Below are 259,718 nucleotides of genomic sequence, written 5' to 3'. Positions count from 1 at the left end.
ATTTTATAAAGCTGATATTACTATTTCTTATTGGCATAGGTTGGCATCTCTGGATAACATGTAGTGATAGACTACTGTATATGGCCACTTATGCAAACCAATGCCCTAGAAATGCCATTCACAATGTACCAGATCTTCTGTGCCGTTTTCAATCAGTCAAAGAAGCAACATAGACCTCATTTTGCCATCACTATATTCAATGGTAGACAAAGGTCTGTGTTGTTTGCTCTTGGACCTTTCTATCTTAATAAGTGAGTGTGTACAGTATCTTTGATGCAGATGGATTTTAAAAAATTATAGATCATAAATCTTGTTAATATTATCATCAGTTCATCTTTACTTCACAGTAGAGTATATATTATTTTAAATTTAGTGTTTTTTGTTTCAGGACCCATATGATTCATGTTTATTATGTAACTTAGTCGCTCGTCATGATCTATATGACCTTTTGTTTTATGAGTGTCGGAGGAATTGAAATTATCAGACCATTAGACATTATGCACACATATTGTCCGGAAATAAGACTGCGAAATGTGTGCAGTGTATGTTAAGGAATATTGTTAACCTTGTATCCTGATGTAAGCTTAAAGTCAGTTGTAGGTGATCATGATACCTGTTGCAAATATATTTTTTGATTATGACTTCACAAGACATTGTAACTTTAAAAAAACAATGTTTTGTCTTCTTCCAGAAGGTTTTTGTACCTAATCAAGGTGTGTTTGCAGGTTATAAAAATATTTCAGCACATGTTTCTGTTTCAGGTGTTTATGCTGTCAAATACTGATGCAAATTATGACTTATCTCAAACAATATTTTATCATATATCTCATTAATTTGATACAAAATGTTTATTTTTCTTTATTTTTTCATTGTTACCTTTTATGACTTTATATTCAATAATTGTTTTACATATTTTGTTAGCAATAGGAACACACATTTGTCTTGTGCATTTTGATGTATCACTTTTTCAGCAGCTGCCATATTTTTGGTTTGATGAGATTTCATGACCTCCATGCTTATGGCATAGTGTCCATTCCATGATACCTAATATAGTTTATAGTACTTTAAATAGTAGCAGACTTGTCTTGCTAAAATTAGTAGCAAAATTTTGTTACACTGGCCTTTAAGGTCAATTTTTATATTAAGGGAGTCAACTTTTATTGAGGGTAATGGTTTGAACGATAGTAGTCATCTCCATTAGATAATGTAAAAGAAATTATATGGCAAAAAAATACTTTGCAAATGAAATCACTATAATAATTTTCTGAATAATGTCTCAGATATTCTTGTTAATTCTCTCATGATATAAAATGAAAACAAAACCCACAAAATTGTTATTTAAAAAATGTAACAATTAAATAGCATAAAGATTATTTACAGCAGTGGCTATGAATATGAATATTGTGGGAGTAAATCGTATGTAAATAACAGTTGAAGATCAAGCCATCAGTATTTTCAGTACTTTAATCTTACAAGAAGGAATGCGCTGTCATCACTATACCAGCTTGCACTTCTGCATTGCCAACACACACCACATGGACAGATATGCCATGAATCGATAATAGTGGCAATAATGCCCAGAAATTATGTAATTTAAGAAACTTTTCTATCTATGTGATCTAAGTTTCTTGAAGAAACCTTGATTCAGTATTTTGGACACTTGAAGTACCACATTTATATTTCATTTTGGACTATTGGTATAAGTTTTTCAGTTTTCACCATGTAGTCATTATTGCTCCATTTATGTTTTGCCTACCACTTAAGCATTACGATTGCCAGTTATGTTGCCATATTTAATGCTTTTCTGGTTAGCCAATATCTGATAAAAACTAAAATATTCATTAGCAATAATGTACTTGGTGTCCTCAGATATTGCTGTTTTATCAAAGTTTGTCACAATAACTTCTGTATTGGTGAATAAACAAGCCAGCATTCTACAGTAACCAAACTTTGTGAAAAGTTTGCATATGGGACAGTGTGGTTGATTTGGATTTTTAACCAAGCTTTGACAATTTTTCAGTCATATCACTACGATGTCTGCAGCATTATAGTTTATAGTGATGCCTAGCATTGGGGCATCATGTCACAGACATGTAGCATGATGTCCCACCCAGTTACATTATCCTGGCACAAGGCCAACCAGTTCTAACACTAACGTCTTTATACTGAGCACCTACCATTTTTATAAGTCTTTGGTTTTGGTACGACTCGGCCTGGTTTGAAACCATGACTTCCTGCATTGGATACTCAAACCACTAGGCCACCAGCACTGTCTGCACATGGGACAAGGAAGAATCATATTAGTTTTGGTGTGAAAAGAAGAATGGTTAGCTCACTGTGGCAGCAAGAAGAAAAATTGTTTCTGTACAACATTAGTTATATATTACAGACCTGGACCACACTTTGGATTTGGCAAGCACATGGAGTAAGGAAGAAGTCTATCCATTTTGGGGTTAAACAGTCAAAGGTCATAGTCACTGACTGCAAGAAGAAATAATAATTTTTGCTCAATAACTTTAGTTCTCCATCATATGGAGTCAGAAAATTTTGTGGATAACTTGCACCCTGTTGGTTCTGAAGTCAATGGTCAAGGTCACTGTGACTGAACAGAGAAAACTAGTGTTGTATTATAAGATTACTTCAACTCGTGAACCTTGACCACACTTTATAAATAGCTTGCACTTTGGGCAAGGGAGAAGGTAGTAAACTTTAAAGGTCAAGGTCATTTGGGCTAAAATAATGGATTGTAATAGAAACTTTTTGTGGAGTAGGTTCCATCATCAAACTTTGTGGATGGCCTAATAATAAACTTGATTAGATTTGGGGTGAGAAAGGTCAGAGGTAATGATCATTGTATGTCTAATTAGAAAATAATGGTGTCATGCACATTATATTTAGTGTTTTAAGTGCCTACATAGGTGACTATTAAACAAAGAGTAAGCATATATTGTGCTGTTCATGTTCTTATTGTTCAATTTTAGTGCCACCTGACACCAGTCACTCACTTGATACATGTTAAAAGTTTGATTGTGCTGTTTGCCAGTCTCATTGAAGAGTTGCATGATAACCCTTGACCCAAAATTACAAAGAATTCACAGTTTAGATATCTAATGTTGTATTGGTCAGTGATTAAGCCAGTCAGATGTTGGAATTTATTATTGAGTTTGAGCTTGACAATGGCCTGTTGTTGTGAATTTGTTTTTAAGTACAGTAACTGAACCCCCAGATGTGAAACTTCTTTTGGAATTATGTCGATTGGGCTATTCTCAGGCATTTCATTATATTATCCCAATCATTGGTAAAGTTATTCTACGATCAAAATTCATTAAATTTAAGTTTCATTTTAAACTTGGTTACTAAAAGACCGTAACTGTTGAGTTTGATTATTGACCAGCATGGGTAGACACCCAGCAGTTTTTGCTTTCTAAAATTTTTAGAACTTTATTTTTAAATGGCACCATATAGCCATTATTGTGCCGAGATGCCATTAGATGCTAATATGTACATGCATGCATCCATACATAGATACACACACACACACACACACACACACACACACACACACACACATTGGGCCCCGAGTGGTCTGAATTACTCACCGTTATGGATCACTGCCATCTTGCCTCTGTCTGCGTGAGTGCGAGTCTCGGCCTCAGCTAACGTTGGTATGTGAGAAAGCCTGCCAGTAGCTTCTCGTGGGTCGGTGGTTCTTCCCGGGGTTTTCCAGGGTTCTTCCTACACCAATTATACTGGCTCCCATGTATAGCCTATCTTGTGTTGAAAAATGGCGTTGAACCCTACAACATATATACATGCTTGTTGTTGTTGTTGTTGTTCTAGGGTTTAACGCCATTTTTCAGCACAAGATAGGCTATACATGGCGGCCAGTATTAATGGTGGAGGAAGAGCCCTGGAAAACCCAGGGAAGAACCACCGACCCACGAGAAGCTACTGGCAGGCTTTCCCACATACCCAAGCTAGCCAAGCCTTGGACTCGAACCCACGCAGACAGAGGTGAGATGGCAGTGATCCTTAACCGTGAGCGCTTTAGACCACTCGGCCACTTGGGGCCCCCATACATACATGCATGCATGCATGCATGCATGTATACATACATACATACATACATACATACATACATACATACATGCATACACACACACATACATACATACATGCATACTTACATACATATATGCATACTAACACACACACACACACATACAATATACCTACATACAGACAGACACACACACACACACATACATTGATCCATACATACTCTGTTTGTATCATACAAATTGCATCCACAATTTTCACAATACTTGCAGAGGTTTTGGTTTGCATATTTGGTAATTTTTAAAAAAAACAACTATACTTAATTTAGAGTAAATTGAATACTTGTGTGCTGGTGTGATACACATGACTGACAGTTAGTGGAATCTGGTGCCATTTTCATGATGTGAAGACAGATTGTGGACACGATGGTTTACTATTTCATGATGTGATTACATCTGGACAGAGTAGATGCAGTGGTCTGTCATTTCATGATATGTTGACAGATCTGGCCAAAGTAGACTGGTCTACCATTTCATGATATGATGACAGATCTGGACAAAGTAGACCAGTCTACCATTTCATGATATGATGACAGATCTGGACAAAGTAGACTGGTCTACCATTTCATGATATGATGACAGATTTGGATGGAGTAGAATGGTCTACCATTTCAAGATGTGACATATCTGGGTCTACAGTGGTAATAGTTGCACATTATGTACAACCAGGTACAGTATTCATGTACTTATATCTCAAGGGTGACAAGTCTGTAATGACAATTAAAAATGGGTTTGAGTTCATCTTACGTATTTGTATATGATCTAATCAAAAAGAGCATAACATGCATATCTTGCTGTTTAATATCATACTGCATATACCTAAATATATTGTAAAAATCAAGTGCAAACTTCATAGACTGAAATCTGTTATTACATACTGTACTGGTACATTACGTTCTATACTTTTGATTTGAAATATTGTAAAATTGGGATAATAAGTACATATTCACTTATTTTAATTTTCAAGATCCTTATTTTTCTGTATGTGCTTCATGTTATTGAAATATATATGAATACAGATATTATTTTTTTTAAATGTTTACTCTTAGCTATCAAATTTAAATGCATATACGTTTTTAAATATGATTGATTGAAGTGAGGACTGATGGCATGACAGCAGAATCTGAATGTAGTATATAGATATGTATTATCTAACTGCAGATAAATCTAGCATAAAAAACAAAGCAAAGTACAGGTTGGTTTGGTTAAGGCACATCTGTACAAGTAGGTTATTTAGTGCTGAAGCAGTCAAGAGTAACATGCCTTGCCCATGGCCACACCATGGTAACCATCGTGACATGATGTGATAGTAGGATTTGAACCTGTACCCATTCGTCCATGAATTTAGCATGCTGACCACTGAGTCATTTAAGTTATTGGGATTGTTGCATATTGATTTACAAATACCAGTGGGACTTTATTGCTTATTTTCTGTATGCAGTTAGTTTTATGTTACAAATGGGGGTGGGGTGGGATTTGAGTTTATTTTCTGTGTACACTTAGTTTTGTTTTACAGATACCAGGGAACCTATGTGATTTTATTTTCTGTTCGTACTTATTTTCACATATGTACTTTTTATCCTGATTTTGCTGTTATTAAAAAAAGTTGTTGACCATTATCTACTGTCATGCTATGCAGGAAGTATAGTACGTGAATACCATCCTATTTGTTTGTACCCACATCTGATTTAAAAACAAAGACTTTAAGGATATACAAAATACACAGAACTTAGTCATTTGATTAATTGATTTATAATTTCTAACCTGATTGTCGCCAAAGGGTCACAAACACTGTCAGCCTGATGGCTTTGTAAATCAGACAGGAATTTCTTTAGTAACACTGTTGCCATATTTGCATGGGCCAGTCAATTTTTTCAAGCGGCAGATGTGAGTTCACCTTTGATAAATTTTAATATCTTGTAAATTTTGGAGTAACATCTTTTGAATTCATTTGTGAAAGAGTTCTTTTTATTTTGTTTTGTTTTAGACATGTTAAAACTTGACATTGGAAATATTTGATGCAGACAACAGTTTTTACTGGAATAGACTGTTCTAGGATCCAGAAATGTGCAGTGAGCAGTTTGCTTATTTACATCAGAAACTTCCATTTGCTTTGAAACACCAATAAGTCGACAGCATTAGTGACCCCCTAGCAACACTCAGGTTAGAAATTATTAATCAATGAACGAAATGACTAAGTTTTGTGTTTTTAAAAAAAAATATTTTTGAAGTCTTTTGTTTTTAAAGCAGTTTTTTTTATATTACAAAAAGCAAACAGGATGGTGTGCGAATACTGTAGGCTTATTCTTTTACTGAGGTTGACACTCATTGTACATGGGTAGATACTGTAGTCGTGTCTAAAAGAACAATTCTGTCGCTTTTTCTGTGAACAAGATTTTCTAAGAATTTTATGAACAGTAGCATCCTGAAGGTGTCAAGTTTTGGTTTTAAGTTAAGGGTACCAGTCTAAAATCTGATACCAGTCATGTAGGACTGGTTCTGAAATTTGTTTTTATATTGTTGTAACTGCCACCTTTTTCCACCGGTCTAAGCAGACATATATCTACAGAATTTTTTGCCCTCAGACAATATTTAACTTTCTTAAAAAGTCTAATAGTAGTTTTATCATGACCTGTTTATCAGTGTCTTTACTTACGTGGTAATAGTTCATAGGGACTATCTACGTGTTGCTGAGCAGGGGTGTTCCCATAAATTTAAAATATACACAGATCATAAACATGAAGTATCATGTCCATTTCCTTACAGTAGGGCTGCATATTGTTCAAACATTTCCACAGATGTATAATGTGAAATTAATTAGAACAGTCATGAGGTACTTTAGGGGCTCCTCTTGCATAATTTGTTGCAGTGTATCAAAATGAACTTCAAAATTGTTTGTTTGAATAAATTGCCTAACACAGGGCCAAGTGGTTTTTTTTTTTTGGGGGGGGGGTCTACAATTTTAAAAAGGCCTTGATTTTCCTCGAAAGGGGACCAAAACAAAAATCTGTCTGCTCACTCAAAGTGTGCATGATACCCAATAAACTTGTGCAAGAATAAAACGATGGTCAAGTGACAAGTGACTAAGTTTGTGTTTGAACGGCTTTCTGGATTTTTTTTAAAGCCTGGAGATAAAGCCCCCCTCCCCCCCCCTCCCCCGATCCGGCCGTGCTCGAGTTTAGTGTAACACTGGGTAAACTAGTTTGATAATGTTCGTGTTTACTAAAGCAGTCTTGCTGAAATTGTGTGTAGATGTGTCCATGCTGTATGTTTTTTTACAAAGCTATTTTATGTCTTCTGGTTGGCATAACCGTACTTAGGCCCATCTTCTATGCAGTATTTATGTAACCTGTGTTGTTGATTTTCACCAGTGCTATTACATGTACATATATATACATAAAGATTTCATCATGGCCAGTTTTTATTTTCCTTCATTGGTTATAGATTTCTCCCAGACTGTGTGGTATAATTATAGATATTTCATCTTATAATTTGTTGTCACATTTTGTTCTTTATCTCACAGATGTGCATATCTCCAGCATTAGAACATATAGTTTCAATTATAATGGTTTTAATGTATATGGAACCTACAATAAAACAACAACACTGTATGGAGAAATTTCTGCATTGTCATATTGGCACATTTTCAAGATTTTTGGAATGTTTGAAGTGTTTTTTTTGTTGGTTTTTTTTTGGTCATCCAGTATTCTGTATTATGATGCCCATCTGCCTGTCTGTCGTTTTTAGATTCCATGCAATAACTTTAGTATTACATCAGCTACTTTTACAAAAGTTATGGTCGGCTTACTCCCCAGGCAAGAAAGACACCAATTGATTTGAGGTTAATTTGGTGAAATGTCATGGTCACAGTCAGATCTTTGCAACAGAATTCATATTATTAAAGCATTTGTCTTAATCTCCCGATGCAGGTGGCTCAGTCCTGTATCTCTGTCAAAAGTCTTTTAGTGAGCGATATTTTGTTAAATGAATTTTTCTGTTCTTCTCCTCTTTATCTTTTTTCGATCATCTCCTATCACATCATCATGGTGAATATGTAAAAGTAAGTTATACTTTTACTGTACTCGTTCACTGCCCAAATCATATGTTGTACGATGTCATTTTAATTTCTTCTCATTGTAATGAACGTTTGTTAGAGAATTTTCTTAAGGATAATTGTAAATAATTTATGCGAGATATTTACTGATATTTGTTCTTACGATATGTAAATTTTCCCATGTTGTTACATATTCTTGGAGTTAGATAGTACAATGTTATTTCTATATAATTTTTTCTCATCTGTTTAAGTTGCTGTTTAATATTCCGGTTTCTAAATACTGTACAATCGAATTCATTCATGTGTGTGTGTGTGTATATATATATATATATATATATATATATATATATATATATATATATATATATATATATATATATATAACTCAATATGGGTCAGTAAATGGGCACGACAAAATTGTCTTTTAATATTCCGCTGTCATTTGTCTATAGGGATCTCCCAAAAATGTGCTTCATTTTAACATTGAAAAGTAATTATGATCTTTTTATCCCGGTCCTACAAATATACTTTTGGAGTAAGATCTATGGGTATAAACATATTTTTTGTATATACCCTTATTTAATTAAAGCAATTTGGATGTCAGTAGCAAACATTTTAACAGGTATATATGTACACTATTGCATGAGAAAATTTGCGTTACCATTATAAAGGAACAACAGTGGCTCACAGATGTGGGTTCGAATCCTAATTTTGGATCAGGCTGGGTGGGCTGGGTTGGTGTATCTCTGGGCACGAGAAGCAACTCATTTGCCTCAGCACAATACAGCCTTTGTGTATTGCTATGCCAAACAACATAACAACACCCTCAAAAAAATAATTACAAAAAATCCATCAGCTGTGGGTATTTAGGAGAAATATCAGTGCCATTTGCGAAAATAGAGAGATGTTCACGCAGTGACATGGTATGTGTGAACATATTGTGACAATACTTCATGCCTACACTGAACATTCTGTATTGATTTCAAATTGACAGTCTGAAGATAAAAATCGATACATCCTCGTCATTTTTCAATGTGAACAGAATTCCTTTTAAAGACCCGGGGGCGGAGGGGGAATGCGTGTATATGTAGCGATACTTCCTATTTTGGGAAGTTTTTGGGGCTGAACATCTGACAAGATGTGCGAATAAATCCTCATAACAAATCGGTGTTGAAAATAAACTACAGCTTTTCAACCATCCGTGAAATACCTGTACTATTTTTAATTTTATTTCTGCTACTTTAAAAAAAAAACTAAAAGAGAAACAAAAACGAAAGAAATCATTCGGTCATTGCTTCAAACTGTTCTTTAGTTTGTCATTAATACAAATGATTGAATCATTTGTATGTTATTCGAGTTATTATGACATAGTAACAACCACGGGTTGTTCAAAATGGCTGCTATTCACGTCAGATATATATTTTCTACGACGCGACGGTAAAGTCCGAGGATGTATTGAATGGGTGTAGACCATGCTGGCACATTATGTTACGGCTGATCTTGTTATATACTGGTTGCATGCTTTATGGCACAACAATAATATATTTTGAATTGGTAGAATGCTAATTTATTTACATGTTTATTGTCATTAAAGTCAATCTTTAGGGCAGATTCAGATATGCACTAATTAAACTCAGATTGACGGGGGGATTTAAGTTTTATACAATGCATTCACTTTTTTTTTAAAAAAGAGTACGTTTTGTTGAATGCGAACTCCATATTGTCATATTAATGAAAAAAGTCTTTGTTTTGTTACTTCTTTGTACTAGTCCAGTTACCAGTTGCCACAGCATTTCAGAACTTTTCAACATTTCAGAGAGTTTCTCTCATGTTGAAGAGAAGTTGGTATTTCCATGTTAAGAAATATTCATCTGTTTCATATTTACGAGTGCTGCATTAACAACCAGTAATCTCTGCTATTGCTTCTTCCAGTATTCACGAATTGCTTTTGTACACTGATACTAATAGAAAAATTAAACTGCGTAGGCTTTCCGTGTATGATTTTTTTTTTCTTTCTTTTTTCCAATAGACTTAGACTGGTGTGGTGATAGACAGCAAGTATTATCGTTTGTTGTTGGTGTAATTAAAATATAATTACTAGATTTATTATGATTATCACGTGGTTACATAGGCTTTGTTACCCTCTTCCTTCAGAGTATCAGAGATCTTGTTTGTATTCTCCCATCTTGCAATTAAATAGATAAATTCTTCACATGGTGTTCTTACTTTTATTTGTGCAGCCCATCCCCGAATCCATCCATCCATCCATCCAGTGGATGGAACCATTCACATCTTCGAGGCCAAACCTAGGGATCATACCTTGAATATATGTCGAGAGTTGCCAGTCGGACCACTTTGGCTATTTACGAAACAAGGATTGACCGAGACATTACGACTGATCGCATTAGGAACTTCCAGATCATTATTAGTGATCTTATCGAATGTATGTCGATAGCTGCCATTTGGTCTATGGCTATTTACGAAAAAATGATTGACCGAGATATTACGAATGAATGGACTATATTTGTTTCATTCATAACTTTTCGGTCAATTCTGCAATCAGGACATATAACACAATTAATTTTACTATATATTATCAACATTTGTTTCTCAGTACTGACCTTTCCACTGTGTGACAATCAATACAAATCGTATGTTAATCTAAAATACTTTCAAAGATGACTTCAAGTTTTTGTCAAAGGTTCACCTGCATTTTTTTGAGAGGTTGGAGTGTAAACAGAGCAGCATGTAAACAGAACACAAATTTACTTCCGGATCATCACCAAGGCCTTTTTACTCACTGTGCACTCTCACCAAAATACACACGGACAACCACACCCTGAGCTCATATTCTCAAGAAAAAACAATTACTTTTAAATCCCTACCAAAAATGCATAAATCTAACTCTTTTATCACCACCAAAATGAGAGAGGACAAAATGTTCAAAACAGAGACTAGAACTATATTGGTGGGTACTGATCCGGCACTATTAATTGTGACCTGATTCCATCAGTCCAATCGTAATTAAATAGAGGTAATCAGAATAGGTTGGGAGTTTGTTTTGTGGAGACTTTTCCGGCGAACAAAATTGATATTTTTTCTGTAAGGTGTTTCTCTACAGTTTTGTACTTTGCATGTGGTTTGATTTTTGAAGACAAAAAATTGCCAGGTTTTCCTTACTGGTTTCCTGGCCACTTAACATGTATTATGTGTATCTTAGGTATTGTTAACAGAGCATATACTTCCCTTTATGTTATTATATAATTAATTTGTGTAATTTGGATCATGGAGGATACAGCTTGACCTTACCAAAGATGTGTTCCTATTTAAGAAAACAAAACCCTGCTAACTCCGCTTTGTCATTTTCACTTACTAAACTTCAGAAGTAAATGGTGAGAGAAAAAAAGCGAAGCGATAACTTTTTTCTTTTACTTTTTTATATTTTTGTAATTCATTCATTGCACTTTAAAAAGCTGGTACTGATTCGTTTTCCGTGTTTTAGTACCTACAAAGTTCGTACTTTGGACTTGTTGAGGCTGATTTTTTCGAGGACACAGAGGAAGCCATTTTGATCATATGTGTGCTTACATTATGCACGATTTTCACAGCTACAGCATGTAAGGAAATTTTGCCACATTATATGAAAGTAGTAGTAATAGTAGTTGTTGTGGGTTTAACGCCATTTTTCAGCACACGATAGGCTATGCATGGCGGACAGTATTAATGGTGAAGGAAGAACCCATGAAAACTCAGGAAAGAACCACCGACCCCCGAGAAGCTACTGGCAAGCTTTCTTACATACCCACATTCGCTGAGCCTAAGACTCGAACCTACGCAGACAGTGAGACGGCAGCGATCTGTAACGGAGAGCGCTTTAGACCACTCGGCCACTCGGGGCCCCTGAAAGTAGCAGAGAGGTATGCCAACAGTCTTTCTATTGTGCATGCAAACATCTTCACTTTACACCTGTCACAGTAACATGTACATAATATCTAATGAGCACCCCCTAAAATACTGAGACAACATAATATCGGAGGCATCCTTTTTCTTGCAGAAATAGCAGAGGTATTTCCCAACGGACTGATCGAAGTGTTTTTTTTTTTTTAAACACAAAAATTGGAAATACTTCGGTTAATCATACAGTAAATACAATTGTAGAAATAGCCAAGGTAGTCCAAATATTATTGGTGGGGATTTCTATTTTTGTGGAGAAAATTTTCGACGAACAAAGTGTGTGATATTTCTGTAAATGACTGCGTCGACACACATCCGCGACCTATCTCATTCCAAATGGAATAGAAGTTCAGGTTTGCCACTTTCCATCTTTTGCATCTTGTAGGTCCCGAATTTCTTTCCGCTTGCAAACGTTTCGGGGGACTTTAATGAATTGGATCCATATATTGTATTTGGTTTAAAAGTATGAAAATAAGATTTTTTAAACTTTAATTTTCACGTTTTGCTTCTGTTTATCTACAATTCACTGAGTATGGATGCCTCTTTCATTTAGAAGTTTGTCTTTGCCTCAATTAATTTGTTTTATGCTTATCCGTCCAACCGACACGTGTGTGCAACTAATTCTACATCCCCTGGTCCGTGTTGAAACTTGGTTGATTGTTATTAACTTGGTGAAAAATATGCATATCGCTCTGGTTTCTTTTTGCAGATTAGGGCCCCTCTTGGCAATTCAGTAATTTCCCTCTTGGGATATATATGCACACACACAACCTATAATCTGTAAAGGTACGCCCCTCACTTGCAAGGGGTGTGGGTTGATTGGCAGATTATTCCTTCTTTGAAGGTGTCCGCTTTATTCGGTTTTCGTTATCTAGGAGATGATCGCCCTCGGTGTTAATGTCCGAATTGAGTAAATTTATAGGTGAAATAAATAGAGATCTGAGCAGATATATAGAACAGAATGACACGACCCCCGCACAAAAAGAATAAAAATATAATCAATTACATAAACACTAGAGATAATACAATACATTAGGAATATAACACTTCTTTGGAATAAATCTTTCACCTAATTTCAAAACACACATATATTTATACAAACAGCCGATCTGTTTTACTGATAGAATTATTCATCATACGATCGAGTGAGCAATCGAAGTCGTTGCCTTGTACAATTGCATAACCTGCTTAGCATGGTTCCCTCCAATTTCACTGTAGCTGTTCTCTATCCTTGAACCCTTTCTTTCCTTCCTTTTCTTTCTCCTCTCCAACCTTTCCACTGCATCGCCTCCCTTCGGTCCTCATTCTTGTTGTGGGTAGGTGGTTATTTAAGCATGTATATACACAGCTAATTGATTGCGTCAGTGCGTAGGTAATCTGATGATACGTCTGAAGAGCCTTTTCTCCCCTTTTAAAATAAACAAAAAGCGACCTAAATTTTCCGTCGGCTATCCTACTGTGAATAGATCATTCCTCCCTTTCTCGTTATCAGATCTTACTATCGGCATTCAAACAGGTACCAAAGGTTATTTAGTTGGGCCAAGCATGACAGACCAAAACATTCATAGTTCCATAAAATTAATGTATTTCCTAATAGCTAGAACGGTTCCACTCTCGACTCAATTACACAAATGAATAATGAGATTCATTACAGGTCGTAATTACGCTATTTCAGCGAACACACACATTCAAGTCTTTATCATGCGTGAAATCATCTAAGATCGGTGAATTCAAACGGATTCCCGTAACTCATATCAATAAAGGTTATACGTGAATTCTTAGAATACCCATTTTCTATACAAACAAAACGACAAATTTCAAACAATTTGTCAAGTTATATAAAGGTTATACATGAATTCTTAGAATACCTAATTTCTATACAAACAAGACGACAAAATTTGAACAATTCGACAATCTTATATAAAGAAGATTATTGTACGAATTCATATATATATATATATATATATATATATATATATATATATATATATATATATATATATATATATATATATATATATATATATACCGGCACTGGCAAGGTTCGGCTCAGGCAGTATAATACCGAACCTTTCATGCCGTTTGAATAAAAAAGACCCTAATTTTTAAAAAGGGCAATTTCGGACACAGAAGAGTTATTGGTGGGCGACATTCACAGTACCAAATGAAGTACGATCCAGTTTGACAACTCACAAGATTCGATGTATTTAGCCCGTGTTGTCCTTGTGGGTCGAACGTATGCCGAGAAAAATGAGACTGCAAAATGGAAAAGAGCACGAGTAAGCATTCGCTAATCGGGTCAAGCGACAAAATGAAGCAGACCTTCTTTTACAGCAGGCAGACATTTCCAAAGAGAATGTGTGTTGCATTCCAGAAATGCAAAATCTTTAAGACATGTTAATTCTTCGTTATAAGTTGAAAGTATATCCTTAAGTCGTTCGTGGATCTCTCGTATTTCGAAGACCCGATTTTCCAGAAGGAAAATACATGATCAAGACCATTTCAATGCCATTACTACTATCACATGATTTCTTGGATGCAATCTTTATTGCGAGAAACGTGACCAAGGATTTATCAGTCGTAAGCTACAACATTTAATGCTGCGAGAGATGTCGGAGTTGTTTATCGTCCAAGCCATGCATTCCTGAAGGATACCCGCCCCCCCCACCCCCCACTTCATAGCTCTTCATGTAAACTAATCTGCATTAGTCGTACGTATTTCGAAATGTCTCGAGTGAAACAACAGAAAAGTGCTTGCGAATTAATGAGATTGTGCTCAACTTATGGGTAACTTTTTCGAACGAAAAACAAACGTGTGCCCTGGGGAAAAAAAGACGCCGCTTTGTGACCAAATCGTGGATTTTAAATATCAGTCCCACATCCAAAAATATGAGAATGAACTGGATGAAATCTTTAGGGAAGACCAGCACAAGAAGAAACAGAAGTAAGTGTAGCTAAATTTTCTCTTACTTTGAATGTACGCAAGAGACTGGCATTCGCATCCCGAATTTCTGCGTAGCTTATGAGAAGTGCATACACAAGTTTATGTTTTTGCTGTCCCAATTGTAGCACGATTCCAGGATGACTTGACAATATCTTTCACTGCTTTCATACTCTTGCTAATTTTACGAGAACAACCATCGATATACTACAGTTATCGCTTCATTTCTCGGGATACGACGGACAATTTCTTGGAATTATTACTCACAGCAAGGGACCGAATGTCCCACAGTCACTATCAACGGAGCCAAGGTTATCTACATGAAAATGGAAATGTTGCAGCTTAAAGATTCCATGAGTTATTCAGGAATTACTTTGAGTAGAATGTCTCAAACATTTGGAATGACGGAAATCACCAAAGGTTATTTTCCACGTTTTCCATACTAATCGACACATTGTTCGACACGTTGTTTTCCCGTATTTGCCTGACGCTCTTTACTACTGCCCGGAATTTGTACACACAAAATATTTAAACTTGGTACCAAACTCACCCATTTTTATTTTCAAAATAAAATGTTGAAATATTGCCGATTCCACCCATGTGGAAAATTTAGACAAGTATTTCTGGAATAGGAGTCTTCAAAGAAAATAATACTATTGTTAAAGCGTGTGGATTAGTGTACCAAAAAAGTTCTTGCCTGAGGGGAAAAAGCTAGCCATCATACCCCTCAGTATAACCTCTCATTTATCCGTCGATACTTTGCTAAAGCTTTGTGTTTCCTCCATCACTGGAGTGAAGGTAAAGACAAATGGATGCAACATGACAGAAACGGTGGATGTTGTTGTTGTTGTTGTAGGGTTTAACGCCATTTGTCAGCACACGATAGGCTATACATGGCGGCCAGTATTAATGGTGGAGGAAGAACCCCGGAAAACCAAGGAAAGAACCACCGACACACGAGAAGCTACTGTCAAGCTTTCTCACATACCCATGTTGGCTGAATCCGAGACTCGAATCCACGCAGACAGAGGTGAGATGGCAGTGATCCGTAACGGAGAGCGCTTTAGACCACTCGGCCACTCGGGGCCCCTAGAAACGGTGGAGAAAATAAGATTGGAAGTCTTTCTATGGATGGCTGTGATTTAGAAAGCTAGCAGACGGTGTACAAATTGAAGAGATGTTTATTTCACGGATGTCCTCTTTGTTTCCTTGAACGAAACTTGAAAAGTCGTTTCTCGGAGTTTACCATGGAAGAATTGTTCGAGCAAAAATACCAACGATGCCCTAAGTTTTAAAGTCAAGGACATCAAGTGGTAAAAAAGAGGGAGCGCGAGTATGATCGACTTTGAAATATTTAGACGCATTACTGAACGTTAAAATGTGGTAGACATCGAACCTTTGAATCCACAAGAAGTTTGTTTGAAGGACAAACCAATCAAACACGCTTGCTGAACGATTAGATGAATTTCAGGGAGAAGATATCAAATACATCGGTGTGTGTTCTTTTTATCTTTGGGTGCGTAGATATGCTCAATTTCCTACACACACACCCCAATGTTGATAGAACACATCGACATGAAACACCTTCTTCAATACAAAGGATTGATCAAATGCCAAGTCTTTCCTCCAAGTCATTTGTACCATCGTGTCCTACCACATTGTCAAGCAAAATTGATGCTTCCGTTATGACGCACGGGTGCTGAAACATGTAATCAAGACCAACTGTGTTACCGCAAGGACGAAGAACGCACATTTAAAAGTATACGAAATTTGGCACTTTCCTAACACAGAATATTTTTTCGAATGGATGAAGACTCCAATAAAGTGATTTTTCTGGTTTGCGTGCACGAATTTCTCAGATTGAAAAAAGTAGTTAGTGTTTATCCATCTTCGTGTCAGACTCCAGAAGACCAAGAAAATTCAGAATGGTGCCGATCATTAGAAGGCATCACTTTGGAACACATGGAAAAATGAACGAAGGAAGACGATCATATGCCGAAGTCAACTTAAATTGTTCGGGGGGGGGGGGGGGCGGGGGCGGGGGTTGTTGTTGAGTGGAATCGGCGCAACGTCCTATATTACCCAGGACTGAATAGCTACTTTCAATTGGTCGATGACAAAGGAAAACTTGAAACAAATTGCAATCGTCCGTGAAATGATCTTAGTCAATTACAAGCAACATAGCTTGCACATCCTGCGGAGTTTGGAGCTGTGATCATTTGAGCGATCGTGACAAATACCGCCCTTTTAAAATTATATTCGAACTTTTAGGAGATCGAGTCCTTTACTTTGACACCAACAGTTGTATGAACACACATCACCCTCATTGCCATCAACCAAAAATCGAATGGAATCGTTTAGGTGCACAGACGGACGAGCGCCCAGAAGATACTATTATCAGTTTTGCTTGCGACGACCCTAAAATAAATGGAGACCAATAATGAGACCGACTGGGAAAAATTCATCCCAAATGCGAAGTCAAAAGACTGACACTCAACTATCCATCAAGAGAAGCAGTCAATTTTGATCTCTGGAAAGAAACTTTAAAGTCCGGACAAAATCAAGACTTTTGCTTGAAAACATTGGATCGACATAAAATTGTACGCTTGCAAAGCCACCCAATCGTCAGCCGACCTTAAGATATGACTGCCAGAAACGAGAGCTCCAGTATGAGAAAGGGGAACTATACTTGATTGCAACTTTAAACATCAACTGAGAAAGATAATGAATAATTCGACATAGCAACCAAGCGAGGGACCCACTTTGAATTCCAGGTTAAATTGTTAGATCAGCCTACTTTTCACCGATACTGACGTACTCGACAAAGCAACAGAGTGAGCTGATTACTGCTAATAATCAATTCGAGTTTGATGATATGCCTTGTAACCAGAGTGATGCCGTACTCTGCGACATCAGCAATATAGCACGACATTGCCGCTCATATACTACCATTAACATCGTTCGTGTACCTAGCCGCTCATCTTGCGAAAGCGACGCAGCACGACCTTTCTGTTTTACTGGTAAAAGTGATGCCGTGAGTATAACAATGTATGGATCTTAAACATGCACTCGCAAACAAATTTGGATACACTAGCTCATCTAGAGGTGAAAGTCAAAGAAAAATATGCATGTCCTGTGGCTCTGTTTTGCTATCATGACATTGAACGTCGACTCAAGTCTTCCAATCGTCGTAGTTTGCCGCTTGAACTGCGAGAACACATTTGCATATAGCTAATACAGATTCAAATAAAACGCAAAGAACAATTGCATCCTTTCCGACATTGATCTTTTGACCTATGGTTCCCGAATGCTATAAGATGATTGATTGTTTTGAAAAGTATTCAAACGGTCAGACATTGATGATATATCCATTACTATTGATGAACAGCAAATGTAGCCATAATATGACCACCAAGTTTGTATTTGTGCACTACAAAAGAAACCTCAGATTTCGTTAAAGGTACTGAAAATAGTGGTGAAGACAAGTTGTGTACCTCCTTGTGTGGGAGACATTTGTCGAACTTATCCGCGCTTCATTCTCACCAAAAAGAGTGTATAGCTAATTGTTCACACTAACAAATTTATAATTGGAATGATGTACGTGACTTGAAAAGTATTGGCTTTTAAACTTGGATACAAGAAGTGACTGACCAAGCCACATACACTGTGTGCCATTAATCCAAGAAAAGAGGTTAACTTAGAACCAGTGCAAGAAGTGAAAATGAAATTAAAGACAATGTATAAACATTGGTAGAAACAAAACATGAAAATACATGAAAAAGAAAAAATATTACAAGTTCACGAGAGCAGCATTATAAAATAGAAAAGAATGAGGAAGAAAGCACATTCCTGTTAGGAGAAGTCGAAGAAAACACGATGTCGCAGCCATATCGGATTTTCATTGAAGGACATCTGGACATCACATCTTCTGGTGAAAACCCCTCCTCAATAGACCTTTACCTTAGAGTAGAGCTGTAATATGATTTTTAAGATGGCGGTCATATTGGATTTCAGATCGTCCCTATTCTTATTTAAAAACAGTTATTCATCACAATAATTCTTTTACTGAAAACTCTATATTGATACACCCATCCATTCGTGAGGATTAGTGGTAAGATTTTCAAGATGACCAGTGTAGTAGTCATATTGGTCATCTCATCAGCTCCATTTCCATTTAAGGCAAACTAGACTTCATAAGGAGACTTTAAGTAAATCACTACGTTCCGTTTGACAATCAAGTCAGGAGGGGTAGCAGGATTTTCAAGATTTCTACCTTATGGGACACAAGATCAGCGCCATTGTCATTTAGGACCAACTGGACAGCAGCAGCAGGGAGGGTGAACATACCACTTGCTTAAAAGTCCATTTATGAAAAATAAAACTTCATACAACAAAAATAAAAATATATGCTCAATAACGTCAAACCGAAACATATAAAAACCAAAAGTTTCTCTAATTGGGTTAGCTCATTTTGTTACTTCATTTTTGTCGTTCTTGGTTTTCTAAATTTTTATTCGTGTTTGTTTACTCGTCGGACACTCATTTTGGACGCACCCTCCCTCCTTCTGTGTGGATGTGGAGTAATTAATTCATTATTATATAAATAATGGAATCTCGCACAGCTAAACTAGCTCGAGAGCGATTAGAGGCAATTAAAAGATATATTCCAATCCGTGATTCTGTCAGACAAAAAGTACAAGCGTGTCAGGAGTCGCAGGTGGAATTTGCAGAATGTGCAGAACAATTATTTAAACCGGTTACGAAGGTTACCGAAGGAGTCACAGAGGCTATCAAAGGTCTTCTTTCCACGTTGAAGCAAACCGTTAAGCAACTGAAAAAATAGCAGAAAGAACTATAAAAAAACCCAAAGATTCTACAAGAACTTGTAGCTGAAATAGCTGCTGTTTAATCACAGTTACAAGAAGAAATACAAGTACTCGAGAGTGATGACAAAGTCCATGAGGAGGTTTGTGATGTAAGAGATATTGTTATGCCAAAACAAAAACAACCAAAACCACCAGCGTGATTTACTGAAGAAGGTTGTAGACAACTTCGAAAAAACGCTGTAAATGTTGCCGCAAAAGGATATCCAGATCGTGATGAATTATTCGATCCAAACACCACCAGTGTTCCAGAAAAAATGGTTTCCTTCCGTATGTATTTCGAAAGTACCATGGTATATCTAGAATCACTGGTAAATATAAAGTTGAATTTGCAGAATTTGAGAAACAAGTCGAAGAGTTTAAAAGAACATCATCGCTCATAGATATATTACTGCCAGAAGAATCCTCATTTAGATCACCTCGTACTGAGGAAAAAGAATAATTAGAAGCAATGGAAGATGCAAAAAGAAGAAAAATATTGTTGGCTAGCCCCAATACCACTGGAAGTGGTATTGCTGCTCGAGGAAATGGCCTTATTACTCCATGTCCCGATAACGTCATTGCCAATGTTGAAAGAATATAAATTCTGATTGGCGGAAAACGAGCAGGTGATAATTCCTCAGAAATCATTAATGAAGCAGCTACTATTTGTCAACGATTATTTACAGACGGTATCATCGACATTAATGTTTATCGGTCTCTCACCGATGGAATCGTTTATGATTATCACAGTGATTGAGGGTATACAATTAGATCAGTGACAAGAAAATAAGATGATTTTACATAATGCTCAACGTGGACCTGTAATGGTCAGGGTGGTAAATTCGCGATTACCAACATATAAAGTTACCTACGGAGATGGACTCGGCGATGTTGTTCAGGGTCTCTTTAGAAGGATAGCCCCAAAAGCAATACTGATTGCAAAGCAACTGGGAATGAAAGCTATTGACGTTGCTCGTGATAAAGATATTGGTGTTATTGGTGACGTTGCTAGCATTCTTGGCAATTTAGGAAAGACTAGCACGATTAATACGACGAAAACCGCAGCCAGTAATATTACCCAGCACCGAGGTTATGTCTGCAAATGTTAGTAAAATAATAAATCAAGCTGCAAATCAAAAACTAGCAGCGTTGTCTGGTGTACCCATGTGGTGTCGCTCTACAGTTTCGTATTTTGCATAGTGTTAGAATTTTAAAGAAAAAGAATTTCCACGGATTTCCTCGCTGTTTATACTGGCTGTTTAAGACCTTGTATATCTTAGGTATAATTTAAAGAACCTTTAATTCACTTTATTTTGGTGTATGATTGATGGGTGAATATGGGTTATAGAGTATACAGCTTGGCCTTTCTCCAGATGTGCACCTTTCAAAAAAGTGCTAGCTCTACTTGGTCATTTTCACTTTCTGAACTTCAGAGGTAAATTGTATAAAAATGAGCCAATAACTTTTTTTTTACATTTTATATATTTGGTAATTCATTCATTGCCTTTTCAGAAGCTGGTATTGTCTAGTCTAGCAAAATTCATTTTCTCTGTTTAAATAGCTGCTATGGATAGTGTACTTTAGCCTAATTCAGGCTGATTTGTTTAGCACAAGGGAGCAGTCATTTTAGTTAGCAGTGTGCTTAGATCATGTACAATTTCCAAAAGTACAATATCCAAAGAGATATCATCAACATTACATTAATGTAGCTTATAGGTATGCCAACATTCTTTCCATTGTGCATGTTTTAAATGTGAACAACTTCACCTTATACACGCCACTCTCTCAAAAGTACATAATAACTGGTGAGCGCCTAAATCAGAAATAAATATAAATTCAAGTCTGATAGCAGGAAATGGTCTTCGTGTTAGAAGATAGTAATTATAATAAAATGTTCAAACGTGTATCTGATCCAGCATTTGACATGGAAGCACAAGTTTTCAAAGATGAATCTATGAGTGATTATCTGTATTATTCGTATGAAGCACGACAGCCATATCAGCGTGGTCGAACTGAACTGCAAGTTCAGGATATATTCAGGTATTTCTTACCCGCTGAGGCATTTATTGAAGTAGAAGGAGAACTTGTAACAGACGTCGTCGCTAATACACTATACGGAGCTGATATCAGAGTTGGTTTTGTTAATAATGACATTATGGAGTTATTCAGAAGTGCTATAAACACGAGTGATGGAAAAGAGATTGAATCAATTAAAGATATTGTTGACGTCACAAAGATATTAGGTCTAGCAAGATATTTAGATGATTATACAAGATCAGCTAGTCCGTCAGTGATGTTTGCTAAGGATAATTATGACCAACCTGATGACAGACATCTTAAGGTAGAAGTGACACTAAATACTTAGACTGATCAACAACCAGCTGGAATAATAGACAGACCCGCCAATGTTTTTTAGATCTTAAAAGAAGCTAACCCAAATTACAAATTAGGATTTACAACACGTCGCTTAATGCTGAAAGGTGATCGTAAAAGATTTTCATGCTCAATTCCATTGTCACGCATCTTTGGATTTTACAGAAATGTTAGAAATGTTATTTTTCGGAGCCAAACATACAACTGTACTTGTGAAGGGTGTGCTTCTTACCCGTACCTTCCACAGTGCTGACTGCGACACCGACCACTCGCTGGTGTGCTGCAAAATGAAGCTTCAGCCGAAGAAGATCCACCGCTCTAGGCAAGAGGGTCAACCACGCATTGATGTGAGCAAAACATCATATCCAGACAAGGCTGACGAATTCACCTATGTTATTTCCAAGACGTTTGATTCAGAACCCCCCCACCCCCCACCCCCAAGGCAGTGCCAAAGAAAGATGGGATCACACCAGAGAAACTGTATACAGCACAGCCACACGAATCTTTGGTAAGAAGTAATCAAAAACCAATGACTGGTTTGAGGCTAACTCTGCCACACTTATGACTTATGCCAGCCATAGAAGAGCGTCGCAGTGCTCACCTGCAATACAAGCGACCCCCCCCCCTGCCAGAAGACACTACCGGCATACAGGTCTACCAGAAGCAAAGTGCAGAGATTAGCACGGCAGTGTGCCAGTGAATACTGGCTTCAGTTCTGTCAGAGCATCCAGTCAGCAGCAGATATTGGAAACATCAGAGGCATGGACGATGGCATAAAAAAAATCAATGGATCCCACGAAAAAACTGAAGCACCACTGAAGTCTGCCACAGGCGATATCATCCACAACAAGGGCAAGCAGATGGAGCGTTGGGTGGAATACCACTCCGAACTGCACTCCAAAGAGAACCACGTGACCAATGATGCCCTCAACGTCATTGAAAACCTCCCTCTCATAGCCGAACTGGACGAGAAACCTACTGTAGACGGTACTTTGAATATGATATACTAAAGAAGACCTTAGAGAAACTGTCCCTAGGTGAAGCCCCAGGGAAGGATGGCATAGCAGAAGAACTCATCAACTGCGGATGTAGCGTGCTGCTCACACACCTGCACGACCTCCTCTGCCAGTGCTGGGACGAGGGTGCAGTGCCTCACGACATGAGAGACGATAACATCATAACCCTGTACAAGAACAAGGGCGACAGAAGCGACTGCAACAACTGCAGGGGCATATCACTTCTCAGCATCGTGGGTAAAGTTTTCGCACGCGTCATCCTGAACAGACTGCAGACGCTTGCTGACAGAGTTTACCCCGAGTCGCAGTGCGGGTTCCGCGCAGAGAGGTCCACAATCGACATGATCTTCTCTGTCAGGCAACTGCAGGAAAAATGCAGAGAATAACACAGACCCCTCTTCCTGGCCTATATAGACCTCACCAAGGCATTCGATCTGGTCAGCAGAGACGGACTCTTCACAATCCTGGCGAAAATCGGTTGCCCTCCAAAGCTGCTAAGCATGATCCAGTCCTTCCACGATGACATGAAAGGCACAGTGCAGTACGATGGCTCAACATCCGACCCCACTGAAATCCGCAGTTGAGTTAAACAGGGCTGTGTCCTTGCCCCCACGCTCTTCGGCATCTTCTTCGCAGTCCTGCTCAAGCACGCCTTTGGGACGTCCACAGAAGGGATTTACTTGCACACGCAATCAGACGGCAGACTGTTCAACCTTGTACGACTGAAGGCAAAGAGCAAAGTGCGTGAAGTAACCATCAGGCACATGCTCTTCGCAGACGATGCTGCTCTAGCCACCCACATAGAAGCTGAGCTTGAGCGCCTGATGGCCCGCTTTGCTAAAGTATGCGATGAGTTTGGGTTAACCATAAGCCTAAAGAAAACAAACGTGATGGTTCAGGACGCGGATCCCCCAAGCATCATCATCAGCAACTACGAACTTGAGGTGGTGAGTCAGTTCATGTACCTCTGCTCTACCATCACCAAGAACCTCTCGCTCGATGCGGAGCTCAACAAGCGGATCGGAAAGGCATCAACAACTCTCTCCAGGTTGTCGCAGAGAGTGTGGAACAACAGCATGCTGACCCTGAACACTAAGATCACCGTGTACCGTGCCTTCGTGCAAGCACCTTCTTGTACGCCAGTGAAACCTGGACTCTGTACGCCTCACAAGAGAAAAGACTGAGTTCCTTTCACATGCGATGCCTCCGACGCATACTCGGGATCACCTGGAGCGATCGAATAACAAACAACGAGGTGCTCAAGCGTGCCAAGATTCTCAGCATGATCACACTCCTCCGCCAACGTCGCATCAGATGGCTGGGCCATGTACGTCGGATGGATGACGGACGGATCTCCAAAGACATTCTTTATTCGGAACTCGCCTCTGGCAAAAGGTCGATCGGACGGCCACATCTCCGCTTCAAGGATGTCTGCAAGGACGACATGAAAGCCCTTGATATCAATGTCAACACCTGGGAAGAGCTCGCTCTAGACAGATCAAGCTGGCGACATGCTCTGATCACTGGTCTGAAAGCCGGAGAGGACAAGCTACGATTGCTAGCTGATGAAAGACGATCGCAGAGGAAGAAGAAGCAGCTCCAACCAACACCAGACGCAACCCTGAAGTGCAGCAAGTGCAGCAGGGACTGCCACTCCCGCATTGGACTACATAGCCACAGCAGACGCTGCACAACCACCAACCGGGACATCTCTCATAGGCGCAGTTCCATCGTCTCTCGAGACTAACGGATGCCAACAACAGCTGACAAATATAAGATCAAAATCATTTGGTGGATTACCAGCAAATAATTGACTGGTATGTAAAAATAAAAATAAACAAGATGGATATCCCGATTGGCAATTTGTCGGATTTCCCACGGGCAAATTTCAAATCGAACAAATCAACGATGAATATCAACGCAGAATTAAATATATTAAAAGAATCTAAAATATCTATCACTGTTCACGAACCAACATTATCAGCTGCGATAGAAATAAACTCTAGATTATGCTGTAGATATTTATCAGTCATCCAATTAGTGTTAGGATGGCTTGAAATTCCATCATATTTTGAAAGACTACAGAACCAAGGTTAGATGATTTCTTACAAATGAAAAAATATTTATAACGACTCCTCAATAAAGAAAAAAATGTATGGGTAAGTCCGACCGAAGATTATATTGGGTCTGATGGTACAAAACTTCCTGTAATAGGTTTTGCTGTATATATTGTTAAACCAGAAGGTAGGTTTGCTAATGAAAAAAATTTCAAAAATATATTACTCCCGATCAGATATGATCATATACACTCAATAAAAAATTGCGAGATTTATTTTCTAGTATTAAACTTTATTACAGTGATGATACACTCAGCATATTATTAGCTTAATACAACATTTAAACCAGCTCATATCAGAACTTGATTATCATAATAAAATTATAGTTGAAGGTATCAGAAATAATAAACTTCTTGGTCAAATGAATATATTTAAACCAACATTTCTTGATCAATATAACATAACCTTGGCAGATTACTAAAATTTGTAATACCAGAATTTTGAACCGACGAATTTAAAAAAATCAGTCAACGATCGTATCAATGAAAACTTTTCGAAAACTGTTGAAGCATGGAAAAAATGTCCCCACCAGCAAGTAATCTCAAACATAACAATGATTCGTATGGAGATGGCCGTCATATTTCAACAGGAATTGTAAATATAACATTAATGATCGCAGTTAATCTTGTATGTAGTGCAATTGACGGCATAACTGAATAGATATAGAAAATTCAAATCAGACTTAGCAAGGATATATTCTGTATACATTTACGCCTTAAGTACCTCCTGGATATTTAATTGGACAAGAGCCTATTAATCCGGTCTATTTGCGATGTCATAATCCGCTATTATCAAGGATATATTTCATACTTATTGACCAATCCGGACACTTTCTTGATTTGAGACAGGAACATCTAAATATAAATATGTATGTAAGATCATAGATCTTTACGTTAGTGATTGATTTTCGATCCTGATTCCTAATCATGGGAAATAAAATATATTATAACAAAATTTATTTTTGACTGATTCTCTCTCAGATTTAGGTATATCATATTCAAAGTAACGGAAATCAGTCAGTGTAAAGATGTAAATTTCTGTCGATCTATGAAGAGAGCATTAACTTGAGGACAGAGAACAATTAACTATATTTATGGGGACAGGTGCTTGTTAAATCGCTATACTGAAATGATTTATAATGTCTGTCTGCAGAGGAAGTGATTCTTAATTAAGCCTTCGTTTATTTAGCCTCCAGGCACACTGGAAGGAAGGTGTTAATTTCGATCTTTGTATAGAAAATGTCAGATTTTAGGTTTTCCAGAATCAGGTTTGGAAATCTAGAAGTCAGGCTGCCACACTTTTTGTACATAGTTATAAAAGGCGGTAGATATATTTAATCCTGATTGGTTATGCTAAAAAAAGGGGTGTGTTTCCTAGCTTTAAAACTGACGTCATCAAAACAATCTAACCAGTCTGCATTTTTTTCCTGCAAGAGTGAAAATATAAGGGTCTCCGAGATTGAACTTGGAAGAAATTCTCTCGCATAACATTTACTCAAGGTACCGGATATCTGAAAAGTCGACGGACACAATTCTGGCGGTAGAAGCGAACAAAGCTTGAAAGCACAAGGCAATGGCGTCAATCTCATGTAATTCGTTGGCACCAATATAATTATTTGCTTGAATTTAATTGCTTACATTTGCATGAATTTAATTGTTTAATTCGTAGATCAATATTCTTGATATGAGTATAACTGTGTTGAGATCTATCTCAGTTTGTACAATGATCTTCTGTTATAAGTTTGACGAATTGTTTGAATTTGTCGTCTGGTTTGTGTAGGAATTGGGTATTCTAGATTTCATGCGTTACTTTTGTTGATATGAGTTACGAGAATCCGTTTCAATTCACCGATCTTAGATGATTTCATGTACACTAAAAACTCGAATGTGTGTATTCGCTGAAAATAACGTAGTTAAATTATATAATCAATTTCATTCATTAATTTGTGTAATTGAGATGAGAACGGACCTGTTATGTCTCGTTCGACATTAATGAGTCAGTGATTAAATAGCCGTTAGGAAGTACATTAGTCTTATGAAACTAGGTTTGTTTATGGTCTGCTATGTTTAGCTTGACCAGATACCCTTTGGTATCTGTTTGAATTCCGATAGAACGATATCTGACATAACGAGAGGGGAGTAATGATCTGTTCCCAGTAGGACAACTCCTAGAATATTTAGGTTGTTTCTCTGTTTATTTTGAAAGGGGAAATAGATCCACTGAAGTATCTACTGCAGTATACTCTAACGTATGCACGTACCTACTGATCCAGGTATCTACGTGTCCACCTACCCACACAAAGTTTGAGGGCCGAAAATAGGAGAGACAGTAGGGAGGTCGGAGCAGAAAAAAGCGAAAGGACCGAGAAGAACAGCCACAGTGAAATAGGAGTGAACCGGAGATAAGCAGGTTATGAAGTTGTACAAGGCAATGACTTCGATTGTTTGCTCGATTATATGATGAAATAAATATCATTTAAAACAGATCGGCTATTTATATAAATGTATTTGTGTTTGGTGAAGGATTTATTTAAAAAAGAAGTATCTTCCTAATGTAATGTTTATTACAGTTGTCTATGTAATTAATTAAATGTTTGTTATTTTCATGTACGGGGGCTCGTTTCATTCTGTTCTATATATCTGCTCAGATCTCTATTTATTCCATCTATTCATACTTTATTTTAATATTTACTCGATCCGGACAACATTACTGAAGGTGATCACCCTCTAGATAACGATAACCAAATAAAGCGGACACCTTGCAAGAAGGTACAATCTGCCAAACAACCTCACAACAACACCACCAGTAGCAGAAACCGCTGCAGTCAGATTGTATAATTGATGGGGTAAAATGATACTCAAAATAACGAAAATTAATTTTATAATTTGATGGGTATATTACCCATAATTTGCTTGATAATTAGTCAATTTCATTAACAATTTTATAGTCAATATTTTTATGTTCTATAATTTTATTATTGATTTTATCGTTATTAATATTTTTTCAAATTATCAAACACTTTCATAAAATTGATTGGTATATTACCCAAATTAAATCAGATTATCAAACAATTTCATCAAATTGATGGGGTAAATAATACTAAAAATACTAAAATTATCGAAAATAGAAAAAAAATAATAAATTTAAAAAAACTCATCCTGGAGTGTGTAAAGGAACAAATAAATATATATAACAGAATTATAATAATAATAATCGGTTGATTACTTACCAGCCCCTAATACATAGAGGACATTTGCTTGAAACGAGTGAATAACGGATACATTTCATCTCGTGGGTGAAAAACTCTAGTATTTTTACTCGTGGCTTCGTCACTCGTTAAAATACAGTTTTTCATCCACTCGATGAAATATATCCGTTATTCACTCGTTTCAAGCAAATATCCTCTATATCTTTCATCGCAGATCCTACCAACCAATTAACTTATGATTCTCTGAGAGATTTAATTTTTTTAGGGAATTTAACAAGTGAATCTACTTCACATCTGCAATATGTCGTTGTTGTAAATTTGTATACACTACATCATGAACCTGACATGCTTGATCAATTACATTTATTGGATACTCTCCAGATCTTGGTTGATCTCGCTCGTCAAGTTGGATTCCAGGACCACAATAAATATAGCCGGGAAGATGTTTTCTCCTGGATACATAGCCCATGGAGCACCTGGTAATTTTCCTATTGAAGCGGAAATATCATCACCTGTTTTCACACGAGACGAAATAAATACATAATTTTGTACCACATTTTACATATTTACGCTTTTTATTTTGTTATCATTGTTGTTAATTCACTGGTGGGGGTGGATGCTCTGCATCGAGCACAATATAAATCCATATTATTTATTATATTTGTACAACATGGATGTCATTGTTTTTCAGCAACACAAAAACAAGAGCCAGTAAAACATTTCAGCATTACCGAATTCCGTCATAAAGATAATAATAGGTTCATCCGGATCGAGTAAAACACAATTACTGCTTAATTTGATAATGAGATTCTATATTATATTTAGTGGCACCATCCGTAGATGATCAGAGATGCTACGATGTGCTTAAAGATTTTAATGAAAATGCAAAATTATTGGACAAGGATGGTGATGATATTATTGATTTTATCACTGATATTGATTAAGCCCCATCTGTAGATGATCTTGATGGATTTATTAATGTTCAAGTAGTATACGATGATATAATGCTGGACAAACAATCAAATCCAGCTCGGATATTTTCTCGAGGCAGATACAAAAACACCGATGTTATATATATTACTCAGCGATATACACAAATACCTAAAGTGATCAGAGATAAATGTAATATTTTATTGGTGTTTAACGAAGTTGATACACATAATCTGCGAAATAGTCATCAGACTTGGTGTTCAGGAGACATGGACATGGTTAAGTTCAAAAACTCCTCTTGGCATCCCTCCGTTTACGGGAGACGATGGCATAGCTCCAAAGTAAGCTTTTGTTTATCCTTCTTTCTATCTCTTTTCAGCTTGTTTTATTTTTCTGTCTTCCTCTGCGTTTTGGACTCCCTGCCTGACAGCTAGACGCCAGCTGGAACGGTTGTTTGCATGGCTCTCCCAGTCGTTGACACTGATGTGTGCCGTCTTCATATCCTTCTTGTAAACATCTTTTCAGCGCAGATGTGGTCGTCCAGTTGGTCGTGCTCCTTCTGCTAACTCCCCATATAACATGTCCTTGGGAATGCGGCCTGGGTCCATTCTCTTGATATGGCCAAGCCAGCGAAGGCGCCTCTCGCTGTGAATGGAGAACATGCTGTTCATCTTGGTGCGTTCTAGGGCCTCTGTGTTGGGTACTTTGTCCTGCCACTGGATGTGCAGGATGCGCCGCAGACATATCAGGTGGAAGCTGTTGAGTTTCCTCTCGTGTCTTGCATAAGTGTTCCATGTTTCGTTGCTGTAGAGAAGTGAGCTGAGCACACATGCTTGGTAGACACGCAGTTTGGTCTTCTCGGTGAGGTTGGGGTTGTTCCAGACCTTCCAAGTTGTACCCATCGATGGTGACAGATGGAGGGGAGTCTGCGTCCTGCGCCATGACGTTCGTTTTCTTCAGACTGATGGTCAGTCCAAATTCCTTACAAGCGTGGGAGAGGCGGCATACCAGCTGATGAAGTCCATCTTCTGTGTGTGATGTCCAGGCTGCATCTTTAGCGAACAGCAATTCACGGATGAGTACCTCTGTGACTTTAGTCTTAGCACGGAGACGGGCGATGTTGAACAGCTTGCCGTCAGCCCTGGTATGGATGTACAGGGGGCCCCCGAGTGGCCGAGTGGTCTAAAGCGCTCACCGTCACGGATCACTGCCATCTCACCTCTGTCTGCGTGAGTTCGAGTCTCGGATTCGGCTAATGTGGTTATGTGAGAAAACTTGCCAGTAGCTTCTCGTGGGTCGGTGGTTCTTTCCGGGGTTTCCCGGGTTCTTCCTCCACCATTTATACTGGCCGCCATGTATAGCCTATCTTGTGCTGAAAAATGGCGTTAAACCCTACAACAACAACAATAATAACAACAACAACAACAACAACAACAACAACAACAACAACAATGGATGTACACTCCCTCGCTGCAGTCCTTGAATGCGTACTGGAGAAGAATGGAGAAGAAGATGGCAAAGTGCGTCGGCGCAAGGACACGGCCTTGTTTGACTCCGCTGATGATTGGGAAGGCTTCCGATGTTGCGCCATTGAAGCACACTGTGCTGTGCATGTTCTCGTAGAACGACATGAGGACATCAAGTAGACGGGGGGGGGGGGGCAGCCGATCTTCTGCAGGAGTCTGAAGAGTCCACTCCGACTAACCAGGTCAAACGCCTTCGTCAGGTCTATGTAGGCAATGTAGAGGGGCATCTGCTGCTCGCGACACCTCTCCTGCAGCTGACGTAGTGAGAAGATCATGTCTATAGTTGACCTGCCGGCTTGAAATCCACACTGCTACTCTGGGTAGACGCGAAAGGCTAGGATATGCAAGCGCGCCAAGGCAACACGGGCGAAAGCCTTTCCGACGATGCCGAGGAGGGAGATGCCCCGGTAGTTGTTGCAGTCCTTACGGTCTCCTTTGTTTTTGTACAAAGTGACGATGTTAGCGTCACGCATGTCCTGTCGGATGTATCTCTGTTCCCAGCAGAGGCAGAGGAGTATGTGTAGGGGCTGGAGCAGTGCTGGTTTTTCCGCTCTTGAGGACTTCAGGGGAAATGCCGTCGTTTCCAGGAGCCTTCCCACAGGCAAGGCAATCGATGGATTTTCCGAGCTTTTCCAGGGTGGCTCTGTGTCTAGCTCCTCCATGACAGGCATGTCTGGAATGGCGTCCAGGGCAGTGTCAGTGACATTGTTCATGGGTTGCATATAGCTCGAGATAATGCTCAACCCATCGCTGCAGTTGTTTACCCTGGTCTGTGATGACTTCGCCCGTCTTGGACTTGACGGGGCGGTCTTGTAGCCGGGGGGGGGGGGCCTTCTTGATACCCTCGTACATTCCTCTTGCATCCCCGGTGTCGGCAGCTGTCTGTATACTATTGCAAAGGTTCAGCCAGTAGGTGTTGGCACAGCGGCGGGCAGTCTTCTGAGCGTTGTTCCTTGCAATCCTGATGGCTTGTAGTATTCTGGGGCTAGGTACAACCTTGTATGCCGTGGTGGATCTCCTTGCGTTTGAAGAAAGTGTTGGTCACACATAGGCTGTGGAAACAGCACATATCCAGCAGTCGCTGACCATTCTCGTTGATCTTGCCCCTTCCGTAAAAGCCGAGACTGGTGGACCAGGCCTCATGGTCAGCTCCCACTCTAACATTGAGGTCTCCTAGTAAGTAAACGCCTTCATTGCTGAGGGTACTGGATATTGCCTGATCCAGAGCCTCGTAAAACTTGTCTTTCTCCTATTGGGTGGAGCAGAGGGTTGGGGCGTACGTGAAGATGTTGACCGGGCCAAAGGATGTTGATATTCATCAGACTTGGTGTTCAGGAGACATAGACATGATTAAGTTCAAAAACTTACTTCTTTTCAAAAGCACAATCTAACCCACACGGATTTATAACAATAAATTTCATTGATCTTCGGTCACGGTATCGTATAGGTCTTGATAAGATCTTTGGTTGAGAGACTGATATAATAATGATTTAATTACTCCACACATACACATCAGTGGGGTGGGAGGGTGGGTGCGACCACAGATGAGTATCCAACGTCCGACAGGTAAACAAACAAGCATAAAAATTTAGAAAAACACGAACAACAAAAATGAAGTAACAAAATGAGCTAACCCAATTAGAGATACTCTTGGTTTTAGTTAGGCTTCGGTTTGATGTTATTGACCTTATATATTTCATTTTTTCATGTGAAGTTTTATTTTTCATAAATGGACTTTTAAGCAAGTGATCTGTTCACCTTCCCTGTTGCTACATCACAAGTCTTTAGCGAAAAGCCCATCTTAATACAACCAACCATCCACTAGTAGTAGTGATAACAAGATTTTCAAGATGGCCACCATAATAGTTGTCCGGGCAGCACTATTTTCATTTAGGACCAACTAGACTATGGGATGAATGTGCTGTTAAGTTTCATGGCCATCCTACATTTAAGACTAACTAGACTATGGGATGAATGTGCTGTTAAGTTTCATGGCAATCCTTCATTTAGGACCAACTAGACCACGGGATGAATGTGCTGTTAAGTTTCATGGCAATCGTCCATAAGACTAACTAGACTATGGGATGAATGTGCTGTTAAGTTTCATGGCAATCGTCATTTAAGACTAACTAGACTATGGGATGAATGTGCTGTTAAGTTTCATGGCAATCCTCCGTTTAGGACTAACTAGACTATGGGATGAATGTGCTGTTAAGTTTCATGGCAATCCTCCATTTAGGACTAACTAGACTATGGGATGAATGTGCTGTTAAGTTTCATGGCAATCCTCCATTTAAGACTAACTAGACTATGGGATGAATGTGCTGTTAAGTTTCATGGCAATCCTCCATTTAGAACTAACTAGACTATGGGATGAAAGTGCTGTTAAGTTTCATGGCAATCCTCCATTTAAGACTAACTAGACTATGGGATGAATGTGCTGTTAAGTTTCATGGCAATCGTCCATTTAAGACTAACTAGACTATGGGATGAATGTGCTGTTAAGTTTCATGGCATTCGTCCATAAAACTAACTAGACTATGGGATGAATGTGCTGTTAAGTTTCATGGCAATCGTCATTTAAGACTAACTAGACTATGGGATGGATGTGCTGTTGAGTTTCATGGCAATCGTCCATTTAGGACCAACTAGACCATTGGATGAATTTGCTGTCAAGTTTCATGGCAATCTTCCATTTAGGACCAAGTAGGCTATGGGATGAATGTGATGTAAAGTTTCATGGCAATCGTCCATTTAAGACTAACTAGACTATGGGATGAATGTGCTGTTGAGTTTCATGGCAATCCTCCATTTAGGACCAACTAGGCTATGGGATGAATGTGTTGTTAAGTTTCATGGCAATCCTCCAAGCAGTTTAGGACTATGAATAACAAACTTGTGTTTATAGACAGACGACAGACATGAGACCATTTCACAAGCTCTTCAGGTCTATGGCCAGTACAGCTTTTAGACTATAGTCCCTTGACGGAACTGACACTATAGAGGGCAAAAAGAAATTTCCAGGAATTCAATACAAGACCATGTCTTCATTTCAGCTGCAGAGTATATATAGACCATCTCTGGTATTGTACCGTAATAACAAAATTCTAAAATTAGCTGCTATGGTACACATACTGGATGTCAGACTGGCACTATTTTCATTTAGAACAAAGCGGCGACGTTTTCATGATACCAGATGTGGGAGCCATATTGGATGTACAGCTGACAATATTTTCATTCAGGACTGACTAGGCATCATAAGTAATCTACTGGTGACAACCCGATGTTCACATGACATCCAGCAGTAAGAGTAGATACAAGATAAACCTTTTTTAAGCAAAAGATGGCCATCAAATATTTCACGATACTTGCAATTTTGTCCAAAACACAAGAAAAGCAGCTTGCAAACCTGTTGACTGAAAACAAGCAAATTTGAAAAACTCGTTAAAAGTGGGAATTATGCTGCATATTGGCACCTATTCTACATTCAAATCCCCCACAAAGGTTCTTTCTTGTAGACTGCTCCAGTGGCCTAGTGTTTTGAGTATCCGCCTCAGATGCAGGAGGTCGTGGGTTCGATACCAGGAAGTATACCAAAGACTAGTAAAAAAATCTTACTAACAGCTGCCTCGCTTGGTGCTCAACATTAAGAGGTTAGTGTTAATACTGGTCGGCCTGGTGTCAGGATAATGTGACTGGAGGACTCACGGTACTAATTCCACTCCAATGGTAAACATATGGAAACACTGTCATATTCAAAATTCAATAACTTAAAATTTATGGGTGCTGATAATGACACCTATAATTTTTCGTGCACATCTAACCTTGGTGCAAGCTTATGTGTGGAGAACACCATATGACCCGCGGCAATTTGTTTACATACATGTGCATGAAACACGTGTTATTGATTCTGCACCAAATGAATCAGGTGCTACTTTCAGTATTGAGTACTCCTGAGTCAAGCCTGTAAAAATGCTAAAATTGCATCAGTAGAAATTTGTCAATATTTTTTTTACATTACATATAGGACAAGCTCTCAAAAGATATTTTTCCTAAAATTTTAATTTTCATTATTAACCAATTATGGACCACCAAACCTGTAAATACTCTATCATTTCTTCACCCATTTCTAGACTGGTTCACAGTTCTTCCGTATAATTAGTACCGTGTGTCCTATAACCAGATTTAATTTTTTTTGAAAAAGTTGTATTTTACTCCTTGATATTAGGGCATAATTGTAAGAAAGAATTGGCCATGCTTGTGCATGGATAATAGTGCAATAGCATTTTATGTGATACCAATATCTATAGTTAAATTGCATCCGCATCACATGTTGCTGTGTTGTATTGTACTTATTAATGGCTTATTCTTGTTATTAAAATAATTGTTTTCTGCCTTTGTGTCTTCATGTTATCTTTCTATGGCATGCATGCTACACAAAAGAAACACAAGCATGCTGACATCAGCAAGTATGACATCACAGGGTATCAAATTACATGATGCATTGTATTTTCATCTCTCACTGGCTATAAGACAAGTTTTAAATGTTTTAAATTTCAAAATTGCATTTCTTTTCTTGCTGACTCTCACAGAAATAAGATACAGTGCATCCCTATTCACATCAATCAAACAAAACAAATAAGTGTGCCACATGACAGGTCAAAATGATAAGAGGCCATTGCCCTTTTGTGACTAAAACATATACACACACCCATGAAGCATCAAGAGATGCTGACATTCCAAACTTATTTAAACTATCATCACATGTGATTCATGACCCCCAAATGTTAATAAAAAGGTATAAAAGCCAAGGAAGAGTTCCATAAGCTTTATTATACTGAATAATTAAATAACATAGTGCTACTTTTTAGTATAAAACTATGGGGAAGGGTGAATAAGCAAAGAATAGACAGAGTAATTTCTTCAAGCCTGGTAATGTTCCCCACAACGGGGGTGGGGGGAATGTGTATCAACCCAAATAACACATCAGCATGAGGTATGTTACATAAGGACAGCAAGAGACAAATTTGAAAAAGCTATCCAAAGTTCCTATAATGCTGACATTGATGTTGGAGACAGAAAGTGTATGCACAAACTGTTATGACTCAAGCTATTAAGTATGCTGGAGGTGGAGAAATGTGTGAAAAACTTTGCTATGCCAAGACAAGTTCATGTCTCTATGCAATATGCAGACACTGATAAAAATTGTCACTGAATACACTACTTGTTAAATTTAATAGAATTGAATTGCATATTGAAGTTGCCTAATACATAAACATATACCTACATTTACCCAAAGCTCATAAAAAGTTAAGAAAAAGTCTCAAAATCATTACTGTGGCTACTTTCCACTATAAGCAGTGTTAAATTACTTACTTTTTAATATAAAGCTGAAAAAATGCATACATTATTGAACAAAAGAGAAACAAAGCAAACATTGCAATCACTCAATTACAAAGGGGAGGTAATACACCTTGAATTGGCAAACCAAATAGCAAGCTCTAATTTACAGCTAAATGATTCCTTACTATTACTTGATGGTAAGAACAGAGCAATGTAGGTTTAATAAATAGCTTTTGTTTCAAATATGAAACCATATTTCTGACATGAAGCTTGTTTTCATTTATTCACAACAACATATATGGTGAAGAAAACCCATATCACTTAGTGCACGCAGTCATCAAATGCTGAGATTTGGAATAATGTGTTCTGAGACCACAAGTTGCAACACCCTGAGTATAAAGGTTTTCTATCATGGGACTTGGTACATGAAGAAAAAAGAGATCTGGTTTGGTGGGAGAGAGCAGTATGTTCACCATGCAGTTATACATCAAGAATGTTTCAACTGTATGAAGGGAGGTTGGGGAAGAAAAACTGCCTGTGTAAAGAATGCAATACAGATAGGACTTTTGCAGACTTATATTGGGAATGAAGGGTTGAAAACTATTATTTTAAGTGAAAATGTCCCTCCCTGCTCCCTCAACAAAAGGAATGCAGAAAAGTTCCAATACTGTTTGCCCAAAAATGTAATGTACCAATATGAGAAACATGCTGAACATAGAATAGGTGTCGAGGAGTTTAATTCTAGGATAAGAAATAAGACCGGTATAATTGATATTCAATGTGACTCGACATATAATAATTCAATTTACAGGTTGAGGCAATGCAGCATGTGCAGTTTTGTGCACAGTCCTTATTTTTACAATGTTCTCTGCTTTGATCTGCTGAGTGTGTCTCTAAAGTTAAATGATCAGTACTGATACATAAGTGATTGTGACATAAGTGGCTTACATATAAAATCTACCCCACCCCACCCCATTTTGGGGAATTATTGCATGTGTTAAATGGTATTTAACCATACAGGCCAATCTATGGGTACCATCATATGAAATTCTGCCATCAGGCCATACTGTGCTCTTTTCCCTATGGCCTGAGCTATATACTTCCACTCTCCAGTGTATAAAACCATCCCCATCTGTCTTTTGTATAGAATTTTTCTCCAAAATCACATGCAAACCATGATAAAAAGACTCCATTATCACTGTCATATGTAAAAACCACCAAATTGATACCCTGGATGCACGTGGTAACCATGGAAACAACAAACTCCTATTATGGTATAGGTCGCATATAGGACTCACGGTACTAATTCCACTCCAATGGTAAACATATGGAAACACTGTCATATTCAAAATTCAATAACTTAAAATTTATGGGTGCTGATAATGACACCTATAATTTTTCGTGCACATCTAACCTTGGTGCAAGCTTATGTGTGGAGAACACCATATGACCCGCGGCAATTTGTTTACATACATGTGCATGAAACACGTGTTATTGATTCTGCACCAAATGAATCAGGTGCTACTTTCAGTATTGAGTACTCCCGAGTCAAGCCTGTAAAAATGCTAAAATTGCATCAGTAGAAATTTGTCAATATTTTTTTTACATTACATATAGGACAAGCTCTCAAAAGATATTTTTCCTAAAATTTTAATTTTCATTATTAACCAATTATGGACCACCAAACCTGTAAATACTCTATCATTTCTTCACCCATTTCTAGACTGGTTCACAGTTCTTCCGTATAATTAGTACCGTGTGTCCTGGATGGGACATCATGCTACATGTCTGCAGCATGACGCCCCAGTGCCAAACATCACTATAACCTGCCACACTGCAGACATAGTAGCAATATGACTGAAAAATTGTTAAAGCTACATTAAAAATCAAAATCACAGGCATACACACACACTTCCTTGTACCAGTCTCACACCAAAATTTCCCTTTTTATGCCCCAAGCTGCCATGCAAGACTTTGTTAATACATGGTCCGAGTTTCTGACTGGGTCACATTACGAGCTTTAAATCACTCAGCCAATTATAGGCCAGTAAATCTGTTCAGGTCAGAAAATTTTTACCATCAGATTACAATATTTGTTTACTTGCATGCAAAGTGATGGTGACTGCTCTAATCCTGTAAGTGAGAATACATCCAAATCTGTACTGTCAGTCTATGGGTGCAGGTGGGGAAAAATAACTACACACAAAGTATACATATGAGTATTCCTTTAATACAGGAAACGGGTTAAAATTCTGCTGCTGTAGGGTGAATGATGCTGTAACCCTGGGGTGGTGGCTTTATGAGGTATATTTTCTGATCTGTACATAGTATAAAATACGCCCCACCCCAGGGCCACAACATGAACATACAGCTATCCTCATCATCTCATGTTGTTGCTGAGCTACTAATACTTCAGCAGCAATCAATGCAAAAATGTGACAATTCAGAAAGGGGAGACAATGAAGTACAGGAAGTTGTTCATGGAGGTAATTGTTAAAAAATGTGACTTTCACTAAAGGCAGACCAAAAAAAAAAAAAAGACATGATTATGAAAGAATATTCAATTAACCAAATCTTTAGGTAATGCTTAAATAAATTAAAAACAGCTGAACACAAATGTACTGTTTTTCCAAAATATTAAAACTTCAATACAATTAAAAAATAGCACTTTTCTTTCATAATAATTATAAATCATGTGCTTTTTTAATTTATGACATGTTGCATTACAAGAACTAATTTAGAAAAGTTGAATAAAATTTTGCATTTTATCAAAATTAGTTCAGAAACTAGATATAAACAATCAAAACAATGCTAAATACATAATAACTTAGATCATTACATAAAGATTCATGACAACACACATTTACAAATATTAAAAGGGGTACATTTCTAAATGATAGCAATCATACTTGTATTTCTCTCAGAATAAAATGTGCAGTACTCGATTAATTGTGAATTTTAACACAAGTTTAGAAAAAAATGTTGCCATCTCATTATCTGTATAAAGTGTTAATTCAAAGATCATCAACTGTATAAAAAAAAAGTACATTAAAAAGTAAAATACAACCTGATCTTCAAATATATATGCTGTAATGTTTTGTAAAAAAATTCCGATATTTCATATTTAACACAAGTAATAACAACCAGAGTGGCTTTAAAAGAAACAATCAAGATCTATAACATACATTTAAAAAAAGCCTGCAAAATTTTTTCTATTAAAACAAAGTCCAGCAAGCACGAAATGCAACAAAGAGCAGTTAAAATGATTTGAAGTATTGGGTTAAGTTAATGACATTAAATATGTTACAGAGCAGTCATTTTTAACTGTTTTTGTACACGTATTTGAACCAGATCTTTCTAATATGTAAAAAAAAAAAAAAGAAGATAAAAATATCTAAATTTTTCATAATTTTAAAACATCCAAACAAGCTGCATAACGAGTTCTTACAAAATGTGAAAATTATTGAGTTCCCAGCTCCAAGTAAATAAAATTCATTGACAATCCTTTACAGTTTACAGGATTTACAAAATTCATTACATATGCCTGACATGCAAATTTTATTTCATTAAAATGTTTAAATTTTCTCAGATCTAAAAAAAACCAACAATATGCAGAACTTCAAAATTATCAGGGGAAATAACGACTGATTATAAAGATCACGTGATTTGTATTTACTACAGACTGTAAGTTTTAGTAATCACACCAATCACATATTGTGGTGCTATACAAGATTTCAAGTTATAATTTGATAATACTAATTAGTAAAGTTTCCAATGAAATTAGCTGTTTAAAATAAAAAAGAATAATCAGTGCCGACAAGATCAGCAGCTTCTGTAGTTGTTTAATTCTATATTTAAGAAAAAGTTCAACCCCCTACTGAACTCCAGAGTAACTTAATTCCCTGAGCATCAATTGATAAAGTTGTATGGTTATTTCCCCTTAATTCATGTTCTCTTAATGGAGTATGGTACAAATAATTAAATGCTGTGCTTTTCTGACAAAGTGAGGTAGTAAATGAATGTAAAAAATGCAGGTTTGATGAACTAAATAATTCTGACAAATTATTGCTTCCCTAACCAGCAGCCATGAGCGGTCCCAACTTTAGATGGATAGGAGATGCATCTTCTGGTTGCTTATGAAATGGAGGCAAATCCAGATAAAAAAGAAACTGGTCAACAAAAAATTAATTGAAAGGAAATCTGTAGAAAACCTCACTATAGAAGTGTGCAATTTCCTTTAAAAGACTTGCAAGTCAAGACAGAACATAATGTAAAAATATGACACAGACATTAACTATGTATATCAATCAGACGTCCTCCCTTTCTCAAGCTAAATATCAATTCCCTGGAACTAATCATTTCTTCTTGCTTCAAAAGATACAGAAATAAAATACTAAATGTTTACATTTTATTGCAATGTATTCAAACCTTGTTCTCCTTGCTTAATTCAATCCACGAAAACTGCATATGAACTGCTAAAACAGTAGAATCCGTCTTGAAAAGTCACACCTATGGCAAGTCATATCACTGAACTGAAAATCTTGTCTCTCAAAAAAAGCGGTCTTTCAAGACAGGTTTTACTGTATTTAACAAAAGAACCAAGAAGAGGCATCCAACATAAAAATGATACAATTCTTTTTTTTTTTATATAGCGGATGTCAGTTTGTAATTTGTGTTCCAAGGTAAGTGAATATCAATGTAGAGAAACATGAACCTGTATATGTGACGAACTAGCTAAGATATTTTAGCACTCAATGTTAAACTTGTTTTAAACAACATAAATGCTGTTGCCAAACATGCTGATTGAGAAGTCAGTGGTCAGCATCAACATTCAAATTACCTCAGGTTGGCCCTGAACAAAAATGTCTGCACAATTTCCTTCATACTTTTATCCCACCAACCCCCATCCACAATCCTACAATAACTGTGCACAGGTGGAATTTGATTGCCAGACATCTTATGGAATAATAGAACACAATCTTCCTGCAGCAACTCAATGTGCAGTGCTTTCTATAGGCCAACAACCATATCTTGTCAACCAGAGTAAAGAATGACACAATGGCAAAAAATACAATAGACACAAATGATGACATTATGAAATATTAACATGAAGTAGTATATATCCACTATTTACAAAAGATGTCATCAAATCCATGCTGCATCTACCACAGTACCATATCTCTTCTACAGAATACACACCCAGCTGTAAACCAAGGAGACCAGAGATCCTGAATCCAATGTATCTGCCAGTCATGTCTGGCAAAATCAAATGTTTTGACTGGCACATATGACATAATTATAGGATTCCTCAAATAATATATCAAACTGCCTCCAAGTTGTTTATCAATTCAACTGCCAAATAAGCATCTAAACAGTAAAATTCAAAGGTTACTAGGTATAGTTTACCCATGGTTTCCTTGTCAACAATCAATAAGGGCATTGTACCTTAATTCACAGGTGTGACTAGGTCTAGTTTACAGCCTTGGGCAATCAATATAGGTCTGTGCTGTCCAACCTTTTTGACACCATGGGCCACTGAAAATTGTTTTTCTTGAAGCCGAAGGACATCGCTGAAAACTGAAAAGCAACGACAATATAGCTGCTTGAGCTCTGGCGGGACATTTAAAACCAGCCAGTAGGCCGCATGCAGAACGTGGGCTGGACAGCACTGATATAGGTGAAACTGATGAAGCTTGTTTGGTATTTTTTTTTTCCTCAATCATTTTAACACTCAATAATCACAAAGCACAAGACAAAACTGGCGTGAGAGCTCATCTCTTGAACTTATAATCCCTACAACTGAATGATTACCCAAGGCTCTGTATATTCCTCACACCATTTGATTTTTAACCATATTGTAGTAGCACATCATGCCTTTAGAATGATATATATGAATCATACACAAAATAAAGACAAAATATACAGCATCAAATGGCTTTTACCCTCCTCCTCTGAGTCTTATTTGAGGACTGGATCAAATTTCAATGTCCAACATTGCCCAAAATGAAAGTTATGTATTTTTGAGGTAGTGTGATAAGTTAGTTTTTTGCCAATTGATAATTAATTTTTAAAAAACAGAGAGGAATAAATGAGTTGGTCGATAAAATTTAAACATGATTTTCATAAATAATTAGTTTGAGAGAAAACCATTTTGTTATGGACAATATTATTACCATAGCAGCAGCAAATCCAGAATAAAAAATGACTCATTGACTAATGAGGTACATCAACTGTTTTCTTTTTCTTCTGTCACAACTTACTAATTTTCCTTTAATGATTTTATATTAAATATCATCAATATGGCTACCACATCAATTTTCAGGAAAATTGTCTGTCAAAAGCCATTAGGATTTCAGGATCCCTGATGCAGAGTTAGATACACTGTTGCATAAAGTGCCAACAGAAGAGATCAGTCTACACCAATCTGCATATGATTTCATGTAAACAGCATCAACACAAATCTGTTAGCATTATGTAAATCAATGGATCTGACTCTGGGCCTGTCACAGTTGGGTGCCAATTTTGTGCAGGTAGCTATGGCAAATTTTAGTTGCCCTGATGGCTAACATCCATGGCTTAAGAATACAAATCTCTGGAAGAGTAGATGGACTTGGGTAAGCATGTTGTGATGAATTTGATCAAAAGTATTCTTAAAATGTCTGAATACAGCGTCATAAATGCAAAATTCTCTAAATCATACCCCAAACATGTTTCTGAATTCCACAAAGATACCCACCATGCATACTTTGGTGCTTTGTGTACTGTATCTGTTTGTAAAAAAATTTAATTTTGTTTTATATATAAAAAATACTTTTCCAAACTGAAATATTCCTTAAACATGATAAGGCTCTGATTCCATACAGTGGATTCAATATATAACATATTCCACTAGTAAAACTATAACCAAGACTGACTGACAATTCCAGTTTTATCGAGAACTGGATGGCTCTTTTACTGCAGATGGTTAGCAATGTTTTGGCAAGACTGAAAATTAAGAGGTCTGTGTGAGGTACCTTCAGAGTTATTTAAAGAGGATAAGGACAAGAGGAGGAAGAGTTTTCTCTATGAACAGCAGGATATAAACAAATGCTATGTACACTTTTTACCATGAGGCAGACATTACAAAGTAAAAACAATATTCTCTGCAAAGGAAAAAAAATCTACTGTTTTACTTAATGAATATCCTGTGCTTGTTCGGGTTTAGCTCCAACATTGGAAGAAACAAGTCAATTTAATAGGATATAATATCACAAAAATGCAACATTTCCACCATGCAGTGTCCTAAAACTGTAAATCGTCTGCATTCGTATCATTTACAATGTACCAAGCTATATTGTACATGGAAGATTTTAATTTCTGAAAAAAGAAATAAAACGAAGAATTTTTTTTCTATAAACAAGTCAAAATGAGCCAAACTTGGTAAAAGAATTCAACTTGCACAATCCAATCTTAAAATGCACACAATCCAATCTTAAAATGCAATCTGCTGAATTTACAATTCTTTCACATCTCTTTAATATTTAGTTTCTTTGCAAGTCAAACAAGAAACGTTATGCAATGGTGAAATGTATCTGCCATGAAATGCAACAAGAGGCTCATCAGAGCACAAGATTGCTCATCTCGCTGAACTGTTTAGATGCACAATGCAATAGCAGTTGGCTAAGAAATCTGTCAGGTTGATGCTTCCTGCTGCTTATGTTATGAAAACAAATGTTTCAAGATTCTTGGATTTTTCTCTCTTCATCAATACTCCATTGCACATCAGCATCATTTGTCCAATATTGAAAGGCCCCAACGCCAGAATGCTTAGTGTCAAAGTAGGTCAAATTTTGTTCAGCCATTTATTTTCCATTAAGCTGTATATACCAGTCGGTTCACATTCTGTTAGTTTTTTGGTATCATTTTTAAAAAACTTAAAGAATTCTATGTTGGGAATCTTTTAATCGGTTGAATAATTTTTGTGAAATTGTCTAAAGGTTTATCCGATGCATATCAGTATCAGTTGTAAGCACTGAAAACCCACTAAAATTGTCTGAAGGTTTATCCGATGCATATCAGTATCAGTTGTAAGCACTGAAAACCCACTAAGAAGGAATACTTTTTTCCAAATTCGGTTTCTATTTTTAACAACATGGGTCGTATCTAATGATAAATTGGTCTTGTTCATACAAATTCAGAAGTTTTGTTTATCAAGACTGGTCAAATTCTATTCATGTGGATTTGGTTAATTTTTTTTCCACCAATAGCATTTGATAGTTGATTGGCACCAGTTGTACAGACTCTAGAGATTTTCATACGAGGTCGTTTTATCTATTTTGGTAAAATTCAATAAAATGGTTCTGGAGAAGTTGTTTCAAGATTTCTATCTTTAGCAACAGCTGCCATATTCTGCATCATTTGTATAAATCTATAAGGTTTCATGTCAGCATGCATTCTTTCAGATATGATCAAATTCTGTTCAGCAACTATGCAGTTTTCCTAATTTTAGTAACGGTAGCCATATTAGATCGATCAGTGTCAGCTGTAAAAAGTTTTCAATCCCCAAAACCCCTCCAGACAACTTTGCCAATTTTGGCCAAACTCTGCTTAGTGGTTTTCAAGATGATGATTAATCTTTTTTCTCTTGTTAGCTGTTGTTATAGGCTTAACGCCATTTTTCAGTACATAAAACATGGCGGCCAGTATTGTTATTTGGAGGAAGGACATAGGGAAAACCATGGGAATGACCAGAGAATCCACAGAAATCTACTAGCAAGCTTTCTCGCATACCTGCAAAAATGCAGAGGGAGGTGAGATGGCAGTGATTGATAAAGGCAAGCATTTTAGTCCACTTGGGCACACAGGGTCCCTCTATATTTTTTACCAGCAGCCATACTTGATAATAAAACAGCATCTTTTGTACAAATCTGATAAGTATTCATATCAATATGCTTTCTATCAAGCTTTGTCACATTCTTTTAATTGGTTCTGGAGAAATCATTTAAGGCTTTTCTAATTTTAGTATTTACTGCTATATGTGATACACTGAGGCAGTCAACATTGGATGGACTGGGCAGCCACTGTATCCATGACAAATGGCGCACAAGTCTGATACTCTACCAACTTTGCAGCCAAATTGTGCCAAATGTTTTTACTATTTTTAGCAATGGCAACCATATATAATGGTGGGCTGGTATAATTTGCAAAATAATGAAAACCCTTCATGATAGGATGCTCTGTGCCAAATTTAGTCCAGTGGTTTTTATAAGTGTAAAATTACAATTGATAAAAACACAGGGCCATAGCATAAGCCCATGACCAGAGATAAAAAACATAAAATCAAATCAAAACATATCCTATAAATGCACAGGTCAAGATATAACAGACAATGTAGTTTATATTTTTTGGAATGGAAATCGATTATTAATGACTGCTCGATTTTAAGACCAGACCTACTAAACCCTGATGTCCCACCCATCCGTATGATACACGGATTCAAACTGCTGACATTTTTTATTTCTGTTCAACCAACAATATTAAAGTGATATCAATTATTTTAAAGACTGAATGCCATGGCAAGTCAAGATATGAAGATATACCCTGCCCCTCTCCCTCTCTCTACACAGACAGACACACACACACTGAATGCTGGAATTTAAAACCTTGTAAACAATTAGGTAATGTGTAAGAGGACAGATTGCTAGGGAAGAGATTTACTGTGGGAAAAGATTTTAATATTGACAAACAGCTACCATTAGTTTTGTCTGACATTAAATGGATGAAAGAGGGAACCCAACAGAGAACCAGGACTTTTGTATTATGCTTGATCTTTTCTGCACTGTACAACTCGAAGACTCCGCAATTAAAACAAGATGACGTGTAAAATCATACAGTTTAACTTCTAAGAATCATACAACTCAATTCTTCCTGACCAGAATACTTTCTGCAATGATTTGAGAATGATGCTGCATTAATGGATATTGGTAACATGCACAAAAATTAATATACAGCTTGGCTGACATTTCCTCAACTGGTAATTCTGTTGAAAACAGAAGTCAAATGGATGGTGGGAGATCAAAAGCTACAGGCAAGTACAGTGTGATAACAACAGGCAAGTACAGTGTGATAACAACTGATTATTACAGTAATAATATTTATCCGAGTTCCTCAGAAAGAAAAAATGCAGCAGCATAATATCAACAAGATATTATTTTATACAATTCAAAAAGTTGTCTGCCTCAAGGTTTATTAGCTGTATAATCATACATACGTACATATATATGTGTTTGTGTGTATATATATATATATATATTATATATATTACTAACTGAACTGCAGCACTCTAAAATGTCACCAGAGAACAGAAAAGAAGAAAAAACTTGAAGATTTATAAAGCAGTTCCCTGAATGTATGTCTGATTCACTAGAATACAATTATATACAAACTCTACTGTAGAAATAGCAGTAAAGGTAGAACTCAAACTAAATTGTCTGAATTACCCACATGTGAACCTTGACTTTACAAATTCCTACATGACCAGCCTACATTCAAGGGACGAGTTAAATGAGTGCTCTGTGCTGTTACCAAAAAGCAAACAGATCTTAACAATAAGTCTGGTACTCCAATCTGAATCCAAAATAAACTGTTACAAAATGCTTACAACTGAAAGATGTACTTCAATTTTCTTTGTAAACTATTTGGCCTAACTTAGAAATTCATTCACACACAGTAATTACGAAACTTTCACCTGTACAATTTTATTAAACAATAAAAGTTATTCTTCTAGAGGTTTCTTAAACTGTTCTGTTCTTGCCACTCAATATTCATTTTGCAAAAGTGAAGGCATACTTCTCCTGTGCAAGAATAAGAATGGTGTTCTTAGAGCTGTATCAATCACATTTTTAGAAGAACTGAATCAGAACAAAATAGCCCCTCAATTTTGAACAAGCAAGTATATAGGGCAGCTAATCTGTTTAGGATCAGAAGAAAAATGTACTAATCAAATGTTGAACACGAGCCAAGTAACACATGCTCAAGTATAAACAAGTAGTAAAAAAAGAAACAAGATTGACAGCTGCTGTTAATAAGGTCCATCTCCCACTCACAAATAAGCCAGCTTCCTGATCGGTTTTCCTGCACCAATGATTGTGCTTTTACCTGCTCTGATTATTATTACAAAATGTGGCACTAAACTTGTGTTCTTTTTTGAAGTTATCCTCCAGCCTGTTCTATATGGCTATGGTTTGTTAACAAACTGACTGAAAAATTAATTACCATACTATGATCCAATCTTTTTTTTATATTAAAAAAATTGTAGAAATTTGTAGTTCTTCTTCAAACCTCTCTCATCCATTTGGGTCTTATTTTGCGTCAAGGATCATTATCTTCAAATAGCTCAGGCAAGAATTTCACACAACAGACAAATGCAATAATACTAATTTTACTTTAAAAGTATCTTAGCTTTAAAGCAGTAATCTAAATTTTACAAGACACAGAACTGGGTAAGGTCTTCATCATTACCACCTTAATCGCTAGTGAAGGAAAACCCAACTGTACTGATATATTTGTAGTCAAATAAATACTTAAAAACTTTAAACAACAATTATTCTAATACTTGCACTTTTTTCTGTATGGACATGAAATGAATGCTAGTACACAGTATACTATTTAATATGCTTGTATTGTAAATGAAACACGTTAACTAATGCCTGAAATGCAACTCTGTCAAAATGTTCATTTGCATCTATACAGGTTAAGAACTCCAACCAGGTCCCTCATATTTCTCATAAAAATTGTTGTAAATTAACTTCATGACATTTCTGTTCATGCTATTCTAGCCAAATTTAAATTAAAACAGGTTACTATTACTTCCTGTTGAATACAATATTGTAATTTTCACAAAAATGTAATGGTAAAGACCTGCCACATTGTACACTGTGCAAAAGTCACAGCTCTAGCTTCATGCAAGTTTTACAGAAAAAGGCCATCATGTTCAATTTATCTCAATGTATTGAAGAAAGAAAAAAGTTAACCAGTTGATAATATAGATGACCCGGAATTCTGAATAGCCGGCCCCTGCCTGATCAACAAATAATGACTGCTCCCTGAGTATAACTCAGGCAAGGGCTCGACTTGAGGTAGTCCCAAGTGAGGTACCAACATTTTACCAGTCTAACGCTATCATCAAACACATGACACCATGGTTAGACTGGTGTCAGTCTAACTTTGATGGCATTGAAAACATTTTCCACCATTTTGGGGTTATCAGACAAATATAGTGTGCCAAAAAGTTTTGTTTCCCCTCCCACCACAATTACTGTTTCATCTAACAGCAGTGTGCATGTAGTGAGAACTTTCCATCTAAACTTAAGTCCACGAAGTCTGTAAACACTTACGATACAGCATAGAATCACTGACACAAATATACGCACACAAAAAACTACAAAAACTAAGATCAGGTAGTAGAATCCAGTATTGCTGGAAAGACAACATCCTTTGCAATGTTATAATCTCCCAACACTACTGTGATGAGAAAACTGTTACATACACCAGGCATCAAATTTAACTCTAATCCACTATCCCACTGTGATTTCACTGATGTATCACTAGAACCCAGCTATCTTTAATCCAAACCACTGAAGCAGCGAGAATTACTGCAAGCTGCTATCATAAAAGTTAAGAAGTTGGTAATCCCTTCAATGGTTAATTGATTCGCTTATTGTGTTATCAAAATGTGTATCTACTAACATCCCAGCACCTGATGCAGTACAATAAAGTGTTTCAAATAGACTGATTGACATTAAACCTCTTGTTAAGTAAATTATTGTCAAAATGATTTTTGTGTATATGGAACTAGCCTGGTTTACTGCCCTGAAAAACTGAAATCAGAGCTTTGACAACAAAACGTATAGGGAATATCAGCCTAATATTGACCAATCAGAAAGAACTGTGTTTACCAACTCAACAACTAATTCAGAATTATACTGAACAATGTGCTTTAATATTTTTATGATTTTTGATAAACATCCAATACATTGTCCGGTGACAACTGTAAACATGTGATGGATTTGGAAGGTAACACCAAAATGGCAGAGATTAGATGATGAAAGATCGCAATGGCAAATATGATCAAGAGAAGATACAAAGGATGTACCAGAAATGCTGGTAAAATGAACGCAGAAACTTCGGGTTTTTGTTGTTGTTCATGTAAAACTAATCTTATGGTCAAGTGAATACTTCCTGCATGAAGTATCTTGAGAAATGTGCAGGGTTTTTCATTCATAAGTCTTGTTTGTGAATTACAGCCATTATTAGTCAGAGTCATGTTAATGAAAATTAGAATCTGAACTAGCTCTCCAGTTTTGCTTTTAGCAGGATCAGTGAAATTACATCAGATTTATTAATCCTGTGGGTTAGTGAACTAAATTCCAATTTTGAGCCCGGAATAATGCAGATACATTAATTATTAATAGCAAGGGGGTAAGAAAAAAAAAAAATAAAAAAAAAATTTCATCACAACTATATAATGTACACGTGACATATAATTATTCTATCCTGTATTTCATATTAAGTAGGGATACTGAAGTATGTAATATTGGGACAGAGGGACTCAGAAGCTGACATCGTCTTCACAATCAATCAAAATAATTACTGACCTCAAATGATATACTCAATAACTCACAACTAATACAATTTAGTCTTGAATTGGCCTGTACTGTACCTATTTCTCCTTTGAACCAACCAAAACCATATCCCAACCCCACCCCATATCTCAATCTTAAAACATTTTGGTTTTTGCAGGCTTGTAGATTAAAACTACTGCAAAAAATTGCAGTAAATGTTACTATTATAATCCCTGTGACATTTTCTGCTTGTTTTATCAAAAGAGACATAACACATAACTACCACATGGTAAGAGTCCCCAGTAATAAAAGCATCCCCAAAACATAGTAATATTCTAAAAACAATAACAACAATCATAACAGTATTATTCACCTCAAAACTGTACAAAGGAAAAAAATGTTATGTGTGAGCTTTGGCAACAGTTAACAATGTCTGGTCTCTGTACTATGATGAAATGTGAATAAGAACTTCCAATTTTTTTTCTTGTAAAATTTATCTTATGATGAAGTGAATACATAAAAAAATGACCTTTAAGCATAAGTTAACCTGAAAGGCCAGTAATCCCCAAGGCGAGATATGAAGGGTCAATGAGAGTTTGGGTGGGGGGAGAGGGGGAGGGAAAAAGAGAGAGAGAGAGAGAGAGAGAGAGAGAGAATACTTGTATTAATCTGACAAAGCCCAAATGTGTATGGGATATAGAACTCTTGTCATACAAATGCAGACCAAGTTTCATGAAGATATCCAAGTACATTTGGAGACATTAACAAGACAAGAGTATTATGGATGGACAAACAGAACAGACAACTCTTGAACGGTTGACCTGACAAGACTCCACATTTTTTATATTACACTGTATCTAGTCATCATACCAAGCAAAATAAGCTCTCTGACCATATCTCAAAAGGTCTGGGAGATATTAAGTAAACAAAAGTGACATACTGAAGCCAACTCCAGTAATTTTCCTCCCAACAACTTCACATGATTGATAGTGTTGCAATAACCAGCAGAACAATAGTATGTTCATCCTGAAATTGTTTACATGATTTGACCTTTTTTATTTAAGTAGGCCATGCCAATATAGTCTTAAAAAACTAGATAAATGTCTTGCTGACTAGAATACCACTAAAAATATCTTATAATAAGTATGTTTAGTTCAAGACAGGCCATATTTAAATTCGATTTGGATGTAAAAGTAACGAAAAACAAACCTGACCTATTCTTGATATTAGGGCCAATATCAAAATTACATTACATCCATTAAGTTCTTCAAAGTCCATGAAATTCATTATGAATGGAGCTGAAGTATAGACATGGGTACACTATATGCCATTTGCATAGAATATAGCGAGGGCACAAAGCAGATCTGAATTTGATGCCAAATGATACATGAAACAAATTAACTTATTGAAATATGTGCAAGTTTGATGAGATAAATTACTTCTGTTCAAAAGAATGCTCCGATTCTGTCTAATCACTAACTTCCTTTGTACAAGTTGAGGTGACAGTCTTTGATGACTAATTAGCAAAGATCCCGTAATAGTACAAATAATTATCAATATTATCATCATTAACATGAAACAACTATTGAACACTATCCAAATCAAGAGGTTACATAACAGTAGTGAGGTATCTATACTAAAGAAATCGTAAGTATATATATCATAAAGAACAATGCTGCTTAACTACCACCGGTATGGTAACATTTCCATCACAATGTTACCCTGAATTCCACTATGAAGGGCAAGCATCACAAGCAGTCTCTTTCTGCCAATAGTCTGTTCTGCGAGGTAAGCACTTTCTGTTAAATTACCACTTCATAAAATCCGTAACATCTTGTGTTATTCTATGTAGCAAATGCCATCAACATAAAACATCAAAACCGTCTTCCAAGGGTACCCGCATACTCCCGAAAAGAATTGACATGTATAAAGCATGTTGCAGTCTAAAAAACTGTCATAAATAAGAATAATAATAATCACTGAACCAGTCATGTGAGTAATTCCCGTAGACAGTTTGACTCTTTGAATGCAAGGTCTTCCTGCTGTCAAACTCTATGCTTTTTCTTACCACCAGACAGCAGTGATCCTTCCTTGACAATATCCTGAGGTATTTGTATGGGAGCTGCATCCCTATGAACCTCCAAGGGCGGAGGAGGGGCAGGTGGAGATAACTCTTCTCCAGTGTACAGGCTTCGTGCTCCCTGAGACGAATTATTAAAGTCTCTCATCCTGGGGATGGAGCAACCTGATGAATAAGGTGGAGGAATAGGTGGAGGGGTTGAGGAGGGAGAACGTGCAATAGCTTGTGTGTTAACCCCCATGATGTGATTGATGCTGCTGCTGCTGCTCATGCTGCCATGAACCTCCTCCACAGCTGGTGCAGCAACATCAACATTATTTTGCCCCAGAGAATGGGTACTAAAGGCCTGAGTAGAAATTGAGGTAGCTGGTTGCAACTGAGATGCAGAGGTAGAACCACTTTGACCTTTTTGAGGTACTAAAGTTGACGAGTCCAAAGCAGAAGAACTATTTTGTATCATGTTGTGAGGTAATGATGATGACAATGGCAACCTGTCACTTGACTTGTTGCTTTGAGGTAACGATATCATTTCTGGATTCTGGCTGCTGCCTGACACCAGTGGCTGCTGCCATGACGATGGTAACTTTCCCACTCTGTCTCCAACTTCAAGTCTCACCACATCCCATTCCGACTGCGACTGTCCATCTTCAGTACCTGGGCTTAGGTCCTCCACTCCACAGTTTTCACCATGAAGTGGATGATCACTTGAAATGTAGCAGTCAGAATTACTGCTGCCATTGAGGTAGCTTGACTGGTGTCCCCCCACATCTGTACCCCTACTACCACTTTCTGAAGAGTCCTGGTACAGTGTCAAGGTAGTGTTAAGTGGGGTGGATGAGGACTTGTCACAATCACTAATACTGGCTGCATCACAACCATTCCCCCCTCGAACATCCAGGTCACTTCCCTCCAGGCTATGATCAATATCATCCAGGGAGCCCATTTCCTCATGCCTCGGTGTAAAGCTGTCATCTCCGGAACCACCTGTGATACAGCGACTGCCTTCTGTAGCTGCCAGCATGGCTGCTATGAGACCACGGGTTTCCTACAATGTAGAAGCCATGTTGGATTGTTTCAGTAAGTATTTAATACTATACTTTATCACATTACAATGTAGCTTTTGCTTTGAGCTTTACCTTTTATACTGTAGCACATGTTTACATTATTTGGAAAAGTTTATCTTAAAGTTGCAATTCCTTAACTTAAAATGGTTGGATCATAGCTATGAATTTCTGGCCAAAGCAAATCAATTTTCAAAATGTTTTATGTCACATGAGAATCAAATCTGGAATACTGTGCTATTATTAATGAAATTTACAGAACTTATGCCACTGTTTCAAATCTATTTTGATGGTAAGACTTGTAAAGATAAAAATCACGCACTTATTCACAATCTTAATTTTAAAAAGCAATTATGCAAAAGTCTTAATTAGCACTGTGCTATTTCAATTAATAAAACCTAAAACTTTGCTGACTGACATGCAGATATGCTGATGGAAGGAAAGACAGATAGGAAAGCCAAACCAATGAAAGTGAAAATTAATGACACTCAAGTCATCAATATTTTGTTCATTTCTGGTTTAACTGTAAAATATTTAATTGAGCAATTGAATCAACAGATTACTCAAAGTACATAAATATTTTTTTCTTCTATTTTTCTCAACAAACATGAAGACAAAATCAGATCATTTACCTTTGCACTGGTCAAAGAAGAACAAAAAGCCATGTCCAAATTAATACTCACCTAAACAAGGTCATGCATAAACAACAACGTATTAGGTGTGATTAGTTTCCTGAACAAAATGATAATTACCCCAGAAATACAAATATAAACTAACAGTGCTATTTTCATGGCAACCTAACTTCCAGGTCATCACACAGCCAGTCTGATATGTTCTTCATGGATATCCAAACAAGACTGCAAAAGCAACCCTTTTAACTACAAGTATGATGGTTATATTATTGTATCATATACAGCACCCCCACTTTATAAGGCACCCCTCCTTTATAACGTTGTCAATAGGAGCCATATAATATACCGAACATAATGCAGTATATAATACACATAATTCTATTACAGGTTAATGAAATCGCGACAATGCCCACCTTGTAACAGAAACCATGTTATAATGAAAGGTTTTCTACAAGGGAGTGCTGTAATTATTGTATTGACCGAATTCATCCCAAAGACATGTACCCTGATCTACTGTCACACTATGTTCTTTTGAAACCAGAAATAGAACGAACAGCACCAACTCGTAATCAAATGATGCAATTTTCAATGGCAGACGTCAGTTATGATCATTTGCAGTAAGCTAAATAGCATAAACAAGTCAGAAAGTAAGGTTCCTACCTCTGGGTCCAAGTCTTCTGTTCCGTAGTGAGCAGACACATATGCTAAGTGACCATTGGGCAAATGTCCATTTCTCAAACCATTCTTCTTGAGAGGTACAAACCCATTCAACTTTGCTCCATTTGGAGTCAGTACGACAGTCTCAGCACCTCCACCCTGACAATGGGAAAAAAGTCAAATACATCAAAAAAGAGAAATCTTAAAATTATATGAACTTTTTGCCCAAGTATTGACAGTAGTAAGGGAAACAGAACCACATTTAGAGAATTCCGACTAACCTGAGATACAACGTTTCTCACTTTTTCTTGGAGTCTTTTTAGAAAATGGCAAAAATATTTCCCAAGAATACACTTTTTTTAAAATCTTCTGATTACAAATTAGGATACCTCTAACCATACAATCACTAAGAAAATTTTACTGAATGTTGAAATTTATCTTTTTATAACAATCAGAAAATAGAAAACACCCTGCACTTCACTTTATTTGGAGAAAAAAAACTTAGCACTTTCTTGAATGCACTAAACAAATTACTTGTGTTGCAGTGTCATAAAACACAAAGCCAAACCAAACCAAACTAAACGTTATCGCACACTCATACAAATTGCCAAGCTCAAGTTCAAATCAGACTCAACAAGAAAACTGCTGACATAGCAGTATTATCAGATTGCAATCTATAAAAAGAGCCCAATTACCACTTTTCACTGTTGGCTGTAGAATTCATTTAACATTTACACAACATGACCTGTGTCACTCTACAAGTAAATGTGTCAAGTTCAAAGTTTATACCAGACGGACAAATGGATGGTAATGACCTACTTCTGGACTGACATAAATTATCCATAAGCCAGAACTTATTCAGGGTTCTCTGAGATGACTACATCCACATAAAAATATGCATACTTTTCATTTTGTACACATGAAACTTCCAACAGCTTAGTTAAATGTACTAAAGTTTTTCTTGTGCATGCATTTCTTTTATCATATACATTTCTATAAAGTGAGTATTAATCGTGTAATGTGAGTTATCATATTTCTAGCAACTGTATTAGATTCAATGATGCCGCATAGGTTAGACCTAGAAATCATGGAAATATCAACTACCTCTTCCCACTGATTATTTTAATCTGAAAACTAATTATTACATGTCCTCTCATGGCAAACATTACTTGGTACTTTGAATCCAACATAATTATAATCCCTGTGTGATGTTTGTGAACCAACTGCATTTTATCTTCCACAGTATTTAGAAAAACAGAACTAAGATTCTGGACTTGCGTTTGTCAGAGACAAATAAATGTCTGTGTTAAATGCCACTACTGTTTTTCATTGTCATGCACAGATGTACTTTTGTTTTTGAGGAATTAGCACGTATGCCAAGTGCAAGGCTGCATGATGCTCACGATTCTTGTGAAGCTGGCAGACAGAAAATAGTAGATGCATCTAGTTTTGACAAAGAAAACAGAATGCTAGAGACTGATAAAACTTGTGCAATCTGTAAACATTTATGAAAAATGTGAATGTAAAATGCCATGTTTCTTAAAGAAGAAATGAAAGAAGTGAATGGAATGTTTATAGGTTACTGCATTTGTATGGGAAAATAATACTGCACAACCCATGGGAGTACAGTATTGGAAAAAAAAAAACTAGTTTATATTTTCCCATATAAATGCAGTAACCTCTTTATTATATACTCATTTCATTTTCATACCCAAGGCTTAATAATAAAGGAATACACTACAAAAAAAAAAAACAAAGTAACTGATTTTATGCTGTTATTTCCAAAAAAAAATACACAATTTATTGGGTCAATTCAGTGCAGTAAGGAGAATGTGATTTCAGTTGGAAATGTACTCGAAAGTATAGTATAAAACTGGTGTGTAACAGGTTTTCCATGACATGGGTGAGGTATTAAGATTTGCAAAACTAAGTAAAACAAAAGAGTACATTTTGAGGAAATTCTCGATGCACAATGTAAATATATTTATTGCCATTCTTATTACCAGCTAAAGGAGACATATTTTTGCCGTGTCACTTCCATGCCATAGCTACCCTCCCCCCCAATACCGTTTTGTGAAAGAAAATACAAAAATCATGGGAGGCTCCTGAATGGCCTAAAGCGCTCTCCATTACGGATCACTGCCGTTTCACCTCTGTCTGCATGGGTTTTAGTCTTGGATTCGGCCAATGTGGGTATGTGAGAAAGCTTGCCTGTAACTTCTTGAGGGTAGGTGGTTCTTTCTGGGGATTTCCCGGTTTCTTCCTCCACCATTAATACTGGCTGCCATGTATAGCCTATCGTGTGCTGAAAAATGGCGTTAAGCCCAACAACAACAACAAAAATACTGATTTTAAGGAAGAAATACTGATTTTTAAAATTTTAATGCAATTGCAACTATATACAACCATCAGTAAAGTAGTACAGTGAATTACGTAATTATTTAATGTCAAAGATCATGTGTTGCACACTTGTACTTTCTGGACGGGCACCATGTTCCATTCAGAAGGTGCATGAGTGCAACACACTCAGACACAGGCTGTTTAAAGGAGCATTTTCCACAACTTTTTCTATGCTTCAATTATTTTCGATTCCAATGTAACACAGACCTGCCAACCCTGATGAGTCTGCTCAGTAAGGCAGTTGATATCTCCCGTCACGTGACATACTCAAATTGGTACGTGATGTCCAATAAGTGTCCTTTCCAGCTTTTATTCACAAGAATCTGTGTTGATTATTGACACTTTTCTAGAAGCTTATTTTCCCTTTCGTCTTAAACATGCATCAATTTCTGGATGCCATTTTTAAAAATTATATAATCAACAGTTTGATTATGCAGATGCTTTGCATGAACAAAATAAGTGCAGTTTAAAGCATCTGGAGTGCTGCTGTAAGATTAGTCTGGTTCCCTAATTTCACTAATTCTAAGATGAAACCCAGATGCAAACAAAACACGGATGAACCAATTATCCAGATTTTTCTGCAATGATCATTTTTCTGTAGTTGTTACTAGTTTGCCGTAAGTCCGTATTTTAACGCTAATTTTCGTAAGATTCAAGGCAAGATCTTAAGAGTTGGCGTGTCTGGTACCAGCTTTCATTGATGATCTCAATTCTGTGTGATTGTCTTACTGAACTGTTTTTATTCTAGCATACAAGTAATCCTTTTGCAATTTTATTGTCTGGAAAATGTGTGCCAAATAAATCACCAGTAACACTAGTAACTGAAATAGGAAGGTTCATTTTTAGAAGAAATAAAAAAAAAAAAAAAGAATTTCAATCAAATTCCCGCTGGTATTTATATACGTCATAAGTTCGGGCTGAGTTGTGTATGATGAATCAGTAAGCTGACATTTATTAGTTTTTTTTATGCTCTTGTATTTCATAGGTGTCTCCATGCCGAATAGTGAAATCACATTACACAATCTGCAGAACGTAAAGTATTCTACTTTACTAGATGGTTTCACAACTCTAAAAAGACACAGCACAATTGTCCTTCGAGTTCTGTTTTCTTGTCTTTTCTGGAGAAAATTCTGAATATTCTGTTTTCCTACATGATTAGAAGTTGAATATTACGAAGATGAGATACAGTGACAGCAGTACCTGTTTGTGAACTCCAATATGGCTATAAAGACAGGCATGGTAGCCTCTATTTCAAATGAACCAATCATATTGTAGAACTGTATTCATATATACATGCGATACATTTCTATCAGAATGGAACTGAGTGCAAGTTCGAAACTGAGAATTCCAAGGAAATTTTATTATTATTTTTAAAAAATAAAATGTACTTTTTTTGCACGCAAAAAAGTACACCTGTATTCAGGTCCAATATACTGGGACAAATACAGAAAAAATGGGACACTTGGCAGCTATGGCATGCTCACTGTTGGAGGGACCCCAGCTATGACATGTATCATACAGTGTTCGTCTTTATCAAAATAGTTAAATGGGGAAAATTGCATAGCAGCTGTTGTATGACAGTCAAATTGGACGGCAGAAATAATACTTTTTCAGCATCTTGGCTTATTGGCTCAGAGATTCTTTGTTTCCTACCAAAACTTTTAGTTCCATTTTGTTTCTTGAATTTAGTGTTTTAACTGACAAGTAAAATGATATGTCTGTGACAGATATGCGATAGCCCTTGGCCTCAATATGCCTTATGCTATTTTTATATACCCCAGAGAGCACTGGTCATGGTCTGAACCATTTCAGTTACGACAAGTTATGAACATTTCTCGTAAATAATTGTTTAAATGATCAGAATTGTGTTTTCAGTACTTCTCTCACACTTGTTGTTGACATTGTGAATATCATGTTCATTTGCTTGCTTTTTTAAAGTTTCAGTTAACTTGTCCACATCATTCACTTTACCATCACTACTTTCAAAAAGACCAAACAGCTTCCTTAGTTCATCCCCAAACAAATCTAATAAACTAAACCCTAAAGTGTCTACTACATGAGTGTACATATTTTGTTTACATAGTATTTCTTAATACAATATACTGTTGTTGGATCCACATTATGGAATATATAGATAATCAGTTCCATAAAATACTGCATGATTCTGACAATGTAAAGTTAACGGGGAAAAAATTGCATATAATAAAGTCAAACATTTTTTATTCTTGCGACGAGGAAAATTTTTTGATTTGAAATGGAATTAAGCTAATTAATAAATTTCTTCATTGATTATATCTGGCTGCACACAAAATTAAAGAATGGCACGGTAAAGGCACTAAGAAACACAATTATCACTAATACGTACAACTGACACAATAATACACACAATGTTCTGAACTGCACTGGAAACAAACAAGTTTCATTATTGGGAAACCTAGTCGTAGGCCTGGGACTGCAACCTTTTCTAAGGAATGAGTCATGGACTGGAACTTTCAAAATTCCTATGGAGAACACTGGCTCTACAATCCAGTCAAAAATAAGAAACTATATTCCAATTCTTTTAACAGTGGTAAGCCAAACTTTTGTCTCTTTCCAATTAGTGAAACACTGACTGTGAATATAGGAAGAACTGATACAAAGCTACTTTGGAGATTCTTATAACTGCATCTTTATCCTAAACGTAACTGAAAAATAAAAACTAGATTTTGTCCAAGTTCAAATTTTGTGCTCGAGTTGTTATGACAATGATTCTTTACCTTTGAATCTGCATGCTCATTCTCCGGTAAACTTGTCAGTACAGGTGTGTACAACTCCATCTGAAATGCTGGTGACTCGTAATCATCCCCCGGGGTCACAACATGTCCATTTCCATGACCGTTGCTATGGAAATGGGCAGGCTGTGTCTGTGTCTGGTTATACATGTAGTTGGTGGTGAAACACCTGTAAATTGCAAGAGAACTCAAGTTTAAGAAGAAACCTGCTAGAAGACAAGATTTTTTCCAACCCCTACAAATAAAGCAGACAATGTTACAGGATTTATGCATGGCAAGTTATAAACCTGGGATGCATTCCCACATGTGGTGTTCACATGCAACAAATTAAAAAAGAAATAATGACTAAAATTTATGGCAAGGTCAAGCAGCTGTATAAAGCTGTTTAAATTCCATGATTACTAACACATACTGTCTATCCTCACTTATAAGTCGAGTCAAACTGCAAAGATCCTGATCTGTCATAGCACCTGAAGATCATAGTTGATGCTGTTTGTTCTGATTACTTCAAACTGCAAGAGCCTGATCTGGTGGCACATTATGTGATGGCAGATCCTGGCCTGTACAGTTTGATTCATCTTATAAGCATGTATATATGGTATGTAAACAGTTACCCCGACACCTCAGACATGATGGAGTCCAATAACATCAACTGCACTATAAGCGAGAATGCAAGTTACCATGGGACCTTTTTAAAAAAAACTAATAAATGGACGGGAATCAATGGAGGTAGGTGAAAAAAAGAGGGTGGCAGCAGTTTTGGATTGTTGAAGACTCGTTTCATAATGTGCTGAAATATACTTAGTAAATATCTAACAGTGCTTTATTTTTCTTCATAAATTAACCATAATTTCAGAATAAACTAAATTGAAGAGATTATTAAAAGCATTATTCCACATTGCTTCAGTATATCTAACATGCATACTGCTAACAATGTGTATTATGTCAATGCTTTTTGTTTTGAATCGAGATACATTCAAGTTTCATTCTTCATTCAAAATTTTAAAAAATTAGATTTCTTTTTTCAAAAAGATCAACATTCATTTTGAGAATGCTGGAATTTGTGTTGTTTTCATTTTATATTCTTCAGTCACTATATAGATTAAATGAATATGGTCAAATGTAAAAAATTTTTAGGAAGGTTAATCTTTACTAAATACAAATTTGTGACGGACTTTACAAACATTATTTCATATTTAATGACCTGATATGCAGACCGTATCACTTCCAGTAAAATGTTTACATGAAATCAGAACCAATATCCACATTATTTGCCATTTTTTCTGCCTGGGTCTTGAGAACTGTTCCAAAGAAACACTTGTTCACATTGCTGTGTGAACCATGTGCACACAGCGTCATCTAATTCCGTATTGTTTGCAGTCCATTCCCATTTTTATTTGAACCCATCTTTGGAATCAAAATTATGCAAGTTCCAAAGTTTCTGCTCATCTTCACTGCAATTTCTAGTGCACTACATACTTATGATCTTGCTTTAATAATAAGAATCTATGATATAAAGATCTTAATTTACAGGTTATGCGTTTCCCTAGATTCCTTCAATCTTCATGGTAACATTTACAAATGATTAGGACACATTACTGATTAATATATATAAACTTTATTTATATTAAGTACACACTATCTAAAACCATGATCAATTGGTCAAATAAAAGGCACTGATTTCCAAATCTTGATAGCGACCCCTTGAGCTTATACTGGTAGAACTTGCATGCCTTTACCTTTAAACTATTTTATTGTACCTCCCTTACTTGATATGATACGAAAGACATATCTAATGTGACAAGGCAAAACACATCTCTTTTAATCATACAATGTAACAAAACACGTCCCTAAGTTGTAGATCAAAACAATGCCACACTTAAGTTCTCATAGAGTGCTCGTGGATATCGATGTGACAGTCAATAAATGCTTTTAACATTTTAAGAGAACATGCCACGATTATAGTGTTTATAGCAAAATATAATTAAAAGATTAAAATATGAATTTCACTTGACAAGACATATTTAACTGGTGTTAATTTCTTTCAATTTTAATTATGTTAGCATTTACCAGAATTTTTCATTGTTATTTTGGGATATAAAATTTTCTGTGTTTTTAACTTTTTGGGCACTAACCAGCATTTTCCATGATAAAACGAGTGATATATCAAGATTGCATTTACCACTTTTGATAGTGATTTTCTTCCTGTTCAACACACAGGGGCGAATATTTTAATATTTTTTTTTAACAAGAAGATACATGTTGGAAAACTGCGTTATATGTGGATTTATAAGTTCTAAGTGTGCAAGGGTTAAAATGACACAGCTACTTGGTTGAGACCTTAGTTAAGAAGCTGTAGTAGTCGAGCTGTTACGGCCCTCATCTCGTAATTCAAAAGGTCACGAGTTACATACCAAACCAGGAACAGCTATACATCAACAGAACTATTGCAGTGTAAACCCAACGTTGTTGCAAGAATCCATTCAGGAGGAGTAGCTAAGATGGTTGCCATAATGGCCATATTGGACTTCAGACCACTTCCATTCAGCACCATCATAAGTTTTTAAGCGAAAAACTTGATGTTGATCTGATCATCCACTCAGGGGTAGTGATAACTTGATTTTCTGCATGACTGCCATGGCATGCAAGATCAGCACCATTTATATTTAGGACTAAACAGACCATGGGATGAATGTGTTTTATAAAGTTTCAGGTAATCCTCCAAGCACTTTAGGGGAAATAGCCATTACAAACCTGTGCTAATAGATGGATGACGGACAACAGATCATCCCACAAGTTCTTCTGCTCTATGGCAAGTAGAGTTAAAAAGTAATATATTTTATTTAGTTATATTTTATATTTCTTCATATAAAATCAACTTGTTTTGAAGAAAACTCAAATTGTAAAATTCAAGGCATTGTACAAGTGATGCAAAAAGATAGTCACAGAATGTCTGAAAATATCAACGTATATGCAACTTTTATGATTATGCCTTTCAAGTCCCTCCAAAGGGAAAGACTGAATGGGACAAAACAAAGATCATATTCCTCTTACACAGAGCTGCTATATGGGCAAAGACATGTACTAAGTTTGGTGACTTCAATATAGTTCATCTTAGGTGGTACTATTGCCGCTTATTGTTCAACAAAGGTGATGCAATGGCACCCAAGGTGCATAAAAATGACCCCTGAAAATCAAGAGAGACTGTTATAGCTGAATTTAGACTAAATCAAGCACATCCAAAGCTGTTTTTTGTGGAGCAGAAGATGATAATTGGAACAAGCCGCTTCTACACAGCAGTTGTTAAGACACAGACAAGCAAAGACAAAGCATCATATGTCCGTAACATTAAAAAAGACAGGGTTCAGAGAGCCCTTTAGCGTTCTTTCTCTAGGACTATTCCAAATGTTTTGTAGGATTTCCAAAGATTTTTTTTTCTGACAGAAACTGAACTTTCACCATGTTACTTTTGTTTATCGTTAGATAAACAGGTATAAAAATGTAAGAAAAATCAACAGATTAGTGCACCACTACAGCCAATATGCACTACAATGTAAGGTGTCATTTAAATGTTTGTCAAGAAATTTGAGGTCAAGCACAAAAACCAACTTATTTAAATTCATTAAGTCTTTAAGGCAACACCTCAAATTCAATGATTTTCAAGTTTGTACAAGCCAAAATAAACTGGAGATATTTAAAGAAAACCATTACTCCTGTTTCCAGCTTCCACTTCAGGTGCTCACCTGTTCCTGAAGAGAACGATGGTAATGCAGATAATGATGCAGACAACTGCAATTGTCACTCCAACAATGATGCCCAGCTTAGGATCCTTGGAAATGTCTGGGTTTCCTGTGTTGGGTTCTGAAATACAGAATAAATGCATTATCTTTAAAGATCCTTTACTTCACTGAAAAAAATGAAAACCATTTTCAAGATGGTTGCTGTGCCAGCCATATTTTGAACATCAGATTGGCATCATTTTCATTCAAGAACAATACATAAGATTTCTGATGAAAACCTTCATTCGGCTAGACTTTCTGTTCAAGCTGAGTAGTGACAAGATTTTTACAATGGCTACCACATGGCCATATCCAACAAACGGGCAATGATATTAGATTCTTAGCCAAGTTTCTTAAGTTTAGATCTCCTACACAAGAGACAAGACAGGAACCATAAAAAAGTAAGTCTGGTGACCTCTGGAATTTTCAATTCACTTAGCTTAATAATACACCATATACAGAATCACAATTTTGAGCAATGTTACCATAAATAACTAATGACATTTTTCATTTTTGTAAATATGAAATTTGATCGTGGAATTAAAAGGACAACAAAACATGACCTTGTAATGATTGTCTAACAGAGAGCCACTTATTATATCTCGATTTAAACAATCAGATTGCAAAGTTTCATGGTCTACAAGCTGCTCAACAGTCAAGCAGACTAGAGTCAAGCATCTGGATGATCATGTTCACAATCTGCAAATGCACAAATGAACTTTTTAAATGTGTACAAGAAAGTCTTCTATGTCTACTTCTCAAAAGTTGTGAACTTCACATACTTTTTTAAAAATGTAAATGCATGTAGTCATCTTTATATTGTACTTGGTCTATCTCAAGTACAATGGAAATTAAAAATCTCCAAATTATACGTTGGTTTTATCCACCATATCCAACAGTACAAACACTATAATCTATATCTATTTTTATGATATGCACATTTGTTTTTGATAAATTTTACATTTACGGTTGTTTTTGATAAATTTTACATTTACGGGAGAAATCCTTATGCCTAATATTGATAGATACAAAAAGGTAAATTTAAATGTTAACACCTACCATCTTTTGGTGGTTGTGCTTTGACAATGTTGGACAGCAGCCCCTGACCAGCCTGTGTGTAAGCCTGCAGTCGTAAATAGATCACATCGGCTTTGAAGATAGGGATCGTCACAGATGTCACACTCCCTAAAAATAACCACACAAACTTTTATCAGAATTTTGATCAAGAAACAATGCTGACAACTTTCATCAATGATGATTACAAATTCTTGCCTTGTGTCCCTGCTGTTCAATGTGACATGTACTATTCTATCTAAGGATAAAATATTGCAGCATCGGCATGGAAATTCATTCATATTTGCATTTCAGGCTTTTACAGTGCATTTCCAAACATGAACACTGAATGACTAAAGATGTATGTGTGCGTGTATGTATGTGTTTATGCATATACATGTGTATGTATATTTGTGTATTTATATGTATACACGTGTGTGCATGTGTATGTATGTATGTACATAAGCATGCATGTAGGGTTTTACAGCGCTTCTAACATTTTATTTCCTACACAAGATCTAACAGGTTCAGAAAACAAGTGCAACCCTATGCATTTCTAACCTCTGCATTTGTTTTCACTCCTAATGATGTAATACATACCATTAGCAGAAAAACTAATGGAAGCCCTGATATGGTTAAGGGTGCATGTCCAGTTACTCTATCAAGCTCACGATGTGAACTAAGGGAAGTAAATCATGCCACAAAACTGTTACATATATTCAATTTGCATTGTTAGTTTTTATTTATTTATTATAAGCTGTGGTATTTTCTGACTTTGTATACCTGACAAAAATCACTGACCATTTTAAATTTCTAAAATAACCAATACATAACAAATATTTCCTCTATGAATATGGGTTTAATATTAGACACTGTTCACCACCTTCTATATTGTAATTTTAGTAACAGAGTTTATCTTGTAAACATTTGGAACTCCCTAGAATGAAATTTCCATTATGTAATATTGATTTTTAAAGAAAATGCGAACAGTGACCAAGGTCAGGTAGAAGTATACAAATCTCATTTACTCAAAAAATTATTCAACCCTGTGACGATTATCTAACTGTGATTCAACAAGACTGTTGGCAAATGACCACTTTACAGGTCACTACTGCACATCAACACGTTTAGTTTATTTAGAACTTGAATCATTAAGATTTGATTAATTCTAGGATTATTTGGGATTTAATTTGCAATACTACCAATTATTGTTTTCTAGGGTAATACATTTTTTGTGGAATTTTACAAAACTTGTTGGCTATTGCTCTTTACTGTTACTTTGTTTATGACCAAAGAGTCGTAACAAAACAACAATGCATAATCAACTACAGGAACACTTAATCTTTAAAATTAACAATAAAAAGGTGAGTGGGGAACAATAAAACAGACTTTATTTTAGATCTATATGCCTGAACTTACCATTTGTCTTTAGTGTCTCCCATTCATTCGTTGGTGATGTGGTATGCATGATGATGTACCCAGTAATGTTCCCATTTGGAGAGGCAGGAGGAGACCACTCTACCTGCACCTTCTGTGGTGCAAGGAAATGAATTCGAACATTCAGTGGTTCAGATGGCACTGAAAATTATTAGGCAATTATAATCTTCATCTACATCTTGGTAATATTATCTGTATCCAAATAAAAGAAAATGAAGATATTATGTATCCGTTCATCCATCCAAGTCATCTAAGACATTGCCTTTACAGATCACTATCACATCTTACCTCTGCCCAAGTTTGAGTTTAGGCTTGACCAATGTGGGTATGCGAGAAAGTTTGCCAGTAGCTTCCTGTGGGTTGATGGTTCATCCTGAGGTAACCTGGGTTCCTCCACTAAATGTAATTCCTACTATACACATGCTGAAAAATGGCATTAAGAACGTAAAACCCCACAAAATGCAAAACCCCAAAAATATATACAATAAACCGTAAAAAAAACACTAAAGCAAAATAAAATAAACACAAGGGGAAAAACTCTTTTTGTATTCATAATTAGTACCCACTGTTGTTCCAAGATATATTTAATCAAATTACCTTCAAACAATTCTCAGGTTAAGAAAACACTGTATCCTAAAAGACCGTTCAGTCCTACAATGATGAAAATTTTTTGGTCATAATAAATTCATGAAATGTATTGGATTTGAGGCATGTCCTTCAACTGAGAAGTCATTTAAAGATTTTTATATTTTTTTTTTAGTAGCAGTGGCTGTATTTAATAGCGGATTTATTTACAGTTCAAACCAGATGCATCTTAATCCACAATTTCTTTGGATCAAGTTTGGTTGAATCCAGCAGATGAATGTTTTTTTTTTACAGTGGCAATACGTGATGTCACATTCTCAACAGTTGCACAACTCTGAAAGGCATCATACCAGGTTGCTATGTGAACTTGTTCTCACAATAAAGTCCTTTCAGTTTAGTGTTGATACTCTTATTAAACAGGTACAGTCATGGATCATATAAAGTTGGTCCAATTCTGTTTTATCAACTCAATTTCAGTTATCAGTTTATTAGATTGAAGTATGCTATCATTACAAACCATTAAATATAACAATTTTGTGGTTCATTACATTACTGAAACACGACCTTGTTGGATCATCCCTCAGGAAAAGGTTCCTTCACTTTTATAATGCAGGTCACTTTTAAGGCACCAATGAATATTGTTTTAACAAGGAAGCAACGGACAGCATTATAATGAGAAAGGAATGTACATATCTACTCACCATCTTCTTTTGTAGCTTGAATTATGGGTTCACTGAATTTCCCTCTGGTCTGCCATGAGTGAGCCTGCACTGCAAACTGATATGATGTGTTTGACTTCAAGCCAACAATCAGGGCACTAGTCTTGTCACTACAGAGAACAGACAGAACAATACAACTACTAGTCTTGTCACTACAGCGAACAGACAGAACAATACAACTATCTAAATTTGCATTCTCCATACGTTTGAGATCTTGGGGATATAAAGCCATAGAACAAATCTAGTATGAATACCAACTGTAGTGCATATGCCGATTGCCCATATCTAATTCCCTTATTGATCTATATATACATCATACGTCCCTTAACTGCCTGTTGGAGGCTTTAATTAACAGATTGCACTGTGTAGCTAAAAAGAGGCCTAAGTGAGGCTGAGATCTCTCACCTGCCCACTTCTACCTAAATGCAAAATGAATGGGCTGTTGGTAAGAAATCTGGGTTAGCACGATACGTGAAGAAGAAGAAAAGCTCAACCATTCATGTCATGTACCTAAAGTACAGATTTTTTCAATATCTGCAAAGCTTGAGAAATGAACTTACCACTATAAAAAGTCAGTGCAGCCTGAAATAGAGGTCAAAGTCACCTAACCTTGTGATGAAAGCACAGTATTCATCATGATGTATTCCTTCACATTTTATGAATCAAGGTTTCCTAGTAAATGTACAGGGTGCTAAAACGTATTTGGTCATGAGCAAAATGCGAACAAGCAATATTTAATAAAATGTTAATTGTAGGTCATGAATTTTTTATGGTCAGGCATGGTACTGCATGAGTCTAGCATAACTGGAGCATGAAAATAAAGTTAAAACACATGATATAACCAAAGTCATTGAAAACAAAATAAACGAAATATAGGTAACAATGACCTACTTTAATGATTGGGTGTACATGTCAAGACATGTCCCCTCATCAATAAATTAATCTAGGTATAAATGTGTTTTGTATGTGTGTGTGTGTGTGCATGCATATATATATATAGTGGTGTGTTACTAATACAGATAAATACATCATCTGGTTTGACAATTCCATTATGAATAGAGATTGTGAAATAAACTTAAGCCACAAAATTTAACCAAAAGTAAATGAATCATGAAACATAGGTCACTGACCAACATTTGTAATGAGGGTTTTTCTGTACTTGTCAATATTCATGATTCTAGGTAGAAGAAACTAAAGGCAAAAACTTACCCAAAAATGTACAACAAATGAGCATGTACAAATTTAGCTCCCTTTCCATAGGAAGGTGCTATGAAACCCACTTCAAACTGTTACCTAAGACCAAGAAAGGAATAACGGTTGATATTCAGGGAGAGTGTACTCATCAATATGCTTTTATCTGTGTAGATGCCAATTCTGTGGATAGTACAATAGTTTAACTTTACTTCGTACAGGTGAGCTAAAATGTAAAATCTTTTATGCTTTCACATAAATGTGATCTATTTTTTACGTTATGTCAACCATATAAAGAACATTTGAAACAGTCCCTTGATGGAACTGATGCTATACTGGGTGAAAAGAATTTCCAGGAATTCAAAATAAGAACATATCTTCCTTTTAAACTGTTGAAAATCTTCAAATTAGATGCTGTAGTGCATTGCATTAAAAGCCAGCTCAGCTTGGAGTCATTTTCATTTAGCTCAAAGTAGACATCATTAGAAGTGTTTTGGTAAAACCAAAATGTCATAATGTTCATCCAGGGGTAGTAGTAAAAAAATTATTTCGACAGTTGGCATGGCAGCCATATTGGATGTATGACTGGGAACATTTTCATTTAAGAGTTGGCAAAAATCCCATCATAATAATCACCCATTCAAGAGGAGTAGTGACAAGATTTTTAAGACAGTTATCGTGGCAGCCATATTGAATATACAACCAACACCATTTTTCATTCAAGACCAACTACACATAATAGGAAGTCCATTGGTGAAAACCACGTGTTGATATAGCCATCCATTTGGAAAGGAGTTGAGATAACATTTTTGAAGATATGACTTGCTATTCGGGATTGCTTCCATTGGGCCATACCTGATGTAGGATTGACACCATTTTAAGACCAAATGGACATTTAAAAAAATCATCCTGATCAATCCCTACATTTATATTACTTTCTGTTCAAGTCGAGTTGTGGCAACTACATCTATAAGATGGATGTAAACGCCTCATTCTGAAATGACAATCTATTCAGGAGGAGTAGTGATCACAAGATTTTAAAGATAACTGCTGCTGTGGCCACATTTGAGTTCAGATTATCTCCATTTTTATTAGCACCAACCAGACATCATAAGGAATCTTTAAGTAAATATCTCATGTTCATATGATCATCTATGTTAACATGAAGTAGCAATAAGATTTTCAAGATGGTTACCATGGCAGCATAATGGATGTCATATAGGCATCATTTTCATAGAGTAATAACTAGACATCATAAAGTCTTTTAGTGAAAACTTCATATTGATATGATCAGATATAACAAGATTTTCAAGATGTCCACTGTCGGAGATATAATGGATGTCCAAGCAATACCCTTTTCATTTTGAATCAACTAGAACATAGGATGAATGTAAATGAAGTTTCATGGCAATCCTCCAAGTAGCTTAGGATGAGTAGCAATAACAAACCTGTGCTAATGGATGGACAGATGAAAGATAATTCCAAAGCTATTTAAACGTTGGTCAGCTTTCAGTAATGGTGCACTGTCTGAAGCAGGTTTGGCATCATCTGTAGAAATCTGAAAGGCATCTATGCCAGACAATTCAGTGAAAGATTTTGAGTTTTTATTTAGACTGGCCACTGCCAAACTTGAAACGCCTTCATAGCAAGATTCTATCTACTATTTTTGGTTGAAACTAGTTTTATGAAGTAGCGATCTGTCGACAGGTGGGCAATGCAGGGCTGTACCGTAAGCTCATTTGGCCAAAAAGACAAACCAAAACGGACAACATAAAAATAAAACTCTTCAACCTTCAATGCTGAACCTGCTGTCTTGTATCTTTATGCCTTCCAAGGACCAAGTCCATAGACAGGTAGGGGAAGTAACTCATACCAGAATTTAAAGTAAGCTATATGTATAAACAGGACCTAAACATCAATAACTCCCTACTGATACTTTAAGTTTTATTCCCTACGTTTTGGGATCTCACCTGCGCTGATATTTTTCCTCCCCAGTGGCACCATTAGGCTCCAATTCCTGGTATCGCACAATGTAGTACACAATCTCGTCAATGAAGTGTGGCTGTTCCCAGGTCAGATTAGCAGAGCTTGGACTCAGTAAATGGACCACAAGGTTTTCAGGAGCTGGTGGGATGGGGTTATCTGATGTCTGGAACTCCTCTACAACTGGTGATGAATACCCCTTTGATGTCTTTGCAGTAAGGGCCACCTCATAATTGGTATTTGTGTCTGCAAGAGAACATACTAATTAATAAGAAGGACATTTTAATTTGAAAGGTTAGGTTTCGTGTAGGATCTGAACATTTGTATTAGTATTTTTTTTAGATCTCAAGGACAAAAGTAAAACACATCTCTAAGATGAAGGTTCTGCTCAATGCAATATTTTGCCTTCTAATCATGCTATGTTTATCACTTGAAAAACTTGAACAGTCTATTATTGCAAAATTCATGCTTTTATTTCTAGCAAGAATACCATGATATATTATACGCACAATATGTGCTTAATAATCCTCTATGAAGGAATGAGAAGGGTATGGTCAACTGACCAATCAGTCTCAATGACCCAGACCCTTGTCCAGAGGTGGTCTTTAACTTAAGCACACAGGGCAGAAGCAACAATTTTCTTATTAGACTTATCATGGCCTCTGACCTTTAGATCCCAGAATCAACGGTTTCAGTACGACTTGAGCACACCAGCTAACTCATGAACAAAAATATTCTACAATGAGCATTTTTGTTTGAACCATATTGACCATGACCTTTTGACCTAAAATCGATAGGCTTCTTCCAGAGTTTAAGCTAGAGTCCTCCCTAAAACCTCTACTCAAAGCATAGTCTAGAAAATGAGTTTTTTCAGTCACAGTACCCTAGACTTTCAACCTTCATCAACAGTCTTCACTTTTACCCAAAATGAAAGTCATCTATAAACTTTCTGGTCATGGTGGCCATAGAAGTAGCTATCCGTCAAGAGAAGAAATACACGTATTCGGGTAAAAGTCAAAACCAACTGCAACTTGTATAGACCCAGATCGGCCATCACACAATGTGCTGGAAGATTCAGATCTATGAAATTTGTTAGGAGTAATCAGCAAAATCAAATAACAAAAACCCTGATCTTCTGGTGCATTATGCAATGGCAGCTAAGGATCTATATTGTTTTAAGTTGGACCCAACTTAGAAGCAAGTGTACAAGGTACCCATGTCATCCAGAAATGTCAGACATGCAGTCTAGCATTGATATCAGGTAGTACATTTTTAACAAAATTGTATCTATTACCGAACACACTACTTTCGCAATGCGCTTCTAATTCACCAGGAACACTGTTATGATGATGTCATATAAATTTAATACTTCAATATGAAACCTCCAGACTTGCAACAATGCCACAACTATCACTGGAAAAGTGACGCCTATTTCTCCCTACTAACACAAGCAAGAAATTTATTTCTCACTTATGCCACATTTTATATTTTTTTAAAGAGTTTCAAGGCTGATTATGTCTTACCTAGATTGCTGAGGATAAATCTCTGTGCGGGGGCAAGAATGGTTATGATGGTGGTGGTGTTGCCATACTTCAAGTTACGCATGTGAATATTGTAACTCTCCACCTCTGCTTCATCACCCATGTACTTCCAGGTGATGTTAACAGTGGTGGAGTTTATGATGAACACTTGCATGAATGGGGGGTGAACTGTACCTGCAAAATAAACAAGGAACAAACTTACATCTCTAGTATTTGTTGGAATCACCTAATTTTGCACAGGAGATGAGATTTACAGCATTTCATATATTTTTGGAGAAACTGTTATTATTGAAAGAATTTATCTGCTATAATCACATTTTGTAAATTTATAGACTTACCCTCAGCAACATTTTTTCCTCAAAGCAAGATCTATCCAACCATTAACAGACAGACTTGTTTCAGAGATTCTCCCACGGTTTTATCATAAAGGCTGGGTGGGTCCCCACTCGTCACAAAAAAGTGGGGGCGGGAGTAGAAAAAAAACTGAGGGGAAGGAGGAAATGGCTATAGTTCAATATTTACAAAGCACTTCAATATCCATCTTGCTTTCTTCATGCTCCACTCTGTAAGACCCCTACTGAAATCAACATCTTTAAAACTTGTTGCCTCTAGTTGTGTAAGTGATAATCTGTTGATTGTTTCTGAGCTTAATCTCTTTTTATGTCAATGAATATTTTTCTTTTACTGAGAACCCCTTGTCACAGTCTGCTGTCTGAAAAGGCATATACATGGTAAGCTTAGCCAGCTGGAACAAGTTTGAAAACTGTTCTTTATGGTTGTTATGTACAATTTTCCACAGCTCACAGGTATCGTCTTTTGGAAATTTCTGCTCCAAAATCAGATGTTTCACAAACATCAGCTCAGCCAAAGTTTAACTTTCTTGAATTAGCATTCTACTGACTAAAATGCTAAAATTTACTATTCCATAATGCTGTATTAGGATTTCAAGCCCATTAATGCCGTATTCTACTTGTTCAAACTGCTGTATTTTGATCAAATAAATATCTTTCCTTCATTTTTATTTTTAGATTCTTTATATAATTTATTATATTTATTGTAGGGCTATATGGTTTTGTAACACATGATCCACCTGGGCTAAATTGTGATGTGAAAAGAAAAAAAAGTTCATTCTACTTTTAAAATGTCTGTCTTTTAAGGCTGATTAGAATTGACTGAATTCATCGAATCTGATAATTTATCAAATTCAGATGATTAAGTACTACAGACGTAGATAAAGAACAAGTCAATTTAGATGTACAGCTAGCTGATCATGCAGCTTAAATGACGGTGAATTTGTTCTTTCAGAATTTTAAAGCAAAAAACAAGTTCTTGGTTAAAAATAATTAAACATCCAAAAAGATCAGATTTTACTCTTTAACCTATTTATGGATATCAAATATGTATAAAAAGATATATACATGTACTAACTACACTGATCTAATTTTACAGGCACAATCATTTAGTTAATGTGTTCTGTTGGGATTTTTGGCACACAGTAACAGATGCTATCAGGTAAAGTAGGTTCACTGTCCCTTACACTTTCAGGTTGTTTTATTTGCAGCATGACATTTCTAGACAATGCAAGATCATAAAAGCAAAAACTGATCATGAAATTGTTTTGCTTTATAAAAAAACACATGGGAAGATTCTCCTATAACTTTTGTCTGGTTCTCTGACGAACTCTTCTGAATCTAATAAAATCCATTCCGGACCAAACCTGGGCAAGCCAATATATGGATTTGACCAAAAGATTTCTTTGGTGGGTAGTTAATATTCTGCAAGCCTATCATTTATGGGTGACTTCAGTATGCCATATGGTCAAATAAAAGGGTTCTTAAGGGTAAACAAAAGTAACATTTGTATCAACAAGATCACTGTAAGATCAATTTTGTTATATATTAGCCTAAAATCATTTCCTGATATCACAAGTTTACTGACAAAATACTTACTCAAGGGATGGAATCCAAATGTATCCATTTGATGTTAACAATGCACAATGAGGTGCAACTGTTACCGCATTTAACCCTCACTGAAATCTGCACACTTTCTAAGCATATACTTATCTACTATGTTAAAAGGAAACTGCACTATTTTTCAAATGGAGTGGAATGCTGTACATTTTAAGTTCTAGAACAGATCCCCCATGTATTTAATTTATTATACAGGGTAAAGAATAAATATAAAATCAAATTTTCCTAAGCAAACTGCCTCCAGTAAAATGTTGCATAACCTACCGATAGAATTTAAAAAGACAATATTCTTAGATCCAACACTTGTGTAGTCTTTTTTCCATAAAAAGTTAACTGAAGGTCAGGATGTCATAGCAGCATAGCAGTGGTAATAGTACAAGAACTCAACACTGATTTTTTTTATAATAGATCACCTGACCAAACACACAAATTCTCACGGAACAAATGCACTGCTTGCCCAGAACTATTTCAAGTCAAAACAGAAAGGAAAGCAACACTAGCAAATCTTATTAATATATGATTAAACCAATAAGTTGGATTTAAATGTACTGTTAATAAAACTAAAATACAGCAATTGTACAGCAGACTAGAGATCATCCCACAAGGTATGACCAGAAATGCAAACTTTTTATAGTCTTTTGATATGTCTCTGAACTGAAACAATAGTATACTTATTCAAAATCAAGCAACCTGTGTTTCTATTCTCTCTTGCTTTCATATTCTTTATTTGTAAATTCTCTACCTTCTGTTGGGGCCCCAAGTGGCTGAGTGGTCTAAAGAGCTCTCCGTTAAGGATCACTGCCATCTCACCTCTGTCTGCGTGGGTTCGAGTCTCGGATTCGGCCAATGTGGGTATGTGAGAAAGCTTGCCAGTAGCTTCTCGTGGGTCGGTGGTTCTTTCTGGGGTTTTCCCGGGTTCTTCCTCCACCATTAATACTGGCCACGATGTATAGCCTATCATGTGCCGAAAAATGGTGTTAAACCCTACAACAACATCCTTCTGTTCCTTCTCCTTCAATGATGAACACAAATATACAAAAACCATATCTGTCCCTTTATTCCCCTGTGCTCAATCCTTCCTATAAGTTGTACATCAGTCTCTCTGAATGTCATAATAATAAGGCTGCTCATGGTTCAATAGAATAATTCCCTAAATTATGAATACGTCAAAACTGCACGTTATCTTTGTTGAATTATCTACTTTAAATTGGATAACTGACGTTTCTGATCAGGAGTACTATATGGAAGCTTCTTTAAGGATGGAATGGATCAAGATAGAATTACAGTAGCATGGGTTCCATTTAGAGTAGGCTTTTGTTTCGTGTAAAGAATGAAATAATTCAGATCTTGAAACATTTAAGACCTGCAATGAAATTAACTTTCATCTCATCACCGGAATGATAATTTCCTTTAAGACTTGTTTGTCATGCCCAAAAATCATTTTCTTTTACTGCATTAGAAAGACTTTCTAGCTTCCACTTGCCTCATCCCTAGTTTCACCTGTGTCTGGTAATTAGAGATGTCAAAATTTTGGGAAATTTCTACTGGGTACCCGTCAGTCCCAACAATCGGTTACCCAGGTACCGAAACAAAGGGACATTGTATTAAATGTGAACCTGAACTGCTTTGTTGTAGATTCACATGTGCCATGAGAGGTATAAGCATAATTATTACTAATGTAAGTGGCAAAAAAGCGTAATCTGAGCATAAAAAAAGAGCAATCTATATACATGTATTACATGACATAATTACAGAAAACTATATGAAAAATGTACATTTAATTTTGCTACTTACCTGGATCTGCAGCTAAAATTTTTGCACGATTTGGCTAACTCCATGTGGATTAATAGTTAGTACAAGAGTGTAGACACAAAAGAAATTTTTTATGCATAACACTCACTTCAACTAGTCAACATGTCTACAGTAATCTTCGCGAATTGTCATAAAATCCACAAATGATGATTGTTGTATTGTCCTTGTCCTGCCATGGTTCATCCTTTCACGACAGTCCTGTGCAACATGTTTTTAACAAATCCCTTCTCCTCCAACATTTTTCAGACATTTAACATCCATCAGTCACATTGACCAATTTTTTTTTAAAAATGATATCTGGCACAATTTATTTGTAATTTAGACTTGTTCGCTATGTATGTAGTAGTGGTTTCACATTCAGGAAACCCATCTGTTTTCTTGAAACTGTTTGATGCAAAATAAATGCCAAAAAAAATTACATTTACACACATGGTGAATTTTTATAAAATTTCTTTTTATCAATGTTATTAAATAACAAAGATTTTTTCCTTTATATTTAAGTATTTCAGTGAAAAATTTCATTCCATATATTGTTATTGTTGTGGGGTTTAACGCCATTTTTCAGCACACGATAGGCTATACATGGCGGCCAGTATTAATGGTGGAGGAAGAACCCGGGAAAACACCGGAAAGAACCACCGACCCACGAGAAGCTACTGGCAAGCTTTCTCACATACCCACATTGGCTGAATCCTAGATTCAAACCGCCGCAGACAGAGGTGAGATGGCAGTGATCCGTAATGAAGAGCGCTTTAGACCACTCGGCCACTCGGGGCCCCTCATTCTGTATAGTTGTCCATTATTTTGTAACATGGTATAAGAAGTGTTATGTTACAGTGACAAATTTTTGTGTTGCCTTTGCAGTAATAAAAAGTATTGTTTTGGGTTTCCCGCCAACAAAAAAGTACCAGTAAACAAACATGAACAGCGGCCCTGACTTGAACAGCTAATCTCACTCCAGTGCTACAAACTTGATGCAAAAATTACATTAGCTAAACTAGACATTTCTATTGTGCTTTTATTTGAATAGTACAATGCATTTAAATTTTATTTTGTCGAATATTTCTTAATCAGTACTTACTGTCGCTGTTGACGAAAGGTATTGACCCAGTTAATGTCATCAAGATCTCAAAACAAGCATGTTTAAGTCGTGAGAAAAATGGTGCACAAACCATGGATGGGCATGAAGTCAGGACGGTCAAGCTTGAAATACAAGCATTAATTCATTAATGGGTTGCAAGAGAAAGGATTGTATTACTGTATATTTATATAGTACATGTATGATAAGTAAACTACAAGCAACCAGATGAGCTCCTGAGATGATGAATGAATGCGCACATGACACGAACCTCGAACTGTAGTCGTTATTCCTTCTCAATCTGAACTTGGAAAACTTTTTTTTTTTGGTAATTGTATTATCTGGGTTATGATCAATGGGCGGGTACCCAAGTACATGTGTACCTGTTGGCATCTTTACTGGTAATAGGGAAACCATTAACTCTGAGCCCTGTAGTAGTGTATTGCATAATAAATTATCATGTTGCTGGGCCAATACACAAAATATATTTAATTTTATTGTGAAAGTTACCTCACACAGATCCAAATGATGAGTATTAATTTATTTGTGCTACAAATTTTAGATTTCCCAATGCCAAACTTATTTGACTATTGCAGTTTGTCTGATCTGCTGCTAGAAAAGAATTCACAACTCTATATAATGTCAAAGAATTCCCTCTGAAATTACATGAAAACAAATGACATACAACAAAAATAAGAGTACTTTTTATTTCCCTACAATAAAATCATTAAAACCTACCAGAGCTGGCAGTGGTACGGACTTTAATCCATGGCCAGTTCTTCTCAGAAAGTGTTGGATACCCCAAACTGGTGGCTGCCAACATACGCACCTCGTACTCCGTGTCCGTCTTCAAACCTGAAATACATAAAAAAATGAAAGCAAATTAAATTGGAATCTAAGCTGAGCTACGACCTGTTGGATGTAACATATATTTCTCAAAGGTAAAATTTAGATTATTAAGTTATTACCAGAAGGTAACTCACTGAAAGAAAAACATTCTCACATACTAGAATGAAATGTCACCAAAAATATCTAAAGAAAATTGTGGATATTCCAATAGTAACAGGTTGCACACCAATTTCATAAATTGGGTCTATTCCTATTTTTTAACTTAGAAGCTATCTTAATATAAGATACCTGTAAATGTACACGTGATCAAGATAGAGATGCATGTATCTGGACCATGAATGATCAATGTGTTGTCAGAATTGGCATGAGCCACTGGGGATTCTCAAAAAAACTATTCTTGGAACCTGATGTAGATATCAAACAGTGACTGAACTGCAAACTACCGCTGTCCATGGCTGCAATGGTAGGTTTGAACTGTGTAAGACTGTGCAAAACTGAAATGGATGACACTTATTCAGTTCCGATTCATCAGCATTCTGGAAATGAATTTCATCAATTCAGACCAGTGTCAGCAGGAAAATGCCCATTACAGTTCAGTTTAGTGTAGCCCAATACTTATATATCTATGCTATTAAGAAATGTAATTGGTGAAGTTAGTTTTATTTCTACAGAGGACAATCATGGGTTATTACCACTGAGCCTGAAGAGACATTCTGAATTTTATTAAGATTCTGTGTAAATATACTTCATTACGGGTACTTCAACAAAATATGTGCAAATCACCAGGAAGTGTATATTCCATGTTATATCATTTATGCTGCATTGAATTGGAAAGATTAATGCTTGACATGTAATTCAAATATATTCAAGGCACAAAGTCTGATATACTAAGTACAGCATGTGTATGTATGATTCACTTCACAACAGAACTAAATTCTGAGGAAAAAATCATGCAAATTTTTACATGTGATGTAGCCCATTTAAAGCACAACAGGCACCCACATTTTCATGTAGGACCAACTAGGTACTGTAAGAATGGTGAAAACCCCATGTTGAAATAGCCATCACATGATGGAGTAGAGATAGTATTTTCAAGATAGTCATCATGGTGTCCACATTGAGGATTAGTCATTTATATTTCGGACCCATAAAAGAACTCTTCTGATGATAACCCAATGTCAAGATCACTTCATCTTTAAGTGGAGCTAAAACAATATTTTTAAGACTGCCTTATATTGGATATCAGATCAGCAACATTTTAATTTTTAAGATCAACAAAACATTGTAAGAAGTCTTTCAGTCAAAACCTCATGATGAAAGGACCATTCATTCATGAGTAGTTTACAAGATTTTCAACCTGGCCACTGAGGCAACCATGTTAGGCTTCAGATCAGTACCATTTAAGACAAAGCAGAAATCACAAGTCTTAGTGAAAACTCAAAGTCAATATGACTTTTATGTTCAGAAGTTGTGACCAAAATATTTTCAGAATGAATATAATAGTGGATTTTAGATCAGAACCATTTTTATTCAGGACGAAATAGACATCATAAGAACTTTTTAAGTGAAAATCCATGTTCATATGACCATCCATGTAGGAGGAGCAGTGATAAGATTTTCAAGATGGCTGCTATGGTGGCCATATTCGACAACAGATCTGTACCCACTTTTAATTCAGAACCATGTAGACGTCATCAGAAGTCATTCAGTGAAAACCCCATGATGATATGCATATTCAATGAGGAGGAGTAATGATAAGATTTCCAGGACGGCCACCATGACAGCTATACTTGATATGCGAGCAGCCATGTTTTCATCAAGAACCAACTAGACCATGAGATGAAAGTGTGCATGTACAGTTTCATGGCAATCCCTAAAATAATTTGGGAGCAGCAACGATAAGAAACTTGTGCTAACGTACATAGAGACGCTGGACGATAGTAAGTGGGCAACAGACAATTCATTAGACTCTTCTTGTCTTTGACCAAAAGCTAAAATAAATAATAGAACTATATTAAGAAAAAGAAACATTGATTGATGCTAGATAATGTTCTCTGTGCCCAAAACTGCCTATTATTAGGTTCTTTTCAAAAGGCCACTGACCACGTAAAGTACATTTTACAACACCATGTGGGTAGTGCAACACTATGTAGATACCAAACAGATGTTGAAAAGCAAATTCAGGCCAAGGTTAAAACTGTAGGCTTATGCTTTGTGCAACTGTGAAAACTGAAATAGATGATACCTAACATGTTATTGTGAACCTATTCAGTTACCGTAAATTCAAAGTTAATGAAACCTCTAGTTCATTCAGACTACAAGTGTCTCCTAAAAATGTCCACCAAGCTTCACATCAGCAGCAGCAGGGAAGGCGAAAAGGCTGATTTTGGAGCAAGCCTTCTTTGAAAAATAAAGCTTCATACAAAGAAAATGAAAATACAAGATCACTAACATCAAACTGAAGCCTCTAACTGACCAAGATTTTCTCCAATTGGGTTAGATCATTTTGTTGTTTTATCTTTGTCGCTTGTGTTTTCAAATTTGTATGTATCTTTGTTTCCTGTTGGACACCCATTTTTGGTCGTACCTTCCCGGCAGCTGTATTGTGAATAATTAAATCATTAATAATGTAAAATAATGTGTGATTGTATGCCAATAATGCTAGAATAGCTCGAGAGAAACTAGAGGCAATTAAGAAATATATCCCTGTTCGTGATGCTGTCAAGCAGCAACTACAAGTGCGTTAGGAGTCTCAGGTGAACTTTTTTGCTGAGGGTACAGAACAGTTATTTAAACCAATTGTTGAACCAACAAAAAAAATTGTTACATCAACTGAGGAGGCTCAAAAAGCTCTTGAAACATTGCCTGTTGATATTGTTGGCCATCTTCAAACAGCTCAACCACCACCCCAGCAACCTCCTCAACCACAACCTCTGCCAAAAGTCAGAATTAAAATTATGGATAAATTTACGCCTGAAGGTACTGCCGCTATCAGAAATCCAGATCAAGTAATTAACATTGCCACTTATCGTGATAGATATAAGTATGTAAAACCCGAATATGATAAAACTATAAAAGCTGCCGATTGGATTAGGGATGTATATCGCATTGCTACTAATGCTCCACAAATCTGACCTGGGGCAGGTATTTATAATTTTGGCCTCTTTAACCAGAAAGAATACAAGTATATTGAAGAAGTAAAGCAAGGAAGGAAACAAAAAGAAGAAATGAAGCAGCAACTTGAAAAAGCAAAAGCAGAAAGGAAAGCTTCAAAAACAGGTAAGAAAAAAGCAGTCAAAACAACAAATGATGAAGAAAAAATAGAAGCAATATCTGATGCAATGAGTGTAGTGAGTGAAAGAAAAGAAATATTATCTAGCCCCAGTGCCACTGGAAGTGGTCTTATTACTTGAGGAAGTGGTCTTATTACTCCATGTCCCAGCAATGTCCTTGCTGATGCTGAAAGACTAGAAATTCTGATTGGCAGAAAACGATCGGGTAATATTTTTCCAGAAATCATTAATGAAGCAGATGATATTTGTCAACGATTCTTTACATGCGGTATCATGGACATTAATGTTTATTGGTCTCTTATTAATGAAATCATTGATGATTATCACAGTGATTGAGGGTATACAAATAGATACAATGACTAAAATCAGGCCGACCAGTCCTAACACTATTCTCTTAATGCTGAGTGGCAAGCGAGGCAGCTGTTAGTACCAATTTTGCAAATCTTTGGTATGACTTGGCCAGGGATTGAACCCACGACCTCCTGCATCTGAGGCGGACGCTCTAACAACTAGGCCACCGGAGCAGTCACAATTCGTTACCCCAAAGCTGAAATGCTCACTGTTGCTAGAACTTTCATATTCAGCAGTGACATTTTCACTACTTTCACTTTCATAATCATTACGGTCACTGGTGACAGCACTTTCATTTTCACCAGTAACAGAGTTACTTGCAGACATAATCCTATTCAATTGTCTTACACGTGTATTCACAATATTTTTGTTTTGTATTCGTAAGCTAAATCTGATTTAATTTTTTCAACTGCGCGTGCAAGTCATACGAATGCTTCAGATCTTTATCTTTGACTGTCACCAAGGATTGAAACATAGATTGCTGAATCAGAATAATGAATCTGTATTCTGCTGTTAGTGTATATCTTCAAATTTTCGTTGTTGTAATGATTCAAAATCACAAATAATTTTCTAAGGGTCAGTAATTTTCATACCATTATGATGTAATTTTTTAATTTCATAAATAACAGCATTAATATTTTTGAAATTCATAAAATATTAAATAACTGCTTAAAATTAAAAAATTTTTTATACAACACCAACTTAATTATATAGACAGCACAACTCCCATGTGAACATCTAGACTGCCAAACAAAATTGTAGCAGGTCCAGAGGGTATATTATACAATCTTAATTCTATGTACAGCACAACACTAACTTATTCTGTAACTTAATTCTAAGGACAGCACAATACATATACAGGGACTTCTCTATGTTCAGCACATTTCTGCACACCCTCCCCAATAATCAACCCTGGGGAGTGCAAAGGAACACCCACCATGTGGTGACGTGACATGGTGGGAGGGTGTGCTTATTTGTTGAAGTTCAAGCAAATGGGGTGGACCTCATGATAAAACGGGTCCTATACTATATAAGCTAACCAATACTTAGAAATCCAAAAGTAGCTCACGCAATGGGCATGGTTTATTCACTGTTTTGTATTTTTCTTTCTTAATTATTATTGCTGACAAAATCTAGAGGAAGCTAGAAACCTGACAGATTCAGAAAAATAAGGATAATGTTTCTTATAAAAAAAAAAAACAACTAAAAATATGTTATTCATCAGTAAATAAAAATTTGTCAAATGACAAAGTTATTGACATGGAATTTCTGTCTTACAATAGAGTTATACTCTGAAGTAAGATAGCTTTGTGTTTCTTTGAAAATACCTATTTGGTTATATTATTTGCAACATGATGGGGAAAAAATGAACCCCCCAAAAATTATTTATTTATACGCAAACAATACTGTAAACTACAGGCAAGATAACTTCTTAATTGCTCCATTTTTTTAACTGACAGAGTTATCTCCCTTCATCCTGAGTGTTTATATCTAACAATGTGAGATACTGAAATATTTTTTGTTATATTTCTTTGAAAACACTGATCTGGTAATATTATCTGCTACATGTTGAACTGAAGGTTTGCAAATATCAAAATATTTGCCATCAGTATTCATTGATTGAAATATTATTTCTTCACCAGTCTCCACATTCACAGATTTAATAACCCTCCTTACAATGATTCTGTGCATACCAGTTTCACCAACCTTGTAATTTTGACTGTGTAATGTCATGTAAATTACTCAAGGAATTATCTTTTGGATCTAAATTAATGTGATCGATTACAAGACCCTTTTTGGTTGATCCGTGACAACACCTGTATACAAATTTTTTGACAGAAATAATGTTTCTTCCCCCCAATAGTAAATCTGACATAACCAGTATTAGTGACAAAACTGTTTTGTTTAGTCAACAGTTCCTAATTACACCATCACAAGATGCCTCACATTTTGTGATAATAGGATGCTTCACAAATTAATTTTGCTCCATTTATATATTATTTGTCTAAATAATTATTCTGAATATCTGGCAAGATAGTCTTCAGCATTTTTTATTACCTTATCATTGCCGGCATTTTTTTTTATAAAAATCAAATCGTTTCAGCTCTCTTATTTTTTACCACCACACTGCACACACAACTGCACGTCTCCTCTAACCCCAACACCAAACATGGTTTTGGTCCTGGACTCCCTCTTCATTATGCTTTGCAGGTGAAGCCCACATAATTTGTTTATGCAAGCTTTGTTACAGGGTGTTGTAGAATATATCATCAGCCATTTACTGTTATTCTTTGTTTGAATCAGTATATAATTATATTTCAATTGAAATATATGTCTTAATTATAATATGGAAGAGTTTGAGAGATTATCTACAACTGAACCTTCCAAAGCTAGATTCGATCTTGACAGAAGAACCCGACTTGCAGAGGAGCTCTGGTTGATCTGACAAAAACTCTGATTAAAAGTATTCATGATGCCAAGAAATAATTTTGCGAAGATGGTGCATCTCATGTGTGGTCAACATTCAGAATTATGTGCAATACCAAAGGTGCTGTTGATGCTACAATGAATGACCAACAAGCAGTGATAATTATTCATTATCTTGACAAAATTATTATTAGAATAAAATTTATTGTAGTGGTAGATACCATGGAAGACGATACTTGGATTATCCACGACAAACGTGACCCTGTCCATCTTCACACTGGAAATATTGTTATGTTAATTCCAAACCAGGAATGTTAACTGGTATTGATAAACCGTATTATGAATGAGCGTATCCTGGGACTGCAGTTATTTATGCAATATATCCGCTGAATAATAAACGTAGCGTTTAAGACCTCAAACCAAAAATAAATTGTGTAACCAAGTGAATTACAGAACACTGCACAAATGTGATACTTGGAAACAGTTTAACAGATCTAAGATGTAAAAAAATTAAATGAGTGGACAAAAACAGTTAAAGATAACAGAGCATCTATTAAAGACGTTGATGAACTGGAAAAGAAACTAAAATTTCCAATAACAGTAAAAACAACAATAGGAGACATACTATACAAATTGAAATATAAACTGAAAGGCGCTCCAATAAATATTATTGATCAAAATGCGGATGCATGGGCATCTGTGGTAACAATATTTCCATGAGATCAAACTGATAAATTCTATGACGGTGAAATGTTTGATTTTATCAGAAATATCAGTAAAAGTTATCGTGTATCCATGTGGCAGTTTCAAAGTTCCGATGATGGAAACTATGATCAGTTTATACCGCCTAATGAAGATATTTATCGTACAGAATCTCTCCATAAAGAAATGAAAAATCTTGCATTGAAATATACAAATGACGATGCTGAACAATGATTGTTTTACTGTTCTGTCAGTTGCTGCTCATTTTGCTCAGAAGGAAAATTCATGGAAACCAACATGATTAGAATTTCTTGATGTCCAGTGCAGTTGTATTGAATATGGACATGGTGGATTGTGGAATCCTAAATACGAGTAAAAGGATGTTATCTCGGTTGATATGGTTGCATGTTATCCTGGGAGTTTTCTTGGAATGGGAGAATGTTCGAAATATTTTATATGATTTGGACATCCAACACACAAGATGACCAGAGTATCAATAAACGGACCATTACCAGATGTCATGTTTACCCTGACCCAGAGTAGCCCAGCTTGAAACATGTATAATCAAGGTAATTCTGACGGGTCATTGTTTGATGTCGAACATTGCCGAAGGCTAGCACTAATCCGTTACGTAAGATTGTTGTGGCTAGAATCGAAGGACCGGACATCGGAGTTGCGAAGTCACAGACAGCCAATTATCACCTAGGTGTCGAAATGTTTCCAAGATCAAAAGAAATTGCCTGAAGAAGTGGGAGTGTCCTAACTTCTTTCCCCTGCAAACTGACAGGCAGGTTGAACTGGCCGCTAAGATGATTGGACAGGGGCACAGCGCCACCCAATCAGAATCTAGATGGGGGGAGACCTTGATTTGGGTAGAATGATATCCCTGCGTTTTCCGGCAAAAGTTAGTTCGCTGAGAGAAATTACCCAGAGAAGAGGTTAGCGTAACTCCGAATAGCCATTCGTTATTGGCGGGAAAATCTTAGAGCGGGAAATTCTAAGTACAGAAAGCTTCAAAAGGAAGCTTTGAGGGACAGACCAGTTAAAGTTTGGTCCCGTAGTCTCGGATAGAGAGACGGAGGAAAGGAGAAGAAAGGAGAGAAGAAAGGTGAAGTGAAGTCTGGGAGCGAAGTTGGAGGAGGAGATAGTAGAGAGGGAAACAGACAAAGGAGGAGTTAGAGGAACGGAAAGAAGGAAGAATCAGCGGGAAGAAATAGATGAGTAGATGCAAGGACAGGGGGAAAATCGAACTCACACTGTAAATCATGGGATGAATTAGGCTGTCACTTGGTCGAGGGAAAGACGAGTGATTGGAAGTTATCGTTTTTAAATTATCACATTTATTAAATTGTTATTGATTGAATTTCATCTTCGTGTTCTCTATAATTTAACCGTCGGCATTGCTGACTGGGGGCTCAGAGCTGTAAATCTACATCATCACTAATTTAACTTTCTAACCTAACGAGCCAGGGTGGAACTTTCAATTTAATTAAATTAAATTATATTGGGAGAACCCCACCCCAATACGACAAAACGCCACACCAGATTTTGACCTGAATGGATTCGTTTGTATCGAGTCATTTAAGTTTGATGAAGATCTACATATGATTTGCTATGTACATGTACGTATGGTTTGGCAAACGTTTTTTAGGAAAAAATGTGGGCACCAATAGTTTTATTATGATATATGCTTGATGTAAAAGTATTGATATTGTTGGTTTTAAGTGAAGCAATTATATCATATCATCCGCAGAAACAAGTTTGGTTACTGCAGCAAAGGAAATATTCTGAAGATGAAAATCCTGATATAACTGATTTTGAGAATAAACTCGCAAAAGATCTTGGCAGAAAAACAGTTGGTAAATTTACCCAAGGAAGATCATATGATTATAAACAACACTGTACAAGAGTAATATTAGATGATACTGAACTTGATTTTATAATTGCTGATACAATGGAGAGAACTATATTTATAAACTGAAGTAATGTTAACTTATCGGAGGAAACTAAATTAGGTACAACTGTGAGTTGCACTGATGGCGAGTCAGCGCAGTTTACTCATTTAACATCTTCAATGCTTGTGTATGTTTCAATAAATCTATTATCAATGATAAACAGATTTTCTGATACCGCAGTTAGAGTCGCCACAGATTCATTATATATCGATAAGAAACACGCAGATCTGTCAAAACAACTACACATTGGTGCTGATGCATCATAGGGAGAATGGAGAATAAAACAAGATACTTAGTTATTCTGAATCTGCAGACATTGATTTAAAGATATTTATCACGAAAATAATCAAATATCAAAACTGTCATCAGCACCATCTGTGACCAGACATAAGACTTTATCTCAATGGACTGGGAGGTTCTGGTAAAACAACACGTGTGATTGAATTATTTCATCATAGTTAAAAAAAACTCTGCTGATATATCTGTGTTAACCCCTACACACAGGCTTGCCAGATAAATTAACAAATGAAAGTACAATCTCGTACTTATCACAGCTTCTCCCAATGGAAGGGAGATACATGGACACTTGAATGAATGGGTGAAAAATATATTTGAAAATTATTATCTGGGATGAAATATGTACAGTGTCACTGGAGACATTAAAAATATTTCTTGATTGGTTGTTGACAAAAACTACTGCTGTGGTAATGTGTGGTGGTCAGGGTCAACTGCAACCTTTTGTTGGATTGTCTCTGCATGAATGGCTAAAATAGTTTGTAGATTATTATCAGGAGATAACTGATGATCATAGAACGCTCGATCCAGAATAAAGAGAGCTTAAGAAATTAATCAGACTACAACGAAATAAAATTCAGAAACTACTATGAACAATTTTGGGAATTTATGGAGACAGATGATTTGCCACTGTCGACCAGCAGATACTTGACTGCAAAATATCGACGTTGAAATTCCTGGTTACTTGACAGAGTCAAGGAAACAAATTCTTGTGTTAAATGATATTGTTTTAGCTCCTGTCAGTGTTGTTGAGAGTGTGTTAACGATGGACAAAACTCCATGGACGCTAGGATATGCTATAACAATTCATTCGTCACAAGGATTAACTATTTCAGATAATAATGTTGGGATTGTTGATGATTGTATTGCCGACCTGCCAACCCTGACGAGACCATCTCAGTAAGGCAGTTGATTTTTTCCATAAGATTGACCAGTTTTCAGTAAGGTGTAATAAAGTATCAATAACTGCTATGATAAAGCTGGAAAACATAATTAAAAGTTTGATGCATCGATGATAAACATTATGCTCAAATGAAAAGTTTGTAAAGTACATGATGACTTTATTTACCACTAGTAAAATGGCACAAACTCTAGTTCCAAACCTTATGCAGTTCAATGGCTTGTTGCTATCTCTCAACTTGACACAATTCTTGGAAATTATTTTCCATTTCACAAGACGACAACAATCATCTCCTGCCATGAGAGATACACAAATTGGCACATGATGTCCAATAAACTTGTCTTTTTAAGATTTTAATTACTAGAATCTGAAAACTCATTTTTATTCTTCTGATTTGATTATTAACACTTTTCTAGAAGCTTATTTTCTGTTTTGTCTTAAACATGCATCGCTTTCTGGACGCCATTTTAAAAATTCTATAATCAACAGTTTGATCATGTAGACGCTTCGCATAAACAAATAGGTGCCATTTAAAGCATCTGAAATGCTGCTGTGAAGTTAGTCTGGTTCCCTAATTTCACTAATTCAAAGATGAAACCTGGATCCAAATAAAACAAGGATGAACCAATTATCCAATTTTTTGGCAACAATCATTTTTCCCAAATTTTTACTAGTATGCCATAAGTCCGTATTTTAAGGGTAAATTTCGTAAGACTTATGGCAAAATCATAAGAGGGTTATCGCAGACTTCACACAAAATAATAATCAAACTTAGGAAACCATTGGTGACAATAGCGATGATGTAGTAAGAAAAACGTGACTTTGATCTTGACGTTGAATTTATCATGATACTAAAACAACAACAGAATAATCATTGTGCGAGCTGTAACACAACAATGTTGTGGCGATATTCAAATAATAATCCAAGACAGTTTACCGTAGACAGAATTAATAGTAGTCTTGGTCACACACTCAAAAATGTGAGGCTGACCAGGTCTTTTCCAGGATGAAATTACTTTTGTCAAGGTTAACATATGAGCATTACTAAATGGAATTAAAGTACTTTTTGGATTATAAAACATGCATTTTCCAAATCTGAAGATGTTTCTCTTTTAAGACTCTCAAAAACACATGTCAGAAAAGATGATCATGTACAAAACCACAGAACGAGTCACGCGAAACAAATCTGACTATACTCCTATAAATTGGCATTTAAAGCCAGTTCAATGTACAGAATACAAATCCTTTACTTTGTTGACATGCATTATGTTGCTACATGAAACAACAAAATGAGCATAAATTATTTTGTTTCCTTTCAAACCTTTAATTCTAAAGAATTCTAGAGCAATACATGTGCATGTTTTACAAAGTAAACATTTCTTATCACAGTATGAAAAAACCCCCAACAAATGCAAAGTATTAGAATTAGAATCTTATCTTGTAATGAAAAAAGTTTAACCCTGAATTTTAATGTGTGCCAATAAAATCTCAAGATTTTTCAACCAACCTAAACTCCTAAAGACGATTTGGTTCCAAATTCCATCATTTAAAAATATTTACAAAAGGATTGATTTAAATTTTGACAAAAGACCTTCAAAATTATATATTGTTTTATAAACAAGAACTGAATTTTCTGTAAAATCAACTTCTTGTAGTTCAGTAAACCAGTCCCAAAACCTGAATTGATACATGGGCAATTATTATTGCTTAATATATAACAAAAAGAGATGACAATTTCCCATTTCTCCTGCATACTATTTAAGATCTGACACCAACGCTTCAAGCTACATGTCACTGTGTATTAGTTTCGCACTAAAGTTCAGCTCAGATTCAAAATTTTTCTAATCTGGGTTTCCTCCAAATATTCCAAACCCATTTTTCACATTTGGACATTTAGGATGGAGTGTGGGTTCAGAGCAATTACATATAAAAAGCAATGTTAAATCGACTTATACTGGCATGAAATCGAAAGGAAAATTATTTATTTTCTCAAAGATGGCAAGTATTATATTCGTTATGTCTTTAATCCGCTGACAGACTAGATGAAACTCGGCATAGATGAAACCTGACCTGGTACTCGCCATTTGCGTTAATAGTCACATGACTTCACAACTCAAATTTTTTTTTAAAAAATCAGAAGTACAATAGCCACGTGATATCAACAACAAACTCTTTTTTAATGTCATCGTACAAAATTTCAGTTATATTATACGAAAGTCTGATACCTTTTGTAAAAACTGGAAAGAACATATAATTCTCAACGTATTTATTTTGAGAAGAAGAAGAAGAAACTTGGCCAGTCTGATTCATCAAGCCGAGTAGTCTCGTTCCCTGCTTCGCATGCTCCCTGCGTGAGAGAGCACACATCAGCATGGTAGTCACGTGATACAACAAAACTCTGGAAGCAAGTCACAGAATAAATATAGAGAATTTTGTGCTCTTTCATTTTTGTAATTTTATTACAACCAGGATACGACTTTCATTTAATATTTTTTTCTTCTACAATATATGAAAATGACAGTTGTGAGATTCTATGTGCTCTTGCGACTAGCAATGAAAATCACTAGTACCAGCTCAAATTTCATCAACGCATTAGTTTTATTGTCTTTCAGTTGATGAAAGACATAATGATTTTAATACTCACAATTTCTGAGAAAATAAATAATTTTCATATCAACTTTATGCAGGTATAACTTGATTTAACAAGTTTAAGTTTGATAGCCCTTCCACTAAGCGGCTATGCATTAACTCCACCATGTTCTCCTCTTGTGATGCTAGACTGGTTTTCATACCTTCCAAGCAAAAATTATACTAGACGAACCCTAATCCGCTGAGCGTTTAGATTGTCACAACAAATACATTTATGGCAAGTACCCAAATGATCCATACTGCAACCTCGTAATATTCTGGTTAGAACTCGATAAATGTAACTCACGATCAGTTCAGTTATGACTCGATTACGTAATTGTTTTGGGAGTCAAGTTGTTGAGGAAAATTCCCGGGTTTTTCCAGACTTTCGTCAATATTTGCAAAATTCAAGGACTTTTCATGGTTGGGAGAAAAATTATCATTTCTCCCGACTTTTTTCCCCCAACTTCCCGGTAGTGTGGGCATCCTGAATCAACGTCAAGGCGCTAGTTCACAAAAGTGAATGCAGTGGTTAATTGTGTTTCTTTAGGAATTACTAGTAATTGTTTGCAAATCCACATCAAAGAGCAGTCTGTAGATTGCAGGTCTACCTGTGGATCTTACCACACTAGAAATTTTATGTGTCGTCACACTCCAAATAGGACCAGTTGCTCTTTTTTTTTTTTTACAAGCTTCAAGTTCTCCAGGTTCATATAAATATCCGACAGTCACATTACCAAGTACTGATTATTTTGAAAAGTCATGTCGTTGTATTGGTATATGTTTTTTTAGTGAATGCATTGGTAGGTTTCATAGAAATCGCACAAGTAATTTCATTAACACAGCAATCAAACTCGGTAATCTTGCAACCCATTCACGAGATCTCGTCTTTCTGAATTATTTCCTTTGCATATCGATATCCAAACAATCTTTCAGCAAGTGTTTGATTAAATTGTTCAACAACTGCCTGATCAGGATGCACTGCGGTATGTCATCTGATTTTGACGTTATGCTTTTTTTCATCAGATGATACTGCACCAAGAAATTCCTTTTCAGGATCAACCTGTAGCAACTATGGCCATCGTAGACTGCCTTGTGGCCTGGATTCTTGATGATAAATTTGTTCAAAAGCAGATGCAACTTTAGCTGCTTTCTTAGTTGATAGAGGTTCTTCTTCTTTATATCTACTTGCAACATCAACAACAGTTGATGTGTATTTGTATGTGTGCGATTGATGTCTACCAATTTCAATGGTATCGTGTGGTAAAAGCAAAATATCTGCTCGATGAAATTCATTGGGAGTGCTGACATCAAAATGTGCATGCCAAATTTTTTTAGGTGGTGGTATATAAATTTGCCATATTGCCTGTCGTGCTAACGAATTTGCAGCAACAGAAGTATGACATTTGCTACATCAGCAAGTTTACTAATCGCTGCTCTACCCCTCCAGTATCCTCTTGGGCTATAATAAATCAATTCCATTATAATAACAATCGGATGATTAATTACCTGCCCCAATACTAGTTTGCCTTTCAACGTGGATTTTACTTAAAAGCTAGCAATTTTTTTCTCCGAGAGATTTATTTTTTATGGAATTTAACATCTGCAATATGTCACTGCAAATCCTTATTTTTATATGCTACATCATGAATATGGCATGCTTGATCAATAGCATTTATTGGATACTCTCTGGGTCTTGGCTGATCTCACTTGTAAAGTCGAATATCAAGTCGGGTTCCGGGACCACAATAATTATATCCAGGAAGATGTTTTCTCCTGGATACTTAGCTCCTGGAGCTCCTGGTAATTTTCCCAGTGAAGCAGCGATATCACCACCTGTTTTCCTTGACTTGTCAAGGTAGATAAATTTGTAGTCTCTTTTTACCCACATTTCACACACTTGCCTGTAAGTGAAAGATTTTAATTTCAGTTATTATTGTTGTTAATCCACTGGTTGGAGTGGATGCTCTGCATCAAACACAATATAAATCCATATTATTTATTATATTTGACCACTCCGGTGGCCTAGTGGTTAGAGCGTCCACATCAGATGTGGGAGGTCATGGATTCGATCCCCAGCTGAGTCATACCAAAGACTTATTTAAAAAAATGGTACTAACAGCTGCCTCAATTGGTGCTCAGCATTAAAAGTTAGTGTTAGGACTGGTCGGCCTGGTGTCCGGATAATGTGACTGGGTGGGACATTATGCTACATGTCTGCGACATAATGCCTCAGTGCTAGATGTCACTATAAACTGCCGCAATGCAGACATCATAGTGATATGACTGAAAAATTATTAAAGCTATGTTAATAATCCAAATTATATACACACAAACACATTTATTATACTTGTACATGGACATCATTGATTTTTCAGCAACACGAAAGCAAGAGCCAGTCAAGCATCATTCAGCGCTACCAAATTCTATCAGAGCAATTATCATAGGTCCATCTGGGTCTGGTAAGATGCAATTATTACTTGATCTGATAATGAGATGGCTCAAGTGGGATAAGTTATATTTACTGGCACCCTCTGTAGATGATTTGAGATGCTACGAAGTGCTTAAAGATTTTAATGAAAATGCAAACTATTTGGACGAGGATGGTAATGATATTATTGATTTTATCACCAATATTGATGAAGCCCCATCTGTAGATGACCTCAATGGATTTATTAATAATCTTGTAGTATACGATGATGTGATGCTGAACAAACAATCAAATCCAGCTTGGATATTTTCTCGAGGAAGACTCAAAAACACAGACGTGATTTATGTTAGTCAGTGATATACACAAATACCTAAAGTGATCAGAAATAACTATTATTTTAGTTACGTTTAATGGAGATGATACACATACTCTGCAAAACATTCATCAGATTTGGTGTTCAGGGGATAAGAATTAAGTTCAAAAACTTCTTTTCAAAAGCGCAATCTACCCCACACGGATTATCACGATAAATTTGCATGATCCTCAGTCATGATATTGTGTAGGTCTTGATAAAAATTTTGGCTACAGAAACAACAGCAGGGAAGGTGTGACCAAAAGTGAGTGTCCGATAGGTAAACAAACACATATACAAATTTGAAAACACAAGCGACAAAGTAACAAAATGAGCTAACCCATAAAGAGAAAATCTCAATCAGTTAGAGGCTTCAGTTTGACATCATTGACCTTGTATTTTCATTTTTTTCTTATGAAGCTTTCTTTTTCAAAGAAGACTTGCTCCAAAATTGATCTGTTCACCTTCCCTGGTGCTTCAGCCATGTAATGTGTGCATTGCATTTGCATGGTGTCCAGCCAATTTTGATGCTAAAAATATACCTAATGTTTACCTAAAGAAGTCCCATGGAACATGTACTGTGTTCAATGTCATAAACAGTAACTCTCACTACCTTGAATAACCCATGCAGAATTACATTTTGGTTCAAAGATGACGATACAGACAGTTCATATTCAAATATGAGACACAAATTTAGATGCAAAATTTTACGCAAATTTTCCAAATAGTAGACACAGAAATGGAGTCCAGACTATCAGAACTGAATTCCACATCAATGGGCATGAATTTGTTGAGGAACAGGAAGCATTTTGAATCAACCGACTTCCTGCACCTTGTGACCCACAAATTAAGTGAAAGCCATTCACAAATTTTTAAAACTGTAGACTGCATGGAACTTGAGTCGCTGTGCAGAAACTAAATTAGTAACACAGAGCACTGATGGAACACAATCATAAAAGAAAATATTGCACCGCATGGTAGGTGCTGCAAGTTAGCATAATAAAAAATATATATTGCTTATGCTTATATAGTATAGTAAAATAATCTAACTTCAATGTTAGCACCTAGTCTGTCAGTGCTACTACATCACTCAATCAATCAGACAATTACAGATCATCCTGAAAATATACAAAGAAACAATTTTGAAATAGTCACTGAATGAATAAAAAAAAGAAAGCTCTCCATTTGCATAACATGGTTTGTATTCCAATACCTACTTTTAACTAAATTATTCAATGGCAGTAGACCTTCATCAAGGGTTATAATTAACATGAAATTTTAAAAGTTAACTATACACCACCTGATTGCCCCACAGCTCATTTCACCATTACTGTTCCTTAGGGCTGTTCCAGTAAAAGATATATCTCCCGGGGATGGCACTTCAAAAAAACTTCTGTAAGAGGTTGTGTTTCGAAATATTTTGATTCTGATGGTGGAAGTTTGGTTAGGAAAATCACTTCTGTTGTAGGTTGTGTTAACAAAATGAGAAATCGCTGGTGGAGTTGTCAGAAAGAAAGAAAGAAAAAAAATGAATATATATTTAAAATCGCATCAAGACCCCTCCTAATGGTCTAACGTGAATAAAACACTGGGTCAGAAAATCATGCCAGTACACGCGAGTGCACGTAATTTGTACGAATTATCTTCCTTTTAAAGCAGTGATACGCATTCAGCAAATTACGTCAATGTCATGGATATAAAAAAATGTGCTTTGCGCAGTATGCAATTTTTATTAAACTTTTAACTTTAAAAGTGCATTTTGCTATGTAATTCGCGCTGCCGCAGCTGTCTCACAGCACCGATGTGACATCCAGATATCTGGATACTTCGGTTCGACATGAATGACTAAATCTGATTGGTTCACTGGCCCTGGAACAAGCACTTTATGGAGTTTTAGTCTTACTTTCATCATGGAAGTTTTAAAATGCATGTTTCTAATAAGGGCCACACAGGAAACCAAAATGGTTGAATCACAACACGGTTTGTCTTCAGACGACATTTTCAGTCGGCAAATACTGGCTGGTGATAGCTATGATGACAATGAATTTCATGTATATCAGTCTGTTGGATATTGGGAAAATGTCACTGGAAATACCAGTGTGTGATTTTGAGCCCAAAATGGATGTTGAGTGCGAGTCCGATGTCGTGTTGGATGGACAATATGCCAGTTATAATTATTCAAGATACCCATGTCTAAACAAGCAGACTATGTAAATGTTGGACTTAAAACCTGAATACAGCGTTATGGAAGACAAACATCTGGCATAAGAGGCAGCTAAACATTGATTCAAGGAAGTGAATCTTTGGCAGGGTTCATGTTAGTGAAAACTGACAGAGGTCTCGGAAACACTTATAATTACGCCTATTTGGACACCAATTTTTTTTAATTAGGTGGGCAGTAAAATTCAAAGACTTGCTAGTCCTGCTTCAGTCACTTGCATAGTGGGAAAATGTGTTGATCAGTTAGCTGTGCTGATATTTACAATGACAGAATTTAGTGGTTGAAAGCCATACATGTGAGATGTTGAAAATTGTACAACCATAAAGAACAGTAACTTGTTCAAGCTAGTTATGCATATGCGTTTCAGACAGCAGGCAATGAAAGGAGTTCACAGCACAGAATAATATTCGTACACAGAGGGGGATGATGATATTAAATTCAGAAACAATTAACAAATTAATGCTCATAGAGAACATCAGAGAATCACCATACAGCATAACTGAGTGTAGATCTCTAGTTGGCAGAACCACTGTGGCAACAAAAGAATAATGCGACAAACTTTTATATCATACAGATGTATGACCAAATGATGTACATGCTCTCTATGTGCAAAAATTAAATGACATTAAATATAAGAGACTGACTGGTCTGTGTAAACTCAAAGCAAGATGGATAAAATTTGTCCTGTTTGTGTTCGGTTCTTCCTATGTATATTTTGATCATGGTGGTATTTTCTGCAGACCTTCTGGCACTTAGTTCCAAGCCATCATTTGGTATTTGTGTTGCAAAATGGATAACTAAAAAAGTCTATTATCTAGTACAATACATTTTTAAGCAGTATCATTAACTGATGATGAAATTGATGAAAAAATACTTGATGTCATTCTGATATATGGATTCTTTACTACACTACTAATCTGTTCATCCTGATTCTTTTTTTTACCATCTCCTTTAGTCCTACTGGTACCTGTGCTTTTAATAAAATTGTAACTTCTATTTTCTTGCAATCTAAATATTTGTAATGATGTGTTATTGTGAAAAGGTAAAATGTGCTTAGTGTTGTAAAATCTAAAACTATTAATTAGCAAGGGACTAAAGTAAAAAGTGGACAGAAAACATTTCCATATTACAGTGTTGTATATAACCACGGAATAGTTGTACAAGATGTATTCCGCACAAAGCTGTAGAACTAGCGCTCGTATTGTCACCACATATTCTACTTAAAAATAGATCATTATTTCTGTATATTCCTATCAGCATTTTCCCAGTGGTAGTAATTTTCTGATCTGATGTTCATTTCTTGCGCAATTTTTACACATCAAGAATTCTCACTGTATCATTAAAAAACAATGTAATCTGCACCAAATTGAGTTGTTTGAGAAGAAATTAATTTTTTTAAACCCAAAAATCACTGAATCTCTTAGTTCTTGCATTAAAGTCTCACTTTAAATAACATTTGAAGTAGCCATGATAGTAGTTTAGGATGCAACTGTACCAATTTCACCTTTGGTATATCCAAATCTTGAATGTGATGGAGGAACATAGCTCCAAAATAAACACATCAATTTTAGAACCTGTTCATTGACTATGAATCAAGTATCCGAGTCCAACTGAATTGTTAGAATTTTTTTAATTCTTTTGACAACATCATAATTAGCTGTCAAACATGGAGTAAGCCTATGGTCTTTATGCCAGCCCAACCAAGACCCCACCATGGCTATGTGACCATGCCCAATGACATCACAGTACTAATCGCTATACAACTTGAGATGATATCTCTTCGAGAATTTTGATTTCAGTAGAGCCGTAACAGAGTGGAACAGTAAGAAAGAGTGACAGATATTTAAGTGTTAGGGAGATATTTAACAATGGCTATTCCCACCGCCACCACTTCCTCATTGGAGATGACACACACACAAAACTTGGAGTACATCCTGAAATCCTGGCAGCATCCCTGTAGGGGAGATAACTTGACTATTCGATTTTATTGGACTCTGGTTATCCCATGGTATTTCTGTTACTTGAACATTATCTTACACTGTGTCCATTCAGCATGGTCGGAAAAAAAAAAGGCTTACAACCAATGAGAGTTGTTAAAGGACTCACTACAGATATGAAATAACAAGAATCATACAATAATTCAGTAAAGATAAAATAGTGTATAAATGGCTTTGACTGTCCCTGATTGGTTGATAATGAAAGTAAGATTTTAGTAAAAACAATCTTTTGAGAGCTTGTCCTACTTGTAACTGAAAAAAATGAGGGACATTGTTTTATTAACATAATTTCCATCCCTTTACAGACCCGAGTTTGAACGACTCATTACTGAAATCTGCAGCTGACTCTTTGGTGCAGTATTGAAAGCACACATTTCAAATTTGTATAGATCCAGAAAATGGTGTGGCTGTAATGGTTTTCTTTTCACAAAAGCTGTCATCATAGATGTGTCCATACTGATATAAATTTGATCATAAGCACTCAAAATTTTAAGTAACTGAATTTTAATATCATGGTGTTTGCACAAATTTACAGTGGGAACTGAATTAGTACACAGAGTCCTGAACTCTTGAGTTTTGTGCAGAAATATGGAATCCAAGCAGAATACATCCAGAAATGTAGAGGTTTTCAATCTTGGATTTAGTCTCCCCATTGTGTTTCACATTGATATGCATATTCACAGAACATCTGTATAGTAGTAGGAAAAGTAAGTGAGAAGTTTAGATACATATCATAAACAAGACAAACAGTATGTGGGGGGACAAGATCATAAGAACAGGCTGGAATGGAGAAGTATAATAAAAACAATAATGAGTAAAAGAGTGCCTCTTTTTTTATGTGTGCACCATTATTTTCTTAGCTTCAGTAATCAGCCAGGACTCCGGCCCTAGATATCCTTAACAAACCGTGTAATTGGCTAGGACTCCGGTCTCTTGCTAAATAAAGTATAAATAACATTCAATCTCTAAAAACATTAATAAATAAATAACTTAAAGAGGCAATATCTAAAAACTTATAAATAACATAACGCAGGAAGCACACCTTAAACACCTCAACTAGTAATACCATAATAACCTTGAAAATCTCTCTTCATACATGATTTCTACTAACAACCTCTATAAACAGCATAGAACATACACCCCCTTTTAGAACATTTTGAAGAAGAAAAAAAAAGAAACGGCAAGAAACACCAGGCAAATGCAACAAGAAACCAGCGATGTGAAGCAACCAGGACTGTTCCCGAGCTCTCCTTCCCACTAATGACAGCCAACCATTCATCTGTAAGGGACCTTTATGGAATCACAGATTGAGGCCAAACTATCAGGGTTCCTTGAACCCATAAAAGCCTGGGGTAGGTGGCACCATTCCCTTCCCCAGGAACAACTAGCAGGCTGCGGTGCAGTCAGAAAAAGTGGCACATGCACAATTGTGCGCACGCCATTATAATTAAACTCAACAACAACAACAGCTTCAGTAAGAAATTTCATCAAAAGGAAGACAATAAAGGGTGTACAGTTAACTAAACCAATATGAATTTAGCTACTTAAAAGCTGTATCAACTCAATTTTAACCTTCTGGTGTTTCTGTCCATTCTGGTGATATGTCCACTGAATCAAGTATGGTTGGAAAAAATATTTGGCAAATTTAAAAATCTTTTGGCAGATTATGACTACACCCTACTTCTGCCTGAGTGATGTGAATAATTTTATTTCTTGGTTTGTTGATTGTGGTTGTTGCTCAATTCAAATGCATCGTTGAGAAACATTGATGCATTCTCATACTTTGTTACAAATATTTATTACAGATGCATATCTACAGATCTTGGTGAATATAGCTTGAATAAGTTATAACAGTTCTAGTTGGAAAAATGAACATTGTTAAGAGAAAATTTACGTGAGCTAAAACATAAACTTTTCAGCAGTATGTGATGCAGGATTGCTCAAGACTTTTCCATCTCATATGCTCACCATGAAAAATCCATTTGCACCAAGTGATGATGACTTTTAGGTAACTGTCAGAAAGGCATAACTGACGATATTCTAAGGTCTACAAAAATTACTCAAGTCAAAAGTTATAAACTCGTACAGCTGTGGCAAAAATGATTGACTAGTACCTTTGCTGCTGTTGCCACAGTTGATTAGTTGGTTGATTTAGTGTGGTTTGATTTGGTTTTTTTTAACAATATATTAGGTGGAGGAACCCCGAAAGACCACCAACCTAAATTGGTTGATCTGTGACACAAACTCACTCTGTGAGATGTGCAAGTGATGTAAAAGCAAGCACCTTAGTACACTTGGGCACATCGAGCCTCTGTTGATTTGACGTTTATCTCCAACAGCTGAAGTCATTTAGACACAAGATCTCAGGGTTTCAGTAGATCATTATGGCCTTTACACCATTTTCAGATGACGAGAAGCTATATATGGCAGCCAGTTTTATTGCTGAAGAAAATCCAAGTCCTTTTGAGACACCAAACACCACTTATGTAGAACCACTGACCTTCCACAAGTAACTGGCAACATTCTCATTTACACATTGGAGGCAAGTAATCACATGACAAGCATCTTGTACCACTGCCATGGAAGCCCCTCAGATCTGTATCACAAGACAAGCATCTTATACCACTCTGCCATGAAAGCCCCTCAGGCCACAGGTATAAGTCTCATATGAAAGACTAGAAGTGGGAGATAGAACCTGTGACAACTGGATTGAAAGTGCAGAATGTTACTGCTAGGCCATCAGTGATGATGATGATGCTATTGACAATACCGTTAACTGCAATGACATTGATTTTATGAGTGCTTTGGGAAAAATGATTCCTTGACTTTCATCCATTTTTTAAAATCTAATTTATGATATAAAAATGTTTGACTGGCTATATTTTTTTTATAACTTTATTTTTGTCTTGCAACAAGGCGTAAAAATAAGACATCGGTAACTGAAAAAGATGTTCTTACAAGAAATGATATAGTATAAAAGTAGACAAATGATGCAACATCACTTCCACAGGCATCATTGTTTTTTTTTCTTCTGACAAATCATGTAAGTTTACCAAAACATTTATTGAAAAAAATAATAACAAGGAATCATAGAATCTGACCACATATTTAAAGCAATACAAGATTTAACTATTTTTCTAATCAAAAGCAGCATGCCTGAGAACAAAGAAAAATAGCAAGACATAGTGATCGCTTTAGTAAACACAGAGTTTAGTAAGAATACAAATTCATGATTTCTGTATTAGAATAGAAATATCTATTAAAAAATCTGTATTCATGGATGTTAAATTAGTAGGTATTAAGGAACTGATCAATGACATCTACAAATAATAAGCCACCTTGAAAATCTGTGATTTCACAGCATCAGAGACATACTTGGCTGACAGACAAACAAATAAAAGGACAAAAGACTGATTATAATGAATGAATACAAATAAAAATATTCAGTAGATTACATGATCTATAAGAATTCAGTAGATTACCTCCAGCCAGCTGTCATTTAAATCGCTTCTGTCCCCATCCCAATATTAAAATCGCTTCTACCGCCCACTAACCCATAGCCAGAAATTATGTTACAAAAATAAACTTCTGCGGGGGGCAGTGTTTCTCGATTAAAACACATCTGATGGTGGATCATAATTTTTTTAAATTGCTTCTATTGTGGGTTGGCTGAATTTGAAAGTGCCTTCCCCCGGGGTTATATGTTTTACTGGAACAGCCCTTACTACTTTTGAAATGAATTTTATTTAAATTTCTATGGAGTTCCTTTTGACTCGGCTTTCAAGACCTGCCATACGTGACTGTGGGTCTATTCTGTTCATTCCATCACAATCAGATCCAGGACATAAAGGAGAATGATTTTTATTATTAGCATTGCGCCCCCCCCCCCCAAAAAAATGTTAATCATGTTTTAACATACCAGTGAACTTTGTAAAACAGTCAAGTGAACATAATGTAAACCTTGGTGCAAACAGTTTCATGTGACCTGTGAATGTTCACACTCAATAGCAAGTGCAAACACCTGCAATTATGTGAATTCATGGGGCTTGACAGAACACTTGCCCAATCAGCAAATTCCAGTTGACCCTACTTGCCCAGACTATTTACTTGCCCAGGCAGGATTTTGGTAAAAAAAGAGAAATGTTTAATTTAAAATAGTCAGGTTTATTTTAATGTAAAGTTTAAAAAACTAATAAAACATAGCAAGATCAAAGATCTATTAGGAAAAATTGAATCCAATTAACATAAAACTTCAAAACTGAAGTAAAATTGTATACAATCTGAAATGATTGTAAAATTAACAACAACTATGAAAAATAACAAAAATGTAACAAAATATGGTTAAAGGATTAAATTTTAAGATGATTATAATCTTTAAATATAAATAAACAGAACAGTAAATGGTCCCTAGAGAACAGTAATCCTCAAAAATACCATGCCACTTGTATTGCTCAGTTCTGGCAGAAACTCCCATCGCTTGTCCCAGTCATTCTAGATCTATTTCTTTTTCTCAAGCCTCCAACTTCCATCTCTTTTAAAGATAAAATCACATCCAAAAAATTTCTGTGTGTTTGACTCATATAAACAGTCGTAAAACAAGTTTACTCAAGGCTCAACAGAATATAATTAAGCTATTTGCACACTAATCAGAAATAAATTTAAACTTTAAATAGTGTGATGTGTCTGATATGGAAGCTTCTCTCAGAGTAGAAAGGATCAAAATAGCTTACTTACACCACTGGATTTATTCTCTGAGCGGGCCTTTGAGTAAAGAATGGAACATTTCAGCTGAATTCTTATTATGTACTAAGTGTACATGGGAAATGGTTTGGAATATTTTATCCTATCAAAGTTAGAATCTGTACAAGCAATTTCCTCTTAATATTTTCATTAGTAATACCAAAATATAAAAGTCCTTTCAGATTTTGCTTGCTCTGTACCTGTCTCAACTGTCTTGGACTATCATTCATGTTGTGCCAAAAGTACACTCCAATTTTCTAACCATTAATTTAAAAAAAGACAGCTCGAGGCATATATAAAGGATGTAATGTTAAAATAGAACACTACCAAATTGTAAATGTTTCTGAGAATATATGAACTTCACCATTTTTTACAGCTTCTACACGAGTTAAAAAAATATTTGCCCTGGCAGGCAAGTGCTGAAAATTTGACTCAAAATGGGCTCTTACTCAAGCAGTTACCACAAAAATGTAAAGGTTGACAATGTTAAGACCTAAATTTGATTGGGTTAAACGTTGTTTTCCGTAACTTATTATTTGATCCTTCTAACACCAGTTTCAAGTAATTACAAACTGAGACCAGTTGACGCTCAATCTGGCAAGTGTTTACTAGTATTGAAGAGCGTGAGTGAAGAGTTTGCATGAGCTTAATCAACATACACAGAAAACAGCATCGACTTGCAGTGACAAAAGATGTCAATATTCTCTACTGAACATCCTTCTTATTAATGATCAACACCGGTCAGCACCCACCAGAACAAGCAATTGGAAAATTCACGTGAATGCCAGAAATTGTCACAAACCATTTAGAGCTGGGTGATTGAATTTTTAATATGGACTGGACAACATGTAATTAGATACAGCAAAATAGAATGTAAAAGAAAATAAGTCATAGGAAATGGATAGAACATAAAAGCATGGTTCATACAGTCCTGGCGGGCTTTAATCAAAGACTTTTCAAGGATATCCAAGTTTTCAACTGGTAATTTCTCTTGTAGTTGAACCTTTTCCAAATGCTATTTTGTTAACCACTATTGGTGTTCTGTGTCATTTTATCCATGAAACTGTATCTTATTTTACATTCTTATTCAGTAACTTTTGACAACAGGCAAATATATTAAAAAAATTAAGAGAAAAAGCTTTTAGATTTTTTCATTTGTAGCATTTGTATTTCCACATAAATCATTTTCTTTTTATTAATGCCTTTTAGTGTTTCAAACAAATCAGAGGCTTTTGAAGGATATGATCTGGGGAGAAATTCAAGGAAAAATACAAGGCAACAACACAAATTCAATGTTTTTTCAGGGCAACAACTCATATTCAAGGATTTGTCAAGGCACCCACTCAAATTTAAAGATTCATCAAGGTTGTATGAACCATGAAAAGTATATATCATAGCATTAATCTCTTGCTGTCTGTTGTTTTGTAGCTCAAGGTACAAAAGTTCCCAATTCTCTCTCTCTCTCTCTCACATCTATAAATGCAAAGTTTTTATTTTTTTGCCTTGCAGTAAAAGTACACCCCCACCCAAAAAAAAAGATCTGACGAAAAGACAACAACAACCTAGCATCAGTAAAAGAGTACTGTTTCAGAGCAATCATAATGACCATGTACCTCCGATTTGTCACTGGTTACACGTACATCACTATCAGACAGACCACTGGCATTCAGCTTTAACTGGGAAATTGGTGGAAGTATGGACCTTTTATCTCTGAATGTTGGCTTAAACAGCAAGAATAACTTGGAATAAACTGTTAGTGGAACCTTAGTTGGCTGTAGAGGCGGTAGAGGTGAATCTGGACCAGCAAATGTGATTTGTTGGAAATAACTTGCTATTTTAGGCATTTTGGAAGCACATGATAACTACCACAGTAGCTACCTTGATGTATATCACTATTACATGGTCTGAAAATCATTAAATCAACTTTGTGGTCCAAATGCCAAATTTATTTGACTGTATCATTAATTAAGCAATTAAAGGGAATATTAGTTACAAGGATTAATATTTAATTGTCTTATAACATGCAATGTGTAACAGTTTAACTTGTTCTTTGATTACTGTTTTGCATACCTAAATAAACACCAGAAAGAACAACAAACAACATGCTTACCAATTCCACTACTAGTCACCTGTACACGACATCAAATATCTCAATATCTACTCCATTTTTATTTATATTTGTTAATTTAAAGGTTTATGTTCATCTTAACAGGATCTACCTTTGAGATATTCTCTCATTTGGTACTGTAAGGCTATCAAAAAGAATAAAATGCATACATTTCTATGTTGCAAAGTGAGATTGTCAAGTTCTGTTCCTTGTCAATTTTACTCAAATTTCAATTTTGAAGAAAAAAAAAATGCATACTCAGAATTTTCAATGTTGGCTGCATTGTGTATACAAGGTTTGCATGAACTACTTTAAAAATAAAGGAGAGAATTTAAAGTAGTGTCCAAATTAGAAAAACTATGGTTTAAAGTTTTATCCATTTCTCTCATTAGCTTTTAAATTAGAAACAGTAAAGTGTGCCTGAAACTAAAAAAAACTATTGACACATCACGTTGACCCAAAATAGGACCCCCATGTGGCTTGCCACACACCTTTTGGTGATGATATATAGCTATTCCTAGTTTCATCCCTTTATCTCAAAAGAAATTCAACAACGAACACAATGTTACTGACCCTGACAATAAAACCCTTGAATATGATAGGCAACACTTCTGTTCATGATGATATAAATGGATACCAAGTAGCAGCATTGAATCTAAAAAAGTTGGTGGCTTAAAGAGTGGATGAGGAAGAGTGATTGAAATAAAAAGCTGTAACCTTGAAAATCAACCCCACCGCCATTTCATATATGACACAATTACTAGTGATCAAATATGCAAAGAAGCTGCTGGGATTTTATCAAAAGTTCTAGCAAGACCAGCACATGCTTACCAGTGATGGTGTGGAACATTACTGTAGGTGGGATATTATCCTCTATTTTGAGAGTGTCTGGCAATCCCATCTCTCTGTAATGGATCTGGTACTTCACAATGAGGCCATTACGATCTTTTCGAGGTATTTCCTCCCATTCCACCAGAATCTTGCTAGACTCTGCAATCAGCTTGATATTGGGAGCCTTCCTGGGAACTGAAATTAATGAGGAAAAGGTTAATTAACAGTGTTTTTCCCACACCCTCTTCTTAGACAACATCCTCATGGGGACAACAAACCAAGGCCCCTCAAGGGACTAATGCTTTACTGCCCAGAAAAGAATTTCCAGGAATTCAATACAAGACCATTTCTTCTTGTTATCTGCCAAGTGTTGAAACTATGTTTGATATTCATGAGTGACAACACTGTCCAATTAACCACTGTGGCAGTCATACTGGATGTTAAGATTGGCACTATTGTCATTTAGGACAAACCAGAGACCATTAGAAGACCTATGGTGAAACCCATGCCAATATGACCATCCCTTCAGGACAATTAGTGACTACATTTTCAATATGTTCATTGTGGCAGCCATACTGAACATCTACAGGGCACTATTTTTATTTAGGACCAACCAGCTATCATATTTAAAGTTGACATGATTCTGGAGGAATAATGACAATACAATTGTCAAGATGGCTGACATGGTGGTATACATATCAGCATCATTTTCAATCAGGACCAACTGAATACTATAAGAAGTCCTCAGTTTAAAAGTCCATACCAATATGACTTTCCATTTTAACTGGAGTACAGACAAAAGATTTTGAAGATGGCTGCCATACTGGCCATATCGGATCAGAGCTGTACTTTTTCCATTCCAGAAAAAGAGATATTGCAAGTATTCTCATGAAAACTCCACACCAATACAACTACTTTAGTGGAATAGCAGTAATAAGATTTTCGGTATGGTTGCCACAAGGGCTATAGTGGATGTCTGACTGACGCCATGGCAAGATGTGTTCTGGTCAAAACCTGTTGTAATTATCACTTTCCATCTAGGAGGAGTAACAATAAGATTATCAAGATGGTGTGGTATCCATATTGGACATAAGATCTACACCAGAAACACATCCAGTACATGCTTGTTCTTTGAAAATTATAACAAGATATTACATGTCAACATACTGCTATGTGTGTGATGCACCAGCATTACCATTATTAGTGTCAATGTTGGTCATTCAAATTAGTTAACAAATAAAATGGCATGGATCATGATCTGTCAGTGCATTATATGATCCATCTCTGACAATGCAAGATGTCAAACCTGGGCTGTATGATGAGGGAGTCAAACAAAACAATCAGTGTTAACAAAAACAATCAGGGTTATGTAGATCTGTTCCTACAGAAAATACACCGCTGGTTAAAGTCTTATTACTTTGTTCATATATTACTTACGTAATTCTTTTATCCTGATCAGAATAAATCCAGGCTCAATCATATTACTGCATTTTTCTTCTGATTGTCATTTCAGCTGTTTGAGGATCATTGGTTGCCGAAGAATGCTAAAGTCAGATGATCTAGGTGTGCACATTTAATAAAAATGAATATGTCTAATCACATGTCCTAAATGCAAGCCTGTTTAGTAGTTTTTGGAAAAAGGTTGTATGAATGACTTTCCATTATTTAACAACAGCCATATTTGATGGCCAACTGGCATTATCTGTATAAATGTTAAACCCTTATTTCCAAATTGTTTTTGGCAAAATGTCGCCAACTTCTGCAAATAAGTTGCAAAAGTTTTATCTCATTTTATTAATGGCAGCCATATCTGATAGTTAAATGGCATCTTTTGTAAACATTGATCTGGTGAAGTTCCCTTCTGCCGTTTTTGAAAAGTTGTTTACATGTTTCTCTAATTTTAGTAATGGTGGCTGTAATTAACTTCAGCATTATATGAACAAATTGGAAAATTACATGCCAGAATACTTTCCATCAAATTCTGCTGGGCAGTTTTTGAGAAACCTGTTTAAATATTGTAGTTATTTTTTTTGGTGTGTTTGTATCTTAATGAATTTCATGCCAGAATGCTTGCTTTCAAACAAATTCTGGGAAGCATTTTCAGATATAAAAAAATGTATTCTGTCATTAAAGGATTTCTATTTTTAGCAACAGTGGCTATACTTAATAGTGGATTGGCATAATTTTAACAAATTTAAAATACCTTTATGCCAGGATCCCATCAAATTTGATACAATTCTATTGAGTGGGATTGCTTAGTGCCTGTCAGAGATCATGGGTACCTCTGCTAGTGACTTAAATGTGAAAATATTTTGATAAAAGTTTATCTTGGAGCAGCCAGATGCACATATATAAATGCAGAAATAATTAAAATAAATCCAGTATGCATTATAAGCTATCAAACTTTTTGCATCTGTTCATGAGAGCAAAATAATTACAAAATTTGGGCTATTTTTATATTGCCATTGTGTTATATCACCATCACTTTCTCTGAAGCAGCAATATGTAATTGTATTGAAGTTACAAGCCACAAAATACATCATTATGATCATATTCAAGACCAAATAACATACAATCAAGGCCACAAAAATGTATCTTTAAAAATTGTGGAAACTTTAAGACCCGGAAGTATTAGTCACACATATAACTTATTGTATCCACCAAACTGTGTAGTATTTATTGTCCTGTATAATTGCAACAAAGACCATAGGAAGAAAATAATAACCTAAAGATTATAAAACATGATAAAAACTTTCTATTACATAGCTACAGCCTACAATGAAGAATCATAGTTTGTCATTACAAGTCTTAATTTCAATGTACCAAATTTTGTGTCCAAAATGTTATGTGCAGAATCCATCGGTTCACTTGGGATCTTTTACTGAATTTTACTGAGGACTTCAAACAGTTCTCTAAACATCATGATTGCTGTGCATGAAACTACCTTACATCACTAGAACATACTCAGATACTGCCATCTGACTACAAGCACTTGCACATTCTTGGTGCCCGTAAGTTCCGAAGTTGTTATTTGCAGAAACCAAATGTAACTATGATCATGGGAGCACCAATTTTGTTCAGGCAGCAAAAGTCACATCTGAGTCAAAGGTAAAATAAGTTAAATAAGATCACAGGCTGTAGTAATTTTAATGTAAGAATCAATGTTTCAGAAGAAGGGAAATTGTTTCTTTGTAGATATAGGTAGGCTTAGTTGAATCTGTAAAAATTGCAGCTATATGGATGGCGTTACTTGACAATTATTCAGCAATACATTTGTTTATTACTTTGATCAATGACTTTGTTCAGTGTTTAATGTTGCGAAATGCAATAGTTGCAATAATTTATCCTCTCATTTTCACGTGTTGGCTATACATCAGCAATACTATGAAATAATTATGCATATCACAAATATGGCACGTATGTGTGTCCATGTTATCTGTGATACTACTAACATACCATTTTAACGTTTTTGTCCAAGTTATATGAAATGAAATTTTCTTTATCAGTATGTCTGCTTGTGCCTATACCCACTTGTAACTTGTGCAAAAAGATGATGCCAAGTTATATGCACAACATTTTCAATGCATTGCTTTTCTTGTCATGTTCAAGTCTTCATTAAATATAAACTCAAAGGTATGAAACCAGTGCAGGAAATTTGTTTACAGATATTCAACTTTTGGCATATATGTAACACTTTTGGCATATATGTAACACTTTTGGCATATATGTAACACTTTTGGCACACATGATCTCAGCCAAGCACCTGATCTTTTCTATTTTCTTTTATATAAAAGCAGCCCTATTCAAAGGTAGATTGGCACTTCATGACAGAATGCTTTGTATCAAATGTTATTAAATTGCATTCAACTTTTGTTGTGAAGTCATTTAAAGATTTTTCATATTTTAGTAATGGTGCCTATATATGAATGTGGATTAAATCATTTTAAAAAACCTAAAAGATGCTGAGATAAAACAAAATTTGGTTAAATTCTGCAGTCATTTAAACCTTTCATATTTTTAAATAATGATAGACATCTGAAAGCAGCTCAGCATCATCTGAACCAAATTTTGAAAACAGCTTCATGCTAGGATGATTTCTTTAAAATCTGGTCAAATTATATCCAGTGGCTGCATGTTTGTAAATAGCAACTGTGAATGGACAACGCTACTCACGATGGACGAAATTGTGGGTATAACCTCTTTATCTGCATATCTTTTCATAAATACTATAGTATGTACCAAGTTTCACAGGAATCTAATAACAAAAGTACCAAGAAGGGCCCGCTGACCTTTCACCAAGAAATCAAATAGAATTCATCCTTGCCCATCTTTGCCCAAGTGCAAGCCATTAATGAAGTTTGATGACAGTAGATGATAAACAATTGCAATTGCAGGCTCTAACTGGTAGAGAGACATCACAAAATAAAATGTTTCACCTATGGCAGTTAACCCTTTACCTCATACAACCGTCTTTGGACGCCTCTACAGAAGTCGCATCGAAGCGACTTTTGACGCTTCTACAAAAGTCCCATAGAAGCGCCTTTTGACGTCTGCTGTAAACATCAGCCATTTTAAGCCGGTTTTCATAGCGCCACCTTCGGGGAAAACCCCTTATTAGATACTACATTCATTTCTGTGAATGACAATTACATCAGATCACGTGGTCACTGTTTATGTACTGGTCGATATCTGCTATTTAAAGTAACTGGGTCGTAATCTCCACTCTCCAAAATGGCGGTCGCGGATTTCATTCAGTACTTACGAAGTTTTCATGATTAGAATCACAACTATGAAAGATTCAATAACCAAGGTAAAGGCTCTGATATTGATATAGGCTGCAATTAGTTTTTATAAATTATCAAATTTAGATGACTTAGTGATGTAGACACAGATGAAAAACTTGTAAATTTCGAGTATGAGAAATGGCAGCTCTACGGTTGGTCACACGGCCTCACTGACATGACGGTGAACGAATTCTCTCCAGATTTTAAAGCACATAACAAATTCTTCCGTGATAAATAATTACACAGTTATAACAATCGGACTTTACTCTTAAATTGTTCCACATGTAATAGATGTGTACCAAAAATGTAAAATGGTTAAAATTGCTGTTAAACGTAACATACACTACATTGCTTAATAGTTCACAGGCAAGCTATGCGTATGCGGTCGACTAGGTAACCTGTGTTCTATGTATAGCGAGCTGCACTTTGTCACTTTGCTCTATGAGGTAAAGGGTTAAACAAAACTGCAAGAGTAGTTGCCTTCACAAAATCTGGTCATTCATTGCATCCAGCTGCAAATTGAAAAGAGCAAACCCTTAAAGTTATGGAAGCACAAAGATTTGTCAATATATGTATCACAGATCATGACCACAATATCTACCAAATTTCATAGTGGTCCATAAAAAACGCAGGAAGACTGACTGCAGGAACAGTTATGCAAATAAGATTGCCATAGACTGCATTCAGCAAGCACGGCAAAAAAGAGTTATTGCACATGAAAAGTAATTTGTTTATGTACAATCAAAACATTTATCAGTTTCATGATGATTAACTGGAAAACTAGTTGCATAGACAAGATTTTGCTAAACAGCTGCAAGTAAAAAAGGAAAAGACAACTCTAGGGCACATAATGATTGTCAGTATGCATATCTTTTTGTGATGACCACAATATTTTCAAATTTTCCTGTCAATTCATCAAAAACTGCAGGACTATTTGCATTTACAAGATTGTGTGATGGACAAAAGGACAGATAGATGGAAGGACAAATGGATAAACAAGGGGCAGACCTGCCAACCCTGACAAGTCTGTCTCAGTAAGGCAGTCGATTTTTTTTCCCTAAGATTGGCCAGTTTTCAGTAAGGTGTAACAAAATATCAATAACTGCTATTGTAAAGCTGGAAAACATAATTAAAATTTTAACGCACTGACCATAAACATTATGTCAAAATGAAAAGTTTGTAAAGTACATGTAGACTTTATTTACCACTAGTGCAGTTGCACAAACTCTAGTTCCAAACCCTATGCAGCTCAATGGCTTGTTGCTACCTCTCAACTTAACTTAATTCTTGGAAATTCTTTTCCATTTCACATGACGGCAATCATATCTCCTGCCACGAGACATACTCAAATTGGCATGTGATGTCCAATAAAAGTAATTGTGTCCTTTCCATCTTTTATTCACAAGAATCTGAATACTCCTTTTTATTTTTCCGTGTTGATTATTAACACTTTTTTAGAAACATATTTTCCCTTTCATCTTAAACATGCATCGCTTTCTGGACGCCATTTTTAAAAATTCTCTAATCAACAGTCTGATCATGCAGATGCTTTGCATGAACAAACAGGTGCAGTTTAAAGCATCTGGGGTGCTGCTGTAAAGTTAGTCTGGTTCCCTGGCTAATTTCACTAATTCTAAGATGAAATCCGGATCCGGATTTTTTGGCAACAATCATTTTTCGTAGTTTTTGCTTGTATGCCGCAAGTTCTTATTTTATGGGTAATTTTCGTGAGAGTTATGGCTAAATCATAGAGTTGGCAGGTCTGAAGAGGTGTTGGAATATAAAAATGTTATTTCAACATAGCAAAAAATGGAGAGACAAAAAGAAAACCTGTGGCTAAATACTCACAATCCTCCTTGGTTTGGACGATGATGGTATTGGATTTGGGACCAGCCCCTGCACTGGCGTAAGGTAAGACATAGATGGAGTAGTTTGTGTATGGTGACAGATTGCTCAGTATTACCTCTGTATCCCGTAACACCTCATTCAGGGCATTGGAATCTGGAATAATCAAGGTATCCATAATACTGACACATACATTATGAAAAACAAGAATTTCCTGAATATAGCTGCATAATTAAATGTAAAGTTAAATAAAACTACAGTTATTTTATGAGCAGGGCAATAGTAAATAGAACATAACAGATTTCACTTTATTCGACCAAAGTTGTCAACAGCAGTGCAAGTCAAGCTTGGACAAATACTAGCGCCATTTAAAGTGTGTGCATTGCAAAGGACACAGCTTGCTACAACTTGCTCTGAGAACATTAAACTGAGAAGCACTATGCATAAAAATGGATGTATAAAAAATAATGGGCCAAAACTCTAAAAGAAAATGATTTAAAAACCTGGAGAATGCAGGTGGAATGAGTTCAACAGCCATTATGTTGTACAAGAAATTTGCTTTAAATCCAATGATTACTGGAATGGCAGGGATGAAAAAAGAGCTTGGAAAAAATGGGCAACTACTCCAACAATCATTTCTGTACAATTAATTCCAATGGATGTTGATGGCTTAAAAATTAAATTTATTCAGGATCAATCAAAATACACAACTCCCTTGATAACTCGCAACCTGGTAACTCAAAAACCCGCTTATAACGTGGGGTCAGGCGTGGATCCCAGTTTTAAAAAAGAAATTACCCCAAAAATTGATCTCAATTTGTTGAACTTTAAGAAAACCGCGATCAAAATCGCTAACGGAACTTGGATGTATCTTTCATTTTATCATCGAAAATGGTAGATAGGACCTGGAAATTTTAATCAACACTATGAAATATCAAATTTAAAAATAGGCCATACAATTTTTTACTTTCTTTCCATAGAACATTCCTAGTACACCGCAATTAATGATATTTAAGGAAATTTTTATCAATGAAAATGTCACGCCGAGTGGAGGCAGTACTTTAATAAATACAAATTAAATAATTATTTTAGCAATTGAAATTTGTGTTCTAGTTCCATCTTTTAGTTCCTTTAAAGTGTAACCATCATAAATGCTATGTGTTCCCTTGTAATTAAACGTTAAAATGTGTAAATCTACCATAACAGCCAAGTCCATGAGCATTTCTCTGAGAACCCAATTAACTGCCAACCATGATTTGGTAACTGACTTCTGGAAATATCTGTTCTATTGTTGCACTGAATTAAAAGCTGGCCTCCTTTGTATTATCACGTTAATTATGTCTTTTGAATCAAATAAAGGAGGTGGAATAAAAGAACAGTTAAAAGGCACAAAAATCTGGTTATATGTCGGGTGAACTCATTTCATTTGATCAATCACTTATAAATGTTACTGTGTATGTAACATAACCTACCTTAAATTAACAGACTCTTTCATAACGGTGATCAAAGATAACAAGGCAGCCAAGTGAAATGAATACTTCGTAAAAAAGAGCTTGCTTTTACAGAATAATACCATTGAGGGCAAGCTGAACAGAAAATTGCTTAACTGGGACTTAGAGATATCCTCAAGGATGAGAAGAAGTTTCATTATTAATTCCAGTGAAATCACGGCATCAATGTTGTACTAACTGAGCAATAAAAAAATTGAGTTTCAACGTAGACATTTGTCTCACAAAATAAATGTCACGCGTTTTGACAAAAAAAAAAAGGAATCTTGTTTGGAGGTGTAGCAACAGTTAGTCTAGTTCCCTGCTCTGTGGACTACTGATTTGTCAGGATAATATTAAACACCAGTACGGGAACCAGACTCATCAAGAAAACAAAAAGCAGTGACATAATACAAAGATTTTTTCGCATACACGTGATGGTTGTTGAAACCAGTTGGAACGATCTTTCATATGTTGGATGTTTTGAAAATAAATGTTATTTAAACAGAATAATGAACAACTTCATTAGAAAAGGCGCGTTATTAAAAATTATTATTGACGTGATTGTAAAATGAGGGTTCAGTCAATAAACAGCCCAGTTCCCTAATGCCGCTCAAAGCCAATTTTCCCCCCAATTTTTAGAGGTCCCTTGGTAACTCACACCTGGCTTATAGTGCGGTCTATGTTTGTAGACTCCATTGTGAATGAGTTATCAAGGGAGAGGTGTACAGCTGTAGATCAAACTCAATCAATATCCAACATTTATACAAGTTATATTCTGGAAATCAATCCAGGGTAAAGGGAAATCAGAAACCACAACACTTCCATAGCTGATAACCCCTGACAACAAAAATACTGACTGTCTATGGCAAAAATACTTTTTTTCTGGATCAGGTACTGATTTTTTTCAACCTGAATGCATATGTAGATATTTACAACAGCTACAACCATCAGTAAAGTAAGGCAATAACTTAATTATTTAATGTCACGAGATGCATGTGTTGCACTCTTGCACCTTCTGAACGGGCACTCTGTTCCATTCAGGTGGCAATGCAGAACGTGCAAGAGTGCAACACACTCACATTTGGACACACACACTAGAAGCCTTTTCTACACCTTGTTTTTTCAATCATTATTGATTCCAATGTACCAGTTCTGTGCGATTTTTTCTTCTAGTGAACCATTTTCATTCTATCACAGGAGTAATCCTTTGAAATTTTACTGTCTGGAAAAAGTGTGTGAAATAAATTGCCAGCAACACAAGCAACTAAAAGAATGAAGGTTTATTTTTAAGAGAAATTTAGTTACACAAACTTCAGATCAAATTACATCATGGTTCTCTCTGGTATTTATAAACACTAAGTTCAGGCTGTATCATTAATTATGAAGCAACAAGCTGATGTTTATTAGGTTTTTTGATGCTTTTTTATGTCATGGATGCTTCTATGCCCAATAGCGGAATCACAATCACACAATGTGCAAAACAGTTTTCTCCTTTACTTGCTGGTTTCACAAATCTGAACCTGATGGCATATTTGTCCTTCCAGTTCAGTTTTCTTTTCTAATGTGGGAGAAAATTCTTAATCTTCTGCTGTCCTTTTCAACACATAACTAGAATATTACGAAGACGAGATATAGTGATGGAAGCAATTGCTTTGTGCAATCCAATATGGTGGTTAAAGACTGGCATGGTAGCCTTGATTTTGAATGAATAAATCATAGTTTAGAACTCTATATCCCTATATCCATGTGATACATTTACTCTCAGATTGGAACTGGGTGCCTGTTTTAAACCAAAAATAGCAAGGAAAATTTGTATTTCATTTTTTTTATTGAAAAATGAATTTTTAATTTGAAAAATGTATACCTGTATTCAGGTCCAAAATACACGACAAATATGGGAAAAACCTGTCAGTTATGCACCTCTAGATCTGGATGTAGATGTCTATTAAAACAGAAGCTCAAACCAGATTTAGTTAATGATATTTTTCCATTTATGTCCATTCACAATTAAAACTTATATCATCAATTTCGGTTTAATTCAGTTCTGCATCAATCCAACTGATTCAGACTCAAAGCTACATGTACTGTGAACTGACTACTTTTCATGGGAAAACAATTTTACTGGCTTGTAGGGATGTCACAAACTACAAATTTAATACTCATCCAAGAGCACAATTTCTGTGGAAACAGCAAGCCTTTCATAAATCCATGAATAAGTACCAACAAAAAGTTACTTTTATCAAAACAACAACAAAACAAGTGGATTTTTGTATCACTCACCTGGCTGAGATCTGCCTAATATTTTTTTATAATTCCTATTTTTATCCATATTTGATGGCACATCAGCTTAATTTGTCCAATACTGAAACGTCACTCTTTCTTGAAGAATTGTGGAAGCTGTGGCAATCATATTGGTTGTCGGGTCTGCACAATTTTATTTCGGACCAATTAGACATAAGAAGTCTAAGTGAAAACCCCATTTGGATATTACAATCCATTCTGGAGTAATGAAAAGATTTTCAAGATGGCTGCCATGGTGGCGATTGGATTGGCATTAATTTCTGTCACAACTAACTAGATATCAAGTCTTTTAATGAAAACCCCATTATGACCATCCATTCGGGAGTAAAATAAATAATTTTCAAGACAGCTGTTCTGGTGGTCATAATGGATATTTATGCGGCACCAGTTTCATTTAGGATCCACTAGACCATTGGACGAAAGTGTGTGTAAAGTTTCATAACAATCCTCCAAGTAGTTAGGAGTAACTATAACATACTTGTGCTAACAGAAAACAGATGGAAGACTATCCAATAAGCTCTCAAGGTCCCTTGAAAAGAATTTCCCACAATTCCAGGACCATTTCTTCTTTTTAAATGCTAAGTGTTGAGACCATCTCTACTATTTTTCAGCAACAAAAGATTTTCAAATTAGCTCCGGTGCTGCACATAGTGGATATTAGGTTTGCACCATTTTAATTCAGGACAAAGTACACATTCATTACAAGTCTTTTGCTCAAAATCCATGTCATAATGATCATCAACTCAATGAAAAGATTGTCATGATCCCATATGCTCTTCTGGTCTATGACCAGTAGAGCTAAAAACAACATTTGAAAAGATAATGCATCACTGTAGATGAATGAATTAGTTTTAACTTGTAGATGCAACAATTTGGGAGAAAAAAAAAAATTATCAATCATGCTGTTAAATTACAAAAATGTACAGCATCCATCCTTCTATCTATACTATCCAATTTCCAATTCTGAATCAATTAAATTTTTATGACAGTGGTTCCCAACCTTTTTGAGCATGAGGACACCTTTTCATCTTCCAAAGAATCTTGTGGACCCCAAATGCTAACTTGTTGTATTGTAGACTATGAAGCTATGAGACACTGAAGCAAACCTGCCTGAAGACCCCTTGAAATAACCCCATGGGTCCGCGGCACACTGCTTGGGAACCACTGCTTTAAAGTATTATGCTGCCGATACCAAAGTTAGTATGATGGGAAATTAGGCTTTTTGAGAAAACTTATCATTTAAGGTTTTTGCATTTTTAGAAATGGTGATCATAAGCCAGAATGATTTTATGTCAAATTTGGTCAAATTAAATTTTGGAGTTTCTCAATTTTATGATGACTATATTTGATGGCTGATTTGCATCATTTGTATGAACCTAAAAGGTGTCAGAGTGTTCTCTGGTTTACGAGAAGATGAAAACTGCAATTGCTGACTGACACTCGATGGGCAAATGGCCAAGTGATCAAAAACTTCTTATGTTGAGTATTTAAAGAGCTGACAAGCTTTTGTCATACCTCCATCAGCCTGATAGTGTACAGTATATGCAAGAATGGGAGAGCTGGGTTTTGCCGTAGCTGGTTTCCAGACAAGCTTGATCTCTGTACTCCCAATGTCTTCGGCCCTCAGGTCCTCTGGAGCTGATGGAGCTAGACCTGCAAAATACAGCACTTTTAACAATGGTACAGCTTACTTACAAATGATACTTTTCAAATTTTCATTTACAAATTTATGCAATATAAATTCACAACAAATTATTATTATTTTGCACAAATCAATAATTACACATTGTTTCTTCCCCTAATATTATGCAGTTATTGGAAACTATTACTTCAGGAGGTAGATAAACAGATTTATCTGGAATGTTTTCTTTACACAAAAATGTAATATCAATTTAGTTAAACAATGTCGTTTACCTGAATGGACCATTTAGTCAACTTACTTGGTTTCCGGACAAAGAATCTGGCAAAGACTGATATGAATCCTACTTTGTTTTCTGCGATACACTGGTAGTACCCCGAGTCACTGGGGCTGCTTCCAGTAATCACAATATCATTCCCGTCAAACTGAAAATAACAAGGCAGACAATAAACGAATGCGATATCAACACATACCCTTTACAATCAGGACAAACAATTCTTATAAAACCTAAACAGACAAACAAGATGAACATCAAATTATCTGAGAATATTTCTGGCTTTGAAGGTTAATATGATACAAATTTAATTAACATTAGATGAAATAACATATCTCCAGAGATTATACAAATTTCATGACAATTTTTAGTATTGCAAACTTCTGGTTCTAAATAATCCACATAATATTTTCTGCATTTTCCTTTTTATATCACAAGAGAATTTATATTAACAGGTGAAACATTATTCAAGCAATTCATTTATGGTGATTTTTTTAATACTTCTTTGAAGTATTTTCTACTACTGTTTTCAAGTACTAGTGCAAAAAATTATCCAAGGGAGATAATTAGGATCAATAATTTATCTAAATTTAGATTGTCTCCTATAAAATAAAATTGACCTGAAAGGCTACTGGATCTGAACTTTGTTTCGATGACCTACCAAAAATTTGTTATTATTATTAGTAATAAAAATTTTATTTGATAAAAAGGAATGAATACCATGCCAAAGACAAAGGAAATGATTCAATGCCAAAGAAATATGGCTTATCGAGTTCCTAATGACTGGAATTTATCTTACTTGATTCAAGATTATCAAAAGTTTTATTCACCAATACCTAAAAATTATGTTGGAAAATCATGGGAATAAATATTATGATTATTCATCACATCTTCAGATAATGTACATAACCAATTTCCAAGTATCTTGACAGATAAATAAATGAAATCAGAAGTATAAAATGATTCAAGTAGTACCCAACTGATTGTCGCTGACAACACGATAATGTAATAAAGAACTAGTTGAATAAAATGAAATGCCAGTGCAGGTACTTAATGCACCGTCTATTAATATTATTTTGTCTTAAACACCGAGAGTTCAGAATATTTTTGTTATGTTATTAATAACCAAAATACAAGCATAAGGTCCATTTTCTATGTGCTAATATGTCAGTCATGGTTCAGTTTCCATTTGTTTTTTGTTACCGTCTTTTTACTTTTCACTTCCGTTGTTCCACAAGGCAACCCTCCCTATCAAGGACACTGGTCTATAATGGTCAATTTTTACAAGTCCCCATGGATTCCGAGTAAAAGCCTTTCTGTACCAAAGAAGTGTTTTTTTTTTAAAATTTCTTCCTCCAAATAGTAGTTTTATCTTGGATCATAAGAAGTTCCTCAATATTATTCTAAAAACTCACATTAGCAAGGTTCTTTACAAGAGTTATGAGCCATTCAACACAAATGCAAGTAGTTCTTACTCTAATACGACCATCAGGCTTCAACTTCTTTCCGTCTTTGAGCCAGATGATGATGGGTTTTGGGGTGCCCTCAACATTGCACTTGAAGCGCGCCCATTTAGCAGGAGGATACTGGACGCTGCTAGGGTCTTCTTTTGAAAGTGGCGGTCCTGCAGAGTTAAAGAAAAATTGGAAAGAATTCAAGTCAGAAGTGAGAATTACAAGCTGTCCTTAGTGAAACTTTACAAAGGAACCTCCACACCCAATTCCATACAATAAACTGTACTAAACATAATATGTGGTCATGCCATGATAGGCGAACACACCTTCCTTATAATCAAAACTCACACAAAGAGTTAACTGCTAGACACAGGTCTTGAGTACTATGTTAAATATGATACTTTGATTCCAAAAGAATGTGCGTGAACAACCATGTGAATATTATACCACGTGTTATAACTGGGACAGAAAAATCTACAAACTGCCACATGCCCAAATTTGAGATTTAATGAGACATTAAACTCCATACCTTTTTAATTCATGTTAAATAAACTTTCAGACAAAACCCAACATTTTTATGGCAGAACAAACAACATTACTTATCATGCATGGGGGCTACATGAAAAATTTCAAACATGACCAATTACAGAATATACACAAGTATTTACAATAAGGATCTGCCCATGGAAAGAATTTATTATTTTGTAGCTACAAGCAACTAATTCCTCAAATGATTTGCTTTTATAAGATACAGCATAAAGTCACCGAAGTATAATGATCCAAACGAACAAAAGGAACCAAAAGGGACTGATATTGCTCCCCTTGGTAACTGACTTATGTCAGCTTGTGAATGCAAATTCACACATACTGAAAATGTAGCAGGGGAAAAAAAAGCTTTAAGTACACAGTTGTAACTCTGTCTAATAATGCAGGTGTCACTTTTTCTCTCCTAGACATGTATATTGTATCATCTAATAACAACAAGACACTCTTACAACCAGAATTGTTCCCTTTGATAATTTCCTGCTCCCAGGAAACTAGGCCATATTCACAATTTAGAAACCATTAAAAGATCCACCCTCCAGGCGTATACACTTACTTGCCACTACACAAGGGGAGTTGATCTGTGCAGTCACTATGGATTTCTGGGTCTGTCCTAATACCAAACACACACACGCACCCCTACTCTGCATGGGGCACAACTTGTAAGCCACTAAACAAAGCTGTTAAGGCTTGGTGGTTAGCATGTTAGACTTGCAACCAGCAACCTGCAGTTTCAATTTACATAACCTGATCAATCAGCCTTCCCAGGATTTTCTTGCTTCAATGCCATGGATCTCTTTGCTCCAAGTAATTTACTTTGAAAGTGTTTCAGGAGTAAAACAATGAGTTATCATTTGCATTTTTTACTTCAAGCTCACCAAATGATGATGCAACCTAATTAAAATGTATGTATGCTGCTCATGACCAAACTTGTCTTGTGGCTTGTGAAGATATAAATCTATACCCTCAATCAATCACATGCCACATCATTAATGCACATGGATGTTGCTCATAATTGTATTTATCTAAGATCTTGATATAAAACTTGGATGATGAAAAATTAAGTTCTTTAGAGTGTTTACAAGCAAGAGTTAAGGGCATATGGACAACACAGGACAGATGCAGGGTTGAACATTCGGCTCACCTGACTTTGGGCAGTGAGTGCTAACAATGATGAAAGAAAAATGTACTATATTTCAAATTCATTACTAGTTTGACCCAATACTTACGATATACTGACAAATTCCCTGTTGAAGCAACACGAGTAAGGTTATCACCGATTCCATGGCATGTGTATTCTCCCGAATCTTCAAATTTCACCTCAACAAATTTCAGATTATTGCCAACTTTAGTCACATGGCCATCACTGCGAATCACACCATCTAAAATGAACCAAACAAGTAAATATACATTTTGAGAAAAGCATACAAGACTTTCAGTAATCAAGAATATCACTGACAGAATGTGGCATTCGACACCAGAACAATATAAAAGTCCTTTTCAACATGGTCTAATACCATTACAGTTTTCTAACACAATACTTCATCAAATTAAACTTAACTACAAGCCATGACAACATGAAAACTCACTTATTTTGTGCAGGTGAATGACTGTCAGTTTCATTCAGTACTGTAGTATATTTCATAACAGATGACGGTATCCGAACAAAATTCCTATAGAAATGAACCATCTTTATATGTCACTGTGGATTTTTTCCTGCAAAGCACTGTATGTAAAAACTGGTACAATGGTATACTTTTACTAATTCAACTTAAATTAATAAATACATTTTGCAAATGAATATCAGTCATATCCATCATATCTTGCAGAAAAAAATAGTAATGACTTGCAAAAATGGCAGATTTGTAAAAACAAAAACCTCCATCTACCATAAATTGTACTATTCACTGAAACCAATATTTGCTCAGGTCAAAACAACTAAACTCGTGCTGTTCAAACCCAAATGCTGCCATTGTGTACAAAGTCATGTGCCGACTTATCTGAATAATACAGAAACTTAAAAGATAATGGGCATAAACATTATTGGGTGCCATTAAAACTAGATAATATTAATGATTATGCAATGTAATTTCTCTCTCAAAACAAGAAACCTGGTGACCGCTCCAGTAGCCTAGTGGTTAGAGCATCTGCCTCAGATATGGTAGGTTGCAGGTTCGAACCCGGCCAAGTCAAACAGAAGACTTTTAAAAAGTTTACTAGCAGATGCCTCGATAGACACTCAGCATTAAGAGGTTAGTAGTTAGGTCTGGTCAGTCTGGTGTCAGGATAATCTGACTGGGTGGGACATGATTCTCAGTGCTCAAAGAAATGTTTCTTAGACACAGGTCCCTGGCTGGTGACTTAAATTTAAATAAACTCACAAACCCTGAATGAAATACCACAAGCCTGGTCTCCCATTTCCATATGCCCAATATATCCCCTTTTTTTTAATATTGTCACACAAAATTGCAATAGCTACAATTCGAATACAAATTCAATAGGACTCAAGGGAGGTTGAAGGTAATGTAAGTGTCATTATTGTTAATCGCTATGCTGGCATGCTTCACAAAGTAAAACTCCGTCAACCAAGTGTTCTGAAATGTATTTTTATTGGGCTTTGCTGATAGCTAATTGCTTTGTAAATCCCATAAGCTCTTCCAATCTATGACCAAGAGCTAAAACAAAATATTAGTCACTGAATCATATAGTTTCCTTTAGATTTTAAAGTTTGCATGATAGCCTTTAATGAAAGTAGATTCACATATAAAGACCAATAGAGCTAAATACAGAATAGTACCCGAGATTCACATATAAAGACCAACAGAGTTAAATACAGAATACTACCCTAGATTTACATATAAAGAAAAATAGAGCTAAATACAGAATAGTACCAGAGATTCACATATAAAGACCAATAGAGCTAAATACAGAATAGTACCCCGAGATTCACATATAAAGACCAATAGAGCTAAATACAGAATAGTACCCTAGATTCACATATAAAGACCAATGAAGTTAAATACAGAATACTACCCTAGATTTACATCTAAAGACCAACAGAGCTAAATACAGAACAGTACCCTAGATTTACATGTAAAGACCAGCAGAGCTAAATACAGAATACTACCCTAGATTCACACTTAAAGACCAATAGAGCTAAATGCAGATTAATACCCTAGATTCACATATAAAGACCAATAGAGCTAGATACAGAATAGTACCCATTATTAGAACTACACAGTTCTTAGTAATCAAGAACAGTCAGCATGCCATATGCTATGACAGGGGTAAATCAATCCAAGCCAAAAATGGATACCAGTTATTGTCACCCATCATCAATGTTCACAAATACACAATTTCTGAGGCTTCACTGAAGAGACTGAAATTTGTAACAAATATTCACTATGAAGACTATAATACAAAATGGTCTTTATTTTCAGTCCAACAGCAAGTTTCAAAATTTTGCATCACATAAATATTAATGTGCATTAAGTTCCAAAATCTAACTAAATTAAAATGTCATTATGCACTGTATACCTACCTTTACGTTCCCACTGAATGCTGAGTGCAGCTCCCTCTATGAGGCATTCTAATATGACTGTACTGCCAACAAGCGCTGTGACATTGCCTGGCCCAGCAATTATACGAAGTAGCTTTGGCCTTGAATCTGAAACATTCATTATCACTTGAAAGTCAAGATTACAAACAGAAAACCATGGACCCATACATCGCAGAATCACAAACTACCATCAGATAGATCTAGGTCTCTCTTAACTGCTTTAATTAGCAAAACTGGCAAAAGAAAACCTTTGAAAATTAACTGCACACTCTGTTAGCTGCTATGACCGATTTTATTGTTCTGCAGGAAGACTCCTTTTTGTCTAAATTTAGATCAATACTCGAGAAATCGACATATCCAGACTATGGTTTTATTAGGATTTATGAACAACTACATTAAATAGGATCAAAGGGATGAACATAGCTTGTGAGATTTTTGAGAACAGTGTTCCTTTTATTATAATAAGCAAACGCCAATAAACACCAATAAACCATAATCCTTGTGAAGCTATGTAATGTCAACAATATTTTAACATTATTCTCTTGTCTTTGTCTATTAACTGGGAACAGTTGAAAAATTCATAAACTTTGAGAAAAATATTTGTACAATTATGATAGACAAGGATTTTCTTTTTAAAAGATTCTGTATTGTTTGACGGCAAATTTATAGTAAGGGAGGCAACCACTTCAACTAATAATGTCTTCTCATAAGGCTGCATATAGAGTTTGATAGCTTGCATAGGTTCAATTAAAAAAAAAAAAAAAAAAAAGAATCAACTAGTTTTACACCCATTTTTCTGGATACTTAAAAATACCTTGCACGTCTTAGGCAATGTTTAAAAACTTTGAATTCCCTTTATTTTGGTGTATGATTGAAAGGGTTTAATTAGAGTTATGCAAGTCATTCTCTGCACTTTGTGTAATGATTAGTATAGTCATTTTCACATGTTTCTTTCGATATTCACAAAATCTGAAGTAAAAGTTATATGCATGCTGAAAGCATGTGTTGATTGGAAATTATTCTTGTTGTAGTTGTTCAAATGAATAGGCGTACAGGCGTTAATTATTGGAAATTTGCATTGGATAAATGTACACGGAAACGCATACGAGAAAATTTTAGCAGTATGTAATTTGTACCAACACCGTTCATAGACCCTGGGATGTAATGAACCGTACACATGCTTCGTCTTTCTTAACCTAATCTTGCTATTAATTTTTCCCACTGAATTCAGACACATAATGATATAGTTTAAATATGTATGCAATTTTTGCAATGGCATTACATATTTTATGGATTAATTTCAAGCCCCGATGGTACGATATCAGATGGCAAGTAAACGTTGTTGATACTCTGTTCATGCTACATATTACACGTTGAATTCAGACACAATGATCTGGGGAAAAAAATATTGAATATTGTAAATCTGTGTGCAATTTTTCAATGGAATTACATGCATTATAGATGAACTGAATGCCACGACGGCACGATAGTAAATGGTGTTGATACCCTATTCATTATATACATTAGATATGAATACACGTATATGTGCCAACGAGTTGTTCTCTGAAGAAAGTAAAATACTGTAAAACCCCGCATTAATGCAATCCAATTTTTTTTATCCCAATTATAACGTTATAGCGGGGTTCCACTGTACCAATGTTTGCCAAAAAATTTCTCATTGACTCAGAGTATACAATAATCAAAAACAATGCCATTTAACAAAAACACTAATGAAACTCACCACACCCATCCCAGCTGCAAATTAGGCTTACAATCTGCATGCCGTACTTAGACCAACTTGCAACTGTTTCATTTGCTGCATGTCTTTAATCTCTCAATTTACTTTTTAAACAACTAGATTCAATTTGCAAAACATATTTCTGAAATACTCCCAATAAATTAAGTCCAACATCCTTAGGACTATCCTAATAGTGTTTCATATTGATAAATATGTACATCGTGAGAGAAAAAAAAATCAAAAATGAAAATTGGACATACTGCCTGGACATGTGCACCGATTAATACTAGATGTACTATGTGCATGTTTCTTAACATAGTTTTGTACACATGTTCACAGGCAGTGCACTAAACCAGGAAGTTTACACATGTAAACACTCCAGCCTTAAGATCAAGTTTTGAAAGCAACCACGAAATTCATGAAAACTGGTACACAATGAAAAATAATGAACTCACAGAATACAATGGCATAAATGCAGAAACCTTGCTTCAAGAAGTAAAAGCTTATATTTTATGCCCAATAAATGAAACAACCATCAAATTTTGACCACCTGCCCCCCCCCCACAAATTACATGCAGTAAGATGGGGTTAATAATAATTTTAAACCAAACTTAAATCCCAAAGCCTCCCTTTCATTGCATTAATTACACAGGTCTTACCACTGCTGACTTCCAAAGCAGCTTCACTGCTGTCTCTACGATGAATAGCATGAACTTCATCAGGAAGTTCATGTAATGCCCCCTGTGTAGCGATACATCGATATTGACCCGCATCAGATTCCTGAACATTTGTAATTTGTAAAATTCCTGAGGATAAAACAATGAACCTGAAATAAAGACAAAAAATGTTCATGTTAAAAAGAGACTGAATAATAATTGATTACATTTAAGCTTTCCCCAGAAATACACCAATACATACTCAAAATAGTACATAAAACTCGACATACCAAAAAACTCGACATGCCAAATAGATTTGCTTACAACTCCAACTGCATATAAAACTGACCTGTGTGTTGGTTGTTGTTGTGGGGTTTAATGCCATTTTTCAGCACATGATAGGCTATGCATGGCAGCCAGTATTAATGATGGAGAATGAACCCGGGAAAACCCTGGGAAGAACCACCGACCCACGAGAGTGCTTTAGACCACACGGCCCTCCCCCGTATCTTTTTCTTCTAATTACTCTTAACTGCACAGACTCGGGTCTGCCAGTGCATTTTGTGATGGCAAATTTAGGTCTGTACAGTTTGCAATTGGATTTAAAAACTGGTCTAGATGATAATTTCTCTCATAAGCATACATCTATTTATGACAGAAACATGAACATTAAATATGTGATAGAAGTTTTATCTCAAAAGTATCTACGAGTTTTGGATTATAGCTGAGAATTTTCAAAGGTGTAACTCTACATTAAAAGTTTCTTACTTAATCATAGTCCATTTAATCTTCATTGATTCAAATTTGACTCAGTTTAATACAATTGGTACAACTCTGACAAGCTTCGAGGAATATGTGTGCCTATTAACGCTTTACATGCAAGGGGAAACAAGTCACACATCTGGTGCAGCCCCAGATTTTGCATTTTGAAAAACTAAGCCATTCAAGTGAAATGGCAAGCAAGATTTTTTTAATTTTAGTAATAAACTGCACATAATGCATTTAATTATTCATTACAATCTTAATTTCCATTTACAACGTCATTCTGTAACTACTTTTGTGCAAACTTTTGACGCAATGCTCATCTGTTACAAGTGAGGTAAAGTACAATAACAAATCTAACAGCATGATGCATGATTAATTGGAGAACAAACTTTATTGACAGACTGCCCTGAAATCCCAGAATTTATTAATAGCAAACTTTCTAGGACTCCTGTCATCGATTTACTGAAAGATGAGCCAATTACATGCTTGATAAAAAAGAGCACATTATGAGGACTCCACAGCTGCCAACAAAAAAAAAAGTAACAGTATATTAAAGTAGCATGCCCTACAAAGAAAAACAAATGGAAGCTTGGGAGATGGTGCCAAGAAAAAGGGCATGACAACTGGAAAAAACAGCATAGCACAGCCCCACTTTTAAGGTGGGTGAAAAGATACCCTTTTATTTAACTGCTTTTGCTGCCATTAGAGCTGAGCACCACAAAAAATTCTGTACTGCAGACCTTCTAAACATACCACATATAAAGTAATTTTAATAGGGCCCTACAATTCAATATTGGGGGTAAGAATGGTGTAGCACGAGCCAGACATTTTTTCTTCTTCTATTTCAACCTTTTAATAGCTGGAAAAAATATATAACATAGTTCCATTTTATAGCAAAATTACACCATACTATATATATATATATATATATATATATATATATATATATATATATATATATATATATATATATATATGAGATTATTAGGTAAAAGATATCATCTTTTGGCAAAATAAAAGAAAATATTACAGCTCATAAGGAAATCACAGCCACCACCCTAAACTGATCTGGCCAGTAGATGAATATTCTATGTGCATGTCAATTGCTGAATAAATTGTCCATCTAAAAGCTGTGATTAAAGTGGAGTGATTAAAGTTGCCCTATAGCTGATAGTTAGAAAGACATTGTGCTGACATTATAGAATCTAATGATAACAGGAAATGTTGATACTGAAGCCTACAATTTTCTAGGTACACCACTGATATAATATGCAGGGTAACTGTGTTGTAAGCCAACAACCAGGCAGGATATTTACCAGAGGGGGCCAGTAAACATAAAACATTTACTCTACAAAAGAGAAAATATTTAGCAGACTTTTAAGTAGTTATGTTTGATTAAGACAGAAAACAACTGCACTCCTGAAAATCAAAGGCTGCTTCAGTCACGCAAAGAAATACATATACAGTGTGACCCCGCTATAACACGGTAGTTGGATGCCATAAAACCTGACCGCGTTATTGACCGAACTGTATTATAAGCAACCAGGTCATTCAGCTGAAGAAAATTATTCATGTACCCCAAAAAAAATTGCAGGGAGGGGGTGTAGGTAATAAATGCGGTCGATAAAATACGTGCTTCATCGGCACAGTTACCATCTTAAATCGATGCATATTAAATGAGAAATACACCTGTAGTGAAAACAGAGAAGACATATATAATAGTTTACTTTATTTAGAGAACCAAGAATTGGTACATATACCCGAATACTGTTTATATATACATGTCTAATGTATAGCATGAATAGTATCAATACCGTGTACTCACCCGCGAACTTCATCATATACAGTGAATCCACAATACAAGAGATTCCATCAAAAATATGCACACACACACACACAGAACTTTAAAATATTCAGTAATTTTGTCCCATGTCATATTGGTCTAAATTCAATGGAAAAATATAGCACAATCACGTAACGAATGACAAAGCACATTTACCTTTAAGTACGTCCCAAGTCGGTAAATGTTTGCGTTTTAAGCCGCCGTTGGTTGCATTCGTAAGCATAAACATTTTCCCTACAGAAAGAAAACTTTCACGGCACAGTAAACGTATTCCAGTCATGTTGGAAAATGCAAAAATGCATGAGATTCCATCACTTTCATTTAAGTTTGTTACCGACTTCCTTTGATGAAAAGTTCTTTGTTTTTATTGAATGATTGTAGTCGGCTTTCTTTGATGAAGGGTGCGTGCATTATTGAAGTCACCGCTAAAGAACATCTTTGGAGAACCAAACAAATGCCCATTTTGTATTGTGGCGGCAACATCAAATACCTGTATTGCATGATTGAGACCAATTTTTTTTCTCTCCATTTGCCGAGTACGTTTTCATAACAATCGGTGCTTCAAAGGTAATCTGTTTCCTTTCAAATTTCAGCAAACTATTTTATCTGGGTAAATTTTTTTAAAAAGAATTTGCCATCGTTTGTCCCTCCATGCCTATTGAATAAACCAATAAGTAAGATGCAATTTTTATTTTTTATTTATACATTTGTGGTAACAGCGTGATGCTGCTTTCCATGCATGCCTCTGAAAATTAATGAAGGGTCAACGGACGATAGAGACGCAGGTGTTCAGGTTTGATGACAGGGATTATTACAGAAAATGTGTTCTGAAGGATTTAATTCTGAGTGAAAAGAATAGGTATTTTACTTACCATCCACATACAAATGTCAGCCTTTGTAAATATATTAATTACTAGCAAGCAGCTGAAAATACGATGAAAAATAGATTATGAGATAATACCTCGTCCGGTTGATCTCCGTTACTAGAAATGTCAGCAACAAAAAAGCAGACTGGGATATTTCACAACATACAGTACTCATGCTAGATGTCATGATTAGCGGATTATAATATAACAATGCACTGTTTAGATGGTTTATCAATATCGACAAAGAATTTGTTTATGTAACAATATATAAATTTCAGTGCATTCTATATCCAGTTTGCAGCTTCCTTTCATGTGGCCTCTGAATTTCTGCACTCCAAACCAATGGTTGGATATAAAAGTTTCAACAGCAATCAACATCGCCAATAAAAGAAAAATGCCACATGGTATGTTTTGCCGCCAATAAGGAAAAACAATCCAAAGTTGTGACATTGGCGAAGACCTACGTGATCCCAGAATAAACTTTTTATGCGTTAATTTTCGTACTTTTAAGAAAAAAAAACTACTTTTTCGTGTATAAGAAAAATACAAAATGTTAGGAGCCGCACCATGATCGTCTTGTATTATTCATACACGATCTGGGGCCCCGAGTGGTCTAAAGCACTCTCCATTACGGATCACTGCCATCTCACCTCTGTCTGTGTGGATTCTAGTCTCAGATTCGACCAATATGGATATGTGAGAAAGCTTGCCAGTAGCTTCTCGTGGGTTGGCCACCATGTATAGCCCATCGTGTGCTGAAAAATGGCGTTAAACCCCACAACAACATATGCGATATCTTCCCCAAAATGATAATAAAGTTTTTAGGTTTTTTTCGTACTTTTAAGAAAGATGTTTTGTGTACAAGAAAAATAGATGTACATGAAATTTCAGGAGCCACACCACAACCGTGTTTTATCCGAATTCCTGTTATAACGAAGTGCGCTATAGCGGGGTCACAATGTATTTAAAACATTCACATTAAGTTACTAAAACAGAATGTGCTTTTTGGGGGTGTTTTATTTAAGTTTTCTTTTCTTAATCTGAACTTTTTATGGAAGTTGGATTTGGACTGAACAAGTTTCACAATATTCCATTTGGCCCCATGTTGACATATGTGACACATTTCAAACGTGATCAAAGAATCACAATATATTTCTTATATTTATCCTTAATTTGTGACAGATACAACTGTTTTATAAAGTAAAAGATAATTTTTTCAACTAATTTGTCACGAATAATGAAAAAACACCATCAATATCATTAAAATTATAACAAGAGTCCTCTGTAATTTCCATACAGTCCAACCAGAAATTACCCAGCATACCAGTACAGTGAAAAGTGCCGTGGTACATACCACCAGAAAAATACAGCAGTAAACTGGTATATCGTAAACCTCTAGCTAGCATAACTATAATTATTATTAACACAGTGGTTGTAATAGTCTAAAAATGTTATGTCAAATTTTGCATTTTACGATCTAAAACCCACCTGACATTATCCTGAGGCAGAGCTGTACGATCCTTCTCCCAGACATAGAGTGCTGAAGGTACTGCATTGATCTGGCATTGGAAACGAGCAACAGCACCAACACTCACTCGCTGTGGCTGAGGTTCTTGTACAAAAATTTTTGACATACCTGAAAAAGAAAGAATCTTGTTGAAGAACTCATTGTCATGTAGGGCATAAGGAGTGTTGCAATCAAGGTCCAAAGCTACACTGGTGCTTACCGTACATACTCAAATACAAGTCATGTCATACTGTAAAGGACAAAGATCCTGATCTGCCTAAGCTTAATGCACTTACAGATTAGGATATATGTTGTTTGTTCAACTGATTACTCCAACAAGCTGCACAGACCAGATCTGCTAGTGCTTTTTATAAGGGAGTACATAAAGTAATTAGTTTCGGCAGTCTCCTAAATGAAAATTCTGTCTAATCCTCTGCCCAGTTCTTTCCTCTGGGCCTTTCAAGATAAGCTCACTACCCTATTCCTAGCAGTTGCTTGTTACTCAATTTCAAGGGTAAAAGACAACATATTTATGCAAGCAGGACATGTGGAACACTGTAATCTTTACACTTGCTTGCTTTAGATGTCAATATGAACCCTGAAATAATAGATAAATTCTATCTCAACTGCTAGTGCATTATGAATCCCACACACACACACCCCCAATCCCCACATATAACTGGCCCCACCTTTTTTTTTCCAATACTGTGTAGGGGTATAACTTCAGGCCAGTTAAGCTGAGATTATTATTTTTAACTGAACTAGTTCAAAGTGTGTTCATGTGACTTTGATCTCAGTTTTGGATCCCAAAGATTCAGTGTCATTTGGGTAATTATGGACAAAATTACAGTATTTTTACATTGTTGGCCTAATTGCTGAACACCATATAATCTGGACTTGGTCCATGCTTTTTGGCAATATAATGTTTTATTTGCATTGACATCAGGTTCTTAAAAAGGATAATTGGGTCAAAATGTATTAATAACTCATAAACAATCTTCACTTGACATTCAGGAACAGTTTTGCAGTATTCATATGTTGATCGAAAGATTGTACAGTATCAAAATAAACTGTATCGGCATTAATTAAAATAATCAGGGCAGATCATATTTTATTTCAACCACTAGCCCAATACAAGTGGTTTCAGAAAATTCACTTGTCCCACCAGCATTTTCACTTGTTCCAAAAACTGCAATCTCGTACCTAGGTTCAACGAGATGTATTTTAATCAACAGTAAAAACAAAAGAAACAACGCACAATATACACCACTCCCTCGATAACTCGCACCCTGATAACTAACGAACCTGCTTATAACGTGGTATCAGGCATGGATCCCATTTTTTAAACCTGAAAATACCAAAAGAATCATCCATATTGTTGAACTTGAAGAAAATCGCAATCAAAATTGGTAATGGAAACTTTGATGTATCGCTCGTTTTATCATTGACAACAGTAGATAGGAACTGGAAATTTTAATAAACACTATGAAATATCAAATTTTAAAATAACTCATACAATTTTTTACATTTTCTATCCAATTAACATTCCTAGTACACCGCAATTAATGATATGTAAGGAAATTTTGATCAATGAAAATGACGCCAAGTGGAGGCAGTACGTTAATAAATAAATACAAACTGAATAATTTTTTAATCAATTGAAATTTGGGTTAAAATCTAGCGGCCTCGGTCGTATGTCGGGTGAACTCACTTCATTTGATCAATCGAACACTGTAATAAACGTTATTGTGTATGTAACAGAAACTACCTTAAATTAACAGACTCTTTCATAACTGTGGTCAAAGATAACAAGGCAGCAAGCAAAGCAAAAAGAATACTTCGTAAAATAAAGAGCTTGATTTCACAGATACGTACCATTGTGGGCAAGCGAGTTTCAGTGAATTATTGAACTAGCATTTAGAGATATCCTCAGGGATGATAAGAAATTTCATTATAGATTCCAATGAAATCATGACATTAACATTATACTAATTGAACAATAAAAAACTGAGTTTCAACGTAGACGTGTTATGAAATAAATGTCGCGTGTTTTTGAGAGAAAAAAAGGAATCTTGTTTGGTGGTGTATCAACAATTAGTCTAGTTTCCAAACTGTGGACTACCGATTTGGCAAGATACTATTAAATACCACTACGGGAACCAGACTCATCAAGAAAACAAAAAGCAGTGACGTAATACACAGATTTTTCGCGTACACGTGATGGTTGTTCAAACCAGCTGGAACGATATTTCATATGTTGGATATTTTTTAGAGGAAAAAAATGTTATTTAACAGAATAATAAACAACTTTATTAGAAAAACCGCATTATTAAAAATTATTATCAACGTGATTGTAAAATGAAGTTTCAGTCATTAAACAACCCAGTATCCTAACGCCAACACCCCCCCCCCCCTTTACAGTTTTCTCAATGTCAAAGCGATTTTTTTCTTCAATTTCCCTCGGTAACTAGCGCCTTGCATATAGCGCGGTCTATGTTAGTGGTCTCCATTGTGCACGAGTTATCGAGGAAGAGGTGTAGTGGGTTTAATTTTTTAATCGTTTTTATTGCAAGTTTATCTTGTATACACTATTTCTTGCTCTCATATGGAAGCATCAGTACATGCATTTCCAGGAAGAATCAAAAGGCATTTACTGGAATTCAAACCATCTCTAACTTCTCTCAAGACTTGATTGATTGACAGAACTAGGTCCCTTGCCATGAGGCTGTTATAATTAGCACCAAGTTGAGGGTCTTCTTCTTCTCATTTCCATATTATGCTGGGGTGAAGATAGTCCTAAGATGTAATTAGTCCAACCTATTTAATAAATAAACCCCCAAGTTTTTTCAGTATTCTTCAAAAATAGAAGAAAATATCAACCCAATTCAGTTTATGCCAGTTAAACAGCATGTATTAACAGTAAATAGTCATGACTGGAGCTGATGTAAAACAAACCTTCGGGCATTTTAAATGGAGGCAATTAAAGGCAAAGATATCAGGTATAAAACACAATTTCATTTATTAAGCAGGTGTGATGTTTGAAGGCTCAGTCGGTAGGCCCACTGTGCTAATTTGCATATGCAAAGATCACAATGTGGAACAACCCAGTATTGGTAAATCAAAGAGATGTTGCTTGTAGGAGAACAAAAGTCAATGTTTCTTTGAAGCTGGATTTAGCTCCAGATTATAAAACGGAATGGATAATTATTTCAGTTGTCAGAATAAGGTTCCTATGTGATTCATTTTTAAGATGATTTAGAAAGCAAAGCCAAGCAAAAACAAACTTCAGAACCCTTGGCTGACAAGAGTTTTACTTTGTGAAATACACCATTATATATTTTTTAAAAAAAAGGGGGGGGGGGGCACATTAAATTCTTAGTACATACAGCAAACAATATATTGACAAGCATCATTTCTGTGTGTACCATGTCTGTTGAAACAGAAGCACCACCTATATGTAACAAATCTGACATGCCAACTTGAACATTCAGATTAGCTCTCTTTATTATTATTTGTTAACTCAATTTTACTAAAATACTATTAACTGACCCATGCTTTTCAGGATGATTTTTGCCATGAAAAGGATCAGTTGAAAGACAATAATAAACCTTCGCTAGTGTATGCACAGTTGATTTGTATTGCTAAGGCGTTATCACCCATACTGGAGAGAGGCATTTATTAACTGTTGTTTACCTGCAAAGCCATGATTCAATTTGAACATATTATGCTCTCCCTTTCCCCTGAAGAAATGGTTAGTTCCAAATGGATGTACATTCATTTTTCTATAAGACAAGCATATCTCGTGATCAGGCTGCATGTGATACAGTTTTGAAAATGCAACATTATGGTTGTCCAGAACAACTCGGTTCTGAGCAAGATTTGCTCTGGGAATCCTACAAGACGTTGGAACATCCAGTTTCTAGTGAGTGTAGAGAGGTACACTAATGACACCTGCATTAACTTCACACATCCCTAATGAACCCTATTGAATTTTATCTTAAGTGTAGCAGTTGTGTGTGTGTGACAATATTAGGAAAGGGGGCATTTGGGGTTTATGGAAATCGAAGATCTGGGCTTGTGCAATTTTTATAGTCACCAGCCAAGGCCTGTCTAAAAAAATGTTTTCTTTGATTTGGGTCACAAGTACTATACCGAGGAGTAGTAGAGGTTGCATTTTGGATAGCAGTGTGTATATTTCATGTGTGGGAATATGTTAGGCAAACAAAAGTGACTGAGGACATGTTCTCCTTTTCATGTTCCAACATTCCTCACATTTGAAAAATGTTTTAGTAATGCAATGAAACCCACTAATATTTGCAAGTGATTTCCTTTTCCTTGTTTGTTTAACACATTAACCTATTTCTGAATAAATCCTAATAAATCAACTTCCTGGTGAATTTCCAATAACATAATACCTAGTTGTGTTAGAAACATTGTTTTTCATTGGCTATTTGTTGTTGTTGTAGGGTTTAATGCCATTTTTCAGCACACAATAGGCTATACATGGCGGCCAGTATTAGTGGTGGAGGAAGAACCCAGGAAAACCCCGGAAAGAACCACCAACCCACGAGAAGCTACTGGCAAACTTTCACACATAACCACATTAGCCGAATCCGAGACTTGAACCCACGCAGACAGAGGTGAGATGGCAGTGATCCGTAACGGAGAGCGCTTTAGACCACTCGGCCACTCGGGGCCCCCACTGGCTATTTAGCTTGCACATGAGCAGAAGGGTAAAAGTTGGATTTTTTTTTTTTAATTTTGCTTAACGGACCCATTATTTTCATATTGAGACCACTCTTTATTCCAAATGCCCATCTTATAATACTTTTTTGCAAAGGTTCATCTGTTTGCAGTTCATACTGGTCTGCCTTAGATCTGAGAACAAAAAGTCTAAAATCGAGACACAAAATTGGATTCCGGCCACTGACGAATTTTGGGTGGACAAAATTGGGTCCAAAAAATGAGATTTTTCACTCTGTACTTTGAAGTGCAACTTGAACTTCCAAATTATCTGGTATCATTGTAGAGCTACATCTGTCTACCTTTTTATAATACCACCCACTTTAGTGTATCATACATGACCTTGACGCTACAGAGCTTGGCAGTATTCTACTACCTCCTGCCAAGTAAACTTGTCACCTGGGGTTAATGTGTTAAAAGCAGAATCTCTCTCATTAAAATTACTATCATCAAACTTTAGTTAAGCACCTAAATAGTCTCAGATTCTTTTCTGGGATTTATCTTTCATCTATCGCAATACACGCATCTGAATTTTTTTTTAGTGGGTGAGTTTTTGAATATCAAATGGCACTATATAAAACTTAAAACAGCATTCTGTACTGTGTATTGTAGCTAAACTAACCAGCCAAGTTCCACATGTAGTTCATGTCCACCATTACATAACTATATTACTGCAACTTTCTAACTGGGGCATTAAATCTGTCTATTATGGACAATCCACAATATCCACAAAACTGCATCAAAGAATTAAGATCCACCATGGGAATGGGAATTTTCCATAGATGTGTGTACTGTATGGTTTAAAACTGGTAAGGTTGAAAGGATGACATAATTCTAAGACTGTACCTGTGCCATGTAATTGGTTTCCAAGACAGAAGGTTAAGCATAATTCAGAATGGGTCAGATCAAGACTACATTAACTCTTTTATCACTAAGTAACTTTGGGGGCATAGAGTCCTCAACACTAAGTATCTTTGGAGTTGTAAAGCGAAATGACTTGTGGATTTTGAAATAATATAACTTTGCCAATTTTAAAGCTATATGGCTGGATAAGGTGTCAAAATCAAGGTTTAAAATAAAATTTTATGAATAATTGACTAAAATGTGCATATCTATTACAACTGTTAAAATACAGGTGCAAACAGGTAACACAACAGGTAAATTACAAGTAATTATCTTAGAAAACTTAGAAAGTTCCCAAAACTTGTTCAACTGACCCTAGATGTACTCATGAATAATTCCAGTAGCAACACAAGTCTTTCTTTCCGGTATATGACAGGTGGAAATTAAAATTCCATAAAATGCCTTGATTTCATCCAAGGTGAGATCGGTCCACACACCTGTATCGCCTCTGGCACGTTTGATCATCGCATTCAAATTCGTTAGATGGACAATGTTTCCAAAAATTTCATCTGAACAGAATATTTGAAAATATTCCAAAGCTCTCCTGGAACCATCTAACACTCAGGTGGGTCCAACTCTCTCAGAAAACTGAAACAAATCTTTTTTGTTTTCCAACTTCGACCAAATAAAACCACGTGGGGCGTACACTTCCTCTGATTCAAAACATTCAAAGTCCTATTCATCGTCACCACTGTCACCCACAAGCGCATTCCATTGCCTCTCCAGATGCCTTCTCTCACTTTCATCCCACTTTACTAGGTCAAAATTGGTAAAATCTTCTGATAATTCAAATTCTAACACTTCACTAACTTTCTTCGAACTCCGCCATTTTGTATACAAATTTCACCATTCTGAAAAAGTGCATACTTTGTTCGATATTTCTAGTTGTATACAAGCTAAACTCACGAGATAATCCAAATATAATATTTATCTACATCGCAAGTAGGAAGTTATTAGAGGTATCCCAAAATTTATATAGTCAGGTACTATACCGTTAGAGAAGAACACTGCCCCAGACTGGTAAAGCGGTCCATAGTGTTTATGGTCCATAGTGAAGAAAGGTACGTGTATATATATATATATATATATATATATATATATATATATATATATATATGTACACACACACATACACACACACAGATGCTGAGAGGAATTATTTTATGGCGTGTGTGCATTTAATGTCTTTATATTACTTTTTGAAGAACAATTATATAATGTATCTGCATACCTAATTTAGTTAGCTTCTTATCACTCCACAGCTTCAAAGCCTCTGAAACTGGGAAATCGTCTATGTGACTCCTTTGTCAGTTTGTTCACTTTTCTGATGTTAAGAGCAGTGTGAATTCTGTTTTGTGAACTAAATCCCCTCTCAGTCTGCTGTTTGTAATGGTAGAACTGCTGCCATTTCTGCCAATTCAAACAAATTAGGTAACTGGTTTTCATGATATTCAAACACAATTTTCCACAACTCAATCATGCTGTCCCTAGGAAATTTCTATTTTAAGACCACATTTGATGCTAGGCTGCATTCAGCCACGGTTAAAGCCTTTGAAGAACATATGTTAATCTATGCAACCATTTTCGAAAGTAAATTGATCATCTTTTTTATATTCTTGACTGAGAACACATAACGTAAATCATTTTTGGCTCTTTCCTTATCCAGTTGTAGCTACTCAACCATTTGTCTTGGAATTTCATTTCCTTTTCTACTCATTTTCTCCTTCTCAGGTACCATTCCACTTGCTTTGTGGACAAGGTGCTGATGATTTCCATGTCATCGGTTTGTGTGACATCTTCAGTTCATGTCGGAACATGAGAGCTTTCCTTCTGCTCTATAGCATCAACCAAAGCAGAAGATCTTACCGTAACCAAATTGGTTTTTGTCCATTTCAACATTTGTAAAACTCACTGTTGTTATGCTCCATAAATTTTTGTTTTTGCTGAACAATGGATTAGTTTGTTAAAACCCTCTAGGAAACAATTAAATCAGAACCCTTGGATAGTTTTTGCACAAAAAAAAAAAAAACAGAACTCAGTCATAGATGCTTGTGTTCAAACAAAAAATCTATCATGATATAGCCTGACTGAGATTGCTAACATAATGGATGACCAAGGCCTAATTGACAAACCTTTATTTCAATTGTTTTTTTAATTATAAAAAAATAAAAAACTGTATTATGTACAACATATTTCAGGAACCACAAATAATTTGCACGACATTTCCCCATCGAGTTTAAAGGAGACCAGAAACCAATGGAAATATTGAATAATAATAAAGGTACTATAGCAGTAAACCTTATTCTGAAGTATCATCTGCGACTGAAATGCCAATATTAAAATATTGGCCTATCTTCTAGGAGCTGAATTTCCGTGACCTCGTATACAAAATTTCCGCACCTATTCGGTTACTTTCGGGATGTGACGTCATAGTAGCGACTCCAGCAGCCCAAGTGAGAGTTGCCAGAGTAAAAGACAATACCGTTTTGCGTTGCTTACGGGTGTAATAAAACATTAAGAAAAGCCAGTGGACAACATTTTTGTTTTCTTTTCCGAAAGATAAAGGCATAATGAAAGAATGGATACATTATTACAAACGTGTCGATTTCAAAGCAACACCATACAGCCCTATGTGCTCGTTACATTTCTCAAAGAACTGTTACGAGAGGGATTCTGAAAAAATGGCAGCTCAAGGATACCCAAATGCTAGGCCTAGACAAAAAGTTGGCGCTGTTCCAGACATAACATTGAATATTTTAAATCCTGGGAAAAGTGTTGAACGTGCGAGTTACGAAAATAGGCAGAAGGCCAAGTAAGTGACCACAAAATGCAACAATCAATTCACAGATCTTTTATCTACACCAGCAGTGCTAAATTAATTCGGATAGCCCGACACCCTGGGCCCCTCTGGTTTTAGTTCCGGCCCATCCTGTATTCAAAATGAGGTGCCCGTCAGGCTTGTCGAAACAAAAATTGTTTGCCTGAGGAAACTTTGATCGGGCTGGTGAAATTAGTAAATGTATTTTCAAGAGGTTGACATACATGCCTTAACACGGCACAATCTAAATCAAATCACTACTGTTCAAGGTGAAATTTAGATTTGATTTAAATCAAGTAGAGGCTTTGCCAAAAATAATATTCAAAACCAGTCATGTTTTGAGAAAACACAATTTTCAGTAATCTTATAAAAATTACAAATTTAAAAAAATCATTGTATACATGTAGTATGTATAAACGGTAATTTGTAATGATTGGAACTGATATAAAACTATTCCTTGGGCAGTTTAAATAACAGCGATTAAAAGAAAAGAGGTCAAAGTTTCACATTAAATGGCTGACAATAGAAACTGGCTGGGGGGTGGGGGACTATTGACCCAACCCCTTGCCCTAATGTGCGAGCGCCCATGGGACGTACCTTTTCTCCATGTGATACGCCTTATTATTCCCCCAGGACAAGCCCATTTTGCATATTCTGGTCAGCTCTGGCTAAATTGCAAAATAGCTAAAGTTTTGATTTATGTACGCAAACAATAAAGCCGCTGTGACTAATGAACATACTCCATCCTTGCATTGATCTTGTGAAAAGGACTGCCCTTCGGACATACTTCAAAGAAACCCTGTTCAACTGTCTGTGTGTGTGTGTAAGCACCAGCAATTGATTGCCAAAATAAACTATGCCTATTTTGTTGTTACTTACGATGCCATGGACTTCAGGTTTAAGTCTTAATGCATGTAACACTGTTTGCTGAACAAAATATTTATTCAGAATTAGTTCTTTAGGGCCACATATACTGCATGGTATATTTTGTTTTATTCCTTTTAATTTAATTATGGTAATTAAACTTTACATATACGGTCGAGGAATGTTAGGTGTTAACTGGCCAAGTTTCTTTGGCGGAAATGGAGATGTGATTTTGTTTGCAGAGAAAATTTCACAGTGATCATTCATTTAAGCTAATTGGTGACAATTGTACTCTTTTAATTTTGTTGTACTAAAGTACTGTTGTAGTTGTTTAAAAACATCTGAAATTTACTTGAATAATGTTTAATTTTCACGTTCTATTTACTGAAGAAAAAAAAAAAAAAAAAAACTGTTTTGTGATATTAATTATTTCCTCCAGTGCCGGATTTAGACGTGTGTGCGTGTGATTTGAATTTTTAACGTAGCTTTAACAATTTTTCAGTCATATCACTAAGATGTCTGCAGTGTGGCAGCTTAGACTGTGGATTGCATAGGTTATATCTATTTATAAACGGTTTGGGGTTGGTTTTTTCTTCTTCTGACAAATGAAAATTGACAGACATAATGTAATTATCGGGACTTCGCTGCGAAAAATTTAGAGATATTACGAGATCGGGATGTAGATGAGGAAATACCCCCAAAATCAGGAGGTTTTTCTCCCGGCTTGAGAGTTGACAGGTATGAACTGTCCGGGCTTGTGGAATTTCAGTCAGGGCTTGAGTTTATTTAAGTCACCAGCCCGGGGCCTGTGCCTAAAAGAATTCTTTTAACACTGACCAGTACAGTACATAAACTATTATATCAGGCTGCAGATTCAAGTTTTGAATGTGCAACCCAAATGTGGTCTCCTTCCGTCTGCCTCGCTCACCAGTGTTTATGTTTGTATTCGAGGACTGGCTAGTGTTGCATCACGGTACCATGTGATCTGTCGTCTCATTAAAACTCGGAAAACTGGGCAATTTACGGAATCGTGGTATCTTCCATGCAATAAAATCACTACCCGCTTACGATATTTAATTTATAAACATGTCAGTCGAATTAAAATCTGTAGAGAATTACATATGATGAAGGAAAATTTTGATTTCTGGTCTCCTTTAAGAAGTTGCATGAATCGTGATCTTTGCTGCAAGAAGCCTAGGGTTCTTCGGCTTAGCAGAATCTCTGAGTATGAGTAGTTTCTCAACAAGTTGTTGTTGGGTTTAATGCCATTTTTCAGCACACGATAGGCTATACATGGCGGCCAGTATTAATGGTGGAGGAAGAACCCAGGAAAACCCCGGAAAGAACCACCGACCCACAAAAAGCTACTGGCAAGCTTTCTCACGTACCCACAGTGGCTGAATCCGAGACTCGGAATGGCACAGACCGAGGTGAGATGGCACTGATCCATAACGGTGAGCGCTTTAGACCACTCGGGACCCCTTCTCAACAAGTAAAACACTATGAACAATCATGTCAAAAACTGTGTGAAAGCAACAAAGAAAAAACTTCAGTTGTAATAGTCTTACTCATATCTTCATCTAGGCCTGATGCAATAACTGCCACATACAAAGAAATCGAAAATTAGCTATCTCTTCCTTTCCAAATGCAAAACAATGAGGGTGGGTGGGGTGGGGGTAGTATTATGTGACCAATGATTTTTTTTTCTTCATACTTTACTTGTTTGTAAATCCAAACATCATCCTGTTCAGTATGGTTAAATTTGTAGGTGATTAATCTTTATTTTTAGCAGCATGTGACCAAATGAAGGTCCAATATCAAGGACCTTTAGAGGAAAACACTTTGTAAAGATTACTTCCTGTACTTGCTATTAGAAATAGCTTTGGTTTGCAAGTCAGGTTATTTATTATCAAGACAGTGCCTTGCCCAAGGGTGATTCCATGAAGAAGAAAAAAAACCTGGCTGAAGGTACAATTAATTCAAAGCTGTACCCCAGTGGTCAAGACTCCTACACCCTATCCAACTGGGCCACTGTAGATCCTGCCCCCATTTATGCAAGTGGGTCATATAACATTCTTATGGATTTTAGCCTTGGTTATGACTACTAGCAGTATAAAGGTCTGATGATACACTTAAACACTGCACCAAGAAATCCCACTTGTAATTCGATTTTTTATATAAATAGTATGCATGGACACAATCCTATTAACCCAGTTAATCCATTTTCATGTTTATCACAAATACACAATTACTTCTGAGCTGTATATTGATAAGCAGCAGAAAGTCTAATATTTTTTTATTTAGAAATCCAAACTACATGTACAAAACAGTTGTAACCAAGACAAGCCAACAGACAGCTGCCTCCCTACAACTGCTTTATATTCTCTCAAATTTGATGTTTGTGGTACTACATGAATGAAAATGACTTCTACACCAAAATCTTAAACTCTCTTAAACAATATCAATTAGTTTTCAACAAATGAGACAAAATTTTGGAAAGTTGTCAAAGAATTATATGGCTCAAAATGATGATATTCATTCCTGCATTTATCTTGGTAAATGGGCAAAACAATGAAGGAAACACATCTAAGAGCTCAGCAAATCTAATCAAATTATCTTTTTACCACACACAATTACACCTATTATCTTGCATAATCTTTTTATCTTTCACACACAATCCCACCTTTGTTGTTGCAACATATTAATTACATCTAAAGCCCATTATACACACACCAGACCTCACTCAGGATAAAACAAGAGAACATTTCCTCTACTCTTTCATATTACAGTGGTCCCTCACTCTAAAAAGAAATACTTATGAATGTCATATAATGCTACGATTCCATAAAATTGTTTGAACTTTATCACTGCTACTGGAATTGTTTCACCTAATTTTATTTCTTGTCTGATAAGCAAATAAAAAAAAATGAAAATCAGGTTATCAAATTAAACAAAAATACTGTATACATGATTTAATTGCAATAACACAACACAGCCATTTTTGGAAGAGTCCCCCTGTATAAGGATCACTTAATTATCATGCAGATCACTTTTATGGCTCCTCCTAACAGCATTATAAAATGGGAGCACTATACTAATGTCAGCACAGCCTTGTTGGAACATACCTTACTATATGGCTATCTTAATTATAATGCCAGTCATTTTTACGGCTCCTCCTTACAGCATTAGTTGGAGAACTATTTGAAATGTATTGTCAAGGCAAACCTGCTGCAACATCCCTCGGAATATGGCCCCCCTCACTTTCAATGCAGGTCGCTTTTATGGCTCCTAAGAATGGCATTTTAACAAGGGAGAACTGTGTTCTCCTGTACAGTCAACATAGCAATGTTGAAACACCCCTCACTATACGGCTTTGTCACACGTAATGCATGAACAGCATTTTAATGAGGGAGTACTCTATTGGCCAAAAAGATTTTAAAGGAATGAAAGAAAAGACTATCTGATAATGCTGTTTGAGACAATTGTTGCAGAATATGGTTAGACTCAGACTCTAACAAAGATTAGATGAATGCATGTCTGGGTGCTAACAATAAAGCTATCCAAAACTGCTCCAAAAAGTTTGTTCTCACAGACCATGGGTAAGTGGCTTCTAAACAATCATTTACCCGATAAAATAAATCTACTTGCCCCAAAGAGACAATATGAACTTTCAAACAAACAACTGCACCTACGGGCATCTAGAAAAATAAGTTCCCATGCCATAGGTGATCCTTTTTGGAACACTGCTAAGTCTCTTGCTGGCATCCACAACACTTAAACTTCAACCTTTTTACAAATTCTCCTGCCTTTTTTTCTTACAGTTAAGTGCATGTTTCCCCATTAACCTCTTTAAAAAATTTGAAAGACTATCACACCTGACAAATATTTTGTTAGAAACCAATTGTTTAATTTTCAGGGCTATGGGGCACTAATATCTGTTATCAGGCAAAATATTTCAGCCTCATTTGTAAAAATAAAATATTCTTGTTGTGCTTTGCAGAATAAGACTATTAACTGTACCCACTAAATTAGTGGCTACAAGCCAATTGGGTGGAAGAGAATTTTTAAACAATTCTGGTTCTGAAGAAAATCACCCACCCTGACTTAAATGGCTGGTCCCACAGTCAACAGTCTGTGGCAATTCCATTTTTAGTACATTTAAATGCGGGGCCCCGAGTGGCCGAGTGGTCTAAAGTGCTTTCCATTATGGATCACTGCCATCCCACCTCTGTCTGCGTAGGTTCGAGTCTCAGATTCAGCCAATGTGGATATATGAAAAAGCTTGCCAGTAGCTTCTCGAGGGTCAGTGGTTCTTTCCAGGGTTCTCCCGGGTTCTTCCTCCACCATTAATACTGGCTGCCATGTATAGCCTATCGTGTGCTGAAAAATGGCTTTAAACCCTAAAACAACAACAACAACAACAACAACAACTACATTTAAAAAGGAGCATCATTTTCCATGACTGTTTTTCACATGCATGAAGTCACGGTAGCTTAGTATATTGTCAGTCTCCAGTTTGATATCTGCCGAGGCCAACCTGGGTCAAATGCTCTAGTGCAGGGGTGGATAAACTATGGCCCATGGGCCACATGCGGCCTGCCAAGGGTTTTCATGCAGCCTAGGAACAAGTCATCATTCGCACTGACTCTGTTTATGTTACTCTGTTTATCAAGTAAATGTGCTTCTTTTGAAGTTTAAGTTTTCAAATATTAACAACATATTAACAACTGAAAATTAATTAAATGTTATTTAGAAAAACCTTTTGACTTTGCTATTTCAATTATTAATTATTTTACTTACTGAACTATGCGGCCCGCAACAAGGTGTAAGTTTGTGTATGCGGCACTTGCACTGGAAAGTTTGCCCACCTCTGCTCTAGTGTGTCCTTAGGAAAAGCATCTAGCTCCAATTTCCATGGCATGATACAACCAAATGAAGTGATTATGATGTATTGTGTATTTAACACCATTTTTCAGCGCACGATAGGTCATATACGGCGGTAAATATAACTGGTAGAGGAAGATCCCAGAAAAGCCCCAGGAAGAACCAATGACCCATGGGAAGCTAGTGGCAAGCTTTCTCACATATTCACCTTGATCAAACCATCGAATCTAACCCACATGGAGAGAGGAAATATTACAATGATCAGTAAAGGCGAGCACGTCAAGCCACTCAGCCACCCAAAGCCCCCAAAATAGTGGTTAGAAATCAACCAATCAACCCTCACTGTAAGACAGGTTATACTGGAAATTATCATCTTGCCAGAGCATACACAACCACGACTAATAACTTACTCAGCACTTTACACAAAATTAAAGGGCATCATTGTGTTTTTATGGATTTTTTTTTGTACTAAACAACCTTGGTAACTGTGTGAATTCAAAGTAAATACAAAAAGTTTAGGAAATCTGGATGATAATTTAACCCTTTACCTCATAGAGCATAGTGACAAAGTGCAGCTCGCTATAAACAGAACACGTTGCCTAGTCGACCGCATACGCACAGCCTGCCTGTGAACTGTTAAGCAATGTAGTGTATGTTATGTTTAACAGCAATTTTAACCATTTTACATTTTTGGTACACATCTATTATATGTGGAACAATTTAAGAGTAAAGTCCGATTGTTATAGCTGTGTAATTATTTATCACGGAAGAATTTGTTATGTGCTTTAAAATCTGGAGAGAACTCATTCACCGTCATGTCAGTGAGGCAGTGTGACCAACCGTAGCTGCCATTTCTCATACTCGAAATTTACAAGTTTTTCGTCTGTGTCTACATCACTAAGTCATCTAAATTTGATAATTTATAAAAACTAATTGCAGCCTATATCAATATCAGAGCCTTTACCTAGGTTACTGAATCTTTCATAGTTGTGATTCTAATCATGAAAACTTTGTAAGTACTGAATGAAATCCGCGACTGCCATTTTGGAGAGTGGAGTTTACGACCCAGTTACTTTAAATAGCAGATATCGACCAGTACATAAACATGATCTGACGTAATTGTCATTCGCAGAAATGAATGTAGTATCTAATAAGGGGTTTTCCCCGAAGGTGGCACTACGAAAACCGGCTTAAAATGGCTGATGTTTACAGTTGATATCAAAAGGCGCTTCCATGGGACTTTTGTAGAAGCATCAAAAGGCGCTTCAATGCGACTTTTGTAGAGGCGTCCAAAGACAGTTGTATGAGGTAAAGGGTTAAGTGAAGCCCAAGTGGGCCTGAGATTGCTCGCCTAGTAGACAACTGCTTAAGCCCCACCCCAATGTGTTTAAAATCGGCCAACTGTCGTCCTTGTTTTTATCGCTGACCCTAGCACTTTTTCTCCAATGGTTTACACAAAGAAACACCTGCATATATTCCCTTATTTTAAAACCAGTGTTATAGGAAACACTTTTTTTTTATTTATTAATAGCTAAACACACTGATAGGATGTTTCCTGTTGAGTGCATATGCTAAAAAATACCAAATATTTAAATGGTTTCTCCCATTTTGATACCTTTATTCATTGTTGTTGGCCACAGGTCGTCAATCAATATTGTTCCACAATAACACTTTGCATATTTAGTAGAAGCTGACATGGTATCTACAGCTCCACTTGTTGGAAACTGACCTAATCAGCTCACTTGTTACATTTAAACTAGAAGATTGTTTTGAAATAACTACAGTAGCTTCATCCATACACAACAATACATGTTGCATGCAGATTTTTCCAAACATTTTAAGCAACTTGTACTTTTCGAATCAATGACTGTGGACATTAATAAATCACATTATTGAATAACATGTCACTAGTGAGCTATCTCCGTTAGTTTGTTTATTTTGCTTGCTATGGGCAGGTACTCTTATCATCAAGGAGGCACTTGTTTGATACAACATTTCAGCTAACTAAATATGACAAGCTGATATGGAACAAAGTGGTTTAATACCCATGGCTTGCAAAGATGCCCTTTTCTAATATTACATCAAAAATATTTGTTAAATAATTAAAGGCCTCTGTCAGAAAACTATCTCAAACTTGGTCAAATTAAATTAGGGCTTTCTATTTATAAGATAAAGTATTTTGTGTGTGTGTGTGTGTATATATATATATATATATATATATATATATATATATATATATATATATATATGCCTGCATATTTGGTGGTGGACTGGCTTCAATTCTAAAAATATGAAAGGCCTTCAAGCTAAAACACTGTCAAATCGGTTAAATTCCGCCCACCCCCATGTCAATGATCATTTCCTTGTAGCTAACAACTGCTTCAAGCTCTCACATGCACGTTTTTCCTCTGTGGTTTTTTGTTGTTGACTTTGGGGAATTTATTGGGTACATTGTAAAATCTATACATCCAATAGCATTTTAAATCCTCAAGATTCAACAATTACTATTTAAAAAAAGGTACAAAAATAATATTTAATAAGGTAGAGCTTCTCGCCGAGATGTTTTTGCGACTCCCAATAATAATTACTCCTTAGCTTGGATAAGCTAAGAAAGGAGTTTCAGCGACCTAAAATATGCATTTACAACTTCCCACCATTATCTGCCATCATATAACACTGAGTTGTATTTATTAGATGCAAGTCCAATTACTAGCAATAATGTCTTCAACCATCTTCATTTCCCCACTTTGGTAGCCTCTGGTTCCTCAAGTACAACAAATGACCTGGTCTTACCAGGTCAACACTGTATCCCACACAAACAGCCAGGGCACAAAATGGCCGCCAGGAACTATTTTTGGACAGAGAGTTATATGTGATTTCCACTCCAAATCCCCAATAAATTATTAATTTGCCAGCAGATGAACTAGAAAATTCCTCAAACTGCACTGATTCTGAATCAAACTGTAAGAGTGGGAAAACTATTAAGATCAAGAAGTATTATACGCAAGAATTTATGTGTGCGCTTGGATTAAAAAAGAACTGCTTTGTTGTACTGTACTGGGAACTAGGCTATAAGCTAGCTGCTCCACAGCTTTTGCTGTTAAGAGGTTTAGATGTAAACACCAAACACCGAGGCTACACAGGGATACAAGGTTGTGAGGAGAGAAAGAAAAAAAAATATAATAAAGGATGGAATGCTGTACCGGTATTGTTCCAACAATATCGTAACTTGCATGGTGATAACACAGCTTGTAGTATATTAATCAAAAGACTTAACTTACAGCATGTCAACTTTATTTAAAAAGAACAGAAATCAAGCTATAATATACATGGATCAATCACATGTGTTCACTGTAGTACAGCCACACTCAAGGCGCGAGTCAGGTTTTATTCCTTCATTTTTGTTTTGCTTTTTAATTTTGAAAGCCATAATTCCAATTAGGGAAAGAAAAGAGAAGAGGGAAAAAAAACAAGCCTTAAATCTGAGCATTTCCCATTATAATGATCATTATTTTTAAACTTTTGAATGAGATCATGGGGGGGAAGGGTATTCGCCACAATAATTGTTTAGGCCGAGAAGGGGGGGGGGAGCTGCTATAATTTTGTTTTCCAACCTGGATTTTTTAAAATCTTCTATCACAACAATTTTTCTTACTAATATTATGGATATAATTATTTATTCTCCTAGAAATTAGGGCAAGAGTGAACTTCAAGCAGTCTGTAGCTATGCTCTATTTTAAAAATACAAGTTCGATGTGCAGTCTAGACTTTTTGGGAATTTGTCTCGTCACTACACACTTAAGCCTTTATTTTTCTTCCCCATAAGACCTAAGAAATTAAGCCAGGAACTGGCCAAAAACAGTTTTCTTTTCAGCAAAGGGGAACTACCATAACATCCAAAATGAATTTGTTTTGTTGCAATACCTTAAACCAAAAAAATGCTCCGATATTCAAATATTTGTAGAAGTGATTAAAAAACACGGTTAAGAAATGCATCCAACCGGTTGTACATTAGAATTCACCTCACCTTGGCTTACTTAGAAATAAAAGCGTAATCCAGCCAAATCAATTTAAATGAATATTACCATTTTGTTTACAATTTCACACATCCTTCTACCTGACAATGCAGTAGTATATAGTCAATGAAAATACTTGACAATACAACCCCAATTTGTGATAAAACTCGGCATGATGCACTAGCAATTGCCATATGAGCAGCCCAAAAGTTTCCAACTCTAAAGATGGCTATCATTCAATTAAAATCAAATATCTAGTGTCTGAAAAGTTACGCGATAGTTAAAATGTACTTTGTTTTAGTCCAAAAACTGACATACTTGTGAAGCTGTAAAAAGGACATTACTAACTACTTCCACCATGCCAGCAATGCATCTTATGGTTTGGATGACAAGCCTCAACAACTTAATTAGAAAGCCTATTTCAAGCAAGACAAATCAGTTAAAATTTTAAAAATCATCTTAAAAGGTTTAAAATGTTGCTCTTCCTAAAAATGTGCAGGCTGTATTTTGCAGATTAAGAGGATCACATGCAATCTGGACAATTCACGTATCAATTATTCATGTCAAAATTCATACTAAAAGTAAAATCAGGCTAGATATACAAGTCTGGGATATCTTCTTTTCAAGTACAGCCCCCCACAAGAAATTCAGCCAGAAGACGAACTATAACCACATGTCACTAACAAAAAAGCAAATAACCCAGCCCAAACAACATTTTTATAACACCTGATCAGGACAGAAAGAAAGGATGGGATATGCAAGAAATAATCAGACTATCTTTCCATATTTTGTTTTTTAAAACCTTATCCATTCATTTGAAAATTAAAATGTGCAAATTCGAGGGGTGGAAAAAAGCATTGTATTAGTGATCTAGTCCTACAAAAACATGTGACACTGCTGCACTGAATCATACAGTTAGAAAAGGTTTATTTTATTCACATAAGAGTAACAAACATAAAACTCCTGTCCTTATAGAAGTAATCAGAATTAAAATAAATTGTACACAATATTCCACAAAACTACTACTTATTTATTACGAAAGCAACATTACATCAAAATTGACTCCACACAATCAGTAGCAACAACTACCTCAAAGTCCATTATGTCATTTCACAAGTAAACTGTGAAGGTTCCATTGTTTGAATACGACTGTCACACAAGCCTGTCAAATTGACACTTTTAATGCAGCAGGTTGTCAAGACTGGACACAGGATATACTTAATGAGTAATACTGACATTGTGAGCTAAAGGAAAAAAACACATTCCTACAAGCTACCCATGCTGCATGGAAAGCAACTTGTCATGCATATATCGAGTTGTTTGGGAATATGAAGTAGTCAAGAGATAGGAAAAAGGGCATAGTGACTATTCCACAAGACAGACTTCAGAGTGCTATGGGGCCAGTGAAGAGGAAATTCTAAAATGTGAGCAGGAAAAGCAAAGATGTAATGTTGAATGACAGAAAAATGAATAGTATTGAATTGTGACCACATATAGCCATTAATTCATGAAGATTATATATATATATATATATATATATATATATATATATATATATATATATATATATATATATATGACTTATGGATAATAAACTTATGTAAATTCATGGAGCCCAAACTTTTTGTGTTATTCAAATTTGGATGCAAGTGGGAGAAATGGCAATCTAATTCTAGTGCAACTGTACAACTGAAAGAGAGAGCTAAATAACAGGAATTAACTCATTTGGCCATGTTTTTTTGTTGTCAATTTCGCCTGATATGCGAGTAGGATAAACATATTGTGGGCTATTTCTAAATACATCGTAATACATTGACTTTAACAGATTTTCCATTAGACTAGTGCCTAGCTGTATTAGAAAAATCATTTTCCATTGGTTATTTTGCTTGTGCATGAGCAGAAGGGTAAAAGTTGTAGGTTTTTCTTAATGGACCCATCATTTTCATATGGAGATCCCTCTTTATTCCAAATGCCCAACTTATCCTAGTTTTTGCAAAGGTTAACATGTCTGTGTACATTTCAGACCAGCCTGCCTTAGATCTGAGGCCAAAAAGTCTAAAATCCGGACACAAAATCGATTCAGACTACAAGCGAATTTTGCGTGGAAAAAAACACTGGTCCAAACAATTAGGTTTTTCCCTCTGTATTTTGTAGTAGAACAAGAACATAATAGATTATTTGGTATCATTGTAGAGCTATATCTGTCTGCTTTCTTTTAAATACCACCCACATTGGTGTAACTTAAATGACCTTCATGTTGGAGAGCTCAGAAGTAGGGATTGGGGCTGAATGAGTTAAATCAGTTTTTATTGTCATTTCATTACTCATTTTATCATCATCTCGAGGTAAGTGTGAATGTGCAAGTGTGTGCATTACAGTAGTCCCCCTCTTGAACGGCCCCCCTGACCAGCGGCCACCTGCTCCTTACGGCCAGAATCTGTTGGCACCGACGAGATTGTGTTCAAAAGTACCCCTCGCAAAAGGCCACCCAGGTAACGCGACCAGCGGCCAGCATATTAGTGCAATAATATAAAATTTACCCCTCACAAGCGGCCGTATTTTATTTGAATATGTATCCAGAACCAGTATTTTATTCATAATGTGTGTCAAGTAATCCAATTTCTGTTCCCCCAATGTCAGGTTTTCGTTACTGAAAGAAGTGTTGAGTAAAGTACATTTACCACTAAGGTTAATATTATATCAGTTACGCCTCACGAGAAGCCAAATTTATTCCATAAAAACCGAGAAAGACTCAAATTTTAATCCATACAAAAGGGTACGTACATGTAATCCAATTAGCCTTACTGCTGTGTTATCATAAGATGTCCGGTTTAGTCACTGATACTTGTTAAAATTACAATTATTGAACAGTAGTAACAGCTGAGAAGTGGCAGTATCGATGTACAATACCCAAGTCAGCAGGAAAATGGTTTGGTAGCCTTTATGGCTTCCCTTAGTAAGATGTTGGGCTTGTTCACTTTGATAATCAGTGGCTATTACTACAGACAACAATTGTCAAAATTACAAATCCTAACGGTCGCGAGGTCAAATTTGCGTGATGTTAATGGTACATATCAAAGCCGTTTTGGCTTCTCTCACTTAGCGTAAAGAAATGTATAAAAACAATAGGGTACCAGACTGCGACTAACGAATCACGTGACAAGATCTCTTCCTTTAAAAACACATGGCCATTTGTTTAGATGCATACAAAATTGTTTTATCAGTATTGTAGTTGGCAACATGAATAACTTACTGCAAAAAGATCAACATGTCATCGAGGAAAATAAAAATTCTCAGTTTAAAGGAGAAAGTGAAAGTAATTCAACTGCCGGGGTGGGGTGAGGGGTGGTGTCATCGAGGATCCTTGCAGAAAACTAATGTTGGGAAGACTCAGATAAACAATATTGTGAAAGATAATGAAACAATTCTGCAGAAGTTGGAACGTGAAATAAACGGAGAAAGGAAGATTGTTTGAGCCAGGAGACGTTTGTATCCTGATTTGAATGACAAGAAAAAGCAACAATTTTGTCAGTTTAATTGGGATATGACGACTTTACCGCAAGTAACGGATGGTTGCACAGATTTCAAGTGCGATACAATATTAAGTGTTCTGTCTTTAGTGGAGAATCAGCTGATTTTAATAATGAAGTTGTCAAAGATTGGAACAAAAGACTAAACGAGATATGCAGGAGATATGACAGCAAGGATATTTTTAATAGTGACGAGACTGGTTCGTTTTTTAGACTGATCAACAAAGTGACAGATGATGTGAACTGTAACATAATTATAAAGACAGTTTTAAAACTATATCAATGGTTATTCATAGCATTCTTTTGAAAATGATGACAGTTTGTTTTACGTTTATTTCACATCATGCATGTGATTTTTTAATGAAAATATTAAATATTTAAAATTAAATGTACTTGTGACTTTCTTCATATGTATTTACTATTCGCATTTGTCATCCCCCTCTAGAAAGGCCACCCGCATTATAAGGCCACTTCCCTGCTGCATTAGGGGTGGCCTTATAAGAGGGGGACTACTGTATTATTGTTAAATGTCAATAAATGTGATTATTTGTGTATTATGTCTGTTTGTCTTCATTTTATCAAGTATTTTAAATGTAAGGGAGTTCATGAAAATGACCATTATACAAATCATAAAAATTCACTTGCAAAATCTTCATTAAAGTTCATGTTTTTTCCAAAGAAACAAATGTTTTCAACATTTTGTGATGCATACATGAATACAAATTCAAATGAAGTAGAGACCAATACAATTAGACTAGAGAAGTAGCAGCCTGTATTTTTGCACCCTGTGTTGGCATTAACAAGACTAGATGATCTAACCCATCCATAACATAATGCAAGCCAAATATAGAACACAGTTTTCTCACCCATAGGATTACAATGGATAATGCCTAGGCCTTTTTCTCAATATATGACAAGATTTTAAACACAAAACATGACAGCCAGATCAGAGTAGGAGGATTTGTCTCAGCAGACCAAGAACACATCACACAGCATGTGCAGTGTAACAGAACAACCCTGACAGTACATCCTTATTTTTCCCTGCAGACTAAATAAAATTTGGTGTTGTCTGACCAAGCCTTGCTTTTCCAAGTCATAAATCTGTGAATAAATTTAAAAGTGTACATGGTTATGTTATGTCAAAGTTTTTTCCTAGATGAATTTGTTTCCAAGGTTCACATATGACCATTACTGAAATGAATTAAAAACACGGGCTTAGAAAGTGTGCATTTCTAAAATCAAGAGCCAATTCATTTTTGAGACTTATCACAACTAAATCAGATATGTAACCATGTATAAACCATAGTATGTATGAAAATAAATGTAACACAAGAAATTAATATATATATTTGCATGTAACTCTATTTACAGAATAAAATATTAACTTTGCAGCACATGTTCATATGAAGAAAGCTTTTAGAAAATGGTTTTTCAATCATATTACTATGCTGTCTGCAGTGTGGCAGTTTACATAGTGAAGTCTAACACTTGGGAAACATGCCACAGGCATGCAGCATGATGTCCCACCCAGTCACATTATCTGGACATCAGATCAACCAGTTCTAATACCAACCTACTGATGCTGAGCACCACACGAGGCAGTTGCAAGTACCAATTTTATAAGTCTTTTGGTATGAATCCGCTAGGGTTCAAACCTGTCACCTCATGCATTTGACGTGGATGCTCTAACCAATTAGGCCACCGGAGCAGTCCAATGTCATTCTCAAGATGCAAATATGCATCTATTCAAGCAACGGACAAGTACAAGTGTTCCTTGGCACAGCCAATTTTCACAAATGAGAAGAGTGCTTTTCCTGTGCCCTGCTTACATCTAGTTGGCACCCTGACATCTACTTTCAATTAACTCTGACAAAATAACCATAATAGTCTGAATATTTCAACATATTAAAGAAGTTCTGATAGCAAAATCATTGCAAAGTTGTGTGTGTGAAAGGTTACCAATGACCATAATGCTCAGCACCGTTCCCAGTGAAAACTACCTAATAATAATCGAAGATTTCTCATGATACATTTTCATTAAATTTACGTGTAAAAACGAGAACAGGGGAAGATTATCTTTATTATTTTTCTCTATGATTCATCAAGATTACATGCTGCAGACATGTTGGTACAATGTGATGGTAAACTGATCATCTTATCTTGTCTTCAACATATGAAAAGATACCAATATTGAGTGGATTAAGAGGTAATTTGTTAACTTTCAGTTTACTTGACCAATCCGACTGCCTGAACACTTGGACAGACTATTATTAACTTATTTTCTATCAAGTTGATGAAGCACTTTAACCCATCTTCTCCGCTGATTTAATCACATACATACATACACACACTCCTAAAAATAATTAGCATGAAAAGTATGCAATCCCATTATTTTAATCCTTAGACGGGGACATACACATAAAATGTCATCTGACAGCCCATTAAATGTACAATTCACAAGTTATTCAAAATGTCTTTCCAACTGCACTTGGCACTGCATAATGAAAGATGTTTTTGGTATTGGGAAGTAATGTCTGATCTAATGTAAACAATGTACTGCCATTGTCAAAGCATGACTGTTGCTGCTGTGCTGATAACTAAGATTAACTGTTATGTTACTGAAAAGGTGGTGGGCCAAACCTCAGTTTGGCAGACCTGCCAACCTTTAAAAGGACTTTTCAATAAGGCAGTTGATATTTCCCACCAAGTCAGGCTAGTTTTAGATAACGTATAAAGAAGTATCAAGCACTGCTATTGTCCTTTAGGAAGAAGAAAAAAAAAAAAAAACTCATTTCCAAGTTCAGAAGTGTGTTCTGATGAAATAATGGTGGACATTATGTTAGACTGAAAGTTTGTAAAATACACTTGGAACTTGATTACCTCTAGAAGTTTTGAGAACTGCCTTCCAAAAACCCCATGCAACTCAATGGCCTTCAACCTCATTTGTGTTGAATCTGTTTTGTTTTTTTCTCAACACTTTACAAGTTAATTGTGATCCTCTCTTCTGCCTTGAGACATCTCAAACCAACACAACATGTCTAATAAATGTAAATGTTGCCTTTCCTGCATTTTCCCTCGAAGAATATGAATATTCTGTTTTTATACCCGTGTCCCTTCACTTTCAACATCTTTTTACTGGATGATATATCAAGAAATGTTAGAAACAATAGCTTGAGCATACAGGCATTATGTATGATAAACATGAGTAAATTAAAAAGTTTCATATGCTCTAGCAAAGTTAGTCTGGTTCTCTGATCAACTCCGCTGAACCTAATATGAAACAATGGCACCAGATTAAACACGGATAAGCAGATATCCAGATTTTGTTGCAATGATCTTTTTTTTTTTATTTTTTTTTTGTTGCCATTATTCTGAAAGCCAATAATTTAAGGGCCATTTCACATAGTCTTATTCAAAGGGTTGACAGGCGGTGGTTCAGGGTGCAATTCCCTTGATAGAGATATGCCCAACTTCCTTAGACTGAAATGGTATTGCTGTATCAACTGGTGTTATAACTGTTTTTCCTTGATATAGAATTGCTAAATTTGTTTCAAAATAGTTGTGGGTGTCATTCTAGAACATATAATAAAATTCATTTTGACAATTCACATCTATGGTTCATCTTTCCTCAAGATCTTTTGGTTCCATCCTATAGTTTGATGACATTCTTCAATATTTGATAGGCTACACAGGCACAGTTTATTTGATGGAGGAAAAACCAGGGAGAACCCAAGCTGAACAACCAATGAAAGTTAATGAAAAGCTTTCTCACATACCATTATTGGCCATGTTACGACCTGAACCACCCAGGACAAAGGTGAGATAACACTGATTTGTTAAGGCAAGTGCAAGATCGCTCAGCCAGCCGGGCCCCCAAACTTATCTGCATTATTCAGATTTATCATGTTCACTGATACTGAAACTGAACCACTGCATTGTGTTCCTTCCCATTTCTTTGAATTAACTTATTTAAATAATCAAAAATAAAAATTTATGAAAGGAAAAGGTTTTAAAAAACTGGTTGGTTAATTGTGGATTTTAAGGTGCACCAGTGCTGTAAGGGTAACTAGCCTCACAAAAAAGGCTATATCATGAAAATGTATGTATCAAAAAGGTTTACAGTAGAACCTCTTTTGAAAGACCACCCCTTATGCCAAAAAATAATGGTCTCTTATAACTATATAATCAATAAATATGTGCATTGAGATTCTGGTCTTTCAGAATAGGTGGTCTCTCAAGACAGGTTTTACTGTATCACCAACAAGCAATAAAAGTATTAAAACACAATGATCAGATGGAGAGAATAACATGATGGTTCACAATCACCTGAGGGATGTAAAAATGGTGTGTGTAAAGGGCAATAAGATAATAAAACAAGTAGTAGTGATTAATAGTGAACACATTAGTAAAAAAATATATTCAAAGGAAATAGGGTTGCATATAAGCTGTAGTTCAGAATAACTTGACTTCTTTCAAGAATTTAAAATACAAGACATGTTAACATATCAAAAAGTTCCTTCCTGTATTGAACCTGGCCATCTGGGACCCTTTTACATCAGGAACCCTATGTGTAAGAAAGGTTAAAACTATGGGCTTACTATTTAATGAGGAGGGGGCAGTGCCATGGATTTTCTTTGAATTTGAAATATTTGTTTCTACTTAACTCAAGATAATTTTTGAAACAAAAAAAAACCCCAAGTATAATTTTTTATCCCCTCAAAATTCAAAGCAAGATCAATTTAATCAAGCTATTTAGGATTCAAATATAATTTATTTTTGGTTGAGAATCCCAGTCACCCACCTACAACATAAAATTGAAAAGCTTCCAAACTAAATCCATTATATTGTCAATTGTTTACATAGTTGAAAATGGAAACAATTCTGTGACATAAATAGGATATCTTCAGGTGGGAAACAACTGCAACCAATCAGGACATTATTACAGCCATAGATAATTTGTCAAGTTGCTTGCTCATCAACAACTTTTTAACCTCTCAGTTACTTGATGCTCTCAATGGGTTTGGCTTTGTGAAATTTAAAGCATTATGTACAGTACATTATATACAAGTGCATCGCATATAGTACATTGTATATATACTACATATAACCCTTTACCTCATGCAAGCATCTTTGGACACCTCTACTCCATTCACATGGAAGCACCTTTTGACGCCTGCTATAAACATCAGCCATTTTGAGCTGGTTTTCGTAATGCCGCCTTCGGGGAAAACCCCCCTATTAGAAACTACATTCATTTCTGCGAATGAAAATTACGCCAGATCACGTGGTCACTGTTTATGCACTGGTCAATATCTGCTATTTAAAGTAACTGGGTCATAATCTCCACTCTCCAAAATGGCGATTGCGGATTTCATTCACAATTAAAATCACAACTATGATTCAAAGATTCAATAACTTAGGTAAATGCTCTGATATTGATGTAGGCAGCAATTAGGTTTTATAAATTATCAAATTCAGATGACTTAGTGATGTAGATGGAGACGAAAAACTTGTAAATTTCGAGTATGACAAATGGCAGCTATGGTTGGTCACACGGCCTCACTGACATGACAGTGAACGAGTTATCTCAAGATTTTAAAGCACATAACAAATTCTTCCGTGATAAATAATTACACAGCTATAACAATCGGACTTTACTCTAAAATGTTTCCACATATAATAGATGTGTACCAAAAATGTAAAATTGCTGTTACACATAACATACATTACATTGCTTAACAGTTCACAGGCAGGCCTATGCGTATGGGGTCGACTAGGTAACAGGTGTTCTATTTATATCGCACTGCACTTTGTTATTATGCTCTATGAGGTAATGCGATAAGCTACCTACCTACTCAAATTTTAAAACCTATGCAACAGGAAATACAAATTTTCTTTGTTGCCTTGAGAAGGAATAGCAATAACAAGATTTTCAAGAGGGCCACTGTGGTGGCCATAATGGATGTCCAAGCAGCTAAATTGTCATTTAAAACCAATTAGATGATGGGATGAGTGCAGGCGTGTAAAGTTTGAAAGCAATGCTCTAACTAATTTAGGAAACTAATTTTGGGCGTGTATCAATAACAAACTGAAATTCCAACAATAAAACAATGTCTCTAATAATAAATAAATCACTTACAACTAGGATAAGCTCTCAAAAGATTCTTCTTCCTACAACATAACTTACATTATTAACCAATCATGGTCAGCTTAACCCATATATACTCTATTTTAGTACTGTATGTCCTGCAGAGATTTCCTTGCTTTTCACAAGTATCATCAACAAAAGTACATCAACAACAATAAAATGCAACAAACATCTATACAATTCAGTGAGATCATCATTTCTTCTATTGATAAGTAACTTAGTTTAAAAGTGTAAATTTGACTGGCTAATTCAAATGGTGTGAAAGGTCATATTGGGTCACAACGGCAAGAAAATGTTACTTGTGCACACAATGACTGGTTAAGCTGGTTTATCCAAATATTCATAAAAAACAAGCTAATGTCACACATGCCTTGCATTTATGAGTAAAATGATCACATAGTTAAACTTTCACAGAAATCTATTCCCCAGGAGTTAAGCTTTTCCATGGGCAGAAAAGTTTAAAATCTATGTCTTAAAGTCAAACATACCCAACCCATCACAAGGACAGAGTTGTTCCATGAGGTAGAGGAAGACGTACCAAAGTAAAAATTTTTGCTAAACTGATTGTTTGAATTTGCCATTAATACTAAATAGCTTTTGTTTGCAATTACAGCCAGGGTTGTGTTGATGAACCCCATAAATACAGACCATGTATATACATAATTTAATGAATGACCAGTAATGTGAGCATGCAAAATGATTATGTATTACAGGCATTTGCAACCTACAGCCAAGAACTTGGCTTTATTTACATCATAGGGTGTGGCTTTAAAAATTGTTTATCCAGCCTGTGCCCTGGAGGAAGTTTTACATAGTACACAGGAGAATTAGAATTATACTAGTACATTCCAGTAAAAAGTATGGCATTCCCCACTGATAACCCTCATCTTGAGTTCACAGGAAAGGCCATTATCTCCAGATGTTGAAAAGTATATCCACACCTTATCAGCTGGCAAATATTTATTGGGTCTTAAATTAAGTTCACCTATGTCTCCAGGTGACCCAACATGACCTTTGCCTAAATTGATCAAATTAATCTTACAATGTAGATATTGTCCACTATTCTAGTTCAAGCTATTTCTGCAAATAAATCGATGGTGTCCCACCATAGGTCAACAAAGAATCTATGAAAGAAAAGCAATACAGGCAAGAAAGTCAGACTTTTACAATCATTTAAAGGTATCAATGATGGTGTGAAAGAAATAATATAAACTTGATGGTGATATCTATTTGGTATTCAACCAAAAATATAAATAGCCAACAAAAGTAAAACTTGTGCATGTAACTTTCACAGGCTTCACAACTACAGCCAAAATGATGGACAATAAAATTCTGTATTTCTATAGATGGTTTGCAAGTGGCTCAAATTTCACCAGTTGTATGGTATACCTCTATGGTTCAACTAAACTGTAGCAGAAAGGTTACATTCCACATAGTTTATCTTTTCTTTTCTTTATTCCCCAACAAGGAGCATTATGTTACTAGGAATACTGTAAAACAGGTTTTTACCTTCAGTTATATTCAAGTACTCTTGACCAATCTTTATATCTTCAACTAGATTTAGAACCATATCCAATACAGTGGCTTATGGAGTATGAACATTTGAAAAACTCAAGAATAGTGAGCTAAAGTTGGATTTTATTTCCATTCACAATAAATTGACATATCTTTAGCAGTTTGCAATCTCTGTAAAACCCTTAAAAATGAAACATGCAGGTAGAACAACAAATGTGGCAACATCTACATGGTACAATCCATTGTTAGTGAAGCAACAACACCAGGTTCAAGAAGCCATTGTTGTACACAATGCTGTAAGGATGCAAAAGTCATGAACAACAAAGATGGTTATAGCAATCAATCATGATATGTGTCAGCAAAAATTGGGGAGGGATCTGTACACTCTTCAGAATTAAATTAAAAAACATGTCTGCAAAAATCTTCCTGAAACCCATGTGGGTAGGTTTATTTTGGGATATTCCCTGTTTGTTACAAACTTCTCAAAAGATGGTAGGCTTACTTTGAGTATGTGCAAGTCAATACAAGAAAAATGGTAAGACAAAAGATTTGAAAAAGTCGTAAATTACTTACAAGACTAGCACTCCATTTTGAGCAATGCCGCATAAATAATCCCTATATCCTACTAGTCTTTAGGGTCAATTTTTATTTATGTTGGACTCCTCTACCAAACTATCAAACATGCAGTATGGAACACAAGTTGAACCTGTAAGAATCTACAAACAAGGGACAAAATCATGTGTTTGGCAGTCTGGGAAAAAGTTTAACATTTTATTTAAAAATTGTAATTTAATTTCTTGCAGAAGATGTTATATATCTCTATTAGGCCAAATAGAAAGTATGTACGGTTTTGGTTACCTGGCCAACCGTATTTTCTCCTGCCGACTCTATATTGTTTCTTGGTGGTGGTGGGGAGATTTGGGAAAAAAAAACATGTATTTCAGTATCATACAAAAGTTAACAAAGGGATGTCAAAGTTTTTGTTTCATTTAAATCCATCTGAGGACACTCTACCCACCCACCCACCCAAATCATGTACAAACCTGTCTCCCCTCTTTCCTCCAATGTAAACAGAACCAGACAAATGTTTCTATTAGGCCAAAAGTGGAAAATCTTGATTATGTTCCTAACTTGACAAAAAGTTTCATCCAAATAAAAAATTTACTTGACAAAAATCTCCATCCAAATACCATAATGAATTTTATTTGTTTTATATTCTGTATAAAGCCTATATTTTAATATTAAAAAATATCTACAGAAACGAGATGCGTGTTTGTACTGTGGACTAAAAAGACAAATCAAAGAAAAAAATCTCGAAAATTACCATATGGCATACAAATCTATGCAGATCATCTATAAAAGCATACAAACAATCATACCAAATTTTGTTTACTGATCACACCATTTTTATGCCTATTATTTGTGCTACAAGGTTTATACCAAATAGCAGGTCTAGTTCAAAACTTTAGACAGGAAACCCATGAGAATCTGACCAAGATCTGCTAAAAATACATAGAAGCCTCGTTAATCCAGACACCTTCGTACTCGGTGAATGTGTCCGGATTAATGAGTTTTCCGGCTAATTGAAACATGCAGATTATTTTATGATGTCATCATACCATATACATCTACATCTACATGTAAGCTGTAATTGTACTGTATATTCACAATAATGGCGGAAATTAATGAATACTTCATTTGACTTGTGCTATTTCACGTTATTATAACATGCACTTGATCTTTTTTTATGCTGGCAGGTATCTACTTGTCTACACTTGCTTGATGGTGTTGCCATGATATATGTAAAAAGTACAACAAATACAGACCGATATCTCGCAGTTAAATACATTATGGTAAACTAATAAAATGCAGTCATTTTTATAAGTCGTATTTTATTTCTGTTATAGTTGCTAATGAGCTAATAATTCACATCCGTATTTTATTCTGAAATGAAGCCCTATACTGTCCACAGCTTAAATCAATCAGCTGTATTTGTACAGCCATAAATAAACTGATTGTTACATGCAATTGGTAAACAACAAAGAGGCTTAATGACACACTCAATTTATTAACCATACGTTATGTCAACATGCATGGACTATTTGACCCCAGTGTGTTGTTTAATTATTAACACCCTCATCGGCCACTAGCTAAAACAGACATTGTTTATACAATCGCCGGTTATAATATGGTCACGCTACTTAATATTTCCACACACATGATTACATGATCAATTGATAACTTTAATATACTGCTAGAATTTGACCAATCAGAGATTGATATATTGACACACCTCCAAATCTGCATAGGTGAAGCTGTGTTATCTGACTGACTATTTTCATATAATATTTTTTCGAATTTTCTTATTTTTGAACAGATTGTTTCTGTGTTTCCGGATTATTGAGACAAGTTTTACAGTATTTTACACTTTGGTCCCCAATTCTGATTTCCAGATCTGGAATGTGGATTTCTTGACTAATGGAGAAAATTAACGTTCAGGAATTCTGTTCCCATTGAATATGTCCAGATAGCGAGGTTTCTGGATAAATGGAGTGGATTAAGGTTCCTCTGTAGACATAAAACAAGTATTTGACCAATAATCCAAGCAAGTAGGCTACTTTCTAAAGCAATCTCTTTGGTTGCTGTTGATTGCTTAAGTTTAAAAATGAGTCTTTCAAACTCAATTTTCTTGTTTTGGTCCAGATCTTACTAATCAAACACAAAGCACACTCTCAAAAAAGCTTCCCACCAAATACTGGATGAAACTATGTTATTTCTGACTTTGTTAAAGATGCTCTTTCTTCCAAATAGCATAATGTCTGGCACAATCAAGCAACTTTAGATTTATTTAAAACACACTAACCCTACCTTGGTAGAACTTGAAACAAAGTACTGTACATCAGATACTATTGTAAATTATTGCTGATTTCACTAAAGATTTCTCAAATATGTGAAATTAAAATTTTCCCAGGGACAACAAAAATTTTTAAACAAAATTTGTTTTCACTATTTTAAAAACTGCTAAGATAAGTGTACTTTAGACTAGTTCAGCCTGATGCATGAAGCTCATGGAAGCAGACATTTTAGTTAGCCGTGTGCTTCAAGCCTGTATGATTTGCATTAAGTAGAATATCCAAATAAATTCTGGCGACATTACATGAAAGTAACATATAGGCATGTAAACATTCTCTCCATTGTGCATGACGGAAGTGGTGCACAAGTAAAATTCGTGATTACATTAAGTCTCTGATGATTTAACTTGCACAATGAATTAAAGTAAGCATATATAGTTATCTTGTGGGGAACATAAATGTTGGGGACAAGAACATTAATGTATTTTAAGATTTTAAAGAATTATGCACATAAATCAATAACACAATCATAATATATGGTAACGATATTCGCTGCATTGTATTCATTCAAAAAGACAAATAAAAGGTGAATTACCTATGTATATATATGTCATCTGCGTACAAACGCCAGGTTAGCTTTTTCACTATGGGTAGCCACTATTGAAAGGCTTGCCTATAAGGGCATCATAAATAAATCTGTAGGTTCCAAAAAAGAATGAAGAAAAAAGACAAAGTACAAAAAAAAAACTTGAATTTAGATGCTTCATACAATATCTAATATTATGAATTGTTGCCATTATCTTAATGATATCTAAAATGCATTGCTGCCATTATCTTAATGTTACCTAAAATTTGATTTGAAAAAATTGTAATGTGTCTATCAAGTTAAAATAGGAACGACATACCATATGTATTGGGTTACAAGTTGTGTAAAACTGGACACAAAAAAAGATTCTGGTCAACCGAAGCATAATGCACCTACAAATTACAGTCTTATTTGTTTGTTCTACTAATTACTCCTAACAAACTGCACAGACCCAGTCCTGCTGGCACATTATATGACGGCAGATCTGGGTCTGTGCAGTTTGCAGTTGGACTCATAATTGAGTAAATATGGTAGATAAATCAATACCTACCATATACTCCCTCTCAAAATAACATGAGTGCATGCTTGCTGGTTATCATAAACATTTAACCATGCCGACTTTCATCACCACCAGATCTCATCAGATAGGAATCCTTCAGAAAGTATGGTGTATACACCTTTGTTCTAAGTGAAGCCACTACAACTCAGTCAGAATGAATGGGGAGATGGTGGAGAGACTTTTTAAAAAAATCCTATCCATACTCTATCCACCCCCAAAACAAGGTATAAAGAAACCAAAACTTGCGATGACTGTACATCATAAATATGTAACTGTAGACAGGTATCATGGAGGATTTACACTAATGAAACAAGTTTCTTTAAATTGTCATTTATTAGTAGTAGTAGTAGTGCAAAACATCACAGTTCAAAGTTGAATAGTTCTTGTGTTATTGCTTAAAAATGGGTTATGATGGACTGGAGCACAAATATATGCTTGGTTTTGCTATTGCCATGAGGATATAAAAAACTCTTCTGATAAAACAGGAAGGTCTGGCAGCTAAATTTTTGTAACAATACCCCAATATTCTGATTCTTGTTATAAAATATAAAAAAACCATTTTAATTAAATTATCAAGTGGCTGCACTTTTAACACTGGATTTGATTTTTTGTAAAACAACTGTGCAGTCGAGGCAAAAACAGTTCTAAACAAGCCGAACTACAATAAACCAAAATTATATATCCTTGCCAAAAATGAATATTACCCATCAGAGTAACTAATTGGCCCCATCATCTCATCATGCAGCTCTTGACATTTAAGCCAGTTTTTGATGCTCTTCTGACAGTCTGTTTGTCCCCAAGGCACCTTACTCTTTACCCCTCCCTGGGGTCAAACAACTTGCCCTACTTTTAAAGGAGATCAGAGCCCATCGCACTAATGATAATATTGATGACTTTCCCTACTTCTCTCATCTATAAGCTGGTTACCATGGTAACCATGCATACATCAGCAGTCTGATGAAAACTAGTCAATACATAAAAATAAAGACTGGCCATCCAGAGGCACAGAGCGTTTTTTTTTTTAAATTCACAGGAAGGCTTTTTCGTCTTTTTCCCAAACATATTTTGTACTGTTGATCCATGGCCACTATTCACATTTGCAAAAATACTGAATTTAAGAATACTGAACTGACCTATTTTCATGCAATTTTGTGGTTGCTATAAACCATGCATACAACACCCAACAAGCAATGATGCTTCCACAGAAAGGACAGGACAAGTAAAAGAGATAAACAAGTTTTTAAAAAGTACCATATATACTATGGTCAAGTTGAAAAGGACACAGAAAATAATTAGCCAGTTTTTATAATGTGTCCAACTGAGAAGTCCTAACAAACACCGCAGACCCAGATCTGCCAGCACATTATGTGATGGAAAATCTGGGTCTATGCTGAATCTACCATGCATGGAAATATACAAAGAACGTGAATTCCCAATATTCCCTTATGCTGAAGATAATAATTGTCATCTTATTTTCTTATGGCATATTTGTTCTGGGATAGTCATCAGATCATGAGCCATGTAATGAATATAGTTCAAATCCAAATTAAAAAAAACTTAAATCCCAGCTGGATCCAAATTCTGCTGTATACAGCAGGCAAGTCAAATGTGCCATGTTCTGCTCAATAAAAATAAGAGAGCTTGTAAAACACATATTCAGTATGTTTCCACCACTTTGCCCAATCCAATCCTGAAGATCATGGGGTCTAGTATGAGTGCAATAACAGAACCATTGTAGCTGCATATATGAATTCATTTTTTATATATTCTCAAAATTTTTTAACTTATAACCAGAGGCTAAGTTGACAGACCCCTGGTTCTATGACATTTCCATATATATATATATATATATATATATATATATATATATATATATATGTGTGTGTGTGTATATATATATACACACACATATATATATACATACACACACACACACACACACACATACATACATATACACACACATATACATACACACACACACAAATAAGTGTAAATGTTGCTACAGGATTTGAATCTCTATTTCTCTGCTATGATCCAGGATCCAAGTCCCTAGAGATAGGAACAGACATAACAGCCAAATTTAGAAGTATATTTTTGAATTTCTCTTTTCAGACCAAATTAGTGCATTTAGTAATGGGGTGCAGTGGGATGTCAACAGTTTCTAAGTTCTGACAAAGGGGACACAACTGTGTGCTGTGGCATGACCAAAGTGTTAAATTCAAAGACCCATCTTGTATTATGTTGCAACTCAGACTGTAGACCTTTACATCATTCACGATTCACTTAAAAACTGTTCTATTTTACCCGAGTCATTTATTTGTGCATGTGTGCCATATTCATTTCTCTGGAACATATACATTTTATAATATGCATTGCACAATCAATGTAACATCAATATTTTAGCAAAAAAATTCATAAACAGAAAAAGCTCCTGAAAGTAAAACCTTTAAGAAATTAATAGCTCATTATCCAGTTGAATTTTCAAAGAATTCAAGATTTCTCCCTTACAACAATAACATGATTGTCAAATCAGCTGCAGTGGCAGACATGCTGGATGTCTAACTAATTTCATCGGGACCAAGTAGACATCATCATAAATCTTTGGTGAAACCTCATTTCAATATGACCATTCAGGGGGTGGGTTGGGTTGAGAAAGCAATGGAAAGGCATCATTTTGGATGTACAATTGACACAAAAAGGACCCCGTTGATACATCCATCCATTTTGGTACAGGACATAGAACAATAGTTCAAGATGACCACTATGATGGTGATACCAAGGGTCAATTTATATCACTCTCATCTAGGACCAATTATACACAAGAATTCTTCTGATGAAAAGCCTGATGTCAAAAGGACTTTCAATGTCAAGACAAATAGCAATAACAGATTGAACATCAGATCAGCAACATTTAAATTTAGGACCAAATAGACAATATATGAAATCTTCTGGTGAAAATGACATGCTGAAGTGGCTTTCCATTTTGGTGGAGTAACAACAAGATTTTCAAGCTGGATGCTATGTTGGATACATTAGATTGCAGATGTGCAACATTTCCATCTGCAAATAACCAGACATCAAAAAACATTTTTTGGGGAAGTACAATGATGATATCTCCAGCAATCTTGGAGAAGTAACTATATTAAGATGGCCACTGGTGCTATATTGATTGTCTCTGAAGCACTATTTGGTATAATCTCCATGCTGATATGACCATCCATTCAGTTGTGTGTATGTGTGACCTGGATTTTTAAATGTAACTTTGATAATATTTCAGTAAAATTGTTACAATGTATCCAGTGTGGTAGTTTATAGTGATGTCTAGCACTGGGGATAGCATGTCACAAACAAGTAGTATATGTTTCACCCAGTCACATTATCCTGGCACCAGTCTGACCAGACCTAACACTAACCTGACTTGGCCAGGGTTTAAACCTGCAACCCCCACATCAGAGGATTATGCTCTAACCACTAGGCCACTGGAGCAGTCCACCATCCATTCTGGAATAGCATTAACTAGTTTTTCACAGTGGCAGCTATGCTGAAAATGTAAGCAGCACCCTCTTCATTTCAGACAAAGTCTTCTGGAGAAAAGCCATGTCAATATCACCTTTTGTTCAAGAGGAGTAACAAAAAAAATATTTTAAAGATGGCTGCTGTTGTGCCCATATTGAACGTTGGATTGGCACTATTTTCATTTAAGATTAATTCTAGATCGTTAAAAGTTTTCTTGTGAGAACCTCATACTGCTAGGACTACCCTTTTTGACAGAGTAGCAATAACAAGATTTTCAACATCTGTGTTGTGCTAACTAAACTGGATGTCAGATGGACATCATTTTCATTAAGTACCATTCAGACATCACAAGTCTTTTAACGAACAAGACATCTCATTGGCAACATTTTCATTTAAGACAAGCTAGGCATAAGAAATTTTTCATTAAAATCCCCATATTCTGGAGTGGCAATACCAAAATTGTCAAGATGGCAAGTATGGTGGCCATATTGGGTGTCCTAGAAGCGCTGTTTTCATTTATTACCAATTTGACCCTGGTATCATTGTGGATGTCAAGTTTCTGGCAGTCCTCCAAGTCATTTTGGAGGAAATGCCAACTTATGCTAACAGACAACAGACAACTAACCATCCCATAAGCTCTTCTGGTCAATGCCAGTAGAGCTAATAATTCAATTGTAGCAGGTATCATTGAAAAGTGATGTGTTGCTCAACATGTTCTTTTTTTAAAAACTAAGCAAGTTCTTTTCTATTTAAAAATCACCACCATTATCATCAGCATTATTATGATGTTTAAAAGAAATTACAGTGTCCAACAGCCCAAATGTGAATGAAAAAAAAAAAACAACCAAAATCAATTATTGCTGACTAATGAACACAATACATGCTGTACCGTATTTCATGTAATTTTTCATACACAAAAAAGATAATTAATTTCAGTGTATGTTGTTGTTGTTGTTCTAGGGTTTAACGCCATTTTTCAGCACAAGATAGGCTATACAAGGTGGCCAGTATAGCTGATGCAGGAAGAACCCTGGAAAACCTAGGGAAGAACCACCGACACACAAGAAGCTACTGGCAGGCTTTCCCACATACCCATGCTAGCCGAGCCCTGGACTCGAACCCACGCAGACAGAGGTGAGATGGCAGTGATCCGGAACAGTGAGTGCTTTAGACAACTCGGCCACTCGGGCCCCCCTTCAGTGTATGAAAAATTATATGTAAAATAAATACATATTATTTGGTGGTACTGACCATGTATGAAAAATAAAGTGATCGTACCTGAAAAAGTCCTACGGAACATGCGTTACTCGACAAACTAACGTTACAAATGTACAAAGTAAACATATTTTCTGTCTCATTCTGCTCTCAACTCAAGAATCCAATTACAATAAAAATAAAAGTACTCAAAAAGAGTTCTGTTGTATATTACTGACAGAGACAGAGAGAGAGAGAAAATTATGTCTCAGTGTGCAAACTCTTCTGCATTGAGAGCATATGTAGGCGTTATGTATGCGTTATGTTGTGTAATGTTGGCAGAATGATTAAGATAGTTTGAACATGTTAGTTACGGGCATTATTTATTGGCAAATTGTACGCAACGATACGAGTCCACATTATCAAGAAATTAAGTGCAACTTGTTTATTAACTCATTCGGCCCCAGAGGTTTTTGTCGTTTTTGCCTGAAATGTGCGTAGGAACGCGATTTGGAGTGCTATTTCTGAATACATCGTAATACAGAGGTTTTCAACGGATTATCCATGAGAATAATGCCTAGTTGTATTAGAAACATCAATTTCCATTGGTTATTTTGCTTGCGCATGAGCAGAAGGGTAAAAGTTGGAGTATTTTTTTTTTTTTTTATTTTTTTTTTGCTTAATAGACCCATCATTTTTGTATGGAGACCACAATTTATTCCAAATGCCCACCTTATCCTAGTTTTTGCAAAGGTTCACCTGTCTGTGTGCAGTTAAGACCGGTATGCCTTAGATCTGAGGCCAAAAGGTCTAAAATCCGGACACAAAATCACATTCCGATCTCAAGCGAATTTTGGGTGGAAAAAAAACAGGTCCAAAAAATGAGCTTTTTCTAACTGTATTTTGTAGTGCAACTAGAACTTCCAGATTATTTGACATCATTTTAGAGCTATATCTGTCTGCTATTTTTTAATACCATCCACGTTGGTCTATCGTAAATGGCCTTGATGCTGCAGGGCTTTGAAGTAGGGTACAGCCTCATCACGCCTACAGACGGGATCGGGGCCGAATCGGTTAAAGTAACAATAATCTCATTATCAAATTGCAATAAAAAATAAAGAACTTGAAATCGTGTTTTAGTTAATGCGATTGTGACAATCCTCATGTAATATGACCCCACTATATTCCATGATCAATAAAGACCGCTAAATCAACAAATCAATACTGTATTAATTACGATGTACATAGTCACAACAACCACATGGCTATGCAGTGTTATTTACACTGTAATTAAACATGCTTGTCACTTTGGTTATTCCAGTTGAAGACAGATTGAGGGCAAGAATTGACAGAATAGGTCCAATCAGACAGGCTGCCAGTAGGGAAATGAGGATCTCTTCAGGGAAATAAACATCTGTCAATGTGTTATTGAAGCCATTGTCCATACAGCAGATGTTGCAATGACAAGCGATCATATGCATTACTTCTTATTCAACCTCACCAATAAAGATAATAGAGGGGTATAATGTTGTATAATAGATTTGCAATAAAATGTTAATTATATCCAAGTCAAAACAGAACAAGCACTTAAAAGATAGAATATATACAAATTGATTAGAGGGAGTGCGTGAGTTTCAAATTTACGATGGAAAATTACATGGTTTTTATATTTTATGTTTGCATGACTATAATGAAAGAATAAGTCTAGTTGACCAATGTACTGAGATATAATTTTTGAAGGACAAGAAAACATCAAAGGGCTTCCAAACTCGTTTTAAAATGCAGTTGGTGTTTGTTATGGTGACGGACATTATAAGAACTAATTAATGATAATACTTCAAGGTATGGACTGTGAAGTCATTTGTCCATTTGTTGATGAACACCAGTAGATATTGTAATGACAGTAAGAAAGCTTATGCACATGGGTGCCTGCAGGATTTTGTTGCGGTGGGGGGGGGGGGGTGTCAGGATTTTTTGCAGGGGGTCAGTCAGTCAAGGCCAGGAGAGTTAATATAGAAAACAGTCTGAAACTAAAGCCGACATTCACTAAGCATTTTGAACTGAATCTTTTGACATATTTTCAGCTTCATTTGCATGACTAAACTTGTTGGAATACAATATAATATATATGCAGTACGATTTTGGGTGTCATGTGACCCCCCTTGACCTTTGCTGCAGGCACCCATGATAACGTATCAATCATAATATTTTCTCACCAACAATTATTAATTTTTGTAAAAACAAAATGGCAATATGGTATTTGTAAATCTTTTTTGCAAACATTAATCTTCGTAGAAATTTTATGTCCAATTATTTAACGGATTTTTTCAAAAAATACAAAGTGGTATGTACGAAAAATTATCATACATATAATTATTATTTTGATAATTGGATTGTGTATGAAAAATTAAAGGGTACGTAACAATACATAAAATATGGTATGTACTTACTTGCAATATCAACCTTGACTCTCCGTGCAACAATACTGCCAATTTTGTTCTTGACATAACACTCATAGAACCCCATATCAGTCTTATTCCTGCGAGGTTTATGAATTACCCGTCGAAAATAAAGTGACCCGTTATTTTGTAATTGAATATGATCCTCAATGGGCTCCCCATCTTTGGTCCATGTATATTCCAGGGGACCCTGATCTGAATCTGTTAAAGTCACAGAACAGTTTAGCATCAACTGGCCATTTTTTTGTGCTATTACATGGTTAGGTTCACCCTGCCGTATTTGTATACCTGCATCTATCTTGTCATCCCCTGAAAAAGACAAAACACGTCATTAACTAAAACATTATTTTTGCTCATTTTTTTTTAAAGATTTTTTTTCTTCATGAATATATATTTATTATAACAAAAGTAACTTCTTTCTAAACCCACAGCTACCAAGACACTTTATTTTCAATGATGAATATATACGAATGGATTAAAACCTATCTCTCGTATAAAAACAAGTTTTCACTGCTGATTCCCAATCAGACACTTTGAACACAGGTGTCCTTATGCATATTCACAACAGTTTGCATATCAATAACTTGTCTAAAACATGTTGGATGAGTTTGAGATTTGGACTAAAAGAGGTAGGGACACAACAATTGTTGGTCCAATACACTCCCCCACTCCGATCCACGACAAGAGAAAAGTCAAACTTTAATCATTATGCACATTCACAAGTGAAACAGCCAATGGAAACAGTCTTTTACACACACAGGCATCCAGCTAAACAAAAAGCTCATGGAAACATGTATTTGGATGTATTCAGGAATAATACCGAAAATGAGTTTCCAACCCCCATTTCAGGCAATATTGAAAAGGATCTCCAGGGATTAATGTGTTAAATATAAAATGAAGCATACTACCTTTCTCAGAGAAGAAAATGCCTTTTAAATGTGCCAAATGGAAATATACTCAGTGTGTGTGTGTGTTCATAATTTTTTGGTACCAATTATGTTCAAACTCTAAATCCACTTTCCAAGTATTCTTTATTCCACCTACTTACTGAATATCGGCTGTTAAGTCCAAACTACACATCTGTCTTGCCTCCTTCAAGCAAAGCTGTTCATGGTGATAATGTATACTGCATAATCTGCTAATCCACCAATATTAGGAGTTTACTGATGGAATGGTTATGACAATTTAAATAATGATTCTGGAGTAGTAAAGGTGCACAAATCTGAATTAAACTAAGAACAAGCAGAAAGTATCGTCAATAGGTCTGAGAGTATCACAGAATATCAATAGTTGACTCAAACAAGTGATTAAATCATCAAAACTCCTAATTGTTGGCAGTGCATTCCTTTCAATCTGTTCGTTTGATGAAGTGCCTATTTCACAAATACAGTCCTATCTGCTTTTTCACTAAAACATACTTATAATAAATTACACAATTGCTATTATAAATCAAACATTTAATAAATATCACAGCGGCAGCAAGCCATCATTAATTAAATAAACGGCTTTATGTATTAACACGTGTACATGCTGTTTATAGATGTTGACAAATGTCAGATCAATTTGTACCGTGTCACCAAGTAGCAAACATGGTGTTATCCCACCCTTGCACTCTGATGAAGTAATAAAATGATCAAGAATTCTGAGCAACCTGCACAAGTAAACGAACCAGAGTTAAGTGCCACAGTAATTCAAATAAAAAATGGCTCACAAATAGCTTTGTGTTGGCTTTACAGCACGTTATTGGCTACATCATGCCAAGGAATAGGAGGTATCTTGCTCTCCCATGGATTCAAGGAGGTGACCACTCTACCAACTGAGTGACCATGGCTATAGGTTTAAAACAATTCTTTTCAGGCTGGCTGAAACAAATAAGTTTGCAATTTTAACAACCAGATAATTTTGGTGATAGGAAACTACTGGTACAACTCCAATATGGTGAGATATTTTACCATGATATTTTTTTTTTCCCAAAAAATGTAACTGCTGAGAATCAAAGAATCCAATACAGAAAAATATTTTATCATTGTAATTCAACTCTATCTGGGATCACGGAAAGGAAGATTACTTTCAGAAAAAAGAATAAGAAAACATAGGTTTCTTTTTTCCTTTTCTTGCCAACATTTTTGCTCTATATAGTCCATGTTGTGGGTAAGGGAGGAGTGATACTGCCTGACCAGGCATACACCCAATGTGATTCAACACCCATGTTTGGTCAAATATGTAATGATCAGTAACATTTTCATCCAAGACACGCATCACAAGAAATCTTTTTGCAGAATCACCAATAATATGACTATCCATTTAAGTCGGGTTTTGACAAGATATTCAAGATAGGCACTGTGGCAGCACCAAGCAAGAAGTAGAGCATGTAATGAATGCGTTTCAAATTTTATTACAATCCAAGGAGCTTAGGATGAGTAGCAATAATAAACTTGTGCTAACAGACAGATGGGGTGACTGACATCAGACCTTCTTCTGTTCTAATCTACTACAAGTAGAGCTCAAAATTTCCTTTGTGACCAATCATCAACCATGCATGTATGTATATAATTACTAAATAGAGATACACCGTTTTATCAATATTTGTATTTTGTATAATTCACACTTATTAGAGATATAGAAATAAATAAATAGAAGAAAAAAGAAAAGAAAAAAATACATATCTTGATATAATCTTGACAAATGTTATATAGATTATCAAACTCAATTTATATAATGAAAAAAATACGGTGTGCATAATGCTTACTATCAAGTATTTTATAAATAATTAATCATATTATATCGAGAATTAATTTATAAATTCACGTTCATTTTTAAAGAATTAGTAAACTTATTTTTATGATATTAAATTATACTTTTACCAATTAAGTTTTTATGCAAAGTAAAATAATATGAAAATATTCTTATCTAATTGTAAACAGGGGACATAATTCAGAAAGAAAAAAAGAAAAAAAGAGAAAAAAGAAAAAAGAAAAAAGAAGAAGAAGAAAAAGAAAAACAGAATTAATGAATGTCATGTAGTGTTTTTGAATTTAGACCTTCTGGATATACCGTATGAAGACAGTGAATCCAATAGGTTTCCTTTAGCAGACGTTCCATTTCAGAATCGGCTTTAACAATAGGTTGGAAGGAGAAATCTTGCAATGTATGGGAAATTTTGTTAAAATGTGCAGCAACACGAGATGAAAATGATTGATCAATATAATTTTTAATATTTGATATATGCTGGTTCATACGTTTAGATATCCGTTGACTGGTTTGTCCAACATACTGGATGCCACATTTTTTGCATGTTATCAAATAAATAACATTTGATGTTGCATAATTAGTATCACAACGCATATTAAAAGTTTCTTTCATATTATTACTATTCAAAGAAGTATTTTTGTTAATAAATCAACAGTGTGAACATCTAGGTCTATTATATTTAGCCGATGTTCCTATTTTATATGATGGTTTTTCTAATTTGGAATTAGTTAGGAAATCTTTAAGATTTTTAGTCCTTTTATAAGCAAGTGTGGGTTTGCTTTCGTGTAGCGATTTAACACTTGCTCTACATAAGTTTAATAAATCCCAATATTTATTGATAATCTTACCTATATTAGGCAAATTTGGATTATATTCAATAACAAAAAGAATGATCTATTCATTTCTACTTTAAAAAATGATGACCTAACTCTGTCAAAGATGATTTAAAAGCAGCATCATCCGAAATAATTCTGTATCTTTTTGCTGGACTATATGGTATCCCATTTTTATATGATTTAGGATGGCATGAAGAATATTCAACATATTGATGAATATTCACGTTTTTAACATGAACCATGGTAGTAATGTCATTATTTCCATTTTTCACGACAACTATATCCAAAAATTAAACTTTAGTTTTAGAGACATTGAATGTAAATTTTATTGTTGGATGTAATTTGTTTAAGTTGTCTAAAGTAATAAAGGTCTTCTAATGAATATCTCCAAATCATAAAGATATATATATATATACATACACACACACGCACACGCCCATCTACTGAAATAACAGCAAATAGTGCTGAATAAATGTTTGATGCTGCACACAATGCTTGGTAACATTCAAATTTTCATCCATTAAAATTCAACATACATGTATTGCTAGAGATGAAATATAGCTTTTTGGGCAATGAATCCCATGTGAATAGTCTGGTGCCTCACGCAATATCAAAGTTACAATGGTAAAATGAATTAAATGTGGCTATGGCTAAAAGAGAAATAAGTAGAGGCAGATTCTGCTTTTAAACTTTTAAAAAAGATACAGTAGTCCCCATCTTGAAAGCCCCCCCAACCACCCACTTCTTATGGTCAGAATCCCTTGGCACCGCTGAGTTTATATTCAAAAGTACCCCATAAGAATGGTGACCCCTCTAATGCTATCAGCTTATTAGTACAAAAATGTAAAATGTTCCCCTCACAAGCAGATACTTTTTTTCTTAAAATGTATACAGAATCTATAATTAATTCATATCATGATGTAAGGTAGCTAATCAGATTATCTCTACAGTCCATACACCTTTCCCAATGTCAAGTTTCAGTTATTGAAAGAAGTGTTGACAGAAGTACATGTAACAGTAAGATTAATATTGTATCATTGTCTATAATGTTTACAGGAAATGGGCTTAAAGATGTTATGATAAGAGTTTTGGGTTTCACACCTCTCCAGTTCTCTTTAACCATTACAACCAGACATAATTGTTATCATTAACAGGGTCAGCATAGGCTAAAAATAGATTCTGTGCATTAATACACACACAGAAATTAAGCTTGAACAAAACAGAGTACCAGACAAAGACCGAATAATCATGTGACAACACATTTATGGCTTCCTTTACAAAGAATGCATTTCGTCCAATTAACAAAAGTTTCATCTGCATAATTGAATCGCATACAGTTAGCAACATCCGAATAAATCATTTCCAAACATGAACTAATTACGTAATTTGAGACTATTATTTTAGTAGAAAGTCGGTTATTCTACTCGACGACATCGGGGGAGATGGGGAGGGGCGACTCGCCGAAAAATTGTATATTGACAAGACTCAAATAAAACAATTTTAAGCTGAAAAGACTCAAATAATCAAGTTTATAACCTATAAGGTTATTCAGCAGCAGTGGGAAAATGGAGCAAATGGAAAGAAGATTATGTATGTAGCAAGATTTAAATGACGTTTTTTAATGCTGTGGCAATGTGCATGACAACAATACCCACTCACATATCACAATTACGTCATGAATAAGAACTATTTATGTATATTCAGTAATATATAACAAGAAGAACCTTTTAATAATTAAGGTTACTTTTAAATGAAGATATTAAATGAAGATATTAAATGCTTTGAAGTACGTAGCTTTCTTACTATGTACATTACATATACTTCTCACAAAAAAGTTGCTACCCCCCCTGGAAAGACCACCCATCTTATAAGGCCACTGAACGGGTGCAGAAGGGGTGGCCATATAAGAAGGGGACCACTGTATATCTAAAATTATTACCATCAGTATTAACACATTGATACGAGAAGGAAAAAGATGTTAGAACAATCTGAAATACCACTGCATAGTCTGTTTAATTTGCTCATCAACCCCTGCCACCCAAATAACACATCATAATTTACCCACCTTATCGCCCATGTGCTACAATAACATGGCAATTTACATTGCTGGTATAGTGGGTGCCACCTTTGAGTGACTGTATTAGCTTAGCCTGTATTCCACTCAATGAATGTATTTGCTACAAACTGTTGGTTGATTTACAACCATCTGCTGATTATGTGTGTTATTTAACCAATCAAATTTCAGTTTATACAGATGGAGAAACAATTTTAGTACACAGGAAATAAAATTAAACTTCAATAGAGCCAGAAGAAGAGGGTTATTTCAACTTGGAGTAGAAAGTTACTGGATGAGATTGACCATGACATCAACCCCCCACAAAATTAAACAGCCCGAGTTTACATAATTCTGAGTTTGTTCAAAGTGTTTTGTTAGTTTTTAATATTCAGTGGAGAATTCTAAAGAAGGAAGGGAAGTGTAGAGAAAATATGCCAGTAATGGCTGTTTGCAGTCCTCTCCTCTCCCCCCTGATTAAAAGTGTGCAAGAAAGATGACATTAGGAATTTTTTTGCAAATTAAAAAAAAACTATTTCACATGGTAAATGTTTTTAATTATTCCAAGTGAATTCATAATGGACTTATTAATGTAAAGAGAAGCAATCTAGTATATCAATCATTCTTTTAAACTTATGCAAATTTTATTTCTCTATCCTACATAAAATGTATACTATTATACACATAATTGTATTGAGAAGAACCTTGCCAAACTTAAGACACTTGAAGGAATACAAAACAAAAAGAAACTTATTCATCAAGTATTGCCAACAATTCTCAGGGACACAGGTACTGATATGGCTATCACTGCCCTAGATGATCCATCTTCAAGTATGCTGTAGGGTAAGCAGTCTGATTGAGAAGGTTCATGAGCTAACCCATTAAATAATCGTAAACAATCTGTGATTGTTATTTTTTTTGTATCAGTCACTCTCAAGTCTTTTGCTTGACATGTTCACATCCAATGAAATACTAACACCAGTATCCACCATCTGTAGTCCCGCCTTTGTATAGCACTTCTGCATCAGATATACCCACATGCAACTAATTTTTCCAAGAAAACATTCTTTAAATAAAAGTTAATTGATCTTTTTTTTTCAAGCATTATAGCTGCATGCATGTATGACATTTATTCAATTTCATACATTCAAAAAAGTTGCTAAATTGATTTTAAAAAAATAGTTTCAAATCAAATGTAAAGGATGAATGCAAGAAATAACAACTATATTGAATGAACATTTTCATTTTGCATTTGGACACTGATTACACAATTTCCTTGGAAATTGTATGAAATAAAATGTAGACAATGGCACTTTTAATAAATATCATTTTTCGAAAATAAATATCAGTTGCCGCTTGAAGCTGGAAACTAAACTTCTACACATGCATATGGCTAACAATTCCATGTATACATGGTATATAGAGATAATTTTTCTGTTGTAATCTGCAGTGGTGGTGGTGGGTGAGGTATATCCAATAAATTTCAATCATGGCATTTAGTTTCTCTAACACAGGTTCATCAGTACATATTCCCAACTAGGCCACTGATAAATACCACCAGCAATGTTGCTATTGTAATGTATATTTAATGCAAATAAAGGAATGAAACCACTCCTGGCAAAGTTGGATTACTGCATTGGAGTTTCTCCCACTTGACAGTTCAGTGTCAACCGAAGGTGTGAACACAATAAATTAGTGAGAAGTCCCATAAAATCCATAAAAGAGTTCCCCTAGGTTCAGTGGATATCCACCCAGTCTAGTTGAAACTTAAGCCCCTGCTTTATGCCTAAATCGATGGCATTCAGTGGACAATATGAAATCAAAGACGAGTGTGCTGTTGGGTTTACAAAACTAAATTTAAACATAAACCTCCATTATCTAACCTTTATGCTAAGTCAATGGTATTCAGTGGACAATATGAAATCAAAGATGAGTATGCTGTTGGGTTTACAAGTTATGAAGATTCAAAACTAAATTTAAACATAAACCTCCATAACCTAACCTCTGAATAAAAAATTGCAGTGTCTCTTAACATTCAAACCCACCCACCTGCATCTGCAAAGGATGCAGAACATGCCTACATTAACAATACCTTTTAAGTATATCTGTTGGTGCTTTTTTTTGTGCAAAGATTTTTCAGTAAGATGTAATTAAATACCATGTACTTGCACATGCTGACTTGAAAAACGATCATTTAAATTAATCAGGTGTTATCTGATGCTTATGCGGTGAATTCAAACATCATATTGAACTAAAATATTTGTCAAGTACACTCAGACCTATTATCTCCAGTAGTCTCAAAAGCTGCAGTTCCAAATAAACACAATTCAAAGGCTTCTTGCTAGCTCTCTCAACTTGACACGATTTTTTGGGATTCATGAGGCAACATCAATCATCTCCCACAAAGAAATATGCCCAAATCAACACAACATGCAGTCCAATAAACTTAATTGTTTCCTTTCCTGTTTTGTTTCCCCCAAGAATTTATTCGTTTTAATACTTCTGTCCTGATTGTTTCGACTTTACAATTGACTTATTGTACCTTAAGCCAGTGTTCCCCTTTACCCTTATTTGTGCATCAGAGACCCCAATCTTTTCATTTGATCCCAAGTTTTGATAACAAAGCTAGATTTTCCCCCCGTCTAAAACCCAGTTCTGAGCAACTTTTTTACTCTCAATTTAGCACCCATAGGGTATACAGTGCTTCAACTTTCATTTGTTTTCATTGTAAGACACCATTCCATTTCTAGAAAATGCTGTAAGCAACACTTGGATCATGCATGAATATGTGCAGTTTAAATCATCCAAGGTCATTCCTGTAAAGTTATTCTGGTTCCCAGACCAACTCCACTAAACTGTAATCTAATAGTATAAATTCACCAACTTTCCACCTTGTTGTTCACTACTTTTGTCCTGTATATACACAAGGTACATAGTTGGAGCATGTTGATTTAAATTTTCTGCATTCTTTTCCATATATAACTTATTATTATTGCTGTGTGTGTGTGTGTGTGTGTGTGCACGTGTCTGCATGCATGTGTAACTATATACATGTACTCTGAATGTAAATATGCAAATAATAATGGGCCACAAGGAGGATTAGTTCCATGCAACTAATTCTGACACCCCTCTTTAATTAAATATGTCCCCTTCTTTAATTAAAAAACATTATTATTATTATTATTATAGATCCACATAACAGAGGTTCTTTTACACCAGTATAATCTTGTTTGTACCAATAAAATTTGCCTCTGCACCGGAAAATGATGAGGCCGTCGGTGTTCATATATCAACAAGCTGTAAAACATGTTTTATGTGTTGAAAGTTAATCCTCAACATCTGAGACTACAAGAAGCCAACTTATTCTTTTCATATCGCTTTAGTCATACATCCGTGTCAACTATGATCCGTTATTGCTGGCAAACAACACAGCACTCCTCTTCGTGTTCAAAGATGTTAATCCAAGCAGTCACTTTCTGCCTAATTCTATTTGCACTGATGAATCTGTAATCACCTCACAGCAAATTATAACTTATTTCTTTTTAAAAGTACTAATGGTAAATCTACACCACTTCCAAGTGACTAACAATATTCTATGCTAACAAGTGGGACAAATATTGCAAATTTTACATGCTTGTTGTTGTTGTAGGGTTTAACGCTATTTTTCAGCACACGATAGGCTATACATGGCAGCCAGTATTAATGGTGGAAGAAGAACCCTGGAAATCCCCGGAAAGAACCACTGACCCTCGAGAAGCTACTGGCAAGCTTTCTCACATACCCACATTGGCCAAATCTGAGACTCGAACTTATGCAGACAGAGGTGAGATGGCAGTGATCCATAATGGTGAATGCTTTAGACCACTCGGGGGCCCCCAACTTTACATGCTTCATTTCACATCAAATATATTTTATAGATCAATAGTATAGTATCCCATCTTCTATAAAATAACAGTTGGACGATAACTGTCAGTTTTCCTTTCAAAATATTGCTGGTCAGAGCATTACTGCCATTAAAGCGTGTAATTCACATAAAAATTAGATATTTAACATGATTTATTCTATTATCTGGAAAATAATTTAAGATAAATCTATTACAACTACATAATAAATAATGAATAAAAGCAGCAGCATCTGTATGGTTAAGATGTACATACAATTATTTATCATGTACTTGTAATCAATCAAGTAACAACTTTAACATTTGGAATTTACAAATATTCACAAGTGAAAAATTTTCTTTGCATTTTTAAAGGTGTTAGTGACTATTTTCAATTAGCAACAAAAGAAACAACATTGTTTCATGTTCCATTTAATTCTATTAAAACCTTTTAAGGGTAGATTATGTACCTCATTAACAAGGACAAACAAAATTTTATGTCTCTATTTAAACTTCGTGAAATATTTGAGAACCAGTAATTGACATGTTTGGTGCTGAAGTAGCTGTACCACAGCTGCTGATAATATTCTGTATTCAGCTTCTTCGATGCCCCTTAATTTGCCAATTTTCTTAAAAATCTGGACCATCAGTGGTAATTCTGATGTAATCTAAAAAAGAAATATTTATCTACAATGTATTAATTATTTAGTATATTGGGTCTGTAATGTATTAATACATTTATGTACTTTCAAATATTGATACAATTCTAGATTTATATGTTGCTGCTTTACTTTGATTTGCAATAGATAATACTGATTCTTTATACACCTCTTGGCTTTTATGTATGCTCAGTGGCATGCCAACTTGTTTAGTAGGACGACATCTGAACTAAGCACTTGATGTCAAACGAAACTTTTTGGTCTTTGGTGTCAATCTGGTGCTGCTATTACATAAAATCTCTGGACTATAATCAATCAAAGTACATTCTTTCAAAATCTGATTTTAAGCAAAGTGATATTATATTGTGTAACTTTCCAAGACAAAAGACGAGAATCACCTTACTATGACTGACAATTCTGTTCAGAAATGTTACACGAGATGCACATGTTAATTAGAAGTAATCAAATTATACACAATCCTTAATTGGAAAAGTGGTATTATGCAGTTTAATTACACACAAAAATTACTAAACAGTAATTATCTTTTATGATTCATTTTTTCCATCAATGTCATGTGATTTGCAAACAGATTGTTTAGAAATAAAAATTTTTTTATTGTCCTGCAAGAATACCAGATGTCAATATTAAAACTATTTTCAGGTATGTTAACCGGTCATATTGGTATATGCACAACAACACAGCATGAAAAAAATACTTTTGGTCTGTAAATCTTGGATGAGGTTGGTTTTAATATCAGTCATAAATGACCATCTCAAGAGTCCTGAGAAAATACTGGTATTTCCGCACTGAATTCTTTCATTTTAATGGTCATTATATATTTGTAATTAAAGATAAACAATGTTAAATCTATTTGCTACCTGTTTAAAGAATCTCTTATTTTGTCACATATAGTATACATACACAGATGATTTGAAAGTTCATAAATTTGTCAAATGCTGAATAAATAATTATTCAAGTTTTCTTTATTCAAACACAATATAAAATGACTCCACAATGCACCTCTTACTATTTAATTACTTCAAGTATTATGACAGGGCAAATACTGATCATCACATAACCAGCCGGACAGACACATCACATGTAACAGTTGGGTGATTAAAATTAAATTTTGTTAGCATTATCTTTCCAAGCAGCAAGACAATTCTTACATGTTTGAAATCAGTATGCACAAGTTTGTACCGAACATCCAAGTTTTATGTACTTGCAATGGTTTTAAAAAAAAGCTATTTTAACAGTATGTGTGCGTATCTATTGGAGTTTTAACACAGCTTAACAATTTTCCAGTCATAATGCAACGATGTCTGCAGTGACAGTTTATAGTGATGTCTTGCACGGGGAATCATGCCGCAGGCATGTAGCACCATGTCCTACCCATTTACATTATCATGACACCAGGCCAACCAGTCCTAACACTAACCACTAAATGCTGAGCGCCAAGCCTGGCAGCTGCATGCACAATTTTTACAAGTCTTTGGTATAACTACTGGGATTCAAACCTGTGACCTCCCTCATCTGAGGTGGATGCTCTAGCCACTAGGCCAGCAGAATGGTTCCATTCTGCTCTGTCTGCAATGTAATGTTTCAGAAATGATGGTGGAAATTAATAATTAACAAACATTTGTGTCAAAAACTGTTTATTATCACAGTAGGACATGAACATGTATAACTAGTAATATTTATGAAGAATTCAAGTTGGAAATGCTTTTCATATCCTATTTTCAACAAACACTAACATCCGACAGTAGACTGTACAGACAGCCCAGTACAAATGCAGCTGATGAAGACAAACATAAAAATCCAATTTCAATGATTACTTGTTAAAGGATTTTTCACCTTCTATGGCATGTATTTCAAATTCAAGCAAGGAGAAATCTAAGTAAATTAACAAAACAAGGAGTTTCCATTTCAACTGGACAATTACATATTTCAACATCATGTGTCAGTGTCAACATTATATCTGTTGCATTAGGACCTGAAAACCATCACTGATATTCTCATAGTTGTGAAATAAATGCTTGAATATGAAATATTTCTTTTGTTATGGAGTTCAATGACTTGGTTTGGATTTTGCTGGTTTCTATTTATAAATGACTGTTAGTCACATGATGTAGCCATGCTAAAATTGAAAGCTTTCATTCGCACCAAGCCAATACAACATTTTATGCAGTGCATGGAAATATTTTAAGTTTATAAACTCTTAACCAAAGTTGTTAACTCATTAACCCCTGCTGCCATAATACCGCATCAGAATTTTCCTCCCTCATCTCCCGAGTGTCACAACAGTGTGGCACATTTTACCTTCCTTGTATCCCCTGCGACACTTTTGTGTGGCAGTAATAGTCTATCGCTGTATTATGCATGCCAAATTAAAGCAGCACCAACCATCATTTCCTCATTATGCAGGCAGTTTAACCAATCAAATTTATGCTTACACAGATACAGGAAACGCTGCAGCACAAATGAGAAGGAAAAAAATCTGACTTCAATGCCCCCAGAAATAGTGGATTTAGATTTGAAACGATGTAAAATGACGAGAATCAGCCACTGACAGCAGAATGTTAACTTATAGAATATGAAGGAGGATTTTGTAGGTCCTTTGAAGAATCAGTAAATGAATTTAGCTGCCATGAGTGTTCATAATTTCGAGTTTGTTCCATGTATAAGTTTTTAAATGTTCAGTGGAAAATTCTGTGGAAGAAAGGTACACAAAGGGCAAGAAAAACAAGCATATGATTGCAGCTGTCAGGTTAACAGTTGCAAAGAACACAAAAGTGGAATTTCCAAATAAAATAAAATTATTTCATGTGTTGAAGGTTTGAATTATTCATTGAGAATTCATCATGGATTTTATGTAATAATAAATGACATCAGAAGCAAGCTGCTAAGTAAATCATTTATTTTACCTTAATGCTGAGTTTTATTTCTGCATGTTGTATGACATTTAAACCATATGTACATAATTTTATTGAGAACATCTGTGACAAATTTCAACCTAGCCTCATCTGTAAAAATCACCAAGTCAAGTGCTGTCAGTGAAATGGTTGTTCTATCCCAGCTTGTATCTCATCTAAATTCAAACAGTCTTTTTAGCAATATACAATCTGCATATCGCCCTTGCCACAGTACTGAAACTACTCTTCTAAAAGTAGTTAATGACATTCTCTCTGCGTTGGATAGCGGAAAGATTACAGTCCTCACCCTCCTTGATTTGTCTGCAGCATTTGACACAATAGACCATGATATATTACTTCACTGTCTGCAGCATGTATTTGGCATTCATGATACAGCCTTACTGTGATTCAAGTCCTACTTGGCCAACAGGACACAAATTGTATCTGCAAATGGAATACACTCCAGCCCAGTTGATCTATGTTGTGGTGTTCCACAGGGGTCTGTTCTTGGACATGATCTCTTCATTCTGTACACTCAGTCGCTCTCAAGTATCATAGATCATCATCCAGTGTCTCACCAACTGTACGCTGATGGCACCCAAATATACAAATCTAGTCACCCAACTGAAGTTGATGTTACCATCCAAGGTGTAGAGAGGTGCATTTCTGATGTGAAATCATGGATGACATGTAACAAGCTGCAGATGAATGATGATAAAACTGAGGCCATTCTGATCACAACAAAAAGACTTTCTCATTCACATCCTTTACCGCAAACAATAAATATTAGCAACACCAACATTAAATTCACACAATCAGTACGAAACCTAGGTGTTACTCTGGACAGTACAGTAGTCCCCCTCTTATAAGGCCACCCCTAATGCAGCAGGGAATTGGCCTTATAATGCGGGTGGCCTTTCTAGAGGGGGATGACAAATGCGAATAGTAAATACATATGAAAAAAGTCACAAGTACATTTAATTTTAAATATTTAATATTTTAATTAAAAAATCACATGCATGATGTGAAATAAATGTACATGTTACAGTTCACATCATCTGTCACTTTGTTGGTAACAGTCTAAAAAAACAAACCAGTCTCATCACATTAAAAATATCCTTGCTGTCATATCCCCTGCATATATCGTTTAGTCTTTTGTTCCAACCTTCGACAACTTCATTATTAACATCAGCTGTATCGCCGCTAATGACAGAACACTTGATATTGTGTCGCACTTGAAATCTGTGCAACCATCCGTTACTTGCGGTAAAGTCGCCATATCCCAATTCAACTGACAAACTTTTGCTTTTTCTTGTCTTTCAAATCAGGATACAAACGTCTCCTGGCTCAAACAATCTTCCTTTCTCCGTCCATTTCACCTTTCCACTTCTGCAGAATTGTTTCATTATCTTTCACGATATTGTTTATCTGAGTCTTCCCGACGTTAGTTTTCTGCAAGGATCCTCGACGACCCCCACCCCACCCCCGTCAGTTGAATTACTTTCACGTTCTCCTCTAAACTGAGAATTTTTATTTTCCTCGATGACATGTTGATAATTTTGCAGTAAGTTATTCATGTTGCCAACTACAATACTGATAAAACAATTTTGTATGCATCTGAACAAATTGCCGTGTGTTTTTAAAGGAAGTGATCTTGTCACGTGATTCGTTAGTCGCAGTCTGGTACCCTATTGTTTTTATACATTTCTTGAAACTAAGTGAGAGAAGCCAAATCGGCTTCGATATGTACCATTAACATCACGCAGATTTGACCTCGCGGCCGCTAGATTCGTAATTTTGACAATTATTGACAGTAGTAATATCCACTGATTACCAAACTGAACAAGCCCAACATCTTACTAAGGGAAGCCATAAAGGCTACCAAACCATTTTCCTGCTGACTTGGGTATTGTACATCGATACTGCCACTTCTCAGCTGTTACTACTGTTCGATAATTGTGATCTTAACAATTATCAGAGTCACTAAACCGGACATCTTATGATAACACAGCAGTAAGGCTAATTGGATTACATGTACGTACCCTTTTGTATGGATTAAAATTTGAGTCTTTCTCGGTTTTTATGGAATAAATGGCTTCTCATGAGGTGTAAATGATATAATATTAACCTTAGTGGTAAATGTACTTTACTCAACACTTCTTTCAGTAACGAAAACATGAAATCGGGAAACAGAAATCGGATTACTTAACACAAGTTATGAATAAAATACTGGTTCTGGATACATATTCATATAAAATGCGACCACTTATGAGGGGTAAATTTTATAATTTTGCACTAATATGCTGGCCGCGTTAGCCGGGTGGCCTTTCGCAAGGGGTACTTTTGAACACAAACTCATCGGTGCCAACGGATTCTGGCCGTAAGGAGCGGGTGGCTGCTGTTCAGGGCGGCCGTTCAAGAGGGGGACTACTGTACTCACACACTGCACCAACATGTCATGAACATATGCAAGGCTGCATATCTTGAGCTGAGACGAATCAGCTCAATTCGCAAATATCTTTCAGGTGATTCCACTAAAACACTTGTGTGTTCATTAGTACTTTCAAGACTGGACTACTGTAACTCAATTCTGTCTGGTTCATCTCAGTATCTGCTCCAGAAACTTCAAAAAGTTCAAAACACAGCTGCTCAGATCATACTTAGAGTACCACTATCAGAGCACACCTCCCCGCTGCTCTGTACCCTACATTGACTATCCAGTCGATCCAGAATCAAACACAAAATCTGTTCTCTGTGCTACGTTTCACTGTCTGACTCTAGTCCAACATACCTATCTGACCTCACCCATGTGTACACATCAGCAAAATACTTATGCTCCTCTTCTGACAATCGTATACTCATTATTCCCACTATGAAAACAAAGTCATATGGACAGCGTTCTTTTGCATACCAGGGCCCAGCAACGTGGAATGAATTGCCCACTAAACTTGTACACAAAAACACAGTGATCACATTCAAGAGGACTCTCAAAACTCACTTTTTCGACCGCAAGAACAAACTTAAAGACCTAATAATGTTTCCTACCTTAAATATTCTCAGCATGTTTTTTTTTCCCTAATTTCATGGTGTTTGTTCATGTAATCATATCATTATATTTTTTTTATCTTATAGGTGTTGTCTAATGTTGTAAAGCACTTAGAACTTCTGAAGATTAGGCGCTATACAAAGTCCTCATTATTATTCTACGAGTACTGAAATAAAAGCATATCCCAAAGCTAAAAAGAAACAAAAATGGAATGATACTCAACCCATCAAGCAGTACCAGTGTATTAGGAGAAAGAGAATAAAGGGTTTATTTTAGGATGCCTGATTGCGAGATGCTAGCTATCTTAAACAAACTGTGACAAAAACGCACAATGTATTATTAGAGACCCACCTCTGTTTCTCCCTCTAAACAGAAAAATGCTGCCTCTCATCTTCTGTGGGGTGTGTGGGGGGTTAGGAGGGTGGGAGAATTGCTCCTCTCAAAATCTTCCGCTATAGGACAGAGCACAACAAATAGGCCCAATGCACTCTCCTACATGCTACAAGAGGTGACTAATGATGACAGGAACAATGGGTTTGAATCCTACCATGGGATCTGTCTAGGTCTACCACACCTTGAGCAAGAACCATGACTAGTTGCCTCAGCAGAAACACAAAAAAAACGTATGCATGTTACGCAATACAACACCTAACCAAACCAAACCTCAAACATAGGTCACAGATTCACCACATCTGACAAATAACCCCATATGAAATTTTCATCAAATAAGCTGCAACAGCATCAACAGTCCTGATGGATTTTACCTCAAGAGCCGACTTGATGCAAGTTAACTTCCTGTAACAAAGACAATTAGAATGTGTACATCATAACCCATCATCTCACATGAAATGTCTACTGCATGGAATGTATGTTCACCTCAATGTATGTGTGACACTGCACAACTCATACAGATTTCTCGACAAAATCTTCAGCAACAGTACATAAATCTACATGGCAGAGTAATGCATCTCATTCTCAAGGACTCGGAAGCTACTTTTTTTATTTACATGCATAGATCAGTTACACTGCAAAACTTTGGCATAACTCCTTCTACACTGTTTTGGACAAAAATTTTAAGAGATGTTGTTGTTGTAAGGTTTCACGCCATTTATCAGCACAAGATAGGCTATGCATGGCGGCCAGTATTAATGGTGGAGGAAGAACCTGGGAAAACCCCGGAAAGAACCACCGACCCACAAGAAGCTACTGGCAAGCTTTCTCACATACCCACATTGGCTGAATCCGAGACTCGAACCCACGCAGACAGAGGTGAGATGGCAGTGATCCGTAATGGAGAGCGCTTTAGACTACTCAACCACTCGGGGCCCCCTCAAGCCGATATAACATTGGGACCATTTTTCACATGCAAAACTGTGACCACAAAAGTTATAACTGTTAACACATTAACCCCTGGTGACGAGTTTATGTGGCAGGAGGTAGTCGCCTACTGCTGAGCTCTGTAACTTCAAGGTCATAAATGATACACTAAAGTGGGTGGTATTATAGAAAGGTAGACAGATGTAGCTCTACAATGATACAAAATAATCAGGAATTTCTAGTTGCACTACAAAATACAGAGGGACCCGATTTTTTTCTACTCAAAATTTGCCTGTATTTGGAATCCAATTTTGTGTCCAGATTTTAGACTTTTTGATCTCAGATCTAAGGCAGACCAGTATGAACTGCAGACAGACAGATGAACCTTTGCAAAAAGTAGGATAAGATGGGCATTTGGAACAAAGAGTGGTCTCGATACGAAAAAAGGGTCAGTTAAGCAAAAACAAAAACAAAAAAGAACTCCCAACTTTTACCCATTTGCTCATGTGCAAGCCAAACAGCTAATGAAAAGCAATTTTTCTAACACAACTAGGCAGCATGTTATTGGAAGATCACCTGGAAGTTGGTGTTTTAGGATGCATTCAGAAATAGCTTTCAAAATGTGTTTCCTACTCGAATTTCAGACAAAAACGACAAAAACCTCCAGGGGTTAGTGTGTTAAGAGGGGTGGGGTGAGAATAAACAGAACAAAAATGTGCCATGAAACATCTTCAGTGCACATTCCTTTATGAAATGAGACCACCCTGTATGAAGTGTGCCAAAAAACTTCATTGCAATTTACAAACCATTCCAGGGCTCTCTCAACATGTGTCTCTTCAAGTCCAAGGAATGCAAAGTACACTCAAGAAAACAATCATATTGAAAAAAGGAACCACATAATGGCATTTGCTTCATCAAAGTGACTGTGCAGGCAATTATTCTTAGGTAGAGGTACTGATAGAATTTGGCCATCGCTAAAAGTGAGGCAGATTACATGAACACAGACAAACACTTGTTTAGAGTCAGAATATAACTGCTCAGTTAAATGCTTGTGTACTGTACTTCACCCATGCCCTAAGCACTGCACTGACTAATGTCACTTGATGGCAATATAATGTTTTCTGGATACTACAGAGCTTCAAATAATGCAGGAAAATGTCCTGCTAATGAACTTATGTGAAAAATTGGGGAGCAAGTACAAATGTTTTAAATTACCGACACAGAAGTTTGTAAGAAAATATACTCTGCTGCAATAATAAAATGCCTGGTAACAAGAAAATATTGGCAGATTTTAAGCTGTATTTAAAGTTTGCACAAATCAGGAACCCAAAATTTAGGGACCTTGTCAACCTCTCAAGATGCCATCACAAATGTAATGATAACTGATCACCATTCTTACATAAAAATGCACACACAGAATAGCTGTTGGAGGTTTATCAATGTGGCCATATCCAACTATCAGTACAATATTTCATGCAACACAGATGACATATCATGATTTTAACATGTCCTTTTTGTTTGTTGGGCTGTACCCAAAAGCCAATGATGCTGAATTCTATGGCACATGCATAAATTTAAAACATGCCATCCAGTGTTGGACAAGGTGTATCAGTGTTTCCTTTGATGCACATTTGTGCGTCAGGGACACATGCTGGAGAAAATTAATACACATTTGGTTGCCATGCATGTCTTGGAAGCAAGGGATTCGCACAATGCAATCAGGATTTTTTTGATATCCAATGCTTTGGATGAGGGATGGCATCGTTTATACTTCGAGCATAGGCATTGACTGGTTCCCTGCTTTGTTTGTTCCGTGTTACACTCCTCTATTCATATAACTGAGTGCAACGCAGGGAGTACATGAAACGGGGAACCAGCCCTAGCACAGGCAATGTTATGATGAAGTAGCTTCCCCATAGCTTGCGAGCTCTCACATGATTTCCATCGAGCTCAGTAAGATGTCATCTATATGTTTAACCTCAATGCTTATTGCACTAGAAAGTGAACTTCAGATTAAAACGGCGTGCTCTAAGAATCGTTAGCGAAGAAATTGAAAGAAGCAGAACACAAAAGAATAACTGAATCTATGAAAAATGGAGAAAATAATTCCCTTGATATGAATATAACACATCCATTAGGATTAACGGTGTGACTTCTGATTGCACGATTGCAAAGACTGCAAAAGTTAATAGTCCTTTCATCACAGGGTTTAAGAATTTTTAAAAAACTGCCCTCATTTGCCACAATATATCTGGAGAACACATAATAACCCAAGTCATTCTTTCACAAGAAAGAAATCAGCAAACTTGCCGAGACAAATGCATTATTTGGATTACAAAGTCAGAGGGTCTACGCAGATTTTGTTGGTTTTTTACTTTGCTGCAATAGAAGAAAGATATTAGAAAGAAGATAAATCATTAGTCTCCTTGATTTTTGGATAAATGTGTTCTAGGATGAAACAGATGATAGTACACATTTAATGACAGGCAGTAAATTAACTGCCATATGGTTAAAAAGATTTATTTGGCTTTTTGTATTGCATTATAGGTAAAGTGTTGGTCTATTATATTGCTTCAAAAAGATTATAAGGAGACTGTTAAAAGTACGAATTTAAAACAAAAACGAACTAATACAATTTGTCTTTGAATGGACAATGGATTTTGTTTGTTAATTGTGCATGTTGGTTTATGTGCAGAGAGAGAGAGAGAGAAAGAGAGAGAATGTTGTGCAAGTTGCAATATCCTATTTCAAGCTTACCAAGTACGGGTCATATGAAAATTTGTCAGTACATTTTTGACCCCCACTATTTTTTATTTGACCCCCAGTTCTGACACCAATGGGATTTTTACCCACAATTTTACATCTCTGGGGGTTACACTGATTGATGTGTCAACATATTTATCCTTTTCCTACCATGCACCCAAAACAAATGTGCTCCATTTAAACTTTCCAACTGTAGAGAAAACTGGAAACTGCAAAAGACAGACACACAAGATACAAACTCCTGCCTTAATACATCATATACATTCAGAGCTACGTAAATAACAAAGCAAAAGGGTGTGTCAACTCAATCTCCCCAACAATAACAGGTGTGTATTCTCATTTGCAAATAAAAAATATGGATTAGAGTCTGTGCAAATTAAAATAATTACCTGCCAAACATCTGGTTGTTACTCTATTCCTCAGAAAGGATGTATACTTAATTTGCATGGTTGCTTCTCAACAGATCTTAGAAGCTAGCTCTCTTGCAAGACACACATCCCTTTTGCATCAGCTGACAGGAAGCATGTAACATATCAGATAAGGATCAAGTATAAGACTTGAATTTAAATAGGAGAATTTTAAACTGAACATTAAAATTTCAAAGGGGAGGGAGGTTAAAACTTTGTAGACCTGCCAACCCTTACAAGACCTTCCATGGCAGACCATACCAGGTATTATTAAAGAAGACCAATCTTCAATAACATATAACAAATATCATGTACTGCTACTGTTGATTTAGAAAACGTGCATTTAACTTAACAAGTTCAAAACAGTGATCTGAGATGGAGCAAAGGCAAATATTTTGTTCAAAAAAAGAAGGTTTGAAAACTATATCCCTACCGCTGACATCTATATCCACTACATACTTGCTCTTTGTTTCCATAGCGACTGACAAGTCCGCTTGTAAACAAGCACAACTACCACAGCAATTATATTCACTTAAGGCAGGGGTGTCCAAACTTTTTTCAAAGAGGGCCAGATTTGATAAAGTGAAGATGCCTGGGGGCCAATCGTTCCTTCTGATTTTTTTTTTAACCACAAAAGTTACATGCAAATATACACTGTTATAGAACAATAAATAAATTTAAAAAAACAGCTGTGGAGGAGCATCATCAGGGTCCACGGAGAAGGGAGAAGATAAAAGCAACATGTCCTTTTTAATAACTGCAAAGTCATGAAAGCGTTTGTTGAATTCCACAGAAAGAGATGCGATAGCTGTTGCATAACTCTTCATTTGCACACCGATGTTGTTCTGTGGGAAACTGTCAATTACCTTTCAAAGCTGGGAAGTGTGCAGGGCAGGGCTCTGTTTGGGACAAGTGTCTTTGGAAAAGTTGCAGCTTTGTTCCAAAAGCCTTGACGTGAGCGTATAGCTGGCTCACCACTGCATCTCGTCCTTGAAGATTAACATTAAGCCCATTAAGATGCTTCGTTATGTCAACCAAAAGAGACAAATCTGCCAGCCATACAGGATCAGACAATTCTTCCATTTGTTGCCCCTTTTCACACAAAAAATGTCTTATTATTGAGCAGAGAAGGGTTCGCGTGCTAGCGGGCCATAAGTAATACATTATATGACCGAAGCTGGGGGCCGTATGAAATCTTACCACGGGCCGTGATTGGCTCGCGGGCCAGACTTTGGACACCCCTGACTTAAGGTGATGCTCACTAGGCCTTAGCGATAAATGCACATGGTATGTTCATATTATAAATGATCTCATTCATCAATAACTGGAGGTAAAGGACATTTGACCAATCAAATCTGAGTTAATAAGTGAAGTTTCTTGCTATGCAAAACATTGTATATTAGAATTAGTAACTAATGACGGGGTCTGCAGTTTATAATTTAGCAATATGAAATTTGTTGTTGTGGTGGTGGTGGTGGTGTTCAATGCCATTTTTCAGCACATGATAGGCTATACATGGCGGCCAGTATTAATGGTGGAGGAAGAACCCGGGAAAACCCCAGAAAAAACCACTGACCCACAAGTATGAAATTTATATTTTCTGATATTTTTTTTAGTGATACACCTCTCTCTCAATCACTTGTGCCCAGATAACTCACAAACCAACTTATAATATAAGATCAAGCATGGATCTCATTTTTCTCCCTCCAAAAATACCAAAAGATATTGTGGCAGTTTGCTGAACATGAAGATAATCACAACCAAACACAAACCTGCCAAGTATGTCTCAGTAAGGCAGTTGATTTTTTCCGCAACATTGACCAGTTTTCATTAAGGTGTAACAAAATATCAATAACTGCTATTGTAAAGCTGGAAAACATAATTAAAAGTTTGACGCATAGATGATAAACATTATATTCAATTGAAAAGTTTGTAAAGTATGTGTAGACTTTATTTACCACTAGTACAGTTGCACAAACTCTAGTTCCAAACCCTATGCATCTCAATGGCTTTGTTGCTATCTCAACTTGACATAATTCTTTGGAAATTCTTTTCCATTTCACATGATGACAGCAATCATATCTCCTGCCACAAGACATACTCAAATTGGAACGTGATGTCCAATAAACGTAATGATGTCCCTTCCAGTTTTTATTCACAGGAATCTGAATGTTCCTTTTTTTCTTCTGTGTTGATTACTAACACTTTTCTAGAAGCTTATTTTCCCTTTCGTCTTGAACGTGCATCTCTTCTGGATGCCATTTTTAAAAATTCTATAATCAACAGTTGGATTATACAGACACTTCGCATGAACAAATAGGTGCAGTTTACAGTGTCTGGGGTGCTGCTTTAAAGTTAGTCTGGTTCCCTGACTAAGTTCACTAATTCTAAGATGAAGCCCGGATCCGACCAAAACGTGGATGAACCAATTATCCAGATTTTTTAACAAATGATAATTTTTCTGTAGTTTTTGCTAGTATGCTGCAAGTCTGTATTTTAAGGGTAATTTTCGTACGACTTGTGGTAAAATCGTAAGTTGGCAGGTCTGCAAACATGGCAAATGAAACCTTGATATAAAAATCATTTTACGTTATTGCTGAAAAACATCTTTTTACTGCCCAGAAAATTTCACATAAAATGTCAATAATGTCTACTAACATTTTGCAAAGCTACCAATAACATAATTCTTGTCATGTGAAATTCTTCCCATCTTTTAATCTAATTGCATTATAATCATTGTAAAAGCAATGAACCCTCTCATTCAAATGTTAACAGCATCAACCAACCATCATCGAGATGCCCACAAGTGTTTCTATCAGAAGCTAAGTACATAACTGTGTTATGTTCTCCAAGTTGTCGAAGTGCTAGCTACACTGTTACAATCAGTGAAATTATATCTACACTGAATCATAGCTGCCAACCTTCCAGGCTCACAATTAGTGAAAATAGGGATAAAAAGTCGTGAATTTGGACATGAATTAGTGAAAAATACCATGACAATAACTCCATCCATTCTGACCGTCAATACTACACTATATCAAGTTCACAATATAAAACTAAAACACTACATATATGCAGAAATATTTATTTATCAAGAAATGATACTGTGGCAGACTTGAACTTCCTCAACTGCTTATCGTAAATTTGTTTTCTAAACAGTTCAGACTTCTTGCCTGCAGGTTGATCTTGGTGACTACAATTGCTGACAAATTTTCTGCAGCTAAGGAGACCCTAAAGTCTGTCTTATTTTTCCTCACTAGAGAAAACACTCTTCGCTGTCACTGTTGCTGTGAGGAATGCACAGGAGCTGTAGCACTTCTGGTTCTTCCACAGGAAAATTTGGAGCTGATTTTCGAGTCCGGGAACGTTTGTCAGAACAAATGTCTAGTATGGTCTCCAGCTGATAAAGGTAGATTGTGTTTGACAAGAAAACTCACAAATAATGCTTCAGCGTTGGTAGCCTGCAGGTCTTCTGCTGATGGCTTAAAATATTCCAGAGCTGAAATCAACAAATTCTTAATTTTCCCAACTTCTATAATGCACGGACAATTTTTGATATATTCCAAATTAAACTTCACTTTCTGAGTAATACGTTTCTTTTTCCTTGGTGGTGAAGACATTTTCAAGATCTTACATGCGATGCTGAACGGTAACTCAAATCAGTGTTGGTGACGCATGCGCGGAGCAAAATTCCAGTTAGGCTCCAGTTTCTCTCAGAAGCATTTGTAAAACTACTCTTATACAAATAGATTAAAATAGGCTAAAATGCTTACTACCGGGCCAACTGTACTAATCAGCTGTAGATCTACTAATATCGCGACCAGCAGTACTGGACTGTTATGACAACTGTGAATATCACGACTAGCACTTAACGGAAAATTTGTTATTTTATTAAAGATTTAAAATAATTGAGGACTGGAGAATTCGTGAATTTTTGGCTTGCGGCGTGAATCCGTGAATCGTTGAAAAAGTCGTGAAATTCACACCAAATTCACGAGGGTTGGCAGCTATGCTTAATTATCACCTTAATTAGTCTTCATTACCAAATCATGTAAAGGAAGAAGAAAAAAGTTAAAGGCATGCAAAACAAGCCTGCACAAGAGTTAGGGGTCACTGTACTGTGTCAAGTCCCTCATGTCATTGACTAATCAAACACTAAAAGTACGTGTGGCACAACCATCATTATTCATTGGTCTACCATACCCACTGCAAATGTTCTATAAGATAGTAAATTAACCAGCTAATGGTGTACTAGTTACACAAAAAGCTAAGTTTTGCAGAGAGGGTTCATTATAGCGAAGAGGGTTTCAAGCATGTTATTGAGTTTAATTTTACAAGTACAAGGTTTTACCACAAAAATAGGAGTGGTTTTTATACTTTTTTAAACCTCAAAAACGACTGATTTGCTGAATATAGGCAGGTGCAAGCAGCAAAGTTGCCGGGGTAAATCCCTGGACCCCACACTGCATATTCCAAAGTTCATAGTGAACTTCAAATTTATGAATTGGTTCTCGAGGTCTGTTCAAGGATGAGCTCGGACTATAAATCACAACATAGTACTTGAATAATAGTATATTTGTTTTAAAACAGCTAGAGTTTTTAGCTTTAAATAAATCCACTTTTTTAAATAATTATTTTATTCTGATTCTACAGTAACACCAGAATAAACAGTAAACAGTAAATATTGCTATCTTCATATAATGTGCATTGTTATCCTCTCCTTAAGGGTGCCTCAAGGGAGAATAGTCCTTGACTAATGAGTCAACCTCTCCAAATAAAGCATTATTATTATTATTATTAATGTATACTAACTCACTTGCAGACAGAGGTTATGTAATACATAACTTTTGTTGTGTGTTCAAGTAAGGTTCTTTAGAATCTTTTTAGATTTAGAATATACTCAAAATAGGGTATTTTATACAGAAGAGCAATGAACATAATTAGAATTAATTAACAACAGCTTCTAGCAAGATTACTGGTATCATATGAATGTTCACTTGACCACTGAAGATGTCAACATTTTAGAAAAAGTCGCACCTGGTACCTGTAGATCCTAATAATCGGTTACCCAGGTACCTGATCAAATATATTAAATGTGAACCTGAACTACTTTAAGTTTATACATGTAAACCTCCCACCAAGAAGTATAAGCATAATTATTACTAATACGAGTAGCCCCCCAAAAAAGCAAACAGCACATAAAATGAGTAATCTATATATTACGTATGAAAACATACATTTATGTTTACTACTTACCTGGATCTGCAGTTAAATTCTTGTCACAATTTGGCTATATCCACATGGATTAGTACAAGAATACTGACATGAAACAAACTGGTAAATTATTTATACATAACATTCACTTAACTAGACAACATCATATTTAACTTTTGCGCATATGTCGTAAAGTCTACAAATTCTGAATGCTGTATTACATCACTCTCGAATTCCTATTTCAAAACATATAAAACGCTATTTATTTCTCCTTTTCTTAATGCAGCATGTTCTTCAGTTTAGCAAAATCTATTAATGTAACATTTTTTAGTTATGTAACATCCAGGATTCAAGCCCATTTCACTTAATATTTGGCACCATATTTTTTCAATACAGACTGGTCTGCTGCTTAAGTGTGTATCAAACTATAATGACTCTGTGTCACAATGTTTCAGATTCAAAGAAACCCATCTCTTGTGTCCAAGAAATGTGTTATGTAGTTACTATAAATAGAAAATAAGGAAACTGTTTGATGTATATAGCCAAATGGTCGCACACATTGAAAATACAAGATCAGCAGATGGAGGTCTATGATGGATCAATGTCAGACGACACGAGTCTCGAACTGTATTCACTATTCTGTGCCCCACTAGCTCCTGATGCTGCCAAATATAATCTTTGATCTCAACTTTGAAACATTTTTTTAATTATGAACAGTCAGGTGCCCGAGTATCCAGGTACTCATTCACAGCTTCATTAACCACACCCTCCATCACTTCTCAATTGCAATGTCCTTCCCCATGTCAAGTTTTCAGAGGTCCCTAGGTAGCTCATGCTTTCACTTATGCTGTGGCCGATGTTTTTGGATCCTGATGTGCAGGAGAAATCCTAGCAATTATTGAAAATACTTTGGCTGAAACCAACAGAATGTATGGAAATGACGTGTGATGTGCTTTGGAATTTTAATGCAGCTTCAACAATTTTTTTCAGTCATATCATTATGATGTTTGTAATGTAGCAGTTTATAGAGATGTCTAGCACTGGGGCATCATGCCGAAGACATGTAGCATGATGTCCCACACAGTCATATTATCCTGAGACCAGGCCAACCAGTCCTAACTCTAACCTCTTAATGCTGAATGCCCAGCGAGGCAGCTGCTAAGTATTTGCAAGTCTTTGGTATGACTCAGCCAGGGATCAAACACACGAACTCCTGCATCCGAGGCAGTCGCTCTAACAATTCAGCCACTGGAATGTTTACAAAATGTATGGGGAAAAAAGGGAGATTATAACTGATAAGCTAAAAGACTTTAAATAATAATGGTATTTCTAGGTATACATTTAGTAATGGTAGTCTTGGCTCTCGACCAGTGTACATGTGCGCTTGGGTGATCTACATAGCCTTTCCAAACACCCCTAGTATTCTACAAAATATATAATTAGATTATGTTTGAAAAGCTTACAGAGGTGTACAAAAAAAAAAATGACACAAACTTTAACGTTACATTGTGGCGAGTCCAACTGGATTTTCTTACTAATCTTGTGCAAGTTATATGGATAAGAAAATCAGGTAGAAGATAGTTGTGGCCACTATATATGCATGGTGTAAGTACATTAAATCAGTCAATTATAAGGAAAATTAAAAGGTCATCAGATGAGAAGTTGCCATTGGACTCCAGCAGAATCAGGCTCTGATAGTCGGGGGGGGGGGGGGGGGGGCCATACCGGCTGTAGAAGTGACCTCAACAGTTACACTTGTAGAGATTTCTTCAAAGCTTGCTTTGAAAAATTAGCTAGAGAATGACTCCCATGAAGGTGGGCTCAGCAGGACTCCAGTCTACTCCCCACACCAGACAAGAACTGTCACTAATGATTAATTGGTGCCAGCATCAGAGGATGTAATACAACTTGGTATTAAACTGTGTCAGTCTGAACTACACAGGCATCACTAAACTGATAAGAAAGAATTTTCCTAAGATTTGACCATAAGTTTCTTGAACAAATGATTTTGATTTAAACATGGCATATAATGAAGATGTCCAAGAAATGGTAAGTGAATTTCATGTTTTAATAGTCTATACCTAAATCTACGGAATAAATTCCCACTTTCACCACAATGTATGAAAACCAGTCTTGTTTCCAAGAACTGCTCACGATTAGAGAAATTACATCTTATTGCAAAGAAGTATTGTGCTGACTTGACTTTACCTTGATACTGTTACAAATATCTGTAACTGAGGAAATGTCATAAGGCTTGCACGAGTTTAAAAAAGAAACAAATTATGAACAGTTTGACATATTTCAGGCATTTTATTTGTTTCTGTAATTCAACTGTGTACTTAATTCGTGTTGCTTTTGCTATAATGGACCGTACTGCTGTCAGGCTTTGAAATTTCAGACAAACTGGACCATTATCCATGAAGAATATCACACCAACAAATGGAAGTCTTTTAAACGATTTAGATACAAGATGGGAATATCTCAAGATGACACAAAGTGATGAATCTATATATACTTTAAAGAAATTCACAAACTTATTCATCTGCATGACATTCACTGCTTTGTGATTACTTCAGAGCCATGGTTGGATATTGATGATTTTTATAATTTTCTTGCTACTGAAATTCAGACTTGGGATAAACCATTAACCCATTACCTCATGCAAGCGTTTTTGGACGCCTCTACTCCATTCGCATGGAAGCGCCTTTTGACACCCGCTGTAAACATCAGCCATTTTGAGCTAGTTTTCATAGTGCCACCTTCGAGGAAAATCCCCCTATTAGATGCTACATTCATTTCTGCAAATGACAATTACGTCAGATCATGTGGTCACTGTTTATGTACTCGTTGATATCTGCTATTTAAAGTAACTGGATCGTAATCTCCACTCTCCAAAATGGCGGTCATGGATTTCATTCAGTACTTACAAAGTTTTCACAATTAGAATCACAACTATGAAAGATTCAGTAACTTAGGTAAAGGCTCTGATATTGATGTAGGCAGCAATTAATTTTTATAAATTATCAAATTCAGATGACTTAGTGATGTAGACACAGACGAAAAACATGTAAATTTCGAGTATGTGAAATGGCATCTAAGGTTAGTCACGCGGCTTCACTGACATAACAGTGAATGAGTTCTCTCAAGATTTTAAAGGTCACCGGCCATACTCCAACATTTTCCTATTTATATCAGATCTGCATTACACGATTAAAAGTAGTTATACTCGCACACAATTTTTTTGATCGGTATGCGTGCACGACGCACTAGATTGTGTCACTTTTAAAACTGTTCCATTGTTTCAATTTATTTTGAAAATTCTTGTTAATACAGGTAAAAAGGATCAATGCTGGCTTCCCTGTGTCAGCAGACTTTATATAAAAAAAGATGAAAGAAATCGGCACACTTAAAGAATTCAAAGGAACCAAACTTGACTTCCTTTTGTCGGCCAACTTCATAAGAAAAAATCGGCACACTAAAAAGATACCAAAGTCAAATTTCTGGGGTTGGTTTGCATTGTAATAAAATAACCTATGTATCTGATAGCCTGTCGATAAGTTTAAGCAATCAGTTTATTGCTCCATGCCAGTTGTGTTTATCACCTGGGCTTATATTTGTTTGCCATATGTAATCATAATTAATATTTGCAGGGCAAATATTATACACAATAATAACTTGCTTTAATAATACTTTTGTAACCCATGCTAGCAAAAAGATTATCATTTGCACTCACATTGAATGTATTTTAACCCTTTACCTCATAGAGCATAGCGACAAAGTGCAGCACGCTATAAATAGAACACCTGTTACCTAGCCGACCGCATACGCATAGCCTGACTGTGAACTGTTAAACAATGTAGTGTATGTTACGTTTAACAGCAATTTTAACCATTTTACATTTTAGATAAAAATCTATTACATGTGGAAAAATTTAAGAGTAAAGTCCAATTGTTATAGCTGTGTAATTATTTTTCACAGAAGAATATTTTATGTGCTTTAAAATCGAGAGAGAACTCATTCACCGTCATGTCAGTGGGGCCGCGTGACCGACCGTAGCTGCCATTTCCCATACTCGAAATTTACGCGTTTTTCGTCTGTGTCTACATCACTAAGTCATCTGAATTTGATAATCAATACAAACTAATTGCTGCTTACATAAATATTAGAGCCTTTACCAAAGTTACTGAATCTTTCGTGGTTGTGATTCTAATCGTGAAAACTTCGTAAGTACTGAATGAAATCCTGTCTGTGAATTGTTAAGCAATGTAGTGGTGTTACGTTTAACAGCAGTTTTAACCATTTTATGTTTTAGATAGACACCTATTATATGTGGAAAAATTTAAGAGTAAAGTCCGATTGTTATAGCTGTGTAATTATTTTTCACAGAAGAATATTTTATGTGCGTTAAAATCAAGAGAGAACTCGTTCACCGTCATGTCAGTGAGGCCGCGTGACCGACCGTAGCAGCCATTTCCCATACTCGAAATTTACATGTTTTTCGTCTGCATCTATATCACTAAGTCATCTGAATTTGATAATTTATAAAAACTAATTGCTGCCTACATCAATATCAGAGACTTTACCTAATTTATTGAATCTTTCGTGGTTGTTATTCTAAGCGTGAAAACTTCGTACGTACTGAATGAAATCCGCGGCTGCCATTTTGGAGACTGGAGATTATGACCCAGTTACTTTAAATAGCAGATATCGACCAGTGCATGAATAGCGACCACGTGATCTGACGTAATTATCATTCGCAGAAATGAATGTAGTATCTAATAGGGGGGTTTTCCCCGAAGGTGGCGCTACGAAAACTAGCTCAAAATGGCCGATGTTTACAGCAGGCGTCAAAAGGCGCTTCCATGCGAATCTTGCAGAGGCGTCAAAAGGCGCTTCCATGCGAATGGAGTAGAGGCGTCCAAAGACGCTTGTATGAGGTAAAGGGTTAAAATAATGATTTTTTTTTTTGCGAGATACCGAGTTATAGTTAACCTGGATACAATACAATCTGGGTCAGTTTGCAATAAGTAACCTATCATACATAAACAGCAGGTGCCTTCAAGCAATCGGGTGATACGTTTGTCTCATTTGCGATTTTGTTATTTGACATAAGCAATACACACTACACTAAGGATGCATACACAAGCTGGCATCTGCTACATATACGGAGTTCGTGGCTATATATTTTTAAAAAATAATTTTCACATGATGAAAAAAGAAGGAATATATGATAACAATGCAAGGTTAATTTCTTTCATTTTATTTTCTAATTTGTACGGAATAATGGAGCCAATATGATTGATGATATTGATCAGTAATGACAAGCTTTCAATTTACGCACGCAAACACTAAGACAACTTGAAAAATAAAAACAAACAATAAAATTAATTGGTATGAGCTTCATATTGCAGAAACTAAACACTGACAAAATGCTCAGCATTATTCTCTCTATCTCTCTCTCATGTGTAATCTAGTATGTATTGTATGCAGCTGTGTTACAACGTGAAGCCTAAAATTAAGTACATCTGTTATAATATTTCATGTACACTACCCTTAGCAAAATGTATACGTATTATGTAGAATATTATGTTACGTATTTTTGTTTATAAATGATTATTGATAATTTGGCTGGAAGACTTGAAAAATTGAAAATGTCATTGTGCAGATGCATATATTTGATAGCATAAAAAATGTGTATAAATATTTTAATTAGAACAAGCAAGATATGTTAGTTTGTGTTTTCTCTCATAAATAAGTTACGTTACGAAGTATGATTATTTTCTTTCAAAGAATATCAAAATAGTTTGTTTAGTGTTTTCTCTCCCTAAAACCTATCTTACATAGTATCTACTTTTTTGTTGAAGAAAAAGAACATATAAACTATTGTTAAGTTTGGCCGAATTGTATTTCGAGTTGGGCCGAATTGTCTTTGGGCCGAATTCACTATAATCCGGCATAAATGATACAACTTTCCCATCCCTCCCCTATTCGATCCCACAGATTAAATACACTTTTTTTCTGGTAAACATGGTTTTTTGGAAAAAGAAAGAACGCTTTTTCCCCATCATCACTCTTTTGGTTACATCCGTATGCAACACAGTACACCATATTTGCTGTACAAAAGCACAATCGTACGCTATATCACACAGACATTTATGTGGGGAAATTAAGTACTTGAATGGCTAGGTTGAATAGAAGGGACAAATGTACGTCATATCCGGTTTTGGCACGCGGACACTGTCGACTGTTTACGGAGATTGCAGAATAATTTTTTCATTTTATAAAGCGGAGTTTTAAGTCTAATTAAACATTTTTATGGTGTGCATACATAACCAATGTGTTTTGTTTATAACTATAATAATATCACACGTTTGTAAAATATAGGTGGCAGATGACCTTTAAAGTACATAAAAAATTCTTCTGTGAAAAATAATTACACAGCTATAACAATCTGACTTTACTCTTAAATTTTTCCACATATAATAGATGTGTACCAAAAATGTGAAATGGTTAAAATTGCCATTAAACGTAACATACACTACATTGCTTAACAGTTCACAAGCAGGCCTATGAGTATGTGGTCGACTAGGTAACAGGTGTTCTTTTTATAGCGCTCTGCACTTTGTAACTATGCTCTATGAGGTAAAGGGTTAAGAAAGTGTAACATAAAGGCAGAACTATATAGAACAGTCAACGAAAAGAGGACAGTAGGAAACTTTGTTGCAGCATTAAGGCACATTTAAAATCTGTATTCCACCATTCTAGTGATTTTAACGTTTGCAACAAAACTGTGGACACTGTTTTATCACTTATCTTCTGCAAAGAAAATTGCACTGAAGGAACCTCCATTGTCGGATGATATACAGAACGATCCATTGTCTTTGTACAGAACAGATGGCAATGGGTTTCTGCTGGGTTTGTATCAAGACATAACTAAAACATTTTTTGGTACCATCAAATTCCTCAAATATCTATCATGTTGAAGAAATTGAACTTTACTATATTTACCATCCACACAAGGCCGTTTGTCTCTGAGGAGTAGTGGCTCAGAATATGTGAATTTGAAAAACACTTTCAATCCAACATTGGTGAAGATCCAAATTGGGCTTAACACACTTGTTACCAGTAACTTGCTTAAGCAGAAACATGTTTTCAATGCATGTGTTCTATCTTGAAATCTCGGAAAATACTGGTAAAGCGTCAGAACAGAGCATGTTCTTCGATAAAGAACCAGAAAGCTGTTGCTACTGCAACAGATGGTGTTGTAGAAACAGATATCAGTCATCTTCCTGAGTATCTTGAGTTACTGTCTCTATGCTGCTCTTGAAGAAAAAAAAATCACATAGAAAGTGAACTCCACATAAGAACTATACTTTGTGTGGCATGCTGTGAATTGTGCAGACATTCAAAGGGGGTTCATGTATTTAGTGAACCAGAAGATGAGCAAACCATGCGAACAATGCTTTCTGATAGTTTCCTCATTTTCCAGACTTCCTTGATAGATCATGTCCATGTACCTGAAATTGTCTGGCTGGAACATGGCACTACTTCTAGAGCTAACTCAGGAGAAATGCCTCGTCATATTCTCAGAGATCTTTACATTACAAAGGAAATAGACAATAAAATAATTTATGTATACAGATGTACTTCAGATAAGATATTTTAGACTAAACATTAGATGGAAAACATTGCAAAATAGATCATTTGTTACCTATTTGACTCCATACACATAGGCCTGCCAGTTAACTGGAGTGTAGTGTATGTTATGTTTAATCGCAACTTTTAACCATTTTACATTTCTGATACACATCTATTATGTATGGAAAAATTTAAGAGTAAAGTCAAGTCATTATAGCTGTGTAATTATTTTTCACGAAAGAATTTTGCATGTGCTTTAAAATCTTGCGAGAACTTGTTCACCATCAAGTCAGTGAAGCTGTGTGACCAACTGTAGCTGCCATTTCTCATACTTGGAATTTTAAAGTTATTTGCATCTACATCACTAAGTCATTCACTAAGTCATCTGAATTTGATTATTTATAAAAGTTAATTGCTGCCTACATTAATATCAGAGCCTTTATCTAAGTTATTTAAGCTTTCATATTTGTGATTCATCATGAAAACTCAGTAAGTACTGAACGAAATCTGTGACCTCCATTTTGGAGAGTTGAGAACACGACCCAGTTACTTTAAACAGCAGATTTCAACCAGAGCATAAACAGCGACATGATCTGGCATAGTGGTCATTCAGAGCAATGTAGTATCTAACATGGGGTTTTCTCCAAAGATGGCAGTATGAAATCCCATTCGAAATGGCTGATGTGTACAGTATATATCAAAATGCACCTGTATGCCAAACTGGTATATGCGTCCAAAGGCTCTTGTATGCGAATGGAGTAGTGGCATCCAAAGACGCCTGCACGAGGTAAAGGATTAAGAGTGAAGGGATATGATCCCTTACAAGAATGGCAGTTGAATTTACCCTAGCCATTCCGTATTCTAAAGAACATGGTGTTGTCAAGGCTGGTAGTATCAGAAATTATCGGACAATAGGACCACTTTAAATGGCAGCAAGATTAGACACCTTCAAACAATTTATGATATCACATTGAACACCTACAATAAGAAGCATGTTGGTATTACCCAGGAAATAAATACATCAATTCATTTTAGTGCGGAATATTTTCACCAGCAACTCGAAGCCTCACTTTTGCAACACCACACCGTGGAAGTGACACCAACTTCAGTCTGGATTCTCAACATGAAATGGATCATCACAATGCCCTGAAATCATTCAGCCCATCAGCAGCTTTAGAAGCTACTGTTCCAGGAATGTCAGTGATAGCGCAGAAGAATCAGTTTTAAAAAAGTAACACCCAATGTACAGTCAAATAAGAAGATGAATTATATAAGCATGAGCAATTTCTTGGAAAATATGTGACGAGAGATCTACAACATCTAATACCAACTACAAGGATGATTCTATGTAGAACAGCCCTACAGACTCACGAAGATCAGGTACCACAGAATATTTATGAATTCAAGTCCACACCTTTGTCCAAGTGTGTCTTGAATTGAAAAACATTGCAAATTGGAAATTACCTCATTAAAAGATACTTGTGTCAAAAGAGCTTATTTTCTCTAACTGACCATGACATGCCGAGCCTTGGCAATACTGATATGCCCAAGGTTCCAAAACAACGCATGAAATCTGGAAAGTGTTACCATCAATCATGTAAAATTTAAATATCAGAATACTGATATAACTGCAAAACAAGTAAAAAGAAAGAAATTGCTACTGAGGCTGGAAAAATTCAACGAGCATGCCACATCAGAGATGAATACTTGTCAAGCTGTTGTTATATCTGAAAAGTATTTTCAGCCCAGATGACCTAAACTCCATGAACAGAGTGAAGAAAAGATCCAAAGAAAATAAAACGGACATCTACCGCTTAAAAGATACCTGTGAGATTATCAGTACAGAAAATATTAGCAAACTTGTAGTCACTAAAACCATGACGGGTTATGTGAGAGACCACTGAATCATGAAAGAAAACATTCTGGAGATAGTATTATCTCAGTCCATGCACGAGATGCTCCGAAGCATCACAGGGAAATACAGTTTGCTATCCCAGTATGGGCTCATTTTGCATCAGATAAAGAATATTTATATTCTGAGAAGTTGTACCAAAAAAAGGGTGTGGCAGAGCTACTCAGGTAGGCCGGCTTTGTTATATTGCAACTGGACTTTAAGGAGAAAATGTTGTCAGCTATGTATTGTCAGGGGACATTGATAGCATTCCCATACATAGTCTAGCCATTTCACTGTATTTGCCTTGACCGGATGACGGCAATTTCAAAAAGCATATTTATGTCTATGCCTGGAAGTGCTGGTAAGCTCAATATCTACAACATCACAGGAAGCATCAGGGCTATTGAAATGAGATATAATGAAGAAAAATTGGCAGTGATTATATCTTTCAGTCAAAGCTTAGGTGGTAATGACTTTATTCCCAAATTTTATGGGATCTCACACAAAAAGTGGTTGACAGGAATATTTGAAAACGAAACCTTCAGGAGAACTTGCCTCAAGATCCACTCAAGACCAGATTTTAGGCATTGCAGTGTAACCATTGATGTCATCATTTTTTTTGTTTTTTTTTAACATAAGTCTGCCCAAGAACCTCTATTGCCCTAGCAAGTAAGAAGACATTTAACCCTTTAGCTACTACAGCTGTTGTGCAGTTTCACTACTACTGAGTGCTATCATATCAGTTACTGAGACTACTGAGGCTGGTTGCTAGAGCATCATCAAAGCTGACTAGAGAAACTGACAATGAAAACATGGTTACATTTATATTCATTATTTCACTAGTTTTTGCTGGATTTCAGTGAAATAAAAAAAAACCAGCTTACCTTGTATGTCTGTTATTCATACAGTTCCACTTAACCCATTACCTCATGCAAGCGTCTTTGGACGCCTCTACTCCATTTGCATGGAAGCACCTTTTGATGCCTGCTATAAACATCAGCCATTCTGAGCTGGTTTTCATAGCGCCACCTTCGGGGAAAACCCCCTATTAGATACTACATTCATTTCTGCGAATGACAATTATGTCAGATCATGTGGTCACTGTTTATGCACTGGTCGATATCTGCTATTTAAAGCAACAGGGTCATAACCTCCACTCTCCAAAATGGCGGTTGCGGATTTCATTCAGTACTTATGAAGTGCAGAGAATGAACTGCACTTGTGAACTTGCATTACCACAACAGTATAATATTTGTTATAAAAAAAATAGGAAATTAATAAGGAGTTCATAAGTACACTCCATACACATGTAAAACCAGAGAACTAAGTGCAATAGGCCTGCAATGGTCACAAGTCACTTTTACAAATAATATTTTTTTATATAAAGCTGAACGCATGCCAATTTCATATTTCAATTTCCAGCTAATAAAGCGGACATTATTTGCTGGTAACATGTCAGATAATGTTTATTTTGTCATAACACTTCAAGAACCTGGTGCTATTCTTAAATTTTAGAAGCTACGCCAAGATCATATTATATTAAAATTCATACGTTAACTCTTTCCCAAAATGATAATAAACGTTTTACACACTATTCCTCATACTTAAAAAAAAAAAATTCCCAGTACGAGAAATATACACATACATTTAAAATTTCAGGAACCACGCCACGATCAAATTAAATTCGAATTCATATGCGATCTCTTCCCCCATAATGATAATAAATTTGATATTCACTATTTCATGTACTTTGAACAAAAAATATTTTTTCATGAGTGAATATACAATATTTTGGGAGCCATGCCACAACCGCATTATATCCAAGTTCGTGTTATAGCAGGGTTGCACTGTAGTAGTATAATCATAGTTTCCCAAATAGCTATTCAAAAGTAATGTTCAGATGGGGATTATTTTAAAATGCAGCATAATACAACCTCATTATATCCAAATTTGCGTTATAGTAGGGTTGCACTGTAGTAGTATAATCATAGTTTCCCAAATAGCTATTCAAAAGTAATGTTCAGATGGGGATTATTTTAAAATGCAGCATAATACAACCTCATTATATCCAAATTTGCGTTATAGCAGGGTTGCACTGTAGTAGTATAATCATAGTTTCCCAAACAGCTATTCAAAAGTAATGTTCAGATGGGGATTATTTTAAAATGCAGCATAATACAACCTCATTATATCCAAATTTGCGTTATAGCGGGGTTGCACTGTAGTAGTAGTATAATCATAGTTTCCTAAATAGCTATTCAAAATTAATGTTCAGATGGGGATTATTTTAAAATGCAGCATAATACATCAAAAGGTAAATAAATCTAATCAGCTATTTATTGGTGATATAATTTATTTTGCAAGAAGAGGCGATATGTTTGAAGATATAACCGATACTTCGGACTTTGGCTGGACAAGCAAGGAATGCATACAGATCTCTGAATATAGCCTCTCTGTTAATTCATATCTGTTAAAGGGATCTGTATATTTTACAATGTACTTGCAACTATATCAGTTTTTGTCATGACAATATGAATTTTGCCTCTGGAGATTTTGAACTACTATGAAACAGTATTTATTTCAAAATTTTATATACAGTTTGGCAGTTTCTAGTCTGATTTTTATTCAATTTTGCCTTATGTTTTGATCATAAATATGTATACATTTATATCCTATTTACCATACGTCATTTAATTTTTCATACACTAAAAAATAATTATTAATTTCAGTATATGAAAAATTATATGTATAATAAATAATATTATTTTGTGTTTCTGGCCATGTACGAAAAATAAAGGGATCGTACCTGAACAAATTCTGTTGAACATACCCTACTTAACAACCTAACAGTACAAGCGTACAAAGTAAACATATTTTCTGTCTCATTCTGCACTCAACCCAAGAATCTAATTGCAATAAAAATGTAAGTACTCAAAAAGATTTTTGTTGTTATTAGTGTAATATTGGCAAAATGAAAGTCCTACATGTAAGATGTATCACATGTTATTATGTTTTAGTGTGTATGAAAGAAACAAATATCAGCATCGAGGTCTTAGATGTAGGACTAGCAAAATGATTAAGATGGTCTGAACATGTATTATTTACTGGTAAATTGTAAGCAACGATACAAGTCCACACAGACAAAAAATTAAGTGCAACTTGTATTTTTACAGCTGCAAATCTCATTATCAAATTGCAATAAAAAATAAAGAACCTGAAATCATATTTTAGTAAACGTGCGTGAGCACGTGCAAGTGTGCGCGCATGCGAGAGAGAGAGAGAGAGAGATGAAAAAATCTTAGTACATGACCACATTTATTCAAGGCGGTTTTTATTTGTAGCTTTTGCAAAGAGAGAAAAGACTATTTTGAGTTACCTGATGATTGTGATAATTCTTACGTATTACGTCTCTACTATATTCCATTATCAATAAACACCACTAAATCCACAATTCATTCATGTACATTGTCACAACAACCACATGGCTATGCAATGTTATTTACAAGGTAATTAAACATGCTTAGCACTTTGGTTATTCAAGTTGATACCAGATTGCTAGACATCTTATAAACGTTGCTTCAAGATAATAGAGGGGTATATGGTTGAATAGAAATGCAATAAAATGTTAATTATATCCAAGTCAAAACAGAACAAGCACTTAAAAGATAATATATATGAATTGATTTAACGGAGTATGTGACTTTCAAGTCTATGATAGAAAATGTCAAAGTTTTTATATTTTACATATGTATGGCTCTAATGAAACAGTAAGATTAACTGACCAAGGTTCTGTGGTCTTCACTTTAGTATGTACTGAGATGTAATTTTTGTTGGATAAAAAAACATCAAAGGGCTTCTGAACTTATTTTAAAATGCACTTGGTATTTTCTTCTGGTAACAGACTTCACATGGAGAACTAACTAATGATAATATTTAAAGGTATGGTCTGTGAAGTCCTTTGTCCATTTGTTAATGTGTATGTGTGTGTGTGTGTGCGTGATTTGGATTTGTAACATAGCTTTAACAATTTTTCAGTCATATCGCTATGATGTCTGCAATGTGGCAGTTTATAGTGATGTCTACCATTGAGGCATCATGTCGCATTCAGTCACATTATCCTGACACCAGGCCGACCAGCCAAGCGGGGCAGCTGTTAGTACCATTTTTGTAAGTCTTTGGTAAGACTCAGCTGGGAATTGAACCCACAACCTCCTGCATCTGAGGTGAATGCTCTAACCACAAGGCCATCGGAGCGGTCCATTTGTTAATAAAACCAGTAGATATTGTAATGACAGTAAGAGAGCTTATGCATCAATCATTGTACTTTCTCATCAAACAATAATTGTTATTTTGTGTAAAAACAAAATGGCAATACGGCATTATTGACCTTTTTTGCAAACCTAAATCTTCTTAGTAGAAATTTTATGTCCGATAATTTAATGGATTTTTAAAAAACTACAGTGATTTGTCCACAAAACTATGATACATTTAAATAATTATGATTCTGATGACTAGATCATGTACGAAAAGTTAAAGGGTATGAAAAAATACAGTATTTATGTGGTTTCATAAAAACAGAACAATACGTATTGCGTTGTCTGTCGTGAAATTAGAATCCTAGAACTCAATAGCCCCAGGCTAGTGTGTCTCACATTTGCTGTACCATCTTTTGTTATTGACTTGATGGTGAACAAGATCTCTCAAGATTTTAAAGCACATTTAAAAAAAAAATACGTGAAAAATAATTACACAGTTATAACAATCGTACTCTTACATTTTCCACACATAATAGATGTGTACCAAAAATGTAAAATGGTTAAAATTGCTTTTAAATGTAACATACAATACATTGCTTAACCCTTTACCTCATAGAGCATTGTGACAAAGTGCAGCTCGCTGTACATAGAACACAGGTTACCTAGTCGACCGCATACGCATAGCTTGCCTGTGAACTATTAAGCAATGTAGTGTATGTTACGTTTAACAGCAATTTTAACCATTTTACATTTTTGGTACACATCTATTACATGTGGAACAATTTAAGAGTAAAGTCCGATTGTTACAGCTGTGTAATTATTTATCACGGAAGAATTTGTTATGTGCTTTAAAATCTGGAGAGAATTCGTTCACCGTCATATCAGTGAGGCCGTGTGACCAACCGTAGAGCTGCCATTTCTCATACTCGAAATTTACAAGTTTTTCATCTGTGTCTACATCACTAAGTCACCTAAATTTGATAATTTATAAAAACTAATTGCAGCCTATATCAATATCAGAGCCTTTACCTAGGTTATTGAATCTTTCATAGTTGTGATTCTAATCATGAAAACTTCGTAAGTACTGAATGAAATCCGCGACCGCCATTTTGGAGAGTGGAGATTACGACCCAGTTACTTTAAATAGCAGATATCGACCAGTACATAAACAGTGACCACGTGATCTGACGTAATTGTCATTCACAGAAATGAATGTAGTATCTAATAAGGGGTTTTCCCCGAAGGTGGCGCTACGAAAACCGGCTTAAAATGGCCGTTGTTTACAGCAGACGTAAAAAGGCGCTTCTATGGGACTTTTGTAGAAGCGTCAATAGTCGCTTCTATGCGACTTTTGTAGAGGCGTCCAAAGACGGTTGTATGAGGTAAAGGGTTAACAGTTAACAGGCAGGCCAATGCGTGTGGAGTCGAATAGGTAAAAGGTGTTCTATTTATAGAACACTGCACTGGGTAACTATGCTCTATGAGGTAAAGGGTTAAAAGACACTGAATAATTGTGTTGATTTAAATCATCAGATTTTTTCAGATACAAAATATGTAGAATGTATTTTATTTTTTACGAGCAAAAAATCGCTAAAATGTAATGCCTTGAATAAGGAAACTTTCATGAAACTAAGGAAACTCTAATGAAAACAATTTACTATCAGTTCTGATTTAAAGATCAGGTCTTTTAAGTTTTTGCTAACTGTATATTTTTTTCAAAAGAAAAGTAAATTTCAGTGGTTTACACATAAATATATCTGATGGACATTGCATAAATGCTGCTCTTGTATTATGTTTAATGTGTGTTAGTAGTTCTGACACAGTTTAATAGCAAGTTGTGGTATTGCATCCCCTGATGCTGCCACCTGTTAATCATTAGGGACAGTTCTTGTCTGGTGTGGGGTGTAGACTGGAGTCATGCTGAGCCGACCTTGAGGGCCTCATTCTCCAGTTAATTTTTAAAAGCAAACATTTGGGGAAATCTCTACTAGTGGTAAGACACTGCAGTGGGTCACTAAAACAGCTCTTTTAAGCTAAATACCTCCAGTACAGTTTCACAAGTTGCAGTTCCACATCCTATGGAGCTCAAAGGCTTCTTGCTAATTCTCAACTTATGTATTTTGGGTTTGTTTTAGGGTTTTTTCATTCACTTTGAATGTAATGATGGCAGTCAGTTTCCCTGCAATGAAGCATACTCAAAACAACAAACTATTGCCTTTCCTGTTAGTCTTCTTTTCCATCAAGAATTGTATAATTTCTTTTTAAGCATCTGCCTGATTACTAAACTTTTAAGATGATTACTGTCATTTGGTCTTCAGTTAAGTTTTTGATTGATTGATGTCCTTTCTAGAAAATGTTGCAAGCTATACCTTGATTATACAGGCATTTTATATAAAATATTATGCCCGTTTAAAAAGTCAGAGGTGAACTTTGGTTTCTTAACCAACTCCAATGAACCTAATATAAAACCCATATCAAGATTAAACAGACATGTCAAAAAAAAAAAGAATTGACTGCAACAATATTTTTGGAGGGTACTTGTTGTCATTGTTAACTGCATAATTTGAGTGTGCTTTTTTCATTCAAATCTAAGGGTTGGCAGATCTGCCCTTGCCCTTCAGGTTCATGCTTCAATGGCCCAAATGGAACTGACCAAGCACCCCATACTAGTAAAAACATGATCCCTTTGCTGATATCCTACAGCCACATAAGGAAATAAAAATTCACCATTCAGAAAGCTGAAATTGTGGCTATCGTTAAAGTATAAATATTTGTCTCTACTTTTCTCACAAGAAGGTTAAAACTGAAGACAAACAGGAACAATGCACACAAAGCTATCAGTTATTGATTATTCAGAAACTTTAACAAGAACAGCTTCATGGAACATAATCCAACATTTTGATGCTATTGATGAAGCTTTAGGGATGTAGACTAGTTTATTTATGAATATAGTCTCTTAACATGCACCATTGGTCAATGATTCATGAAAACATCTGCTAACTTTTTCAGAATGCATAACATTTATAATCACTTTCAGCATTGCAACTATAGATCGACAGCAAGCCTGGTTCGAGCAGGGGGTTAAGGAATCAATTTACATCCATGTGCACAAACCGACACTGTACAGGGACGGGGGCCATTACAACCTGCCGCAAATCTGGGACAATATGTTAACATCACTCACCATTCCATCGAGCGATGTTGACACAGTCAGTAGAGATCACATAATCTACTATGAAGTCCTTGGTACAAGGACAAAACCTTCAGGTTAGCTTCCTCTTACTTTTGTGTGTATGTAATTGAAAAGTTAATTACATTGTCAAACATTGCAACTAATCATTCCCCAACTTAGACCACCCACCCACCCTCCTTGGAAATGGTCACATACAACTACTATAAATAAACAATGGGTTGTTTTCACAGACATCACAATTGTGTACGCAAATACCACAATACAATGAGCACATATCTTGTGCTGTCATTTTGAGTCCCTAACAAACAATTCTCAACGGGAGTCATCACGTATATTCAAGATAATAATCTAATTTAATTGTCGATTAGGATATTTACTTAGTCGAAATGATACATAGATTATTCTTGAAATTATGTGACCATATAGCAAGAAAATAAAAATAAAAATAACTTACCCGTCTTATATCGAAAGAGAGATGCGTGAAGTTGAACCAAAATTGAGCATATTGCTATAAAAATATTTTGTGTTTTGACCCTAAGCTTGTCACCTTGAAAGAGTTTTTCTGGACAATGATCTTTGGGATACATTAACAGTTACAGGAAAAAAAATTCACAGCATGTGTATTATGCCAAAACTTTTTTTGTACAAATGTTTTTCGCAAACACGTGCACGTGCTAAAGACAGGTGACAAACCCGTTTTAATAAGTAGGGTCAAATATTGTATATGTGGTGGAGATTATGGTCATAGTATGATTCTGAATGTAAGCGATAACCGTTCAAAGAAATTTAGTCTTCAGTGTATTAAAACGAAACATTTTGCACAATGGAGTCTGACTTAGTACTGAATGTCAAAACCGATTATTCTTGAATTACTTTTAAAAATATGAAATTTTATATTAACAATTGGCTTTTTAACTTGAACTATAATCAAATGATTGATTTCAGCTCATGCATATTGAAAATCATTACATGTTTGTGTATCCATTTGTTTATGTGTCTGTTTACTGATCGATCTATTCGTTTATGAAAGAATAACAAAGATGGTTGAAATTTCAGCTTTACTTAAAGAAAAAAAGGAGAAAAGTCATGCATTTGGTCTCATGCAGTTGTTATGCACAAGAGAATCTGATGTTATATCATATCCTTGTGCACAAAATGAGACATGACTTCATAAATATATGGGATGAACAATGTCAGGTGCTGGTTTGTATGACTAGAGATCAAAATGGCGGATATGGAAGTACACCCGTTTTGTGACATCACGTGAACACAATGGATAATGATGTTTGGAAAGTATATATTGATCTTCAATGAACATTATTTTCACTCAGCAGCCTTTTTTTTAAAAAATATTCTTATATTTACATGATGCAAGAAATAATGAGATGAAAATAAAAGGAGTTTTCTTTTCTTTTAATTTATCAACTAAAGCATAACCGATGTACAGAGTGCAAGACACAATTCAAATTAGCATAACAAGTATGCCCAAAACATAATGGTTGGCTAGTACGCTTTAGTCAGAATCTTTCATGGGAGATGCCTTTATCTTGCTAATTGATAAATGGCTTCAAGCACTTGATCAAGGTAGAGTACTAGGATCTGTACTTTTTAGAATTCAGGAAAGCTTTTGACATTGTTGAACATGAAATCCTGCTGAGCAACAGAAAAGTTACCATTGTGATAACAGCACAATTAAATGGTTTACTTCTATGTTATGAAAGAAAACATTTATATAAATGAAGTCCTGTCTGAAAGTGGAATAACTAGGTAATGAGTCCCAAATCAAATGTTATATACCATCAATGTTATCAGCTACATGTCAAATAAAAATTTAATGTATTGAATCATCTAAATCTTTTGCAAGAATGAGAGGTGATGAGCTCACAACTGTTGGAAAGGTCTAACTCTGCAATGGTCTTATCTTGAATTCCTGGAAATTCTTTTCAGCCTGTAGAGCAGTAGTCTCTTCAAAAGACTCCTTATGGGAAAAAATGCAGAAGATTCTCTAATGGTGTGTTCCTTAATCCTTTTTTTAGCATTGCCTGTTTCACCAATGTAGTTGTTCTCACAATCATTACATTTGATATGATAAACCACATTTTTTTTAAAAATTCTGTTAGTGTCAGAAACAAAGATTAAGAAAGACATCTGTAGAGCTATGAACATTTAAGCAACACATTTGACAAGGATGAAAGAGGTAACTGAAACACATCAGAGGCCAACACTAAACAGTAATGGGGAGCTTGACTTGCCACAAGTCTCCTCGTATCAGGTGACCATTAACAAATCCCGTGATCAACATTAGTTGCCGAAGATGGCAAGATGAAAATTTTCAAACTCGTAAGATAATTGTGCTTAGAGTATGGTAAATTATTAATGATGAGAAACAATAGTTCTGATGCCTGCTGGATGAACATACAAAAACTTAATTGAATCCTAAAAGATAACTTGCCATGCAAAGTCAGCACCCTAAACAAATTTCACTCATAAAATTACAATACAGGTAATTTACACTTTTACTAAATTAATCGGGTACTTTTTTCAATTTAAATTTGAAAAAATGCAATGATTTATGTTGTCAAACAAAATCAATTTCTCTGCTCTGAGGAGAAGAAGAGTCGACCTATAAAATCTGTTTGAAAATGTAAGGATGAGTGTAAAAGTGAACTGACAATTCTGTGATGTATATCCTTGATATCTGAATTATAACCTTCATAGTTGTGTGGATATATGTTCGCATATAAAATGATTTGAGCAGCTGATAATAAATTAAATTGAAAAGTTGAAAATACAATAAAGTTTAAAATAACAATTTGTCTGTTTCATAAAAAATATACACACAGTAACATTCAGTTAGATTGAGAAACACTTTTACAAAAATGAGAGTGAATATTTCTTACAAAATACTGAACATGTTTTTCTCATTATTCAACATGTGACAATATATCTTAAACATCATTTGTTTCCATCACTAACGAGGAATCACAGTTATGGGCGAATGACTCCAAAAAAAGAATTGTCTCTCAAGATTTTAGTTTCAACTCTTGAGATTTTCATTTTGACTCCAGAGATCTGGGGGTCAAATGACTCTTCAGTATGGAAATCTATTGAGAACCCCGATATTTAAACTTCATTTTCATTGAATTATTTACGAATACAGACAATACAATGAAGTGGTATTTCATAAAGGCGGCAATGTCCACCATTACATATTCACTTAAGGTTTCAAACTGATCTTATAAAGAAAATAATGCAAACAGTTCAAATCTCCATTTTTAAAAAGAAATTAGAAAATGCTCTTCACTAATTACATTTTTTTTAAAAATTACTATTTACATATTGATGTTTAAATTTCGAAACAATTTGGTATATTTTTCATCATAGTACAGTAGGCCCAACTTAAGGAAATCAAGCAGTATTATCTTCCTTTGGAAAGGGATAATAATCAGTTAGCTACTGAAACGCACCTGAGAATGTGCATGAGTTTGTCGGCATAGGTTAATTGGCATCAACACTGCATAAATACATTTCACCTTGGGTTACAACACTGCCAGTACTTCCTGACTACAACAAGAGGATCTCAAAAGTTATAAAATACAGCCAGTCTTTTTTTTTGTCTGAAAGATCAGAGGGCGAAGTCATTCTCACTTGCTTTGAATTTGCCACCCAGCTATGGTTGCATATGAAGAACTACAGCGTAAGCGATTTTCAGTGAAAGAAAGAAGAACATGTGCACTAATCAAAATATCTCATTTCAAATTTTCACATATATTTACTCTTCCATTCCTTGCAACAATAAAATCAATCATGTTATTTGTTAACCCATTACCTCATGCAAGCGCCTTTGGACACCTCTACTCCATTCGCATGGAAGTGCCTTATGACGTCTGCTGTAAACATCAGCTGTTTTAAGCCAGTTTTTGTAGCGCCACCTTCAGGGAAAAACCCCTATTAAATATTACATTCATTTCTGCGAATGACAATTACGTCAGATCACGTGGTCACTTTTATGCTCTGGTCGATATCTGCTATTTAAAGTAACTGGTTCGTAATCTCCACTCTCCAAAATGGAGGTCGTGGATTTCATTCAGTGAAGTTTTCACGATTAGAATCACAACTATGAAAGATTCAATAACTTCGGTAAAGGCTCTGATATTGATGTAGGCAGCAATTAGTTTTTATAAATTATCAAATTCAGATGACTTAGTGGACAAAAAATTTCGAGTACGAGATATGGCAGCTACGGTTGGCCACACGGTCTCACTGACTTGACAAGTTCTCTCAAGATTTTAAAGCACATAAAAAATTCTTCCGTGAAAAATAATTACACAGATATCACAATCGGACTTTACTCTTAAATTTTTCCACACGTACCAAAAATGTAAAATGGTTAAAATTGATGTTAAACGTAACATACACTACATTGCTCAACAGTTAACAGGCAGGCCTATGTGTACGGAGTCGAATAGGTAACATGTTCTATTTATAGCTTGCTGCACTGGGTATCTATGCTCTATGATGTAAAGGGTTAAAGAAGAGAAAGAGCTTAAAATAAGATTAGTTGTTTAAAATGGCCCAAGTCTTGCAGAAACTATTTACAAGTATATAGCTCTACATTCTGTTATTAAAAACGAGACAAAACGCAATTGATCGTTTGGTTCCTTTTATGTAAGACTACCTACAAAATTCCTGCTTTTACTTTTACAAGTCGATTATATTATCTCTGCATTATTAACATATATTCTAATTAATCATGTATATATTTATATTTTGTTATACCTCTAATGGATACAGGATGCAAATGCTTGTTTTAATGGATGGCACATTATAATAAACTTCCAGCATTTTGTTAAATCCTGGGATAATGCATTGCTGTGACTATGTTTTCTTGAACACTATAAAAACAAAAAGTTTCTTCTTCCTCAATCCTGTCTCTCTTGATGCGACACTTTATGAACTCTGTGATGATGTTTGCAAGCAATGTATACTGCTGAAACCGAACTATATGTCTTTATACATACAAATTTTTTTAACCACCAGCCAAGTAGAGATAAAATAAAAAACATTTCATTCCTTGTGTTTAATTTTAGGAGTTTTCTTTTTAATGATTGTACAATGCTGCAATGGTGCTCGCTGTTTGTTAACTTTCTAATTTTCATGACACATCTGCTTGCTTGTTTGACTGCATTAAAATGAGTGTCACTTTAACCTAGATAGAAGAATAGCTGTATGAGAATTGTCAGTGGTCTTGTATTTACTTTGTTTTATTCTACAACTTTATGATGGTGGTTTGGGAACTAACCTGGGAAATTCAAATCTTGTTTTCTTCTCAAAAATTATGAACTTCCATTGTTAATGGACGGGCTTTACGGGGGGGAGGGGGGGTATTAAGTACCATGCACCAAATCAGTTGGCTTCATGTGACAAAAACTTTATCAAGATGAAACTGACATACTTAATGCTTGCGATTGTCCGCATTTTAAAATGACCACTGCCTTCGTATGTGATGAACATAAGTCTTTATCAAAAAGATACTATTTTGGGCATTTCATTTTCTAAAGGTGGTGGGAGAAGCTTGAAAACAATTGTTTTGCTCCATTTTGTTGTGCAAACAAAGATATTATTCCATTCTTTATTCTTACTTGAAACAAATTTATCTTTTGATGAAAGAAAAAATATCTCAGTCAGAAGGAAAATTCTAGCCCCATGAAACTAAATGACCTGCATCTTACAGTACACACACACACATATATGAAACAGTTCTAAGTGGTGTATATTCTGCCTTGTGATTGCCATTGCTGCCTGGGACACTAAGTACCATATTTACCGCATATGTTGGACACGATAAAATAATTATTTTTTTTCCTGTCCCAGAAGTTATGGTGACACATTTTTTCACTTTGGTCATATGTTCCAAGACTTAAGAAACGAAATAAAATTGTATTGCATTTGTGCTTGGCCCCCCCCCCATGTTGCAATAAAATAGATAAATAAAATGTTGAATTGATAATAAAAGAAACTAACCTTGTGTTGTTATCATTTATTCCTTTTTCAACATGAGCATTAAAGAATAAAATATTTCCACGAAATCCGTAAGCATAGGATTCCATACTGTAGCGTGTATCAATTATGTCCGATACCACACACCACGTTGTTCACATGAACACTGAGAAGCAATTGTGTGTGGTTGTGCTCCAAGGTTTGAACATGTTATCCGACTGAAAACTGGAGCCAACAAAGGCACAAACAAGAGGGAAATAGTCAACCGATATCTTTAAGACGCCATCCACGCACGACATGGGTGTTGGGTGCAAAATAATCAAGACTGAATTATATCCAGGTCTATTGTGAAGGCTAGAAGAGAAGCTAATGATTTCGCAAACGAGAGGGAAAAAATCAACCGATATATTAAAACTGCCATTCACGCATGGCACGTTGTTAGGTTCAAAGTAGCCAAGAATAATTTATATCCAGGTCTACTGTATGACAGTATCTCGCAAATAAAAATCATTATTTCAAAACACATTCACTTGAGCGCATGTGACAATCTTTTTGCCAGCACGGGTTACAAAAGTATTACTATTTATCCACAGACATCAGTGCACCTTTGTAATAATTATTACTACAAATGCCCAGCACATAGAAGCCCTGGTGGTAAATAAACACAACTGGCAGCCAACAGTAAGCTTCTTTGAACTTACCGACAGCACATCAAAGACAAAGGTTATTTTTATTACAAAGCAAGCCGACGTCAGACTCGGAAGCCAATTTTTTTTTAAAGGATATCATTACAAAGGTTATTTTATTGCAAAGCAAGCTGGGTTTCTTTTCACCATTATTCACGAATTTTTTTAAAATAAAGTGAAACAATGGAACAGTTTTTAAAGTTTACAATATAGTGCTTCGTGTGCGAACATCGATGACCCAGCATCATCCAGGAGATTTGGAGAAAATAAAATCACATGATGATTTCATGAAGGCCAGAAGAGAAACAGATCATTTCGCCGACAATATGACCAATAACAAGGATGAAACTCGAGTATACTTTGATCACATTCCTGGATGGACTGACGATAAGATGGGCATCAAAAGTGTGAAAATTTGCAAGACTCGTGCAGATTTGAAAAAATCTTACTTTTGTCCTTGCAGTTTCCGCTTCAGGTGGTGTGCTGTTTGCAACATTTTTTCACTGTATGAGAAAGCTAAAAATATATTCATGTACCAAAAGAATAGATTGTACATGTGCAGGAGAAGGGTTGTGTTGATGAGATGCTGCTGCAGTGGATTGAAGAGTTTTATCTCAAGTATAGTTTTATATTTTTTGAAATAAAATTTCAGTTGGAGTGCAATTTCCAACATGTAATTTTCGAATGATTTAAAAGGTGTCCCACAACTTACAACTCGAAAAAAAAACGATGTGTCCCAGAACATACAGTGCACTTTTTAGATTAATTTATGGTGCCCCAACAAATACGGTAAATACAGTATGTGGTATACATTTCAGTGTAAAGTCAGTGTTTTCTGTTTTGCAGATCTTTTTAATTTAAAAAAAAAACAACACAAAAATAAACAAATGCAAAAAACCCATATGGAATTAATTGTCCACATCTGATAAGATTACTTTTCCTTTGTAACAATAGGTTAAATAACACTGTTCAAGAGTAGCTCAGGATGTGCATCCAGTTAAGTCAGTGCATAAGTTTGTTCTGATGTCTTTGAATGAAAAAAAAATTGTAAAAATTATTGCAGATGTTGATATATCTTCTCTAAATATACATCTTCTGAATATACAACACTTGAACTATTTTTTTATACTGTCTAATTATATCATCAAAATAAAGGATGACAATTCTTCAAATGGTATCCAACTGTAAATCACTCTCTATGCACATTTGTGGTCTTATATATTGACTCTTCCAATATGAATAAGCCCCTCATTGGGGTAGTTGCCATCAGCATGCCTGCTGATTCATGGTTACGATTTGTAGGTATTTATCTCCACCATGAAGATGAGTGAGACTAAGTCTTCCAATAAAAAACTGGAAGGGGAGTAAAAAAAGGTATGCAAGGTGTACTTTATGTTTACACTAAGGATACTTTGACCACCATATTTAATAATATGATTCTGATAGAAATTAATGTTCCAAATAAGGTATGCTACTTGTTTTTCCTGCTACGCATTATTCCATGCACACCATATTCGCTAAAATATATTTTCATTTCCCAAAAAAACAAATGCAATGTCCTTATATGGCACACCTAAAAAAATTCTGTGCAACGATACATCATTTCTGTAAACATTGTATCAAATGCTATTTTTGGTCAAAAATCCATTTTGTATTCAGAAAGAACAATCATACATTATTTAAGAAAAGCTATATTCATAAGGTGTATAAAAACATCCCACATTTTGACTAAATGCACACAAAAATGTGATTTCAAATGGCAATGTGAAGACCCACTCCATGACCTTCTTCAACCTGTAACCCAGAAAATTTGATTTACTATGCATCTTTTAGAATCATACAAATAAATACATTATATAAAAGATGGAAATGTGTACCTTAAAACAAAACTGTATTTTAATCCAAGTTTCCAATTTTGCAAGAAGTTGTCCCACACATACAAAATCATCTGCTACCCAACGTGTCTACTTGCCGCTAGAACATAAATTCTCAACAAATTCACCGGCGTAATAGTCTAAATTCTGTAGTCATTTTTCCCCATAAACAAGACGTTACAAACACATTACATCCTATTCAGTTGTTTTTCTTCCACGCAATAGCTTATTTTTCCATAAAATATTGAACTTTACATACTTTCTTTACAAGATCGGTTTAGTTTGCTTAATAAATCTTTCCATTTATTGGCATTTTTACTTTGAATTTTGTAAAACTAACTATAAACCTGACCTAATTACTTGACTGAACTGCTGACAGAAACAGTCCAAAGTAATATATTTCATTTCTATAGCAAGATGGATAAACATTACATCTTTTCAAAGCTATGCGCAGAATAGGACGACATATCTTGAGTTAGGAAAACATGGGAGTGGTATAACTGTGTCCAAAATTAATATTATTTTGAACAGAATATTCTGGTCACAATTGTATCTTTTCAAATGGTAAGCATTGCTGTATTTTATTTTTGTTACTTGCTCGAATTCAGTACGAGTTTTCCTTCAGTTATGGAAATGATAACCTAAGTTGCGCAGAAATGCCCTACAACAGTGTATATATATATATATATATATATATATATATATATATATATATATATATACATACACACACACACACATCCATACATGTGTATTAACTTCTTTTAAATTAAGTAATATTACATAATATCCAAAATTTGTCGTCCGCTATGATGCCCTGTGCGCTCGTATACAAAGTGAAAAAATGACTGACCGAACTCAGCTATCGAGGTCACACTCTGGGCAGGTCACGCTAAGCAGGTGAACCTCCATCACTACCGTGCTGTAATTGATTCATAATCCACTATAATTTAAATCTTTCTGAACACATATGCAATCATCTGCATAAGAAAAAATATAAATCTTGCCTGTGCTAGACAGAGATAGTCATTTAATCTGAGCGATTACTACTTGAAGTTGAGATACATATATAAAAAAAATATAGTTCTTCTACCACTCGACATCAACTCACCTCAAGTGCACCACAAAAAATTTCCATTCAGAGCAAGCCTCTGTGCGATCGATATATAAATATCTGAAACATTGTAAACAAAAGTAGGACACATTCAGATCTCCATAACCCATTTAATGCTTAAAGTGAACCGAAAACTAAAGATGAGCAGTGGTCAAGTTTAGCTCAATGTAAGAGGTTAGCCGGGCCAATATTGGGCCAACGCCATCTTGTTTTCCACTTCAAGGCGAAGCACTCGAAAACAAACATAGGGGCTCACTCGAGAAAAAAAATACAACACATGTACTCACCTAATACGGGGATGATCGAGACCGCTATCGAATAGATAGCGATGAGGTATAGATAAAAAGTCGCCATGTATGCGCTGTCATCGGGATTGTTTTTCATGCGCTGGTCAACATAAACACAAAACAGCCACTTAGTCGAGTACTGAGCATGAATACAATCCCATGAACCGTACCACAACCTCTAATCTCTAAACCCTGCGCAACTAGAGAAAGGTCCCTGCCACACTCCAATTAGCAAAATCGCTTGATAAATAGGAATAAAACATCGCCGAGAGCTTAAACCAGCTGAAGAACTCATATTCAAAACGGAAAACATATATTTTCCATTTTTCTGTTAATTATATGAAGTGTCATGCGCAAAAGAAACAAAACTTAGTGACAGTAAATATAGAATGGCGGGAGTGTACCGTAAGCTGAAACAGCCGAGAGAATGTGAGGTCAGTAGCTTGTTCTTTTTCCGTGCTTAAATGTCATAGAAAACGGGTCAAGTGAACATTGTTATCATTCACAAACATTACACTCGTATCTTGCGTCGAGCACAGGCGTACCCATTCACAAAACGGGTTATACGAGAGAGCAGGGTCGAATCAATATTTAGTTGATAAAGATATGACTTTTATAGATATTCTGCAAACATAAACACACACACATACACACGCAACACCCAGACACACACATAAAATGTGTGTGTGTGTGTGTGTGTGTGTGTGTGTGTGTGTCATTATTTTCTTGTTTTCTAATGTCAGACAAAATACACAATGAAGAATACTGAGATCCAGCGGTCAAGTAGTGTACCTGAAATTGCCAGAAAGAGACAGAAGGCGCAGTCCTATTTATCGGTTTCTGTTTCTTAATGTACAATTTCTTAAAATCTATTGTTAGTACGATTATTTTCTGCCTGTTATGGTCAGGGGTAAAAGGGGGTAATTTTGTATATTAGATATTCTCTCTGGTTTTAATATTTTCACCGTCTTTTTCTTTCTTTTTTATATTCTGCTTTGTACTTTCCAAATGGAGGTTGCTTACTGTTTTGCATGAAAATGTGCTGGCAATTGCAAAATGTCAGTAATGTTATTCCATACTGTGTTTTCTTTATATCCTTCAATCTTAGAACGCTATTTAAAAAAAAAAAAAAAAAAACATACTCAAATTCTAAATTGTGACTGCATTCAAAATCATGGTATTAATTAAGTAATACGTATAACATACAGTATAGTGTTCCGTTAATGAGTTCTGAATTGCAATCTTTTTCCTAATATTATATTTTTGCAGAAGAACGAGAATAATAAGGACAATACTAATAATAATAATAATAATAATGAGGACTTTGTATAGCGCCTATTCTTTAGAAGCTCTAAGCGCCTTACAACATTAGACAACACCTATAAGATAATAAAAGAAACATATAATAAAAGGATTACAAAAACAAACACCATGAAATTAGAAAACATTAAAAAAAACATGCTGAGAATAGTTAAGGTAGGAAATATTATTAGGTCTTTAAGTTTGTTCTTGCAGTCGAAATAAGCGAGTTTTGAGAGTCCTCTTGAATGTGATCACTGTGTCTTTGTGTCTAAGTTCAGTGGGCAATTCATTCCACGTTGCTGGGCCCTGGTATGCCAAAGAACGCTGTCCATATGACTTTGTTTTCATACTTGGAATAATGAGTATACGATTGTCAGAAGAGGAGCATAAGTATCTTGCTGGTGTGTACACATGGGTGAGGTCGGATAGGTATGTTGGACTAGAGTCCGACAGTGAAACGTAGCACAGAGAACAAATTTTATGTTTGATTCTGAATCGAATGGATAGCCAGTGTAGGGTACAGAGCAGCGGGGAGGTGTGCTCTGATCGTGGTACTCTAAGTATGACCCGATCAGCTGTGTTTTGAACTTTTTGAAGTTTCTGGAGCAGATATTGAGATGAACCAGACAGAATTGAGTTACAATAGTCCAGTCTTGAAAGTACTAATGAACACACAAGTGTTTTTTGGCATCAATACACATTATTTATTTTGCTGAATGACGAAATAACCACTTTTGCCAAACGTTTCAGTAATACTTAATTCTTGTTTTTCTTTTGGGTCATTATAATTATCACGACAACTCTAAACCACTCCGCATGCCCTCTGTCTTTCTCTCTCTCTCTCTCTCTCTCTCACACACACACACACACACACACACACACACACACACGCACACACACACATAATTCATTCTTTAGAGAGAAATAAAGAGGAATACTAAGACATAAAAGTATAATTTAATATATATATATATATATATATATATATATATATATATATATATATATATATATATATATATATATATATATATAATTTTGCCACAGCAGGTGATTGAGATTTTTATGGAAAAAAATTATCTAGCTATCGCTTACATAAATAATGCTTTTGTATATAAACTTTGTACATACAAATAAATAAAAAGTTCAGCGTGATCAGCTGTGTGATTAATTCAACTCGTACATTTAGACTTGCTAGTACTTTAATAAGTAACTGCGTTTATATCTACATGTATACGCACGCATACGATGCCGTTTGTTTTTCAGGTGCCATTTACTGACCTGCTTTGTATGGTGTGCATCATTTAGCATTTAACATTACTGCTGTGGCTATATGGTACTAACAAAAATTCCAAAATGGCCTGAGGTCATCCATCCACGGCATTTCGATCTGAGTTCCAGCCTTTTTAGAGAAGGGTCACCGTTATTTACTGTCATAGAATCCGCTAGAACGTAATTTCGACTTGGTCTATTTTGCGCTAATCATTTAACGATTCTTTTTTTCAATTTATTTCAAGCGTTCTGTGAATGATATTAAGCACGAAATTCAAGATGGAAACCTCAAATTCGATTATTTTTATTCGCAGTAGTTCTCTGTCCTTGAAAATTAGCCGTCAAGTTGAATGAACTAAAGCGGAGACAAAATTAGGAGGTTTCATGGTCACGACTTTATTTCAATTTAACTTAGTCATGAATGTCAAAAATTTCGGACTTGGAGCTTGAAATTACGTTTTGTTCTCACAAATTTCTAAAAAAGCAATCCCAGAGACACTCGCAACATGGAGGTCAATCCTTCGTATCGTACCGATGAGGTATATTTTTTTAAATGTCGCAGTAAAAGTCGAGATGGTCAGAATGGGACAGAGAGTCTCTTAAAGGAACATAAAAGTACTAGATATAGCAAAACAACCACGCGTGAATTTCGAGCTTTTGTTAATTTCCGCCCGGTTCCGGTAGGGGAAAATAGTTGGTTTTCCAGCTTTTACCCTTCATTTTGCCTTAGAAGTCTCAACTTTTGTCATCATAAAATATCTTAAAATGAATCATGAAAAATCTTGGGAAAACATTTCAACATGTAATTGGTCATAAATACTTAGAATTTAAAACAGAATTAGCTGGCTCTGAAGAATTTTCTTCGCTATCAAACACAAGGTCTACAATGTTAAAACCGAGTCCATCGCCTTCTCTAATGAGTCAGGTAGAAGTGTTTGGATGAATGCCAGTGATGATGTCATGCTGACATTATCAATATGCGTGAACATTTGCAATTAATTTATGATATACACACTTTCAACTTTCCTAGCAAAATTGCGTACAGATTACTCAGTGTGTTCAAAGAAAATATTACTAGGTATTTGTAGATTACCTGGTTTGATTTTCAGGCAATTGCAGCTATTTTTCCATGTGTTCTCTGCCTTTTTTTAAACACAGTTTTGAGCTTTTGGGATTTCAACATTTCTTGACCAAAAATCTCGTTATCACGATTAAGTCAACACCACTTGTAGTATGCTAATTAAATTTGATAGCCATGCCTTTATTCAAATATACATAAACTGATTAATTTTTCTGGATTTTACAGCACTTTTTCAACTTTGTAAATATTTTGTTTAGTGTACTGGAACCTTTTTTACACAAATCTTTTTGGCGCGATTAAGCAAGATGCACTTGAGATAGACAAAATTGAACCGGTAATTCAAGTTGATGTCGGTAACTCTTAAAATGTTAAATTCCCGAGCATTTAAAGTTTAGTCTCTGCTGGGTGATCTAGGATTTTGTTGTGAATGGAATAATCAATTTTGTATTTTAATTCCAGTCAATGAAATAAGAGACATAATTGGAGTTTGTTTTTGTTTTTGTTTTATCAGAGTCGGCAAAAATGAATATCATCTGTGAAGCAATAAATCCTTTTCATAGCAAGAAATTATACCCACTTTCCCCGCAAATCGCACTGCAGTTCTGAATTCCCTGCTAAAAAAATAATTAAAAAATGGTTTTATGGGAATTTTTGGCCCGCTTAGCCTTAGCAATAACTGGGACGGATAATGGGGAGGGGGGTCTCAGGGTTTCCAGACACCCACCGACCCCGCTACAGAAAGCAACGGTCATACACATGAACGTACCGTACAGACACTTGACATTTGACCATCGTTTTATTTTTGCACACGTTTATTGGGTATTATGCACACTATGAGTAAACAGACATATGCTTTTGCTTTGGTGATCTTTCGAGCAAAGACAGGGTCCGTTTGAAATTCTGGAACCCCTCTCCAACACTTAACCTCATCCGGCCCCGAGTAGTTGGGTGTTGCTTGAGTGGTCGCCACTTCAATGCATCAAACAAACTATAGTATTTTTCGTTGTATAAAGAACTCTTAACATTTAAAGACTGCTGTGGTTTTATAAATAATAAATGAAACTACTTTTAAAACTGCGCTAAGTAGATACAGAGCATTATCCCATGCTTCAAACAGGTTGTTACGAGGGAGTACAAAGGAGCGAGTGTCAATTCCAAGGGTGTAATTTAAGAGCTGCCTAATAGAAATATCTTTGTTTGCTTGTCTGTTCGTTTTATAACGAATTGAGGAAAAAATATTTATCACGAAATTATTAGTGTTATTGATGATCGGATATACACAGATTTAATGCCATTATGATTACAAATTCGAAAAGATTCTTCAACGCATTGCCAAATAATCTGTCATACCTCTAGCAAGAGAAAAAGTAATCAGAAAATAATTTTGTACAAGTAATTGATGATCAGACTGCGTAATACCACTTACAGCATTAGTTATATTAATTATTATGTGAATTTAACATTTTATGTAAACTTAATTATTTTATTTTCATTGAGTGATATTTATATTAAATTTAGTAATCAGTAAAAGTTTGTATTTTATGCAGTATGACATGTTTGCAATGTTATCTAAAGTTTGTGCTCTATTCATGTGTATAATCACCAGTTATTCATAATGCAATAATGACGATGACATTTCACCGGCAACCCTATTTCTGGTAACAACAACAACAACAAAGAAGAAAATGGTGAAGAAGAAGAAGACACAAAACAAACAAGAAGTACCAACAAAGATGGCGAAAGACAAGGAAAATGTTGATCGAGGTTTTTAAATTTTATTCATATGTAAATCTTAATCTTCTCTATTAAAACTTATTTAAAGGATTCAGATTTTTCTACTAACAAATTAGCCGTCTCAACTCGAAATCTGCAGCAACACCCACCCACCCACCTCATATATATATATATATATATATATATATATATATATATATATATATATATATATATATATATATATATTAGAGAATTATATTTAAAATCCTATCAAGGAATGTTTAGAAAGGACGAATTGCTTCAGTTTGCCAAACAATGTGATCTTCAGGAGCGAAGGCTTATTGAAGGAAGCAAGAAATAACCAATATTTTGGCCCAATATTCGGTGGAAAAGAATTCGTTTTATAAAAGCACCTTGGGTTTGATTAGTAAGTCTCTATCTGGTTCTGAACTGAAATGATAAGAATTAAAATTTATCTAAACACACAGATATAACTAGAGATAAGGACACGTCGGCTTCAAAAAGAAATTATGTAAATCCAAAATAAGAAAGAGGAACGACAAGAACAATTGTGTGTGGGGGGGTGGGGGGTGGGGGGGTGTTGCAACTGAAGAAAGAGGAAAAAGAGACACAAATGCAATTGCACAGAGAGAGAGAGAGAGAGAGAGAGAGAGAGCTATACACTTTCAGAACGAGAAAGGAGAGAAAGAGAAAAGAAGAAAGACAAACCCAATTGCAGAAAGAGGACAATAGGAGATTAAGAGAAGAGAGAAAAATGCAAAGAGGAAAGGAAGAGAGGGAAGCACAGATGCAGAGAGAAAGAAGAGAGAGAAATGCGAGTTAGTCTAAACAAATTAGAACTTGCAAGATGAAATCGCTACACCCCGTTATGCACAAGGTCATCTTTTGATGTTACCAGAACTATTAGGTTATTACCCTCTTAAGGAAAATGACGTAGATAAATATTTCCCTCATTTTGAGAAAGTGGCTGATAATCTGAAATGGCTAAGAGAGCATTGGACGTTATTATTACCAAGTATACTTATTGACAAAGCTCGCGAAGTCTACACTTTACTTTCGGTACAAGAAATTACTAATTATGATGTGGTTAAGGGATGTCTCATAAAGGGTTATTAGCTGGTACCTGGACATATCAGAACAGGTTTAGGAACTGCAGGGGAAAAAATGGACAGACTAATGTCGAATTTGCAATGTAGAAATAACAATTATTTGATAGGTTGTGCACAGCGAAGAAGGATGATAACATTACGATCACCTCATTTTTAGTGATGATTTTAAGAGTCGCGTCCACAGTGACGTCAAGACCTACGTTGATGAGGAAAAGGTAGAGACTTTAAAAATTGCTGCTCGTACAGCTGACGATTATTCTTTGATTTACAAAGTTTCGTTTGTCAACAAGTCTTCCTAGCAGCGTTTGTTTTAAAATAAACTCCATCTCATTCTTATACGATCACTTTCATATCTAAATCAGGCACAACGTTTAGAAATCAGACTTCTCGTAAGACTGGTCAGAAATCCCTATCTTTTCCGACGTGCACTTATTACAAGAGGACATGACATGTTATTGCTCACTGCTACAGGCTGAAGAAAAAAAAAAAGAATACAAATAAAACAGAACTATTCCAAATGTTCTTATTTCTAAGATGTCAGTGCCACGATCATGTTTTGAAAGCAATACATTTTGTTGGGTCACACAAACCACAGTCTGATTTTATTATAGAAAATTGTGAATCCTTCATGTCTAAAGGTAATGTATCGCTTGTTGGTGATTCTGCCAAACCTGTCCCTATTAAAATATTAAGAGATATTGGAGCTTCAACGTCTCTTTATTATGAGGTACTTTGCCTTTATCTGAGAAGTCTTCTTTTAGTGAAAGTGTTTTTATTTTGGGAAGTAGAGTGCAGCTTTGGTAATGTTCCGCACTGTTGTGTAAAAATGTCATCATAGTAAGTCTCAGGACCCGTAACAGTCGGAACAGTGGTTCTTTATCATCGAGTGTATTCATATATTACTAGGCAATGACATCGCTGGAGATAAGGTTGTGGTTAATCCACTTGTAACCGACGAGTTTTTTTTATAGTTTTTTTTTTAAAAAAAGGTCGATCTTATTGAAAATTAAATCATGATTTATACCCAGCTTGTGCATTCACTAGAACTATGGGAAAAGGAGCTCTTGAGAATGATGTTGATGATGATGTTATTCCCTTATGTAACAAATGTATTGATTAGGCTTTTAATGAGGTCACTCTTGCTCCTCGTATTGATCAATTGAGAGGTTTTGATCACAGCGATCCTCTTTTTGCTACTCATTCTCTTTTATCTAATCAGGTTGACAACTACAATTACTCATCGTCTAACAGGAGCAAGATCTTAAGATCTCCTGTTTGTTTTAGAGCGCTATTAGGACAATTGAAGTCACAGATGTACCAGTTTGTTATTTTGAGAAAAAGGAGTGCTTATGAGGATATGGAGCCCATCTGAGGTACCCGCTGGCGACGAGTGGTCATTGAGCTATCAAATTGTTGTCCTTACGTTGCATCAACGGAAAATTCTTATCCCATCCCATGAAACTCCCTTAGCTGGACATTTAGGAGTTAGTAAGGCTTGTCACATGATCTTGAATTATTTTAATTGGCCGAAACTTAAAAGTGATGTTTCTAAATACTGTAAATCTTGCCACGCTTGTCAAATGGAGGAAAACACAATCAGAAGATAATTATGGCTCACCAGCAGCCTACTCCTGTGTTTGACGAAGCAGTTAGCAGAATAAAAGTTAATTGTGTCGGTCCTTAAGCTTAGACCAAGTGAGGCAACCAGTACTTTTTGACACTTTTAGGATTTTTCAAATATGTCCAATCAGATCAAGGGTCAGAGCTTATGACTGCAATTTTTCAGTAAGTTATGCATGGATTAGGCACCCAACAGTTTAAGTCTGGTAACTTTCACCCTAAAAGTTAAAGGGCTTTAGAAAGATGTCATCAGACATTGAAAAATATGATTCAGTCATATTGCTTTGATACAGGAACAGATTGGGACGAGGGTGTTTATTTACTGTTGTTTGCTGTTAGAGAACCAATTCAAGAATCACTAATGATTAGAACATTTGAACGTAGATTTTGGACATACTGTCTGTGGACCATTGAAGTTATTACAAGAGACACTGCTTTCAACCAAAGATTTAGAAATTAATCTTTTTGACTATGTCTCTGGGTTCCAATATACGCTGTGAAAGGCTTATGTAGTGGCAAGAATTAATCTGCACTATACCAGTGAAAAAAGACATTGAGGTATGACAGAAATACGAGCAAAGTATTATTCAACCAGGTAGAAGAGTTCTGGCTCTCTTTCCCATACCTGAAAATCCTTTTCAGGCTAAGTACTATGGTCCTTATACAGTTGAAAAGGACATATTACATAAAATATGTAATTAACATTCCTGGAAAGCGAAAACAAAGAACTTTGTCATATAAGAATGTTAAAAGGTATTTTGATATAGATATCCCTGTAATTCATGCGATCAACTTAACTGTACCTGTCCCACTCGTGAATATTTAAACAATGAAATGCAATCTGACTATAGTGACTTCGGTGTAACCAATCTTCGAAATTCGGAAATACTGAGTAATCTAGACTAGAAACTTTCTCATCTGCAGTCACAAGGAAAGTGTGAACTAAGCAGCTAGTATGTGAATATGAGCACTTGTTTCCAGGTGTTCTAAAATCATAATGACGTTGAAATTGTATATTCTATAACTGTGAAGCATCATCCTTACAGGATAATCCTCTCAGCTTTCACATCTACAACCTCGGGAAAAGAGCTATTATGTGAATAGATGCACTAGTTTCCTGACAGATATAATCTGCCATACGTTGAGAGTTAAGGTGTACTATATACACTACGCCTAACGAAAAGCATCCTTATAGAATGAATCCTCTCATGCAAAAATATTTGGAAAACAAATCAGTATTTGCTAAAGAATGATTTCATAGAACCCAATAAAGTAGCTGGAGTTCACCAAGTATTCATATCCACCAACTATAGAAAGTGAACAGTATCACCAAAAACAGATTAATTTCCATTGCCAAGAATCGATCACTGGATTGACAAAATTGGAAATGTACAATATCTCACGAAGGCTGACCTTTGAAATGGAATCTGGCAAATTCTACTCACGGTAAGAACAACGGAAATTACGGCATTCCTAAATCCAGATAGATTCTATCAGTATAATGGGATGCCATTTTGTATGCAAGCTTCATTTTCAGCTTTTCAGCTTGCACGCTTACATCGATGATGTCATCATCTGTAACGCTACCTGGAAAGATCCCTTGGAAAAGCTAATGAATTCATTTTTCGACTCAGTGATGTAATTTTGACATTTTAATTGGGTAAAAGTGAGATTTACAATGCTTAAGTTACATTTTCGGACACATTCTTGGGTAGAATTAAACCATTAGATTTCTAAGGTCAACGCTATTCCTGAACTCCCATTGGATATTATTATTGGATGAAATTATCGGAAATATTGCTAATTTTTTTCTTTAAATGCTGAACTTTTGACCAATTAGTTGAGTAAGAAAACCAAGTTTCATTGGTCTGAAAAAATGTCTGGAGGATTTTGGTATAAAATAATGGCCATACTTAAGAGTGCACCTCTTCCTTTAGCTCAAAATTTCAACCAATCATTTACAATGTCGGTTGATTCAAGTGGTGTAGGGGTAGGTGGAGTATTGATTCAGGAAGGCATGCACGGTGATTGTCATCTAATGTGCTAATTCTCTGAAAAACTAAACAAGCACCACATAAACCTTTGCAACAACTTTGAAACAACACCTCCTTCTCCGATTATTGTATTCGGTGATCGGAACCCCCTTACATTTATTAACGAAGTGAAAAACACAAATCAGAGATTGTTAAGATAAAGTTTGATCTAGCAGGAATACAACATTGACATTAGGGTAATCAAGGGAAAAGACAATCTAAATTGCTTTATGTATCTTTTGTGTCATTCATGTCATTTATGCATATGTAATTATTGGAGTATTTTATGCATGTTAGATTAATATGTAAAAGAAAGCTTTATTGTATAAATCTGTCTTTTTCAATGTGTGTGTTAGGTTTTTAAAAAATTGGGTTGTGTGCTGGCTTTTTCCATGATTATATGTTATATATTTAGTTTGCATTGTGTGATTGACCTATATCCACTGAGGTAGGAGTTTGTCCTACTTGACTAATACAATAATTTTAAAATAAACAATATGGTATATAGCTGATATTCGCCAATGATTTTGGATTATATTTTAAGATCATTATTATTTGGAGGCAAACGTGTTTCCATATGTTGAGTTCAAGGTTTAGCTTTATTTATAATTGAAGAATGTTCTAGAAGCAAGCTGTTTGCAGATTTGAATAGAAAGTGACCGTCATCCTGGCTTTGTTATTGCGTCTTGGCATTTTATGCAAATGTTGTCTACTTTAGAACTACTTATTAATAGCTTAACATCAGTCTTTGGAGGAATCGGTTTCAGCTAATATTTGAAAGGATTTGTTTATTTAAATTATTCACTGGAATTAGAAACTGGTCTTTGACGTTTCGGACGAAATCACTATTTTGGAATTATTGTGAATGTCTCCAAATCCATTTTGGTTTATACCATTATGATGCCTCAAAACACATTAAAAACTACTGGCAGAATAGCACATTCAGCAGTTCGGAATACTCGATACTTTCGAACTTTTAAGACCGTTGGGATTTAATTCACAATGCTGCATGTTATCTCATAATTTCACTGTGGGAAATAAGTTATTTGTTGTTTTGTATATATAAAACTGTCCCCAACTCCAAAACCAGATGATCCTCAACCAAGGCGTTGATTAAAATTCCCAAAGTGATGCGCACCATTGCGGACCCCCACCCTACACCCCAGCATAACTCAGAGCCTGTGTATTAGACGGTGTAGGAAGTGAAACAAATGGGGATAACAAAGACAGTCATCTTTTTGCGATTAATTTTAAGCCTGTGGCTAATTTCCATGCTCACAATAAATAATTTCGCTATTCAACACCCTATTTTCGCTCGTAGAGGACGTTTATTCCTTGTTTTATGGCGGACAGTATACCAAGGCTTTTCTTTATACAACAAGTACATAAACAATTATTGAATTTATTGTTATCTTTTTCTGTTTTAATCCAACGACTGTTGAATTATCACAACAACTTCCCATTGACGCACACACAGGACTTTTATTCGTTGTTTTGTGGCTGGCAGTATACCATTTTTTTTAATACAACAAATATACAACCATTTCTTAAATTTACTGTATCTTGTTCTGTTCTTCCATCTAAAACACTCTCTGTAATATGGTATGTTCAAATAATTAAAACAGTACACGAACAATCCAAAGACTGTTAAAATATCACAACCTCTGAATTTACGAAATTTTAAGTCAAACAGCAATACACGGTATTCAAAGCCCGCACCTTTGGAAATTTAAGAAAATTCATTGTAATATGTATCTCTCTACATGAACCTAATTTACCGATCACGACGTCTACATGGATCAGTAATCAGGAACAAACACAATCTAATATAGTTTCATATAGTTAATATAAACATTATTATTATAAATAACTAAATTACCGTTCTTAAACTGAAAATAAATGTAATCAGGACCGATTGAGGGGTAGAGAAACAAAGCGATAAAACTGCATTTTTACGTCTAATTGCTAAGTGAGAGCCGTGACGACAATATGCAGTATGTCATGCAGAAATACCAGATAAATCAAGCATATTCATACCTGTCAATCAGCACTCATTGGTAACCTAAACGGTAATTAAAGTGAACTATCCACTGGCACAGTTGTGAAAGAAATCCATGTCAACCGAGTTTAACCAGATCAAAGCCCGTTGTCACCTGTATTGACAACACGACACAAAATGATCGATGACAGCCCATCTTTAATATGATTACATTCGATCAACCAGACGATCGATTAACAGGACGAAATCTAAAATCTATGCTGTATGCATTTGGCACTTCCACGCTTACACCCCGGTTTACGATTTCTTTCATTATCTCTCTCACACACACACACACACACACATATATATATATGATAATTTAAAAAATATAAAATACCTATATAATTTACACTGAATTTGTACTATAAAACCATCTTATGTCATAACTTTAAGAGAAAAGAAAGAAAACAAGTTTTATAAACTACGACTAATAATTTATTCCTCTGAATACGAAATGAAAATTTTAAAAGAACTTGCAGTATTGTGAATTAAATCCGGAAATAGTACTGAAAGTTCTATCACAAGTTCAAATAAATTTCCAGCTGAATTATAGTGGTATTCACAAACGTTCAAATACCGACTCTATTGATGTGCCTGTTTTTTTTTTTAAAAAAAAAGTATGTTAATGTGCCAGATAGGAAGACTAATTTAGAACTGAATATAAAGCTTTTCAAGTCAAACTTTTTGCGTCATACTTTATCCAAGGCTTTAGTAATACTGCAAAACAAATTGCATTTTTAACCTTGTAAGATTTCACTATGTTTAATACTGTACAAAGCGGTCGAGTCAGGTTTATAACAACAACAAAACAAACATTAACAGTTCACTGTCACCGAGGTACACAGGTTAGCTGTGCAAATGATAAAGAATAAATATTACAACCAATATTGTTTTAGTTATAAAGTTACATGGTTTTATTTTATTCCCCTTTTTATATATTATGAATGGTTGGGGAAGGGGCGTGGAATAAAATTAGCAAAATACAAAGCTATGATTAAGGAATAGTAGTTCAAAGATATAATTTTATTAAATCGATGGATAAAGGTTTACGAAATGATGATTTTGGAAAATCTAGTGTTTCACTCTCAGCTCACACCGGATACCTGATGAAAGCATGCAATTAGAACGTTCGACCTGTTAAGTGTAAAACATTTGCCAAAATATCTACATAGAAATGAAGTTTTAAAAAATTCGAATGTGATTCAAATCGTTCGGTACACTTTGATGCTTTTCATCCACAGTGCTCTTTCTCCAAACGCGAAGATATAAGACTTCAACTGATTGGTTAATAAAATAAGCTATTATGGTAATAACATAGGTTACCAGAACATGACCCCGGAGCGGTTGCTGTCAGATTTTCATGTATAACAGCAGGGAGCTGATTTAGTCAGTTTGCATAATATAGTTATTTAAAGACGCTATCCTTTCTGAGGTAAAGCCATGTCGAGAGAAGTTATTTGCGTTTAACAAATTTAAGAAACTATATAAACCATATGCATTTATCCATAGTAACTTTACTCCATATCAGTACCAATTCATAAATATAACCAATGTCCGATGTCCATCAGCATAATGACATCCGGGGCCCCATTGGCCGAGTGGTCTCAGGCGGTTCATACATGTCATGTCGGCCAACGTTCGAGTCTCGGCTCGACCAAAGTGGGTATGTGAGAAGCTTGCTAGTAGTTTCCCGTGGGTCAATGGTTCTTCCTATAGGAATATACTGGCTGCCATGTATAGCCTGTGATGAAAATGTCTTTAAATCCAGGTAACTGGTTTTGCTTTTCTTCCTTCATGATTGTTTTGTTTTCGTTTTTCTTCAATTTTGTTCTTCTTTTATGCGCTTCTGTCAGGATTTGAAGGGCATTCTTGCTATTTGTCCATAAAATATGCACGTGGCAATAATAGTGTTTGCATTGCATATGAAGCATCCATTAGTGACACATGACATGAAAGCATGGCCCTTACAAACTGAAATATGTTTACTTTTTATTAAACTTTAGTAAGGCCGGAAAAGTGCTTACTTTAAAAATGGTAGGAAAATCTGTTCAAAAGACCCAACTTTTTGCTTCTTTTTTCCGTTGGTATTATCAACTTCATCCAGATAGTTACTAACATATTTTTTCTCTCGTTTATCTAACGATAATCGAATAACTCACTGGAAACAGGAAACGAAAGCCAGTGTATAAATCGGCATAGCTCGATAGCACCCGTGGACTCTATCTGTACGGAAGTACGGAATCAACCGAGTTGTGACGATGTTTGGTCCTTTCATTCAAAACATTTTTCCTTGTAAAGTCTTTACAAATTCCTTACAAAGTATTTTTATAAAATAGTGTGAACCACGCGCATGCCATCGAAGTTGTTCATTGTATCAGTATAACTTGTCTGCAATATGTTTCCCTTTGAGTAATTTAAACCAAGTTGTTTAATGGCAATCACCCTAAATATCTTACCCTTTATGCATACATTTACATTTCCCGTTGATTGGGAACCTTCATATATTACCCTTACCATCTCACCGTTTTGTTTTTACATTATATCGCAGAATGGTACTGGACCATTTTTCATACGTAAATCATTTATTGTATAACCTTTTATTGTGGCCTTACACTGCTGGATCTCCATAACGCCACAATAAATCAATCTATCAAATCAGACTGTAGCATCCCAATAATGCACTTTGCAAATAAAGGGCAAGTCATCGTCGACCAATCTCCCCGAGTCAGTTTCCGCCCTGCTGACATTTAAATTAAAGCTTTCTTACGGTGAAATTTGCACGACGAGAGTTTAGCTTATAAATGCAACATGCATAGTCTGTCAGGTTAATCGGGCGCTTTCAAACAGCACCATTAACACACACACACACACACAACTTTGACAAGTTATGAGTGTCATCAAAAACAAGGATAAACTAGCCATAGTACTAATTCTTCTTTTATTATTTTGTGTTGTAATTTGTCTTCTCGTTGCAACTGACGATGTTTGAGACAAAGAGTGAGAGAGAGATTAAGAGAGAGAGAGAGAGAGAGAGAGAGAGAGAGTAACCTGAATGGTTTGGTTGCTTTGGTCATGTAATACAACTTTAGTGTCCGTGCATTTGTCATATGACTGGCACGTGCACTTTGGTTTATGGGTATAACGCATTTTTTTTCAGCACATGATAGGCTATACATGGCGGCCAGTGTGTTTGATGGAGGATAAGCCAGGGAAGAACCATCGACCCACGGGAAGCTTCTGGCAAGCTTTATCACACACCGAAGTTGGCAGAGCCGATAATCAAACCCACATGGACATTTGAATGATCTCAAAAGGCGAGTGCTTTAGACCATCTATACATAATAGTTAAAACTATTTAAAACGAACCGTTATGATGTATTTTTCGCTTAGTTCATGTTCTGCGTGATTACACACATACACACGCACGTATGCCAACACACACACACACGCACACACGCACACACACACACACACACACACACACACATATATATGGCGGATAATATTATTCGAGCGAGTCACATGTCAAAAGCAAATTAAATATTCAAATGGGTCAATTAACGAAAGTCGCATCTAATTGGCTACTAATTAATCTGATCTAATAGCCCGATGTAGTCATGAAGTTCTGTTGGTTATATAAAATTAGAGTTGTGTTATTACACATGGATTTGCAAGTCGTTAAACATAGGATTTGATATGGAAATATTCAGCATATAGGCCCTTTCGACTGATCGTAACTCAAGAGCCGCGATAACTACCGGTGTCAAAATTGCACACTGCAAAATCTCTTTGCCTCGATAAAGCGTGATTTTATGAAGAGGTGATATCAAACCACAAACTGCCTATCACGTTCAGTACAGTTTCGTGGTTAATTTATCATTTTATATAGAGTGGAGCACAATCAATTTTATATTGCTGCCATTCCTAGCTTGGTATATACTTCATAACCGATACACTTTATGATCGAGTCGCCTGAATTTTAACCCGGTTTGGAGAGAGAGAGAGAGAGAGAGAGAGAGTCTTACGAATAATTTGTGTAAAAAATCAATGAGCATATATCAGAGCTTGGTAAAAACTGGATATGAGTGTTTCTGTGTTTAGATTGCTGCTGTTAAGCTCCAAACACGTAAATACAAGAAAATGAAGCAAGTGCTGTTGCAATAGAGTATATACAAAGTTAGTGTAAGATAGCAAACATATTTGACAAATAAAACTGTGTGGGAAATGTATGAACGATTTTTTTGCACAAAAAGTCATAAAATATTGTTTAAATTTGGATCTGAAACATGTTTGAACTCTCTCTCTCTCTCTCTCTCTCTCTCTCTCACACACACACACACGGAATGAAATGAATGACTCTGCTCAGAGTTACTTGTTGGAAGTCCAGAAAAATATGTTGATGCCTTATTTTTGTCTTTAGAGAGTGTTTCAATTTGAAAGACTAAAACTAATTATATCGTTCTCTTGCCAATGAAAATAGAATTTTTAAAGTGCGAACTGCAAGTCTTGTCAACGATTGTATGTTAGATATATGTCAGAAGTAACAGTGTACCTTAACTACGGTTTTGCGTTAAAAAGTAAAATAAAGACTATTAAATTTCAAAATATTTCGTACATCATCTTTTTATAGCCTACTAAATTGTATTTGGCTGTTGGCATTTATGTTACTTGCATTGGTAGAAATAATTTAGTAAGTGATTGGCAAATGTTAAAAGTCATCGATCGAGGTAGTTATGGTGAAGACGAGTGTTACTGTGAATTATATATTTCCTTTTAGCCCCTGATCAAAACGTAAGAGCTAGCCTTTGTATCGTTTTATCGAAAGCACGAAACTTGATTAATTATTCAAATGATTACCGATAATATAACGTTAAGAGAATATCCAGTACGTCGCAAATTCTTCCAAGCTTTAAAAAAAGAAGCTCACGGAGTATCTTGGATTACTTCAGCAACAAAAGTGCTAAAAGGTTCTCTGCTTGCCGAGTTGGAAGCCAGAGGAGAGCGGTCTCCTCTTGGATAGAGATTCGAGCCAAATCCTGTTAATCGACAGCTGTTACTTCCGGTCGTGATTGTTCCCCACGTTCTTATTTTAGGCATAGCCGGAAAAGTCCACTCTATGACTTTTAATTATTTGGAGCAATTCTTCAGTTTTCTCACTTTAAGGAGGTATGCTCCTTCAGGGTTCTATCTATCTACCTCTCCTTCTTCATGGTAGACGACAATTTCGCCCGTCAGTTGTTGAACATGATCATATGATATGTTAAAGGGCACCGACTTAGTTAATACCTCTTTGGTCTATAGCACTTACAATTCAACTTGTTACTCTATCCTTTTTGAAAGTTATATAAAGTATATGATACCTTTTTCATGTAATGAGATCACTTCTGTAATTTTTATGTCAATTTTTTCTTTTAATGAGGAAATCACTCTACCTCTATAAATTGCATTTGTTAAAATTCCAAACATATTTGCTACGTTTCTTCTAAAGTAATGAAAAAGATGGTCGTTCGGCACAGCCAAGTTGTTAACCAATGCAATGAGAAAGTCAAAAGCCGTACATACACTTCATCCGTTGTCAATTTCTTCATGACTTTGTCACTGGATTATGAAAGATCGACCATTCGGATAAAGATCATCAATCGACGTCATTACTAGCATTCCACATAGCTACAGCATAGCCCTTGCCAACATTGCCACACTTATAAAAGACCAACACATTTTAATCTTGAACAAGTCTTAGATCGCTAACTCAGTCTGACAACCACGATAATAGGCCGCCAATATCCTACTAGTCGACGAGGTTCAGTCATCCGGAGCAAGTGACAACAAGATACGGGAAGAAAAAGGAGGGTTTAGGCTCAGATTTTTTCTGTCAATGCCTTCCTGCAGTAACTAACGTCATGCTCTGTCGTTCTGTTCTATTATCCAAATGGGGGCTGGGGAACGAGTGTGAAAATATTAAACGCTAAATCACAAATGTAAGAGACCCTGTCTCGACAACCTGTGGCTCTCGCTGAAACTAAATTCTCACCTCTTGAGTTCATTCACAGAATAATCCCAACCCTGAACTTACTCCAGACTCTTTAAAGATCTAAAACCTTAAATAACACCTTCGGGTAATTTAGCACCGAAACCCAGACATCGGTACCCGCAGCCGTTACTGAGGGAGACTTTATAGGTACATGGAACTTCACGATAATCATAAACTAAGTTTTAACTCACGCCAGAAGTACATGCCCCTCCGTGACAATGAGCTACCTGGATAGCATTCTCCAAATTAAACCCAACTCAGAGAGCAATCATTTTATAATTGTTGAGCAAGATGTAAAATCTCTTGTTTCGCTCTTGCTTTGTTTCTGATTCCTTATCAGCTAAGACAAATATGTATCTCGTCTCTGCTTTTCATTCATAACGATATTGGTTCGAAACCCGTATATTTTGATTTTCTCCCAAGTACATGCCTTAGTATCAGTTCAGTGGTATTCTCGTTGAACGATGAACTACTGGAGATCAGAATGCAGAGATGTAAACACAACTGGCTGGGATGACAACTTTTTGCCCTCACTTCAGATGAGTAGGGTTTGGACCCTACAAGTGTAAAAAATTCCTAGAGAGGAAGTTCATAGCAAAACTCCGTCGATCAGAGAATCTTGTATACTATGGAAAAATCATCTCGTTCTTTCCGACAACTCCATTGTTGCTGATAACAGTAGACAGTTTGGTAGAACCTCGATACACACGTCTTTCTCTTTACACCTCTGATTCTCGTGCAGAAAACGTGTCAGTAAGAGTAAGTACTTTCCACATCTATGATCTATGCAAGGTTGGTTCGGTTTCTTTCCAGATGGCCTGCTTTCAACGTTAGAAACAGTCAAACGTTTCGTTAATAGAAAATCAGAATTCTGTCTTGAAACCGCTTTCTTCTCAAGACCCTACCTACAAGAAAATTATCAAATACCATACCAATTTCATGCGAATATCGCCACTAACACTGCATTCGAGTGCAGTTGTACTCATAGTGACATCGTTAAAGCCGTGTGAAAGAGGACAGACTCCTATTTATCCAGCTTTTACTTAGAGACCTTTCGTGCCCAAGGGTTCGGTTTGACCCGGTGGAACAAATAGCTGTTGTGCAACATGCTATATTCAAATGTATTTTAGCGGCTTCCTACCGTTCCAGGTTTAAAGCTTCCACTGAGCGAAATGTTGTTTTTCCCTCTCGTAATGTAAACTTCCCAAAGTATTAACCCTCTGATAACTGTAGCCCTTTTTTTTCTAGCCCTCACGAAATTAAAAGCTGCTTCGCAGATATTAGAAGACTGTACTTAACTAAGTCCATCTCAGCGGAAAGGAGATGTATCTCCCATCTTCTGTTGACTATTATTCTAACACATTTTGATAAGGGGAACTCTTAATGTCCCTTCCAAGTCCTCCCCGCAGTTACCATCTTGCAAGAGGGTACACACATACTCCAGTCTACAAGTTATCCATACAAGAGCTTATTGTTCGGACACTGGAGTTTTAAAAAGTGTAACAGAAAGAAGTCAAGACATCAAGGTTACTAAAAGCGACAACTACATTATTTCCCTAAAATACAAGTGAAAATTCAAAAGACACAGTATTATGAATTACATCCCAAATAATCCTTTTTTTATCACAAGTCCACCAACAGGGAATGTTTCTAAAGAATTTCAATAGTCTTGAAAGTCTTGAGGTATTACAAAGATATAATGCAGAATATCTTTGAATGAGTCATCAATAATTCGAAAGTAATGTTTTAGTCATAACCGTCAGTGAGCACTTTGTACTTCCAGTGACTATTTTAAATAAATAATTAATCAAAATTATATCCAAGCACAAAAAGTAAAACATTCCACATACATAGTCTACTTGATATACAGACAGATACCTGACCTGTGAGGCAATATACCTTTCTGCAAAAAGTAATGCCTTTAAATGGAAAATTCCATTAAATGAAAACAAGTTGACACCTTGAATGAACTTACATTTTAATGAACATCATGTTTACCACTGTAATATCAAGTCGGCAAAACATGGTATATATATATATATATATATATATATATATATATATATATATATATATATATATATATATACACGCGCGCGTGCGCGCCGTAAGAAAGAGGGAAACAAAAATGAACCGCAAGAAGACAAGATATCCCGCCACGAAGTTATTGTCATAATTGCATATAAAGGTAGTTAAATATGAAATATTCTATATAGTCTATAAAACACCTGCCAGGACACTAGCACACAAATTCATAACAATAAAGACCAAAAATATGTACATACAGACCTAAACAAACAAATATATCGTTCAAAACCTTTTACGACTGGCACATCATGGGCAAAGAAAAAGCACTGCAGTGTCACACAGGCGAGCTAAAACTAAACGATTGCCTAAAAATTACAGTGGACAATGACATAAAAACAAACAAACAAAAAGCACACAACGTTTTCACTGGAGTGGCATTAAAGGTATGATCATTGTGAAAACACGTTGTGTTAAAACATATAAAGTCTGTAAGAATTAAACTAATGATTGTTTTGGACTAATAATGCGCAGTCATCAGTTTCTGTCATGCGTCAAAGAAACAGACTGCGAGAGAAACGTCACTTTATACAGAAACAATTACGAGAGTCATGCAGGTTAAGTATACTTCTTTACCGCAAACACTTTGTTTGAAATATCAAACCACGTGGTTCTATCTGATTAATCTACACATCATCATCATCTCTGATGCCTCGGTAAAATAAAGAACTTGAAGCAGCTATCGTTTGGGAGGCAATGTCCAATGGAACGACATAGATGCGTTTGGGAAATTTGAAAGATAAACTAGATTGCTCGTAAAGTCTTAGTGCCCTCTTGGCTTATCCCACCACCACCAAGACGTCCTCCAGGAGAGATAGTGTGTGTGTGTGTGTGTGTTCCCACCCTGGAAATGAGACCCATGTGTCTCATTTTAATATACATCTGACTTGTGTTGACAGTTGCGTCGCTGATCATACTCAGCAGTTCTAAAGCATTCTTGTCTAATAACTAAACAGTTTAAATATATGTACAATTACTACCTCCGCCACCCCAGCCCCACCTCATGGTTCTTTTAATAATTATAAAAAATGTTGTACACATGAAGTTTAGCAACTAGAACTAAGAATTGTCGAAAGGTTTTCCCCGAAAACTAATGTTGCCATGCATTTATAGGACCTTGTAAGAAAACCCTAAGGTGGGTGTGAACTTCTCAAGTGGTGCAGTTATTTTCTACAGAGTTGTTTGTTGAGGGACTTGGTACCCCAATTGTTACCTTAAAGAATGATCGTTTCATTAATGTATTGTCTTATTTACTACTTAATGTTAATTAAATTTTGTACAAAATATTCGCAAATGCTGAGCTTCCACAAGGTGCAAGAAACCACATACCGCCCCCCTTTTTAAATTTATCTAGTATTTTACAAGTCATAGCATTTGCTTCATGGTGATTGATAATACAATGTACAGTTGTTTTGTTCGAAATAACATTGAAGCTATGTTGTTATCATTGTGATGTTACTAATGTAAAATGCAAACATCATAAAAGAAAGAATGATTGAAAGTTCTTGAAAAGCAGGTGACAGTAGATTGTATATGAGAATACAGAATATACTTTATGAATTGGGAGGGTGGATATTTGCTGGTGAACTACTACTCATCCAGTGGCATGCAAAATGTTTTTCATTATCCACAAGCACAACAAACTTCACATATTTAGCAAGTTCGAATAAAGGTGCGCCTCTATCCACCTTTCAAGAACAGCCACAAACGTACTAATTTTGTATGACGGAGGTTTCTGTGTCTTGTGGACAAAACTCAAATCACAAACCTAATGTTGAACTCTCATCAAGATGAGCACATGTAGGTTCAGCAAGACACTGGAAAGGAGGGCATAGAAGAAGGGTCGCAATATCCTTCAATAAGGATAGGTCAGTACCACAAATATTTCCATAGTCGATACAGAAGAAGCAGACATCTACTGTACGGTCATCATAAAATAATGATGACTACCTGGCCATCATTAAGCAACTTTGGAAAGTAGGAAAGCAGTTGACATTAACCAAATCCTGTCCAAATATAAGGAGTGTCTGACAGTGTATACGAGTGTAAAACGCGGTGGTAACATCATTCAGGTAGATTCAGACCAACTCAGAAAGTGTTAACCGTATTAACTTTAAATGTGTTAACAGCAATGTAGCAAATCTAAAGGAAACTCCATGAAACATTCAGGTTACGAAAGCTGTTTCCTTGAAATCATTGTGCAGGAATTATCCCGTATTTTGACTGTATTGCATGCAATACTCATCCTTCGATCGATGATTAAATTATGTGAACGAATGCAGCATCAACCACTTCAACCATTGGGGAGCCATCAGTGTCAAGTGTAGAGAGCGATGAGTGTCAAGTGACTGATGAATTCTACAAGTTATTCAACTGAATCATGTGCAGACAACCGGCAAAATCTGTCGATATACCAGAGAAAGCGCCGATGCATTAAAGATACATACTCTCTCTTTGGGACGGGATCTAACCTAATAAGTACAGTCCATGGGCAAATGTAGAAAGTCAAAACATGTGGAGTTTTATGTTTCCTTATATTAAATGACCCAGTCAAAAGAAGTTGTAACATTGATCTACAGGTTTATCCATGGCATAACTTATGACAAAGTGCAACGCATTGACATTTGCTTGGCAAATTTCAGATGTCCTCAAAACATCGGGCTAGTGGCAATTTCAGTAGAGCCACAGAGTCAATACGACGTTAGTACAGTGATTTTGTTACCATGGTACTGTACTAAGCCAGTAGAGACTTGCTGGAACACCAGGAACATCTGTTCAACGGGCGCCTATGCCCACTGATTCGTCAAGCATACGTGTGTGTCCTTACTTGTGTGTCCAATACAGTACTTGAGAACATGTAATGCTTTCTTGATATCTGATCATAAAGATGTGAGGCATTGATCAAGCACTCATTGTGCTTAGAATGAATTACACGAAGATGTTTAACTTAGACGTACAGCAATATTCCAATTACAGTGTATCAGGATGGACTGTGTATCATGAAGTCCTTAGCAACAACGGTGTGATCAGAAAACAAAAAACAAATATTGGGTACAATCCAATGGTAGCATCATCAGTGGTAGTTTTCGACGCTGTTTACACAATGATGAATCATTTGCAAATAATCTTTTATACGTTTGGCCAAGCTTGAACACTTGTCACCTACAATGTACCAATAGACATAAAAGCACAGATCATTAAGTGGAGGAACCCTGAGGAGGTCCAGATGGATGAACATGATACGGACTACATGCATCGAGTCATGAACTTCATGGAAGACATTCAACATATGATGGAGGATAGATGTCTTGAGGAAATACCTGTTTGAGAGTGGCATCTATGGTTCATCTACTTAACGAAAGACAAAGCTGACAACATGTGCGTACACACACACACAAGCACGCACACCCGCACGCACGCACGCACATAGATACATATATATACACACACACACAAATGAACGACGTTATGCAGAGGCTAAAGTGGATGACCCTCGTGCCTCGTGACTAATTTGAAAAGAAAGATGCACCTGTAAGTATTCAAACAACGACAGAAGATCACACAAAAATGTTGCTACACATAAGCCATGCACTTAAACACAGAATGTGAAACGTGTTGTGCATGAAACATTGTCTAGGATGTTACTGCCATGAGCCCAGATATATTCCTGCTAGATATTCAAAAGCTCTTGTGCAGAACTGGACTTGCAAGAAAGATGCGCTTTATTCCAAATTTAAACTGCAGTCTGTCATTTCATGTCAATCATTGATATGATTTATCACCAGTTTGCATGGATAACTGTATGCATGTGTATGCATGTGTAACATTTACCTTACTAAAGTTATAATCGTAAATGTGTTTGAAGTAGAAATTAGTGCTATAAGGTGACATATAGGATTAGGTAAGAAATGTACATGTCTATTTCTTAGTCTATTTTAAATAATTTCATGTGCATTGTGACAAAAGGATATGTTTAGATAATAGTGCCATCATGTTCAGTGTCACGATTTTGTTGTTATATTGACACTTGGAATAACTCAGATTACGCAGTTAATAATTTATCACACCATTTAACCTGAGGTTTAACAAACATTGCGTTAGTTTGAATGATAGCAGTTTATTTAACCGAAAGAATACTTGTATGAATGCATTGAGACTTGAGCGAATGCTGTCGATCTGTCAGCTTTCGTGGCCGCTGAGTAAAATAACGAAAATCGTTAAATAACTAAGTTGATTAAAAAGCAATGCAGCATAAAAGCCTTTTAAGTTCATAACAGCGATGTATATCTGCTTTCAAGTAAGAAAGATGTTACAAAAAATAGAAATAACTTTGATGCAACTTATTTTCAAAAACGACTGAACAGAATTTGAATTTTTTTAAGTAAAAATAATCTTGAAAACAAATGTTTCTATATAAAAATGATACATGTCTGTCAGCACATATAGCTGCAATTTCTAAGAACAAAAGAAATGCAAAAAACATCTCAAAAGACATTCAAAAGAACGTGACTAAGGCATCCCACTTTAAAAACCTTGTAACTGTGGACAAACGATGGCGCATCGGTCGTTATATAAGTCAGTGGTTAGTAGAAATAAACAAATCTTTTTCGTAATTAAAACCAACAAATAACAAACAAATCAAGGGTTTCAACATATTTTGAGGACTGTCATAAAACATCTTCAAGCTTAAAATCTTTTCAGTTCTTTACTGATGCCGATCAACCCATAAGCTGAGACAGTCGGAACTAAAACTAAAGAAGACACCGTAGACGACTTCATCTGAAATATCACTCAACATAACAAAATCAAATTGACAAAAAGCATTGTGGTGTAGAGGCCTTTCAATGTTGGTAGGAAAACATACTGACATAGAGGCCTTTTAATTTACAAAAGAACGCAGATTGGTATAGAGACCTTTCAATATTGAAAAGAAAGCCTACTGGCATAGAGGCCTTTCAATATTGGGTAGAAAGCCTACTGACACATAGGCCTTCTAATATCGAAAAGAAAGCACACTGGAATATATCCTTTCAATATATTAAGCAGAAAGTATACTGGCATAGAGGCCTTTCAATATTGAACAGAACGCATACTGGCACAGAGGCTTTTCAATATTGAAAAGAAAGCCTACTGGCATAGACTTTTCAATGTTGACTAGAAAGCCTACTGACACATAGGCCTTCTAATATCGAAAAGAAACCATACTGAAATATATCCTTTCAATATATTAAGCAGAAAGTATACTGGCATAGAGGCCTTTCAACATTGAACAGAACGCATACTGGCACAGAGGCCTTTAAATGTTGGACAGAAAGGCAAACTTACATAAAGGCCTTTCAATATTGGACAGTAAGCATAGAGGCCTTTCAATATTGGACACAATATGCTGATGTATCATCACCTATTGGATGAAGATTCACTAATATAAAGAAACCTTTAAATAGTGCTTTCCATAACATATTCCAAGAATATAATTAGAAGAAACTTCTACAGAAGGAATTACAGTAACCCAGACATGTCGGGGTCAATTGCTTTTGGATTTGACTATGAGGCAGATGCGATACTGACGAGCGATCTCTGGCTTGGGACTTGATTTTCTTCAGTCTTCCCGTTTTTGCTGCTGTTATTGCATCTCTAGCTGGCTTGAAATATGATAAGTGCGTTTATTCTCAGGAATTACATCACCTTAAAATGGCCGCGTTTGTCTTTTTCATCTCAGTTGCTCCAAATTGGAATTATAACTGGATTCTTGTGACTGGTCCATTACGGTCACGTGAATGCTTGCGTAGTAATTCTTTGAGCTTTAATGCACAACTAACAAATATTTCCTGCTTTTCAATTCAGCAAACGTATATAAATACAAAGAAACTATTGAAGAAACTTTCGTGATTAAAATACATATACAACCGCAACATTTTTATATATGTTTGTCCTCCGACCATTGCTGCATTATTAATCCCGAAACGTATATTTTATCTTTTCTGTCAGCTGTACTTTAAGTTCTGAATTTGTCAATATCTTATTTCCCTACACATATGTTTTCTTCTTTTCTTCCCGTGTTTGTGACTATATATACCACATACATTAAAAATAACAGTTTTTTAAGTGTTCGTATTTTGATATACCAATAGTACAGAATCGTTGGCAAATATCATGCGATATATAAGGTATAAGGTAAAGAATAACTAGTTCTGTCAGATTAAAGTTACGTTTGTCTTCAAATATCATAAGAATTTATGAAGTACGATTATTCAATCAATTGTGTGCACAATAACCTATGCAATCAAGCCTTTACCGTTCGCGTTTTATATATGCATTGTATTTATCGACGTTGAAATTAAATTTACGTCTCATTTTAACATATAACAGACTATATACGTCTTTATAATATCTGCATTTATAAATTAATTGTTTTTTTTAAAAAAGTAAATAAGCTAATTGATTACATCTTTGGCATGAGTTCTATTTTAGATTCCGAGTAATACATTTTTCTCTGATTAACGTGTAACATGTCATTTAAAAATGCTCGTGATATGGCAGTCGTGTTTCAGTCTGTTACTCACACTGAGAACAATGCTAGTTTTTGACAATTTTGATTGTTTTAAGTTAAGAAATTGGAGTTTCAGTTCTATGTAAAATCGTTATTTGCATCCAGTTAAGGTCTGAACCCTCTGTGGTTTTATAGAGAACTGATGCCAATATTTCTCTTCCTTATTACCAAATTTAGCGCCCCATTTTTCTATAGAAATTGGCTTTTCAATATTATCATCAATTAATTTTGCAGAAGAACCTTTGTCTACTCTTTATTGTGTATGATAGCGTATGCTAAAATATTTATAAAAGGTTGCTGTAAACTGCATTTCATGTAGTGGTTAATTTTTTAAAATAAAATATTATAGCTGTTATCATGTTTTGAACAATTTTGGTTATAAGAGATAATATATGTTTGAAGTTGTCGAAACTGACATTTACTCCCGAGAACACGCCAAAACATCTATCCAACATGGATGACGATTTTGTTTTCTTACAGACTGAAGAAAATCTCTTACCAACAAAAAAAGCTGGGGATAAAATTAGTACTGAAAGTTCTAATATTTTTTCCAGTTTGAACTCCTAGCCATATAAGTTATAAAGCATGTGTAAATTTGAAAACACTTGCCATCTTTAAACCTGCACCACATTAGCCATTTAATATAATTTTACTTATCATTTTCTGGAAATTTGTTCCATTCCACAGAAACCAGCGAAATACTATTTGGTTCATTTATTACCTATTCTGGTGGAATTGGTAAAGTTAGTTAAAGGTGATAAATTTAACAGATCATAAGAGCGTTCTTTGACATCTTTACAAACGGTGCAAGGATGCGCTTGTTTATTTGTAAAGGTACATTTTTAATTTCTCTAATTATGATGGGATAATAAAGAAATGGAACATTCTCTAAAGTAGTTGAGAACTTAACCCCCTGAAAGACAAATTAATTTAGGTTCTTATTAAATTTACATTCAGGACAGAATTTAAGTGCGTTGCACGTTCAAAAGCCAAACCAAATTACCTTTTGTTTCTTCTATACTAATTCGAAGACATGAGAATTGAGAATATTGATATGAAAGATCCCAAAAAAATTTCAAAAAGGACTTTTCTCGACCATCAAAAGTGCCGTCTGCAACTTGAGAATGGGTATACATTTTAGCACCAACATTTATTACATTAATATTTCTTAGCAGTATCTCCGCGCACAGAATAAAAATATGTTAATGATCAGGGTAGCCATATCTACAGTCTCTTTCAATTAGAGATCATTTAGACGCTCGTGCGTTAATACTTATACATGATGTGACGTTACAATAGAAAAAGGTTTCATCTGTTTTATAACTGATTGATCAAAAGTGATTAAATAAAGGTACGAACAACAATACAACACAATCAAATGACTTTTCTAAATCAGTTAAAAGGACCCAAAACAGGAAGTTTCTGGTTTCTGGTATAAAACACCAGCTCATATAAATTCCTATTATTCTCACTAATATATTCCCTTTAAAAAATCGTTTTGGATATTGTGGTTATGGTTGAAACCTTTTGGTCTTCATATCATGATATTCGCTTTTACGGTGGGTGGGTGGGTGATAATTCATATGTTCATATCCCAAATCCAACATGTTTTGCTTTCAACGAAAAGTAAGCAAGATCTTTCCGAAAAATGTGTAATATTCTGCTGTGAAACATCAGTTCCTGTTGTTTTTTTTCATTTAAGTTTACATGTTTTATGAATCTATAAGTGGCTTATGGATAGGGAAATAGGACCATCGATTCTGCGCATCTTAACAATAACAATAATAACAACAACAACAACAACAACAACAACAACAACAACAACAATAATAATAATAATAAGGATAATAAAAATAATAATAATGATATAATAATAATATTGTTATTACTATTATTATTATTATTATTATTATTATTAAATTTCGTAGTATCAATGCAATTGTATAAGTGCCAGTAGTTAAGGGGGATAGTATAGCCTCAATGGGAATTAGCATTACAGACCCCCTTGGGAACATATAGCCTCAATGGAAATTTAACATGGACAAAAATCGTGGGAACATATAGCCTCAATGGGAATTTAACATAGAGAAAAATCGTGGGACGATATAGCCTCAAGAGGAATTGAACATGGGAATTGGGACTGTATAGCGTCAAAGGAATTTAAACAGGGTGGGACTGTATAGCGTCAAGGGAAATTGAACATGGGATTTTTTTTAAAAATTTTTTTTAAAAAAGGGGTAGGCAATGGAAAGGCTATCTCTTTTCGAGAAATATGGCTGGCCCTGAAAAGGGCCTTTGGGTTTTTCTTCTTCTTCTTCTTTTAACTTCTTAACTTTTTCCACCATCCTCTTATTTTGTCCATCATTCCTTTCTTCTTTTTCTTTTCTGTTTCCGGCATCCAGTCCGGGTGACCCATGGCTCGGAACTTGGCCTGTATTTTCATCCAGTTGTTATTCAGTTGGTCGAATTCTAATTTCTTCTTCTTATTCTGTTCTTCCTTTCTTTCTTTAGTCCACCTTTCCTTTATGTTCTCTACTTCTTGGGTCAGCACTCGTTTCATAAGTTCCTCAGCTTTTATAAGTTGGTCAACACCCCATTTTACAAAAGACCACTCACTCCAAACTAAGATATCTTGTAGGAAGCATCTTACTAATGTTGTATTATCTAGAGCTTCCTTCAAGCTACCTACTCTTACATAGGGAGGGTTAATTAATCCTCTTATTTTCTTCACTTCTTCTTGTAACATACCGTCAAGGAGATCCATAGCTAGTTTCAGACTCCTCACTTGTCTGGTCACAAAATCCCTTGTAACTGGATATTTCCATTCCTTTTCTACTCTTTCTACAACATATACTCCATCTACTATCCAGTAATAACAGTGTCTCAAGTTGTTGAACAGGTCAGATACAGCTACCATTTTCTTTCCGTTATTCCGTAGAATGGGCTCCAATGACCAACACTGTTAGTTTTATAGTGAAAGCGCGGACGTGATGGAAAACATCCCCCTAAAAACATAAAATTGATCTTACCTAGATCATGACCCAACAACGCGCGTACGTGAAGGAAAACATCCCCACTTTTCTCATTTCATATAATCAAACCCAAACTATACTCTCCACATACGCTAAGAAACAATAAAGAAACCTATAATCTACTATTCACACAAACATACCAGAGCTCTTACAAACACAAACACACAAACACATACCCTCACACTATCTTAAAAAAGAGTTAGTGTTTATTTTCACACTACTCTACCTACACACATTGGCAAATCGATAGTTATTTCTTTTCTAGAGTATTGGATAGCCCTGAAAAGGGCTGTTTTTTTTAAAACTCCAGATGCACCTATCTAATGGTTGCACCTTCCAGGCCTGGCGCCACACACGCATCTTTGACTCCAGTCTCTTTTTACTTTTTGTCTTGAGAGTGCAGAGGCGGGATGATTCGCTTCATCACCCCAATCCTCTGTCTCGGGAATATTGAACGACATCCTCTCTTCTCTTTTCTTTTCCTCCTCTTCCCTCTGTCTTCTCTCCTCCTCTTCCTTCTTTATTCTTTCTTCTTCTATTATAGCCTCCGCAGCCAGTTCATTGACCAGGCGCCTTACATATTCCAGATGTATCTGGAGTTCAAGAAGTTTGCTTATTCTGCTACTATTCATTCTTGTGTTGATCAATCAACAAGGGTAGCTAGACTGCCCAGCGAGTTTCAATTTATAGTGAAAGCGCGGACGTGATGGAAAACATCCCCCTAAAAACATAAAATTGATCTTACCTAGATCATGACCAAAAACAACAACAACGCGCGGACCTAAAAGAAACACTCACTCACTTTTTATGCTACCCATCACTATTTTAAAATTTTTTCATAAATCACTTCGATAGACTATTTACATATGCAAAGCAATCCAATCTAACCCCAAATATACACCTCAAACACCAAAAAAAAACATGATTTTAATCTACTATCCACACCAACTTACTTGAGCACTTACAAACACACACAAACACATACACTCTCACTATCAATAAAGAGTTAGTGTTTATTTTCACACTACTCTACCTACACACATTGGCAAATTAATAGTTATTTCTTTTCTAGAGTATTGGGTAGCCCTGAAAAGGGCTGTTTTTTGTTTGCTATGGCATTCTTTTTTAGTTTCTAAGAATGCGATGTCCTCTGAGGATAGACTTTCTGGCGATAGGTCTGCTTCTTCGGAAAGAGAAGAAGAACTCTTTAGTGTCGATACGGCAATCGACAAAGCCTCTGTCAGCTTCAGGTTGTTGCTGCTGCTGTTGCTGTTGTTGCTGCTGTTGCTGCTGTCTCTGAAGTCTGTACTTCTCTGTCCATTCTTCTTTTTCCCTGTTCATTTCTTCTCTGAAGAGCTCTTCTATCAGGTCTTCAGTAACTTTTAACATTCTCACATTTTCTATTTCTTCTGGCTTCGGTATCAGACTGTGTCTGACCCTATGCAAATTCACGTAAGCTTCGTTGAGCTTAGCTAGTTTGGAGCACATCTTCGTAGGAGGATGAGTCGACAATGGATGGTTGGACTTGAAACAACCCCGGTTCTTAAAGTCAAAGCGCGGACGTGAAGGAAAACATCCCCCTAAAAACATAAAATTGATCTTACCTAGATCATGACCCAACAACGCGCGTACGTGAAGGAAAACATCCCCACTTTTCTCATTTCATATAATCAAACCCAAACTATACTCTCCACATACGCTAAGAAACAATAAAGAAACCTATAATCTACTATTCACACAAACATACCAGAGCTCTTACAAACACAAACACACAAACACATACCCTCACACTATCTTAAAAAAGAGTTAGTGTTTATTTTCACACTACTCTACCTACACACATTGGCAAATCGATAGTTATTTCTTTTCTAGAGTATTGGATAGCCCTGAAAAGGGCTGTTTTTTTTAAAACTCCAGATGCACCTATCTAATGGTTGCACCTTCCAGGCCTGGCGCCACACACGCATCTTTGACTCCAGTCTCTTTTTACTTTTTGTCTTGAGAGTGCAGAGGCGGGATGATTCGCTTCATCACCCCAATCCTCTGTCTCGGGAATATTGAACGACATCCTCTCTTCTCTTTTCTTTTCCTCCTCTTCCCTCTGTCTTCTCTCCTCCTCTTCCTTCTTTATTCTTTCTTCTTCTATTATAGCCTCCGCAGCCAGTTCATTGACCAGGCGCCTTACATATTCCAGATGTATCTGGAGTTCAAGAAGTTTGCTTATTCTGCTACTATTCATTCTTGTGTTGATCAATCAACAAGGGTAGCTAGACTGCCCAGCGAGTTTCAATTTATAGTGAAAGCGCGGACGTGATGGAAAACATCCCCCTAAAAACATAAAATTGATCTTACCTAGATCATGACCAAAAACAACAACAACGCGCGGACCTAAAAGAAACACTCACTCACTTTTTATGCTACCCATCACTATTTTAAAATTTTTTCATAAATCACTTCGATAGACTATTTACATATGCAAAGCAATCCAATCTAACCCCAAATATACACCTCAAACACCAAAAAAAAACATGATTTTAATCTACTATCCACACCAACTTACTTGAGCACTTACAAACACACACAAACACATACACTCTCACTATCAATAAAGAGTTAGTGTTTATTTTCACACTACTCTACCTACACACATTGGCAAATTAATAGTTATTTCTTTTCTAGAGTATTGGGTAGCCCTGAAAAGGGCTGTTTTTTGTTTGCTATGGCATTCTTTTTTAGTTTCTAAGAATGCGATGTCCTCTGAGGATAGACTTTCTGGCGATAGGTCTGCTTCTTCGGAAAGAGAAGAAGAACTCTTTAGTGTCGATACGGCAATCGACAAAGCCTCTGTCAGCTTCAGGTTGTTGCTGCTGCTGTTGCTGTTGTTGCTGCTGTTGCTGTTGTCTCTGAAGTCTGTACTTCTCTGTCCATTCTTCTTTTTCCCTGTTCATTTCTTCTCTGAAGAGCTCTTCTATCAGGTCTTCAGTAACTTTTAACATTCTCACATTTTCTATTTCTTCTGGCTTCGGTATCAGACTGTGTCTGACCCTATGCAAATTCACGTAGGCTTCGTTGAGCTTAGCTAGTTTGGAGCACATCTTCGTAGGAGGATGAGTCGACAATGGATGATTGGACTTGAAACAACCCCGGTTCTTAAAGTCAAAGCGCGGACGTGAAGGAAAACATCCCCCACACGGTTTTCGATTCCCAACGTTCAGTGATTGTCATGAGAGGGATAGTAAGAAATGAAAGAGCATCAATCCAACATTCTTATAGCTAAACAAACCACAAAGGCATTTTTTTCAAAACACAACATTTTTTATTCAAAAATCACTTAACACTAAACAACAACTCTAACATGTTTAACAATAATCCAACACTATAACATCAAACAATTTTTTTCAAATGACAAACATTTTTTTCTCAATGGACAATCTACTTTAAACAGGGCTGACAACGTTGTGAATGAAATTGTGATTTCCACTGTTGGAAGTCATTAGGCCATTGATGGACACTACGTTTCCTAGCTTGAGACAAAAGATAAGCATAATGGTCACAAAACCATCGATCTACTTTCACATCGTTTCTAGAAGAAGAACGAGGATCAAAATGAGTCACTAAATGTTCTAAGGAATAGCCCAGGCTGCGATGATGCAGAAAATACACGCAGTACTGTCCACACACCAAGGAATCTGTGCCTTGTAATTTCACATTATTGAATCGGTTGGTTTGAGCATTTCTTCTCATAAAGTCGATGATATCGTCTTCCAAAGGGGGCAGTCCATACGAATCGAAATATTCCACACATCCTTCTTGAGGAAAGTAAACGGCTACCCAGTGGGTTCCTGGGAGATGACTGTCGTCCGTGTTGATCACGTAAGCTTGATGGTCTTTAGGTTTGCGATGAGGGAGTTCATCTTTAGCACAGACGACAGGATTCCAAGAAGACGTATACGAACTGTGGTTCAAAAGGTAATAAAGTTCCCAGGTATCCATTGATTTGTGTGTGCTTTTTTCTTCTTCACAGGTAATAATAAGTCGTCAATTCGATCCTGACTTTTTGCTTGAAAATGTCTGACGAATAAACGGTTATTCGTTCTGTTTCCTCACTCTGATTCAGGAGAGCTTCGATACGATGGATCTCTTGAGTGGTTAATGGTGGACAAGAATGTTCACGCAAGTCTTTATACCACTGGTGCAACACGTCTTTGTTCGAGATGAGACTCCAAGCTTCGTCCAGATACTCGTCCAATTTTTCTTCTTGACTCAACATCAGGCATTTATCGTGTTGAATTTGACTGGGATGATCGTTTTGACATCCATAACAATTTTTCTTGATCAATTCCGTCATTCTGTCGACCAAGTGTTTGGCAAAACAGGAGACTAAATGGGCTTCTTGTTCTGGCCATCTCGACTTCATCATGATCACTTCTTCTTTTTCCACAGTCTCCTCACATTCCATCTTTAAAGTTTCTCCACTAGGTAAAGAGGGAGAACAGTCTTCCATGGTTTCTAATAATCTAGAATGACTTCTCTCAAACTGTTGATTTCTATCGTATTATCGAATTCTGCATACAGGATGACGTTCACCGTTACATCAGGGTCTCGGTTTGCAAACTGAATTTCCACACGAATCTGGCCTGATTTTATAGGGTGGAAATGTCCCTCGTCGCTGCCTTGGTCAGGAGTGAAATCGAAAGCCCACAAAGCATAGCCTCCTACATAATCGTCGTACGTAATACCGTGACTGGTGTTGGTTCCTAACTGTCCGGTGGCTTCGTACAGGGACAAGTACGATCTCAAGTAATTCTTCTTCTGAAAGTCAGGCTCAAAGGGTCGGGTACACAAGGTCTTGCCATCGCGACTGACTTCGATTTTGGACACGCCAAAGTGTTGAAAGTAGAAAGGATTTTTAGCCAAAGCTCCGTTGAAGGCTTCATTTTCGACGATACCAACGATCAAACGTTTGGGTAGCTGTCCTTGGAACAGATGATCTTCGATCATGGATCGCTGTCCCTTGGGAATGGTGAAGGTTTTCACTTCCACGCGTCGGATAGGATACTTAGCGGTCGTTCTGGTCAACGTCTGACTGATGTCGTTACCCACTTTAGGTAACACTTCTACGCGTCGTACGTAGAGCCTGGCTTCCTCGATGACAGTTTTGCAAGCAGTATTACCTATCAAATGGAAAGCGGCACTGCTACGATTCAGTCTCAGGCGGACATTCACCCCGTTCAGCAAATATTTCTCTTGCAACCACATGTCCAAATGCAAACGATCCATTAGTTCTAAACTTTGTCCGTTTTTGATTTTGTCTCTTCGTTCTACAAATCCGTCATTGTTTGGTGTTTTGGTTGCATCAGTTTCGAATGTTTCAAACTGGCCTGCTTCGTCACCTTCCCATACCACACAGGCATGATGAGTGTTCTTGGCGTCTATTCCGTACGTCAAGAGATTTTCCAGGTACGCTCGATAAGGGTAAGTATCCATACTGCTGCTGACCAGTTTGTTGCTCAAGTACAAGTCCACTCCGCTAAACAAGGAATGCATGAAATTGTTGACGGGAGCTATTACCTCATCACCATCTAGGGTTGAATTGTCCTCATCGACAACTTTGACTTTCAAGTACAAGTAACTGCTATTCAGATCGATGTAATCTTCGGGCTGTCCTTTGATTTCAAACTCGATGGGAGCTGAGGCTGTCAATGAGGAGACGGGGCGAAATTCCACCCATTGGGATTCTTGCATCGTCATCATGGTGGGGGGCATGGCAAACAGATCCAGTTCCGTCTTGGAACAAGCGCAAGACTCTCGGTGCATCATTTTTTTTGTCTCTTTTCTCAATAATCGAAAACGTCTAAGTCTCGAACGGTTCTTCTTTTCTTGGCCTTTCTAGCTTGAAGTCTGGTGAAAGGGTGTTTTCTTCGTCGTCTCTTTCTGCCTTGTCCTTGCTGAATGCCTGACTCGGTAGCGTGCAGGGCATTTATAGGTGTGTCTCGTCGGCCTAAAATGTCTTTGCCCGTTTGCAGCAAGACATTTTTGCCTGCCCTCATGAAGGCTTCTTTAGGTTTTTTTTTGTCGATGATGACATTTTGGAGAAATTCTTTGCCTTGCGTCAGTGCCGCATCTTTCAAGGCGTGCAATTCGCGTGTCACCATCGGTTTCAACACCGGGGCCACCGAACGAAAGGCTGATTTCAGCATATCTCCTAAACCGTGTCCTCGCTGTCGAGCAACCCCTTGGTACACTGGATACATGACTTACTTACGAGTCGTGAGAAAACCGTTTTCGAAAATGGAGTTTCACCGTGACTTTTCCTT

The 259,718-nt window shown here is 35.8% G+C and overlaps 1 protein-coding gene across 1 annotated transcript; it reads right to left on the bottom strand.

Annotated features, from left to right (window-relative positions):
• Positions 1–38,659: 38,659 nt before the first annotated feature.
• On the bottom strand, positions 38,660–223,667 carry LOC149793953 (protogenin B-like). The gene is made up of 21 exons (XM_089969073.1): positions 223,509–223,667; positions 170,720–171,037; positions 130,120–130,267; positions 125,161–125,327; positions 122,746–122,871; positions 120,434–120,586; positions 118,683–118,831; positions 117,235–117,358; positions 116,810–116,947; positions 111,507–111,659; positions 104,875–105,069; positions 77,534–77,650; positions 71,918–72,109; positions 70,382–70,640; positions 67,203–67,330; positions 65,899–66,057; positions 64,486–64,611; positions 63,391–63,508; positions 59,633–59,816; positions 54,480–54,635; positions 38,660–53,171 (listed from the first exon to the last, which is right to left on the bottom strand). Exons 1-21 carry the CDS (start codon positions 223,603–223,605, stop codon positions 52,092–52,094), a joined length of 4,287 nt encoding a protein of 1,428 aa, XP_089825199.1. The 5' UTR covers positions 223,606–223,667; the 3' UTR covers positions 38,660–52,091.
• Between the last annotated feature and the right edge of the window lie 36,051 nt (positions 223,668–259,718).

The sequence above is a fragment of the Sinohyriopsis cumingii genome, chromosome 8 (assembly GCF_028554795.1).
Source record: "Sinohyriopsis cumingii isolate HCF-2022 chromosome 8, ASM2855479v2, whole genome shotgun sequence".
In the NCBI taxonomy this organism is placed as follows: domain Eukaryota; kingdom Metazoa; phylum Mollusca; class Bivalvia; order Unionida; family Unionidae; genus Sinohyriopsis; species Sinohyriopsis cumingii.
This window is presented reverse-complemented; position numbering and strand designations above follow the sequence as displayed.

What these genes read in the sequence shown, in the direction of transcription:
- LOC149793953 (XM_089969073.1), bottom strand. Translation starts at nt 223,605, where the DNA reads ATGAAAAACAATCCCGATGACAGCGCATACATGGCGACTTTTTATCTA. An exon ending in ACACTATCAGGCTGATGGAG is followed by an intron (nt 111,660 to 116,809) that starts GTATGACAAAAG and finishes TGATTATTCCAG; the next exon opens with ATTCCAATGCCCTGAATGAG. An exon ending in ATCGTTCTCTTCAGGAACAG is followed by an intron (nt 59,817 to 63,390) that starts GTGAGCACCTGA and finishes TGCAATTTACAG; the next exon opens with GTGTTTCACCACCAACTACA.